Here is a 288358-nt window from a genome sequence, read left to right on the forward strand (position 1 = left end):
CTGTTCTCATCTCCTTCTCCCCTCTCCTCATTTTCCCTCTTCCTTCCTCTTCCTTTTTTGCCTCTATCACCCTTTTTCTCTACTCCTGATCCCCATCTTTCTTATACCTCTCCCATCCCCTATCTTCTCCATCCTCACTCTCCTTTTTCTCTTTTTCTTCTTTCCCTCTCCTTCTCCCTATCCCTTTTTTCCCACCATCCCTCTCATTCCCTTATCCCTCTCCCATCTATTCTAGTCCTCTCCCTATATCTCTCTCCTCAAGTCTTTGGTCCAGCTTCTTCCCAAAACATTTTCAAAGAAGGAAATGTTTTTTTTTTCTCAAAGATACTTTGAAGGCTCAAGAATTTTGATTTAAATTGTCCTGGTCTTGGTTTTATTTTCAACTGACATTGGGAATTTAGAAATCAATTTAGGAAAATAGTACTTTGTTAAAATATAGATAGTGATTATTTTGATAATATAAATACAGTGAAAATTCATTATTAACAATATTTGCACAAGAGAGGAATTCAGTATAAGACAGATCTTTTTGTATCCACCATAAGGGCATTTATTCTGGGAATTTTAAAAAGTTTTGATAAAATAACCAATTAATGACAATAGCTCTTATTTATGTAGGATTTTAAAGTTTTCCAAACTTTTTTTGCACCACAACTATGTCAGGGAGATAATGCAAAGGACTTTTATCCTCCTTTTATAGACAGAGATACTGTAACTCAAAATTTAAGTAACTTCACTGTGGTCAGACAGCTAAAAAATGTCAGAGTTGGAATTCAAATACGGGTTTCCTGACTCAACACTCAATAATAGTTATTCACGTTTTATATAGTATTTGAAAAATCTACAAAAATATTCCTGAACCATGACTGTGGTGTAGGTACCACAAGTATTATTTATTCCCAGGGAGGTATAGGGGAGGATGGTTTTGTATCTATGATTTCACTGATAGAGGAAAGGGAAAGATTAGAGGAGAAAAGAGACAAAGACAGAAAGACAGAGAGAGATAGAGTCATAGAGAGTCAAAATGATGGAGAGTTGAAGTGTTGTCATACCCAATGTAGGAAGGGTCATTGGTCTCTGGCTAATCAATTCCCTTTCCTTCCCCCCCACCCCTCCCACCCCAATTTATAGTTATAGAAAGTAAGCAACAAAATGAAATGTTAAACTAATTGCAATCATACAATGACTTTCTCTTTGACTGAATTGGAGAGATCAGGAAATAGCTGTCCGTGACCCTTAAATTACTAAAGCTCATCAGTTCTGAGCAGTCTAGGCCAGGAGTTGCTTTGTGGATAAAACCCTCATACTCATACCTGAGGGTAGTAAGTGAGCAGGATGGAATTTTGTTTCTTACCTCCCTTATTTCCTCCTCCCCCACGCCCCCATCCGCGTCCCCTGCACAGATAATGTGGTTAGCCACAGAGGTGTTAATCAATCAGTAGGAAATATCCTATCAAATATCAGGAGTTAAGTTAGTTTTGAGAGAGTTCAAAGAATAGTTGAGGGATTGAAGTCACACATAGACAGCCAGACAGTGACTTGAGGGAAGTGTTGCTCCCAGAAGCCAAGAAGACAACCACTTAAGGCATAATTAGCCCCGGCAGAAGCTATAGTCAAGAGATGAGGTGAGGAGAGGACTCCATAAGGAGTGAAAAAACATTGAGACTCTCGTGATAGAGGAATGGGTTGCCTCAGCCACCTCTGTTCCCTACATCTGTGTCTCACCATGTTATTGAGACACAAACTTATAGTCCAACTTTATGGATATTCTTTCCACTGATTCTCCATGTATTTGTGAGACAGTTAGTCCCAAGTTTTCCAGGGAATTTTTGTAGCTGCTGCATTTATTATGCCATTTGCTTTGGTTTTGAGGTAATTATGTCTACCAGTTGATAGTTAAGGAGTTAATTCGTGGGGTTCTTTACTATTGTTTTAGGAGTTTAGACCCACAAGGAATTTAGAACCTCGGAAACAACCCAGAAGGAGTGTTACACCAGGTTTACAAGTGATGAAAATAAACCACAAAATTATTTTTCTTCTTAGATTATGAAACTGCTGGTATGGAAACTTACTCCACCAATGAATATCAGTGTCTTCTTTACTACATTTAGTCATAGAGAGTTACCTGGTGCACTGAGAAGTTCAGTAACCTGCCCATGGTTACACAGTAGCAGGTATCAGAGATAGAGCTTCAGCCTTGACCTTCCTGACTCCAAAGCTGGCCCTTTAAGCATTAAGACAGAATACCTCTCAACCCCATTTTATATGAGGAAACTGAGTACCAGAAAAGTTAGGGCACTTGCTTAGGATCCGGCAAAATTAACATGTACTCATACCCTGGTCTCTTGACTCTAAGAACAGTTCTCTAGCCATTAAACTATGGTACCCTTCATCTATGATAGAATAGGATATGGTATGGACCCTAATACAGTACTCTCATTATAGAATGTTCTGCTACTGGTCTTAATTTGTCTAAATTTTAGGGAATTAATGCCCAATATTTTAGAATAGATGTATAGAGGTGTGACTGTAAAATTATGAGATTAGTTTTCATGTTGATTTATAGAATGAACAGGCCTCATTACTTTAGAGTCATACATCAAATATGTTTTAAGAAAATGACAATACATCCCCTTCTGGTGGTTTGGTCATTATTGTGGCATACCAGAAACCAAAGGGTAAGCTAAAAAGTTAGCCCCATTAGCCCCAATACAAACTGAAAAAAGATAAAATTCCCCATTAGTGCTTCTCCATCTCTCCTTTTACAGTCTCGCCCTTTAGATTCTCACCCTGACCTGCCATACTAGGCATTTAGCTGTCTCAGAACTTTTCACATCTTCTCCCTGTCACTATTTCCCAAACTCTTCACTCCCACCAAAAAAAAAAGTTTATCTGTCCTTCCTCTCATTTCTTGAAACACTGTATGTTCCTAAAAGTTTACCACCTATAGCTGATATTATAAACCAATCCATACTTAATGTCCTAATGGGCAGGAGTAAGACCATGTTATTTTCCCAAACGTGATTCTCCTTCCCTTCCTCCTCTCCCTTTATTTACAGATAACATATACATTTTAACAATGGCCTTCTGAAGCAAAGATCCAAGATTTCTTTGTCCAGTTAAATGAAGCACAAAGTGAGAATGTTAGGCCAATTAGAAGGCAGTATCACCATGGTACACTGGTGGGAGAGAGATTTTGAGGCATGATTGGTCTTGCAATTTCTGAAGTCATGCTTCCTATTCATTTCAGTCTAGTGTAGAAAGAGTATTAAGAATTGGAATCAGGAGACCTAAATTCAAACCCCAGCTCCGCCAACAAACATTTATTAAGCACATATGGTGTGCCAAGCACTATGCTAAGTAAGCGCTGGGAATATAAAGAAACGCAAAAACAGTCCCTGTTCTCAAGGAGCTCATAGACTAATATGAGAGATCTCATGTAAACAAGTAGGTATGAACAAGATATAAACACAGATACTTACTACTTATGTGACCCTAGACAGGTCACTTAACTTCTGATTGAATGAGTCTCTTCATCTGTAAAACAAGGAGAATAATAGCACCTAGCTCTCAGAGTTGTTGTGAGGGTCAGATGAGCCAATAAGTATAAAACACACAGCACAATGCCTGGCACATAGTAAGCACTGTGTAAATATTAGCTATTTTTGCTTTTATTTATTATTATTAGGGTTACTTGGAAATAATCTCAGAGGGAAAGCACCAGAATTATGAGAAACACTAGAGCCTTACTAGTTGTGTGACTACTGGGAAATCACATAACCTCTCTGATCCTCAGTGTCTTCATCCGTAAAACGGTAATATTAACAATATATTGCTGCCTCCCTCACAAGGCTGTTGTAAGGAAAGTGTTCTGTAAACCCTTTAGCACTACATAAATTATTGTTGTTATTATTATTGGGGCATAAAAGGTTCTAAAGATCAGCAATGTCTTAATTTTTGTATCTTGAGTTTTCTCAATATCTGTCTCCCAATTTAAATTTTTTCACTTAAAATTAACAACAAACACTGAACTGAATTTGAGGAACATTGTAAACACAACAGATTGCTTTGAAGAATAATGGTATTCCATTATATACATATATATATATGTATGCATATATATATCTCCATATATAAGGAGAGCTGAAACTGGATAAGATCTCAATGCAATTGGCTCCTTAAAAAAAAAAAATCTGGTACTGTATTTGGTGGCTGTTTGCCTTGGCTAGTGTGTAGAGAAAGGAAAAAGGAACTTTTCTTTAGCCACTAACATCATGATCATAATCACTGGATGAAATATTAATTTAACACTCTTTTAAAAATTGTTGTTAAATCCCTTAGGTTACATTTCCACGAGATCAGATGTACTTCTGATCTGGAAAAAGATCTATCACTTAGATTTTCACAAATATATAAATACTTGACCCAAAATATCTAGACGATTGACTGAATTTTCAGTTAGCATGACCACTGACTCATTTACCCACTCACTCATTCTGGCTCTGTGCTTTATCTGGCTACTCATGCTGCTAGCCCCTGAGCTAGGAGCCAGAGTTGGAGAAATTCTGTCTTTGAACTAGCTCTGCTAGCTGTGGAGTATGACAAAACTAATCACAAAACAAAATTGACCATAGAGGCAAAGTGAGGCACAGCTGAGATCATTTTAACAGGAGCTAGCCGAGTTCCTGGCAATGTAGCAGACTCAATATAAGTTTATTGAAATGAATTTCTAGAGGACGATCCTTTTATTTAGGAAAAGAAGATTCTTTGGTAATAATAATAGCTTACGTTTACATAGAGCCTGAACATTACAAAGCATTTTATAAATATTATCTCTTTCCTCACAACAACACTGGGAGATAGGTGCTATTATTACCCCGTTTTACAGATGAGGAAACTGAAGTAGAGAGAAATTAAACATCCTGCACAGGATCATGATTAGTAAATATCTTGAGTTCAGATTTGAACTTGTATCTTTCTGATTTTAGGTGCAACACTCTATCCACTGAGCCACCCAACTGCCTCTCCAATTTGATTGTACTGCTTTATAAATCAAAGATTGTATGCAATTCTTTGGTCCACACTGTATGTTGCTTTGTCGTTTTCAGTTGTGTCTGGTTTGCCATTTCCTTTTCCAGCTCATTTTACAGATAAGGAAACTGAGACAAAGACCTTCCCCAGGGCCACGCAGCTAGTAAATGTCTGAGGCTAGATTCAAACTCAGGTCTTCCTGACTCCACTACCCTTAGACTGAATGATAATCCTAGGATTCGGGCCGAGAAAGAGAGCTCTGAGATCAATTAGCCCAACCCCCTTATTTTACAAATGAGGAAACTGAGTCCTGCAGAGGACTCAATCATTTTCTTGGGGACATATAAGTAGCAGCAACAGAAAAACAATGACTTGAACTCTGGTCTTCTGCCTCCACATCCAGGGTTCTTTCCTGACAGCACGCTGACCTTATCAAATTGTTTGAATTTTCAGTGTAATTGCTCTTCTATTCATTTTACTTTGTTAATAATGCTTTACTTTGATCTAGTGCTTTTAATTTTGAAAGTGCTTTCACCTACTTATAAATCACTTTACCTTCAGAATACACCTGTGAGATGAGAGTGTGTGTGCAAAGACATGCACACATTCATGTGCACAAGCATATATGCTACAGGAATGGCAGAGATGGAAAAGTATAATTATCCATTTCACAGATGAGGAAACTGAGGCTTAAAGGAGTTAGATAATCTACCCAAAGTCACACAGAGAATTCACAGCAGGGAAGTGAGGCTTTGTATGGACTACTTAACTAACTTCTCTAGACCTCAGTTTCTATATTTGTGAATGTAATTGATTTCAAAGGTTCTTTCCAACTCTAAATCCTATTATAATCCAGGTGTGCTGGACCCTAGAGCTCTGCTCTCTACAACACCCTGCTCTTCCATTGAGTATGACAGAAGAAGCAGCCGGGCTGGAGAACAGAATGCAATGAGCAGGTGCTTTAGTCGGTCGGTTGCATCGTTGCAGATTCAACTACAATGCTTCTAGATAATATGAATACGCCAGCCACAGCAGACCACATTTACTGGTTCTGTTATGCCATGGTCTAGTTGTTTAGGCTGTGAGGCTGTCACTAAAACCATGGAAATAGTGGGGATGCCTGAGAATTCAATTTAAAACAATTTTCAATCCATCTATTGAAACAGAGACCTAGGATGATTGTCCTTAGTTATTTGTTCTCATTTTTTTCATTTGTAAAATGAGGGGATTGGATTAGATGGCCTTAAAATTCCTTTCCAATTCTAATGTTTCTACCACCACTGTGGTTTTGGGAGAACAGCAGTTTATAAGCTTGAAAGCTCTACATATATATGTATATATATGAGTTATGATCATGAAAAAATGGCATTTGGAGCATTGTTTCAACTGCACTGACATCAAGCATTTTGTCATTGTTGAATAATTTCAGTTGTGTCTGACTCCTGGTGACCCCATTTGGGGTTTTCTTGGCAAAGATACTAAAGTAACTTGCCATTCCCTTCTCTAACTCATTTTACAGATGAGGAACTGAGGCAAACAGAGTTAAGTGACTTATCCAGGCACACACAGTCAGTAAGTGTCTGAGGCCAGATTTGAACGCAAGTCCTCCTGACTCTAGGTCTGGCACTTTATCTACTATGCCACCTAGCTATCCCCAAAAACATTTATTAAGCATATATTATGTGCCAGGTATTATGCTAAACACTGGTGGTGCAAAGATTAAAATAGTACAGCCCCTGCCCTCAAGAAGCATGCCTTCTATCAGTATAGGCAATGCTAATAACTACATGGAAATAATCTCAGCTGACAGTAAAACATTTCCAAGTCTTTGCACCACTGCAGGCTCAAACAGACAAGCCACAAATGAATAAGAGTGATTGAATCTTTTGGTCATTCAAACTTGTTGTGGTCATTGGCATACCTTCTCCTATCGCAAAGGAAGCTAAATTCTTCCATCACTTTTGCAAGTGGGCCAAGTGGGGCCAAGGCTCCCATGACTTTTGCTTCCAATTGCTTAATCTGTTTAGAGAACAGATCTGGGATTTATTATGCACTTTGTATGTGTTCTTTAAAAAAAAAAAACAACTTTTTTTCCTTCCTAAGGGACCTTATAGTAAGCTTTAAAAAAAATCTCTTAATAAATTAGTTCTACCAGCCTGGAGTGGAGAGTATACCATCATGTGTGCATTTTCTTTGCTATCTCCTATCCCTCAAGCATCCTACCTAATTTAAATTCAGCTGAACCTTTCTGAATGAACCATCCATAGAGACCCTGTGTTGTTTATTTCCCTGCAGGGTCCAGTTTCTAAGCCAGTCTGACTAGATGGGAAGCTTAGGTTTGTTTCATTTCTTTTTAAAAAAAAATAGACCACTACCAATTGGCCACTTTTTCTGAGTAAACAGCATAGTTGGCCAGGTCGCTGTCAGTTTCTTCCCTTGGATTTCACCACTCAGATACATATAATTCCCAACAAGACTCTGCTCCTTACACTATAGTTATGACTGGTCTTTTATGAGTAACTTTATCAGAAGCTCTTTGAGAAGTACAGTAAATTATGTCTACCAGGTCAACTTTGTAATTTTATTAGTCTGAACATTATAATTCTCAATATTTCTTTAAAATGTTTCAGATACTAGAGAGAAGCCACAAGTGTAATAATTAAAATACAATTTTTAAAAACTATCCCCAGACTTGTAAATATAGACGAACAATGGAGCCATAGGAAACAAAGTTCTAGAAAAAAATATTCTGTAGCTTAATTCACACCACTTTTTATTACTTCCCATCATTATATGGTAGCCAAAGTACCTTTTGACCTCACAAACTTCCTTCTCTCTGACTCAAAAAATAAAATAAAAACTATAAGATAGAAAATTTGTTAAACTGATTTTTTTACTAACTTAATAAAAAAGTAGGTTCTCCATATGATCTATTCATCTGATAGTTCAAAAATCAATATTTGTGTTTATATGATACTAAACATTTGGATAAAAGTGGAAAACCTGATATTTTGTCTCTATCACAATAAATGTCTGGATACTTAGAACAACCAGATATTTACTAAAGGGTTTTTGTTGTTGTTGGGTCACTTTTTCAGTCATGTCTGACTCTTTATGGTCTTATTTGGGGTTTTCCTGGCAGAGGTACTGAAGTAGTTTGCCACTTCCATCTTGGGTTCATTTGACAAATGAAGAAACTGAGGCAAACAAGGTTAAGTGACTTGCCAAGGGACACGCAGCTAGTGTAGAAATAGTCATTAAAAATGATAAAAACTTCATGGATTGAGTCACTTTGGTGACACAGATTGGAGCAATATTGGATATGTTCAAAGAGAAAATAAGTTGGTCATCCCCAAGCTGATCATTTCCAAATTTGTCTGGAGATCTAAATATTTCAAAGAAAACAAAAAACTAAGGTATATAAGAAGAAGAATTATCTACATGATTATCTGGTTTTTCCTGGGCAGATAATTATAATAAAAAGAACACTAAGAGAAAAAACAATTATTAAATGACAGAAGTGAAACTTCCTCTGAAATTAAGTTCTAAAACATAACCATAGAATCTGCTAATTCCGAAGCTGATAATTACTACATTAAATTGTGACTCCTTCCCCATTTTATTCTTCTTTGCATTTCTGACGCTATGATTTTGGTAGCTATATGCAGACAGTATGCATATTTTATGAATATGGAGTGAAATATGCCATAGCTATTCTTTGGTGGTCTTATTAATATAATGTGGAGGGGGAAATTTTAGATGTTTTGGGCTCCTTCCTGTTTAAGAAAGGAAAACTTTTTGAAAACTCCCCCATCATTAATAGCTTTAGAAAAGATGGCAATTTCCCAATTTTTGGTATCAGACTCCTTAAGATATCCTATAAAATTTAAGTATTTCCAAATACTAATGACCATAGGATATAGAGAGAATATATTCCACTAATCCACTCGGGGGAATCAACATGTTTTTGCTGTTAAATTTTTCATGGAATTTCTGCTAATAACAAGACAGGTGTTTGACAGCAGTACTAGAAGATAAAATATAGCAAGTTCTTCGATTAGTGATTGGAAGGAATAAGGCAAGATGGTATTTAGGGTTTCTGCAAATTCTTCTTGCTGAACAAATGCTGGGTAAAATGAAACCAGTAATTTTCACCATGTAAATAGTAAAGAAATCTGGGTTGTAAGAGGAGAATATACAGAACAGATCAAATATTTTAAAAGATGAACTCCCCTCACCCCCAATTAGGTGGGAACAACTGATTTAATAACAAAGAATGGCAGAACCAGCATATACGTATCTGTCTGGAGGTAGAAGATGTATATGTGTGTGTGTGCATGTACATGTATGCAAGTATGTGTGTAGGGGAGTCCTACTTCCATGGCCCTCTGCTGTGAGCTAGGCAAATGACTTTTGAAGGCAAAGTGTTTTTTTTTCCCTCCACCTACACATGAGTTCGGATAAGGAAAAAGATCTTGAAAAGGGGGGCTCCTTTCTTTTCTCTGCTTGGGCAACAATGTCCCTGAAAAAAATTACAGGGGAAAGAGGGGGAGAATCACACCCAAGAGTAGAAAATACAGATCCCTCTATAGAATTAACATATATGGTGGTGTCACACTCTCCTTACGGCTGGATCAGATTAAATGCACTGATTCCAAGTCATCTTGCAGCATATGAAAATATTGGCATGGAAAGGATTTTTCAGTAATGAATATAATGCAGAATAATGAACAGTAGCCAAAAAGAGAGAAGATATAAAGCCAATCAAAGGAAGGGCAGATGTTTAAAAAGTCTTTTGCTATTCAGAATTGTGATCCAACAAAAGCAATTATGTTTCTGCTTTCTCAATTTCAAAACAGTAGAAAAGAGCTTTGAGGTTTTCCAATGCTTACGTCCTATCTACACTCTGTTAGCTGAACAGAAGGTATCATAACCACACATAGCCAAAGGCAACTGATTCCAAGAGAAGCTCATAATTTGGGACAGCCAGTGAGTTAAAGGAGCTCTGAATCAAGCAGGTGAAATGCATATATTCAAAGATTGCCCCCCAAATACATATAGAAAACATCTAATTAAGCCCTGTTTTCCATCAGATAAAAGAATCACAAAAACAAAACTATAGACCCACATAGAGGTGAAAATGATATTAGGTAGCTTGTCTATGAACTCGGAAAGAGAGGCCATCTAGGCCTTTGTCAGGAGATGAGGGGAATCATGAGAAGGGATTTGCTTTCCAGGCAAGGTGACCAATGTTTTTGTCATAGCTGACTTTGCTTGCTCCCCGTCCTTCCACCAGCGAATAGCAGGATAAAATTAAAATGCTGTGACTTTAGGTCTGTCTCAGGATAGGGCCATAAAATATGTATACTGCATATGGTTAGAGGCCCACATTAGTAAGTGACAACAGCACATCAAATAGAATTGTCCTTATTCTCTGTGCAACTTGATAGAAAAATATGGAGCAGTTAAAGAAGAAAGAAGAACATTTCACAGGAGACCCATTTCACTTTATTCCATATATGTACAAACATGAATAATTTGACATTCTGTTTAGACAGTTTTTTCTTAACTTAAGTCTTTTAATTAAAATGAGAGAAAGGAGCTACACTTTAAATATGAATGCAGAAAGGTATAAGTTGACAGCACCCAACCTTCTCGTGCCTCTTTTTCTGTTGTTTGAGAGTACAATAAAATCTCATCTTCCCTTGCCATCTTTTCATAATGTTTATGGTTGTTTGAGGTAACACACAAACCACGGGGGATGTGATATCCTTCATATTGCATGCCGATGGCATATTAACTGATATCAAAATTTCTCATGCAAGGAATTTTCCTGTAGTGGTTGTTAGCCAATCTTTATGCTTTCCTATAGATGATATTTTGGCTATAAATACAACCAGGTAAAGGTAAATGCTAACTTTTCAATTCTTGGCAAGCGGCAATGCCCTCAGCTCACCACTGAGTGAATGAGAAGTGTATTCTCGGCATAAGAATTGACTTGAATGTTGGGTGTAATAAATTATGTGATTATTAAAATGCTGCTCTGTTCCAGCCCATATTATTTTATTTTACCTTGGCTGGCTCCCCCGTTACCTACTCCACTTTACCCTGTTATCTATGTGCTTAACTTGTAAAATGCTAAACAAGTTTTGATATTTACCTGTTTATGATTAAATTGCAAAATGATCTGCTTTAGTTCTGTTCTAAATTAAGGTCTGCATTAAATGTCATAGCATTTATCTTTCATAAAATGAGACAGCAAGGACACTAATTTCCTAGGTATTCAATCACTGCCCTGTGCCACTTGAGAGGCAGCCTGGGAATGAGCCTGCCCACAGTTCACAGCTCACTGACAGCACTGAGATGGAATCATAAAAGTCAATTAATCATTAAAAGCTGTTACAAGCACATATCGAACCAGTCTGGCACAAAATGTTAATCAGTCCAATATCAATATAATAAATTCCTGCAAATTGGAACGATCAATACCTTTAAGGCCTAATGAATCAATCGGAGGGCACTAGGCCTCTCCTTGGGGTCTTGGTGACATGGCAGCCGTACAAGAGCTACATCTCTAGGCACACTGCCAACAGAGGTCACCTATCCCAACAGGCTGTTCACTTTAGCAGCAGTTACCACGGTGACAGCATGTCACCGTTGCCCTAGTGTCCTTCTAGGTAAGGTGGAAACCAATGCATCACTGCCTTTGATGGATTTGTCAATAATACTTAGCAGGGGAGGGGAACCGCTCACATAACACTCGCAGGTCTGCAGTCCCGGAGCAGTTTGGTGTGATTTAATTGTCTGAAGAGATGTGTGCTTCTGCATATATGCAGGGACTAAACAGTGGTCAGAGGAGAGGGAGTTGGCAGGGAGACTGCCTGTATTCTAAAACCTTGGGAAAACAGGGGCAGAGCATAACAAGCGGCCACAGTGGCGGCTACTTCAGTGTTACATTAACCAAGTAGCTGTTTGAGTAAGAAATAACCTGGAGCTTTGCAGATTAAGAATTTATTATCTACAAAATTTTAATACATTACTCATGAGTGGATATGGAGTTGCGTTTTAATCCCCCCAAGGCTGAGTCCAAGCAGCATTTCTAGGCACCTGCTTACAGACTATAGATGTTCACCAAGAAAAGACTGTCAGTATAAATTTGGACCAGCAGGGCTGTTTCAGTGGTATTTTCTCTCCCTTTTTCTCAATGTGTCTCTGTCTTACATGCATACACACCCATATATGAGTGTATACACATACACACACACACACACACACACACCTTAGCACAACAGGGAGATGAGATTTTTAAACCAGCTTCATCATCATCTGTTTTGAACCAGTGAAGAGTTTTCCTGTTCTAAACCATTTTATATTCTGTTACGCCTATTAAAACTGACCAGAGATGGAAACTCATAGCAGCTTTAGGATTGTAAAGTGTAATAAAACCTCTTTAGAAATGAAAGAAATTCCTGCAATTAGGACTCTGGGGATACATTGTGTTCCAGAGCCTTCACTGTCATTTAACATAAAACATAAAGGTTAACACTGAATAAAATAATACCCTTGTTGATTATTTTAATATTCTCCAAGTATAACTTCCCCACCCCCTTCCCCAGGATTGCTGTTATATAATGCAAGGACTGCAAGGCTCCCAAGTTATTTTGTACTTCAGTGCAGTAGAGACAGGGTGGTTCCACAGTTTAACATTAAGAAGCTATTGCATGGATCTCCTTGCAATCCTTTATTTTATGGGGGAGGCAGGTGGGGAAAGGAAACTACACCTACCTGAAGACATGCTAATTCCTGCTAGCTTATACGCATAAAAAGCTTTTTTTCTTCTTACCTTAAAAAATGCAAGAAAGCAAAAAAAAAAATCTTTTTTATTATGGTGGTCTAAATTATAGGAAACATCAAAATAAATTACAAATCCTACAGGAAAGAAATGCCCTATTCAACACATTGAGACAGGCTGATGTTATGAGTGCTCAGACAAAGGTAATACAGTGCCTCTGCTTAATTGCCCTGACACCTTGCTCAGTTCCTCCAGCTATACTCTGAGAGCTAAAAAATCTCTCATTGTTATTAATTGTATTCCTTTTAAAATGTAATGTCATATCGCTGCAGGCTGAGCTAATGAAACATACCCATATTACCAAAATAGGCATATTTCTCTTTGTACAACGCGTTCTATCAAAACTGTCTGCTAAAGACATTGTGTTAAAGACCCTTTCATAGAGTCATATAAAGAATATCTCAACTACTCCAACATTTCTATTACATGATTATTAAAATGCCCAGGAGGACTAAACAATATAGTGTGAATTCAGTTATCCTATAAGACTTTAGAAATAGTGTTAATTCCTGTCTCTGATTTATGTTAATATTAATGCTAGATTACAGGCTATGGACACTGAGCAGCTACTGCATACCAATTCATACAAAGACAGAGGCTTTCTGATGTACTGGGACTAGATTCCTCTATTATAATGAGAATCTGAATTATTTAACTCTGTTTATCCTATAGTAGTTCACTTGACAACTTTCATTTTTTCTTTTTTATCCAACACATCAATGCATGTAAACATGACTTTGTAACTACCGCAAACTTTACATGTGCGGCTCTTTTTCAGTTGCCTGGAACAGGAAACAGACAGTTGACAAAAATGTGAGCCATGGACACAATTCATTTAGCAACATTTATTTGAAGTAAACTCTGCTAATTAAGTCAGCTTTAACACAGACACGCAAATTGCAATGTGCACATGTGTCTGGCGCCTACAAACCATCCGGCAGACCTAGAGGAAGTCAGGCCTAGGAGATAGTTAATAAATTTGGCCTCTCCTTCCTGTGACCTTCTTGTTAGAAAGATGTGTGTCTGTAGAGGAGCACTAAGTGTTTTTGCTTCAGGCAGATCTTTGTGTTCACTTGGGTCATGGGTTATACAATTACTGCTGAATCCAACAGAATCAAAAAATTCAGTTTTCTGATTCATTAAGACGACCCTGTCGTAACCAAGAGCAGGACTTCCCAGTCCCCACTACCTACTGGGCCATATCAACAGACTGTGGCAAATTCAGATTATTAAGTTTTATACCACAGACCTCTCCTTGAGTGACATGGGTATGTGGATAGTAGATAGATCTTAGCTTCCTGGCATGGGGAAATAATCAAAGGGAGTGACAGATGAAAGGGAGCATAGATAGGGCATAGTGATTAAAGACAATTGATAATAATAACTCATATTCACATAGTATTCTGTTTACAAAGTGCTTTCTTCACATTGTACCTGAGAAAGAGGCAGTTTTTTCATAGCGGAAAGACCGTGGGAGTGAGAGTTTGGGAATTTTAATCCCAACTCTGCTACTGAATGTGGGACCTTGAAAAAGTCATTTAATTTCTTTCAACTTCAGGTTCTTCAACTGTAAAATGAGAGGATTGGATTAAGCCCTTTTTAGCATTAAATTTGTAATCATTAATTAATTAAGAGATGAGGAGTTAGGTTGTCCCTAATCAGAGTCTATGACAATTTTAGGTAATGGAGACAGAAGTAACCTTGATATGGTAAATAGGCCTCTTCCATAGCATGAGTCAGCCCCCTGTTCTTCTTCCTCTCCCTCTCCATTCCAGTGATGTTACATAAACAGAGTAGAATTATGCCATTCATGCAAGGGTGTTGAAGGTTTTCTCCCAATGCAAGATGTTCCCACCCACATACTATACCCATCCAATTTTCAACCTGTGAACTCACACAACTTAACTTAATCAAGTTTACCAATGATCTATGATATATTAAATATATTAAGACTCAGAATGCACGGAGGCAAGGACCCAAAGAAAAGTATCATTCCTGAAGTTATAATGAGAAAAAAGAAAATTATAATTTCCTCATACAAACTGAAGAGTATATGGATAATTAAGATGGTTTTTAAACCTATTAATGAAAAAGTAGTTAATTAATAAGTCAGGAGATGCTTGATCTTTGAACTATATAAAACCAGACAAACACATTTGGTCAGTCAAGACTTGATTACTAAATTATTAAATTACTAAAGTTATTATTTTACTAAATGCACATAAGGAAATACTAGAAATACACACTATGTTAAAATCAGTAGGGCTGAATAGTTTTGTAATAAGGCCTCTTAAGTTTGTAAAGATATGGACTAGTATATGGTCAAAACCATTTGTGCACTTTGAAAATTTTTGGAGTACTAGAGTTTTTGTTGTTGTGTCATTTTAATCACATCAGATTCTTTGTGAGCCCATTTGGGGTTTTCTTGGCAAAGATACTGAAGGGGTTTACCATTTTCTTCCCTAGCTTATTTTACAGATGAGGAACTAAGGCAGAGTCAAGTGATTTGCCCAGGGTCACACAGCTAGTGTCTGAGGCCAGATTTGAACTCATCAAGATGAGCCTTTCTGACTCCAAGCCCAATGCTCTATCCACTGCACCACCTAGCTTCCCCAAGCTTTTCATAGAGGGTCTCAAAACACTAAGCTGCAAATATGACAGAAAACTTTAGGGGGAAACAACACAGGAAATTATTTAGTTCTTTAGGTATTAGTCATTCATTTTAAAAAACATATCAATGACATTTCTAGGGTATGTTTAAGTATCTAAGGTTGTGTCTATACAATACCAACACAACTAATAAATTTAGGATAAATTTCTATAACTGAGATTGCCAGACCGTTTAAAGATATGGGTATACCAGTGGAGCTTCTAGGAAGGCTAGAAAATGTAGCCCCCTCATTTGCCCCAGAAATCAAAACTTCCTGAGGCTATGAACATGATTTCCTAATTCCTCAGGTACTAATCTGGCATAAAAGAGTAAGTCCCATTTTGCAACCAAAATGTTCTAAATAGTGACCCATGCTTGCCTGATACCCTGAATACAAAAGCTCTCAGCTTAATCTCAAAACAACTTTGTTCCTGGGGAGCTATCCAGGGTTCTGGATTGACTCTTCCTGAAATTCTTTCTAACCCCAATACATTAGTCTTCCATCAATTCAAAAATAAACATTTAAGAACTGAAATATAAGGCACTGTCTTATGTACTAGGCTAAGAAGACAGCAACAGAACAGTCCCTGTGCTGAAGAAACTTACATTCTACTTGGGGTGGGCGAGGCAGACAACATATGCATAGAAAAGTATAAGATTATGTGAAGGACACAGTACTAACTCCTGGAAAGGATCAAGGAAGTCATCATAGAAAAGGTAGAATCTAAGTTTAGCTTCAAAAGGAGGTAAGGATTCTGAGAAGTAAAGATAAGGAAATGCAGTTCAGGTGTGATGAATATTCCTTTAATATCATTCTCTTGCTCTCCACTTTTCCCCCTTTCTCTGATAATAAAGTGGTCCTTCCTTTTGTCGAGGCCAACCCCACTTCATGTGCCATTGATCCCCATGCTTTCTTGTCCTCCCCAGAAGATTACCCCTTAATAACCTCATTTCTCGCTAATTATTCTCCTTGCCTCAAGTCACTCCCCACTTTAGTTCATCATCCACACCCCAGACAGTTATTTTTCCTTAAATGCAGACCCAACTTCATCACTCTAATGACTTCCAAATGTAGTTCTTCACAACCTGACTCCAATCTACCTTCCAGTCCTTCATTTGTATTACCCCTCCTAGTCTATGATCCAGCCACACTGGCTTTCTTTCTATTTCTCGCACAAAATATTTCATCTATTGACTCTGTGTTTTTGTACTAGCTATCCTCCATCTTTCAAATGCACTCCTTCCTCACTTCCATCTCTTCCTTCAAAATGTACCTAGTGTTGCTTAATCTATGAAGTCTTTGCAGATCACTACAACTGCTAGTGCTCTCTCTCCCAAACTATGTTGTATTGATTTGTACTTATTCTCATTATATTTATATGTGTACTTGTCTCCCCCATTAGAATGTGTGTGGAGTGTTGAGGGAGGACTAGCACCTCTGCTATGAAGGTTTGCTGAGTCCTTTTCAGGGCTGTTCAATCCACCCTTGGTGACCACCTTCACCCAATTCTTGTATGTGGCTCCAAGAAGGTACAGCATGTGTGGTGGCCACACTCCAGTAAACCATCTCAGCAGACAAGCTAAATCAGATTGAAGGTAGCCAACAGGCCTCAATCATCAGTGAGTTAGGGAAATGTCTATCCCCAAGCAGGTGAAAACTTCCCCCAGTGGGATGGATAGATGAGAAAAATTTGTTCCAATAGAAATGAAGCAGGCACTCATACCAAGGTTCCCAAGATACTGCCTCCTGGGGGGAGCACTGGAATGATTGGAGAGGGGGACAGTAGTAGCTTCAGGTGCAATTGGGGGAATGTTGAATTTAAATAAAGGGGTGGTGGAAGCATAAGGAAAGAGAAAAGAGAAGAAAATTTTTTAAGAAAACATTCATGCATTTCATTTGTCGTATAAAAGAGTTAAAGTCATAGTAATTACATTATTTTCCAAATAAACATATAAAATGCAAATTATAACCAATTGGTGGTCAACTCCACTAACAGGTCTTTGCAAGCAAGTCCTGGCAGGTGAGCATGTAGGTTATTACTGGGAAGTCCAGCATGCATTGGCAGAAATAGTGCATGTAATAACTTGTTTACAATATGACACTCTACAGTTATGTGACATGATATTGCATCATCAAAATTTCAATGCAGAAAAAACTTACAAAATTTTAATAAATTATTAAGTTTAAGATGTGTCATTTAAAAAAATTATTTTTTTGACATGACACAAATTTTTTTTAAAAACTGTTAAAGGGTTAAAAATTTCCAGGGGGTACTAAGTAATTTTTTAAAAGGGAGAAGTAGACCAAATAAGTTTGGGGATCTCTGACTTAGAACTTAGTCAGACATCAAAGATGCCAAAGTTATCTACTGCAACCTGGTCCATCCACAACCAGTCTTCTTGACTAATCATTCTGACTTCTGTCTTGAGACTAGACTTCAGTGACTCTGGAAGAGAATGAGGCTGATGACTTTGTGCAACTCTGCTTCACTTAAATCCGACTCACACACAAGTCAAGATGTCATCCCATGGTCCTTTTCAAAAAGATGAACAACAAAATGTAAGCTTCTTGAGAGTAGGAATTGTTTCATTATTTGTATTTAAATCCTCAGCACCTGGCATATAGTATGCTGTTTAAAAAATTTCTGTCAATTGATTGACTATTTGATTGATTTGTGGTTTATATGAATAAGAGTTGGCTGTTGCCTCTGCCTGATTGATCTTTGACCTCTTGACTCCAACACATCTCTTTTCCAGCTGTCTGTACTAACCCATACTCATCCTGTTTTAAACCCTACTGGCTGCGCTGCCCCTCCATGCTCCAGACCAGCAATCCAGTCCTCTGGCCAGAGTCTTGACAATTACAGTAAACTCCTGTTTTAACATAATACCATTTAAATGGAAATGCCAGTTTTGCAAAGTGAAAGTGACTGGTAATGAGGATTTGAATGATGCTTATGAGCCTTCTATGTAATTTTAAATCAATTGTGTGTTCTAATTCATTAACAAAGGAACAAATAATATGGGCATGTTTAATCTCTTATCAAATAGAATGGGTTTTTCCAATAAAATTCTTAAGGAAATTGTCAATTTCCCATTTTCTCCAGAAAATCCATTTTTCTAGATGACCTTGGTCCTATCTCATTTTGTAAAAATTAGATCTTACTGTTGTAGTCATTTCTGGGTCTTTTCCCTCTCTACCCCTCTCAAAATGAATGATAGTTCTTGAGAGAATTCATCACAGAGGACTCAATTCCCCTACTTGCCCCCAAATCATTTGAATAATTTTACCCAGGGGATTATCCCAAATTTTTCCACACTTAAAAGAGATGATTAGAGAGAAAATATGGTTCTTTATCAGAGCCCAAACAAATGGGTAGTAATCCCTTGGGTGGGGAGAGGCCTTCCGGATGTCAGAGGAAGGAAAAATATCTTTACGATAGTTGAAGCTGGAATCAAGAAGACCTGAGTTCAAATCCTACCTTGGATATTTACAAGTTCTGGGCAAATCATTTTAAACTTTCTCAACCATTGTTTTCTCATCTGTAAAAATGTGGAAAGCAATAGTATTTACTTCACAGGATTGTTGAAAGGATCAAATGAAATGCATAGGCACAAAATATACCTTGAAGTTCTATATAACTGTTAGTATTTTATAATAATTAGTATCATTATATCTATAGTCGCAATATCTGAACCTGGAATTGATGACCAGAACTCTCTTCAAGTTGTAGAGGAACAGAGTCTAGTACCTTGCATAACTTGTGTGGGTTCAAAGGTTATAGAAGTGATGGCAAAGAGGAAAAACCAGTGAAAGAAGTAGAGCCTGACTCTGGAGCCCTAGAGTGATAACAGAGGGAATCCGTACCTCCTGACCCAAAGGGGAAATTCAGGAGGCCTTTCTTTTACAATGATGAAGATTACAAATATCTGCCTCCTCAAAGAGTTTTGACTTTGCTTCAGAGCAACAACACCTTGTGCTGCCCTCTGGGAGGCACTCGGAACTGAAGGAAAAGCCACTCACATATATACTTGTTGAAAGAAGTAGGAAAACTGCTTATGTAGAAGAAAAGAACCTATTAAAGAATGTAAGTAGCTGAGAATATGTATGTCTCTCTTTGTGTATGTCTATATGTCTTTGAGCATTTATCCATTTGAGAGTTTATTTTCTAAGGGTTCTGTGTTTGGGATGTTATTTTGTTTGGTGTTTTTTTTTTTAGTCTTTCAAAAAACTATAATTTTGTTAACTACGTACTTACAAATGTGACTTAGAGTTAGTAATACTAGAGATTTTCCTGGATATTTTGTTTGGAGATCCTGAGCCAAAAGAACAAGAGATATTTGGAGATGGACTTGAGTCTTGGATTATAAGAACAGTTATTTTTGTGTTATGTATTTAGCTTCATGTAGGGCAACAACAAATAAAATTATCTGAATTTTTCAATCAATTATGTTTTTGTTGTATAGATATAATCTAAGAATAAGATTATTTTTGGTCTGGAGCCATAATTTCATCGCTGTGGGTAGATTCTTTTGATGAGTATTTTGCCCTCTGAATCTAGGGACTTCTGGGCAATTTTTCTTGATGATTTCTTGGATGATATTGTCCAGGCTCTTTTGTTCATCATGACTTTCTGGAAGACCAATAATGCTTAGATTTTCTCTCCTGGATCTATTTTCCAGGTCAGTTGTTTTTCCAATTATTATACATTTTCTTCTGTCTTTTTATTCTTTAGATTTTGTTTGACTGATTCTTGATGCCTTATACAGTCATTAGCTTCTACCTGCCTGATTCTAATTTTTTATCAAATTGTTTTCTTCAGTTAACTTTTGCATCTCCTTTTCCATCTGTCCAATTGTCCTTTTAAATTCTTCTGTGATTTCTTTTTTTCATATTTTTAAAGTTATTGGTCGGTTTTTCTTCTGTTTCTCTAATTTGGCTTTTAAAATCCTTCCTGAGCTCTTCCAAGAAGGTTCTTTATGCTTCAGACTAGTTCCTATTCCCTTCTGAAGTTTCAGATGGAAGTACAGTCTCAGTGTTGACCTTCTTGGTATTTGTGTTTTGGTCCTTGTCCTTTGCTTCTTACTCATGATAATTACCCATTTCCTGGCTTTTAAAGTAGTTCTCTGCATCTGGGGCACAGGGGGCTCTGTTCCACAGTTCTTGTGCCTAAAACTTGAGGCTTTTTGTGCTGTGGCCTCTGGTTCTTTCAGCTAGAAGCTAAAATGCTGCAGCTTACCTGGTGCTGAGCTGGCTAGTGTTGGAAAACAGTGGCCAAGCAAGGTCTTTTTGGGTTTCCCAAAAGTTACCCTGGAGCTAGCTCGTTAAGTGTTGGGGAGTGGTGGTCTGGCCACAGGAAGTCTCCTCTGCTGAGCTAGAGCATAGGCAAGCTCAATGGTTGGTGATCCTGGCTGAGCTAGTATCTTCTCAATTCCTCTGGGATGCTGAGGCATGCCTGGGATTCTGGTGTTGGAAGTTGCAGCTTCAGCCCCCTGGGGCTCAAGATCTTCTCCCAGTTTGCTGAGGTAGGACTTTCTGGGACAGCTCTGGTCCTGCACTGATCCCCTTCAGCCACAGCAAAAGGGACCCTCCTTAGCAATTTTCCTAGCCTCACAGGTTAAGAGATTGTTTACCCCTTCTGCTGCCCCTACTGTTCCAGGGTTTTTCCTGGGGAGATATTCTCTGGGCTCATCAAGGTCAACAAGGGGAGGGAGATAGCAATTATCAATCACTCCACCATTTTGTTCCTGGAACCAGAAATCCAATTTCATTGCTATAGGAAACCCCAAGTGAGGCAACTTTCTCTACCATGGCATATTGCTAACTATTCCACAACGTATCATTGAAAAGAGTTATCTGGGGTACTGTGAGGTCAACTGTATTGCCAAGAGCTGCACAATTAGTATATATCAGAGGCAGAAAGTAAATTCAGGTTTTCCTGATTCTAAGAGCAGTTGTCCATCCATTGTACTAGCTGAACTCTCAAGAAGAAAGTGATAGCAAGCAGCTGGTAGCAAGGCATTATTATTAACATGGGTGTATCCCAGATGAGCACAATGGGGTTTCTGTTAAAATCTAGGAGCAATGAACTTGGTCTTACTGAAGTAGAGGGAATTATAGGCTCTTCATTTAGATTGAAGTCATTTTCCCCTATATTCCTCTACATGGGAGCATCATTAAACAAAGCATGAGAAAGGTAAGATTGTGGTGATCCTGCTCTCATTCATTCCAATTCTTTTCTGATCTTCTAGAAACCCAATTTTTCTTTTCTTTTCCCATTCACGCTTTGATTCCATTTTCATTCAATCAAACCCCCGAAAATGCATGTTCCACCATCAGATGGTTTTAGTTAGAATGAGACATGATTGTCAATATGTGCTGGTTCAATTCCCCAAAGATCATGTGTTCTGGCCCTGTGTAGTTGCATGTTAGTATATGGCATTACTTTTGTGACCAGTTAAGTGGTTCTAGTCTAATTGTTCATCTCTCTTGTTTTATGTTCCCATTCTCTTTTTATACTCCTCTCTCTCTCTCTCTCTCTCTCTCTCTCTCTCTCTCTCTCTCTCTCTCTCTCTCTCTTTCTCCCCCTCTCATTTTCTCATTCTCTGGACTTTCTGGCCTTTTAATTGGAGAGAACCAATTTCAACACATGAAAACAACCAAGTAAAATATATCTTCTCTTCTCTACTAGGTATAGCAAGGACAAGAACTAACTCAGGGGTGGGGAAGCTGCAGCCTCAAGGCCATATGTGGCCTTCTAGGCCCTTGAGTGTGGCCTTTTGACTGAGTCCAAGTTTTACAGAATAAATTCTTCTGTTAAGGAGATTTGTTCTGTGAAGTTTGGATTCAGTCAAAGAGCCACAGTTGAGGACTTTAGAGGGCTACATGTGACCTCAAGGCTACAGGTTCCTCACCCCTGAACTAAGTAATCCCTCACAGAAGGAGCAGCACTTGGATTGTTTTCTCTGCCTGCACTGGAAGAGTATGTAGTTTGTAACCTTCCATATACAGAAAGAATAAAAATCAATGAATACAAGAAATTCATTGTCTGTGATTTATTAAGGCTATTGAAGAATATTGAGTGTTATGGTATGTTTGCAAAATAGGATCAAGTTATTTTTGGATAGCACAATTGTAGAGATTTTAAAACTGCCAGATGCTTACAGATAGAAGTCTTGATAAATTGCAATGCTATGTATAAATGGGAGTTACCCTATGAGATACCATAGAAAGCAGTTAGGTCCTGTCCTATGTAACATTTTAATTAAGGTCATGAAAAAGGGAGCATAGAACATTAATAAGACTTGCAGATTGGCACTAAATGTTATATCCAAGTTGGAGTGTAGAAACAACTGTGTCCACAGAGCCTGTATAAGAAGCAAGTATTGAGAAACCCAGTGGATAGTACCTTTGACTATATTGACCTCTGTGGCATCAATGATGAATAATAGAACATGAAATCCTCCAGAAGAGGAAAGATAAAAAGAAACAGGGAAAAAATCAGAAAAACAAGGAAAGAAAGAGAAAAACAGAAGTCAAAGGAAACAGTCAATATAAAGCAAGAGAATATCTTGTAAAAGCATAATGCCACCATCCCCTTCTTACCAGAAATCCAAACAACTGGAAATATAACAAATAAATAGAACTTTTTAAATGTCATGTACTTTATTTTTATGAGAAAAATACAAACATCAATAAACAAATATCAGCTTAAGTAAGGTGTGAAAGTACTTTGCATAAAACTCAATACATGACAGGATCATAGATTTAAAGCTAGAAGGTGCTTCAGAAATTATGCAATTCAACTGTCTCTCAATTTGAAATGAAAAAACTGAATCCTAGAGTGGTTAAGTTGCCAAGGATCACACAGATGATAAAAGGAAAAGCCATTATTTGAACCTTCTGATGTCAAATACAGAATTCTTCCACTTCCCAGCCCGACTGGTAAAATATTATGATCAAGATACTATTGTTAATATTATTATTATCATTTTGGCATCAAGGATTTATTTTAAAAGTTGACTTTCATTGTATGTCATAGGGTCGATACAAATTCAGTTCAACCCAGACTTTCTCTGTCTATAGTGCTATATAATCACAACTCGTGTTCACAATGATGCTGTTATGCTCCTATAAAATCCTGAAACACTTTTTCCAGTCACTCAATAGAGTTTAAATAACTTTCATTGTCATATTTGTGTAAAATACAAATTATTATATTTTAATTCATTGAAAAGGACAATCTGTGTATTGTATACATAGAGAAGCTATTGAGCAAAATAGAAACTCAAAACACCCATTCCCAGAACATTCAAGATATAAGGGAACATAACTGTGTAGTCATATATTGTCATAATGAGAGATTAGATTAGATATAAAAAAGAATTTCCTTGTAGAAAAAACTGCCAACATTAGTTGTGGGATCTTCTCTGAAGTTATTTCAAAATTGAATCAGAAGGTTTTATCTGGAATGGGTTACATGTGATCTTGCCTGATGGTAAAGGAATGAACTAAGCGTTCTCTCAATGTTATTTCCTGTTCTAAGTTTTTATGAGTTGGGACAAGACTCTCAGGCTATCTCTAACCTAAGATAGTTACCCCCAACCCTCAGTTAAAGACATTAGATAGAAATAGAAATGAAGCATTTGTTTAAAGTAAAATGTCAAATTCAAAACAAAAGGAACCTTGACAGAAAAAAATTGGGAAACACAGAAACACAGGAACAAGAATACTATATTCTTAGATTGCATAGTGGGGAAAGCTTTGAAAGTGCCTGGCCAGAGGAGAAATAACTCTCACTAGAAGTCCACAGTAGATTCATTTCTGGCAGAGGAGATGTGCTAACTATTTCAAATTGGTCATAATAATATCCCAGAAGCCTTACTTAATAATTGCTACTGCATGCACAGAGGTAGTATAATGCTAGTAACAGATTGAGAGATGACCTGGGTTCAGATTCTACCCCTGAATGATACTGGTTGTGTAACTGTGGGAAGCCACTTAACCCCTTAGGTCTTTAATCAATTCTCATACCTTTTGCAGAGCATATTCCAATCTTCATAGTTAAAGGGAGTCTCCTCAGTAGGAGTTCATGATACTGATGATATCATAAGTCCTTTCTCTGCCAAAAAAATGTTCACAGAAGAATGGTTTGCTTTCCATGGACATTAGAAATATCCCTATCATATTTCAGCTATTCCACTTTTCTGCCAGATAAAACTATCTTAAACTGTAGGTAGAGTCTACAGTGTAAAGGAGAGAGACTAATTGTCCCCTACAGTTTTATAAACCTTAATAATTTTTGTAATACCTTGGCTAACTGCCTGAAAGAAATTTCTTCTAATACTTTCAGGTCACATGTGTTAGCACTGACAAAAAAATTAAAAAAAAAAACCCTTGATTCAGTTGATTTGGGAAAATAATCTGTCAAACTCATCAGTTCAGTTGAAATGATTAACCCTCTGTCAATTTCCAAGTCTTCAGAACTGGGATTAAGTCTTATAATAAAAAGACCCTAATTTTGGCATTTAAAGAAGATGAACTATTCTAACCACCTATGCCACACTCCTTCACATCAGCCCAAGTCACTTGTTTAATTTTTTTTCCTATTTCAATTAAGTTCAACAAACATTTATTAAGGGCCTATGACATACAGTGCTGCTGGTCTCTAGAGAGACAAAGACAGTAACAAAAACAAAAAATTACTCTTGCCATCAAGGCATTTACTGCCCTAATATTCCCTGTGATGTTCTAAAATGTATTTATTAATGTACTTGTAGAGAATTTGTGAATGAGAATCAAACAATACTCTTTTACATTTGATAAGAGAAACTTGATCTCTGACTCTACAACTACTTGACAATTTACTTTTCTGAAAAAGCAAAAAAAAAAGTGAATTTTCAACAACAACAAAAATAATATTTCAAACATCATAAAAATCAGAACTTGGAAAGCCATCCAGGTAAAATATCACATGCCACCACATGTGAAGCATGATTAATGACAGCTTTTGGCACCATACATGATAATTAGAATAAAATGAGACTGGGTGTTGAAAGGAAAGATACTTTATAGTAAAGGGACCTTCTTGACCATTCACTGTCTACTTTACCTGTAGGGAATGCTTACCATGGTCCCCATACCACTCTTCCCCACTCCAGTGTTTTTTAGCACAGTTTTTTAAATCATGTGGAAAAGTACTCAAGGCATCAGCACAAATCACTAACGGGAGGAGAAAATCCCCTGCTTAGACCAGTCATGTGCCTAGTGAAGATGAGCTTTCTCTCCTTCACCAGATGAAAGAGTCTCTTTTACCAACCCTACTCCCACTCTTCAGAACTGGAAAGAGTGAGTCAGTATGTGCATTGCTCTCATGTAAAAGTACTCCCAAAAAGAATATCAAAGTACAGACCCAGGTCAGGTTTACACAATATGATAACTCAATCCAGCAAACATTTATAAAGTACCTACCATGTAAGTTCACTCTGTCAGACACTGGGGATGGAAAGACAAAAATAAAGTCCTTCACCCCCAAAGCTCATCATCTTAGGGGAATATGGTATACAAAATAAATCAACACAAAGATGTTTCAGTAAGATACAGGAAACTAACAACTAAGGATCAGGAAAGGCCTTGCACAGGAGGCAGTGCCTTAGCTGAACACTGAAATAGGGATTCCAAGAGGTGGGGAGGAGGAAGGAGAGCCCTGGTGACAACCAGGACAAAGGTATGGAAGTGAAAGATAGAGTATAGTCTATATAGTAAGTAAGTCGTTTTGGCTGGAATGTAGAAGGTATAATGGGGAGTGATATGACATCAGTGTGGAAAGATAAGTTGGAGTGAAATTATAAAGGGATTTTTAAGGGACAGAAGAATTTGTATTGCTTCCCAGTTGAAATAGGAAACCATAGAACCTTTAGAGAAATCAATTTGGCATTTATGCGGTAGATGGGGATGGGGGGAGAGGCTTGATTCAGGAAGACCAATTAAAGGGCTATTACTATAGTCCAGATGAGAAGTGACGAAGGTCTAAAATGGAGGAAAGGGAGATGGTTTGAATGGAGAGAAGGGTACAGATATAAGAGATATTGTGGAGGTAGAATAGACAAGATGTGGCCACTTACTAGATAAGGGGGAGGAGAAAGAATGAAATCAAGGGTAACTACAAGGTTGCAAACCTAGGTGAATGACTGATGAATTGAACACACTAAAAAAGACTTAGTCTTGTTTAATATGGCTCATTTTAACAATCCATAGTGTCTAAGTACTATAAGGAAGAATTGTTCCCATCCTATTCTATGAGGATGATACAATGATCATCGTTTTTGTTTTTTAATCTCAGAGGCATTCATCACTTTGGATACCATTATCACTTTGTAAAATCACTATTCTAGACAGTGATTTCTGGAATATTTTCAAGAATTACTCAATCTGGGTATCTCCAGAGCTTAACTTTTATTTTCCAATTCTTTTCCTCCAGATTTGTTTGTTTTCTATGCAAAAGGAGGGGTGGAGGCAGCTGCGAAGATTAGTGGGTTAGAGTACTAATGGCTTCAGGGGGAAAAATATTCTATTTAAATCCAATGTATCATCTGATCTTATCCTCTAACTTGAATGGCAGAGGTCAAGTTTTGTAAAACTGTGGAGGAAAATCATTTCTGAATTTACTCACAAAGGGGCTCCTTTTCCTATCCCCTTTCAGAATTCTCTGAAAATCCTAGCAAACACCACTACCAGCCCTAATGTCACATTTCTACATGCTCTTAGAAGTATGTAGGCAAGTATAATGGGAACATACTAGCTGCCAGCAATGAGTAGAGTGCTTCAGTTGTGGCATTAATCATAAGTTTAGCTTCAAAGCCATATTCCAGAAGAACCTTCTCAATATACGGGAAGAGTAAGCTTATCACTGAGTTTAAAGAGGAATTGGGATCTTGGTGGTTCTGATTTTATTTGAATAAAATATGAGAATTTTCCTGAGGGCTTCTGAACTATTGTGATAATAATTTTTGTCTCATATAAACCCCATAAAAGAGTCTGTTGGACCAGAGGGCTGCTACATTGCCCCAGGCTAAGAGTATACTAGCTGTTGTAAAGGGGTTAATTAAACCTCCAACTTCTGTTCTTAGAAAGGAAAAAGGTGAAAGGTGGAAACAGAGAAAGCCTAGTTGAAATAAGTGAAGCCTAGATGAGCTCCCACTTCACCTCTTTCGGAAGGGAGGAGTGAGCAGAAAGGGTAGAGTCAAGTCAAGGAACACTTATTAAGTGTCTACTGTGTGCCAGGGACTCTGTTAAGTGCTGAGAATAAAAATACAAGGGAAAAGAAAGGCAGTCCAAGAGCTTACTTCTAAAAGAGGAAGAAACATATAAATGGGAGTTTAAAAAAAAAACAGAGGGAGAAGGAAATGGAAGATATCTGAATGGAGAGTCAGGCATTGATTCAAGAGAGGAGTAGAAGGGAAGAATCATAGCTGGCCCAGGCACTTCCTCAGAATGGTGCTTTCAGGAAGAATTTACAGATTGGAGCAGGGTGCCACAGGGGGAAAGGCATCTTCCAGGGGGAGAAGGCTTCTGGGAAATAGAGGCTAAGTTTGGAGGGATTGGAGTAGGGCTGAGAAGAGTCACACGCCTCCCGCTGGTGTTACAAGTAAATACTGGCCTCATCAAGACCTGAGTCATAATCCTGCATGAGGCATACTAGCTGTGTTCTCCTGAGAAATCACTTAACCTCTCTCCATCCATCTCAGTTTTCTCATTTGATAATGGGAATAACTTGTAAAGATCAAAAGATGCAACATATATAAAGTGCTTTGCAAACTTTAAAACATCATAAAATACTGCTGTTATTGATATTGCTTTGGGTGAAATGAACTAAATTAGTTATACTACTAGGAATGAAAAAATGTACTGATTGCATGACACACATCCAGAAGCATTAGTTTCTGAACTGAGGGCAGCTTGATTAAGATGTTGAGTCCTGTAAGACAGTAAACTAGTATCAGAAAAGCTTTTCTCTAATGTCCCTTAAGCCACACATTCATTTCAACTCCTCTTTCAGAACCACATAGTTATTTATCCTCTCTGCATATGTTCTTGGGATATTTCTGTTAAGTGGGACATCAATATCAGAAATCCCATGGTTTTATTAAGTTTGTCATACAGCAGAGTATCTGATCTGTTGGCCAGAATGTGTTAGTCTGTTACCACAGCTCTGTCCCAACACATCTTGTAGAGGCTTTTTTCCAACACTGTTCTTGGGCTCATACTTTATAAGATGGTGTTGATTGACTTATTAACTCAACTGAGAGATGATTGTTGATATACAATCTTAGTGACATTTTTGGGGTCCCTGTTTCCAAGCTCTTAAATGGCCAAGGTTGCGCATCTTCCAATTTTGTTTTCTCTTCTGTCTGATTTTATCTCTCTGGCTCTGTAAGGAATAATAATATTCCTTGTGGAGAGAAAAATCTCTTTCTACCCCTGTAGCTCAGACTCTATACTTGAGCTAAGGATTATGAAGTAGGTCAGCAGAGAATTTTTAAACAAATGTCTATAGGCTATATGTGAGCAAAAAGGGGGTATTGGAGCAAGCTGGAGACTCTATTACCTGTTGTAGGAGAATGTTTAGGGGATAGATGATCTATACCAACCCACAGAAAGAAGAAGTAGGTTGAGTTCAATTCAGAACCATTTGACATTCATGGAAATGTTTTGTATTCACTTCCATGCTGAGTAAACCCACATGGGCTTGCCTCAGTCAAAGTGAGAACTTGGAAAGACCTTAGTTTACAAAAGTCAAGGTCTCCCATTGCATCCTGGGCCATCTCCCATTGTCCTGATCTATATCTGACTTTGGATCCAGATGGCTTTGGAGGAGAAAGTAAGGCTGGTGACTTTGCCAGCCCTCCCTCACAGTAATCCAATTCACTTGCAAGTCATGTCATCAACTTCCTGATGTCATGGTCCTCTTGGAGAATGAAGTACAAACCCACATAGGGTCTGTCACCTCATCCAAGGACCAAAGAACTAGGTTCAGTATCTCCTTAGCCTATATACTGTCTCTACAGATAACCAAGCACATCTCCCTTCATTGTTCACTTGTGATCATATTCACTAAAAAACCAAAACTAAAAATCCCTATAAATCGAATTAAGAAGGTTCCATAGTATAATTGTTATAATTCAATTTTAATTTAAGTCTTACCAAACTATGCCTTGCTTTCACCAGAAGTTAGACATCAGGGAATATCAAGGTAATACCTGACATTTCAGTTAGTCTGTACTTGTAATGTAAATACTTATGTAGCACTATGTAAACTATAATGCAGTGTAAAACATTCACATAGTGGAGCTGGTCTCAAATTCAAGAAGACTTTCTTCCTGAGTTCAAATACAGTTTCAAACACATATTAATTCTGTGACCCTGGGCAAGTCCACTAACCTCTCAGTGCCCAGGCAACTCTCTGATATCATAAATCACAGAGAAGGTTCTGACCTGCTTTGATATTTCCTCATCCAAGAATTCCCTACATCAACAGTTTTATTCCCTAACCTTGTAGGATCACATAACATTCTACTTCCCAAGTGGTCTCCCTGCTTTCAACCTCTCATCTAATCAATCATTCATTCAATAAGCATTTATTAAGTGCCTACTATTTGTCAGGTGCTATGCTAAGCACTGGGGATGTTTTTTAAAAAGGCAAAAGACAGTCCCTACCCATAAAGAGCTTACAATCTAATCAATTTTCCACATGATCACCAAGATGACTTTCTACACAAAACAGTTGAAAATTTTCTCCCTTGCCCAAGAACCTTCAGAAGGTCTCTATTTCCTCTGGAATAATAAAAACGTGTCAGTATGCCATGTACAGTGCTCCATAGTCTCCCTCCAATCTATCCTTCCAGACTTATCCAATTCACCTTCATGAATCCTATGCTGCAGCCAAACTGGCCTACTCCTTGTTATTCAACAAACTTAGAATTCCATTTCCTGGCACCAGATTTTGCATAGGTAATCCTCCATGCCTGGAATAAATTTTGCCATCACTTTTGCCTTTTAGAATCCTTAGCTTTCTTCAAGACTTATCTCAAGTGCCACTCTCTATGGCAAGGCTTTCCTAACCTCCCTAGTTGTTAGTATTCTCTCCCTCCACAATTAGGTATAAACACACATACATATATGTATATATATATACACAACATATGCACTTGCATGTGCACAAAAATATAGACATAAAACCATATGTAGATATATGTGTATACATGAACATATATGTATACACACATATGTATATATACACACACATGTTGTGCTTAACAAATGTTTATTGATTAGTACATGATTTGCTTATATATTTATATCCTAAGTAGAATATAAGCTCTTTGAGGTCAGTAACTGTTTTCCTTTTGACCAGTTTCCTCTGCACAATTCCTATTAGTAGGCCCCTAAGAAATACTTGTTGAATTCAATTAGCATACATTGTCTAATTTATCTTCACAACATTCTTATAAGGTAGGTGTTATCATCTCTGTCTTCTACATAATTATAATAACTCATTCATATATCATCTTAACATTTATAAGCTCCTTGCTTACAAGTTCAGGACAAATGAAATCTAGGCAGTAAAAGTATTTTATTATCCCTATTTTGCAGATGAATAAACTTGAGTCAAGAGAGGAAAATTAACATTGTCATTTAATGAATCAGAGATTCAAACCCAGGTCTTCTGACTCCACATCCAGTACTCTTTACATTCCACCATGAGGCCTTCTCGGTGTATCATAACCAACATTGTCTGTGATTTGGGTTTGATCAAAATATAATCTGCCTCCCAAATAGCTAGAGCATCCATCAGCTGTGGTACATGAACCTTCTCACTGCCTTGGATTAAGGTACTTGTCTCCAAAAAGGTCTCTGTTAAAATGCAGATGTGTTACATGGGAGGGGAAATATATAAAACCATTATTACTATAGCTGGGACTATTTTTATCAGTTCCTTAACAGAAGACAAGACTTAAAGAATGGGACACAAGAAAAGTAAATTTTAATGGAGACTGATGAAAAATAGAAGTAGAAAGAGGCATGGGCATGGAATATTACCCAAGAAGGGCAGGTCTAAGGACTCCTTCTTAGGACCTCAGTGGAGAACTTGAAGAAGGAGAGGGAGAAAAGAAGTATTAAAAGGAAAGATGGAGGAGCTACTCAAAATAAATATATTTTGTAATTAGTCCAAATTTTGGGATGACAGGAGGCAGCTAGGTGGCTCAGTGAACAGAGCATTGGGCCTCGAGTCAGGAAGACCTGAGTTCAAATCTGTTCCCTCTGTGACTCAAGTTACATAATCTCTATTTTATCTTAACCTACTGGGGAAAGAAATGGCAAACCACTCCAGTATCTTTGCCAAGAAAACTTCATATGTGGTCATAGAGAGTTGGACACGAGTAAGCAACAAAAATTTGGGGGTACTTAAAGAGTAAGGGCTCTGCAGAAGTTTTTATCATTCATAGGAACATAGATTTAGAGTTTAAAGGAAACTTAAAGATCACTAAGTCTAACCTGATTTTACAAATGAAGAAGGCAAATGATACAAAGATCAGGTAACTTGCCCAGGATCACACAGCTAGTACCTGTTAGGATCTAAGCTTTGGTCTTCCTGACTCCATAACTTCTGCTGAGGCAGAGGCTATGTGAGAATTTCTGTGAGTAGCTAAAGCAAGATGAAACCAAGAGACTAGGCAGAATAAGCAAGGAGCTTTGGATGTAGACAAAATGTCAAATCCAAGGGAAGAAGCAGGAGCTGAAACAAAATGTGAACTGAGTTAATTGGAATGGGACAATGAAAGGAGCAGACCAAGCCAAAAGGGACAGATGAATGGAGAATTGGAACTGAGAAATCAGGGTCAAAAACAGAGAAACTGGATAAAAGAGGGCAAAGCTAGGTCTCTGTGGAAACAGGTTGTTGAGTGACAAGGAATGTCTTTCCTTGGCTGAGATCCTGGCAGATATTATGTGTTTATATGAGGAAGGCACCTCTGAGTACTATCATAGTAGCATTAAAATGATTTTCTATACACTTAACTAATTGCCGATAGTTTCATTTTTCCTTGTCAGTCTGTTCACTCATCCTTCATTTACCTTGCTTCATCATTGTGTGGTCTCTCTAAACCTTCTGATCCGTTCTTCTATTTTTAAACAGTATCACAACTCTTCTGGAACACTAGTCTACTGCATAGCAGTGGTGTCAACCTCAAATAGAAACAGAGGTCACTAAACTGTACATAAGGATCAATTCGGGCTTCATGTTGACTTAGAAAACCACATATTAACATTATCTCTGTTCTGCTGAATTTTTATTTATTTTGTTAAACATTTCCCAATTACATTTTAATCTGGTTTAGCTACACTTGGGAGTGTTGCTAGCTCAATACCAGTCTGGCTACAGGTTTGACATTTCCGCTATATGTTACACTAGTATAACATAGTAGTATACAATAGTATTACTCCTTTATACGATAGTATTATTTCCGTTTCAGTAAGGAGGTTTTCCTTTACAATGATACACTTCTAATTTTGCTACATTGAAACTCAGATTTGACATTTTGTTGTTGAAGCTTGTACAGAAGTTTTGCTGAAAATAATGGATTCCATCAATGCAAAACATTTGAGAATCAACAAAGGAAATAGTGGCCAGTAGTTTGCTAACTTTCCTGAGGGGAGAACAACAAAAAAAACTGACTCTCACAGTAACCTGAAAGATTAAGACTATGAGGAACAATTCAGTTGGAAGAATGATGGATTCTGGAGCCTTAGTTCAAATCCTGTTTCTGCCACTTGTTTTCTGTGTGACTTTGGGCAAGTCACCTAACCTCTTTGATCTTCAGTTTTCTCAACTGTAAAATAAGGCTATTGAACCAGATGACCTATAAGGTCCCTTCCATCTCCTAAATCTATGATTCCGTGATTTCTAAACAGTTTAAATTGCTTAAAACTCTGTGAAATTCTGTTTGCTCCTTTAAACATAAACATTTCAGTATAAAAAGAAAACACTATTTGTGTTTGAAACTGTGAACTTCTGTTATGTACTGTTTTTTAAAGAGTATATTAAATTTAACAAGATAGTAACAAAACTCCCTTGCTTTTCTGTGCCCCCTTTGCTACTTCCTTCTGCTTCCTTCTGTGTATTTTTACAGCTTAATTGATGCTCTTATTTTTCTTCCTTTTTTTAATATCACCATCACTACCTACCAATAATCCTCTCCCCCTTCCAACATGGTGGAAGCCCTCCTTTATAATAATTAAGTATAGTCAAGTAAAACAATTCTGTTTATTGGCTATGTCTGGAAATGTCTATTTCATTCTTCACCTCTTCATGTCTCTGTCAAGTGGGAGGAAGCATGTTTCCTCATCAGTTCTATGAAGTCATGATTGACCAGTCAATCTAATCAATCATTGAATGGGCATTTCTTAAGCATTTACTATGTAATAGGCACTGTGCTAGGTTATACAAAGACAAAAATGAAACAGTCCCTACCTTCAAGGAGTTTATGGTTTAATGGGGGGGAGGGGGAGAATGTTGTCATAAGAGAATTTCTGCCTTAACTTTACTACAGTCATTTGGTTAAGATGTGGACACTGTCATTAGCTAGCGTCTGCAAAATCAAGCTGAAACATCAACTATAGCCTGGTGTTGACTGATTAGTTCCTATTCTACCTGTCTGCAAATTCAAGCTTAAGATACCAGCTATAGGTCTGGTGTTAAGTGGCTAGTTTTCTCTTTTACTCAATATAGATCTTTTTTCTGCTCACTGTTCTTTAGTCTGTAAATCATTATTTTCCTTTCCTTGTACCCATTCTGCTTATGCAACCAAAGCTCTATGACACGGCTTAGAAGTGATGTTCAGGGCTGACTGATTTTTTCATTTACTGATGCCTATGCTCGGACTCTAATGAATTGGTTTTCCCCTATCTCTGCATCATTGATTTTATGATTGTCAACAGTACCTATCAGTGAAAACCTTGGACAATTTCTGTCATAATGTTCGTATGAAAGTACATGCAGAATACATACAAAATGAATATAAGGTAGTTTTAGAGGGAGGGCAATAGCAACTGATAGGGGAGAGGGAGGGATAAAGAATGATCTGGAAAAGGGAGTGCTTGAGTTGAGTTTTGAAGAAAACTATGGAGTGGCTCAGTTCTGAAATTCTGGGGGTTTTTTAAGTTGTTTTGCATAATACCACTATGGTCATTGTGTAAACTGTTCTCCCAAGACTATAAAAATGAGAGTTAGAGTCTCATTCACCTATAATGGCGCAAGGTCATGTGTTGGAAAGTGTTTCTGACAGTGTTTTCTCAAGTTTTAGTTTGGGATAGAGACTCAGGGATGTGCTGGAGTCCATTTTAATTGCCTCAAAAAGATTAATTGTTAAATTTTCAGTGTGAGCATTTATACCTCAGAAATCAGCAAACACTAAAAATCAGAGCTTGGTTTTGTTGAGTTCTAGACTTAAAGTGATGGAGAACATTTTAATACTGTAAGTTAAGCTTAAAAGTGGGTATATTTTGTTTCTTTTTTCAGAGAAACAGTTGTTATACATTTACCAGCACCCTGATGAAGTGAAGAGTTGTAGATGAGAGGTTGGCAGGGACAAAAGATTATGAGCATTTGTGGAGACAGTGGTGGATACTTGTTGATGAAGTCATCTTTCATAGAGACCAATCATATTATTTTCTTACATTACTCCATTGCTTAAGAAGCCAAACTGTCCATCTTCTATCCAAAGTACCCCATTCTGTGTTAGTAATCAAGAAGTAAGTTAATAAAAGGTATTATTACCCCTCCCCAAGGATATTTGCATTTCAGTCATTCTAATACACCAACCCCTGCATAACTGTTGGTGACTGGGTTAATTTCATTCTTATACCAGGTCATGTGTCTATTTTAAATAGCTGCTCTTAGTAGCTATTTATTCTTAACTAAAAGGAGAAATTTTAGTGATGAAGTCCTAGGAAATTCTGTTAGGGAGATATGAGCTATAGGGGTACTTTTCAAAATGGGCAAATCATACACAAAAACCTATTATGTTAGGGTCAGAGGTTGAAAATTGGAAGGAAGTTTGGAGGTCTTCTAGTCTAACCCTTCCTTTTACAGATGAAGAACCTAAAGCCTGGGGATGATAAATTACTTATCCGAGGTCACATAGGTAGTAAACATTAGAGATGGAGTTTGAAACCAGTCCTTTGAGTTCAGTCTACATTTTTTTTTCTACAGTACCATAATACCTGTAAGAACTAAAGCTTTGAGAAGAGACTGAAGAATTAATGTCTGCAGATGGAGAGGAAGAGAGCTCCATCAGCTTGTTGGCCTCAGAGGGCAGCGAAAGGGCCTCTCCTACTATCCTGTAGTAAGCTGTTGATCCATGGATTAGATGAGAATATCACCAAGAGAAGTCAGGAAATGTTGATTGGATAGCCCCAAGCTTTAATCCTTTAAATCTACTTCAAATTCCATTTTTTCATAGTTAAACTTTCCTTTCTATAACATATGCTCTGATATGGTATCATAGAGACACTGTGAGATATTTATTTTGGGTCTTTTCACTTCACTCTATTGCTAATTTCAGTATTTGTAAAAAAGCAATAGGAAAAAGCTAGTTGGATTCATTTACAGGTCATTTTAGTTTGTTGTTTGGTATTTAAATTTCCCTTCAATTACCAACATAGCAGTAATCATAAATATCTTCTTGTCCCAAAAGATGTTATTTTTTAAAAATTTTCTCAAAAGAGAGTGTTACATTATGCAATACTAAAGAAATGCTGCTAAGCAATACATATTTCGTATCACTCCTGAATGTGGTCAGATATAAATAGCAGCACAGACGTTTAAGAGCTATTCTCACTGAAAAAAAAAAAAGTAATTAATTGGTGTTATACACAAAGGACTCTCTTGCTCACTTTTATTTTATTTTTTTTTTGTAAGTGCTACAGCTTTAATTACAAGTAATTGTTCTCTGAATCAGGCTGCTCATATGTTCTATGTTCTATGTTCTAGAGAGTGATTCTGCATCAATACACTAATCTATCACTTTCATTATTTTAGTCATCTGGATGTGTAAATCAAAGTTTTGTTTTTTAATTCAGCAGAGAAAATGGAGAAGTCTCACTGTCACTTTTCTTCAAAGTGTGCCTTTTTGAGGCACAATTTGAGTGATGTAAATTTCCATTAATTTGTTTTTTGTAGTAGAAGAAGACATTAGCACCTTGTTTTTTTCTTTTGCTGACTAGTAGATAAATACAAATAGCATTATTGTTCCATGGAGCTGAGTGTGTTATTTGTTAATAAGGAATTCAACTAGGAGTCCCCAGTAGGACAGCCTTTCCTGACTCATCATAAATAGATGAAACTTGCATAAATTCTCCAATTGATATCTATTAGAGGATTATTAGACACCTATCTCTTGCCTTATTGAAAAATAGTAGATTTCTTTCTTTCCAAAGTTAAACATACGAGCTGTCACCTGGATCACTAAACAGCAATTTGCTATTTACTTTCAACAGGGCCTTCACATAGCTGACTGCATTTCAAAAACCAAACTCAAAAGTCTTCCCAGGATATCTGATGGGAATACATTAAATACACCTGTCCTTGTGGGTGACACCACTATTTTGTTGTTTGATTTTTTATGCATGTATGAAGAAATTCTTTGTTTCTGGAATAAAGCAAAGTTTCCTTGAATACAAGACAAATGATAATACCTTTTTTTTCCTTTCTGACTTTCTTGGTGTTATATACTTACTCCTGGGCCAGGCAGTTTGAAATAGAAATAGAATTCAGCAGCCTATCTGTATTTAGTTTAGAAAAAAAGAAAAGAAAAGAAAAGAAATAAAGTGATACCTTTGGTAAACATTGGTTAAATAATCCTCTTGGAATAAAAACTCTTCAATTAAGCTCAGGACTACATTATCTGGTGACAAGCTATGCTGTTATCCATTTCAAAACCTATTTAAAAGAAGATAGAAACGTTGAACAAAATTTACATTTAAAACTACCCATTTTTCTTTGTTAATTCTTTTTTTTATTAGGCTTTCTTATTAAATGTACACACTATAGAGATGAACAATCCCAGCATACAAACTGCTTTAAGGACTCTATCTTGTCATTCTTTCACAGGTGAAATTCTCATTAAAGTCAGTGAGAGTTTTGCCTAGGCAAGACTTCTCAGTCAGAAGCATTTATTGAGTGTCTGCTGTGTGCTAAGGAATACAAAAAGATCATGATATAGTCCCCATCCCAAGGAACCTATGATCTGGAGAGGAAGAGAGAGAGAAAAGAAACCAGAGGGAATAACAAACAAGGGAAAAATACTTTCAAAGCAATGTATCAGTACTAGGAATTATTCTTTGGATGTGATTGGTACAGAAAACTCTCAAGTGAGGAAACTCCCTCTATCAGAGTACAGAATTTTTTTTTGATGCAATCAAGGCTAAGTGACTTGTGCAAGGTCATACAGCTACTAAGTGTCTGAGGACTGATTTGAACTCAGATTCTTATGACTTCAGAGCCTGTGGAGGGTACCTATCCACTGTGCCACCTGTCCCAGTTTAGAATTCTTTATACTCTACTAGGATGTATTCCTAGATTCAGTCAGAATACCTGGGTACAAATTCTACTTCTGCCTCTTAAACCTGCGTAACATGGGGCACGTCACTTAACTTCTCTGGCCTTCAAGTATAAAATGGACTAACATCCTTTAAGGAACCTTTCAGCTCCAAATCTAAGATCTCATTATTAAAGATTGTCCAACATAACTCTTGGTGGGGAAAGTGTCTTATGCAAAGTACTAGAGATAGGAATGTGCAAGTAATGTGCAAATGGAAACACCTAGGGTAGGTAAGGCATACCACTCAGTCTATTAAGTAATGAAAAGTACTGAGAAATGAGGTTGGTGAGATTCAGGGGCTATGGAATTGGAGAAGAGCAAATAGTTGAGGGCTTTTAAGGCCAAGTGAAATTCCTTAGTTAAGACAATATGGTATCACTAAGGGTATTTATTATTATGTATAATAATTAATCATTATGTTATTATATATAAATATTATTTATATAATATATTTATATGAGATATAAACATAATATGTAATTATTATATAATAATAAATAATAATTAATTATTATTACTATTTCACATTGTCATTATTCTTACTTCTGATCTTGAGTTAATATACCATGGAGTCACAAGTACTTATTACAAGATCTGATATTGAAATGTATACTCAATCCAGAAGACAAACTTCTATGGAATAGTAAAGCAAGTCCACCTAATGAGGAAAAAGAAGCATTAAGCTGATTGTGTCTAATTGTATCAGAGATAAAAGCAATTGCTTAAATTTCTTCTCATAATCAAAAAATTGGAATTGATTTTAGAAGCTATGGAGTTCAGCCAATCCTTGACCAATAAGACTCTCTACAACAGCCATGGCAAAGTAGATGGCCATTTGTCAATCATGTACTTTGCTTGTAGACTTCTAGTCAGTGAGAACCCAAGCTTTAAAGATTGACCATTTCACACTTGGGTAGCTCTAATTGTTAGGAGGTTTTCCTTTATATGAAGCCTCCATTTACCTCTCTAACTTCACTTTTCAGCCACTTTGTTAGTGCTGTGTAGACAAACCCTAGAAATCCCTGGTTGGTCCTGCCATAAGATATGTATGTGATAGAATGTAAAGCAGACATTTGAGCTCTCTGCTTCTGTCAGCCTTAGTGCTATTTTCCTTTAGTGACATAGAAAATATACAATGAATCACACCAGAAAGGAGTCACAGTTAAATGCCCAGCTGGTAATCTCTCCCCCATCTCCTGACAATTATCAAGTCTGTACTTCACATGTATTTTGTTTCTACTTATATGAGTACATGTTGGCCTCTGCCCTACCCCCCTACCTCAGTAGAATATAAGGTCTTTGAAGGCAGAATTATGTCTCGTTTTTGTATCCCCAAGACTTAGCATATACCTGGAATATTTATTTTATTTGTTTATTCATTGATTCTTTCTAATCTCTCTCTCTCTCTCTCTCTCTCTCTCTCTCTCTCTCTCTCTCTCTCTCTCTCTCTCTCTCTCTCTCTCTCTCGTAATCCTCATTTTCCTTTCAGATAGTGCAAATTTTCATCATCATGGTAACAGCTGACATTTATGTAATGTTATAAGGTTTGCAAGACTCTTTTATGGACCTTATTTCATTTGATCCTCACAACATACCAGTGAAGTAGATACTATCTCAAGCTCTAGTATTTTGAATCACAAATATGCAACTTTACTGTAATTGATATATATGTACAATGGCCTACTACTTGGTCTATCCAATGATCAACAATCAATATGCATTTCTTAAGTACCTATTATGGCTGAGTCTTCCTATCTTGTCCATGCTAGAAGCACAACTAGAAAATCATGAATCAAAACCCAAAACTAATCAGCATGGAAGCTTTAACTTCCTCTATTTTTCTGACTTGGGACAGTTTGCTTTTCCTCAGGTAGCAAAGTAGCTTCTGCTCTTGGAGGTTAACCATATTGTACCAGACTTCATGGAGACACCTGATTTGCTTTAGCCCTACTACAGCTCAGATCACTCATGCTCAAACAAACCACTAGCATGAGCCTCCCCTCCCCACTACCTCCCACCCTATTTCCCCACCCCTCCACCCCACACACACATACAACGGCAGGGATTATAGACATGAGCTACCATGCCTGCAAACATTTATTTTTTTTATTCAAACTATGTAGGAGACTCCCAGTGACAGAACTTCATTCACCAATTCATCTGGGGACCTTCTTTGTCCCTTATTGCCTTAGAGAATAGCCTAGGGGCCCTGAGAACTTAAGTATCTTACCCAAGGTTACATATTGAACCCTGTTCTTCTTGAATCCATAGCCAGCTCTTAAGTCACTATGCCAGGTTGTCTCTCACATGGTCTATATTGGACACTTAAGAAATACTTATTGATTAACCCTGGGAACTATATGAACACAATTACAAAGTGCTTTTCACACAAATAAAGTCAGATCTAAATGATTGGAAAAATATCAATTGCTCATGGATAGACTGAGCTAATATAATAGAATGACAATTCTACATAAATTAAATTACTTATTCGGTGCATACCAATAAAAATACCAAAAAATTATTTTATAGGGCTAGAAAAAAGAATAACAAAATTCATCTGAAGAACAAAAGGTCCAGAATATCAAGGGAATTAGTGAAAAGAAATGCAAGGGATGGTGACCTAGCTGTACCAGATCTTAAATTGTATTATAAAGCAGCAATCATCAAAACTACTTGGTACTGGTTAAGAAACAGAGTAGTGGATTAGTGGAATAGGTTAGGTACATGTATTGCCAAGGCAATATTCACAGCACCGAGGGCAACTATGAATATGCTGATGTAGTTCTGAGTCACAAATTATAATAGACACTCCATATAGAAGGGAGAATAAAAGCATTTATTTAGACACTGGAAAGCCAAAGCCCAATACCAGAAAACCAAATCCATCATAGTAACTAAGAAGTTAATGCACATTATCACTTCAGGGACAAAGTCATTCCCAAGCCTTCCCCATCGCCAGCAGGGCCTTCCCACAAAAATACACTCACAAGACTAGCTGTGTCTGCCTGTGTCCTCTCTCTGTCCCAGATCTGACTAGTCTGACTGATTTCCTCCCAGCTCTGCTCCAACTCTGCCTCTTCCTGCTCCACCCTTTCCTGTTCTCAATAAACTCCTCCCACCACAGGTTCCATGTGACTCAAACTTCCATGTGATCCAGGCAAGTCACATGAGCCTATTAACGGATGGGAAAGATCTTCCCATTTAAATTACTATTACAATACACAAGACACAATAGTCAATGACTGTAGTAATCTACTATTTGATAAATCCAAAGACTTCAGCTTCTGGGATAAGAACTCACTATTTAACAAAAACTGTTGGGAAAACTGGAAAACAGTATGGCGGAACATAAGCATAGACCAACATCTTATACTCTGTGCCAAGATAAAGCCAAAATTGGTATATGAGGTAGATATAAAGACTGATACTATAAGCAAACTAGGAGAGCAAGGAACAGTTGCTCTGGAGAATAGTTGCTCTGCATGAAATGCAAAATGGATGATTTTTATTACATTAAATTGAAAAGTTTTGTGCAAACAAAGTCGATGCAACCAAGATTAGAAGGGAAGCAAAAAGCTGGGGAACAATTTTGACAGTCAGTATCTCTGATAAAGGCTTCATTTCTAAAATATATAGAGAACTAAGCTGAATTTATGAGAATACAAGTATTCCCCAACTGATAAATGGTCAAAGGATTTGAACAGGAAGTTTTCAGAGAAAGAAATTAAAGCTATCTATTGTAATATGAAAAAATGCTCTAAATCACTATTGAATAGAGAAATGCAAATCAAAACAGCTCTGAGGTACAACATCATACCTACTAGATTGGCTAACATACAAAATAGGGAAATGATAAATGTTGGAGAAGATGAGGGAGAGTTGGAACACTAATGCATTGCTGGTGGAGTTGTGAATTCCAACCATTCTGGAGAGCAAGTTGGAACTATGCTCCAAGGGCTGTAAAATTGTGCATACCTCTTACCCAGCAATACCACTTCTAGGGTTGTATCACAAAGAGATCATATGAATGGGAAAAGGACCCACATGTACAAAAATATTTATAGCAGCTCTTTGTGGTGGCAAAGAATTGGAAATTGAGGAGAATGTCCATCAATTGAGGAATGGCTGAACAAGTTGTGGTAAATGAATGTAATGGAATATTATTGTGCTATAAGAAATGCTGAGTAAGCGAACTTCAGAAAAACCTGGAAAGATTTATGTGAACTGAAGCTGAGTGAAGTGAGAAGAACCAGGAAAACATTGTATACAGTAATAACAACACTGTGTGATGACCAACTTTGATAGACTCTTCTTAGCAACACAATGAATTAAGACAATTCCAAAAGACTCATGATGGAAAATACTATCCACATCCAAAGAAAGAACTATGGAGTCTGAATGCTTATCAGAACATATTATTTTCTCTCTTTTTTTTCTCACGGTTTTTCCTGCAGTTCTAATTCTTCTTCACAACATGACTCTCGGGAAAATATTTTTAATATGATTGTACATATAGCCTATATCAGATTGCATGCCATCTTAGGGAAGGGTGAAGGGCAAGAGCGGGAGAAAATTTACAAAATCTTATAAAAATGAATGTTGGAAATGAAAAATAAATAAATAGGAAACACTTTATAATTATTGCCTGATTAAATAGACCAAATTGTAGGCCATTGTATATGTATATCAATTGCACTAGATTTAAATTGCATATGCATGATTTAAAGTACTAGGGCTGAGGCAGTAGCTACTTCACAGGGTTCTTGTAAGGTAAACCAAATAGATTAAATGACCGCTGCTGGGTCACACAGCTAGTTAATGCTGGAGCTGGATTTGAACTAAGTTTTTTCTACCTTTTCCATTGCATTCTCATTGTTCAGTGCAATACATTTTTTAAAAAACCTTTAAAAAAGACCAAGTCCCAAGTTTTCTCTGATGATGACTTTAACTGAAAGGATTACCTAATGGAAGAAATAAAACATCTTCCTGTAGCTTTAGGCAGAGAGAATACTGAAGCTTTTTTTTTTAATTAAGTTTTTTTTTAAAAATTTTAAATTAAGTTAATTAGAAATTAATTTTTTATTAAACTTTAATTTTTTAATTAAGCTTTTTAAAACTAAGTTCATTAGAAATGTAATGCTAACATGACAGATTTTAAATAATGCAGAAATTTTAGAAGGTGAAGACCATCCAACCATAGTTCTCCAGAAGCCAATGATCAGATTTTATAGATGTTTTAAAAAGCCTATACAGAAAACACTCTACTTGTCATCACTGAACATTTGAATCTAGAAAACTATGGAGATATTGACACATATTGTAGTAAAAAAAAAAATGGTATTACTAAAACAGAAAGACCAATGTTCACACTATAGTACAAGCAAAGGGGTAGCTAGGTGACTCCATGAATAGAACACTTGGCCAGGAGTCATGAAGATTTGAGTTCAAATCCACTCTCAGACATTTACTACTAAATAACCTGGACAAATCATCTAACCTGTACCTCAGTTTCACCAACTGTAAAATCGAGATGATAATAGTAGCATGTATCTCTTGGGGTTGTTGTGAGGATCAAATGAGACATGACTTGCAAAGTGCTTAGCACAGTCTCTGGCATATTGTAAATGCTTAATAAAGGCTTATTTCTGTCCTTCTTAAACTGCTCATAGACCAATATAGTTTGCCCTTCATTTTGAAAAGAATCAATGACATCATGAGATGATGTCTGGACTCACTAGGTGAGGCAGAATTGCCCAAAACCATCAGCCTCAATCTCTCTTCCAGAGTCATGGAAGTCCAGTTCCAAGACAAAAGTCTGGGCAACTGGAGATATCCCAGAATTCAGTGGATGACCTTCACATCTTCCATGTTGACCAAGCTCTAAGCTCTCCATAGCACATGCTTTGGTCACCTTCATGGCTGTTGGAACAAATTATTCTTATCACCAATTCCTCTGGGAGGTAGTCTTCATGTGTTTGAGGCAGACATTCCCCTAACTCATTGACAAATTTGAGGACTATTGTTTATCCCCAATATGGTTTAACCTGTCCACCAAGGTTTTGGTTTTACCCAAGTGTGGCTGCTACATTTGTTACAGCTTCTTGGAGTCATGGGTGAGAGGTGGGTGAGGGCAGACACCAAAAGTGGATGATTAGCTGTGAAAAAAGCAAGCCCTCACATAAAATGAGCTAATTCTCCCTGAACACCCCATACATTCCCATAGACCAATAGTGTACTGATAAATGTTCGATAATCAGCTCTCTGAAAAAAAACACACAAAACACACTTTTATGTTTAATCTGCATTATTAACATTTTTCCATTACTTTCTTAAGTCTAGACAATCAACAAAACAACCAATCCTTGATTTGTAGCATGTGCTTATATTCCCAAAATATAAATGCTCTCCCTGAAAATTTTACAGTCAGACTCCAGCATACCTCTGTCACGGATATAAACAATCAAATATTACTAGACAAAATTTGAAAGAGTGAAGTCTTCTTTTTCTTTTCCACCCTTAAAGAACAATTAGGGAATGTATGACCCAATTAGATAATAGAAACAATTCCAATACAGTGAAAATGGAAGAATTTTTAAGAGCTGAGATTGATTTATATTATTAATATTCCATTAAATACCAAATTTGTAAGTAAACTAAGAAAAAACTATATATTACAAAAAGTTATATGGAAATGAATTATGTTTTCACAGTAAAAAAATGCTATTGGTGAAGAATAGTTATAGTTAACATTAATATATTGTTTTAAGGTTTACAGAATGCTTTACATATGTTGTCTGATTTGATCCATAAAAATAACCATATTATTACTCCCAATTCACTAAAGGGAAAATTGAGACTGAGAGAGGTTTCCATAGCTAGTAAGTACCTGAGGCAGGATTCTAATTCAGGTCTACCTGACTCCTTGCCTAACTGTCTAAGTTAAGTTTCTTGAGTACAGGAAGGCAGATCAGATAATTCTTTTGTAATAAAAATATTTTAACTCTAGTTTAGAGTAAAATAAAGCACCAGATTTTCAATCGAGCTGATGGCTGTATATGCTAAATGAGTATATCCAAAGTTATCACATATATTTGTGTATATATGGCTGGAATACACACATATATGTATGTAGAAGTCTGTGTATGTGTGTGTACCTTAGAAATAATCTCATTTCAAACCTTTCATTTTACAAATGAAGAAATTATGTCTCAAAGATAGCAAGTACCAGAGCCAAGATTCTGACCTAAAATCTCTGACTCCAAATCTAGCATTCTTTCCCCTGTACCACATCCTTACTATCCATTGTGAGGCTCAAATGCTTTCAGTCTGGTACTCCTCATACTGAGTACTCTTCTGAAACAAACACCTCCGAGAATTGCTTAAAAGTGTGCTCATGGAACGAAGCAAAGCAGGAGAGGCAACCAAGGCCATGTGATCCAATATCAAGCTTAGGCTGCCATGTGCCAACAACCTGTTGAAGTAGGGGGGAGAAGGGAAGAGTGAGATAAACATTCCCTCCTTCATGGGAAGTCATGACTTCAGAATTTCAGCAAAAAGGAAGAGACAACCAAAGGGTGGAGTCATTCTTTTATGATTTACTCTGGGCTACTCTTTCTGGCTCAGTAGTCCATCTTCTTTTATGCATTTCCCCAATTCTGGGATGGGGGGGGGGTGGTACACATGGGGACCAACCACAAGCCTCTGCTTGTTCAAGCTTCTTTATCAAGAGGCCAAAATATGTCTCACTGGAAGTATCCATGGCACAAGTTCAGCATTACATATGCTCCATAGGATAAGCTCAAATTCAACCCATTCCCACAACAAAAAATAATGAAGGTGGGGGATGGTGATGGCTGGTTTGAGGGAAAAGATAATGAATTCAGTTGAATTTGAAAGAGTGGTTTTACATCCAAGTGGGACTGTCCAACTGGCAGTTGGAAATGAAGAACTCTGGAGAGAGGTTATTGCCAGGGATATAGATTTGGGAGTTATTAGACAGAGGTAGTATTGAGTGAGATTTATTTCTGAAAGGAAATACAGAGAGAGAAAAAACCAGAGAGACACAGAGAGAAAGTGAACTGCAAGGGATTTCAGGACTGAGTCCTGGGAAATGTTCAGTTATGGGAGGAGAGGAAAGAAACACTGTTGAAAATATAGGTGAGCATTTAGAATAGTGTAGCGTCATGGAAGGCAAGAGAAGAGAAAATATTGAAAACAGAGTAGCCCAAAGTATCAAATACTATCATGAGACTATGAATAATGTCAACTGGAAAAAGGGCATTCAATTTGATGATTAGAGGTTCACAGTACTCAAGAGTGTGATTACAGTGGAGTTGTGCGAGCAAAAACTAGATGATAGTGGGTTAGGCAAAGAATGAGTGAGTAGTGAGCAAGTGGAGGAAACCAGTATAGATGCTAATCTTTTGAGAAGTTTGGCAGTGAAAAAAAGAAAGAGAAAGTAAAATGGTAGCTAGAGGGAGGAAATAAATCAAGTGTAGATTTTGTGCTTTGTTTTGTTTTCAAGATAGAGGAGACATGTACACATTTAGAAAAGAAGCCAGAGGAGAGGGAAAAATTTAAAAATGCTATATGTAGATCAAGTATTAAGAAATCAAGGAGGTAGAAAAGAATGGGATTAAGAACACATGTGGAAACATTAGCCTAAATAGTTGAAAATGAGGGAAGATGAAGGAACTCACAAATTGTCTCTCCTCCCCAGTGAAGTAGGAAACAAGGATATGTCCAAAGCCATCTGTGGGGTGTAATGGAGGGGACCACAAAGGAGGATATCAATTATATAAGGAGAATAAAAATGTTTAGAGAAATAGGAAGCTTTTGCTGAACACTCACAAGATGCACACCAGTACCACAAAGGAAATAATGCAGTGACATCTCGTCAAAGTTTGATCCTTTTATCATTGGAGAAAACCCCCTCTACAAAACTTGTGTGAGTAATCCCCTTTCTGGCTGGAACTAGACTAATTGAGATGTAATTATAATGTATACATGCTAATGTGTACATTAATGTTTACTCTGAGAGGACAATAAAATCAGAAAATTGCAGACTGAACTTCCTGGCTTATTTGATGACAGGATAGGAACTAGGAAGTTCCCAGAGAAGGGGTTATGAATTTAGCAGCTGTTATAATACCAATGAGCCACAAGAAAGAATGGGAAAAAAGTAGAGATTGAAAAGTGAAGTGAAAGCTTAAAAAAAATGTATCTTGGAAAATACGAGAAAGCTAGAGGCCCGCTGACGGTAGGGCACAACAAGAGAAAGAAAAAGACTTGAATGGGCTGAGAAGTTCCCAGCTTCTCAAACAAACTTGTCATCTGGTAGCTTCCTATTTTAACTAATTATTTTTATTATCTAGGCTTTAAGTTAAATTGTTTTCCCTGTTGGAACACAAATACTTGAAGGGCCCTGCCATATTTCAGTGTTGTGGAGAAAGTCCCAGTCATCTCGTCAAGCCAATAAGCATCCACTAACCACTTATATTCCAGGCATTGCACTAAGCACTGGAGATACAAATATAAGTAAAAAGAAAAATATCCCCTTCCCTCAAACAACTTGTTTTAACGAGGAAAGCAACGCAAGAAAAATAACTGAAAATAACTGCATAGAGGGGCATGATAGAGAAAGAAGTCCAGACAGTCAGGTGCAGAGATGAATGAAGAGTGAAAGAGGGCTAGTCTGAGCCTAACTTCAAAATGGAGATGTCAGGAGGATCACACCAATGTGAAAAGAAGTGATAAGGACAGAGGGAGTCTTGGAGGTAAGAAGGCAGCTGAGGCATGGTGGCCAAGTTCTGAGAGTCAGAAATAGAGACCAAAGAAGAATGAAGGATAGTTGCCCTGGGCATTCCCTCAAAGTGGAGGTTCTGGAAGTGTCTCACCAATAGGAGAAGATGGTCTGAGAGATCTTTCAGGGTAAGAAAGCCATAGGGGCAGAGGGAACTTCAGCCAGGATTGAGAAAAGCTCTAGAGTGAAGATAAGCCTGGGATTATTTCTGTGACTGGAGCAAAATCCAGGGAAATTGAATTATGGCTAGGCTCTATAGGAAAATGAATCAAGGACCAGGCCTACAGACAGGAAGACTTATCTTCCTGAGTTTATACGTGGCCTCAGACATTTACTAGCTATGTGACCCTTGGCAAATCACTTAACGCTGTTTGCCTCAATTTCCTCATCTGTAAAATGAGAAGGAAATGGCAAACCACTCCAGTATCTTTGCCAAGAAAACCCCAACATGGGGTCATGAAGAGTTGGATAGCACTGAAAAACAAGTTATGGCTCAGGGTGGCTATAGACAAAGCACTTTTGAAGCACAATACCTGGAGTTTGCTTCTTTGGAAACCAAAAAAACTAAGTATTAGATCAGGTTAAGGGACTGAGGTGGGAGGATCAAATAAGATGTGGAATTGGAGATGGTGGCTGGTGTTATGTTAAATTAAGTTGGGTTATAATGAATAATGATATATAATTATTTGTTTTAATATAGCCTGTGGTCAGTATCAAAACCCTATTTTTGAAATGGCTGCATTTTGCAATTAATGAGGATTGGAGGGATGGGGAAGGGCGTAAGGCATGAACCAGAGAGGACACTGCAGGAGAAGACAAGGGTGCCAGTCTTTGAAAGAGAAACATTTCTTATTGCCTTGGAGGATAAGTGCCTGAGAAGCCCTATGTTGGACTTGGTTCACGTGAGGCAGCCTGGTGCTGCTGGGGATTCACCTGGTCATTAAGTTCTTGCTTCGATCATATGAAGTATATGTGTAAAGATCCTTTCTTTACTTCCTCTCTGTTCATTGTATCTGTTAAAATTACTATGAACTCTAATCTCTCAGAAATGATCAAGGGGGAAGAAAAAATCAGGCAAGATAACTTTCCTGGATGTTCGTGGTTTCCTCCGTCACTTTGACCTTTCTTAGTATAAGCTGATTCTCAGGATATGCTTAGATTTTATTATCTCCTTGGGACTATCATGCATGTTTACAGAGACACTGAGCCCTTTGTGGCATTTTTTTTTTTTTGCCATACTTTAACATTTTATCAATAGCATCTGGATAATCTTTGAGTTGTTGTCTGATGATAATTAAATCATTTTAAATTGTACCAGAACCCTCTTTTCCTATCTGCACCATTTGGAACATATGCGAATGAATTGAACACTACTTGGTTATCAGAGCCCCCTCACACTGTCTCTACACACACACACACACACACACACACACACACACACACACACACACCGTTTGAATCAGGGACTAAAACAGCTCAGAGGCTGGGTAAAGAACAATATTGGGAGTTATTGTGCAAGATCTTCCAGCTTTGGTACTCTCGTACCAGAGCCAAAATCTACCCAATCCAGCAACTGCCATCCTGTTCTCCGATCTTTGTCATGCAAATGCACTAGACAAGGAGGCCTTTAAGGACTTTTTTCACTCATGATTTTTATTCATTTCAACTTGGGTCTTCAGCAATATTCAGCTGAGAGTTTGAGCAAATCACTAATAAACCAAGGATGATCCGTGTTTGCTATGCCTTGCACACAGTAGGTTTTTAATGCATGCTTCGTAAACTGAATTAACAGAGCTGAATTTATTGGCATCCGTGGTTAAAGTTTCTAAGCACATTTAACACAGCTAAGAGCACAGTTTACACAGAAGCAAGTCCATTTCCTAGCAATGGGCCTTTTTTTCATGCTCTCATTGTGTAATAGGTACTCAAAAAAAAAGAAAAGTCTTACAGCATCTCTAAGAGAAACCCCACCAAGAAGGATGGAGTGAGATGCTTGAGTGCCAGAGAAAGTTAGTCCCCTAGTGAAGAAGGCCCAGTCTCCAGTCAATCTAAAAAACAAAAAGGCTTAAAAGCTTTTTTAAGGACACAACTTAAACCCAGTTATACTTATCAATCAGTTATTTGATTTTTCTTTGTTATGAGGAATTTGTAATCAACTTTAAATCTTGTTCATTTGTTCCCAGTTTTCATTGATAGTAAATTGTGCCTTAGGCTACCGATTTAAATTTCCAAAGTTATGTGAACAGTTGCAATAATTCCAATCTCATTTTTTCCTCCTCCTGCCCCTCCCTTGTAGGCAGATGGAAACATTAGAGTTTCACAGAAATTTTTATAAAACTTTGGTAAATCTATATTCTACTAAAAACAGAAACAAAAAAGAAAATAATCATATATCTTAAGAAAAGAGAAGAGAGAAAAGTAAAGGAGATAATCTCTTTTGTAAAATAAAATAGAATTGGGGTTTTGTTTTTTCCAGTATGTATAGTTAAACACAACCAATTTCTAAAATGCTCAGAACACAGAATCTGCCCAATAGCAACAAGGCATAAATATGTTGGTTGTGTGCTCCTGTAAGTACCCATCTTATTGTATGTTAATCCTTATTTTGATAGAACACACATTAAACATCTTAGAATGGGAATAACCTTATACCAAAAAGTCTTTATTTCATAGCTTTCAGATATTATATATACCTCTTTCGTGATATTAGCAGATATGATTTCATTTTTAGAAACAAATCTCCACAAAAACTGTGACTATTGTTAATATGCTGTGGAATATCATGATTTTTCCTTTAAAAAGTATAGTTAATTTTAATCATCATCTTTGGGCACTACTTGAGCCATAGAACCAAAAATGTGTGTAAGAAAGATGGCCAGGCTTTGTTTTCTTAAATGGAATGTACATACACATGTTAATTTTATAATATATGCATATACCTACACATGTATGATATTCATAAGTTTATTCAGCAAGAAACCAAATATGAAAGGGAAACAGATTTTTCAAATAGAGCTTTAATTGTCTTTCATGCATGTTCTACAGATCATTACTGACTGTTTACAGATCCTGCATGGAATGACTTTACACCAAAGGAGAGGGTAACATATCTTCATTGTTTATAAAAATGACAGCTCCTAATGGACCATATTAGCTTTAACACAAACTATTAAATCCTCTTCATTAAATTATTCTGTGTTCTATTTTGGAATCTCGTTAGCTCTGGGAAGTAGGTGCAAACTCCTGAGGAAACATGAGCACACATTGAGACTATTATAGATAATGTTTATTAAATAAGCCTCTGAGGATGTTTTTCTTGGGCTGCTCTCAAGCATTTTGAAAGAGTCATGTTCCATGTTTGAGGTCCCATGTTTCTTCCTCTTAAACTATGAGCAGCTGTAGCACATGACCTACTTCTGTAGAACCCTGTAATGATTTCCTTCCTTCAGTGGCTTCAGGAGTCCTTCTTCTGCCCTGTGAAAAAAGGGACAAATATTTTAATCCAAGCAAAATGCTAAAGCAGGGTTTGTTGGTTTCAGGGAAGAAACCCAATACAGCTACATCACTGAGTGTAGGCCTCAAATTGGAACCATCTGGGCTGCAGAAGCTCTCTGAGATCTTTGGGGAAAGCATGGATAGTCTTGCCTAGGGCTGCAACTCATACACCTGCAGAAATGGCAGACATGTGAGCAGACTCACCCAGGAATGCAAGCTTTTTCACAGAGTAAAGAAGCAATGCCTTAGACTAGCAGAGATTGGTGTGAATTTTAGGTAACTACACATCACAGCCTTTCTGAAGGTGATGTGTAAATACTCATAATAATATTCTTAATAACCCAAGTGATCTTTTGGGAACATATTGGCAACATATTCAAGTTAAGCAGAAATTTAACAGATCATTCTCCAATATCACATTTTGGTAAACATAAAGGAGGGTAGGACAGTCTAGTGTGACGTGGAGAAAGAGCTGATTTTTTGTTGTTGCCATAGAAGATAAGATTGCATGAGTGGTGTAAGGTTGAATGTGTGTGTGCACTCTGGTATTCTTTTTATAAATGTCACTTTTTTTCCTCCCTCTCTCTCTAGGGCACATAAAAATTGCTGGTTAGTCTTATTTTTAATTAAATGGAGATATTTTTTTAAATGGTCCCCACTAAGTAAACCAAAGAGGAACTACCCACTGCGGAAAGGTTGTTAAAGACAAAGCAATCATTTAAATATCTACTATTACTGTTGCAAATTGGGTCTACTTCTACGTGTGTGGGAGTTTGAATCAACTCTTTTCCAAATAATAATTACTTGAAACTTTTGCTTAATTATCAGGTCAAAGACAAAAAATCTTATCACTTAAATATTCTAATTAAAATCCACTCCAGAAAATAACATTATCTGGAAAGAAAATAGAAAATAAGGAGTAAATTAAAATGGTGTACATGTTGCTGGTGTTTAATAAAGTTGGCACATAAGAAATATGTCATTTTTTAGTCTATCTTGAATTTTTTGCTTCTATTTCAGAGTAAAAATTCTTAACCTGGGGTCTGTGAATTTTTTTTTAATATTTTGACAGCTGTATTTCAACATAATTGGTTTCCTTTACTATCCCATGTATTTTATTTCCTATATTTACAAACATTATTCTGAGAAGGTGTCCATAGGCATCACCAGACTGCCAGAGGGATTCATGACATGCAAAAAAGGTTAAGAACCTCTGCTTTAAAGTAAAAAAGGTAATGATTCCAATATTGTTTTTGTAGAAATCCTAAATAATCTGACCACTACAGAAATCCTGAGAGTGGGAATCTCAAGCAGATATTCATACACAAGTTAAAGATAAATGTGTTGAGCAAAAAGTCAATGGGGGGGATGGTATTGAGGGAAAATGTTGAGGTGTTGTTGAAATATGAAGTTCAATGTGTTAAAGGGTAAATTGACCCATTTAGTTTCTGGTTGGTCATTAATGGTAACTAATCACAGGAGGAAGAGATCACATTCAATAGCTTGAGATGATCTAAGTAGCATAAAATATACTTCATCTTCTGAAAGAATATGTATTTCTTTTCCCCAGAAAAAAAGACATTTAAAATTAACATCTAAATTCCTTCAATTCCCCCTCCCAACTTTACATTTTTACTTTAAAATATTTTTATACTACTAATGTGTCAACAGAACAAATTTATTAAATATTTTTCAGAGTATAAGAATATATGTAAGTATATAATTATATCATATATATGTGTGTATGTGTGTATGTATATATATACATATATATGTATATATGTATATGTATATGTATGTAATGTAGGCTTCCAAACATATTTTAAAGACAGTTCTCTATGTTACATCTCAGTGTTGGAAAGTTTCTCACATGCAGACTTTGTCACAACCCAACTGTGAAGAGTGAGGTAAAATTGTTTCAGTTGGACTCACTTCTTTTCAGATCCAAATTTATATGTGTGAATCCAAATTTTTAACCAAATCTTTGTTCTCTTTCTCTCAAGAAATTTTCACGCTCCTGCCCACGTAACCAGCTGCACGTAGCTAGCTCTTCCCATCCCACAAGCCTGACAGCCTCCACCACTGTTTCGGCAACAGGATGAGACTTAATGAAGCTCAGCACACTTCCTACTAAGCTTCCTGTGGAAAACCAGTCATATGAGACTGGGAAATGCATTGCTACAATATGGTCTGGCTTCCTTAGCCAGGAGTCAACTAAAATTCAAGTTGATAACGCAGCATGGGGGCAGGGTAGCAGTTTCTCAGTTTAGTTGAGAAACAATATATTGTTACCTAGAAACTAAAGCTGAATCTTTTCCCTTCAAAAAGACAGGGTTTGTTGTCTCCATGTGTCACTGAGAGAATCCCCATGAATAATGTCAATGGAACTCATGGAAAGAGAGGCTAACCTATAAATCTGAATGAGCTAATAGAATTCTGAAAAACACTTATGATCTATCTTATGAAACAGAGAAATTTCTTTAGTCCTTCTTCATTGGCCTGCCCCAGTGCTAATACCAATACTTACTTGGTCATCTTTGTCCTAAAACTGAAATAATATAGATTTTAAAAAATAAAATAAAATAAATTGTTGCATGCTTCTGAAATGCCAGTTTGTGGATCAGTATTAACAGTAGACAGGACCTGATTAACTAATTGTTTAAAAAGTATTTGAGAGAAAGGAGACCCTGATGGATCCAGTTATCAATTTGCTGCTCTCTATTGCTCAAAGACAACTTCAGTTGTTCTGAAGGATGTTGGGGAGTGGGCAATTTCAGACTGATTCATGATTTGAGAAAGCACCTCTCTTGATTGAGATGGGGGAAAAAAGATCCTGCCAAAATGGTCAGGAGGTGATGAAGACTGACTTCCCAGTCCTTTGCTGCCAAATCTTAACTGCCTGAAAACTTACAGAAATGCTTGATTAAAACTAGAATAAAAATCTCCAGTTGCCTTCAGCAAACCACAGCACAAGGGTGGGAAAAACAGTGCCAGGTTGCAGTTTAAGTATAGTTTCTTGGCACCTGCTGAAAGCACAGCTCCCTTCCTGTTTAATAATTAATTCAACTTTAAAGCCCCCAAGGATCTGGACTCAGCACCAGTTTCAGAAAGCATTACAGAAACAAAATGCTTCCAGAACTGGAAAGAGGAGAGAGAGAAAGTGAGAGAAAGGGGATAGGGGTGGGAGAAGAGAGAGAGAGAGAGAGAGAGAGAGAGAGAGAGAGAGAGAGAGAGAGAGAGAGAGAGAGAGAGAGAGAGAGAGAGAGAATGAATAACATTTCGAGAAGCATCACACGGGGCAGAGAAGTGGGGGGAATGGAAATGGGAAGTGGAAAGAACCGGGAGATGGAGACATTTCCAATAATAAATACACAAAAAAGCAAGGTTATTCACGGCCACTGGCACCAAGACTGCGGGCTGCACTGTGAGCCAGAAGTCATATGTTTGGGGAAAAGGCTTGTTACCCTTAGGCTAGTGGAGACCAAGAGGGTAATGTGCTCAGTCTCTGGAAAAGGAGAAATCCAGCCTTGCTGTTCATTAGTATCCCCTGCTCATTAGTCAAAGAATCACACTGGAAATGGCATCAAAGGTAGCCATCCCTTCCCACTAACGCTTTCCTCCCTCTACCCCTCCACTCCTCCCCCCTCCAATCCCCATTCTTCTCTTGTTGGGGAAAGTGTCAGAAAGATTCCCTGGTAGTAAGGGCCAAAAATAAGAAGAAATGTGGGAAACAACACAAAGAGGAGAGAAAAAGGAAAAGCTTCCAAAGAGCACTGGATTTTGGGATTAAAAATGGTATAGAAACCAAGCAGGTTGTTTAGGTCTGAGTATACTACACAACTGAAGTCAGGCACCTGCAAAGAGGACTTAAGAATCCAGGGAAGTCATTGCATTGTGCTTTTTTGATTTATAAGATAAATTGAGTGTTTTCTGCTAGTAAGGAACTACAAGCAAATCAAGAACAAGAAGTAGTACATTAGGGAGGCTCAAAACAGGTAGAAACCATTAACAGGAAAATCAAACTCACTTTCCCTGCATGAAGAATTAAGAGTATCACCAGAATAAGATGTGTACATAACCACCTTCAGCCACTTAATCTTATACCTAAATTACAGGGGCTGTTCTTGGATACTAGCAAGCCTATGAACAGAAATGCATTTTTAAGATACGGCATATAACATAAATTGATGGATTAATTAAATGAAGGAAAGAACGAGGTAATCCAATAAAAGATGAAAACTATTTATACACTGAACTGTGTTTACTTTCTTCTTATTAGGATAAAGGAGAAGAAGCATAAATTTTATACACACACACAACATTCCCTCTGGGATATAATAAGGTATTTTGAATACCACCACTCATGATATTAAAATGTTGAACTGAATGACTAATCATCCTAAGAATTTTTCCTAAGCCATTAAAAATGTTTTTTCAGAACATAAAATATTTAAAAAGTAAAATGCTTTTCAAAATTAGAATAAATTATTAATACTTTACTTGTATATCAAAACTTCTTTAAAGGAAACTTGATAGAATTATATGGGTCTCTTTCCATACTTATTTTAATTGAATATGCTAAAATATTTTATCGCCCCATTAAGATGATGGTGTTCTGTTCCCATCTTTTTTCATTCACAATGTACAAATTACCTTGAAATTATTAAAGCTATTCATCTCTAATAATACTCCTAAGCACCCCCTGCACCACTACTTTAAAACTGCCCAATTAAAGTTTTGAAACTTATGGCCAGTTTGGACAAATCTAGTTGCATATCAGCATACAATTTTCAAAGTTGAAAGAGTGATTTTCTTTGGCTTTATGTGAAAATGGGACAGTTAAGGTAGTGCACTGGGCTCAGATTCAGGAAGATTCATTGAGTTCAAATTCAGCCTCAAACACTTACTAACTGTGAGATCCTGGATAAGTCATTTAACCCTGTTTGCCTCAGTATCCTCATCTGTAAAAAAATGAGTTAGAGAAAGAAATGGCAAACCACTCTAATATCTTTGCCAAAAAAAAACCCAAAGTAGGGACACAAAGAGTCTGACATGACTGAAATGGCTGAATAAGAACATATGTGAAAATGTTGGCAATTGGTGTCTTGTTTTTTTCGTTAAACTTCAGTATCAAATTTATATAACTGGCTTCTTAGTATAAGTCTCGTGACAAGTTTCCCTGATCCTTGATATAACATAGCTTTGACTATTCTGGACTTCCTATGCTAGTGTTAAAAGGAGAACTATAGTTTGGTCCTAAATTTGCCATCACTCTGAAGCCTTCCCTCATTTCCCTTGGCTTGGGTTGACTTTATTCTTTCTCTCTCTCTGAAGACACATGTACTGGTTGATACCAAGTGTATCTCACTTTTGCCCTAAATAATGTATGTGTACTTTGGAGTTGATTGGAAGTTGATACTTAAAGGAGTCCTTACTATTTAAAGAACCCCTATGGAAAATTCTTTTGTAAAACCATAAATCCTTTGTTAATGAAAATAATCACCTACCAGTTTATGTATTTATACCTATCTCCCAGACTTGTTATGAGTTTCAGACAAAATAACGTTTATAAAGCGCTTTGCAAACTTTAAAAATCTATGTCTAGGATCATAGAATAGAAGGGCTTTGGAGTCCAGCAAGTCCGGTTCTCTCATTTTATTGATGTAGAAACTGATTCCCAGAGAGAGGTTAAATGGTTTGTCCAAGGTTACACAAGGACATAGCATGGGAGTAGCAGAAAGCATTGGTCTAAGAGTTAGGAAACATGAGTTCTAGTCCTTACTCTACCACTAACTCGCTGTGTGACCTTGGGCAAGTCATTTACACTCTCAGGCATAAAGTGAGGAGGAAGGGTGGTATGATTCAACCCCAGCATTCTATGAGAATGGCATAGTGACTGCTCTGTACATATCCCTCATCCACTAAATATTGATTAAATATCTCTTCTCCAATCTCATGATTAGAAGTAACTGGTCAGATTGGTATGTCCACCACCAAGCCTAAGAGAACTGGGGGACCCATAATGTCAGTGTTAAGAACCCCATATGCAGCCATACACCCAAAATAAAAGGGAAAAGCCATTACATGGCAATTAAAAGCATATCACATCAGTGATGATTCTCGAAAACATTAAAAAACATTCCTCCTGATTGTGTGTGCATAGGAGATAATGAAATAACTGACAAAGGACAACAGATGAGGTCAGAGAGAAGTGAGAAAATAAAATTCAGACTTAGAAAGATTGGCCACGCATACATATCCTTGTCCTGAACTAAAAGGCAGCTGGATCCCATAGCTGTGTAGAAATAAAGAGAAGGCCCTAGAGACCTCGGTTGAAAATCAAACAAAACTGTGGAATGTCACAATCAAAAATGAACAGTAACACTATGAACTCAATGAATATGATTTGGCTGGATCATTTAAGTTCTAAAATAAAAACGAAACATCATAGATGCAAAACCTTGATAACCTAAGCCAACTCAAGCATTCATGGGTTCAATTTGATCTTGGCTCAGAAGGAAGTTGGCAAGTCTCACCCAGGCACCAGGAGTACTTCACATCAAGGCATATGTCTTAACACTTAAAGTTGGATCTAGAAAATCCCTAATTGCCTGACAGTTTTTTAAAAATATCATTTCATAGAAAAATAGGTAAAAACCTCTATAACCCCTTAAGGTACTAATTTTTTTCTTACTTTTAAACAAAATGTAGATAACCTCTGGGCCACTGCCACGATCTTCCAGTGATTTACCAAAGTGACTAGGGCAAATTGAAATAAGAGAGGAATTCACCGGGTGTTTTCTAGGTTCTTTTGCAAATATGGACTTGTTTTCTTGACTGTGTCTATGTGAATCTATAAGAAGAGTGATATTGTAAATGAGTACAGGTACAATACAGAAAGGAAGGCCCCAGAATTGTTCCCATGGCAAGACTGAAAGGGTCTAAATATTATTCAACATGCTCTGGGCATTGCTATCAACAGAAAGCACAAAAACAATGTAAGAGCAGAGATAACCTCCTAAAGTCTGCAAAGGAAGAAGGTGAGAAGAAAGCTAAAAAGTTTCTGGGTTCACAGGAAGCATCAGCCTACTCCACCCAGAAAAGCACACTTTGGGAGAATCAATGGAAAGGAGTCTGAGTTGTTAGAACCTTTCTCTATGAATTTATGGCATAACTAATTATAAAAGAATAAAGACTTTTCTTATGATGGGAAAAGAAAAATGTAAATGAAATTATAGTAGTATTTTGAATGACTTTCCTATCTATGAAATCAGAGGTTGGACTAAATGACCTCTAAGACCCTATCTAGCTTTAAATGTATGATTGTAGAAAATTTATGCTTCACTTCCATCATCTCAAGATACTAATGTTCCTCCGCTCCTCTGCCAAAATGTTTTTTGGTGAGTCGTCATTCTAACCTATTCTTAATTGGCAGTGCCTTCAGATAAAGGGCAGATTTTTACAATGAGTCTATAATGTAATCGGGCTAATTATTTACACCATTCCATTAAAAACATCTTCTCTTGAAATAAAGTTAAATCTTTCCTTTTTCTAAGTTTCATCTTCTTTAATTTTACTCTTAATAATGTTTTCTGGATCAGCAGAGAACATGAGCACAGGAATGGGGCTTGAGCTTGGAACAATTTTATTAAACATTGGTTACCACATTATTTGCACACAAAGCTTTGACTGAAAATTAAAAAAAAAAAAAAGATTGGGTATTGGTTGCTAATTCTACTTCAGGGTGACTTCTCTTCAAGGGCAATTAAATAGCAGCCCCGGGCTGTTAAGTTTAGTGGTAGCTTCTCTTGTAGGCGGCAACTCATTCTCAAGGACAAGTTCAGTGTAAGGGATGCTGTCTTTTACATTATGGAACTAAGGGCGCCTTCTACTCCAGACTAGCTTTTACTTGAATTGATCCGGGTGAGTGTATGTATGTTCTCTGACCTTTCTTCTTTAAGAATTAAGTTTTGCATTACCAGGTAAATGCCCCTTGAGCAGGATTTTCATGGAGTGCTAGTGACATCCTGTGGCCAGTCTGGATTAAGGCAGCCTCATTTTTCTCAGGTTCATTTTCAGGGAACAGAGGAGCAAAAAAATGTATCATCTTCAATTGCTGTTTGTTTTGCAGGTCAAAAAAAAAAAAGAATTAAATAAATTATTTTGTTCATAATTATTTTAATGGTATGAAAAATTTCTTCTCTTTATTTATTTCCACAGTGACTATGGGAGAAAGCAAAAAAAAAAAAAATTCCCCCAAGGAGAGACATTTCTTTGAAACAAGATTCAGTCAAGGCAAAATATGGAAAGAATGCCATGATATTCAGATGATACTGCATGATAGTACCTGATTCTTGCCATCTGCTCTTTTAAGTTTCTTTGTAGTTTGGCTCAACTTGCGGCACTTGCCGGGGAAGAAGGAGGCTTATATTCTGGAAGAAAAAAAAAAGCACAGCATGCTTTAAAAAGAAAAACAGTGGGTATTTTGGCATTTTTACACAGCAGATAATGCACCCGTGACACTCAGTTGAAGTCATTTATCTGTAAATGTGATATTACAGTTGACAGTTTCCACTGGTAAAACGCTGAGAAGTCCACATTGAATAGACAAAAAGAAACAAAACTTGGGGAGCAAAGCCAGTCACCAGAGCAGCCTACTAAGGGGTCTCATAAAAACATTTGTCAGGAGTGCAGAATCATAACTCAGCTCAACACACAGTACCATGAGCAACCTGCTCCGTTTTAAACAGTAGAGAGCAGGCATTGGAGTTTATGTTGTGCTTCTGTTTATTAAAAACGGATGGGAGCACTTGACAGAAAAATCAAACTTCTGGTCATGGCTCATTAATCTCTGTTGTATCTGTCAAATATATGTGTCTAGAGTTTCAACAAGGCTCTAGAAGTGAGATTACTGCTGTGCTTTGGTATTTTCTCTAATTTTGAATGGGAAAGGATGCTGCCAATCACCTAACAGGAGAGAAGGATATGGGATATTTGTGCCAGGTTACTGTAATGGTCAGTTGTAAATGAATCTATTTAAAAGCAAAATTAATGATGTTTTAGTTAATATTTAGGCTATATCCTTCTTCATGAAAGGCAGCAATCCTAAAGTGAATGCAGTAAAAAATTTAAGATTACAGGCATTGTCAAAAAAAAAAACCCAATAACAGCTGCAGAAACAGATCCACAAATATTTTGCTTTTTTCCCCTATTATTCACATTTCTGGAGTGCTTGGTAATGGAGGATCATGCCAGGGCACATGATAAGGAAATTTGGGGGTCCTAGTGGGATCACAGAAACATAGATTTGGACCTTGAAAGAATTTTATAAAGCCTTCCAGCCCAGCCCCTTCATTTTAGAAATGAGGAAGCTAGGGCCCAGAGGATAACTTGTTCAAGGTCACACTGGGTGGCAGAATCAGGTTTTTAATCCAGCTCCTCTGACTCCAAACCCAGTGCTTTCCATGCACCAAGATTCCTTTTGCAAAATCTGAATTGGAACCTTGACATTTCAACTTATGCTGTTGATTGGAATCATATTTTCATGTCAATTCAATTCAACAGGAATTTAAGTATTTCTCATACAGAGCACTATGCTGGGCAATAGAAAAGATTAAATAAGATGATAACAATAGCTAGCATTTATATGGCAATTTAAGCTTTGCAAATGACTTTCCAAAAATATTATCTCATTTGATTGTCACAACTCATTGGGACATAAGTGCTTTCATTATCCCCATCACAAAAAGGAGGCAATTGAGGCACTTAGAGGTTAAGTGACCCACCCAGTGTATTTGATATAGAAGTTGAATGTAAATAAGAGGATCTAAGTGAGGTCTGAGAGGCAGCTAGGTGACTCTGGATATAGTCACTGGACCTGAGTTCACAGAAGCCCCAGACACTCACTATCTATGTGACCCTGGGCAAGTCATTTAACCTCTGTTTGCCTTAATCCACTGGAGAAGGAATTGGCAAACCACTCCAGTATCTTTGCCAAGAAAACTCCATGGACAGTATTGGTGTCGATGGGGTCATGAAGAAGCAGACTGAACAATGATTATGATAAACGTGGAAGCCTCCATGGAGCAAGTGATTCCTAAACTGGGCCTTGGAGAAGGATTTTGATAGCCAAAAATATGGGAAAGAGCAAAAAGCGTATGAATAAAGGCACATGAAATTGGAAAGTGCAGGATACGGGTGCAGGCGGGAAGGGTTAGTGATAAAAGTAATCCAGCTTACATGGAGCATAGAAGATTTGGTGGGAAATAGGAGGTAAGTTTGGAAAGACAGAGTAGTGTCAAATTGTAGAGATCCCTTAATAAAGAGATAAGGATTTTAGACATTGTTTAGTAGGAAGGAGGACAGAAACAAACATTTATTAAGCAACTATTATGAGCCAAGTACTGTGCTAATAGTAAGCACATGGCAAATATCTCATTTGAGCGTCTCAACAGCCCTGGGATGTAGGTACTATCGTTTCCCTTTTTCTAAGGATGAGGAAACTAAGACTTCCCCAGGGTCACACAGTAAGTTTCAGGACAGATTTGAATTCAAGTCTCCTAAATTCCGGGCCCAAAAGCCACCTAGCTACCCAAATAGGTAGGCTTTAAGCAGTGGAATGACAATCTGATTTGTGAATATGATCCAATAATTCCCTTGCATTTAACCAGATAACTCTTAAGATTCCTCTGAGCTCTAACATTCTATGAAGTCATCCTTAAAACCAAACAGAAGTATTGTCCTGGAGAGGGGGAAATAGTGGATGTTGTATGGATTCAGCTTGGTACAGAAATACAGATGAAGTCACTCATTTACATAGGGGCTCAATTTAAAAGAGAGGACTATGGATAATGCTTGTCCTGAGATCTTTTTCGAAATCAGTTACTGTTAAGATAAATAGACAGACTTACAGATAGATAGATAATGCGTATATATGTATGTCTGTGTATATTATATATGAGTGTACGTATATGTGTACATATATATAGGTGTATATATGTATATATGTACATATTTTCCTTTGCCTAAATTTCTTGGGCAAAGGAGATTTGAAACTAAACTATTATAACTGACCAGATCCAGTTGCCCTCAAAGAAGTCTGGGTTGCAAGTCAGGTAAGAAATTATAGTAATTTTTCCCTTATAGGTCCTTTATTTGCCCACACAGACTCTATCAAACTTATCGTTTAGAAATTTCCTCTTGCTAAGGACAAACAAAGGGTTTAAGCTGTTTTGAAATGTCTTTCTACTACAGTCTCACTGGGCTCTTTTTTTTTCAAAAACCTAGCATATTCTTGTCATCTCCTAAATAGGTTAAGTCAAATTCAGGACCCTACTAAATCCTTCCTGTAAAATGTAGGGGGGAACCCTCTTAGATCTCAAACATTTTTTTAACAAGGCCACAATATTTTCACTAGCACTAACTGTATCTACTCATGGAAATGATGCACTGAGAGTCATGAGCAGTGGTATTCTTAAGAAGGGTCACTACTGTGAGCCATATTTTCAATTAAAAAAAAAAATGTTTCTTATTTGCCCACAGCCTGATTTCTTTTAGGCTTGACTTAATTTGCATGATTGAGTTAATCCATGTGTGAAATGCAGTAGGGGGAGACTTGATTGAATGGGTGGCCAGAAAAGCAGTGTTATTAGAACATAAAGAGATTAAGATATGCATTGCTTCCATTTTCAGTAGCCACCTACAGTAGCAAACAGATAAAAGAATCAAATTGATCACTGCAGTAGGAAAAGAATACACAAGCTAAGCAAGCTGTGTACTTTTCTTCAGAGAAAATGCTTTTTTAAAGGCACTCATTTCTTGCTAAAATATTTCCTAGTTTTTAGTCTGGATTTGTATAGGGGCAAGAAGACTTTCTTTATATAATATCCAATAACTCCTGCTTTGGCCTCCTTGTTAGTGGAATAAGTCCAAAACTATATTTAGACATACCACCCATGCTCATTCTGATAATCGTCTTTACCAAAAGAGAAAGTAATTTTTACACTACTTCCTTATGGCCTGGTTCTTCTCCTTCAGCATTGCAGGGCTCAACACCCTCCCTGAAAGTAAAAAACCATATTTGATTATGTGTCTACATCCCTCCTAAAATTTCCATGGGATTTGAGAGTTGGAATGGATCTTGTAGGCCAATTTTGCACATAAGGAAACCTAATTTTTGCACATAAAAAAACTGTTCTAGAAACATTAAGTGACTTGCATAAGGTCAAGCTCTGAACCCATGTCTTCTGACTCCAGATTCAGTGTTCTTTCCATTTCACTATACTGTTTCCCATTTGATGATGGCTAGATTCCTGTAAAGACTATAAAGGTTACAAGATGGCATGTAAAAGCTTTACTGTATTGACATCTATGAGTTGCATGTGAGAGATAAGTGTAAACTCATACTGAATTGAGAGCTGAGAAGCACTCATTGACCCAAGGACAGAGAGAGCAGGGACCTGGAGAGACCTGAATAGGAAAGGATCCAAGATGGGAGAAAAGAAGTAAAATGATGGAGCAGACAAAGACTGTAAATTTAGAAATCAAATAAGAAAGTTATAGAGGTGATAAAAACAAGGGCCAGAGTCCTACAGAGTAGATCAGACACACACACATACACACACACACACACACACACACACACACACACACACACACACACACACACACACACACACACACAAAACCCATACAGCAGAACAGAATATCCAATATACATTGAGGAAGACAGAAGGGACCATAAGTAGAATAGTAGTTCTTTGAGACCATAGATAGAACAGGATTTCCTAAATAAAAGGGTCAAGAAAACTGGACTCAAATTGATGCTCTTTACGCTTAAATTTCTACACGGTAAATATCTCACTAATTGTAGTTCAGCTGGTTTTTTTGTGTCTATATTAATAGATTTTTTAAGAAGGGGGTTGTAAAAATCCCATATCAAAAAAGTCCAGGGATAGAAGAGGCAAGAGCACCCCCTTGTGGACTTCCACTTGATATCAGCAATTGAAACAAGGCACCCAAGAATTCTGACAAGGGGGAAATCACCGAGGGCAGTAAGCAGTGACCATGAACTTCCCTTTCAAAGGACAAAAAAACTTCTTAGTAGCACTGAAGGAAATTGCCATAACCCTACATCAAAGCACCTTAGTCAAGGCTCCCATTATTTCTGGTTGATCCATTTCAGATTCTGTTAGGACATCTAAACACTTGTGGAGTCCTAGAATCAGAAGGGCATTTAGAAGTCATGTAGTTCAATATTTGGAAATACTTGACTTTACTAATAATCTCTCCAGGACAAAAGAAACCTCATTTATGCCAATGAGTGAGCCTTCATTCAGTTGGGTAGTGGTTATAATAATAATATTTTTTTTAAAAAAAGCTTCTAAAGCCAGTCAGTCAGTAGTGGCATAGGTGAGATTAGGAACTAGGGTACCCTGAGAGCAGAGGAAGATCTTTCCTGCCCTTCCTTCCAACTCCCCAGCGCTAATGGGTAGCTTTCCAAAGCTGTTAATTGGCATAGTTCTTCATCTTGTCTTCAGACTGGGAGATCTCTACAGCCAATGGTACTATCAAGTTCATTCATGAAGTCAGTCTTGTTTATGCACTGGGAAGAAGAAGCTCCCAGGTGGAGGAGAGCTGAGAAGTAGTAAGAAGTACAGCAGACATAACTTCCTTGATTTCAATATTATTCATTTTTTAGTGTTTGCTGGGGATTGCCAATCACTAAGCCTCTGACATTTGGCATCAGAATCTGTAAAGTAACTGCTACAGATACCATCGTATCCCCTTGCAAGCTGCCTCATTACCATGGTATGAGAAGAAAAAAATATCTATTCAGTAATAAAAATCGATCAACAAATATTTACCTAGTGTCATTCCACTAGGTACTATGACTTTATTCTCAAAGGCGAAGTTCACATATTCTAATCTGTGTTTTTGGATTTTAATTATCTGATTCTTCTATGTAACCTAAATTCACCAGATAATTGCAAATTCAGTTTCGATTTGTACCCTATTCATTAGGAATCAGAAATCTCGTGGTCAGTGAGCCAGACCTGCTCCTCAGTTTAATTTCATTCAGCTTCAGGCAAATTTTCTAAAATTATCCTGTCTTTAAGATTGACAAAAACAATTATGTATATACCTGAAGGAGTTTCAGTAATAATATATAGGTCCTAACATTCTTCCAGAAATACCCTTGACTCAAGACTTCTCTCTGAGATATCACTTTTAAACAGCAGAGAAACATGTTATGAGATTTTCAGAGATAAATTCTTGGTGGGTACTTCTTGACCATATAGGGAAAATCTGGAAGGCAGGGGAAGGAGTGATGGGACATGAGCTATTTGAGATCTAGAAAAAGGAAGCAGATGCTGAAGGGAATACTAGGTTCACTTTGCTGGCAAATTTGACATTTTCTTTCCTTTCCAGTTTCAGGTGTGGGAGTTAAAGCATTTTTAATTTAAAAAGAATATGCTTTAAATGGACAGTATCATTCACTCTTAGTGTCTCCCTAAAGGGCAGAAAGTTGCATGGAGGTAGAGAGAAGAGAAAGAGGAGGAAGGCTAACAGCCCTGTATAGACGAGGGGACAGAAAAAAGACAGAATAAAGAATAAGGGTTGTAAGAAGCAGGTGAGAGGCTATAGAGATTGTTGTTAAATTCAACCTGAATTTCTAAAAACATTGTAAGTACAGTTATCCCTTCTACAACATGACTTTACCCATGGCAGCTTTGATATATCACAGGTCAACATAAGAATTTAAATGGGAAGTTTTGCAGAAACTGTAGACAATATCTGAGGGCCAGCAGATAACACAAAAAAAGTTTAGAAACTCAGAAATGCAAAAAATATAAGTATAGTACTGTATAATATCAACCCAAATTTTACTATAAGATACTGTAAACACCCTGTAAAATAAAGAAAAAAATCAGACTTCTCTGACATGGAGAGCTAAAAAATTGTACATAGATTTTCTAGATCACAGGGGTGCTGCACCCCAAACCTCTGCAATGTGGAAAGGATAACCATAGAATGGTAATTTACACACTAACCACTGGGATGGTCATTGGAAGAGAAGCTACTTGTTTAATAAGGGTGGCCTATTAAGATGAAAGAGTTGACATTAGTTATATTGAGACTGAGCCCCTAAGTTTCTTTCTGGTAATGCTCATAGTATATAAGTGAGAGCTAAAGTCCACAGTAAGGTGTGAAAGAGGCACTGGGCCAGGAAATGCATGGTCTTACCAGCATGGAACTATTGGCCACTTGAGTGTGACCTCCATAACTTAGCAGCCTAGTACAGTACCTAGCACACAGTAGGCGCTTACTAATAAATGTTATTATTGACCATAACTGGAGGGCAATATTCCCAAGACAATCATTGGAGGGCAATATGACCACAGGTAAGCCATCTCAGAGGATCTCAAACTGAAAGTGCAAATAATTTTGAGGGCATTCAAAAAGAAAATTATTGCCATCACTGACACTGTTGTTTTTGTCATTTTGTTATTTTTCAAATTGTTGGTATTTTGTGATCACGGTGTTTGCAGTTAGAGAATTCTATCCAACAGGGGCTGTTTCTCAGATTTACAGGTGGGAGTTTGTGCCAAGAAAGAAAGACACGGGATATCTTTCCCTGAAAGGTAACTGGGATGCTTGATGCCACAGGCAGGAGGATCATAATTATTATGTTTTATTAACTGTCTTTAAAGAAACAAATCCCTGGAGTTACTATTTAAGTATTCTCAGTAAAGAGTTCAGCTGGAAATTTTGGCAACGGTTACATTTTTTTGGCTTCTCTTTCTATATTTTCCTCAAAGCTTCTATTGCATGGTCTTTTTCAACCTGTTAAACATAAAGCTGAGTTTGGCAGTGGCTGAGATTTTAAGCTGACATCAATTGCAATGAGCTACAATGCTTCTTTATCATTATAAAACTATTGATTTTACAGCTCAATGATACAAAGTCCTGTTGTGTGCAGTCCAGAATATGGAATTGAATGTGAAAGACAGATTGAGTGAGTGAAGCCAAAGTCTCAATAAGTCCCACAGTTGCTAGCTACTCTTAGCAGCTCCCCTGTACCTCGCTGAGATTTTGGAAATAAAATTGGCATGAGATGCCAGAAAATTCAGCATCCTTAAACCACATTCATTTTTGAAAATGCTTTGAGTTTAATTAGCTGGTATTGTTGTATTGCCATCTCAATACAGACATAAATTTTTACATTAATGTTAGAAATTTTCTGTATTCAAGCAGTATAAATCTGTGTTCAAGTTCAATGAACAAAGTGAAATTTAAGTTACTAAGAAGAACTGTAAAAATTCAGTTATTTGCAATATCAAAATACATTGGGATGCAGTTGTCCTGAGATCTTTATCTGACAAATCGGATTTACACACACACACACACACACACACACACACACACACACACACACAAAAGCTCTCAATATCATTACCATGTAGTTTCTCTGACATATCCAAATATACATTGTAAGGAGTACACAGAATCACACTGTAAAATGATGAAGCCTAGCTACAGAGAGCTGGGAAATTATATCACAAAACAAATTAGGCTGGCAAGTACCCATCAGAGTTAGGCTGACTCTTAATTAAAGAACAAGTATTGATTAAGCACCTACTATGTGCCAGGTACCATGTGAGGAGACAAAAAAGAAATAGGGCAGGTATCAGGAAAACTAAAGGGAAGAAGCAGAAAGATGCCAGGTAGTGCCAAGCTCTGTAGAGGCAGCAATCACAAACTAAAGGATAAAGGCTGTATGCACACAACAACATTATATATAAACACACCTTGAGTTCACAAAAGTGGTCCTCTCTCTTCAGACGTGAAGAAAACCATATTTTTACACATATACATGTACATCCCACAGATGGCTCTGGTTGGCATTTGGGCTACTAACAATTGGCCTCATATTCCGGGGAGTAAGTCAGAGAAGGTTTATTGAAAATCTTAAAGTTTGATAGTTGGAAAATATAATTCTCTGATTTCTTCACTTAGCCCTATCTCCTCAGCTAATATTTTACTAAAAAATAGGGCCATTTCCTAAGCACATTCCCTTCTCCCCTCCTCATCTTACATTTCCCCCCTCCATCTACTGACCTTGCGCAGCCCTCTCCCTCACTCAAAACAAAGTGCAAGTCATGTCATCATTTCTCAGGGCATGGTCTTCTTCAGCAATGAAGAACAAAATAACAACAACACTTCAGAAGAGGAAGTCCTTTTCATTGCCAATGCCATCTCCTCTATATGTACCCTTGATTCCATATCCCCCTGTCCCAGCAGATTGCCCCAACAATCTCTTCCTTATCCCCATCTACTGGTTATTCCACTGTCTCCTATACCCACACACACTCACTTCCATGTCTCTTCATCTCTAAAAAAAACCTCCACTTGATTGCATGATGGTAAAATCATCATTAGCTACCACCCTATATCTCTCTTCCCTTGGTAGCTAAATTCCTTCTTTTATTAAGTAAATTAATTTATTTATTTTTAGTTTCCAACATTCACTTCCATAAGTTTTAAACTTTCTCCCCTTCTCTCCCTTCACCTCTCCCCAAGACAGCAAGCAATCCGATGTAGGCTCTACATATACAATCTTATTAAACATATTTTCACATTAATCATGTTGTACAGAAGAATTAGACCAAATGGGAGGAACCATGAGAAAGAAAAAATAAAACAAAAAGAGTAAGTGGTATGCTTTGATTTGCAATCAAACTCCATATTTCTTTCTCCGGATTTGGACAGCATTTTCCATCATGAGTCTTTTGGAGTTGTTTTAGATCCCTGTATTGTTGAGAAGAGCTAAGTTTATCAAAGTCAATCATCACACACTGTGGTTGTTATCATGTAAAAGTTCTCCTGGTTCTGCTCACTTCACTCAGCATCAGTTCATATAAGTCTTTCTGGATTTTTCTGAAGTCCACCTGTTCATCATTTCTTATAGCACAATAATATTCCATTACATTCACCTACCACAACTTGTTTAGTCATTCCCCAGTTGATGAGCATCCCCTTGATTTCCAGTTCTTGGCCACCACGAAAAGAAATGCTATAAATATTTTTGTACATGTGGGTCCTTTTCACCTTTTTATGATCTCTTTGGGATACAGCCCGAGAAGCAGTATTGCTGGGTAGATGCTAAATTCCTTGAGAAAACCTATGCTTGATGCCTCCATTTCCTTTCACTCTCCTAAATTCTCCATAATCAGGCTTCAGACCTCATTATTTGATGCAAACTGCTTTCTCCCACCAGTGATGTCTTAACTGCTAAATCTAATGATCTTCATCCTTCCTGATCTCCCTGCAATATTTGACACTACTGATCACTTCCTTCTTTCTGGGGTATGTGTGTGTGTGTGTGTGTGTGTGTGTGTGTGTGTGTGTGTGTGGCATTGATCTCTCCCAGTTCTGACTATTCCTTCTCATTCTCCTTTCTTGGTTCTTCATTCATGTGAGGATGCCCATTAACTTTAGGTATCTCTAGCCTGGACCCTCTTCTCTTTTCCCCCTATACTATTTCATTTGGAGATCTTATCAGCTCCCATGGGCTTAACTACAATATCTATGCAGATGATCCTTAGATATTTATTATATTCAACCCTAGTCTCTCTCCTGAGTTCAGACATATTGAACTTTCAGACATACTGAACAGGATATCCTATAGATATTTCAAACTTGATATGTCCAAAACAGAACTCATCTTTCCCACCAAATTCTTCCCCCTTCCGAACTTTGCTATTACTGCACAGGACATCAACAACTGTCCAGTCATCACAAAGACCCCCAACCACATAGGTTCTCAATCTCAGTGTAATCCCCAATTCCTCCCTCTCACTCATTTCATGTATTCCTTCAATTGTAGAATCTTGTTGTTTTTACCTCTAAAACTACACATTTTATTTTTACTCCTATGCATCTCATTCCCTAGCCACCACTCTAGTTCTGTTCCTATCTCCATCTCTTACTTGGACTATTAGAAGAGTTTTCCAATTGGTATCTCTGTCTCATCTTTCCCCATTCCAATCTATCCTCCAATCAGCTATTAAAATGATTTTTCTAAACTATAGGTCTGACGATTTTTCAGTTCTCTGCTGAACAAATTCCAGTTGCTACCTATTACCTCCAGGATCAAGTATCAAGTTCTCTACTTGACATTTAAAGCTCATTATAACCTGCTCCCATCCTAAGATTCCCGGTTGTTATTTTGGTTGTGGATTTTTTTTTAATACTTTATTCCCTTCCACACACTGTTTTCTAGCTACACAGGCCCACCTGCTGTTCCTTATACAGGATTCCCTATCTCCTGTCTCCTTGCCTTTTTTGTACTGGTTGTTCTCAAGATTATTTTTCCTCTTCACCTTTTAATTCCCTGGCTTTCTTCAAGACTCAGATCAAATCCTACCTTCTGCAGGAAATCTTTCCTGGGTCTCCTAGCTGATGGTATCTTCTCCTATGAGATTATCTTTCATCTACTAAGTGTATGTCTTATATATACCTAGCTATCTACATGTTGTTTTTCTCATTAGAATTGTGAATTCCTTAAGGGAAGGGATTGTGTTTTGCCTTTGTGTCCTCAGAATTTAACAAATCACTCAGAACACAATAAATGTTTGTTAACTGAATCAAATGAAGGCTCAGAAATAGAACAGAATCTAGAGATGCCATGTAGAGAATCCTTGTTTTGGTTCAGGCCTCCTCATCACTTCTCAACTGAAGTAGTGAAAGTGTTTTCTAATTGTTCTCCCTGACACCAGTCTGTCCCTTTTCCAATTCATCCTTCAGATAGCTGCCAACTTAATATTCCTAAAAAAACACTCCTGACCCTGTCACATCATGAATATTTTACCTCATTTTTTATTTTTATTTTTTATTTTAACATGTGAAATATAGTATATTTCAAAGTTTTTGACTAAAAATATAATGCTGAATTTGGAATTATGCTTCAAAACTGACTAAAATGACAACCAAACAGTTACATGAATATAACAGAACATTAAAGATCTGTATGATTACTGGAAGATTTCAGAGAAGCATATGGGAAAACATTAACTGATGCAGAATTAAGTAATCAAAATCAGAAAAACAATATTCATCATTATTACAACAATGTAAATGGAAAGAATAAAATTAAATTAAAAGCTATATAATTACAATATTAGACAAGGCTTAGCCCAAAAGAATTGAGAAAAAGTACCTCCCTCCTTTCACTACAGAAGTAGGAGAATATGGATATAGAATATTGCATATACTGTCTGACATGGTTGATATGTTGGTTGGTTTTATCAAACTTCTTTTTTTCCCTTTTAAAAATCTTTATGCTTCTTTTCTTTCACCCTGACCCCTCCCCCAAGACTCAGGGCATTCCAGAACCCATCAGGTTATTGACTATTCATTTAGCTTGGATGAGAGAGTAGTCACCAACTCTATCACTTCTGTCAAGATGGAGGACCATCAGGTCTTACCATGTGCCCTGCCACAACCTCCTAAGGTCCTTCAGGTCTTACCATCTTCTCTGCTGACCCCAGTACTAATGGCATAATCTAATTATTAGGTCTGTGTCCTTAGGATTTCTGAGCATCTCCATCTGCTGTGTACTGAACCTTCTCTTATGTGCTTCTTTCTTCAATTGGAATGTGGGCTCAAGAGCAGGGACTACTTAGCCTTTTCTAACCCCAGCACTTTAGCATAATGCTTGGCACATAGCAAGTATTTAATAAATATTTATTCATTTATGGGACTCGCTTGGACTAAGAGAATACAGTGTGGGAAGTGAATGATATAAAAACAAAAGTAAAAAAACCATAATGCTAGCAGAGGTTGAAAATGCTAACGGAAATTACTGTGTTAGCAATGCTTAATTTTTTTTATCCAGTGCAAGGGAGTGTTTGGCTGAAGAAAGAAGAGAAAGTTATCAAGAACAGCAATGTAAAAACAAAAAGCATTGATACTTTTTTTTAAAAAATATCAAATAGTTAAGTTCAAAGAAGAAAAAAAGTCTAGAATTTATTTGCAAATTATATATCTCATTACATGTTAGAAAGGTTCACATTGCATTCATCTGCAGAAAAATTTTCCTCAACTATATCATAAGGTTTCTTTATTCCATGGACTCCTGTAATAGTAATTTAAATGAGAAGATCTTTCCCATTCATTAATAGGCCCATGTGACCTGCTTAAGTCACATGGAAGCCTGAGTCACATAAGTCTAAGTCACATGGAAAAGGAAGGTGTGGAGCAGTAAGGGTGGAATAGGAAGAGGCAGCACTGGAGCAGAGCAGAGAGGAAATTGGTCAGAGCACTCAGAACTGAGGGACAGAGTGGAGGCAGATAGCTAGGTTCATGTTTGCTTGTTTGTGGGAAGCCTAACAGAGGGAAGGCTTGGGGATGGTAGTGCCTTCTGCATTGTTATTGTATATAGATTTCTTAGTTACTATGATGGATTTGGCTTTCTGGAGTCTGAATAAATGTTTTTGGTTCTGTCTACCATGTGGAAAGTCTGTTGTATTTCTCAATTCTGGATTGGCATATTCACAGTCACTGTAGGCACTGTGAATATCGTGTTGGCACTACAACTTCAAGTTGACAAAATATTCTTTTAAGTAAATAGGTGGCAAGAATGATAATATTCATTTAAAGCTGATTTTCCTAGTGACTAGGGTAAGATTAATCCAGGTCTTACAATTTCAAATCTGTGATTCTCATGCATTCATCTTTAATCAGTTTCAAATGATCTCTTTGATATTGATAAAAAGTGGATCCTAATAAGTCACATGAACTAAGTAAGTCAGAGACCTATTTTCTGTAGTTGAGGACAGAATCCAATTTTTCAGCAGAAATATGAGAAAAACTCCTGATATCTTCCATGGAAGATCTGCCAACATAATTACTGAAAGTTTGGGCTCTAAATGCTGTGGTTCATTTGGAAGAATTTCTCAGCCTCTTTAAAAACAACAACAATAACCAGAGTGAACAATTATTAGTCCATTATAGAAAACTAAAGACTTCATTCAGTGGAAACATCAAAGCAATCCTGGAGTTTTCACCTTGACTTTCGATAATTTCAAATGTCATCAATTTAACTTTCTTTTTTAATGATAAAAGCCTGAAATAAGGAATCATAATTCAAATGTTATGATCATACTTTGTATTTTTATAAGTAATTTTGATTCAAAGCTTTCAGCTGACTTTATAAGTATATTCTGATAGCATTTTCATTATCCCCAGTTCTAGAAACAGAAACTGATAGATGGACAGATTGTTAGTGTCAGAACTAAAGACAGAATTAGTAGCTTCTCATTCTCAATCATGCCAGTCATTGACCAGAGGATCATATAACTACTTCATTTGTTCATTTCATATGCAATCTCCACTTTCTGAGCTGTACTGGGAAGAGAAAAGGGGCATTCTAGCCTTTGGTCTAGTAACAGAAGAAGCCATTTATTGAGGCTGATTAACTGTAGTATGCTCTAGGATTAAAAGGAATTTTAAAAGACATTTTATTGGGAGTATTCTTGATTTAAAGAGGTACTTCAGAAAGTAATCAACTGTTTTACTGTCACGTTGAGATAATAGTCATTTCCCAGCCTGTATAAACTCAGATAATATCCATATCAAGTATAAGCACTGTAAGAATGTAGCGTTTTAGAACAAACTGAATGGAAAGGGAGTTTTAAAATTGCATAATCTATACAACTAAAAACCCATGAGACTGATAGATCAAGAGGCAAGATAAATACCAGAGAGAGAGGACCCAATGAGACAAATTTTGCCAGGAATAAACTAATTTGGCTAATTCAGGGGGCAAGAGAAGAAGAAAAAAAGAGAATGGGAAGAGGAAAATATGGAAAAAATAAATAATTTTAAAGAAATATCTACTGATTTTAAACATAAGATATGCCTATATAATTTCAAAACTCTGGTTAATTTGGCAAATTTACCCAACTGATAAATCATATCATTCATTAGGTGTTTCACTGATAAAACCACTGCTGTTTGCCCAAATCACTCTCCCACACATAGTTTTAAAACAGTTGCTTCAGAGGAAAAGAGTTGTAATTTTCAGTTTCCATAGTCTTCCGGTCAATCTTTTAAGTCCTTTAAACCAACTTTTTTGGTTTGACTAAAATTCCACTCAAATTTCTTTCTTCTGAGGATATAAATGAAGCATTTCATAGTATTTTAGAATTTAAAAAGGAACTTGGAGAATATCTTCTTGTCAATTAATCTTTAATGCTGTGAGGCACTTGGGAGGAGAGTACATTAGTCAATGAAGGCTCAAACCTGGAATCATGCACACATTTGGTGGGCATGCTTCTGGAAGTGCTGGATATAATGGAGGGGCTCTATTCTCCACTTAGAGAATGCACAATTATTCAATAAGTGATATCTGTCTGCTTACAATATAGTAAGGATAAAAAGGACTTCTGACTAACTGCTGAGTCAGAACTGGGTGTACATTCAAAAGACCAATCAGCAAAAGCATTCTTTTTCTTTCTTGCTAGAGTAAGTAAGCTGATGTAAGCCTCAAAGTAGAGAGATGGAGAGCTTGTACTTGCAGTTGACTCTCCCCACCTAGTCTGATGTGAAACCATTATTAAACTGTTAGATCCTTGGGAGCAAAGGTTGTTTTTACCTTTTCTGCTTCCTAAGTATTTAGTAGTGTCTGGGACAAATGCTCAATAAATGCTTGTCGAGTTGACATGGTCCTGACATTGCTTTTGTCTCTTTGTTAACTTCAAAAGGCTTGAAGAATGCCCGAGACACAGGGATGGAAGTCCTTGCCAGAGCTTGTAGACAGAGCAGAGTCGGATCTGCTAGCATGGCCCAGAAAAGCAACTTAGACCTAGCCTAACACTGGATTCATCCCATAGCCAAGCTTCTAGGTCCTTCTAGCAAGGGAATGACTATGTGCACTCGCAAAGCAGCATCCAAAAGTGAATGTAGTAGAGCAAATGTTATGTAATGACTGCTTTTAATTTGAGCCCACTCTACCCAGGAATGGTTTGCACTTCTCGTCTTGTACTTCTCAATAAATACCTCTTTGTAAAAGCTAATTGAAGTTATTTGTGTAAATGAAACTGGGGAGCTAATCACTTGTGACTGATAATGGGGAGAACACACCAGAATGGATTCTTGAATTCATAGCATTAGAAAATCACAGCCCCAACCTTTCAGGACTAACCTTAGAACACCAAACAGGTGATGTGTCAGCTGTGCTCTGGGGTCTCAATTTATCAGTGCAAGTAGGGGATAAGGACCACCTCTACCAGTATTTAAAGCTCCAAATCAGCAAATCAATTAACAAATGTGATAAACACTTTCTATGTACCAGGCACTGTGCTAAATTCCAGAAGAATTCTCTGCTTTTAGAGATGATAAACTGAAGGTCCAAAAGACTGTAATTTGCTCAGTATTCAAATCCAAATTCTCTGACGTCACATCCATTGTACTCTTTCCATTACATGCTACTCCCTCACAATTAAGATCAGTAAACAGCAATGCCAATCAATCAAACACTCAACAAACATTTAGTAACTGTTTGCTATCTGTCAGGACCTGTGATAGGCATAGAAGATTCAAAGACAGGAAAAAAGAAATAGTCTTTGATTTAAAGAAGTCTGAGCCACTCTATTTACTTATCAAATTTCCAAAGAGTTTATTAAGCACTCATATTAGCATGGTGATATGCTGTCATTGTACAATTAGTTATCTGGATTGATCCTTGCCTCTTTTGAATTTGCACTAAAAAAAAAATCAGTAGTTATTGAGTCTATCCTGTTTGCTCAAAGCACCATGAGGGACTAATGAATACCGAACATGCTCGGGGTTCCCATGAGGATCTTCTTAGGAAGATAAAATGTATGCATAAAAAGATTACACATTATAAGCAGTCTATGATAACACAAAAATAACACTTGAACATACATGAAACGTTTCTTTTTTTCTTTTCTATGGTGGATATTATATATCCATATAAGTAGAGTCGAGTGAGATCTATTTCATTGTCATTAAAACTAGACTTTTAAGTAACACCTATAAGTAAATGTTAAATTATCCTTTTCTAGGGTCCCTTTTCTTTGAAGATTTAGTTTTTGATAGAAAATTATAAGGCATAAAATGCCAACATTATGAATAGTATTGTGAATTTGTAACTTTCCCAAACCACCTTAACTAACATGCACTGTTTCATTTTTTTTAAAAATCCATTTAAAAATTTTTTAAAGCATTGGAATATGCTTAACCTTGGTACTTTCCAAGGAAGACAGAAACAGGATATTTTCAAAAATTCTTCATGGTTACTATATTTATCAAACCACCAAAGTGATAAGCAAATAAAAGTTCTTTTGCTTTTCATAATTTCATGTCCTTTAAGTCTACCACTGGGTTTCTGTTTTTGTTCCGCAATGAGATGTTATATCTATTTACATTTCCATGTTTTCTTCCTGGCTTTCAACATATTTAACTATCATAAGCTTACAATTCATGACACTGTTCCTAGAAGGTAGGAGTAATTCTTATTTTTCATGTTCTGTAGATAGAAACACAGAAATTAGTGTGAACTCCCTGAGATTTTATAGCAAATTAGTGCCAAAAAAGGAAGAAAAGTTCAAACCTAGTCATTAGATAAGGAATTAGAGAATTAGAGAAAATGTACATTCATATCTACATGCAAACAGTTTTGGTTTTTTAATGAAGTTTTCTGTAGGTCAATAATGACTAATGATTTTTAAAGGTTTCCCACCCCTGACCTAGACTATACTTCCTCCCTCCTGGAAAAATCATTCTAAATGCTCTGATTCAAAAAGAAACTTAAGTTATACAAAGTTGAGAATACCTATACAAAACTTCAAAAAATAAAAGGTACCTCTCTTAATAAATAAAAAATGCCCAGCTGCAAGAACTTGTTAAAAAATGTTTAACCTCATTTTTCATTTAGTGAGTAATAAAAGTGGAAGGATGAGAAAAAGATATAATCAAGCAATAGACTAAAAAGTAAGACTTATCTTGGTTTTCAGGTTCTGCAGACATATTGCACATGCCCCTTTAATTACCCTTCCGACACCTGGGTGTACAGAGGCTTAATGCAAATAACTGGCTTTCTTTTTGATGAAAATAATGTTTACTTTAAGTCTAGGGCTACAGCAATAGTATGTCAGTTATTTTTGCACCAATAGTCCTTCTAGAAATTCAGATTTTTAAAAAAAAACCTCTAGCACAGACAGTTTTTTGAAGAACACAGCAAAGGTAACTGTGACTATTTTGCACAAAAAAGGAACATAAGTGCAATTTTAGAAGTCTGGAATCAAAGGAGACACTTTGTAAACCTTAAAGCCCTATACAAATATTAGCTATTATCGTTATTAATCATAAGTTTCTATATATTCTTAATATACCTCTATGAGAAATTTATTTATACTATAACATGGTAATATTTTACAGGAATGTAATTATGGCCAAGCAACTGGTGTAGTAATAATACATTACCTTTCTTTAGTATTTCTGCAGAAATTATCATTTGATCAATTAATCAGTCAACTAACAAGTATTTATAAAATATGAGCTGTGCAACAAAAAAAAGCAAATAATTCCTACCCTCAAGGAGTTTATATGAATCAATTAAAATCATTTATTGTTTACTATGTGCCCAACTTAGCAGCAAGGTGGCACAATGGATAGATGCCAGGCCTGGAGTCAGGAAAACTCATATTTCTGAGTTCATGTCTGGTCTCAGACACTCACTAGCTATGTGACCTTGGGCAAATCACTTAATTCTCTTTGCCTCAGTTTTCTCATCTATAAAATGAACTGGAGAAGGAAATGGCAAACCATTCTAGTATCTTAGCCAAGAAAACCCCAAATGTGGCCACAAAGAGCCAAACATAACTGAAATGACTAAAGAACAACAACAAACATGTCCAACATTGGTCTGGAAAATGAGATACAAATAAGGAAGTAAATTTTAAAAATATATAAAGCAAAAAAACAAATAGGAATGGGAGAGAAAGACACAAGGTGTTGTGGATCAGGAAAGTTCTCATGAAGGATATGACACATAAGCTAAATTTTGAAGGAAGCTTGGAATTTGAAGGGGTCAACTCAGTTGACAAGAGTGTTCCAAGTTATTATCCACATTTTGTAAATGATGAAGTAGAAGCTTAGAGAAGATCTGCCCAAGATCACATAGCTAATTAGTAACAGAGTCTAGACTAGAACCCAAGTCTTCCAAGGCCAGTGAGCTTTCTATGACATCACACTGTCTGTATATTCTTCATAATATACACCAGTATATTAAGCTGTATATGAGTATATCTCCCCAGAGCCAATAACCACACTATCAACTATGTGTTCCAAAATATATCCATTATCTATTAAATGAAAGTACTACTGACCAAATATTATCCAGCATAAAAAATATGCATAATGGAATGTGGGAGCTAATCAAGTTGATAAGCCTTATTTTCCAACAGTTAAAGGATATTTTGAAATAAATTTCAAATGTTATTGTTTTTATACAATGAATATAAAAACAATTTTATAGAACAAAAAGAAACAAATTTCTTATGTCATAAAGTGAAGTTATAGAGTAAGAATGGAATTCTACTTGAAATAAAAATGGATGATCACATGATATAAGAATCTGTAGTACTAAAGGCATTCCACCCAAATTTTGGATCTATTAAGAAAGTTCCTTTGGTGGTTAGAAATGCTGGTAGCAAAGAGAATTAACTACCAAACTTAGACTAATCTTCAATCTATTCTGAAGGCTCTCTTCTGAAATCAATATGGGGTATTGCTTTGTTGTAGTAGAAGTAGAAAAGGATGGTTCTATATTCTGTTTAAACAATTTGCACAATTCTTCTGTTTCTCAGGAGATGAAAATAGTGGATGTTCTAAAAGGTAACAAGATTTAAATTGAAAAGGCTAAGTTTTAATCACAACATCAAATTATATGACTATTTTTTAAAATGATGTTAGTAATTACATATTAGCTACCTGTCTAAATACTTGTTTACAACTACAACTTAAATATATGCATATTAAGTGATACAGTTATGTACAATCCCAGAGATTCTTAGCCATTTTTTTTCTTCCTTTAAAGATACAAATGAGCTCGATTCTGCTCCTCAGTTTTCAGGCATAAAAGAGTTGTGGTATACCTCAAAAATATACACACACACATACACTCCATGTGTCTGCATGGGCATCACCCAATTCTAAGAAATACAAAACACATGCATGTTTTTCCATCTGGGCAGGAACAAATATGAGAGGAAATGTATTCTTTCCAGGTGATGTATTTGTTGAAATTCTGAAAATATTTCAAAATAAACATCTGAATAAATACACTAATTTGAAGTTTGCCTCACAGTTCAGGAATGTGCGTTTGTCATACTAATTTTTCTGCACTGTTTGGCACTACATCTCCATTTGTATAAACACAAAATTAAATCAAGCACAATTCAGTACACATGGGACTCTTTTTTTAGAAAAGTTCATTCACTGTATTTTGAGGTCCAAGAACAACTTACTATCTTTAAATACTTAGTTGTGCCAGTAATCAGTTTGGAGAGAACATGAGTGGGAGTAACTGATTACAATATGTGGGTCATTTTTGGTTAATATTTACTGTGTGTTCACAATTACTGAAGCATCGTGTAGAGCTTGCTTGCACATAGTCCCTATGGGCAATTCCTGGAAGCAAAATTGCCATTACATCTGCACAAGAAACCACTTACCTCTGAAGTAGACAGATTGAAGAACCTTTTCTTCAGAGGAGAATAATATACTGAGAAGTCCTTGTGTCAAAGTTATAAGAATCCTACAAGGTGGGGGGAGGGTATTGGGAGGCTGAAGAGACCAACCCTGTATATAAAATATAGACACTACAGAATTAATCCCAGTGTACTGAATCCATGTTCTGCTAACTCAAATTAGGCTTTTGATAATGTGGCTGGTAACTCAGCTGTTTAAAGTTCTATATAATGAAGCCAAAGTTCTGGACCTAACTCTTTTTGGACAGAGGTCCTTTTTGTTCTACCACAACTCTGATCAAAGCAGTAATAATAGTTTTGAAATATGCCTCCCACCTTTTGGCAGGGAGGTAATGGACTCAAGATTAAATCTGAGATATGTATTCTTAGACTTGGCCAACGTTTTAGTTTGCTTTGCTACCATACATATTTGTTATAATGGAGGTCTTAGTGGGGAGGGGGAGTGGGTAGTGATAGATACCTTTAAAAAAAACCACCAATAAATCTTTTTTTTAAAAAATTCACAAAACAAAAAAGGACAGGAGACACAAGTAAAGCACATATATAGTATGCATATACACGCACGTATATGTAGATATATACACTTAAAAAAATAAATTTTAATAGTTTACAATTTTTTATACAAGTCTCTTTCTTGTTTTTTAGTCCCACATCACTAATTAGTTCGTGAATATTTCAGCTTGGATGTCCCAAAGACATCTTGAAACTCAATATATCTCAAAACTGAACTTATTCTCTTTATCTCTAAACCCTCCCCTCTTTCATCTTTCTGTATATCTGGACAAGGCACTGCCATCCTTCTAGACTCCCAAGTTCAGAACCTTGGCATTAATCTTGATTCTTCAGAGTTAATAAGTCTTGCCATTTCTCTCATCACATCCCCTCTCCATCCTACCACCCCCTTACTTCGGACCCTTATCATCTCTCACTTAGATTTTCACAACAGCCTTGTTTGGTCTCCTTGCCTCATATCTCACCCCTCCAGTCTATGCTACACACTGATGCCAAATAATTTTTCTTAAGAGTAGATCTGGCCATGTGACTACCCAACTTAACTAACTGAAGTGGCTTCCGATTGCTTCCTGTATAAGCTATAAAATCCTCTATTTTGCTTTTTAAACTCTATATAATCTACTATCTTTCTAGTCTCAAAGGACATTCTCTCCTTTCTACACTCTTGATTCAGACTGGCCTTCAATCTTTTCCTCACTCACAACATTCCATCTTATATCTGTCCCTTTGTACCAGTCATCTCCTTACCTATGCATCATAGAGTTCCTCTCTTCTTATAAGACAAAATTCAAGCATTATCTTCTGCATGAAGCCTATTTTAATTCCCAAAAATTCTAGTAACCCACATTACTTCATATTTAACTGCTTTGTGTGTGTACTATGTGTGCATACCTATATCTATACATATGGATGCATATATATATACTTGTATGTATTTATTAAATTTATAATTTGTTATATGTATTTTACATGTATTTCTCTCACTCATGAGAATGTAAACTCATTGCAACTGAGGATTGTTTCACCCCTTGTACTTATACCCCCAGTGCCTATCATAGTGCCTGATACATAACAAGTGTTTAATAAATTCTTGTTGATTGATAGCTCATCAATCAGTATATATACTTTGGACAGGCACTGCAAATGAACAGAATTAAATAGGAGGAAGAGAGTAGCTTGGATTGCCTTTGGGAAATTGCAAAGTTTCTTTAATCATCTCAAAGTTCCCTCAGAAATAAAGGTTTATTTTTTTAATACCAGTAACTCTACTGGTGTCATGTGACTGTAAATCAGGAAATACTATAGTCTCTGAAGTTTAAAATTAATATTAATTTTATGTCTCAGAGGACAATGGAAAGCTAAATGGGGGAGAGAAGGTGGTAGGAAGGAAAGATGTGTAGTCTATAAAACATAGCAAACAAGAGATCATGAAAAATATCAGAAGTAAAGAATGTCATCAAAAAATACTAGAGAAGAATATGGGCTTGTCACATGATAAGAATGAGGGATAACCAATGAATAGATGGTGTGTTCCACTGATATCTTCATGATGTCAGAAGAAAGTGAGGAAGGCCCTTCACCATGCTGGGTGTATTACAGCAAAACTTATGAGAAGGCATGGATGAGAACAGCATGGACTCGAGAGTAATGGATGGGTTATGATCTGCACTGTTAAAAGGATCTCATGACATAGATGAGATTATGGATCTATTCGAATATTTTTGAGTATATAGATTTTGGAGTCATACACATAGAGATAACAATTGAACCTAAAGGATTTAAGAAGAAGAGTTTTCTATAGAGGGTATACCCCCACTTAGTCGGAAGGTGAAAGATAATTAACTAGGCTGGCTAAGTTGTGACTACCACAATGCGTTTCAAGTTTGTGGGTGCTGTAGCATCTCTTTGTGAATTAACTGACACTGCCTATTAGAAAATATAAAAAAGGAAAGCTACAAACTCCTTAAGCAAAAGTCTTATTATTTTTTCACCAAAGAACAAGATTCAAGTCCATTTTTCTTGGCAGTGATCAAATTATTTAGGGATTAAAAAGAATTCTGTTAAGATTCCCAAATTCATGCTAAAATGATTTCCTCCTTCTTACCTATGCAATTTATTGCTTTCCTCTATTTTGCTTTATGTTGCCAAAGTACTAAGGACTTTCTCCATTTCCAAAAATGATAATTTCATAGGTAATGTTTATCTTGGTCCATAATAACACTAGAAACCAGAAAAATGAATCATCACTGACATAGGAGAGAAGGAAGCTTTTCTGTATAAAAGGGAAAGCAGGTGCACCATGTTTAGTACTATGACTCCATCTGCTATGCTTGCAGCTCCATAGTCATCTAGGTGGTGTTACAACACACTAACCATCTGAAGAGTTGTATTTATGTAAACTGGTCTGACTAGATAGCTAATGGAAACCTAATTCAAGATATAGATCCAAGGAACTTCAGAAAGCCTGTGTCCAGCCTTCCTGAGAGCTCTGCTGCCAATAAGCAATGTCCTTTAATAAGCTTAACTGATATCCATAAGCTCTGTACATGACCACTTTCCCTCTTAGATACAATAGCAAACTTACTATATTATCACTTTTTTAAAAAATTGTTGCTAAATAATAGCTAAGAAAGGACAAGATAATTTAATAAATTTCCCCATTTAATTTACCCCCTACAGATGCCAAAATAACATTAATTCAATTGTTACTAGGAGTGGGCCTGGTGAAGTAATGAACACAAGTAAAGGGGTTGACCTTGACAAGAGGAGCAACCTCCTTCTCAGAGACTATGGTAAAGGCAGAAAGGTTATAATGATATAAGAACTTTGGGGTATGGAAAAGGATAAAGCTTATGGCAGCTCACATTTATTTTCCTATTAATATCTGAGATATGGAGGTAGTTCTGGGGCAGCTAGGTGGTGCAGTGGATGGAGTTTTGGGCTTGGAGTCTGAAGACTCCTCTCCCTGAGTTCAAATCTGACCCCAGATACTTACTAGCTGTGTGACCTTGGGTATTTGCCTCTGTTTCTCATCTGTAAAATGGCAAACCACTCCAGCCAAACCCCAAATGGGATCATGGAGAGTAGGACATGAATGAAAAATGACCAATAGAGTAGGCAGGGTAACTTGAAGAAAGAGGAACAGCCACTGTAAGAAGTGATAGAGAGTTAATCAGACAAGAATAAAAAGATTGTCATGTAGCAGTTAATATATATCACTCAATCCATTAATCAACATGCATATTTAACAAGAAAGTTATATGACTTTATCCAGCCTGCTCAAAAGATATAAAATTAAGCTATCCTGAAGATCTTCATTAGCATATCCTGGGTTTTTTCCCCTTTATTTTGAATCTACCATTTCACTAAACAGTTCCCCAAGCTCCCCAATACTCCATTCCCTGACTCTAATAATCTAACCAACTCAGTGGTTACTGTTTATGTTAGCCAAGCATGTAATTCTAATATAAAACAAACATTAACTTAATATATCTGCTTTTTAATTAGAGGTCAATTCCTCTAGTTTCAGTCAGGCTAAACATCTCAGAATTAATTATGACTTCTCAAAGAGAGTACTTTTTGACATAATATTCACAATTTGAATTCTCTAAGCTTGTAGGAGATATCCACATACTAAAAATCTTTACTTAATTTGTGGAGGATTGTTTATTCATGTGGCTCTGGGGTTATTAAAATGTTTCTTTTTCTATTCTGATAGGTGAAATCTTGCCCAATTCTCCTTATGACTTTATTTTGCAATTTTAAAAGAGTCATATTCTAAAAATATTTTGATATCTACAGTTTCTATGAATGCCAGTGTAGTGATTTTAGTAGCCATCTGACTGAAATAAAGTTATAAGCAAAAATAGAACAGACCTATGACACAGTAATACATACAAACATGTATATATGCACATACATATATTGTCTGTCTATCTATCTATCTATCTGGTTGCCTTGACATATGGACAGTATATCTAAGACAAATTGCTAGTATTTCATTAGTGCCTATTTTAGAGCCAACATTCTCTCTTTTAAGCATCATGAAGTATTCTGATTCATGGGTATTTTAGAGCTCCTAGTTTCATTCTTTTATTTTTATTTGATAGCTAAAACAGTCCTCAAAGGATTCTGGGCAACCTTCTAATTTTTATTCATTTTTAAAAATATAAACTACAAGATTTTTGATACCATGGTATAATATCTTGTATGGCATCTTATATGGCATATTGTAATATTTGGTATACTGCCATCTTGTATTATTCATATTCATATTTTGTAGAAGCCCAATATTCTAGAACTCAGAAGGTGAGTTGGTGTGAATTATAGACATCTTTCTTAAAGCCCTAAAAATATAGTATTACAGTCTTTTTAAATGTTCAAAGCATTTTATGATACCCTTACAATTCAAAAATGTTCATGCAATTGGATGACTAGGATTATTCTCTTTATAGGGCACTAAACATATGTTGAGGTATTAAGTTGTCTCAGTATATCCACAGAATGCCTATAGCTTACTTACTCTCAGAACCATTATATATTACATATTATATATATTATAATATATTAACATATAAAAGAAAAAAGTAAAATATCAATGTTAAGTAAATTAGCTATCAGATCATAGAATCATAAAAGAGGCATAAAAGAGACAGAACCTTAGGGCTGAAAGAGACACCAGAGGGTCATTTAGTCAAACCCATATCCAGGTCATGAATTCTATTCACTTGTGATTATTCACCTCCCATGTGAAGACTTCCAAGAAATCCTTTACCCTTTCTGGGTAGCTCTTAATTATTAACTTTTTCATCATGTTGAGTTAAAATCTATCTCTCTACTTTCGCGTATTGTTCCTCATTCGGCCCACTAGAATCAAGTAGAACAAGACGACTAATCTCTTTTAAGTCTAACCTTTTTTTAATTATCAGTATATTTCAGCACTTTTCAAACCTCAAAGAGTAAAGATATGAATATTAGCTATTTCAATCATTCTTCTACATGACAAAGACTCAAGTATTTCTTTTCTTCTCTTTTCAAAGCCAAATATCACTGGTTTTCTACATTAATCTGCATATCTTATTGGTTCTCAGTTTCCTAATCTGCAAAATAAGGACTTGGGCCAAATGGCCTCTGAAGTCCTTTCCATCGCTAAACCTATGTTCTAAATGATACTAAAATCTAAACACTTTGCAATACTGTCCCTCAAAATGCAATCTGATTGCAAATTGGGACCTTTTCTAGCACTCCAGGGAGCTGAGAAAGATATGGCAGGTGCTCTCAGTTAAGGATCTACAGTGGTGATATATCCATTCAGCTGGGGACAAAAGAGCAAATATCATTCTTGCTACTACTAGCTTAGTTAGTTCATGGCTATTTACTTGCCCTATTGCTAGAATTATAGTAAAAAGTGTATCTTCTGTATTCCAAGATTGATTTTAGATTTGAAGCCCCCTAGAGGGTAGGGTTTCTTTTCTTGGGACGGTTCAGTTTTGAATTAAGAAAACTGCAATGAAAAAGAACATCTTCAATTGAGTCACATGGTCCAGTGCTGCCCCTTTTTCCAAGACTGAGTGCTCTGACTGGGTCTGATGGGGAGAAAGATGTATGCCATTAAGCCTCTCTTCCATATATGATAAAGGTAAGGAACTGTCAGAAGATAAATAAGATATTAGGAACACCTTAGCATCTTCTAATATGGGTAGCAAGAAATAGTCATAATATTCCAGATGATTAGTTGTCACCTGTCCAGTATATAATGCAATGTGATTATTACCCCCTTACTCTGAACTAACATATTCCAAAATCATATTTTACCTCCTGCAAACACTCTGATCATGCAGTTCTCTAGTAACCCTAGGTCCTTTCTCCTTAAATTGCTAACTATTTCTTGCTACCATGCTCTTATCTCATGCTTGTTGTCTGTCGTTCAGTCATTTTTCAGTTATGTCCAACCTTTAATGACCTCAGTTGGGGTTTTGTTGGCAAGGTACTAAAGTGGTTTGCCATTTCCTGCCCCAGCTCATTCTACAAATGAAGAACTAAGGAAAACAGGGTTAAGTGTTAAGACCAGGGTAACACAGCCAGGCAGTATCTGAGGCCAAATTTGAACTCAAGTCTTCCCAACCCTAGGCCTGTTGCTCTAACCATTGTACAACCTAGCTGCCATCTCCTGCTTGTATGAGTTGTGTGATTTCCTGAACTTTAGTGCAAAACTTTACATTTATCCCTACTAGATTCCACCTAGCTAACTTCAGCCCAGCATTCTAGTCCGTCAAGATCTTGTTTTTAATGTTGATTCTGCCATCCAGTATATTATCCTATCCCTCCCAAATTTTTGTAATTTGCAAATTTGATAAGCCATCTCTATGCCCTGCATCTACGTTATTGATAGAAATGCTGAATAGAACAGAGCCAAGGAAAACTCCTTGGGGAATTCCTATAAAGAACATTCTTCCAGGCTGATAGAGGTCCATACATACTCTTTGAGTCTGAATCAATATGCTCTGAATCTACTAGACTATACTATCTGCCAATCAAATTTCTCTACCTTATCCACTAGTATATCATGAGGAGCTTTCTTAAATGCCCAGGTAAAACTCACAGATACTATTTCTAGAATTCACTGACTAGACTGTACCTCGGAGGCTATGTAATCTAACTCACTTGTTTTACAGGTGAAGAAACTGAGACCTACGGAGTGAAATGACTTGCCAAGGTCACAGAAGTAGTAAATATCAGACACAGGATTTGAACTCAGCTTACCTGACTCCAGAACCAGTGCTCTTTTCACTCTACCATGCTGCATTAGTTGATTAGCCTTATCAAAAATAGAAATTAGATTTGTCTGAACCAACTTGTTCTTAATATACCTATAGTAGTCCTCAATGACCACCTCCTCCTTTTCTGTCTACTCTAAACACTCTTTTAATAATATTTTAGAATTTTACCAGAAATCAATGTCAAGTTAACCAAACTATGGTTTGAAGTATTCACCTAAAGATAAATTCAATAAAGATATTGATTTTTTTAAAAAGCTCCCTTGAGGATCAAAATGACAATGAAGCACCAGTTGGTCCTGCCATGAAGCTTAACAGGAACCATGAAACCAAGATGCAAGCAACTGCTACATCAAAGAGCCCTTTCAGTTGTAATATGTACATTCTGTGAGAGATAATTATGAGGGCCCGAATTTTCTTTAACCAGTAAGTCTAGTTCTCATACAAGCAATTTTGTAATCATTTGAAGCAATTGTTACCACTCCGAGCAGGGTGATCTTCAATCAGTGAATTGACAGAAATGCAATAGTTGGATTTTCTAAGCAGAAGGGGAAACAACACAATATACATTTATTTGGAGATATAGCCATCAATGAAAGGGAACAATGGATACTGTAATTGTCTCTTAAAGGGTTGAGAAAGCTTTTTATGCTTATGGGGACGGAAAGACATATTATAGTACAAAACTCTGGTCTAAGAGCTACAAAGTCAAACTGAGTGGTTTGAGTGTCCTAAGGATACAAGCAAAGGCAATCTTATTTCATGTTGATAAGAATGCTCCTAGAAGTGCATAGCAACATTGTAAATCATATTTTAATTAAAATTTTAGTACTTGTTGATGCTATTTGTTTATTGTCTCTATAAAGCATTTTTAACAGATGACATCTGGATATTTTGTTTAATTTCTCTTTTTTTCTATAAAATTGTTTAGTGAATTCAATTCTTGAAAAAGGCGTCCAACTGACAGCTCTGGAAAATGAAGCTTTTTATTCAGTTTCAGAACAGAGTGTTCAACAAAGAGCCTTCAGACTACTGTTGTTCTGTCCTAGAGGGCTCATTTTTGAAGCAGTGGGCTTAGGATCACTCTGCCAACCTTTGTTCCTTTGCCAACACTGACATCTTAAATGTACCGCTGAGAAGTTAAAGCATCACTTTTTGTAATATAGTGGACATGATTATATCAGGAAGTACATCTAGACCATCGTGTTATTCTTCCAGCAAGTGGCCACCAAACGGTCACCAAATAGTTCTTGAGCCATACTAAGCAATTAAGAATGACTCAACATTTCACTGCAAGAACAAAGGCAGACAGTATGTTCCTCCTATGACACTACTGGATAATTCTGAAAGAAACATTTTTTTAAATTACGAAAAGATTAAAATCTTCTTCCTTGACTGTTATAATTTCTTTAAAAATTATAATTAATTTAAAAATATTTGAAGATGGTTTGCTTTATCCTCTTCCCTTCACTCTGCTCCCCATTCTCTCCTCTACACATAAATTTCCACTAATTCTATTTCCTTTATGGAAAATAGCTGTTAAACTCAGATTTGGAAACTGAAGCAAAGTAATTGAAAAATCAGGTAGAAAGCTAATTAAAAAGTCAGCCCAATATAAATTCATATTCAACAAGTATTTTCTGAGTACCTACTATGTAAAAGATACATTAATTATGATCTGATAAGTTATATTTGGAGCAAGATGCAGATTATATTGCATAAAGTCCAAATAGAAGAAGGATCCCCTATTGACAGAAAGTTTCTCCAAATGTTCTGCCTTGCAAATAATGTTGTATCAATTGTAAGTAGCTTGGCCTAGTGGATAGAGTTGGCCTCACAGACAGAAAAACCTGAGTTCAAGTCCTAACTCTGACACATGCTGCCTATGTGACACTTGGCAAGCTACCTGATCTCTCAGTGCCCTAGGAATCCAACAAAGGGGTTCTTAACCTTTTATGTGTCACAATCTTTTACGGTAGTCTAGTGAAGCCAAGGGATGCTTTCTCAGGAAAAAACATGTTTTTAATACATAAAATACAATAGATCACAAATTGAATTATATTATTATAATAAAGATGTACTTTTTTTCCTATTTAAATTAATGGAATCCAGGACCTTCTAGGTGTCTGTGGACCCAAAGTCAAGAACCTCTGCTCTAAATCAAAGAGATGATGAAAACCTGCCTTGGTAGAGGAGTTCCTTCATTCATTCAGATAAAATAATTTGCGCTAGAAAAACCAAGTAAATGAAAAGCACATACTCCCCAAATTATAACCTGGACTTGAAGTATTAAGGCATATATATGATATGCAGTTGGACACAAAACCCCCCAAAACATACATCTTGGACAAGTTTACTGCTAATGGACACTGATTTGGGTCCAGAACTTAACAGGAAATAGAGATCAGTCTGAATCACATCTGGGAAAATGTGAAATGACTGTAATTATCCTATACTGTTCATTTCTATCAAAGCCTACTTTTTAACACAATGTGCATGTATGCACAACATCATGTAACATATCAGAAGAATTATCAATGCTTCCTATTTGGTGCAAATGATTATTTTAGTTCTGATCTGACTTTAAAAGATGCTAAAACCTTTTCTCATATTAGTTTCTTTGTTCACCCCATAATAATCTGGAAGGCATTTTGTTCTTCACAGTTCATTTGTCTAACATTTTCTCCTTTGAAATGTGTTTTTGCTGTGGTCTGTAAGTCACTCTTTTTTTCTACTGACATTATGAGTCATTATCAACATCTGCTTTTTAACACTTAATAAAAACTAAAAAATCCAAAATAGTATATACAGAATGGCAAACTTGACACAGTTTCTAATAAATGGGCTCACAATCTAACTGGATTTTTGTGAGAATCAACTCAGGTAAAAGATATAAAGGTGCTTTGAAGAATATAAGTTGATATATGAATTAAGGTACTATTGTTTCTGTTTTGGTTATGAATTTACTTTTCTTTTTGAGGCAAGTGGGATTAAGTGACTTGTCCAGAGTCACAAAGCTGGTAAGTATCTGAGGTCACATTTGAACTTAGGTCCCTCTGACTCCATGGCCAGAGACCTATCCATTGTGCCACCTACCTGTCCATGTATTTACTTTTAAGGAAAGGTCTTTAAGAAGTGGAAGTATGCAGTAGACTAATTTTAGATATTACATGAATTGTGGTCTTTATTTAACCATTGACAGTTATAAGCTATTGAATCCAGGCACATATTCACACAATTTACCTGCTTGAGAGAGCCCCAGTAGCTCATCAGAATATCACTGATGGAACTCTACACAAGGACCTCCTGTCCACAGCTATAAAGCAGGTAATTAGTTCCTTCCACCTTAGAAAAGATTATCAAAGTCATACAGAGAAACTCTTCCCTGTTAGTTGCCCAAAAAATTATTCTTCCCTATATGGTAGAGAACATTGCAAAGCTATATCTGAGAAAGAAAAATGTCTTTTGGAGTTCCTATGGCCTATCGATATCTACAATATGGCATCAAATGGCTGACCCTTCTTCCTTATATTGTATTTTCCCTAGATCAGGGCCTTAGTTCTGGTTCAAAGGAATAGATCTGGTCCCTAGGAAAAGTAGAGACCCTCTTGCTTGCCTGTCTGTCTTTAGGCAGGGATAGAGGTGGATCCTGACCTGATCAGAGCTAGTGGCCATTGATGACAGTTAATTTTAATTCAGTTTGCAGACTCATGCCAGAGTGTCTTGGATGACTTCTGTGCCCAGCACCAGATAATGCTAACTGGGGAAGATACAGTACCATTTCAATGATACCACTTGGACTAAGTAATAGAGCTTTAAATGCAATTTTAATAAAGACTGAGATGTGCTCAATTTGCAGACTACTAATTTAAAGTTTGTGGGAACCCTAAAGGTTATTCAGCCCAACTCCCTTAATTTTAAAGATTAGAAAATTATGGCCCAGGGAGATTGTTACTTGCCCAATTTCACAGAAGTCACCAATATTTTGAGATTTGAACTCAGATCTTTGGACTAAAGTTATTACTCTTCATTGCAATACTTCGCCCTGTATAAGTATTTTATAAATCTTTACAAATAAATGCTTTTATATAAAAAACACAAACCCCAAATCTACACATCCAAAGCACAAAGAGTTTACCAACTCTGTGGTTAATCACTAGCCTTTTGCTTTAATTTGACTATGAAGATACAGCCAAGAATGCCCTGAATAAATTATAAATGTTGAGAAAAATCTGTTTCTCTTGCCCAGAAACAAAAACACTTTGGAAGACTCGGGCCATGAAGATAACGACAATGTTTGCAGATGAACTCACAGTTTTCATTGCTATCTTTCACCCAAAATCATACTGATGTAATCACACCAATGACAGGATGTTTGGAAAACTGTTATGATTATCTGATTAATCATGTCCCATTAGCTAAGTCTATAAAACTAACATGACATTTTTAAAATTAAATTTTATTTATTTTCAAGAAGATGTGCCTTCTCTCCCTTCCACTTACCCCTCCCAGCACTGCCCCCAACCCCAAATGAGAAAGCAATAAAAACAAAAAAAAACGCTGTTACAAAACATAGTTACAAACACAAATTCCCATATTGGCCATGTCCAAAAAAAAGTCTCAATTTGCACTCTGAGTTCATCACCTCTCTATCAAGAGGTACATAACATAGTGAACATTTTAAAGTTTAAATGAGAGGTAACTTCAGTGGAAATAAAAGATAGCATTTTTTTGTCTTTTCAATTTAACAAACATTTATTTTTCTTATAAGGCACAAAGTGGCCAATGGGTAGGATAGACATAACATGTTATAGGAGTCCAGAGAAGGGTAAACAAATTTGATGGTGATCTGGGGAAAGCACTGGATCTGGATTTCAAATCCTACTTCTGCCGCTAATTAATTTTTTTAACTTTAGGCAAGCAGCTCTCTTTATCTCTCTGGACCTCAGTTTTGTTCTCTGTAAAAATGAGGGTAAGAGTACAGAGAATTTCTAAGATCTTTTCAAGTTCTACATCCCATGATACCAATGACTAATTCCCTCAAAATTCTAGAATTCAGAGAATAAATAACAGCAACATAGTATACTAGTGTGAAATCTGTGGGGGGAAATGTACTTTGGCCAGTTTACACACTTATACCTTTCTCACCCCCTCTGTCTTTTCACAGACACTGAGCCCTGTCTCCACCCTGAGGACAGCTTCCCTGGTTACCCTTTTTAGAACCGGTTACACTTTTATTCATATCCTGATTCACTGGTCAAAGCAGAGGAGTTGGATTACCGTATTTTATCTCATAATAGTCAAACTTTTTTTTTTCAGTCCAAAAATTGCTTTGTAACCTTTCACTGCATAATCATCACATGGTGCAATTCTGTTTGTCACGCTGTTTAACAGGTAAACTGAGTAGCAATGTATTCACCAATGGCATATGGATACACATTTATCTCTCCCACATTGTGAGCCTAGAATTCTCAGTGTGCACACATTGTCAGTATTCAATTTTACGTATATTCACAAGTATTCCATGCATCTTAATCTTGCACCAAAGACAGTTTAGTAATAAAAGATTTTTAAGTAAAATCAGCACAATTTTAAAACTTTACATAATGGTTGCACCCTACTTTTTGCAAAAAAAAAAAAAACAATTGGCATGAAATCTGTGACAATTATGCAGTGAAATACAGTACTCCTTTCTTTCCATTGCCACTTTCAAGTTCTTCTTCTACCATAATCAATCCGTAACTTTTCCTCCTTTGAGGGTCATTCAATTCATATTTATATCATTCAATCAAGAACAGATAGCTGCTGTTGACAGACCTCCAGGACAGACTCACCATTCCTTAGTGAATTCCTCTTTCCCAGCTCTTACCCTAATATTAGTGGGCTTCAATACATATTCAAAGAGGAGTAATGACATCATGGAGTGATGTCTTGACTTGCTTATAAACTAGATTTAAGTAAGGCAGAGTTGCACAAAATCATTAGCCTCACTCTCTCTTCCAGTCATGGAAGTCCAATAGCAAGACAAAAGTCAAGATGATTGGCAACAGCCTGGGATGCAATGGATGATCTTCAATGTCTGACCAAGTTCTAAATGCTCAACACCACCTGCTTCAGCTACCTCCATGGTTTTTGGACCAACTTGTTCACATCTATCTGTTGAGATTGAGGGGTGCTGGGACCCCAAAATAGCGACACACTGGGTCCTGCCCAAATGAATTCAACCCAAGCCTTCTTTCAACCAAAGGAAAACCAAGTTTATTAAGTATCTGCCAATATTGGGTAAACTCTTAAGGAATCTAAGCATTTGTAAGGCTAATGCCAGCAGACCAGACTGAATCTGAGTTAGATTGAATCTAACTTCATGGAGGCAAAATGAACCTCATATATAGAAAGACTGTGAGAGGGGTGGTCAAGTAGTCTGGGGTGACTGGAGGAGGGGTCCAGGGAGAGTGTTGATGGTAGTAGCCAGTAGGCTGGGGTCTGACTAGAGGTCAGACACCAGGAACCAAGAGAATGGGATTAAGGGTGGGAAGTAGCCGAAGGCTATCTGGAGATAACATGATGGAGGGCTAGGCTATGTTTGTCCTTCCTTGCCAAAGAAGACCATGCCATCAGAGAAATGATGACATGACTTGTACTTGACTTTGTTTTGGTTAAGGGTAAAGGAGATTTGGACATATGGATAATGGAAGGCTCATGGCCTCAGGCAAACCCCAGATCAAGTGGGAAGATTCAAGGAGAGTTCAAGGGGGTTCCCAGAGTCTATACCCTATCACATTCATTCTGCCAGGGGAAGTCTTCACATGCTTGGGAAAGACATCTACTAAATGACCAACAGGTTTGAGGTCTATTGGTTATCCTCAAATCCTCAACCTACACCTATTCCCTAACCTACCAAAATTACACACAGAGATGATCATACTCTTATTTTGCCATCACCCACAAGTGAACAACATCTCCATGTTCATGAATGCTGGAATTGTTTTATTTGATTACAATCTATTGCTCTTCTACCTCTTCCTCTGTTGTGCAACTCCAAATCCTATTCTTCATCCTCATCACAATCTTCAATTGTTCAGTTCTTTTCCAGGCTATCACTGCTGTACAGTCTCCTCTTCTCCAGCTTGACCCCTTAGCAAATCAGTTCAACTTTGCATGGTCTTCTCCTTTTGGGTCCCTTGCACATCTGTCTTATCAAAGATCTTGTCCTTCTAAATCCTAGCCTTGGATTATAAGCATCCCACAACTTACTGCCTTCACTCTTATTCATGTTATGAAATTGCTGTATTTATTAATTATTATTGAAAACTGAAGCTAATCAATGGAACTAGTACTTAAGGAATTAGTAATCTTAGCAGCATGGTCTATAACTGGACTATACAACATTTCACACAACAAGGATTTCGGGTGGTTGGCATAAAAATGTAGAGGAAATGAAAAAAAGTAAAGATGTAATAGTGCTCGTCCACGCCCCACTTAACTCACCTTCCACTAATCACTATTGTGCCCATGATGTAACTTGGCAGATGGGTTGCCACTGCGCACTTGCTCCTGTTTGTCACATGACCCTAGCAACCAAACATCATCAGTCTGTCTCTAATCTGAAAAAGTGAGTTGTATCTTTTTGCTGTGTTTTCGGTCATTACTAGCACTGAACAGGAACAAAGTAAGCATAACCACCAACACAGCTGATGCCCACTATGCAATGAGTGCATTCTTCCCCTTCCTTGCTGCACAGCCATCCTCCAAGTTACATGAGTGTCTGGCATTCTCTCCAAGGTCAAACACTCAGTTCACTATTTTCTTTGCATGTGAGCAGTTGCTATGGAGATTTTTTGGTTCTAACATTAAAGTTTTTGGGGTGACTGTGAAATAGGAGATAAAAAGATACAGAAGATTTTATCAGAACATAGAGTATTTAATCAGGAGTGGACAAATAGATACTTGTTTACTTACACGAGAGACAAAATATTTGCCTTTTTTGCCAATAAATAATAGTCATTTTTGAAGGAATATAATATTTGTCACCATTTCTAATCAAAACATCCTGATTTATGCAAACTATACACCAATGAAAACCAAATTAAAGCATCCAAATTGTTGGAAAATCTCAGTGAGGAACAATGGCTTTCCAAGAAAGCCTCAGAAAATGAGGCAGCTACTAAGATTAGTCTTCAGATTTCTAAAGAAATTGCTGCTCCTGGCAAGTCTTTTACTAAAGGTGACTTCATAAAGAAGTGTTTGCTGATTGCAGTTTCTGGATTATATCTTGATTTTTAAAAAAGTGTTTTTGAGAACTAGTTTAATCATTAATTATACCTTTACTTGGAAAATGAGCAGCTAAGAACCTATCTGCAGCCCAAAGAAGTTTGGCCTATTTTAATTTTAGCCCCTACCAACTTGTGCAGGTCTGGTCTATAAGATGGTCTGACTTCTTAATAAGAATAACTTCCCCATTTCTCAGGACTACAGCCTAGACTCATTGAGTCACCATGGTCATGAGATGCTCTACCTAGTCATAAGGCTAGCACCAGACCACTCTGGTGTAGGGGGTTGCCTAATATAAGATTTGCCAAAGGATTTTGATTAACTCTATGTTTTCCTCATTGCTCTGGACTTTGGAAACTCCCTTTCACAAGTCAGATGATTATGCCAAATATAAGCCAATCTATACATTTACTCCATCTCTTCTATAGACAATCTTGGTTTAGCATCACTGAACCTTATATAAACAACTGTATAAAATGTTGCTCTGTCTGCTCTAAGGAATCCCTGGTCATTGAGTGATCATTGACCTCTATTACTGGCAACTATTAGCCTTGCCAATAAAAAGATAATACTCAAAACTTTTGTGCCTCAGATTCTCTTCATCAAAGATCTTTATAACAATGATGTGCTACTGAATTAAGCTGCAGAAAACCATGAAACTGCACTGACTTAGGCTCACTACAAATTTGTTACATAATCTCAACTGGGTCCTCACTGCATCAAGACAATCCTTTTATATCTCACCTAACTTAATTTACTATTGTATTTGCCAGAGTGACTTTTCCAAACCTTTTTATTCCTCCTCAAACCTCCCATAATTCACCCTTTCCCCATCCTCTAAGCTGAGACTCTTGCTTCATATTTCCCTGAAAAAAATAAGACCATTTACAGAGGGCTATCTCTTCTCCCATCCTCCTCATCTTACATCATTCAGAAGCTTTTTGCCACCATCTCTTTCACACTTTTCACATAAAGAGGTAAATCCCTCTATGTGGACATTTGAGTGTATTCCATCCCATCTTTTATATCAGAATGCCCTCAATATTATCCCTACTCTTTCACTTATCTCCAGCTGTTCCCTGTCTACTGCTGCTTCCCTACTTCTCATTCAAAAAACCCTCACTTGATCCACCCATCTTTCTATCACCCCACATCTCTTCTTTCTGCAGCTAAACTCCTTGAGAAGGTCATTTATAATAGGTCCTTCCACTTCTGTTCCTCTCACTCTCCTCTACTGTCTTTGCAGTCTAATTTTCAATTCTGTCATTCAACTGACATTGCTCTCTCCAAAGTTACTAATAACCTCTTAATTGCCAAGTCTTATTCTTCTCCTTCTTGACTTCTCTGCTGCCTCAGGCTTTATGGATTACCCTTTTCTCTTTAGGTTTTTGTGATATTACTTTCTCCTGGTCCTACTTCTCTGATCGCTATTCCATCTCCTTTACTGAATCTTCATGTAGGTCTTGCCTTTTATACTTCCCTAATCCATTTCATCTAGGTCATACCCACTAATTAGAGATGTCCCCCAAGATTCTGTCCTGGGCCTTCTTCGTTTCTATCTCCATACCATTGCATTTGGAGATCTTAGCACCTCCCCTGGTCTTAATAGTCATCTCTTTGCAGATGATTCTCACATCTACTTTTCTTTCCAGTGCTGACTTCTCTAACTTCCAGTCTTTAATTTTAATCAGTCAATACACATTTATTAAACATCTACTATATCCAGATACTATATACTAAGTACGGGGGTACTAAGTACTAAGAGTCAAAAGACAGCCCCTTTCCTCAAGGGGCTTAAATCTAATGGGGGAGATAACATACAAATATATAGAAAATGAGCTATATGCAGAATAGATAAATAAGAAAAAGAGGGAAGAAACCAGAATTAAGAAGAGTTGAGGAAGCCTTCCCGAGAAGGTGGGATTTTAGTTGGGATTTAAAGGAAGCCAAAGACCTCAGTAGTTGGAGTTAAGAAGAAAGATCATTCCAGGCATGGGGGACAGTCAGATATGTGGTTGAGAGATAGTAAGAAATCCAGGATGACTCTGAGGTCTAGAGGATTGGAAGGATAGTGTTGCACTCCATAATAATAGGAAAATTAGGGGGGTAGGGAAGGGTTTAGGTGAAAAGATAATGACTTGTTTTGGACATACTGAGTTTAAAAGGTCTATTAGATATCAAGCTCAAGATGTCTGAAGGACAACTGAAGATATAAGATGGAAGGTCAGCAGAGAGATTGAGACAATGAAGGCACATTTAAGAATCATCAGCTTAGAGAAGTTAATTAAACTGATGGGAGATGACATCTTAAATTCAACATGATCAAAACTGAACTCATTTTTTCCCTCAAACTCTCCTCTTATTACTTATTCCTTATTACTGTAGAGAGTATTACTATCTCCCTACAGTCATTCAGATTCACAACATAAGTGTCATCCTCCACCCTTCATTCACTCTCATGTCACATATGAAATCAGTTGTCAAGTCCCATTGTTTCCACCTTCATAACATCTCTTGTATATACCTGCTTCTCTCCTCTTACACTGCCACCACCAACACCCTGGTGTATGCCCCATCACCTCATGCCTGGGCTATTACAGTAGTCTTCTGGTTAATCTCTTTGCCTCAAATCACTCACCACCTGGTCAATCCTCCACTTACCTGTCCCTCCTTAAAATGAATATCTAAATATATCACCTCCCTACTTAATAAATTCCAGTGGCTCTCCACTACCTTCAGGATCAACACTGATCCTTGGCTTTTAAAGTCCTTCACAACTTGGCTTTTTTCTACTTTTCCAGTCTTCTCACACCTTACACCCCTTTACATACTCTTCAACCTTGCTGCTGTTCCTTGCACAAGATATCTCTGTCTCCTAATATTTTCACTGGTTGTCCCCCATGTCTGGAGTACTCTTCCTCCTAATCTCTGTTTCCTGGATTACCCTTGTTTTCTTTAAGTGTCAGCTAAAGTGCTACCTTCTGCAGGAAGGAGTTCCCAGTTAATGCACAAAGTCAAAATAAGGGGCTTTAGCAGAATCTATTATGCTTCAGCTAAAGTTAAAAAGGCAGGGGTGGTAATCATGATCTCAGACAAAGCAAAAATAGATTTAAATAAAAGAGATAAGCAGGGAAACTACATCTTGCTAAAAGGCACCACAGAAAATGAACTAACATTAATATTAAACATATATACACCAAGTGGTACAGCATCCAAATTCTTATTTTAAAAGTTAAATGAGTGACAGGAAGAAATAGTAAAAACTATACCAGTGGGCAACCACAACTTTCTCCTCTCAAGATTAGATAAATCTAACCATAAAATAAATAAGAATGAAGTTAAGGGGATAAATAGAATTTTTAAAAGTTAGATATGATAGGCTTATGAAGAAAACTGAATGGGAATAGGAAGGAGTATACAGTAACTTTTTCTCAGCTATACATAGCATCTTCACAAAAACTGCCATATATTAGAACATAAAAACCTCACAAACAAATGCAGAAAAGCAGAGGCATTAAATGTACCCTTTTCAGACCACAATACAATTAAAATTTCATTCAATAAAAGGCTGTGGAAACTAAATAACCTAATCCTAAAGAATGAGGGAATCAAATAATAAATCATAGAAACAATATAATTTTATTAAAGAGAATGACAAAAATGAGATACCATATCAAAATTTATGGAATTCAGTGAAAGCAGTACTTAGGGGAAATTTTATATCTCTAAATGCATACATTAATAAAAGAAAAAAGAGCAGATCAATGAATTGGATGTGCAACTGAAAGAAAAAGAACAAGAACAAAAACAAATTAAAAGTCCCCAATCAAACACCAAAATGGAAATCCTGAAAAAAATCAAAGGAAAGATGAATAAAACTGAAAGTAAAGAAACCACCGGACTAATAAATAAAACTAGGAATTGGTTTTATGAAAAAAATAAATAAAATAGATAAACCTTTGGTCAATTTGATTTTTAAAAAAACAATTTATCAATATCAAAAATAAAAAGAGTAAATATACCACCAATGAAGACGAAACTAAGGTAAGTATTAATTCTTTTGCCCAATTATATGTCAGTAAAGCTGACAATCTAAAGTGATAAATATTCACAAGAATATAAATTTCCCAGACAAAGAGAAGAGGAAATAAAATATTTAAATAACCCTATCTTAGAAAAAGAAACTGAACAAAATATTAAGAACTTCCTAAGAAAAAATCTTCAGGATCAGATGGATTTACAAATGAATTTTTAAAATAGGTAAGGAAGGAGTGCTATCAAATTCCTTTTATAACAGAAATATGATTTTAATGCTTAAACCAGAAAGAGTAAAAGAAGAAAAATAAAAACTATATGACAATTTCCATAACAAATATTGATGCAAAAAATTAAATAAAATAGTAGAAAGGAGATTACAGCAATATGTCACAAAGATCATAGCCTATGACCAGGTAGGATTTATACCAGAGATGCAGGACATGTTCAATATTAGGAAAACTATAAGCACAATTGACAATATCAATAATAAAGTCAACAAAAATCATAGATCTCAAATGATGCAGAAAAGAGCTTTGAACAAAATACAATACCCATTCCAATTAAAAAACACTAGAAAGCACAGGAATAAATGGAACCTTTCTTAAAGTGATAAGTAGTATCCATCTAAAACCAAGAGCAAGCATTTTCTGTAACGGAGATAGGCTAAAAGTCATCCTAATAAGATCTGGGGTGAAGCAAGATTGTCCCTTATTACCACTATTATTCAATATTGTTCTAGAAATGCTAGACAAGAAAAAATATTGAAAGGATACAAATGGACAATGAGGAAAACTGTCACTCTCTGCATATGATATGGTGGTATCCTCAGAGTCTATAAAATCAACAACAACAAAAAACTGGTGGAAAAAATGTTTAAGCTTCAGGATGGAATATAAACCCACAAAAATCATCAGCATCTTGATATATTACCAATGAAACCCAGCAGATAGAGATAGAAATAGAAATTCCATCTAAAATAACTGCAGACATTATGAAATACTTGAGAATATACCTGTCAAGACAAATCCAAAGACTATATGAACACAATTACAAAACAACTTTCACATGAATACACATCTTAAACAACTTAATTGTTTAAGAGTAGGCCAAACCAACATAATAAAAATGACAATTCTACCTAAATTAATTTACTTATTCAGCACCATGGCAAACTACCAAATAATTATTTCATAGAGCTAGAAAAAATAATAACAAACTCATCTGGAAGAATAAAAGGTCATGAATGTCAAGGGAATCACTGAAAAAAAATGTGAAGGAAGGCTGCCTAGCAGTGACAGACTTCAAACTATATTACAAAGTGGTAATCAACAAAATAATCTGGTACTGGCTTAGGTATAGAGTGATGGCTCAGTAGAACAGATTAGGTACACAATACACAGTAGTAAGTGAACACAATTATTGTGTTTGATAAAGTCAAAGATTCAAAATTCAGGGGCAAGAATTCACCATTTGACAAAAATCACTGGGAAAACTGGAAAACAGTTTGGCAGAAACTTGGTACAGACAAACATTTCATACTGTATGCCAAAATTAGGTCAAAACATAAAGAGAAACATCATAAGTAAATTAGGAAGCATGGAAAAACTTACCTGTCAGATCTACGGATAAAGAGGGAAATTATTATCAAGCAAGCGATAGAGAGGATTATAGGAAGTAAAATGAATAATTTTGATTACATGAAATTAAAAAGGTTTTGTACAAACAAAACCAATGCAACCAAGACTTTTAGAAAAAAGCAGGAAACTAGGAGGAAAAAAATTTATAGTGCTTCTCTGATAATGGTCTCATTTCTGAAATTTATAGAAAACAAGCCAAATTTATAAGAATATATGTCATTCCCATATTGATAAGTGGTCAAAAATATGAGCAAGTCAGAAGAAATAAAAACTATCAATAGTCACATGAAAAAAATCCCCCAAGTAACTATTGATTAGAGAAATATATATTGAAACAACTCTGAGGTACCACCTCATATTTATTAATTTGGCTAACACAATAGAAAAGGAAAATGACAAATGTTGGACAGATGTGGAAAAATAGGGAACTACTAACAAACTGTTTATTAGAGTTGTAAACTGGCCCAACCAAGCTGGAGAACAATTTGAAACTATGCCCAAAAGGCTATAAATCTGTGCACATCTTTGACCCAATAATATCACTACTAGGTCTGTATCCCAAAGAGATCAAAGAAAAGGGGAAGGGGCCTATATATACAAAAATATTTGTAGCAACTCTATTTGTGATGACAAAGAATTAGAAATTGAAGGGAAGCCATCAATTGGGAAATGACTGAAAAAATTGTGCCATATGATTGTGATAGAATACTATTGTACTATAAAAAATGATGAGCAAGATGGTGTCAGAAAAACCAGAGGAAACATATGATCTGATGCAAAGTGAAAACAGAACCAGGAGAACATTATATATAGTAATAGCAATGTTGTAACAATATCAACTGTGAAAGACTTGGCTACTCTGATCAAGATAATGAACCAAGACAATTCCAAAGGACTGAGGATGAAAAAATGTTATCCACCTCCTGGGAGAGAACTGATAAACTCAGAATGCATACTGAAGTATACTTTTCCTCCTTTGTTTCTTGCTTTTTATTTATGTGTGTGTGTGACATGGCTAATATAAAAATATGTTTTGCATGACTTTGCAGGTATAATCAGTATTATACTGTTTGTCTTTTCAATGGGTGAGGTAGTTGCCACAGGGAGGGAGAGAATTTGGAACTCAATTTTTAAATAATGAATGTTAAGTATTTTAAAAATTTTTATAAGGAAGTAATACTTTAGCTTTAAAGGTTAATTACTTTATGGGGATGCTCCCCAGCTTCTCCTCAAGTCTAGAAGGCGAAATTATACTCTTGCAATCCAAGCTTTATTTCAAGTCAATTCATCACATACTTGGGAGTATTACTTACATGAAGACAAAGTGATGAGAAAAGAACTCACCCACTCCACTTGTGAATGGAAAACTGCCATTCAATCTGATCAGCCTGACAAGAAATGCTTATTCTTCCAAATAAGAAGAATGCAACATGTCATAGACTAATTGCAATATTGACACATTTGATGTATATAACTAGGGAGGCATCTGAAAATTGTTAGAAATAATTCCTATTACATTTAAGTAATGGAACAACAAACAACATCAGCAGAAATGAATGATATAATATTGTTTTGGACTATTATCCCTATCCCTTGAGTGTTATTTATGAAGAGGAATGTCAGGTGGTATACTAGTAGATGTGAATGTGTAATACTACTTATTTTAAAAAATATATTAAACATATACATCTATATATACATATATGTACACATAAAAAGAAACACTATGCATATTTAATTGTTAAAAGAACAGTAATAATGATAATAAAGCTACATTTTACTTGCTAAAAATAAAAGACTATCCCTACCAGGCTAAGGACAAAAATGTTTTATTTTAGAAAAAGATAATAATGCTATGGAAGAAAGTGATAAAAGATAGTATCAGTATTCCATTAACTCTCATAGCAACTTATACTGGTCAGGCATTTTTGCATTCTACTTTGTACTCCATTTTGGTGTATACACATAAAACAGGATCCAAGAGTCACAGAACTACATTTTCCAGAAGCCCGGATATGATTCAATAAATGTCACCTCAGCTTGAACTCTGGATAAGCATGCTTTCAGTGTGTCTAGTTCAAGAAGCTGTGACAGAGGTCCAGGATTGAGTGTGGGAAGGAGAAAAGAAAAAAAGGAAAAGAGAAGGGGAAGAAATGGCAAGCCAGGATCTAGCCGTGATGTCCTGTTTATGAGATTGCTTTACTGAAGGGCAGCACTTTCAGAACTGCCCAAGGTTTCAATGTTTGCCCAGTTTGCATGCCAAGTTGAAACAACACTTTCTACAATGCCCTTCAGTTCTCATGCTGACACCCTTCTGTGAGTGCCCTTTAACTGTAGACGCTAAATGTGAAAGCACCAGAATGGCTCCAGGATAGCTGAATAGGAAGATTGGGCAGGAAGGGGGAGGAGAGGCTGTAGCTTTGGGAAATAGTGGTTAGACTGCCTACTTTCTGGTTTAATTCCTTATTACATACTTTGCATTCTGCTTTAAGTAAATGTCTTTTGCCTTACTACGATGTTGCGTGATTCATTTTAGCCTGACTAGAGGAGATACAGTAGAAATGAGGATTTTTGAGTTATGGATCAATATAAATACTCCTTGAGTACAGTGTATCTATGAGAATAACTAAAGAGCATCACATTGGGGTCTTTGTTGCTACATACACACACATACAGTGGATTCTAAACTTCTTTAGGGTAAAAACTACCTCAAGAATCTTTATATGTCCACTCAACATCTAGTAAAGTAGGGAGTTTCTCTGTCTCTCAAGGAGCTCACATTATAATGGGAGAGGATGAAATGGAGGTAATGATCATTGCTTTTCTCAAGTTCCTTGTTTCTAAAAACAGAATTATAGAATCAGAGACTCTTAGACTTAGAAGAAACCTTAGAAGCCACCTAGTCTAATCTCTTTTTTTAACATATATTTTGTTTTCCTCCAATTATACATTAAAACATTTTAAACATTTTTTTAAGTTTTGAATTCCAAATTCTATCCCTTTGATTCTCCCTCCCTGAGACAGTAAGCAATCAGATATAGGTTATACACATTTAATCATGTAAAACATTTCCCTATTAGTCACTGTGTACAAGAAGACTTGAATAAAGAAAAAGAATGAAACAAAGAAAAGTGAAAAACAGTATGCTTTAGTCTGTATTCAAACAATACCAGCCCTTTCTATGGAGGTAGATAGTATGGTTCTTAATCCTTTGGGATTTTTTAGATCATTGCATTGCTGAGAATAGCTAAGTCATTCGCAGTTCTTCAATGTACAATATTGTTGTTACTGTGTACAATGTTCTCCAGGTTCTGCTCACTTCACTTTGCACCAGTTTATGTAAGTTTTTACAGGCTTTTCTAAAACCACTCTGCTTGTCATTTCTTGTAGCACAATAATATTCCATCATAAAGATGTACCACAGCTTGTTTAACCATTCTCCAATTGATAGGCATCCTCTCAACTTCCAATTCTTAGCCACCGTGAAAAGAGCAGCTATAAATATTTTTGTACAAATGGGTCCTTTCCCTCCCTTTTTGTTGGTATCTTTGGGATATCAACCTAGTAGTAGCATTGAAGGATGAAAGGGTAAGGAGTTTTATAGCCCTATGGGCATAGCTCTGAATGGCTCTTCCCAATGGTTAGATTCATTCCCAATTGCATGTGGATAATCACAGCAAGTGTCATGTACTGAGGAATTACAAAAAGCACTACCTACTGAAGTACTGACTTACATGACCAAAAGTCATAGATTTCTGAGGGGAAAGAAGAAGAAGCTCATTGGTATGCTGATACTTTTCATGAATTTTGAAAAGAGTAATTATATGTTTTCTTTGACCTGAAAATGAACTTTTTCTTATTTGAGTTTTGTGAATGGTGTACATGCAAGGGGCATTTATGACATTAACATGAAATGTATCTTATAATGAAGTTTCTAGATTATTTTGGCATGGACAATGAGAAGTCAGAAATCCTGCTAAATGTACACAGATCCTTCATGCCTCTGACATAAAGATTTCAAAACCTAACTAAAATAATACCAAAAAAGGAGCACTGGGTAGAATAACATCTCTTTAGGATGGTTTAGAAGTAGTTTTTCATGAAAACTGAGAAACAAGTTAGGTAGCAGCTTCCAGACTCTGAGATCTGTCATTATCATTATTGTTTTAATTATCAATGATTTGTATAACACATTCAGATTTCATTAAGTTTCCAACAATGGTATAACAAAGACCTGAGTCTGAATTCCACTTATGATACCAACTAGCTATATGACCATGTCAGGATCCAAGACCATTCCTCTTTTTATACTCCTCTCTTTTTACTATTAGGAGACACTCTGTTTTCCAGAGCTAAGGCCTAGCTAGCAAGCCATATCCTGAGCATGGCATAACCCTCTGGATCAACTCTGTTGCAACTAAATCGTTGGTCCCTGAGCTTGGCAAGCACCAAAAGACCCAGACATGAAGACCCGCTATGAATGGACTTTTTGTCACTAGACAATCTTGCCTCACTGTTGCTAATGTATCTCACCACTGTAACAACACTGTTTGATTCTTTATCTAGCCACAAATATATAAATCCTGGTTTAGCCCCACTGGTTCCAGTCTCCTACCAGAGGAGTCCCTGACGTGTCTAATTTCTCTCCCTCAATGAAATAAAGACAGCTTTTTGCTTTTAATCTGCATGAGCTCTTTGGTATTCTTGGAGTTAACATTAGTTGCAAAACCTCTGTGACTCTTTGGTTATTTGTTACCAGAGCTGACAACCACAATAATATAAGGCATAATATGATAAAGGAGAGAGAAAATGTTATGAAAATTCAGAGGAAAATGCCTGGCACCACGTAGATCTTAATAAATGCTTGTTCCATTCCTTTCCGTTCCCTATGAGCAAGTCATTTTCATTCTTTAAGGAGTGTCTTCTATTTCTGTATTCCAGCATTTAATTACTTAGGTACTATTTACCCTACCCATACCATTCAGGATTTTATACACTTCAATCATATGCCCTTTTAGTCTTCAATTAACACTCTAAAGAGACCTAAAGAGTTCTGATAGTCCCAAGAGTTCATTGTCTTTAATCACTTAAATTGCCTTTCTATGGACTTTATCAGTTGTATTATAAAGAAAAGTTCTTTAAGTCGACAGCATAAGTATGTTCATAGGTTCTACATTTAGCCAAACAACACCTACTTATAATCCAATAAAACATTTTCTATAAAATACTTTAAAATACCTTAAGGGAAACATTCTGACATTACTTCCTCTATACTTATACACATTTTTGAAGTCACTTTCACCACAAAACAAATGATGGATCTGCATTCATGTCTGCATGTAAATTTGTTTTATTTCTTATAACTATGACTGGAGTAATGATTCTTGAAATGTCTCTCACAACAAACTTGATTGACAGCTCTCTAAGTGCTGTGTCTTTTGTAGAGAACAAAATTGACAGCCCTTAGGTAAAAAGCACGTGTAGCCTGAGTGACATTATTTTGTCCATGTAGAAAAAAGTGAACTACAAAGGAAAATTTGTTCTAATTATTGCTTTTTAAAATTCAACTAATACACTGGGTAAATGTATGAATATTGTAAGACAGATTTACTTGCGGGGAAATAATTAATTCAGGGTATACTCAAAAATGTTGGGGTGCCACCTGAAATGATGAGGAGTAGACACCTGGATTCTATTATCCTGAAAGAATTCACTCAGATAGTCTTCAACTTAAAGAAAGTCATTTATTGGGGTAATGCACCCAAGCGGGTTTGTTCCCACGTGTGAGAAAGAGAATAGGCAGCCAGCCCTACTTCCTTAAGGAAGCAGAGTGGTCCCGGAGGCAAAGACAGTTATTGGGATTAGGTATCTGGTTTAAATACAATTTTATGGAATGGAGGAAAAGGGACCAGAAAATGGGAGGAGGGGATATTAGGTCAAGGAAAATAGGAAAGGACGATGGAGAGGACTACTCCAGGATGTCAAGTAGTCCATATAGAGAAGAGTCTTCAGGTTAATTGGTGGTGCTTTGTGAAAGCAAAAAGGTAAGTCCATGATGGGGCTTCAATGCACAGTTTTCTTTGATCACTTTTCTGGCCAGCCACATTCTGCATCATCTTCATGTCACATCTCACATCTTGCATCCTGCTTGCTCTGTCTGCCTCACCTCGTCAATATGATAGGCAAATTTTTTACTAATGCAGAAGATTAGGACTGAATGACTATGCCAGTAATATAGCTCTACTACAAAATATCTGAAATACCTCAATGAAGCATAATATACCTATTACTCCAATATTACATGAATATTGTTCATTTAGCAAGGTTTAGTCTACACAACAGAGAATTGACTTTACCAAATTTTAAGGTTATTCCAATTCAATTTAACTTTGTTGTTTTCCTTGTGTGGGTTAGACTATGAAAGGAAAAAAAAGTTCCTGAATAAAATACAGACAAAGGAAGACCTCTTTTTCAGAAACTATTTGGCTTTATTTTGCATATAAGTTCATAGTCTATGTGAATATTTGATCTGCATATGGATCTTTCATTGTTGATTTTATAATGAAAATGTAATAAAACTCCTACAAAGTCACATCTCCTTATCAAAATGCCTTCTATTACAGTTTTCCAATCTCAGATAAACTGCTAACTCTAATCCTTCTTAAGGAATCCAGGGTCTAAATGATACTGATTACAATGTTTTTCACATGAGATACTCAACAAATGTATCACCAACTATTGTTGCTGGAGAAGTTCACACTACAGACCATGTGAGAGAGATATTGGCTGGGTCTTTAAGTATTGCTGCTAAGAAGTATGATAGAAAAGTACAAAAGTATAGAGCTGTTCAAAGTTCATGGATAGGTAGCCCATTTACCCAGGAGAACAATTATGTTCTGACTTGAATTTATGTCTTTGGGGGTAGATGAAAGTAGGGAAGTAGGAAGGGAAAGAAGAAAGGTCATTCTAGACCAAAATTACAGGATTCAGCTCGGGCTGTAAAAGTTGGGAGATGGGTGTAGACTTCTAAACCCTTTTAAAATATTTATTACACTTATTGATTCTATGATCTTATCTTCTTCGCCAACCTGCTCCTTCTCCACTGTTTTGGTTGAATAGCCTCACCATTTACCAAATTTTCTCAGAGGTTATGATTTGTCAAATGTCACTCATTAGCAAATGGCAGAGTTGGGACTACAATTCAGATCTTTTTGATACTTAAGCTAATGCTCTATTACAATTCATCTGGGTATTCTTGACTGAAAGACCTCTAAGATTCTGGACATCTTATTAAACTGATCAAGGACTTGAGCTAAAATCTTTTGAATTCAAATCTAGTGATCTTTCAATTACATAGTAATTTTCCCCTTTCCTGAAGAAAGTTATCTAATTCTTAATGCTATTTTAACTAGAAAAGCTCTAGGACTTCAGAAAATGTAGAACAATGGAAAGAGTACTGGGTCAAATCCCAATTCTACAACTTACTATCTATGTGACCTTGGCCAAATCATTTATCTCTTTTGGATTTCAAATTCCTCAGAGGGACCTTCCTTTAGCAGGACCTCTAAGGTTCCTTCTAGCTTTAAATCTATAACCCAATGATTCTTTTCTAGGGTATCTACTTCAGCCTTATACAAGACTTCATTAGACGAGTATTTATTTTATGTGCATAATATGTTGCTCACAAGAATACAAAAATTATAAGATCCTCTATCTTTAGAATCTTACAATTCTCAGGAGGCAAGACATATGTATAATTACGCATGAATTAAATAACAATCCTGAAATGAAAGCTGTAAACATTTAAGTGTTATGAGTCTTTCAAGAAAGAAAAGATCAATGAAGCTGCAGTGACCACCCTGGGAAGTGGAACTTATAATAGTTCTGACGGAGGAGTAGAGTTTGAATGAGCAGAAACGGGGAAGGGTATTCCAGGTAGAAGAATAAGTACAAGCAGAGATTCATACAATTGCAAAAACTTCCAGGGACCTTAAAGATCAGTTAGCTTGAATCTGAGAGTAAGTGTGGCCATTTGTGGTAGGGAATAAAAGCTGGAAAGGTGGAGAGGTGGAGGGGTAGGAGAAGAATACTAAATAAAATTCCATATCCCTGTTCTCTCTATTCCTCTTCCTTCTCCCTGCCCCTTTCCCCCAAGTTTTCATGACTACTTTCAGGCTTTCTGATATAATGGAAAGGAATTTAGTCAGAAAATCTGAGTTCCAATTATGACTCTGCTATTTAAAACCTTGTGACCTGAGCCACGTTAATTGGCCTTTGTGAGCTTGGGTTTTGAATCTGTTAAATGAGGGCACTGGCCTAAATCATCCCTAAGGTCCCTTCCAATGCTAAATCCTATAATTTCCTCCCTGAAAAAATCAAGGTACCGGTAATAATCAAGTCACAGGAGAATTAATGATGCTCATGATTTACCATCAAGGGAGCTTTGGTGGTGATTTGGGACCTTCAGTAGCTTCTCTAGCCTTTCTGCCCCCACTCACCTCAACAACGTTACTACAGCTCTCCACTGATATTCAGTTGAATAGGGCAAAACTGCCAAACTGGAACCTCAGGCTCCAGGACTACAATCTCAGACAACAGATGCCTTATCACCAGGATCCAACTTGGACTATATATTCAGATACCAGTCTCTCAAGACCTCATCTATACATTAAACATAGAAAAAACAACACTGTAACCATAATCAATTGTGAAAGACTTCTCTATATAATCAAGACAATGCTCTGGGGGTCAAGTAAAGGAAAGAACTTAAATAAGTTCTCCCAAATTCCCCTCCAAATAACTGCTAAAAACCCCTCAAGCTGTATTCTGGATGGCAGAACCAACAAAAGATTGAGGTGAAACAATTTTCCAGCCTAGGGCAATTTAGGAGGTTGGCAGGAAAGGTCTGTCTCATAGGGGTGGTAATCAGACCTGGAGCCCAGCAGGCCTTGGAGGAAGTAGTGGTGGTAGCTTCTGGAACTGGCAACCCACAGAAGGGGGTCAGACAACTGGTCAGAAGGAGATTATAAGGGACCCTTTGCTGGCACTGACTGCAGAACTCTATCACATTGCCCATACACAGTTCTGGGTCGCGATCTCAGAGAGCACTAGCTCACTAGCACTTGCAGTCAGTCACAGGGATGTAGGGGCCCTTCACAGTTCCAAGTCAGAGAAGAGTACTGTGGTCATCCACAAACCAGGGCACAGGCCAGGAAAGCATTGATCACTCATCTCCTTAGATCACATCATCTTGAAAGAAACAAACCTACAGACCCCCGAAGCTATCTCTGAAAACATCAGAAAGAAAGGTCTGAAGTTTGAGACAGTGCTCCCTCAACCCCAGGAGCAAAGACCCCCTTTAACATAAAGTTATATGTCAAGAAATAGGCTGGAAAAGTGAGCAAAAATTAAAAAAAAAAAAAAACAATACTTGACTATAGAAAGTTACTATGACAGGGAAGATCAAAGACACAAACTGAAGAGGAAGATAACAAAGTCAAAACAGCTACATGCAAAGCATCAAAGAATATATATATATTGGTCACAACTTCCCCCTTCCAATTCCCCCCAAAAACTTCTTGGAAGAGTTCAAAAAGGATTTTAAAAATCAAATACTTTTGTTTTGCCTTTTCTTTCTCATGGTTTCTCCTATTCATTCTAATTCTTCATTACAACACGACTAACATGAAAATGTTAATAAGAATGTATATGTAGAGCCTTTATTAGATTGCATACCCTCTAGGATGGGGGGAAGGGAGAGAGGCGGAGAAAGTTTTAAACTCAAAAGCTTATGAAAGTGAATGTTGAAAACTAAAATTAAATAAATGAATTTTTAAAAACTCAAATAAGAGAGGTAGAGTAAAGATTGTGAAAAGAAATGGAAATGATACAAAAAATCATGAAAGAGGAATTAGCACCTTGGTAAAGGAGGCACAGGGAAACATTGAAAAAAACAGCACCTTAAAATCCAAAATGAACCAAGTGGTGGAAGGAGCACAAAGATTCACTGAAGAGAAGAAATCCTTGAAAAGCAGAATTGGTTGAATGGAAAAAAAGAGGTACAAAAGAGGTACAGGAATTCACTGAAGAGAAACACTCCCTAAAAAACAGAGTTGTTCCAGAAGAAAAAAGATGTACAAAAAAAGATCTCCTTAAAAAGCAGAGTTGTTCAAAGGGAAGGGGACTTAACAAAAGCTCAGGTTAGAAAATAATTGCCTAAAAATTAGAATTGGACAAGTGGAAGCTAATGACTCTGTGAGGCACCAAGAAACAACAGAACAAAAATCAACAGGATGACAAAATTGCAGAAAATGCGGACTATCTCATTGGGAAAAACAATGGACCTAGGAAAGAGATTCAGGAGAGAGAATTTGAGAATTATTGGGTTACCTTAAAGCCATGATCAACAAAAAGGAACCTCAACATCCTATTTCAAGGAAGGGTAAGGAAAACTGCCCTGATATCCTACAAGCAGTGGACTGAATGAGCGACCAGCGGTGATGGTGGACAATGTGCTGTGTGTGTTCTCCTTCGTTGCCAAAGAAGACCAGGCCATCAGAGACATGATGATGTGACTTGCACTTGACTTTGTTTTAACTGAGGGAGGGCTGTGCAGGTCACCAGCCTCACCTCTCCTCCAGAGCCATCTGGATCCAGTGACCAGATGTTCATCAGGATGACTGGAGATGACCCAGGATGAGGCAATTGGGGTTAAGTGACTTGCCCAAGGTCACACAGCTAGTGGGCAAGATCAGAACTCAGGTCCTCCAGACTCCTGCACCACCTACATCCTGGCATAGCTGAAGTCAAGAGCGTGGGCCTTGGTGGCAGAGAGGGCGGGATGATCAATAACCATTGCCTTTCTCGGCAATGCCAGGTGCGCAGGCGCTTAGTCACTGCATTCTGGTCCCACCATAGCCCAGAAAACGGACTTCGGTGGCAGCTAAGGGTCCTTAAGCCTTCCGCTCGGTAAAGACAGGGATGACCACCTGCGCTCCCCGCCTCGGTGGGCTCTGTGCAAGCAAGGTCCGCTAGACCCTAAACATGGGAGATGCTACAGAACGGGCTTCTGGACCGACCATAAAGAGGAAACCGTCCAAGACAGGAGGGCCTTCGAGGGCCAAGCACCAGCAGCGCCGTAGGAAGTACCAGGCTGGCCCGCACAGCCGCTGGGGTTCGGCTGCATTCCAAAGGGGAACATTCAACCCAATTCCAAAGCAACCCTAGGAACCCGGTACAGATCACGCGCCCCGCCCTTCCTCGCTACCCAACCAATCACCGACGGGCAGGAAAAAAAAGCTCCGCGGAGGGTTTACCAAGGAGCATGCGTGATTGCTAGACTTCTTTAGCGACGTTTGGGAACGCAAAAAAAAAAAAAAAAAAAAAAAACCAAAACCCCAGCGCTCATATTTAGCACCTGCGCAGTACTCCGGCCCCGCCCCTTTCTCCTCCCCTTCCCGCTGTAGACATGGCGGCTCACTGGGCGCCTTTCGCCGCAACGGTCGCTAGCTGTCTCTTTATCCGCGCTAGGAGTGGACTGGCCAGGAGCCGGATCGCCTGGAAAGCAGCAGCAACTGAGCAGCGAAGGGTAGCTGGGACCCAGGTAACGACCAGGAGGGACGGGGGGAAAGGAAGGGCAAGTCACGGGGACGTAGAGACAGGATACGGGCGTGAGGAAACCCGGACTCGACCCCCGGCTACTCCTCCTTCCTGCGCGCCGCGGCGCGTGAGGCGAGGCCCCGCCCCTTCCCGGGTAACCCCGCCCCCACCCCGCCTCGTGCTCTGGTAGCCGGAGGGAGGCGGGGTCAGTGCGCGTCTGTGTCTAGCGCGGTCTGGGTTTTCCACGTAGCTGGCCTCGTGTGTGGGCCCGCTGCGGTTCGAAGTCCTTCGGACCGAGGACTTACCGCGCTTCTTGTGGTTCTTTTTTCATCATCAGATTTCCCGTTTCCATTTTACAAGCATTTATTTTCTTTCCCTTTGAAATGTCCCCCTCGGGGGTGGGGGGAACTCTCTAATATCCTGCAGGTATACCCCCAAAAATAGAGAAATTGCTATTCTGTTAGTAGAACTGCGAAGTGGACCAGACGTTGTGCTTCGTACACGTGTCTTCCACTCACTCTGCCGTCTGGGGCATCTGATCAGTCTGTGATGTGCTCTGTCCGTCGTCCTTGGGAAGGATGTTGGGGGTGGGGAGAGGAGCTGGCACTGCTGGGCTTCCGGGCCGTGCCAGCTTCTCCCATGCCCCACCCTGGGGGGTCCCTCCATCGCGGGGTCTCCCTGCCTCAAGTCCATCCTCTCCTCTGCTGTCCCCAGCAGGAAGGTCCAGGGTAAAGCCCCACCTTTCAGGTCTGTACCTCTGCGTGTCCTCTGGGGGGCAGTGACACAGGCCTTGTGGTCTCTCTGCTTTCTGATTTCCCCAAGTCCCCGTTAAAGTCCCATTCCCAGCCCTCCCAGAGGCCATCCTCAGTTCATCACAGTTACGGGTATGTTGTCTCCCAGTTTGGGTTTTTGCTTCTCCTGTCTTTGTATTCTGTGTTTAGTACAGAGGCTGGCAATGATAGATGCTTGCCGAGGGATTGAGGAGGGTGAAAGGAGCTGAGATGGAGAGGACGGAGAAAAGGAAGGGGGCAGGTTGCACCCAGGCCTCCAGGAGCTGGAAATGGAGCTCTGGTTTCTCTTGGAAATGTAAACTCCTTCTTGAGGGTATGGACTGTTTTCTCTTGGAGGATCTGTGTCCGCAGGGCCTAGCACAGTGCCTGCCCACTGTTGGCACCTAGTAAATGCCTGTTTATTGGTTGGTGGTCTCCAGCTTCTTTTTGGACATTTGAAACTGCATGTTCAACAGTTCATCTTCTCCCCACACCCACACACCCCCATCTTGAACCTCTCCATTTCTGTCAAGGGCTCCACCATTCTTCCAGTCACCCAGGCTGGCAACCTTGGTGTTATCTTGGGTTTCTCGTTTTCCTTACCCTTGCATATCCAGTCCTTTGTCAAACCATACTCTCTTACCTCCACAACCTCTCACCTATCTGTTCCCTTTACTAGTCACATTGTCACTACTCTAGACAGTAACTTCCCAATTGGTCTCCTTATTTCAGTTCTCTCCCTGCTTCAATTAGTCTGTCATCCGTACATCTGCCAGAGTGAATTTCCTGATGTGCAGGTTTAAACATATTATTCTTCTAAGCAGTAAACTCCAGTGATTGACTTCAAGATCAGATGTGAATTCTTCCATTTTCCTTTTAAAGCGTTTCACAGCCCAACATCAGCCTCCCTTTGTAACAGTTATACATTACTCCTCTTTCTCATCCAGCCAGGCTGGCCTTCTTGCTGTTCCCCCAAAGGATTGCCTCATCTTCCATCTCTGTGCCTTTCACTGGCTATGTCCCATGCCTCAAATGCACACTAATCTTACTCCTGCTCCCTAGAATCTCCTTTTCTTTTAAAAATACAACTTAAATACCACCTTTACAGGCCTTTCCCAGAAAATTCTCTTCTATTTTGTGTGTATGCATGATGTTTGACACCATTAGAATAAGCTTATTGAGGGCAGGCACTTGCATTTTTGTCTTTGTATACCTAACACCGGGCGCAGTTTTTGATTTATAAGTTAATGCTTGTTAGTTGGTTCAGTGAATGAACAGGTTATGACATAAGAATGTAATGGACTGTTATTGCATGTGAAAAATTCAGGGAAACGTGTGAAGACTTGTATAAATAACAACAATAGCTTTCAGGTTTGCAAGGCCATTTACAAACATTGTCTCATTTTATCTCCACAATGACCGTACCGGATCAGAAAACTGAAGCAGGCAGAGGTTAAATGACTTACTTGTAATAACACAGTAAGTGTTTTAGACTGAAATTGAAGCTCCATTCTCCCCAACTCCAAATAAATATGTAAGCAGAACAATATGCGGAAGGATCACAGTAATGGAAAGAAAAATAGTAAAAGTTTTCAGAGCTTGAATTTCTTGACTCCATGAAGCATCCCTCCCTTCTCCCTCTGAAGAGGTGGTAGACTGTAGTTGTGTGTCATTTTGGTTACCTATGGGGAAAGTAGGTACTGGAAAATGCTTGTAATTTTTTTTAAAGCATCAATAAAAATTTTTTTATAAATGAACAGATCTCATAACAGGTGAGTGAAGCCTATTGCTTTTACAGTGAAAATAAGGACTATCTTCACCTTGGAGGAAGTAGATATAGCCTACTTGCTAACACTATTGGGCAAGCTGGAATTGGAATTCAATTTCTTCTACATTGGCTTCTCATGAAAGTTCTTAATCCACTATCAATAACGGCAGATGTCCTGTGGAGAGTCATTTAGTATATTAAAAAGCTGATTCTTTAAGGCATATAACTACCATGTTGCCACTCGTTTTTTTTTTTCCTTTTTCTTTTTGGAAGAGCTGTTTGACAGCTGGGTACATAATTGAAACCGTGATCCAAATACATCTCATCTCTCTGAAAGACTGACTGCTTTTAGAAGCGACTTGGCAGCTTCTGAACTTTTAGAAGAGAAACCGCATGTTTTTGTTGTGATAACATAATTTGTATTTGAAGAGACACTGGGCAATTTAGTGCCAGCCTTTCGTATATATAGGCTGTAAATTCCAAATGTGATTTGACCATATCACTTTTCTGTTCCTCTGTCTTCACACGTAGGAAGAGTGTCAGTACTAGTCTTCCTCACATCAGTCAACAAGCTTATTAAGTGCCAGGTACTTACTTGTAAATGCAGTTCTTTAGTCTAGAACATATGCTCTGTGTGGTTATCTTTTCTGTATATGTCTTGTCTTTTCAATTAGATTTTAAGTTCCTCAATGGCACGGGCTATGTCTCAGACCTCTGTCTGTTTTCAGTGTTTGGCAGAGTACTCTACACACAGGACCATAAATGTAGAGCCGGAAGTGACCCTAAGGGTTTTCTAGGTCATTGATGTCAAACAGAAACAGGGCCACTAAACTCCATATCCTTGTGGACTGCGTATTGACTTAGAAAATCACATATTAACATTATCTGTTCCCTTATATTTTTATTTTTTATCTTAAATATTTCCTAATCGCACTTTTAATCTGGTTTTGGCTGCACTGGGAAATCCAGGTCTTCTGATCCAGATCCAGTATTTTTTCCCCTGTGTCGTGTTGTTCAGTCATTCGCAGTTGTGTCCAACACTCCAGGACCCCATTTGGGATTTTCTTGGCAAAGGTACTGGAGTGGTTTGCTGTTTCCTCCTCCAGCTTATTTTACAAATGAGGACACTGAGGCAAACAGGGTTAAGTGACTTTCCCAGGGTTACACAACTAGTAACTGTCTAAAACTGGATTTGAACTCAGGAAGATGAGTCTTCCTACCTCCAGGCCTGGCACTCTATCTACTTCACTATCTAGCTATCTCTGCTTCCTATGCCATACTGCCACATAATAGATGTTCACATTTGTTTACATGATGAAGAGAAGCTAAACAATGTGCCTTTGAAGCAATATTTTTGAATTTATAGTTAGAATTTGGTTTGTGTATGTCAGTTTCTCCCCTTTTTTATTGGTATTTGGGGTTTTTAAGTATGCTATCTAACTGAAATGATTAACTCAATGTTTTGGTTGTTTTAGATTTTCTAAACATATGTTTATGTCATCTGTAAATGGAGATAAAAATTTTAACTTCTTCATTACCAGTGGTTATTCCTTTAATTTCCTTTTCATGACTTTCTACTTTCCTCTCACCTTCCTGTTTTACCCTTACCTGGGTACGCATTAGCTTGTCTTACATTTTCCTTAAAATACCGTCTGCAGAACTAAATACATTAAACTAGCTATCAGTGTTCTGTAAACTTTTTTGATCACACGCCCATATCAGTTTTAAAAAAATTGATCCCTAACATGTATATTTATTTATAAATTGCCGAGGGTCACATAGTATGTTTCAGAAGCTGGATTTGACCTCAGATTTTCCTGGCTTTGCAGTTAACTTACTATTTACTCTGCCCAATCACCTCTCAGCTGTACTAATGATGTATTATGTACGTTATAAAATATTCACAAAATAGAAATAACAAGTATGAGATAAAGTTGAAATAAATAGTATTTGAAAAATAATTTTATTAATGGTTTGAAAAACCTTTTTGTTCATTAAAATATAAATACTCATCAATATTAATTATATTTTAGTGAGAGCAACTTGATAGGGTGTCTCATGAATTTTGAAAATCTTGGGCTTAACGCTTGGTAATATAGTAATGCATTGCAGTGTGCTAAAAACCAAAGAATGAATGACAGTGCCACTACTAACCCCTCTGGGTTATGGAACTTCCATTCTTTCCTCACATACCATATTGACTGTCTGACCTTTGAACCAAGTGATGGGCTCAACTGTATATTAAATATTACTCAAGCTTAATTTTTTCAAAAAAATTACATTAGCATTGAACATTTATAACATTATTTGTAATGTATTTTTCCTAAATTCATCAGGTTCCCATCACAGTTTACTCATGGCCTATTAATCAGCAGTACTTGATTTCTTTTTTTTTTTTGAAATACAGTTATCAAAATATTTTTCTTTAAAAAACATTTAATTTATTTTCAGTTTTCAGCATTAACTTCCATAAGTTTTTAATTTTCTCCCTTCTTTCACTCCTCCCTCCCTAAGATGTCATGCAATCCAGTGTGGACTCTACACATACATTCCTATTAAACACATTTTCACATTAGTCATGTCGCATAGAAGAATTATAATGAATGGGAGAAACCATGAGAAAGAAAACAAAGGAGAAAAGAGTCTGCTTCATTCTGCAATTCAGCTCCATAGTTTTCTCCGGATGTGAATGGCATTTGCCATCATGAGTCCTTTGGAAAAGTTTTAGGTCCTTGCATTGCTGAGAAGGGTTAAGTCTATCAAAATCAATCCTCGAAGACTGTGACAATGTTATCCTGGTCAGTTCATGCCCAATTGATGGGCATCCCTTCAATTTCCAGTTCTTGGCCACCACAAAAAAGAGCTGCTAATATAAATATTTTTGCACTTGTGGATCCTTTTCCAATTTTTATGATCTCTTTGGGATACAGCACTAGAAGCGATATTGCAAGGTCAAAGGGTATATACATTTTTATAGCTGTTTGGGCATAATGTCAAATCAGCACCTGATTTCTTAAGCAAGTGCTGAGGGCTTGGACATAACTATTGGCAGGAAGGGAGCACATAGTATGGGACAGCATTCTACTTCCTTAAGAAAGTCAAGATAATAGATAATAGACATTAGTCAAGATATTGTTACTAGGACAGACTAAAGAATCAAAATGATAAGGTACTTTCATACCTTTGCAGAGGTGGGACTATGTGTATATAACACTGCTTATGTTGTCAGACATTTTTTGATATATTGTATTTTTTTTGGTGAGCTTAGATTCAAAGAAAGGAAAAAAATAACAAAAGGAAAACAAAGAAAATAAATAGCCTCACATTCTAATGGAGACAGTATGCACAAATAGGATGTATATACACACACATGTACACAAATATGTACATGTGTGTATGTGTGTATTTATCATATGTAGTCAATTGAAGATAGTCTCAGAGGAAAGGCATTAATGTTGAGGCACTTTGTAGGAGGTGGGACTTTAGCTGTGAGTTAAAGGAATTCAGAGAAAATGAGAGGCAGAGATGAGTTGGGAGATGGAGTGTTTTGTCCAGGGAAAGGCAAGGAGGCCTTTGTAACTGAATCTCAAGTATGTGGGGGAGTATGAGGGAGTGTAAGCAGACTGGAAAGAGAGGAAGATCATTGTGTTGTTGAGAAGGGCAAAGTCTATCAAAGTTTGTCATCCCAGTGTTGCTGCCGTTGTGTACAGTGGTCTAGTTCTGCTTACTTCACACAGCTTCAGTTCATGTAAGCCTTTCCAGGTTTTTCTAAAATCCGCCTGCTCATTATTTCTTATAGCACAATAGTATTCCATTACATTCATATCCCACAACTTGTTCAGCCATTCCCAATTGGGGATCCTCTCAATTTCCAATTAATTCTTTGCCACCACAAAAAGAGTTGCTATAAATATTCTTGTACATATCGGTCCTTTTCCCTTTTTTATTATCTCTTTAGGATACAGATCTAGTTGTGGTATTGCTGGATCTCAAAGTGTATGCACAGTTTTATAACCCTTTGGACATAATTCCAAATTGCTCTCCAGAATGGTTGTATCTGTTCACAACTCCACCAACAATACATTAGTGTTCCAAGTTTCCCACATCTTCTCCAGTTGTTTTGCTTTACAGCATTATAATCACTGTATATATTGTCATTCCATTTATATTTTATTTTTCATCAGTTCATACAAAATCTTCCCAAGTTTCTTTGAATTTTTCATTTTCATAGTTAAGAGTACAGTAATATTTCATTGCATTCTCTTACCACTATTTGTTCAGACATTCCCATCATTGTTTGACCATAAGACATGCTTCTATAAATATTTTGACATATAGGAAACTTTGTCTTTGCCTTCCCTGGAGTAAATGCCCAGTAATACTATTTCTGGGTCAAAGGGTATGAATACATTTTTTGCTTTACTAGTATAGTTCCAATTTTTTTTTTCCAAACTGGTTAGATAAAGTCACAACTCCACCATTAGTGTGTTGGTGTCCCTGTCTTTTCACACACTCCTCCAACATTGACTGTTTTCTCTTTTAAAAAAATAGTCTTTGCCAGTTGGAAAGGAGTGAGGAAAAAGTTCAGTTTTAATGTGCGTTCTCTGATGTGAAATTTGGAATGTTTTTTAATTATCTTATTTGTATTTCTTCTAAAAACTTTTTGTTATCATTTGTTATTATTCCTTTCCCTCTCTGATTAGCTTCTAAATCTATTCGGTGTCTGTTTTGTTTGTAGCTGGTTATTTATGTATTGTCTCCTCTATTGGAATGTAAGCTCCTTGAGGGCAGGTATTTTTTTTTTTTGTCATTGTTTGTATCCTGCCCCTTATCTAATGGGGAGTCTTTTCAAATGGAAGGCTACATACAAGCCAAGACCCAAGGGGAGGAGTATTGGTGCATGATTTTCTGTTTGCAGATGATTGTGCACTCAATGCAGCCTCTGAAGCTGAGATAAAACAAAGTATGGATCTATTCTCTGCTGCCTGCGCTAATTTTGTCCTAATAATCAACACCAGGAAAACACAGGGGCTCCATCAGCCACCATCACACCATCCATACGTGGAATCATCAGTTACAACAAATGGAGAAGTTTTGAATGCTGTGGATAAGTTCACTTACTTTGGTGTAATTTCCAGGAACGTACACATTGACAGTGAGGTTGACACACGCATTGCCAGAGCCATCTCAGTGTTTGGGAGGCTATGAAGAAAAGTTTGAGAGGGAAGAGGTATTAGACTGACTGCCAAAATGAAGGTCTACAGATCCATTGTGCTGACTTCATTGGTATATGTCTGGGAAACCGGGACAGTATACCATTGTCATGCTAGGAAATGGAATCCTACCCATTTAAATTTTAGTAGGAAGATTCTGAAGATCACCTTGCAGGATAAGGTAGCAGACACTGAGGTCTTTGCTCAAACTAAACTGCCAAGCATTCAAACTATGCTTCAGAGAGCTCTGATGGGCTGGCCATGTTGTTTGAATGCAAAATGCATGTTAGCCAAAAAGACTATTTTATGGAGAACTTGCATGGGGCAGGTGAGCACATGGTGGTCAGAAGAAGTGACACAAGGACACTCTCAAAGTCTCTCTCAAGAACTTTGGATTTGATTGTAGGACATGGGAAACACTTGCACAGAACTGCTGAGCATGGCGTGCCCACATCAGAAAAGGTGGTGTGTTCTGTAAGCAAAGCAGAAGTGAGACAGCACAAAGGAAACGTAGGATACACAAACTTGGAGTTACTACCCTAAATGTTCACATGGATTGTATGCCCAGTCTGTGGTAGAGCATTCCAAGGTCATATTGGTCAGCCATAGTCATACACATTGAAACTTCATTTTATCATGGTGATGTCATTTTGGTCCTCTTTGAGAGCGAAGGACAGCAGCCACTACTACCTGTTGGGGAGTGTTTCCTTGTATGTCTTGGGTTTGAGGCTTTTATCAGTTTGATACAAGGGTGGTTTCCCCACCCACCCAATTAATAATTTCTCTTCTTGTCCTTGGTACATTGATTTTATTCAAATGCTTAATTTTATCATTGAGATCTTGACTCTGAAATCAGAACGTAAGTTCAAATTCTTCTGATGATGGTTACTACCTGTGTGACTTTAGTTTTAAGTAAATTACTGAATCTCCGACGAGGGGGTTGGGTTTGAATGGCAAAAGATTTTCTCTTTAATCCTGAAGGTGATAGGAAGCCTCTCTAGTTTATTGAATGTATGTGGAAGGGAATTGCCATGATGAAATCTGCACTTTGGTGGCTGATGGAGGCTGGACTGGTATGGGGAAGAGATTTTTACTGTTGAAGTAGTCCATACCTGAATAAAGAGAGCTTGCACCTGGGTAGCAGAAGTATGAGAGGAAAGGAGGGTTTGTGTATTCAAGAGATACTTCAACTGGCCTTGTCCACTGCTTGGAAGGGGTTGGGGGTGGGGAGGCTGGAGGCGAAGGAGATAAAGTGAGGAGTCAAGAATGATACCTAGGCTGTAAGCTTGTGGGACTGGGGAAGTGGTGTAAATATGGTAATAGGAAAGTTTGAAAGAGGAGAGAGTTTGGGGAGAAAGATAAGGAATTAAGTTTTGAATGTGTTGAGTTTAAGATGTCCACCAGACATCCAGTTTAACATGTCTATTAGGCAGTTCCAGATAAGAGAGTGGAGTTCAGCAGAAAAGTTAGGGCTGGATAGGTAGATGTGAGAACCACAGATGGTAATTGAATCCATGGGAGCTGATGAGATCACTGAAGAGAATCTAAGCCCCTCTACCATCTACTGTTCCTGTCTTCCCTGGGGCCCCTCCCCTACTTTCCCCAAGTTTCTTATGTAGAATGAAACCTCAGAGTTGTTTGATGTCCATTTCTCTGACTTGGAGCAATTTTTCATACAGTTGTTAATAGTTTGTCATTCTTTACAGAACTATTTGTGACCACTTTATCCATTGGGTAATGACTCTTGGTCTACTTTCCTAGGACTTTTTGTTGAATAGGGAGGTTTCCCTAGTGAATTGTGATCTTGGGTTTATTAGACACAGGCTATTTATTAAATTTCTTCTAAATCTGGCTTCTCTTGACTGTTCCTATGATCTACTTATAACCAGTACCAAATAGTTTGAACGATTTACTGCTTTGTAATTTAGTTTGAGATTTGATTCTCTAGGCCTCCCTTCATTCTCATGTCTTTCGTTATTTCCTGTGAGATTTTAGACCTTTTGGTCTTTCAAATAAATATTTCTACATTTTTTTTTAAATTCTATAAAGTAATCACTTGGTACTTCAGTTTAGAACAGATTAATTCTACATATTGTTGGTCATCTTCTGTAAGCTAACTCCAAATCCAGGACTTTTTCCACTATACCATGCTTCATTTAATTAACCTCCATACAGCTGTGAAAAATGAGGCCCAAAGAGATTAAATCACTTGCGGAGTGTCACAGCTTATCTGTGACAGAACCATAACTAAAATCCAGGTATCTTGATTCCTAGTTCAGTGTTCTTTCTTCTACCTTCCTCCTTCTCCTTCAGTGATGTGGTTCACTTGCTTCTTTGGGGAAAGATCTGCTTTGTACCCTACCAGCACTAACAGCATCCTACAGTGGAAAAATTGACAGTTGTCCATTCTTAAGATGCCTGCCTCCAGCCAACCCAAGTCCATGTATCTGGGCACAGATAGATTCCTTTCATCAGAGCTGAGGGAATTAAAACAGCAAGTAGTAGTGGTGGAAATTGAGTTGGGACTCAGTTCTGGAGCTAGCTCAGTTTCCTTTCCATTCAATTATGGGTCTAGTTCAGTTTCTTTCTTGTGAGAAAACTTTAGTCCATAATGGGAATTTTGAGAAAGCTTTATTACATTGTTTGAACCTAGCCTTGCATGGCTGGGTAAGCTGGACCACCTCTACCTGCTGCTTAGAGCCCTTTTATTAAGGACCTAGAAACATACTCAGAGCTAAAGATTGATGCAAGGTATTTTCTCACAATTATACATCTCAGGCAACCCATATATCTTATTTGAAAACTGACCCTGTACTAGCCAATCAGTTGTTTCCATGTTCCTTTGATTAAATAAAGACACTTGGGGGCAGTGGGACACCTCTTTTTCTGATTTCAGGGAATTGCACTTGTTTGCTCTCCCCCTCCCAACTTCTAAAGTCCCTATTCTTCCAATTAGAAATCAGATTACCTAATCCTGTCCTGGTTAATTGTATTGTTTTAATTAATTGGTCTTATCTTATTAATTGTTTTTAATGCATAAAATCTGTCTCTCCCTGTATTTGTAGTGCAGTGCCAAAGCTGGAGAAGCCTGGGGCTGATTTATTATGCAGTTGGCATGTGTTGCTTAATAAATCGATATGCTCAAAAGCTCAAACCATTGTTTTCTCAGTCATTTCATGTTTCACCCGGTACAGAGCTGACTTGACCTCTGTGGCTAGTATATTGCCGTACCAGAATAACCCATTGCAATATCTAATTCCCGGTTTCTTACCTCAGCTAGAGAGTGTTGGGGCAACTTTCCCTTCACTCCCACCCCCATGCATCTTGGCTCTTCCCTTTTGTAGTTTATTTAGCAAGTTTCCCTATAGCCTACATATTACAGCTTATAATGCAGGCTATTGATGACTTTGGAAGCTGTTCAGGGAGTTTCTCAGCAAAAGAATAATTGAGTTACTGCCTTAGCACTTTAAAACAATTTTTTAAAATTTCCACTCTTCTGTTGAATATTCCATTTCTTATTTAAAGGGAACCTACCACAGATAACATTATCTTCCTTGCAATGTGCTTCATAATCATAGCAGATAAAAATTAAATACTCTTGGGTACATGAACTAAAAAGGGCCATTTGATGGGAAGCTGGGAGAACTTTTAAAGATTTTGCAATCCAGAACTCTGACCTTACAAATGAGGAAACTTTGGCTTTGAGAAGTGAGGAAACTTACTGAAAATCACGCAGGGGAGCCCAGGGTAGAGCCAGGGTGCAGTCAAAATATCAACATGCGTTAAGTTTGCAAAACATTTTAATACGTTCTCTCCTTTGAACCTGTAAGATCACCTATATAAAACGCTTAAAGAAGCTTAACGCCGCCTGTTGTTATTGTTTCATTTTGCGGATGAGAAAATGAAACAGCAGTCATTTACTTTGTGAGGGTAAAAGACAGAATTTGAATCCAGTTTCCCTTGTTGAAATCTAGCTTTCTTAGCTGTACGCTCCTTGCCACATCTCCAATTCCAGTAATGCCTGTGGTGCTGAAAGTTTTTACCATATTATGTTGTTTTCTGTTGCTTTACTGTGGTGTCTGGTTTTTCCAATAAATCTATACACACATAAGAGCAAGGCCATATCTTTTATATCTCCAGTAGTGTAACTGTTCAGTGCGTATCTGTGAAATGAGTGACTGGACAGTTACTTTTTCATAGCACTTAATACAACTCTTGCTTGCCATTAGTTTTGTAAGCAGTACCTAAACATCATGTCTTTTAATCTGCTATTTTTTTATATTCAGTTTTTCCTCTTATTTGTCTTAAAATTACAAATAAGTGAATTTTGCTAAATAGAAATTAAAATGGAGCTGTTTAATCTTCAGTAGGCTACACAAATCACTCCAGGATGATTGAGTTAAATTTACATTTTTTTCTCTCTCTGTATTCTCTACCCCTGATCTTTGCCCTTTCCCTTAGTCTTAGACTTTTAAAACAAATTTTGTTAACAACCATTTTAATTATCAGTGCGTTGCTTCATCTGAGTTCAGTCAGTAGTGTAATTAAACTGAAAAGAGGCTTACTTAATAGTGCCTCAGGACAAGTAAAGTAGTGTATAAAATTGGCATTTGGCCAAAATTGGGACATTACTGCTCTGTCACTAAAGCTTCTGTTTCTCTGGCAGACTGCTTGATTGAAATTATAGCTGTCTAACCCACTGATTATCTTTGCAAAAAAAAACATCTAGTCGTATCCATACCATATTCCATAAGAATGAAAAGCTTGAAGACTTGTTTCTCAAATCCTGTATTTTCAGTTGTTACTAGAAACAGCAGCATGGCAGGGGGGGCGCGCAATATTTTTTGGTTAAAAAAAGACAAATTCTTTTCAATACTAACTAAAAATCCAGTTTTTTCAAAATTCAGTCCAAATACTTAGCTTAAATTGAGTTAAAGCAACCATCTTTTGAGCTGAAATATCTTTGTCTGAATCTTTTTTCTCTGCTACTATTCTTCGCATTATACAAATATATTTAATGACTTTTTGACTTAGTGTGATTTTTTAATAACTATTATGAATGTTCATCATGTCATCTTGTTAAACAGTTATGTGCAGCTATCTTTATTAAAAGAAATCCAAAGTATATTTTCCCAAAAATAGGTGATTTCATATAGCACATGTGTAAAATTGAATATTAAGTGTCAAAACTTTTCAGTAATTTTCTTTTGTGAGACTTTGACAATTACCTTGTTGTACTTGGATGCAGTTTTAAGATGAAAATAACTCATGATTTAAAGCAGTTATTTTTTCTTCAGTAACTATAGTATATTTTTTCAACTTAGGACAGTACTTTCAACGGAATTTCCTTTAGTACTACTTATGACCGTGAACATCTTTAGGAAACTTAAGGATAATGAGATAGTCATAGGTTAAACCACCTTAATTTTATTTTTTGTAAATGACAGAATAAAGTAACAAAATGAGGATATTCCCCTTAAATTCAGGGAATTTTCTTCTCTGAATATTTATAAATAAAATCAGATATCTATTTAACAATGTAATAATAAGAAACATAGCCATTGTGAAATATAAGATATAGATTTTTTTTTTTTCCCATCAGCTAAGATACTGGGACACTAGTTCCCTCTTTGATGTTTTTCAGAACGATTTTGCTTACCCTATTTCTTACAATAACAGTCAATATTTCAAAACCTCTTTATGTTAATGTTAACCCTACCTAACATGCAAAATTATCATTAGGAAAGTGCTTGCTGAACCTTAAAGGGCCACGTAAATATGAGCTACTATAAAAATGTTTCTTTTATAGGAATTTGTTTTAGAAAGTGATATAAATAATATCAGTCACAGTATATACTATCAAATAAGAATAATTATTGAATTAAAATCATTAAATATAAAGTGGAGGACTATTATGTGTGCTCAGAAACATAAAGTAGACATTTCAGTGTCTTGGAAGAAAGGAAGGCAACAACCATTTATGAAATGGGAATGTAAATAGTAGGAAAATGAAAGCCAGTCCATGCCTTCAACATAGAGCTTACATTCTAATAAAGGAAGACCACATATAACAGGGAGCTGATGGAAGTAGCAGGGAGAGGCACTGTTAGAAACAGTGGATATAAGGAATTAAAAACATGGAAAGACTTGTACAGATCGATATACATGGAAGAAAACAGAATCAGGAGACCCATAAACCATCTGAGAGTTAGCAGAAAGAACTTACTTAGACATCATTCTAAGTGTTGTTGGAAAAGCATGACTCAGAGTTCCCTTGGTAGTTTAATTTCTGTATTGGACTAAAAGGAAACACTTACAATATTTGAGATAGTTAAAAAAAGGATACTTAGTCATAGCAAGGAAAAGATATCCAGAAAGGACACCTAGTTCATTCCACAGCTTTCCTGCTTCTGTGATGCTCCATAGGTCTGTGATGGCAATCAAATTAGGAGCTTTTGCTGTTTTTGTTTTACTAAAAGTGCCTCTGATTGAATAATGTTATTAAAGAAGATCTTCCTCAACCATTGCTGGGCCTGCCCATTGAGGGAAGCTTGATTAGGGGAGTTGTTTTGTAGTGCCTTTTGTTTTTTCTCTTGAAGCATTGGGTGAGAGGGTTATGCCATCTGACTCTGAAAAGTGTATAAAATACTCTGATGGTGAGGTTTTACTTAGGGGCTTACTGACTGAAAGTGTTTTCTTTGGCCAAAGGAGACTCTGGGAAGCCACTGCTAAGGAGCCCCTTGGCTTTGAAAACCCAGATGTTGCTGCTTTCCTGTTTCTATGTATGTATGTTAATAGACATATGGAAGCATGTCTGTTGATTTTTGATTTCTCTGAAATTTTGACTTTGATTTTCTTTGATACCTGTACTCGATTAAAGTCATTGTTAACCCCTCAAAAGTTGCCTTTCCTTTTAGAGAAACAGATTAAAGAACCTATGATAGCAGGCCCTTCTGTGTAAGTTGGGGTGCTTACTGATACAAGGTCAATTATCAGGGAAGAACTAGAGTTTTTGTTAATTTTTGTGCTGAGACATCCTGGAAGTGACTTGAAGGGCCTAAACCCTTAGTCTTCTGAGTCAGTTAAGTCTTTAGAAAGGTTTCAGTACTTGTTAAGTAAAAGAACTGGCCCAATCCACATGATGGAGGACTGTGGTAGATTATCTTCCTTCTGCATAGTGCTGGTTGTTCAGGTAGACATAAATCCCTTTCTTCCCTTACCCAAATGCATCTCATCCTTTGTCAGTGGCATATCCATTTCACGAATATTTGTGGAATATGGAAACTCAAAAGATCTCAAATGGCTTGGCTCTGCTTTCTCTCATGATCAAATGCGTAGAAAAAGTATCTGCACTTACTGCCTCTACTTCCTCACCTACTTTTTGATTCCTGGGACAGTCAGGTATTGGCAATATCTTTTGTATATTTAAGGAAAAATTAGCTCAGCCTTTATAGGGCAAAGCCTTAATAAATTATTTCTCTTACCATAGCAGCTGAATTCAGATTAAATTCAACGTGTAGTGGTCAATCTTGGACCCACAGAACAAATGATAAAGCAGTTTCCCACCTATTGGTAGGAAGCTATGACTGGATGCAGAATGTTGTAAATTGTGTCACTGGGTTGTTTCATCATTTAGTTTTGCTTAAGGGTTAATTCTTTGATGAGGGGAGGGTGGAGACGGGATAGGAAAGAGCTGTAACTGATAAAACAAAAAAGGCATCAAAAAAATTTTTAGGGGGGCAGAGCCAAGATGGCGGAGTAGAAAGACGCACATACACATAGCTCCGAACCCGCAACCCATAGAACATCTGTAAATAGCAACTCACTGCGAATTCTGCAGCACCAGAGGCCACAGAATATTGGAGTGAAGGAGATTTCTGTTCCAGAGGGACCTGCAAACCTCTCGCAAAAGGTCCTTTGCACCGCGGACTGGGCGCCGCGGACTGGGAGCCAAGCACAGCCCTGCCGCGGCCTTGGCACCGAGAGGAGAAGATCCCAGCGGGCTTCAGGGATGGGATCTCCAGTGGCCGCGCGGGTCCCTCCACCCACAGGTGACAGGGGTCGGTGAGAGGGTCTCTTTGGCGGGTCAAGAGGGGAGTGGGGTGCCCCCATAACTCAGGCCCCCTCAGGAGGCAGCAGCGGAGGTGGGAGCAGACAGGGGCTCCCCAAGCAGGCAGGAGCCTGGATCCATTGTTGAAGGTCTCCACATAAACCCCCTGAGGGAACTGAGCCCATGAGGCGGCCCTGCCCCCACCTGAGCACCTGAACTTAATCTCACACTGAATAGCAGCCCTGCCCCCGCCAAAAGCCCTGAGGCTGGGAAGCAGCATTTGAATCTCAGACCCCAAGCGCTGGCTGGGAGAATCCGGAGGCGAAGTGGGTGTGAAGAGAATATTCAGAGGTCAAGTCACTGGCTGGGAAAATGCCCAGAAAAGGGAAAAGAAATAAGACTATAGAAGGTTACTTTCTTGGTGAACAGGCATTTCCTCCCTTCCTTTCTGATGAGGAAGAACAATGCTTACCATCAGGCAAAGACACAGAAGTCAAGGCTTCTGTATCCCAGCCCACTGAATGGGCTCAGGCCATGGAAGAGCTCAAAAAGGATTTTGAAAATCAAGTTAGAGAGGTGGAAGAAAAGCTGGGAAGAGAAATGAGAGACATGCAGTCAAAGCATGAACAGCAGATCAGCACCCTGCTAAAGGAGACCCAAAAAAATGCTGAAGAAAATAACACTTTGAAAAATAGGCTGACTCAATTGGCAAAAGAGGTTCAAAAAGCCAATGAGGAGAAGAATGCTTTCAAAAGCAGAATTAGCCAAATGGAAAAGGAGATTCAAAAGCTCACTGAAGAAAATAGTTCTTTCAAAATTAGAATGGACCAGATGGAGGCTAATGACTTTATGAGAAACCAAGAAATCACAAAACAAAATCAAAAGAATGAAAAAATGGAAGATAATGTGAAATATCTCATTGGAAAAACAACTGACCTGGAAAATAGATCCAGGAGAGACAATTTAAAAATTATGGGCCTACCTGAAAACCATGATCAAAAAAAGAGCCTAGACATCATCTTTCATGAAATTATCAAGGAAAACTGCCCTGAGATTCTAGAACCAGAGGGCAAAATAAATATTCAAGGAATCCACAGAACACCGCCTGAAAGAGATCCAAAAAGAGAAACTCCTAGGAGCACTGTAGCCAAATTCCAGAGTTCCCAGGTCAAGGAGAAAATATTGCAAGCAGCTAGAAAGAAACAATTCAAGTATTGTGGAAGTACAATCAGGATAACACAAGATCTAGCAACTTCTACATTAAGAGATCGAAGGGCATGGAATAGGATATTCCAGGAGTCAAAGGAATTAGGACTAAAACCAAGAATCACCTACCCAGCAAAACTGAGTAAAACACTTCAGGGAAAAAATTGGTCTTTCAATGAAATAGAGGACTTTCAAGCATTCTTGATGAAAAGACCAGAGCTGAAAAGAAAATTTGACTTTCAAACACAAGAATGAAGAGAAGCATGAAAAGGTGAACAGAAAAGAGAAGTCATAAGGGACTTACTAAAGTTGAACTGTTTACATTCCTACATGGAAAGACAATATTTGTAACTCTTGAAACATTTCAGTATCTGGGTGCTGGGTGGGATTACACACACACGCATGCACACACGCACACAACATAGAGACAGAGTGCACAGAGTGAATTGAAGAGGATGGGATCATATCTTAAAAAAATGAAATCAAGCAGTGAGAGAGAAATATATTGGGAGGAGAAAGGGAGAAATGGAATGGGGCAAATTATCTCTCATAAAAGAGGCAAGTAAAAGACTTTTTAGTGGAGGGAAAAAGAGGGGAGGTGAGAGAAAAACATGAAGCTTACTCTCATCACATGCCACTAAAGGAAGGAATAAAATGCACACTCATTTTGGTATGAAAACCTATCTTACAATACAGGAAAGTGGGGGATAAGGGGATAAGCAGGGTGGGGGGGGTGATGGAAGGGAGGACATCGGGAGGAGGGAGCAATTTGAGGTCAACACTCATGGGGAGGGACAGGATCAAAAGAGAGAATAGAAGTAATGGGGGACAGGATAGGATGGAGGGAAATATAGTTAGTCTTATACAACACAACTATTATGGAAGTCATTTATAAAACTACACAGATTTGGCCTATATTGAATTGCTTGCCTTCCAAAGGGAAGGGGTGGGGAGGGAGGGAGGAAAAGAAGTTGGAACTCAAAGTTTTAGGAACAACTGTCGAGTACTGTTCTTGCCACTAGGAAATAAGAAATACAGGTAAAGGGGTATAGAAAGTTATTTGGCCCTACAGGACAAAAGAGAAGATGGAGACAAGGGCAGAGAGGGATGATAGAAGAGAGAGCAGATTGGTCATAGGGGCAATTAGAATGCTTGGTGTTTGGGGGGGAGGGGACAAAAGGGGAGAAAATGTGGAACCCAAAATTTTGTTAAAATGAATGTTAAAAGTTAAATAAATAAATTAATAATTAAAAAAAATATTTAGTATAGTTAAAAAAAATTTTTTTTAATTAAATGTTTAACTTTTTTTTTTCAAATAAAAGCTGTGCATGATCATATGCTAGTTTTGTTTTATGGATTTAAAATAGAAATTTTTAATAGGTTATTCTCCCCAGTGTCACACCTCATCTTCTTAGCTTCATTTTCCATTTGCTCCTTCTTTACCACAATCTATGCAGTCAGTATTTTGAAAACTTTCCTGAGCTTACAAAAAAAAAAATTATAAAAGATTAGCCCAGCACATGTTTATTATCAAGAGTTAACAGCAAGTATTTATTAATTGCCTACTAAGTGCCAGATGGTGGGGATACAAATAGCAAATAATGAAGCACTCCCTACTCAGAGTGAGTTTATGTAATGATACCAACCACCACTTAACATTTCATAGTATTTTTACTTCCAGTTGGTTAGCATAGCAGGAACATCTTTGAAACCATTATGTAAAGTATAAAAATTAAGTATTTTTATGAAAATCAAAATGTTACAAAATATTTTAAAGAGAAGATGGCAGAGTAGAAGGACAGACCTACTGTAGCTCTCCCCCCAAAGCCCATAAAATACCTATAAAAAAATAACTAAATAAATTCTAGAGCAGTAGAAGTCACAAAACGATAGAGTAAAAGAGATAGAGTAAAAAAAAAAGGCAGCCTGGAAGGCCAACAGGAAGGGGCTGTCACACCGACCTGGAGCAGAGCATAGCCCAAGGAGCGCAGCCCAGCCTTGGTCGCACAGTGTGACCGGAACAGGACTAGAGCAGGCTGCAGGGCATGGAATCACGGGCAGCAGCTGAAGTTCCCAGATTCCTCAACACACAAGTGACAAAGACAGCTTCAAAGGTCAGTGAGAAAATGTTTTCACCTGGGTCAGGAGGGAACATGGTCTGGCTCCAGCCACAGGGCAGCGGCTGACCCTGTGGTAGCAACATCCATTTTAGGAGCCTTCAACCTAAAGACCCTAGCTGCTGATCTGAGTCTCAAACCTGAGTAGCTGTCCTGGGGTGAGGAGGAGCACTGGTGTGGTAGAGCTGGAGGTGGTTGTGGAGAGGGAACTCTACTTGCAGATCCTGGGCAGAAAAGCTTGTGGTTGCTTCCAGACCAGAGCACAGGCCAGGAGAGGAGTAAACTCCTCTCCATTGATTGTGTTACCTTGGAGGAACTGAGAACTTACAGGTCCACAGACTGTACCCTCCACTTGACAAAGGACTCAACAGTCAAGTAACTGACTGAGAAAATGCCCAAAAAAGGGAAAAAAAATAAGACTATAGAAGGTTACTTTCTTGGGGAACAGGTGTTTTCCTCCATCCTTTCAGATGAAGAAGAACAAAGCATACCATCAGAAGAAGCCATAAAAGGCAAGGCTTCTACATCCAAAACCTCCAAAATAAATATGCAGTGGTCTCAGGCCATGGAAGAGCTCAAAAAAGATTTTGAAAATCAAGCCAGAGAGGTGGAGGAAAAATTGGGAAGGAAATGAGAGATACAAGAAAATCATGAAAAGCAAGTCAACAGCTTGCTAAAGGAGATCCAAAAGAATGCTGAAGAAAATGACACCTTTAAAAATAGACCAACCCAAATGGCAAAAGAGGTCCAAAAAGCTAATGAGAAGAAGAATGCTTTACAAAGCAGAATTAGCTAAATGGAAAAGGAGATTCAAAAACTCACTAAAGAAAATAGTTCTTTAAAAATTAGAATGGAGCAGATAGAAGCCAATAATGACTTTATGAGAAACCAAGAAATCATAAAACAAAACCAAAAGAATGAAAAAATAGAAGATAATGCGAAATATCTCCTTGGAAAAACAACTGACCTGGAAATTAGATCCAGAAGAAACAATTTAAAAATTATGGGGCTACATGAAAGCCATGATCAAAAAAAGAGCCTAGACATCATCTTTCTTGAAATTATCAAGGAAAATTGCCCTGATATTCTAGAACCAGAAGGTAAAATAAATATTGAAAAAATCCACTGATCACCTCCTGAAAGAGATTCAAAAGGAAATACTCCTAGGAATATTGTAGCCAAATTCTAGAGTTCTCAGGTCAAGGAGAAAATATTGCAAGCAGCCAGAAAGAAACAATTCAAGTATTGTGGAAGTACAATCAGGATAATACAAGATCTAGCAGCTTCTACATTAAGGGATCGAAGGGCTTGGAAAATGATATTCCAGAAGTCAAAAAAACTAGGATTATAACCAAGAATCACCTACCCAGCAAAACTGAGTGTCATATTCCAGGGGAAAAAATAGAATTTCAATGAGATAGAGTACTTTCAAGCATTTTTGATGAAAAGACCAGAGCTGAATAGAAAATTCGAGTTTCAAACACAAGAATCAAGAGAAGCATGAAAAGGTAAACAGGAAAGAAAAATCATAAGGGACTTACTAAAGTTGAACTGTTTACATTCCTATATGGAAAGATAATATTTGTAGCTCTTGAGACTTTTCTCAGTATTTGGGTAGTTTATGTACATATAGGTAGAGGTAGATTATATACATATATATATATATATAGATAGAGGGCACAGGGTGAGTTGGAAGGGATGATATCTAAAAAAATAAAATTGAGGGGTGAGAGGGGAATATATTGGGAGAAGAAAGGGAGAAATGGAATGGGGCAAATTATCTCTCATAAAAGAAGCAAGAAAAAGCTTTTTCAATGGAGGGGGGAAGGTGAGAGGGAAAAAGTGAAGCTTCCTCTCATCACATTTGGCTTAAGGAGGGAATAACATGCTCACTGTATTTAGTATGAAAATCTGTCTTACACTACAGGAAAGCAGAGGACAAGTGGGATGGGGGGGGATGATGGAAGGGAGGGCAAATGGGAGGAGGGAGTAATTAGAAGTAAACACTTTTGGGGAGGGACAAGGTCAAACAAGATAATAGAATAAATGGGGGGGCAGGATACGATGGAGGGAAATATAGTTAGTCTTTCCCAACATGACTATTGTGGAAATCTTTTGCATAATTATACATGTATAGCCTATATTGAATTGCTTGCCTCCTCAGTGGGGATGGGTGGAGAGGGAGGAAGGAAGAGAAGTTGGAACTCAAAGTTTTAGGAATGAATGTTGAGAATTGTTTTTGCATGCAACTGGGAAATAAGAAATACAGGTAATGGGATGTAGAAATCTATCTTGCTCTACAAGAAAAGAGAAAAGATAGGGATAAGGGAAAGGAGGAGTGTGATAGAAGGGAGGGCAGATTGGGGTAAGGGGTAATCAGAATGCATGGTGTCTTGGTCGGGGAAGGGGAATTTGGAACTCAAAATCTTGTGGAAGTAAAGGTTGAAAACTAAAAATAAGTTAATTAATTTTAAAAATGTTTAAAGAGCTGTATTTTGGGGCTTCCTGAGTAGAAGAAATTTATATTCCAAGAGACGCAGTACTTAGACATTAATCTTTGTATTATAGAAGTCCATGGAATTACAATTGCCTTTTGATACTGATTGATTACACTTTTTGATGTAAGTAAACTGAGTCACTCTTGTGTTTAATGATCCACTTTGTTAGAAACAATGTTATATTCAAAGACAGAATTAGAAAATAGTGTCCAAATAGCTTCTTGAAATTGCTAGTCTTCTAGCCTTTTCCTTTCTGCTTAGCTATTATAATGACAGATGAGTTTAAATCAATTTTGAAAATCAAGAAAAGGCAAAGATTAAGAAAAGGATGTGTTCACAGACTACTGAATGACAACTGAATGTCATAGGAATGTATTTTTCTGGTTCTGTAACCACTTTGTCAGAGGTGAAATATTAGTGCCTTGGGGAGAAATTTTCAATGTCGTAGCACAAAGGAATCAGCAACAGCCATTTAATATAATTACTGATATTTTAAAATGATGTGAAAGCTCTTATTGTGAAAACTAGCATGTTGAACCTAATTGCTAATAATAAGAAATCATCTTTATATTTAGTTGAACAACTCATTTATCCCATCAAATAAATATAAAGCCTGTGTAATTCATTCTCAAGCTAAACTGAATGTATTTATTATTATTATTATTAATTGTAATATATTGCCTTTGTTTCTAGTAAATGGTGGAGCTAGGACTAGAACTCAGTTCTTTTATGTTTGTAAACAATTGGCAAATATGAGAGTGTTTTTTTAAATTTCTAATTAAAAAGAACTCCATCAACAGATACATTTGCCCATCTATAGAAGAACCAAAGATAATATTTAAAAGTATTAGCAAGAAAAATGAATTTCCAAACAAAAACTGTCATAGGACAAACAGAACTGAAAAAGGACAAACCATAAGCAGTTAGGGAAAATACATTGTGAACAATAGCATATCACTGCATCCTTCCATTATTTGTTTGTTACACTTTTTTTTTTCCATCAGATTTATGATTTATTTAAAGAACATCTAGTGTGAAACTTTCTCTGCCAAAGCAGGTTAACAGCTCTGCAACTAACAGTCTTAGTTCACCAAGAGTATTGAAAATTAGCTGACTTGTCCAGTGTCACACAGCAAGTGTGTCAGAAACAAGACTTCTGGAATTTGGGTTTTCTTGACTCAGAAATAATCTCCATTATTCCATATTGAACCTTTCTGTTATTTATTGATGATTGAAAAGAAAGACTACATGCATTGACCTTTTAAAGGCAATACCAATTATAGTTGCTGTGAGCTGATGTTCTTCCTTATTATGTTGTTTTACATAGTTAAATTTTCACACTCTCACCTTTACTTTATTTGCTTTCGAGGTTTTCTCCTTTTTTAATCTATTGTCAGTTTATCCAACCTAACATAGAGATTGCAGCCTTAGCACAAAGGAAATGCTTCAAAATGTGTATATTTGCATGTGTGTTTGTGTGTCTTGTACACTTATCCAGATATCCATTTCTGAATAAGAGTTAAGTATCCTTCTTCTTCAGCCTCAGACAGCAACTTCCCAAGTTGGCCACAGCTCGTGCAAAGATTAGCAGAGCATTCCCTAAACTTTGTGGGCAAGGAGAACTCATTCCTGCCTCAGCTTTCCCAACAATGTCTGCTGTGGGGGGAGGGTATGTATGCTCAGGGACATTCAATAAGTAAGTTAAATTCTGTCTCTCTTCCCCTCTCCACCCCTCCCTCCCCCAATCTAGCTTAAGTCTTGATCTCAAGAGGGAAAAGACTCAGGACCCAAGTCTGAGATCAGACTTTCTTTCTCCTCATCTCATCTTAGTCCCCCTCAGAGTCTCCTCCTTGAGTAGCTAGAAATGCCCCCAGGAAGTTAACAAATTAAACCCTCACCTATGGCTATGGCTTGAGGTACTTCATAGGACCAGGGCCATGGGTGGGGGGAATGTTTCTCTCCTCTCCCAGGTAAGTTAAGAAACAATCTTGTGTTACTAAAGTAGAATCAGTTCCCAAATCTTGGCCAGAGGCTTACAAAAGTAAAAGTGCTTTCAGCATCCCAGTTACCTGCCTGTCAAAAAGGTCACCTCACAACTCAGGGCCCACCCTCCTCCTTCACTGGTGGCTCCAAGACAGTAGACAGCCTTTTTACTGAGGATGGGAAAGCTGGGACTCCTACTTCCAGCAAATGATTTGTCTTCCAGAAAAGTTTCCACAGCTTCAGGTGGTTACTGAGACATCGAGATGCTATATGTTTACGTACTTGACAAGCTGGGTCCAGATGGCAAACTTGTCCTGCTCCATGTAGATATAGGTCACAGATGTGTAGCCCTCTATATCATGTATGTATGAAGCCTTATATATATAGGTGCTTACTGTGGTTCAGGACCTTGACCTCACCAAGTAGCCACAGAACCTCTGCCTTTTAAATGTGCTTCCTCAGGCTTTCTAAGTATTTGAGTTAGACACTGGGGATAATGGGTTTGGGTTTGTTTTAAATTTGTTTTTAAATTTCTGTATTTTATTTTTATTATATTTATTTATATGTTATATGTTATATTTATTACTATATTTCTATTTTTTCCAATTACATGTAAAAACAATTTTTAAGAATCTTTTTTATAAATTGACTTCTAAAGTCTTTCCTTCCCTCCCCTACCCACTCCTTGAGATGGCAAGCAATTTGATATAGATTATACATGTGTAGTCATGCAAAATAGTTCCATATTAACCATGTTGTAAAAGAAAACAGCCCCTCCCCCCTCGAAAAAAGAGAAAAAGTTTATAAGATGTATGTACTTCGATCTGTATTCAGACTCCATTGGTTCTTTCTCTGGAGGTGGGTAGCATTTTTCATCATAAGTCCTTTAGAGTCATTCACGGTCATTTGCAGTTGATGTTACTGTGTGCAGTATTCTCTTGGTTCTCATTTCATTTTGCAACAGTTCATATAAGTCTTCAGGTTCTTCTGAAACCATCCTTTTCATCATTCCTTATAGCACAATAGTTTACCATCACAATCATGTAACACCATTCACTGGGAATGTTGCTGAAAGGCCTCATAACAATTTGGAACTATGCCCAAAGGGTTATAAAAATGTGCATACCCTCTGACCCAGCAATATCACTTCTAGAGCTAGGGCTGTATCCCAAAGAGATCATAAAAATGGGAAAAGGACCCACATGTACAAGAATATTTATAGCAGCACTTTTTGTGGTGGCCAAGAATTGGGAATTGAGGGGATGCCCATCAGTTGGGAAATGGCTGAACAAGTTATAGTATGTGAATATAATGGAATGTGATTATACCATAAGAAAGGATGAGCAGACAGACATAAGAAAAACCTGACAAGACTTATATGAACTGATGCTGAATAAAGTGCCAGAACCAGAAGAACATTGTTCTTCTGTAACAGCCACGTTGTGTGATGACTGACTTTGGTAGGTTTAGCTTTTCTCAGCAATGCAAAGATCTAAGACAACTCCAAAAGACTCATGATGGAAAATGCTGTCCACATCCAGAGAAGGAACTGTGGAGTCTGAATGTAAATGGAATTAGACTTTCTCTTTTTTTGTTTGTTTCTTCTTTCTCATGGTTTCTCCTATTGGTTCTAATTCTTCTTTACATATTACGTGCTGTCTTGGGATGAGGGAGGGGAGAGATCCTGAGGAAATTTGGAACTCATAATCTTACAGAAGTGAACATTGAAAACTAAAACCAAATAAATAAAATCCCTCCTACAGGAAAAAAAATAACCAATTTTTTAAAAAAGGAATGACTATATAGCATCAATGTGCAGATGTCCTAGTCTCAAAGCTTCTCCAGCATGAACTAGGATGGCTCCACCTCATCCTTAATAAGGATTTCCTGAGTGGTCATTCCAGGCTGAGTATGATGTTTACTCAGTACAGCAGTGATGGGCCCCCTACTGTCTGCTCATAGCCTTGATCACTATAGGTAAAGATAGAGTAAACAATTATCCTGCTCAAGCAGGTGGGATGAACTGGCTAAGGAAGCTGAAGAAATCAGTAGCAATGTCTATGTCTTCTAGGACCTCACCAGACTTTGTCTTTAATGCTTAGGGTAAAGAGAACCTTGCCTTGTAGTAGTATTAAAACACCCAGGTGTCCTTTTTGTTATGGATATGTGGATATGGATATAACCATGTCTATTCCTCATAGTAACTATCAATGAAAACTTTTGTCATCTAGAGCTTTACACTGTAAGTGGAGAACATAGCATCCTATATGGGTAGTTGGATCATATCCTACAATGACTACCATAGAAACAATGGCAGTCTTGCTGTTTGTGGATAGAATGTGGTTGAACTCAGTAGGTCTGGCTTTCCAGTAGCTGCATCTATCCCCATAACCTCTCAGCTTTGCCACAGAAGCTTTCAATTCTATTTTAGCTCCATGTCTGCCTAGTGAAACTCTTGATTTTCCAGCAAAGCTAAATGGGATACCCATCTTTAGCAGGATGAGTTCCTCATCATGAGGTCAAGGTACATGATTTGTAGTGTTTCTCAGACAAAGACAGCCCTTCCTTTTCAGCCTACAAAAGCCTATGTATCTCAGGCTTAGGATTAATCAATCAAACAACACCAACTATTATTGTTCCCTAATTTAACATAATACTTTAATGAGTCCTGGCTATAGGGGAACTAGAACTAAAAGTCAATCCAATTCTCAAATCAACAGAACCTTTTATAACAATGTAAGTATATAGTATAAACATTTAACATACCAAATTCAGGTTTATTTACAGGATTTCCCACAAATCTATCTTAGGATTAATCCTGCTTGACTCTCTAGCCTTTAGAGAGGGACCTTGACCATAACCTTGAGGTAAAAGGAACTTTTGACCTTGATGATACAGATGAGCATGTGACCTGGGGCCACCATGTTGAGGAAAAGAACCATGCTTGTGGGGAGAATGTGTGTGTATACACACATTAAATTTTTATATATGTAAACATGACATGTAACCTGATTAAGAGCAATTACATGGATGCTTCATCACTCATCTCAAGCCTCATCTTCCAAGAATGTGGGGCCATCCACAGCCACATACTTTTTCCTCTGGCTGGAATAGACCTTGATATCTAATGCCCTACTGGAGTCAGCAGCATCTTTCCTTGTGGTGCTTTGTGGTCTTATCATTGTCCTGCTTAGTTGAATGTTGAGGACAGTTACTAGAAGGAGTGGCATTGAAGCCCATCTGGCAGAGCCATGACAGAACCACTGGTTTATCACCCGTTAACTTTTACACCAGGCACCAGCTTAGTTTCTTCTGGCCTCAGAGCTGTTTCTCCAAGGTGCTTAACTTCTCAATGTCCATGCCAGGGGCTAGTGATGAATAAAAGAACTCTTTAATAGTGACTCTTGTGGGGTTGTCAGGTGGCACAGCAGCCTCTACCCAGACAGCCTTCTCCACACTATCTTCCTGTCTTCACTTTCTTACGCTTTACTCCCCTCCACACTCATTACCATCTAGTTGTGCTGTCTTCCTTGCTCTTAAGTAGTAGTTACTTAATAAATACTTGTTTACAACCCGGCTTTGCTTTGTAACTTCTACTTAACATTTTACATACCAATTATTTCTTTAGTAAGTAGTTTTGTATTTTGTTGTGTTCACATTTGATGAAGGTCACAATTAAAGACATCTCTATTTTGTGTTTTAAATGCAGATTCATACATTTGGTAATTGGTTCCATGTCTTGGTTATATAATATTGTTCAAGATAGGGTATGTAAGAGTATGTCTTTAAGATTGCTAAGGAACCTCGGCAAGTTTGTTAATAAGTTCTTTACCCCAGACCCATTATAAACAAACCTTCCTTCCCCTTTGATAGCTATTTTATTTAGAGATGATATATGCTTTTGTTTAGAGATGACTATTGCAAGAATAAAATAAAATTTTCTTTTTTTGGTCAGATATTAAGATTAATACATACCACCAGCACAACACAGAAGAAAAATGTTGCAACCTCAGGACGTGAAGAATTTACAGTGGCTTTTATTAAAAAACAGATTGAAGAATTCAACATAGGAAAGAGACATTTAGCCAACATGATGGGAGAGGATCCAGAAACTTTTACCCAAGAGGATATTGATGTAAGTACAGTTGCTCTGTTTGAGAAATAATTTACTGTAGAGTTGGATATTGAACACAAGTTACTTTAACATGGGCCCCTCAGATCTCTCTAAATTTTAATTGAATTGTTGGATGAATGAAAAATACCTTTTATACTTCTTCACTAGGAAATATGTGTTTGATAGAGATACTACTGCTACTGCTTTGTAGGTTCAGACAACACAGTAAAAGATTGCATACTTGTGTTTTTTAATGTATGTAGCTTTTAATTTTAACTAGTAGTAGATAATCTCCTTGTTTCAAGGTCATGAGAGCCTCTACAAGTATTTAAAATGATTAAGTTATAGGTAAACATTTCTTTGTTATATGTAGCTAGGTTATGTTTTCTTGTGAGATGATAGATCAGATTACAATGAAAATGTCAGATTTGTGGGAAATCCTGTAAATAAATCTGAATTTGGTATGTTAAATGTTTTTAGTATATACTTACATTGTTATAAAAGGTTCTATTGATTTGAGAATTGGACTGACTTTTAGTTCTAGTTCCCCTATAGCCAGGACTCATTAAAATATTATGTTAAATTAGGGAACAGTAATAGTTGGTGATATTTAATTGCCAAGTAACCTGAAATGATGGGAGAGGTTGTTCAATGTAACTAAAAACTATTTAGCTTGCTCTGATAAAATGCCACTTCTGACATCCCTATAATCTCATTCTTAAACGTTATGAATAATTTATAACCAGGTATAAGAATCTTATTACAAAGTCTGATCTTCATCAGAGTGTTAAAGTATTTGGTAGGACATGATTCTTTTTTTATACATCTTAATTATTTTCATGTTGTCCAGAAGTCTCAACCAAAGGAAAACCTCAATACTGGTTTTCCCATCACCCATTAAGACCCATCTGAGTTGGGACTGTGAGCACTGCTTTCTTTTTTGTTTTGTTCTGTTTGGGTGGCAGGGGAAGTTATGATGGTGGTAGTAGTAATCCCATACTAATTCTGTGTTTTAGGTGATCTGTCCATTTCAGGAACAAGATGATAATAACATCATAACTGGTTACATCTCATAATTTCATAGCTTAAGTTTTTCCTTACATGGTAATGATGACAAGTAACAAGCTTCAGCCAGAATCTATAATCAGAAGTAATATTGAGCCTTACAGTTTTTAAAAGAGAAGCAGTTCACATTAAGATATAATTTGGAAAAGGGTTTTAGAAGACATCCAAATGGCTTTCTAAAAAATTCTTAGTTTAACTGTGTCTTTTTTTTCAACTTTTGATAAACTACTGTCTCAAAATATTGAGAGAGATAAGGAGTCTGTGGGTGTATCATTTCTTCAGCTTTTCATTTTCCAAATAGAATATGGAGCATACACAGGGAGAATTCAGGTGAACTTAAGGTAGAGAACATTATTACAGCAGAGTATTATTTATCTAGTTTTTTAAGTAGATCAAAATTTTCTAAGGCATAAAGCTGTCTTTGTGGTACCATTCAACACAAAGATTAAAACAGGAATTTGGCATTTTGAGAAAGGTACTTAATGGTTTTTCTACATTATAGTTAACCCAACAAGTAGTTGGTTCAGACTAAACTCCTGATTATTTTGTGAATTTTTTTTAGAAGCCAGTTTTGTCACACAACTTAATTCCTCTGATAATAATGATTTATTTGTCAATTTAAGGTTTTCAGAGGGCTTTACATGTTAACTTATTTTATCCTGATAGTAGTTCATGAGATAGGTGCTATTATTATCCCCATTTTACAGATAAGAAACTGAGGCTTGAGAGAGCAAGTGACTTGCTCAGATCCACTCATCTAGGCAGGATTTGAAATTAGGTTTTTCTGAATCCAAGTCCAACACTCTCTCCAACTAGCTACCTAGCTAGTTAGTTGTCTAATAACTAGAAGCATCAATAAAAATCATGTTTGTAAATATTTGTACTAAAATACCTTTTGAAAACAAACTCTGAAATAGGCTTAAACAAAACTAGACTAAGGAATTAGTCTAGCAGGGTTTCAAGAAATTCTATACTCCTTACTTTGAAAGATAATAATCATTGTATATTATAGGGTCACTAAACAATGGAAGTTAGTGTTTATTCAGTCAAGAAGATTAAACTTCAAAGATAGTTTCAGTGCTCAGATTGTCAGTTTGTTTCCTAGATATAAAGTGTTTGTTGGTGCCAGTGTACTGAGATAATAATAACTGGCATTGATAAAGCACTTTAAGGTTTGCAGAATGCTTTACGTAGATGATTTCATTTGATCCTTATACAGCCTGGGAAGTAAGTCCTATTATTTTCATTTTGCAGTTTTAAAAACTGAAGTAACGCAAGATGTTGGGTAGCTTGCCCAAGGTCATACAGCTAATGAGACAGTATTTTTATAGGCACAATTCAAACTCAGATCTTTCTGACTGTGCTGTGTCCACTAGGCCACCAAACTGCCTGGGAAAGGAAAGAACAAATGTTCTGTATTTTTACAAATCTTTATATATGTGTGTATGTCTAATGGTGACTCTAGAATCGAATGAATGACATGATATGCTCACAAAAAGAAAGCACTGGAAAATTTAAATGCTAACTTGTGGTTATAATTATTGACCTATTTAACTTGATGTGTTCCATTTTACTTTATAGTATATATTGTATGTGTTCTTGTTATTATGACTATTAGTAATAAATAAAATGCTAACCAAAACCATTCAGTTGTTATTTTGCTTTTGTCCTTGAATTCTCTGTAATGTTACTTGTAGAAATTCTAGGCAAATTATGTAAACAAGGGAAGAAGAACAGTATGGTGCAAAACCCTCTATGAGATACCTTGCCTATACCATGAAATAATTGAATTGTATTTCAGGGATCCATAATGCCAGTGATGGAATTTGTGGCCTATACACATCTTCTCTTCCTATATGATTCTTCTTAATGTCTGCCCATAAATCTAATATGAAATCTATCTCCCCATCCCCCCAGGTATTGGATGTCCATCTGCTATCCCTTGGTCTTACTTTATGACCAATCAGCATCCTTTTCAAACATCTCTGAGATGCTGTCTTTTACACAACTTCTTTCACACAAACAATAGTTGGTAAGAGTCCAATGTTTAAATTGATTCCCAGTTACTACCTATGTAACCTGTGTAAATTATATCTTTCTAGGCCTCATCACTATGGTAAAGAAATTGAATTTAATGGCCTCTTTTTTTCAGTTCCATCTATAATGCTGAGACTATGATTTTTCCTTTGCTAATGCTACTTTTACTCTCTACCACATTTATTGCCCTTTAGATCACATAAAATTTTAATTTTTATATATATTATATGTATTCTGTCCATAGCCATATACCAACACCAAAAGAATTTAGATGTTAAAAAAAGGTGTTTTTGTTTCAGGAATCAGATCGGGATAGTTGAAAACACATCATAATTTCCCAAGTGAAATTCCATCTACTCTTTTCTGTTCTATTCTGGATCCAGTTTACTATCCGCATGCAGTATCTGTTTACATGCTCAAGATGTATTGATCTGGTCTGCTGAAGAATATCATTTGTGAAAGCCCACTTATTCTCTTAGCATATCTTCATTTCTCTTCAGTATGTATGTAGATGATTCCCCATGATTTTAAAGAGATGAGAAATTAGGCATATGGGCCACTAGTTATTGATGTCCTTTTCATTGCCTTGTTGATGTCATCTGTGATTTTTTTCCCTTCCATTAGGGTTTTTCCCTCTTTCAGACATCTAGAGGATCAGTCTCTTAGTGCCTTCACAATTCTTTCACTTATAGCCCAGATTTTCTCTCTGCAGTCTGTTCCAGCTACTCTTGCTGTCATCCTCAGCTTTAGTGTCATTTCTGCCTCTTCACATGGCACATCAGGACCTAAAAATGTAAAAAAAATCTACAGGTGGTGGTTCTGCTGGTATCAGGTGGGGAAAAATCCATTTAGCACACTTAGTTTTTTGTTTGCATGTTATCCTTTTGCAGTTTCATCTTTAAATTGTCTTAGCATGATCAGGTCTAATTGGGCCTCACACTTAATGTAAACTTGTTTTTCCCCTCACTTCTCATTGCTTTATCAGGTGATGCTATGTATAATTTCTCATGTCTACTGTTTTGCAGATAAGTTTATATTCTGATCCTCTGTTGCATTGGTTCTCTTTGGCCTCCACTTTTTAGGGAGATCAAGTAACTTGTCAATTTAGTCTGATTCTGGGCCCTCCCTTTTGGCCTCCTGATTTTGGCAGTTGCTTTACATCTGTTAACTTCTTTCCGTAGGCCCTAGCCATGACTTCTCCTTTATTCTCTTCCCATTTCTCAGCATTAGTAGTTTGTTTGCATAGGTGAGGTGAGCATGGTTGGGATTTCAGACCATTTTATTCTTTTTATCTTTCTTATTTGTTGCTGAATCCTGTGATCTAAATGCAGGGCAGTTCACATAGCCTTGATGTGTGTGGAACTAGCACAAATCCTGAAAGTCCTGAACACAGCATAATGAACATCATTTGACTTTTTCAAGACCATTGTCATTATGAATATTTAATTATTAAGCTGTGTCATTACAGTGATACCCTTAAAGAGATTGTTGATGTATAGAATCTTGTTTACCCTTTCAAAAAATGATTCAGGTCTCTGCACTTTTATAAATGTTTGCTTTACAATCCAGCCATACAGGTCTGCTTTCTATTCACCATCTCCTGTCTCCAGACCTTTATGCTGGCTGTTCCCTAAGCCTGTCAAATTCTCCTTCCCAACTTCTGACTCTTGGAGTCCTTGGCTTTAAGACAAAACTTAAGAACCATTTCCAGAAGGACTTCTCTGTCCTCAAGACCCTTCTTCCCACACATAGACCAGTTGCAAAGTTTCTAAGGTTACATTCATCCAGTCTGTATTTGTCCCATGTGTTCTGATTAATACATGCTGCTTTCCCCATTAGAATATAAACTGAGGTTAGTTATTTTTCACTTTTCTTTGTATCTCTTGCACTTAGCACATTGCCTGACATATAATGAGCACTTAAAGTATGTGGGTTGATTAATTGAATTCCCTTTTCTAGGACTCTGTCAGATTGTGTGCTGTCAGTCTTTTATGCCTCTTTTTCTACCCTCACCACTCCCTATGAAATGTATTGTCTAATCTAGTGCCATGACAGACTTGTTAGAATTGTATGTATTATTTACAGTTGGGAGACTCTAAGAGCAAAAAGGCTTCTACTGTGAAGTTAAGTGTACAGTCTTTTTGGTATTTATTTCTGCTTTGTAGATTATGTTTCACCCTCCCACTCTGTTACTTTGAGTTCCCTTCCAGCTCCTTTCCCAATTTCCTCTTGGCTTCAGAACTGCTGACCTATCCTAGAATGTCCTGTAAGACCCAGGGCCTCCTTCCCTAGCACAGCCTTCCACTTCTATGGCCTACTAATCATGTAATATCCCTCTGCAAAGTCTGCCCTCCATCTGTCATTCTTTAGCTCCTCCTGGCATTTAAGAGAGGGACCCAGGAATAAGAACTCACTGTTTGAGAAAAACTGCTGGCAAAACTGGGAAATAGTATGGCAGAAATTAGGCATGGGCCGACATCTTACACCATATACCAAAATAAAGTCAAAATGTATACATGATTAAGATAGAAAGGCTGATACTATAAGCAAATTAGGAGAGCATGGAAAGCTTGCCTGTCATATTTATGGAGAACAGAATTTGTGACCAAACAAAAGATAGAAAACATTATGAAATGCAAAATGGATAATTCTGATTACATTAAATTGACAAGTTTTTGCTCAAAAAAAGCCAATGCAATCAAGATTAGTAGGGAAGCAGAAAATTGGGAAAGAATTTTTACAACCAGTGTCTCTGATAAAGGTCTTATTTCTAAAATATAGAGAGAACTGAGTCACATTTATAAGAATACAAGTCATTCCCCAATTGATAAATAGTCAAAGGCAAACAGGAAGTTTTCAGAGGAAAAAATTAAAGCTATCTATAATCATATGAAAATTGTTCTAAGTCTCTGTTGATTAAAGAAATGCAAATCAAAACAACTTAGGTACCACATCACACCTATCAGATTAGCTTACATGGCAAAACAGGAAAATGATAAATGTTGGAGAAGATATGGGAAAATTGGAACACTAATGCATTGTTGGTGGAGTTGTGAATTGATCCACCCATTCTGGAGATCACTTTGGAACTATGCCCAAAGGTCTATAAAACTGTGCATACCTTTGACTCAGCAATACCATATCTACGGTTGTATCCCAAAGAGATCGTAAAAATGAGAAAAAGGACCCATGTGTACAAAAATATTTATGGCAGCTTTTTTTTGTGGTGGCCAAAAATTGGAAACTGATGGGATGCCCATCAGTTGGGGAATGACTGAACAAGTTGGGAGTATATGAATGTAATGGAATACTGTTGTGCTATGAGAAATGATGAGCAGACTTCAGAAAACTCTGGAAAGACTGAACTGATGCTGAGTGAAGTGAGCGAAGCCAGGAGAACATTGTACACATTAATAGCCACATTGTGTGACGACTAACTTTGAAAGACTTAGCTCTTCTCAGCAATACAAGGATCTAAGACAACTCCAAAAGAGTCATGATGGAAAATGCTATTCACATCCAGAGAAAGAACTGTGGAGTCTGAATGCAGATCAAAACATACTATTCACCCTCTCTTGTTTTGTTTTTTTCTTTTCTCATGGTTTTCTCTCATTCATTCCCGTTCTTCTTTACAACATGACTAATGTGAAAATATGTTTAATAAGAATGTATATGTAGAGCCTTTATCAGATTGCATGCTGCCTTGAAGAGGGTGGAAGGGAGGGAAGCAGAGAAAATTTAAAACTCAGAAGTTTATGGAAGTGAATGTTGAAAACTAAAATGAATTACTTTAAGATAGGAAAAAAAAAAAAAGAGGGGGACCCAGGTTAGCCTGTCTTCATTCCCCTTCCTGTGCCTCACTTCTGGACTTAAAACCTTCATCCTCAAACCATCCTCTCTTCCTGCCCCACCACCCCCTGCCATTTCCCAGCCATTTTTCAACTCCCTTTTCTACATTTCTTCCCATGTTAGAATGAAAGTTCCTTGAGGGCAAGGGTTGTCTTTCTTTTGGCTGGCATTTGTATTCCCAGCCCTTAGCTTTGGCACATAATAAGCCCTTTATTACATTTTTTTCGTTCTTGTACCTCATGACTGTCTTCCAGATAATTGAACTTGCTAAAGTTAACCATCCCCACAAATAGTATTATTATAAGTTGTTACGAGTAAACTTGTATGGCAACAGGCATGATCCAAGGTTGCTTAACTAAATAATGTGACATCTAGTAGAAAGCATGACTAATAAAAATATGAAAATGATAATGAAAAATTTTGAAAGCCAATCACTTTAAAAAAAACTGTTAGGCAGGATTACTTATGATTAACTATCCCTTTCCAAAACATGTTTAGAGATTTGATCCACAGAATTCTCACTTTGCTTTTGATTTAGTATGAACAGAAGGATGCTCATTAGTTTCTATATGTAGTTATTGAATAAACAGTTTATAAAGATGCAAATCTCCTTATACCAGTGATTTGTTTTTAAACTAAGCTAGTGTGGTGCCACGAGTAGTACTCAGTATGAACTTAAAAATATGTTAGAATCGTATTTCCCAGGAGCATAGATGTATAATTGGAAGGGAACTCAGAGAGCATCTAATGTAGTTCATTTTACAGATAAGGAAACTGAGACTGAAAGGAGGTGAAGGGACTTGGGGACTTTCCTTACTTACCTTGGTCACATAGTAGTAAGAGTCAATTTATCACCAAGTATTTGTTACATTTCTATTGTGTGCCAGTTACAAAGACAAAAATGAAATTCTCTGTCCTCAAGGAGCTTAGTGTGTGTGAGTGTGTATGTGTGTGTGTGAAGAGAACAGCAGCCTGTACTTATGGATAAAAAATAAATACAGGGTAATGGGGGCAGGGGGCATCTTCATGTAGCAGGTGACTTTTGAACTGAGTTTTGAAAGAAATCAGGAATTCTAAGCGGCAAGTAAAAGAGGGAATTCGTTCTAGGCATGGAGTACATACAACCAGGGCAGAAGGGTATAAACTGGAGGTAGAGTTCTGTATGTGAGGAATAGCAAGGGGGACAGTCTGGTTGGACATCAGAATGCTGGTAGGATTTGAACCCGCATCTTCTCAGAAGAGAACAAATAAATAGAATAGTACAGGCTCTAAAGTCAACTAGTTATTTGTATTAATTTTCCCACTACAGTCAGCTGCTGAAAATGTTTTAAGGACTTACTAATATTTGCTATACATAATTAAATTACTGTTGTAAAAAAATATTTTGAAAGCAATTTAGCACAACTGGTAGCAGAATTATCAGGCTTTACAATTCAAACAATAATAACCCCTTCAGTATGCCTGTGCACCTTCATGTCATTGTAGGTAATCAGTTTATTGAAAGCATTTTAGAAATAGACTTTAATGTGTCATTCATTACCCGTCTTTGTATATTAATCACATAGATTTTGAATTTTTAAACTACTACTATTTGAGATGATAGTTAGACATTTCAGTCATGTTGATTGTTTTGAATATAGAATTTACTAATGCTTATGTTTGGGAATTAAAGTTAAGCCGTACATTACTTTTGAATTTCAGGGGAAAAGCCAGCAAATTGATATATAACTGCAGAAGTCTACCAATTACTTTTTAATTGGTATTATAGACCTTGCTCCGAAACCAGAATGTTTTATTCTCCTAAGTGTGAATATGCTGTATGAAGTTTCTCTAATTGATTTGCTGTGCCCATTCCATTTGATGTATCATTTTTCACAATATTTCATAATTTGTGCTCATTTCTAATGAACAGAGTCGTTAGGACAGGCATGTCTAAGTACAACTGACAGCTAACATTAGGTGCCAGATGCAGTTTATAAAGCTATGTAGAACTGCAGAGAACAGTTTAAATAAATTAGCACCTGTACATTAGTCTCACTTGCTGGTAATTTATAAGCGAATCAGTAGAGATGACATTTAGGTAAGTCATTGATCAAGTTAACAGCTGCATACCCACTGCCCAGCTGGGATACCTAATTAATAGAGATTGCAGTCCTGACCCAGTGCTTCTCCCCATTTGAGTCTAATCTTTTTTTAGTTCTCAATTTAAGCTTAAGGATATTAATAAATACTTTGCCTTCCTTTCAGCAATCAAAATCATTGATATTCTAGTTTAAATCTGAAAATGTAACTAACACTTTTTATTAATCAAAGATTGCCTTACGCATCATGATCTACTTAGATTAACTTTTATTATTGTTCACTTTATGTGTCTGTAGCCATTTGTTGAATTTAAAGAATCTTTATTGCACAGTATTTTCAAAAAAAACTAAAGGAATCATTTTCTGGCCTTGTATTTAATATAAATATTACACATTTAGTTTTGGAAAAGGCATTTTTAAAATGATTAGTTAACTATTGAAGCCAAATTAATATGAAGAATATTTTTCAGAAAGTGGCTTCACTGAGAAACACGATAATTTTGCCAAATGACTCTATAGATATTATGGTCATTGGATATTCATTCCATTGTATATGTCTATGGTGTCAGAATATCCAAGAGAAATTAATTTCTTAGTTTCATAGTTGTATGTATTCTTAGATGTATTTTTAAATAAGGAATTGATACTAATTAATATTTAACATGGAAAATGTTTCTCCTCCCCGAGAATATTAAAAAAAATAGGGTGAACATATAGTTTCCATCTATTCCTTTATGTTCTGGATTTCATCCCATTAGAAATATATCTTATGCATGTTTAATTAGCACTTAACCTAAAATGTACTTTTATTTTGCTTGAGGCAAAGGAGAGTTCTTTTTCAGTGTTTTAAAAGCATAAGAGGAAGTAATTTTTTAATTTAAAGGTTATTTCATCAGAATTTTTCTATTTGGTAAACAGAAATTTTTGTAATATCTACCGTCCAAAAGTATATAGACCAAGCACTTTATTTTACTTGATTTTTCATTTCAGATTGTGTTCTTGGTCCAGTTTTTGGCTTTCAGAATTTCTCCTGGTTTCATTTTACTTGTTTAAGTACTTAAGGTTTAACTCAAGAAGTACTTTCCATGGGTTATGTGCTTCTGAAAAGGTTCTCCCAATACAGTGGTCTCTGTTTTGTGAATCGTTGTTCTGTTCTGTCTGTTCTGTTCCTTCTTCTTTGCATCTTTCTGCTCTGTAGCTGACAGTGCAGTTTGAAATTCATTTTCTTCCCAGTTAATCATAGCGTTTAGTGGAGGGTTAGGGTTTGCTAGTAGTTTGGAGGATGAATGCTAAAGAGAAGATGCTCAGTAAGGGTCATAAGGCCCTAGATAAAGAGCTGGAAGAAACCTGAGACACCATCTAATTCAACACTTTGGTTTTAGGGATAAGGAAACTAGAGACCAGAAAGGTTAGCAACTCGTTCAAGGTTATACATTAAATGGCAAAGACTTGAACCGATCTTTTCTGACTCCATATCCAAAGCACTAGGATTTGGAGACTTGTGCCAAGAACAGCATACTTTAGGGGAAGAATTCTTAACTTTTCTTGTGTCATATACCTTTTGGTAGTCTGGATCCCTTCTCATAGATGTTCGGTGCATAAGAGAATTACAAAGGAAACCAGTTACTGAAAGAGTTAAAATTTTTTTAAGTTCACATAACTGAGGTTAAGAACTGCTCTGTGGAAGTTAGTTGAGACTTAGGAAAAGGGGTTCCTGGGAGTTAGAGAGGTTACTTTAGGAAGAGGGGTACCCATCATCACTGTTTAGCATGTTACTTATATAAGACCCGTATCTTGATTCCATTGAAATTTGTCTGAAATGATCACTTGTCGCCAGGAGTTTACATTTAGTTTGATAAGAACAACACAGATTAAGAAATTGGTAAAATGTGAGTTCCTTGAGATTAGGGCCTGTTTCATTTTTATCTTTATGTTTATTCTGCCTGTCACAGTACCTGGCACATAGTAGGTACTTGTTGAATTGCTTGCGAAATGAGAAAGTAACAATGGAAAATGTGTTCTGGTCAAAGCTATCCTTAAAAGACCCATGTTTTCTTTGTCAGTATTAGGCAATACTTTATTAACAAAACAATATTAACATTTGTACTTAGAGCGGATTGAAATAACATAAAATAATATAAGAAGAAGAAGACTACTTCTGTTTTGGTTGCTTTAATTTTTTTTTTAATTTGCAGTGCTATTTTTTCTTTTTTTCATCACTTTGATTTCCACATATATTCCCACTTCCTTACCCAAACTGCTGTCTTGTAACAAAGAATAAAAAAGGAGAAAAGAATTTTTTAGAAAAACTAACCAGCACATCAACCGATTCTGCTGCCATATTTAGTGTGCCACACTAGTATTCTCCCACTTCTATAAAAAAAGCAAAATACCACTTTCTCCATGAAACTATCCCTCTTCCCTCTAACCAGGAGTTATCTCTCTCCTCTACTTATATATTTTGTCTGAACTTCTCTCACAATGATTAGGATGTACTGTAACCATATCTCTGACTTAGTAGATAAATCCTAGGGAGTAGATTGAAGCACTTAAAAATTCGGTGACTTGCATCGAGGCACACAGAGTAAGAATGTGAACCTACCTTTTCTTGAATTCAAATCTAACACTTTACTATACTAGCTTCCTCTTACTTATGCTATTTGTAGCATTCCATAATAGATTGTAAGCTTCCTGAAGTGAATTTTTTTTTGCAAATAACTTTTCTTTTTTGTTATTCTGAACTTGGAAAGATCAGCAGGAATCCCATATACATTCTCTGTGCTTTGTGCGCCCTTCTGGCCATCACACCTTACTGTTTGCTCCAAGTTGCTTCCTCCTATGTATTTTATCTCCTCCATCGTATATATAAATTCCTTGAAGACAGGAGGCTCATTTTGGTATCCTCCATGCTTAGGACTGTTCTTGCCACATCATAAACAGTTAGTAGATCCCGTTTTGTTCACCCTAGTTTGTGCACTCATCGGTTCTTGCATGGACTCTCGGAATTGCCTCCTAATTTTTCTCCCTAATTTCAGTGTTTCCTCTCTCCAGTCCATCCTCCACGCTGCTGCCAAATTAATTTTCTTAAGTGAAGTGCAGACCGTATAACTTCCCCATTTAAAAATCTTCATTGATTCTGTCTTATCTCTACGATAAAATAGAAACTCCTCTATTTGCCTTTTAAATCTCATCACAGTCTAGCTCTGGTCTGCCTTTCCAGGGTTCTTGAACAGTACTCTTTTCCACAAACTGTGTTCCTACCCAAAATGGCCTGCTTGCTCTTCCCTGAGCCTGATACTCTATTTTGTGCCTCCGTGCCCTTGCACAAGCTGTCTCCAGTGCCTGGAATGTTCTTTGCCACCACTTTTTAGATTCCTAAATTCCTTCACAGCCTAGTTCACATGCCACCCCATGTAGGAAGCCTATTCTTATCCCTTTATTCACTGGTACCTCCCCCTGGAGATTACTTGTATGCACATATTTATATGTGTGTGTGTATAATGTGTATATTTTACCTATATATACATAAATATGTGTATATACATCCATACACACATGTAAATATGGTTTTTTCCTCAATAGATTGTAAGCTCCTTTAGGTCAGGGTCTGTCTGGGTTTGTTTGGGTTTTTTTTTGTGAGGTTTTTGAGGGGTTTTTTTTTAAATCCCTGGCACCTAGCATAATGTTTTCTGAATGAATGAATGGGCTTGCTCAAGGCCATGTGGGCAGAGCTGAAATCTAACCAGATATTCCTATTTTGCATTGCAGATCATTTCTATTGTACCATTTCGCCTCTTCTAAGTTGTGATTCTGAATCATTTCTAAAAGCTATTTTTACTAATAGAAGAATTTGTAGAAAATATTTCTCCTAGGCTTTGAGAGTATGCTCTGTCCTGAAACTACTCTCTTATTAATTTCTTTTTATTACAAATATTCTACTAAATAGCTTGCTCAATACAAGTAGCATGACACAACTTTGAGGAAAAGCTTAATCTCTTAAGCATTTCAGTTTAATTCACTTTGTTCAATTAGGTGTATGTATACACTTATATACATTCACTCATATATGCATACATATGTATAAATTTGACTTTCTTGGGGGCACATCCAGTGTACACAGATAAAAAGCAATGAAGGCTACTGAAGAAAGATCCAGACAGAATGCTTCAGGGTTATTTGGGCAGGGATGGGGAGTGGAAGTTGGGGAGGCTAGAATCCGGAAAGGCTACCAAGAATATTTGACCAAATACAGGCAGGCCCTTCCACACGTAGAGGTTCATATCAAAGTCACAGATTTTATTGATATATTGTTTTTATATCACCTTCATTTTCAAACATAATCCTCCCCCAAGATAAAATATAAATTCCAATGGCTCCTATTACAGAATATAAACTAGATGATAGCATTCCAAAGTAGGCTTCTCTCCAAATTCTGTAGACAACCTATTGATGAGTCCATACTTAATGACTTTCTAGCTTGTTAAGACCAACCAGGGCTTTTTGACTTTCACTGACATAGACTCTAAGATCTCAAGGTTCTGCCTCTATAATGAGGCATAAGGGTGGTATTTTAGTGGAAAGTTGTTATTATTTTCTTCTTCACCATCATTATCATTATTATACTAATGCAAAACAAAACTCTATACTTTTAATTTACTTAATCTATGCTTTCATATTTTTCTACTATCTTCCACCTTTATTCATCTGGTGCCAGAAAAAGAGTGGAGTTTACGATAGTGCAGCATATATACTTTATACTGTGCTCCAAAACAGACTTGTTTAATGTTTTACAGGATGCTCCACTTATGACTTTGTGAATTTTTATTATAATTATTCCTAACTTCCCAAATGAAGTGTCCACCTATTTGAGTTCCAATGGTTCCTGTTCTATAGATAGAGAGAGAAACCAAATTACCATTTCATAAAATCAAGGTAATCTTTTGTTTGCTTGAGAATTCTTAAAAATTCTGTTCAGAATGCCAGTGGGAGATTAATGAAAGTAATAGGCTAAGATCTTGTTGGTCACACTCTATGCATATTAAGTAGTTTATATCACTGTCAAGAATACTTATTCTTTGTAAACATTTCAGTTGGCAAGTATTTTTAAAAATTGTTTTAGCTGTTGTTACTTTATTTACTATTTCCTTTGTTGTCCCTATTCCCATCCTTTATACATCCCTTCCTCATGTGTTATCATTCTTGCTGAATTTGTGATTACTATCATTAATGAAGCTTTACATTAGATATGTTTTACATTCCAGTGCTTTACACTCTTTTTGTTGTTGTTTATTTGAATTTCACAGAATCACAGAAACGTTGGTTATTTAAAGGGACCTCAAAGGCCAACTTGGCCAACATTTTTTAACAAGAATCTCCTCTGTAATATCCCCAACAGGTGATCATCCAGTTTTTGTAAATTATACTACATCCTTGGCAATGGGAGTCAGGAGGAGAAAAACACAGGCACACTGATAATAACATTTCAGACCATGTGTATGACAGTGAAAACATTTGGACAAGTAGACTGATAGTCACATCTCTGCCCATGCCCCCAGTACTGCTAACCTAAGAGGAGAATAAATAATCCCATTTCCCTCCTCCATAATCTCAACAATGAGAGAGAGGCAGTGTCTTATGTAAGTAGAGGGAGTCCCTCTTCAGTGTGTAACGCAAGATCTGACTGTTCAGAAGTGCTCTCCAGAACATCTTCCTTATAGGTGGGATAGAGTAACTCTTTTAGGCAAGTTGATGTGTAACAGCAATGAGAAAATGAATTCAAATTCTACATCCTCTGTGACCATGCACTAGCTACTCAATCTCTCTAGATTCCCATTTTCTCATCTGCAAATTGAGGAGTGTTAGACTAGAGAATCTCTATGGACCTTTCTAGTTGTATCTCATTTAAGAGGAATACACGGACTTCTTTTTCCATTCATTGGAGTTTCAGAAAGCATAGACAACTTTATTTCTATTTTACTTGTCCCATACTTCAAGCAGAAGTTAGTTAGAAGAGCTTGAGCACATTCCTTTGAACTTTTACGATAGATACAGTTTGAACTCTAGTACTTAATTTCCTAATGGCACATATATCTTAACCAGATAGAATTTTATTATTCAGCCTAAAAAATGCCAGCTTCTAAAACAGATTTTCCTCCACTGGTTAGCTAACTCAAACATAATTTGAAAATAATTTTTTAATTTGTTCAATGATCAGCTTAATCAGATTGATAGAGAGGTATTGTACATCTCTATATGAACATGATCCTACAGTCCATTTGTTAATTGAACATTTTACAGTAATTTTTTTTAATTTCCTGCAGTGGTAATGAGTTTCTGTGGACTTTGGAGGGGTTGGGGAAAGCTTTCTGTAGAAGGTGGAGTTTTTAGTTGGGACTAAAAATTTAGTTTAGTATTCCAGGTATGGGGACATCCAGAGAAAATGCCTAGATTCAGAAGATAAAAGTGTTTTGTTTGTGGAACAGCAAAGAGGCCAGTGTCAACTGTATTAAGAATATGTGTCAGGGAGTAAAGTATAAGACCAGGAAGGTAGAAAGGGGCTCAGTTATGAAGGGCTTCCAATGCCAGACAGAGGATTTAGTATTTGCTCCTGGAGGCAATGAAGCCACTGGAGCTTACTGAGTAGAAGAATGACATGATCAGACCTGCATTTTAGGGGGAAAAAAATCACTTTAGAAGCTAAATGAAGGATGGATTGGAGTAGAGGGGAGAAGTGGAGGGAGAGGTAGGCAGACCGTGCAGCCAGCTATTGCAATAATGCTCTGGTGAGGTGATAAGGGCAGGCACTAGTGGTACAGCAGTGTCAGAGGAGAGAAGGGGACACATTCAAGCGATGTTACAAAGGTGAAATTGATAGGTTTTGGCAACATCATGGATATGGGGGAGTGAGAAATAATCAGGAATTCAGAATGGCTCCTAGATTGTGAACCTGAAGAACTGGGAGGATGGTGTTACCCTCTACTATAATATGGAAGGTAGGGGTTGGGGAGGATTTTGAGCAAAGCTAAGTTCCATTTTGCACATAATGAGTTTAAAGTATCTACTGAACATCAAATTTGAAATGTCTGAAAGGTAGTTGAAGATGTGAGATTGGATGTCAGCAGAGAGTTTGGGGCAGGACCGGTAGATTTGAAAACCATTAGCATAGTAATTAAATCCGTGGGAGCTGATGAGATACCAAGTGAAGGAGTATAGAGGGAGAAGAGAAGAAGGCCCAGAAGGAAACCCTGAGGGATATCTACAGTTAAAAGGTATGATCTGGAAAAGGATCCAGCAAAAGGAGACAGAAGGAGTGATCAGATAGGCAAGAGGAGAACCAGGAGAGAGTGGTATTCCAAAAACCTGGAAGGAAGAAAGTGTCAGAGACTACAGAGAGAGCAAGTAGAATGAGGATTGAGAAAAAGCCGCTGGATTTGGCAACTAAGAGATTGGTAGTAACTGTGAAAAAAACAGTGTCAGTAGAATAAGTTCAGAAGAAGGATTGTAAGTAGTTAAGGAGAAAGTGAGAGGAGAGAGAGTGGAGATACCACTGTAGATAGACTTATCAAGAATTTTAGTCATAAAGGTCAGAAGAGATAATATGATAGTGGAGATAGAAGAATCAACTGAGAGTTTTTCAGATAAGGGAGACATGGGAAAGTCTGTAAGTAGTAGCAAATGAACCAGTAGAGACGGAAAGATTGAAAATAAGTGGACAAGTCGGGATGACCTAGGGGGCAATCTGTTGAAAGAGACAGGATGGAATGGTATCACCTGAACAAATAGAGGGGTTAGCCTTGGTAAGGGAGAAGGTCAAATTCATCATGTGAGACAGGATTGTGAAAGTGCGGGGAGTATCAGAAAACATCTGAGTGATAGGAAATGAGGTAAAGGCGAGTTCACAGTGAATGGGCTCATTTTTTTTCTGTAAAACATGAGACAAAACTCTCAGGTGAGAATGGGGAGAAAGATGCTTTGGAAGGTTTGATGAGCGATGAAGAAGTTTGGAAGAAGCCAAAGCTGTCAATAGTCACATGAAAAAATGCTCTAAATCACTTTTGATTAGAGAAATGCAAATTAAAAACAAATTTCAGATTACCACCTCACACCTCTCATATTGGCTAACATGACAAGAAAAGAAAATGACATGATGGAGGGGATGTGGAAAAACAGATACACTAATACACTGTTGGTGGAGTTCTGGTCAGGGAAGCTAAGGCCCTTGGTTCCTTGCCCAAGACTTTGTAATCTTTCATAATATTTTCTAGATTCCTTATGGCTTCTGTAAATCACTATCAGTAGGTAATAGTTAACACATTAACAAGTCTTGGTATCTTCTCTTTCATATCCTAGATACTTTTTAATATCATCTGCATTAAGAGTTACATCCCTTCTACCAGAATGAGTCAGAGTATATCAGCTACTACTGCCCGCCCTCTTTTCATCCAGTAAGGGTCAGATTTCTCACAGGAATAACATTAATTCAGCAAATATTAATTGCAAAGCACTGACCTAAGTTCTGTAAGGCATTATATTAGGCAGTAAATAATAATTCCACACATAGGTATTGCTTCAACACAATAGCTTTCTCAGTACCTCTTATGATATATAGATAATGTTAATATGATTTTTCCCATTCGATAAACAAGAAAGTTAAAGCTCAGAGATGCTAAGAGACTTGTCTATGGTCACACAAGTAATGATAAAAGTAGAGCTGGAATTTAGGCTGGAATTTTAATTCATATTCTTTCTATTATGCCATGCTTCATCTACAGAAGGCAAGAAAACAAATATAGAAAAAAAAAAACTCTTTGGTTAGTGGTACCAGAATATATTTTATGGTGCCAGGTTTCGTTTGGTTTTTTTCTGTGACATGATGTTGCTTGAAAAATTATATCCCCAGTCTTTCTGGTTTCCTGTGTTCACATTAAAATCACAGGTTCAGGGTGTCCAGTTCTGTCTAGAATAAGTGTTTTTTCCTTCTACCACTGTCCTTAAAATGAAGGCCATTAAAATTTTAGTGATTTCATTATACCATGGAAATGACCCTGGGCTCTTGATTGTAAGTGTCATTTGAGTTTGGGCCTAGTGAAACACTTTGTCCGTTCTCTGAAGCCTCATCTAGCTAAGTTCAGAGTAGCTTATTATCAAAAGGTTGTAAATTTTTTTTCTACTTCAGGAACTTACTGAAATCCATGGGGGCCTATCTGGAGCACTTTTAATCACAGAGGCCTTGTATTATGTGTTGGTGGAGAGAATACCCAATCACAAACTTAACAATGTATTACTCTAGATGGAAATTATCTCTCCTTCTTGTATTATTTTAATAACACATTGGAACTATCCTAGTACCCATCATGTTCTAAATTATGCTATATATTGTTTGCATATCTATTTAAAATATCTTTCTAGATTTTAAGTATATGAGCTGGGGTCTTTTGTGTATGTTATATATAATAGGCATTTAAATGCTTTTTAAAAATAGAATCAAATTGACAATTTAAATGTTTTGTTTATTTTTAGAGAGCTATTGCCTATCTCTTCCCAAGTGGCTTATTTGAAAAAAGGGCCAGACCAATTATGAAGGTATATTAATTTTATTTGCTATTTAAAAATTTTTTCATTATGCTTTTTCTTACTATATCTAGAGATTAATGTACCTTTTACTTGTTTTACAGCATCCTGATGACATTTTTCCAAAGCGTAGAGGTAAGTATGCTCAGGACCCATTTCCTTTTTATATCATTTCTTTGAGGCAAGGTGTTATGTTGTAAATTGGGTAAAATTTCCAAAATAATTTTAAAGGTGTAAAAACAGTCCCTTTGTTTAAAACAGAAACAGTATAACTAAAACTAAAAAAACAAGGATTTTAAAGAACTATAATTGTCAGAGGAAGTCTTCAAAAACAACTTCAACAATTACAAATTGTCTTAATTTTTTTCTGTAGGAAATAGGGCTAGGGACTGAACCTATTGGGAACTCTCAAATAAGGAACTTTTCTACCAAACCAAGTCCATGCCTTTTCTGCAAGTAGAACTCTATGCCTTAGAGAGTTGCCTTGGGCACTGTGAAGGGTAAATGACTTGCCCTAGGTCACATAACCATTATGTATGAGATATGATATGAGAACCCAGGTCTTTCTGGCTTCAGTGCCAACTCTTCACTCAGCCATACTTCCTCTCCAATTTCCTCCTATATTTATTTTTTGTTAATCTTGCTAAAATTAAGTGAAAATATAAAAGTTCACTTTTAAAAAATTAATATTTCACAAAAGAAAATTATTAAAACAAAACTAAAAGTCTAGACATGTAGTTTAACAACAAACATTGCATAGTAGTACTGGATTGTATTTGGTGAGTTTTGTGTTGTGTTATGAGTTTGGGGTTTTTGGTTTTTGTGGTGCTGGGATTTCATGGGTGCATTGAATTCTACCTATATGGACAGGTAACTGCTCTGAGCTAATTATCTTAGAGAGTTATATAGATAGGGTAACATAGGTTTACCAGATTACAGAGAATTCTGCAACAGAGGCCACACTTTAACCCAAGTTGTTTTGACTCTGGCTTTCTCTTTGTCCACTATACCACACTGCCACTCATCAAATTTAATAAAATGTTTAATTGTGTTAAAGGTTCATGTTTTTAGTAATTTATTATCAACTTGTTCAGAAACACTTTCTTTTATTAAGCAATTTGGTCTAAATTGAGACTGACTAAATAGATAGCCATATGAGACTGACTCTGTGAGTGTGTGTGTCCGTGTACATGTAAAATATGTCAGATATGCTCATATTTTATGTTTCATTATATACCTACTTAATTCTTTTTTCCCCTATACTTGGAAATCAGAAAATCTAGCAGTGTCATAATTCAGAATGGTTCCTTTACCTCTACTCTGACCTCATAGCATTTATAAAGCCCTTTCTGTCTCCTCTTGTCTTCTTCTCTTAAAAGCCAGAATTACTATCTTTGATTTGTTCACTTTTCCTAAAAATTCAATATAATATCTGCCTCTTTTTAAAATTAAAATAAGATTTTTTTTTTTGCATGTGGAATTCTCCTATACCCATGAATAGCTCTGAAATTAAATTAATCAAGTAAACTAGCATCGGAAAACATTATTGTAAGAAAGCTGTATGACCCCAAAGCACATTAGAAACATACAGACATCTTAGAGTAGATGAAGAGGTAAAATGTTGGCTCATTGTAGGGTAGCCATACATGAAAACTATCCATCTCTCAACACCAGTGCATCATTATCTTGGCAAGTACAGGGAGAAAGTGAATGGAGAAAAGTAAAATGCCAAGCCTCGAGGTCAATGCTTCACAGAATCAGATAATTTGGGAGTAGTAGGGACCTCAACAGTCATCTAGTTCAACCCCCAAGTGAAAAGAATCCTTACTTTAACATCTCCCTCGAGTATTTACATCCAAGATCTGTCTGAAGACTTTCCAAGGAGAGTTAACCTACCACACCTTGAAGCAGTCTGTTCCTCTTATGGACATGTCACACTGAAACTTAACATGTCCAAAATAACTCATTTTTAACCAAAGCTAACCCCTCTTTCAAACTTCTGTATTTGTATTGAAGGTACCACTTATTCTAGTCTCCCATCTCTCACCTCTTATGTAATCTGTTCTAATGGCCTTCTAATTGGCCTCCCTGCCCCCAGCATTTCCTTACTTCAGTAGATCCTTATTTTCCAAATAGATCTACCAATAGATCCTTAGCCACAAAAATGATTTTTCCTTGAGCACAGCTTTGACCATGTTAGTCCACTACTCAAAAACTCCTTTGGCTTCCCTAATAAAACTTATAGCTCTCTTATTTGTTTTTAAAGTCTTTCACAACCCGATCCCAGCCTATCTGTCTAGCCTCATTATTATTTAAGGTCTAACTTTCACTGTTTTTATATGCAGCACTCTATCTTCTATTTATTTTCCTTTGCCCATGCTGGGAATCTTCTCTTCTAACCTGTGTATCAGAGAAACCCAGTTTTCCTTCAGAATTCAGCTCCGGAGCTTTCCAGATGAAGCCTTTCTCAATCCTGTGAATTGCTAGCACCTTTCCACCCTCACTACCCCATCGTTATTCTCTATGAAACTATAGACATATTGACTCTGTGCCCAGTCAGAATGCTAGGTACTCTGAGGCAGGGACTATCGTTGCCTTGCTTTGTATCTCCAGTGCCTTTAATAAGGCGCCTAGGACACATGGTAAACACAATAAATGCTTTTTTAATCACGTCATAAACTGCATACTAATTTGAGCTAAATTCTGAACGGACAAATGAGTCCCAGGAATCAAGTAATTTATGAGCTAATAGATCCAATATGATGCAAGTATGGCAAAAGGTTAAATTTTAGAGGGGAAAAAGAAAGGTCAGGACATGTTGAAGGAAGAATTGAGGAAAGTAGAGATCTTAAAAACAACTTTATAAAAATCTAGTAATCCTGGTTGTACTTCAAATAGCAGTTCAGGGGTTAAATCCAAAGCCTTTTTCAACACTCATTTACTAACTATGGAATATAATTAACCCCCATTAGCAAAAGAGAGAACTTTAATTAAGTGCTTACTATATGCCAGACACTGCTAAGTGTGCTGGGGATACAAATTCAAGCAAGCAAAACAGACCCTGCCCTCAAAGACCTCACATTCTAATGGAGACGGGCCACACACAAAGAGGAACTGGAAATAGAATGGGGGAGATGACAAGTGACATGGAGGCCTGGTGCCGAGCAAGATCTGAGATCCTGGTGACTTATGGGCCAAGTTCAGGTTTCCAGTGGGAGCGATGAAGGTGATAGCTAGAATGTACATAGGCTAGTTTGGAGGTGGCCAGGAAATCTCCTTCCTTTTAGTGGAGAGAACAATGATTATCTTTTCTCAGGGAACTGGAGTTTCAGAAGGTTCTCGTTTTGTACAGGATGAAGAGACAACTCTTAGAAAGTTTGGAATTGATGTCAATTTATTTTCAAAAGTGTATCTTAATAAACTTAGTAGATAATAGCTATTTATGCCAGAAATTTATTTATGCTAATAATATCAATTTTCTCTAACTTGATTCCAAGTAATAATTGCATTGGAAAAATAATTCTGTATCTGGTTAATCTAAAATAAAAAAGCATGCCTTGCAACTTGTCAAGTCTCTATCAAAAGATGCTACATAATTAGTAATTTGTAGTTAAAGAAAACACTGACTGCTCTTAAGGTATAGATAATTAACAAAGTTTTAAAAGTTTTGCTAATGTGATCTATAGCATTACATGGAAGTATATTTGAAATTAAGATGAATTGGTAATTCACTTTTCCAGCTTAGTAAAATCTTACACTCTTTTCAAAAGATTTTATTAGTGCCTTGAATTTAGTGGTTAGTATATTTAATAAAGATGTCCTTTGCTTATACTCTTGTATCATATTTTACATACATTTATATAATTTTATTAATTTCATTTTAAATAACATTTTAAAATTTTGTAGGATTTTTTTGTTTATTTTGTTTTCAAGTTGGTTAATTTGATTATTAAGTATATACTGATTTTGTTGCTGAATCTGGTTTAGTTGCTGAGATAGATTGGTTGCTCCCTTAGGCTGACTGTATTTAGGTCCCACTAATTGAAAGTAAATTTGGATGACCAGAGGATGCCCAGTTAACTTGGGGTTTAATGGCTAGATATTCCCTTCCCTTCCCTTTCTTTTTTTTTCCCAAAATCTTAAACCTACTGCACTCTGAAGCCCATAGACTGTACAACACTAGACCCTTGCCCAACCTTCACTTAAGGGCTGTTTTCTGGACTCTCCTAGCTTAAGAGTGATTATCATTAGTAACTGTTGCTGTTTCCCTCCCAGCCTTATTTAGTTATTCTTCTTTACCTCATTAAGGGTATTATCTCGCCCTAAGGGAGTACCTGAATAGGCCTTGGCCTAAAGGGGCCAAGGCCTCCCATTGCATCCTGAGTCATCTCCAGTCATCCTGATGAATGTCTGGTCACTGAAGTGAGGCTGGTGACCTGCACAACCCCCTCTCCCTCACAACAAAGTCAAGTGCAGGTCACGTCATCATTTCTCTGATGGCATGGTCTTCTTCGGCCACGAAGGACGAACACAACAACAACAACCAACCATTGGTTGATTATTGCTTGGGAATGACCAAAACTAAACTTTTGCTTAATAAAATGTGTTAGAATGAAAAAGGTGTAGAGGTGCAGTGGATAGAGCACCAGGGCTTGGAGTTAGGAAGACTCATCTTCCTGAGTTCAAATCGAGCCTTAGACACACTAGCTAGGTGATCCTGGGCAAGTCACTAAACCTGGTTTACTCAGTTTTCTCCTCTGTGTGTGTTTTCATCATTCATATTACCATATTTTGTTCAGTCAGTCCCCAAACAATAGGCACCTAATTTGTTTTCTTTTTTCTTTTTTTTCCTGCCAGAAGCAGTATTCCTATTAATATTTTGATATACATAGAATCTTTCTGTCTTTGACTTCATTTTATACCCAATAATAGGGTTACTAAATGAAGAGGTAAAACTAGTTTAGTGAATTTTCTTGTGTAATTCTGAATTTTTTAGAGAACCTTTAAACTGTGTCACAATTCTGCCAGCAGTATAGTGTTCCTGTTTTCTCACAGTCCTTCTGGCATTAATAGGGATTTTTTTAATCTTCTGACAGCTTGATGAGTGTGCAGTTATCTTTTGCATTTAATTCACATATTTAAATTTTAATTTCTCTTTTTAATGTTTTTAGACATTTTTAATGTGGTAATTAATGGTTTACATTCTTTTGAAAACTTTATTCATATCCTTTGACCACTTGTATTAGAAAATGTTTCTTGGTTTCATATTTTGATGTTAGTTCCTGTAGAGTTTAGATATAAGAATTTTAGTGGAAGCATTTGATGTCAAGTTGTGGGGTTTTTTTCTCCCACTTGGCAGTGCCTCTTCTAGCTGTATTCTGCAAGTCCAAGAGCTTTCTATTTTTATAGAATTGTCTTTCGTATTTTGTGATCTTTCTCCTATGTTAGTTAAAAATTGTCTCCTCACCCTAAAATTTTTATTTATGATATGAGTTTTAATATGTTGGCTACTTATACATTTGGAGCTTAATGGTAGTATGTTGGGTAAGATCCTAATCTAAACTTAATTTTTGCTGAGCTGCTTTCCACATTAGATTTTAAAGCCCAACATTTTGTTAAGTCTTAAAAGTTTCACAACTCCTATCTAGATTTTCTTTACCTCTCCATGCAAAGGGGAAAACACTGATTTTTGTAGACTCATTATACTTTTTTGTTATAATAACTTGCACTGGTTATTTAATATTCTGCTGGAATCATGATTTTATCAATGCAGATACTTCACCAGTGTAAACCACAGTCTAGCTATACCTTTTAAATCTGTGTGATTCTTTTCCATTTTTTTCCACAAACCCTACAAAGAAGTTTTGAAGTCTTCTGGGGTTTTTTTGTTTTTTTTTTTTAGAGAGTTAGTATGGTATAGTGGGAAGAGCACTGGACGTTTAAGTCAAGAGACATGAATTCAAGTCCTACTTCTGACACTTAGTGTGAAAACTGCGCAAATCACTTTACCTCTCTAAACCTGTTTCTTGAGCTATAAAAAAAGGGCATAATATTTTATATTTATAATATTTATATTGCAAGATTGTTGAGAGTGAAATGAGAATATATTTTAAATGCTCTGTAAAACTTAAAATGCTATATAAATTTTGTCTGTTGATAACAACAATAAGCTTTTAAAAATATGGAATCATAGCAGAGGAAATCAGAACCATGTGGGAACAGAGAGATTGTACATGCTCTCCCATTAACTTGTTTGCTGCAGTACAATGCTTTTATTTTGTTTAGAAATAAAATGGACATTTCCATATACATTGTATTTCAGAAGAATAGTATTATGAAAGTCTTAATTTTTTAACTATAGTTTATAATAAATTGCTGGGCAAGTTATTTAACCTCTATTTGCACCTATATCCCAGGTTTGTTGTGAGAATCAAATGAGATAATATTTTTAAAGCACTTAACACAGTGCCTGGCACATAATAGGCCCTTAATGAATGTGTGTTTCCCTTCTTTCCTTCCTTCTTTCTCTGTGATACCTTCTTTTCTCATCTGTGCATTTTTTTTTTAGAAAATTAGATATTTCAGTGACCCCTTTTCTTTTCTTCCTTCTATTTTTTGCTGTCCTCCCCTATCTCTCCTGCTTCCCGCACACTACCCTATCCCCTTTCTCCTTTCCACCCTTATCACTCCTTTGGAAAAGAAAAAAGGATCATCAAAACCTTTGTAAAAATATACACAAACAACAAATTCCCATATTGGCCACATTCCAAAATGTTTATCTTATTCTATCACCTCTCTCTCTCTCGTCATCATTTCTCTGTAATCGTGGTTAATTATTGCATTGGTCAGAGTTCTTAAGTCTTGCAGTTATGTTTATTGAGCCTACAAAGGGTTAACTTACATCCTAATACTTTTACTTACCTGCCTTTCTTTATTGCACTGTGCACTCATCTACAGAACATTGATTATTAAAAAATGAGAGCAGGATAGCCAGTGAAGTTTTTGGGCTTCATGTTCAGCTCACCTCCTTTCTCGTCATAAGCTTCAGTAACTATGACCATATTTGCCATCTGAAGTTTTTATAACACAGCAGGAAGTGATGGAGTGTGACTTAACTATCCTCACAAGAAAAATGAAGTCAATAAAGAATGTCTATTGTTGAGACTATAATAGGAAATTGAATGGACAGCATAAAAGTTTGTCAGTATCCTTGATGAAGTTTGATGTCGCTTCCCATGCTAGTCATTATTGGTAACAAACTTTAGCTTTCTGTATCTCTCAAGTTTGTATCCATTGCACTACAGTTATCACCTGCAGCTGTGATTCTTCTTCTGAAACATATTCACATATTCCATACTTGTATGAATCTGTGATATCAATGCAGATATTCCCACTGATGATAGAGATTACAACTCACTCATGCCTGCCCATCCTATATGATTCTTGTATTCTCTACGCTTTGAAAAAAATCTGTAGAAACCCCTGTGCCATTCACACCAGCAGCTTCTATTCACCCAGTCTCTAGGATGGGGTGATTTTTTTTTCACCCTGAGTTGCTATCAAACCAAAGTATGGTTGTGATGTCATAACTACTTATTTTCCACTTCTAGATTCTTCTGACTGCTCTGCCTACTTGGAAGATTTTGAGACCTTAATCTCAGTGCTTGACTAGAAAATACTACTTTGAATTACTAATCTTTCCTCTTACCTTTTTTATTGCTGATTCTTGAGGGCCTTAGGATGAGGGAGGACAAAATTATTAGCGGTCTTCCTTGCTTTTTTTTGACACCAAAAGGATACCACTGAACATTCAAGTTCTCCATCATTTATCCCTCAAAATGTGACCAGCCCATCATTTTTGCTTGTGTATTTATTTGTTAACATCTTTTACACCCATTCTCCTTTGTAATTCCTTGTTTACAACATGCCTGTTCATGCCTTCCATGTGTTTCTCTCCATATTGGTAATCTTTAATATCAGTTCTTTAGACATGTAATCAATATCTCAAAACTATATAACAACTGAAAGAGTTTTGGTATTTAAAAGGTAGCCCTTAATTTCAGGAAAAAACTTAAGGTCATTTTAGGAACTTTGCGTTTTCTTAAGAGTATTGTAAGCTGCTCTATTCCTCCTGTATCATTCTGCACTGAACTCATTGTCCACTTCCAGTGTCTTTCTGAGATATAATTATATATCAAGCAGACAGAGAAAGAGAGGGAGAGACAGACAGAGATGGATGAGAAACATTCTATGTTATCCATTCAACATCATGCCATAGTCTCAATAAGCATTCTTTATTTACTTCATTCTTTCTGTGTGAATAGTTAAACCAGATTCTTTCTCCCCTTTGTTTTCTCTTGCTATTTCATGAGAACTTCAGATAGCATAGGTGTTAGTAATTGTTCTTAGTTGCCTTTTTGAGGTAAGAATAAAGCCTGAGATGATACCTCTGCCTTTGATATCCTTCCCCTCCTTTGGCTACCTTGAACATTCCCTCATCTTCAAAATTGTGTGGTCTTCAGCAGAGGCCTCCTCTCTGTATACGTGTAGTAGTCCAGTAACTTTTCCCATCTTTCTTTTCTTCATTACCATTTCTACTTTCTCTAGAGTCCAAATGGGATGGCTCTTCTCCTTGTTAGAGAAAAGAATTTGTACCAAAATATTTGCAGATCTTTTCCATTTTTTGTTTATCTGTTGACCTTTCAGTTTCATTCTTAAATGCCACCTGGACAGCTTTAGTTGGGTCTCACCCACCTTTATTTTAAAGTTTTCCCAGTCTTTCTCTAAAATGTTTCTCCCTTTCTCATGAGATAATACAGCTCATAAAATAATGTTCCACCACCCTTCCCCATATTTTACAAAAGAGTTTATATTCTAAACCACTGTTACTCTTCACTGCCATATCTCCTTGCTTGGAAAGTAATTCAGATTTCTGCTAAGTTGGATTTTTAGGGTCTTTCGGTTTCCTCATTTTAGCTGTTGATTTATATCTCCTAAACTTCTGTATGAAATTGTTATAATTAAATATTTCACTCTTTTTCTTCTGTCCATTTTCTTTTTCAGTGTCAGTAGCTCATTTAAGTAGGCCAGCTTGGAGCTATTTTAATTGCATATCATATCTTCTACTAATTTTTATTTGTACTAATTGTGAAATCTGTTCTAACAGATTAGTGCTCTGATCCTTTACGGATTGATGGTTTAGAAATGACTCATATCAGTAGCAGGTATCTTCCTGTCATTTCAAATATGATAAGTTCCTTTTTTATATGATATTATATTTTGCTCAAAATAATCTAGTTCTTTGGAATTCTTTTCTTGAAGAAAATATTCATGATGTATTCATGTGAGGCTTCTGTCTATTCTACAACTTGTTTGGTGTTTTTTTTTAACTTCTCATTCCAAATTCCTATCAACATCCTTTTTCCTGAACTAACATATTCCCATCTCTGCCTTTAAGTTACTGAGAATACATTTTAGTGTATTTACATGTAGCCTCCTCAGTTCTTAAAGAATTTACCTCCCTCTTCTTAGTCTATAACTGATGTTAGTGCATAGGTTATAGTTATTCTTCTAGTGGTCTCTGAAGATCAAATATTCCATGCAATTGTTTCTTTTTGCCTTTGGTTGCATGATAAAACCACCTCACTAACTTTATTTACTTGTTAATAGAGTACCTGTGAGCCATCCTTCTATTGAGCTACAACTTCCTTCTGTCTCCTTCTTTTGTTTGAGCCAAGACCCTCCAGAATGATACAATTAAATTCTTATGGCCATGTAACATATTCTTGCAATGGTCGTTGAATAAGGATTTCACATAGAAGACCAGCAGCTGTTAGTGCTTAAGGATGGTCTAAATAACTGTGATTTTTGGTACCCTCTGTTCCTTTGTCACACGCTACAGAATTGCAATGGGTCTTCAAAGGAGGAAAGGCCATTTTGTGGAATTTTTTTGCTTTTTGTTTGATGAGTTGACATTATCAAATAAATAAATTACCAAGCGACCAGCCATCCTGTTCTTAATAAACCTGGAGGAAATTTGTATTTCAAAGGTGGACTTTTACTGTAACAAGCATTTTAATATGATTTAAATTTCTGTACAGCTTATAGAAGTCTGATATGTACCTGATAAACTTTACTATACAATTCTCAATCTAGCTTATTGTCTTTGTGTGGCAGCTATGTGTGCTGTACATATGTGTGTGTAAGTAGTGATGAACAAAATTCAGTGGTCTAACTGCATTTCAGCATCTTCTAAGCAATATGCATTACTAATCCATTTTGTTTTACCTGCATGAATGACTAGACCTTTCTTTTATTCAGATTTTTTTGAACACCTGTTATATGCAAAGACTGGACTTAAAGGTTCTGTGTTTTCATCTTTGAATGTCTCCTAGACTCAAGCACTTTTTTTTCTCCAAATTACATTGGGACTAGATTTTAGGACAGACCCCATTGCCACCACTGGCTAAAGCATCCACTTGGCTGGATTATTTCTCAAAGGACCAGGGCTTGAATCCTGGCTCTGCTTCTTCCTCTCTATGTGACCTTTCTAGTCATTTGACTTCTCTTGGCTTCACTTTCTTCATCTATAGTTGTACTTAGTGGCCTCTGAGTTCCCTTCCAGCTCTAAATCTATGATCTTCTAATCCTTTTTCCTTCAGTCAGTCCATCAACAAGTGTTTATTAAATGTCTACTAAGTGCCAGTCACTTGAAGGCAGCTTGGTGGCTCAGTGGGTAGGGCACTGAGTGTGATTTCAAGAAGACCTGATTTCAAATTTGACTTCATACACTCACTCACAGTGTGACCCTTGGCAAGTCACTTATCACCTGGAGAAGAAAATGGCAAGCCACTCCAATATCTTTGCCAAGAAAAACCCCATACAGGTCATAAAGGAGCAACAAGTGCCAGGCCCTGGGGATACAAGTACAAAGAATGAAATAATCCCTACTCTTAAGGAGCTTGGATTCTAACAGGGGAGACAGACATGTATAGAAGTGTATGATCACCAGTACAATGCAAACTTCTTTCAACTTAAGCCTCCTCCTTTCTTCATTCCTTTTTTCTGGTCCTAACACACACACGCTCACCTCCTGAGGTCACTTCTTCCAGTCCCCAAGTCACTGGTCATAGAGGTCCTTGTGCTCCATTACCACTTTCCTACCTTCCTCTGCCATGGTTCCACTATTGACATCTAGCATCCAATCTAGATCCTAGACGTTGTCCTTTCTCCTTTCTTCCCTCCCCAATTCCTGCCTTCAGTGCTAGAGAATTTCAGCATGCATATTGATGTCCCCCTAGTTTGTCCGTCTGCTTCATTCCCATGACCTGTTTGCTTCTTTTCTCCACCTCAGCTACACACAAGGGGTGTTACCCCCTTGATCTTGTCTTCACTAGTGTTCGTACTACTCTGATAATCTTCTATCATTCTGTCTTTTCCTTTCCTTTATTTTCCCTAACATTTTTCCTTCTTCTTCACCCTCATCTCTCCCTCCACCCCTCAGTTCTTTCAGGCCATTATCCTTGCACCTGCTGTACTCTCATACTCCCTTACTTCCTTGGCCACTCCCTTCCCCCCCACAGTGGCTTTTCCTTATGCTTGGAGTTCCCTCACCCCTTAGCTTTGCCTGTTGCTTTCTTTGACTTCCTTCAAGGCTCTGCTAGAATCTCACTTTCTGCAGAATGCCATCTGCCAGATGCTAGTGTCTTTCCCTCAGATTGCCTTCCATCTGCACTTCCTATATCTGCATCTACCTAGTTGTTTACATGTTATTTCTTCCTTTAGAATGTATGTCCCTTGAAGAGAGGCACTGTTTTGTCTTTGATATCCCCAGCACTTAGCAATGTCTTTCACATAATTAGCACTTAATAAATGTTTGTTGAGTGACAGTGCTTTTAAAAACTTGTTAAATGGCATCAGGAATATTGCATTGCTTTGGAATTGACAAAACATCCCCTTTGGTATAACATTCTGCTCACTTGTTCTCCCAATTATTTTTTACGAATATTTGGTCTATGTAAAAAAATATTAAAATTGAAACCAAATACTTAAAAATAAACACTGCAGTTTATTCTCTGCATATGGTAGCAATAAATAGCCTTTCATATTAGTAGGAAGGAGTGTAGAAAAATAACAGCATGATGATGCTGGCTATGTGACCCTGAGCAAGTCATTTATTCTTATGGTGCTTGAGGCATTTGTGAGGGAACGCCTCCTCCTCTGAGAATGCACTGTTCAGTGAAATCACAGGTCCAGTCTCTATCCCTAGCCTTGGTAGCCCATTTTAACAAACATACTCAAAAGACGTGCTCTCTCATAATCTTAGAGGAGTTGGGGTTAGAAATTATGTTGTTGACTACCTCCCTCATTTAACAAATGACAAAACACAGAGGCCCAGAGGAAGAAGTGATTCTATCCTCAATCACCCAGTGATTTAATGGTGGAGCTGGAATTAGAATCTGCATCTCCTTAGTAGCAGCACAATGTTCTTAGCAGTAGGATTCTACCTACATTTTAGTAATGGAAGTATTAGAATTAAAATATTTTATCAAAGTGCAAAATTTCTGCCACTGACTATGGTTGAACGTACAAGGTAGAGGCTCAGTAGAAACTTGTGCTTAAGTTCTGGGCCAGCAATTCAGGTAGATGCCACAAGATGGGCCAGGCCCAAATAGTTACTTACACTATTATCAGGTGTCGTTAAATGGGATAGCTGAATAAGAAGTGAAAGGTAACAGTTCAGAATTCTGTACTTTTTTTTCTGTTAAGTATATCTCTTGAAATAACTGACTGAATTAGTTAACCATTCCTTGTAGATTGATTGATACAGATAGAGAATAATATCTGAATATTTTCAACCTAAATTTTGCTTATCAGTCATGATTGCATCTATTCAAACTCAGAAGAGTATGTGTATGTCTGTAGAGGTTTGCTTTTTAGTAGGATATAAACATGGTCTCCCAGGCAGGTAATTTATTTCCCATTTTGGGCACAAACACAAAGCTTATATGGTGGCAGTCTTGTTTTTCTACTTTACTTACGATTAATGAAAAAAAGCATTGAAGACCACACAGCTGTTACTGCAGGCACATCCACACTCAGGATTCTTGGGGTCTGTGTTACTGACCTAGTCATGCCAAGTGAGTTAGTCTTATTTACTTTTATACAAGATAAGTCTTTCTTCTTCCTGGAACTGATCTGTTCACTTCCCTGCTATGACCCACTTCCATTCTGCATCTTTTAGAAACATTTTAAACAAGATTGTTTGTAAATATGGGCTCACTCATACGGGGGAGCTTCATAACAAACTTATTTATTTAACAATATAATTTCACCTGTAAACTGATGACCTCTAAAGTTCTGAGTTTTAGTTCACAGTAGATTCTTGGTATAATTAAAATCTCGCCTTCCACAGGAAGCCTTCCCCAGTCCTTCTCTTGTGGCTTGTTTTACATACACATTTGTTTGCATGTTGTCTCCTCTGATTGTACGGTCCTCAAAGTCAGGGACTGTCTTTTGCCTCTTTTTGTATCCTTATCACTTCGCACAGTGCCTAGCATATAGTAGGTACTTAATAAGTGTTTATTGATTGATTATACATTTAATATATGTTTATTGATCGATTCTTTTAAGTAACTTTATTGTCCCATTCTTCTACAGTTTTATTTCTTTAGCTATATTTTGCAACATGGGAGCATATTACAGTTTAGTCCATAGTTCAAGTTTGGTTTTTATGTAATAGAATTTTTAAGATTTCTTGGAACTAGTATATCAATGCCTAAATTAGAACTTAAAGGAGTTCATTTTGTTAATGTAATAAATGTTGCAAATGAATAGTATTATATGAATTTCACCTGTTATCAGCAATATTCTAGATTCTTTAAATTGGGAACTATTCTTAAGTTAGACATAAGTGTCTTTTTTAAAGTATTATTTTTAAATTAAAGGGTTTTTTAAAATTTTCAATTGTGTTAATTTCCCCAAAATAGAAGTCAGTATATCAAATTGTTTGTCCATGAAATAATTTATTACAGACCTAATTCCTAATTAACACTTTTAGAACTTGTATTTGAAAAGTGAATAAACTGAGAAGTTTGTAGATTGAAACAACTGCACCGAGGCAAATAGTACAGTACAGAAAAGCATGTGCAAGAATAAGATCTTCAGTTCAGAAAATTTTACAAATTCTATTCTCAAAGCTCTTTCACATAAATCTTTACATTTGATCATGATGATTTCTATTGCTGAGAATGTATTATGTAGCACTTAGTGTCTTAATAATGCATTTAGGCTAATAAATTGACATTTAATATTTGTTTGTAATAATGTGATAGTGCCCATTTCACGTAAACTTTTATTTAAGACATAACAAGAATCTATCATATGGTGAGATATATAGGATGATTATATTAGAATATTACAATTTCTCATTCTAACAATTTAAGATATGTTCTAAATTACTAAATATCTAACTGAATATCCATGATATTTCTTTTTAACTTTGTGTTTTAAATATTAATCAGCATTATAAAAGAGGTTTAGAACTGCAATTTGGTATAGCTGATAAACATTTTTTTTTTTTGTCTCATCTGGCTTTTTCATTTAGCAATCCAATGGGGAGAAGATGGCCGTCCATTTCACTTTCTATTTTATACTGGCAAGCCATCATTTTACTCATTAATGCACGTAAGTACATCATATTCTATGATAAATAGTATTAGCTGCAATATAAGTTAACTAATTACAATTAGAGTTTTCAGAAGCTTCAAAATTTACCTACTCATTTTCATAATGGACAATGATAAGACCTCTAAGAGGTTTGATTTTAGACTTGTTAGAGATAAAGTTTCACATTCCTGCCATTAATTTAAATAAATGCTATTTATTGAATTTCTAATTAAATGACTTGTTTTCTTTTCAAATATTTTCTTCTGATAGGTACTTTGAAATTTTTTTTATCAGTTCTTTTATACTATGACTTACTTATTAGAGAGTTAGTTTTGTTTTTTTTTAAATGCATTATTTAAGATGTCTAGTAAAGTAACAAGGCAGAAAAGGGATATAGTATAACATAAAGTTGTTAGATTCAGTAAGGCATTTGACATGAGGGAAACTTAGATGAATAATTTGAAAATGTAATTAGATGTAATTGTCTAAGATTTTCATACTCATATAAAAATGAGTATGAGTCTGGAGTTTTATCCCATTTACCTTTACAATAATGCTATTTCAGATGTTAGCTTATTACACTCCGACTTCCACCTTCATTTTGCAGCATTATGAACTGTCCTTTCACAGCTGTGGACATTGATAGTGTGCAAATTCTTTGACTTCCCAGATTTATCCCATAGAAAGATGACCACTTGTAAATGGAAGAAACCATTGAACATTTAAAAATAAATTGATCCTGTCAAGTTTTATTTCACCCATTTCATGCTTCTACAAAAGTTACTCAAGTATTTATCAGACATACTCCATCCTCTCCTCCCCAGTCTCATATCAGATTTCAAGCATTCCCATTCTATACAAAGCTTTCCTGTCCTTAGATTATCTGATGTTTATTTGTGCTCCACAAACCCAAAGGACAAAATCCCCACTTGTCAGGTACATTCATTTCTTGGGAAGGGGGGAGTAGGGAAACAACCCTTTTTTCATTTTTTGTTGACCTTGGGCAAATGAGCTTCTTGCCCTGGCAGAAATGAAATGAATGATAAATGTAGAGTGTGTCTTTGCTGAGTAATGGAGCTGCAGCCGAGGCTTTCCACAGAGGTTTTCTCCTGCACAGCCTGAGGCAGCCCAAGGACCCCTGCTGTTCATTTAAATAGGTATGTCAAATCTGCCTCGAAACGCCGCTGGTTTGATCTGTGGTAATATTTGTGAAGGTTCCATATGGACTTAAGCCCCCTGCAGTGCTAAGAAATAATGTACAACGCTTCATGGTGCAGACGCAAATTTTCTCTGAAAAGGGATGCAATGCTGCGTTTTAGCTGTCGGAGAGGATGATGGAGCTGACGCGCTAGGCCTGTCAACTTGTTACACGGATGGGTTGCACGCAGCGAAGCTGTGGAAAATCTGTGCCTTTTAACTTTTCTACTTAATCACGGTTGTAGCATTGCCTTTAGACTGTATGCTACATTAATTCTCTTCCTGCCTTCTGCCTTTCATCCCAAGTTTCACGGAAAAAAGTAAAGCATGCAGGTCTTGTAGAGGAGCCTTATCAAACAGCTGTCATCCGACAAGCCATTTGCATTTGTTTTGGCTGAAACAGAGCAACCCAAGGGCAAGATGTTTTGTTGCATTCCATCGTAATGAAGAAATTACACATTTTACAAGGAATATAACTTTACTTTTAATTCTTTGTATCATTTCAAGACACATAAGATTGTCCAACACACATACCAGCTTCACAAGGGATCACATGTTTCCCTATCACTTGACTCATACTTCACACTTTATCTGATTGGCATTCGCTTTGTATGTTCAGTGGAAAGAGTACCAAACCTCAAGTCAAAGGACCTTGGTTTGAAACCCAGCTGTCCCATTTAATTAGTTGTGTGACCTTGGGAAAGCTATAACCTTTTGGTTTATGTAATCTGTAAAACGGGGGTAATATAATTTGTACCTACCTATGGAAGCTCAGGGCTGTTGTGAGCATTAGATGAGATATGCAAAATCACTTAAAAACTTTAGGTGATATAATGGAAGTTAGAATTACTATGTAACAACATATTGTAGTGGAAACACCTGACCTTCGAGTTTGAAATAGTAAACCTGTCATTTACTAGATTCTTATGACCATCTAATTCACTTAACCCCAGGAGTTTCAATTACATTGCTTGTAAAATGGTATTTAAATTTGTATTACCTCCTTTTGGGGCAGTTTGGGAGGGAAACACCACAAAACATTCTACAATATGAAGCTGAAGTAGTAATAGTAGTAATGGTAGCAGTAGCAACAGTAGTGGAAGAAGATGAATGTTAACTGTTAAGAGAGTTCTTTATGGGTTGCATTTTCATTAAGCAGATATTTAGGTCTTTTTGTTTTGCAAGGTGTTATTAGGTTCAATTAAACAGTTATAGAAAACTTGATGGTTAACATTTGATCTCTAATAAAGCTGATTCACATTTTCTAGCGTTACGAATGTACTTGTTAAACCAGAAAAACCATAATTTAGAATTAATAAAATGTTAATATTTCAGAGAATTCTTTATGAAATTTTAAAAGTAATTATTGTGCTTCAGAAATTTTACTAAATTTCACACATTTTACTAAATTTGTAATTATCATTGCACCAGCATCATTTCTTTTGCTCATCTAACTTTACTAAATAAACACATGAACTCTACAGCTTACAAAATTTGTTTTATATTTAATTCAGCCTTTTATGTACAAATTAAGACTTGCTGTCTTTTGTATTTTATCCTTTTTGCGCCCATTATTAGCTCTGGCTTGGGGAAAGTGTATGTAAGAATTATTAGTGTACAGTTAAGAGACTTAGTCCCTTTCAGATTGTGACTTACTAAACACATTTGAAACTAGTAAAAATTTTTGTGGTGTGTTGTTATAGCTCCTTTTCTGGTCTCAAAATTAAATATACAAAAATAAGTGGTTTTCTCCCATTGTAAACTGGGACCATCTAATGTGTGTGATGTACATATAGCTGACCAACAAGAAGTATTTATTTACACCACACATAGTGATGCCCGTGTTCTGCTAGGAGGTTTTTCTGAAACAAGGACGCAGTTTGCTTATTGTTTGATTTAGTTATGCAATAATAAATACATACCAAAACCAGTACTTTCATCTCTAAACTGAAAAAGTATTTTATAAATTTAAGCTTTATTTTCATCTTGTGTTGGTACTTGGGCACAGTAGCTAATGTTTCACTATGCAGCCCTGAAATCAAGAGCAATCCTTAAAGAAGTTTATATTTTGTTACTCACAATGTCTAACCTTTACTAACTGCAGAGTGAACATGACAGCGAGCCTTATTTTGATGGAAATGGAGGGACAGTGAAAAGAGAGCACGTAGAGTATTGATTTATGCAGTTGTATTGGATTATTAAAAAAATCCTATCACTTCTTTTTTTTTTTTTGAGACTGACAAAGGGGGAATAGGAAATAAAAGTTCAGAAATATGTCAGTTAGGATGCTGTTTACATGAGAAGTCTCTAATTTTTAAATGGCCTTGTTTTTCTAATTTTGTTTTTAGTTTTCATAGGGGACTGCTGTTATAAGTGATGGCTAAGTTCTCAGACTGTTTAGCTTACCATATATAATAAATACAATGCATTTATGATGGGAAAATAATAGAAAACTTATTTTAGTATTAGTAATTAGCATTTTTTAAATGGAGTTGAAATCTTGAAGACTTGTTGGTGACTAAGGAAAACATTGATGGATAAAAGAAGATGAGACGTCAGGAGGAGATTTATAGGAATTCTAAAGATACTTCTGTGAACTTTGAAGTCCTTCTGAGGTTGATGATACCAGAGGTTTTCCTATTATTTCAAAATTTATGACTTTCCATTTTCTCGAAACAGATATATACCTTGCATTGCTTTATGCTTTTCAGGCATGATTAGAGTCAGTTGGAAGTTCACAAATGAATTCAGGTTAGTGAGAGAGAATTAGAAATTTTTCTGAGACTAATAAAGAGGGGTTTAGAGAATAAAGAGGACTCAAGAGGATATGCATGCATACCACAGCCCTAAAAAAGAGGATGGTAGGCAAGAGATACTGAAACCAATAGAATCATTGATTCACAGAAACTCTTAGTTGGGATAGGCTCACAAGATCATCTAATACAACCTGTACCCAAATGAATTCCAAAATATATAACTTTAAGGAAGATATGAATTTCTGCTATTTTTAAAAAAAGTTTAAAAGGTCCTGGACAAACATCCGTAGAATAGGTCCATCCTTTACAACGTCTCTGATAAATGGTTGATCATCCACCTTCTGCTAGAAGATGTCCAGTAAAGGAAAGCTGGCTTCTTTCTGGAGGATGCCCTTCCATTTTAGGACAGCTCTAATTATAAGGAAACTTCTCCACACTGACCTTTTGGGCCAATGCAGTTCAGTTGTTCAGAGTGAGCCATGTTTTGTATAGAAGCAGAGGAATGTTGGAATTGGGAGAGGAAGACTATCTTATAGTACAAGACTTTGGTAAATCATTTATTTATAACTTTAGAAAGTGCTGGTATTTCAATTTTAGCAAAAATATAAGTATACAAAGTGTTTTTTCTAAAAAATTTGCTAATCTGAGAGGAAAAGGGAACTAGAAGACATTTTAATTTTTTTAATTACTTTAGGAGCTGATGAACTTGAGAAAATATTTTATGGCTCATACTTATTAACTCTAAAAACAGAACCTCATGCAGAATGTACAACATCATACACATGTTGCAAAACTGCTTATACCTGCTCACTTTTTGCTAGGAAAAAATGGTAATCAGGGAGATTTTATAACAAGGTCAAGGAAAGAAGGTGAATGCTTATCTGAAATTGTTGAGAGGTTCCTTCTACCTTCAGCCTGGGTTTTTAGCTTCAAGGTTACAATAAACAGTGTATTAACGGAGGATACATAGCCTCAAGATTAAAATAAACATTACATCAGCATACTTTGACAAGTTCACCAGTATGCATCAGTTGGTGCCAATATGCATGCTCCCACTTTGTAACTGAAAAAAAGTACATATATATTTTTGTCAGGTAAATTCTTAAAAGTTGTATTCATTGAATTTTTGCAAGTTGTAAATTTACTTAAGAGAGTTTGTTGTTTGAAGATTGACTTACTCTAAGGGCTGTTATTTTTGCTTTAAACAAATTATTTGTGTTATACTTGGGTAACTGTTAGTATAGTAAATAATTAGCCTTAAATTTGAGAAATAAAAATATGCGGGGCCTGAGTTGAAAGCATATTATTCCTAGTGGGCATATATTTCCCCAGAGCATTTTTATTTTTGCAGTATGACCTACAAAACAGGCTATGTTTGTGATATCTCAACAAGTGCTGAGTAGGTTAGCAAATGATAGTTCATAAAATGGTACTAATAGCCATCAGTAGAACGCTGTCATTTAGAGCTGTTAGTGTTTATCTAAACCCTTACTGAATTGGTGATAAATGGATTTTATTTGTTCTTACATTTTTTTCATTTGGTTATGTGAGCACCACTGACCAAAACCTAAAGGAATTCAATGTAGGGTTTTGAAACCGTATACCATTTCTAGAATCTTTTCTATAATCTTTAAATTTTAGATCTTATTTTTCTGTTTATTTTTGGAAGATATTATCTCCAAAATGTTAATATTAAAATACTGTTTAAGTGTAAAAAATACGGCTAGCTTTTCTCCTCCCATCTAATGTTGCTTGTTTATTCTTTATAAAATCATAATTTCCACATGATTAATGTTAAAAAAAATTAAACTGTGAAGTTAAATAATGCTCTGTTCTTGGGTGTAGTTTTTGAGTATTCCTTTTTTGCAACCTGAGCATCTGGTATTTTCAAATCAGACACCTTCTAAATTTGATTCATACATTATGGAAATCTGATGACACGAGGGGTGGATAGGCTTGCTTTGATTTTATGAAATATTAATCATGACTGTGATTAATGATTCAGCATTTCACATCTGGGTTATTTCTGTCATATTTGAAAATTATACTACTAAATACAGTATATAAACTTATTGTAAGAGTATTCATCCTAATTCTCTAGTGTCCCTGTAAAACTAAGTGGAAACCAAATGATGTAAGGAGAAATTACCAGTGACATTTTTTGATTTTTATACTTTCTGACATATCTTATCATCTCAAGGTTGTTTTGATGTAGGTTAGGACATCTCTTTGGGGACTTGAGGCTCTGTCATCTACTCTTTAGTGTACTGTGTCCTCTAACCAAGTAAAATTTGAGAAAAACTTTAGTATGTAAAAAGAAAAAATAGCTATAATATGTTGTTTCACTTGTTTATTCATCATTACCCTGAATCCAGAATCATACTGGTACTTAATAAATTTTAAATTAATTTTGGTGAAATAATCATCTGAATGTATCTTAAATGCATAATATTTTAGAATGCAGAAAAATTAAGAACATTATTGTTCTACCATCCTTATTCTTGTCAGATTGACAAATGTCAGATTCACTCACACATACACTCTCTGCTTGTTCCAAAATACAGCAGTAGGAGGAAAAATTTAAGAACATAGATAGAAATTACGTAGGTAAAATATATATTTCAGATAATTCTGTCAACAGCATTCCTGTTATGAACTTTCATATTCTAGTAAAACGAATGAAATTCTTGCTTTTGCTACTCTTACTGCCTCATGTCTGAAGAAAAATATGTTCTAAAATAATGGAGAGTATCATACTTCTTCTCTAGTTGGTTTTAGGTAACACCAGTATGTTATCTACTATGCACTAATAATTCAATTAGCACAGGATCTGATACATAGTAGGTTCTTAATAAGTTTTATTGATTGATTAATGTATATCTTTTTGATTACTAAATTGTTTCCAGTTTCCTAAATTGATATTTAGAAGGCCTTTTGATGGCTTTAATTTCTGTAACCCCTTAAAGTCTAAAGACTGAGGATTTTTTAAGATAAAATGAAAATCCCTCTACCTCCTACCATAAAAGCTGTAGAGAATTAGTTGGGGTCTTCCAGCTGACAGGATGTCCTTAGGCAGACAATCTCTAGCTATAAAATACTTTTGCATATTGCCAGCCTCAAAGATTTGGGATTATATAATTATACATTTTATCTTTACCTGGTTCTTTACTTTATCAGAACATTTGAGAATTAATCCCTTTATATTTTTCAGAGGTACATAGAATTTTTTTTGGCATACTGTACCAGTTCGATTTGTAAGGTTGAAAGCTTCTTTATATCCTTTGAAAATTAAAAGCATATTAACCATAGAAATAAACTCGGTAAAACCTCAGCTATCTAGCACCTTTAGGGAATTAATGATTCTGGAAAAATTAAGTGTCACCGATTGGCTTGTTCTTTATTTTACGAAAATCTTTTTTATGGAAATCATTTTAAATATTCATTCTCTACCTTCAGTTATTATACTGTGTTTTTGTACAGCTGTAGATGCAGATGTGAAGTAGTAATGGTGTGTAATAGTGATAAAGGAGAATGAGAGACTAGTGGACTGAGGTTCAGTCAGAAGATATGACTGAAAAACCATGCATTATTTACTTCGAATCTCTTAAGACTCAGTTTCTTCAAATGCAGAATGGGAATGGTGATGCTTCTGTGCTCCTGCACCCTAGAGCTGTGAGGGTCACGTGGAGTTCTGAGTAATGATTATTTATGTTTATATGATGCTTGAAGCTTTGCAAAATACTTTTCTCAGTAGGATGCTATCAGTATTCCCGTTTTATATGATGGTGACATTTATATGATAAGGACACTGAGAAACTAAATGACATACCTACCCATTGTACAGAACAATTATCTTTCTGATATTGTTGTCAATATCTGATTATTGTTATTGTTGTCAATACCTTCTGATTATGCGCTGTTTTCACTGGACTGTGCTTTTTAATTGTATTATTGCCATTATCTCTTGTGTGCTCAATGTTCCTCCAAGCTGATCCCATTGTTTTCCTGCTTAAAAGTCTGTAGTGGTTTGCCCATTCCCCACTGAATATGATACACACTCCTGAGTCTGATGTTCAAGACCCACCACAATCTGACCCTAGACTACCTTTCTTTCCTTATGTCATACTGTTCTGCTTTCTAAAATATATATTTCAGCCAAGTGGAGTTAACTCCCCCAGGTGATACTGGAACAGATTTTCCTCATTCATCTCTCTGCCATCTAAAATACTTTTCGTTCTTCAAAATCTACTGCAGATGCAACTTCAGAAGTTGCTTTCCCTTTAAATAATCTCATTCCCAGCTAGAAGAAATCCCTTTCCCTTGGATATCTTATATCACTATGTTTGACCTTAATCATAGGCCTATGCAAATCATCATATTTTTAACACATACAAATAATGATGGTTCATGCCTTATCCCTCTAGATTCAATGTTCCTGATGGGTAGAAACTGATTTTTTTTACTCATTTTATCCCTGGTAACTAGCAACCTGCACTGCATTACATGTAGTAGGTCATTAGTGAATGTTTATTGAATTTGTTCCTCAGAATAAAGAGAGATTATTCTGAATTATAGGTTTTTGTCTCCCCGCTGTCATTATCTATGCTTTATCGTTGCCATCATTTCTGCCATCACTTCCAATGTTTTTTTCTTCCTTTTTTGCTGTTGTTTCCCTGTCTTTTCTGTCTCCTTTGACTTCTTGTACTTAAACATTTTATGAACATCTTTTCCTTCTTTACCAGAAGTAAGTATATTCTATTCTTAATTCCTTGAGAGATGCAGTGTAGTATAATTGAAAGAGTCCTGGATTTAGTCAGAAGATCTGGGTTCAAATCTCAGTTGTTACCATTATCATGATTATACACATTTGTGGTTGATGATTGTTCAAAGATTAAAGATGTGGGGAGTGGAGCTATTTTAGGGTTTAGAATTGTTCCAAAAGACAGAATGTTTTACTCTATTGTGGAAGTGGATAAAGTCCTAATTAAGATTTAATAAATGAACATTTAAGTCTTGATATGTGTTTCGAGGTAAGGACAGATTTTCTGGATTGAGTACTGGAAAGGGTAACATTTAAGAGTCTCTACAGAAAATTTTCCTAAAGGAATTAAGAACCAACTAATGTAACTCTTAAAATTTACCAACGTTTTTTTCAATGTTTTCCTGTACCTGACTACCCCAACTAAACACAGGAGATAGCCCAAGAAAGGCTTTTCTTAATTTTATCCTTCATGTTGGCAAACACTACCCTACTTGCATCATAAGTATTTTATAAAAGATGCCCAAAAGTCTTTGTGCAGTTTTAAGCTATTAAGGCTTAATTAAACTATTGAGGCCTAAAATTGCACAAAGACTTTTGAAACACTGTATATGTTGTTTTAGGTATCTTGCATACAAAGACTTGGTTCCAAAATGTAGCAGTAAAATATAGAGCAAAATGGAATACAAATTTAACAAAATATACCTTTTTTAAATAAAAATTGTGCAAGTCAAAATATACACTCGTAATCTACAGAACTATATTTTGATAAATGCTCCATTTAAAATTAATTTAGTTTTCTATTTTTTATTTACAGTTGTAATGATTTAGGCTAGCACTTGTTCATAAGGATCAGTGGAAAACAAGTAGATTTGTTCTGTTACAAAAACTTATTGAGATGAAAGTAAATATTTTTGCATAACTTTAGAAACAAGTCAAGGTAAGTTCTGTGTATATTAACTAAATCCTCTTTAATGGTAAAGGCCAGCCTTCTCATTTAAGGCAAGCATATTGTATTGATACTTTTAAAAAACCTTTCACTTTACCTTCTGTATCTAGGTAGTGGCTAAAGTATACCCCTCTTTGAAAGTTTAAGTATAGCATATATTGGGAAATATGGAATATAATGTATGACAAGACAGTTAAAATAGTTCACATTTTAACCTGGCCCTTTCTCATGCTCTAGGAAGTTTATGGAATGATATTAGACCTAGACAAATACTCAGATCACCTGAGAGCCAAAAGTCTGTTTCCTCAAAAAAATAAACAGTAAGTTTCCCTCTTGAGTTACAATATATGCTTTGTATTAAAACTTGTAGTTTTTCTAAAGCTTAAAAAGTATGTATTACTTAAAGATTTATCATCGTTTGGGTCCAAAATGTTAGGTGATTTTTACCTGGAAAGATATTGCACTTATGATTTGATTCTGACTTTAAGTACTTAGATCCTCAATTTGTTTGTATTTTATAGTTAAGACTGGGGCTTCATAGCACTTTGTTTGAATCTGTTCTTTCTTGTATGAACATAATGTATATTTTTAAATCCTGTGTTTTTTCCTTTCTTTGAGTGTATCATTTCTTGTAGAGACTGAGAAGCCATGTTAGACCAACTCTGTAAACTTTAATAGAGTTTTAAATCTGCCTCCCTTTTTTGTATTTTTGTGCACAGTCTTTGAACATACCTTCATTTGATTTTGAATGCCAGTGTCTTTATTGCCCTTGGCACTGCACTTATTTTTTTTTTTTTTTAGCATTTTCTAAATAACCTAAATTTTCCGAATTTTTTCAATTTTCTTTAATTTTCTTAATTAAATTTAATTTTCTGAATTTTTAAAAAAATTTTTGTCCATTTGTGTTTGATCCTAAAGTAATTTTTAATTATAAAAAAAAACAAAAATGAATTTTGTAGGAATTTAGGATAGCTTTTAATTGCACATGTTACTTAATGCCTTATTTCATTCTTGATATGGTAAGATAACTAAAGGTATAAAGATCTCATTCTTAAGGTACATTTAATGCCTTAAACTAGTATAAGTTGCCTGATATTTGAATGAAGTCATGCTCTTTTATGGTATAAAAATGTTTTTCTGAATCATGCATGACTGTATGTGTGGTCCTTTGTGATATAATTCTAATTGCATGGTTAATTAAAATGAGAATATATGTGATATTTTAACAGAGACCTGATTGGCAGCAGATGGCTGATTAAGGAGGAACTAGAAGAAATGTTAGTGGAAAAACTGTCAGATCAAGATGTGAGTAATTAATCTTTTTAATTTAAGGGGGACCTGTGTCATAAGAAAGCAGACACATGCGGCATTTAGGAATCCAGTAGATATATTCCTCAGAGGCAGATGATGCTAAGAAAATTTTCCTCTTTTTTAAACATTTACACTTAGTTTCTGCCTTGGTAAGACCTTATCTGTGGTGAGAAAAAATGGCGTGCCTGTTCTCCAGATACTCCCTTCATCAATACCCCCAACATCATCTAATACTTTGGTAAATGCAGCAGATGTAATTATTCACATATAAGCCTGTTACTTTAGCTAGTTTATGTTGGCTAAAAGTAAGTAATAAGGTACTATTATATACAATAGATAGGTTCAAATGATATGGGGTGAAAACTTTGTGCTGTCTGTGGTGTATACGACTGCGGTTTTTATTATTTTTATCTTTATTACATGCTGTTCAGTCTTTCCATGGCTATATATAGCTGTAGGAAACCAACCTTATACTATAAATACTCTACCGTTAAGAGTTCATGTTTCTTCCACACTCAGATCTGTCAGAAGAAATTCTGTAATTCATAAACTCAGAGAGGGCTGGACATCAAATTGAGCTGTCTAGCTCTATGGCTCTGTACTAAATAAATGATATGAAAAAATACTACTAACACTTAGCCTTCCCAACACATAATATGTGTGTTACTGTATTTTCGCTGCAGATTAAATTATTGTTATCCTTATTTGATAAATTGAATAGAGCGGTTATGCCTTGCTTAATGTCAGGAGTTTGGTTAGCATTCAAGCTAGACCCTGTTTTCGTTAGCCAAAATTACAATTCAGTTCTGGTACTCTTGGAGCTTACTTTTTAAAAAAAATCCACATTGCCTTTCAGAAGATCATTTCATTGTTAGCTTCATTTTTTTTCTACCTTACATTTTATGAGTATATATTTTCAATTTTTAAGCATTGTAAGGTATACCTTAAAAAATATACCAATGTGGCTTCTGCACCATATAGTGTGTGTGAGATGGGATAAAATAAAATGTGGGAGACCTAGCAATCCCTTAGTCTCACTAGCAGGACTAAGTAATGTCTGCAGATACCAGGTACAGAGAAAACAGAAGGAAAAGGGAAGGAAATAAATTGTAGGAATTGAGAGCATAAAAGAGGAAATAGAGCTAAATCCAACTGAAAGGGATGACATGTTCATTATGATAACACCCTTGGTTGTCTACCTTTGACATTATCAGCATTATTTCATACATCGTTAGGAATTGTTCAGAGTTGTGACACAACAGAATATTGGCTTTTGAGGAAATGCAATAATGAAATTTCTAAGTTTGAAAAATTTTTGTAAGAATTTTTAGAGTAACACTGGGCAGAGTTACCCATATTTTAGGGAGTTCATGTAGCATTTGTTTGATTTTACATTAACATTTTAGAAGTAAGTTATTTTGGCTTCCATTTATAAAGGGTTAATATCAAGTTGTTTACTTTCTAATCACATGTTCAAGAACTATTAAAAAAAACTCACAGAGTAGCAGGGATAATTTATTTCAAGAGGTTGCCCTTTAAGTCAAGTATCTCTTGAATTTTTAAATAGCTTGATTGTTCAGTTTTAAAGGAAATCATAAACATTAAAGGAACACAGCTTGAACAGGCAAAGATATATTTACCAAGTGTATTATAAAATATAATTTAAGAGGTACATTTTCATGAAATCAGACTGTTTCCATTTCAATGTACATAACTTATTGGAAAAGACTTGCAAAGCTTTTCTTGATGCAATTCTAATAAAAGAATTAGAATCACATTTAAGATAACACATATATTTTCTTTGACAAATAATAGAAACATCATTCTAACATTATAATGCTGTATTGCAGAGAGGTTTTTTCTTTGAGTGGAATGATTCATTCTTTGTTAGGGAAAGGGTTCGATATTTTCAGGCCCCTAGAATAAGATGCATCTGCGTGCAGCTTTAAACCAGCATGCGGATGCAAAAGTGTCATCCTGTCACAATTCATCAAGAAAAGCAACATAGGAAAGATCAGGGATATAAAAATAGAAAATTTTAGCAAATGCAATTACACTTGCATCTTCTAATGAATTTTTATTGTCTACAGCATATGCGGTTCATTCAACTGCTGGAAAGGTTATTGACATTGCCATGTGGTAGCACTGAAGAAGAATATGTACACAAGTTTCGCAGAGCCATACCTGTTCAGTCCAAAAAAAAGCTGATTGAGCCTCTGCAGTGTGATGAGCAAGGAATGGCCTACAGCAGTGGGGAAGGTAGTGACTCTTTGAGTTACAGGAAGATAACCTCAGATAGAAAAGTAACTTTTTCATTTATCTTCTATCCCTGATGTGCATTTCCCTTATTACTAAGATTATGCTGAAGATAGTATCTCCAAAAAAGCTGTACATGATAACATCTCAAGGGAAATATGGACATGTATGAATCTGTTAATATTATGCATGTTTCTTTTTCAGCTGACAGAGCAAATAAAATATTTAAAATAAATCTATCTTCTCTGAAATGACTATGCATAATGAATCCACATGCCTACTGTGGTGAAACTTATTTACTAATCATTTACAGTAAGCTTATTAACTTCAATATTATTCTAGATGTTTTTCTTTTTATGTTTGCACAGACGTTTGACACAAAGTAACTTACCAGAGTTCATTAAGCACTAGATAGCAGAAACCACAGCACTTCTTTTGAGTCTTCTTTTAAACTTTGTTTTCAGTATTTGTCTTGATGACTCTTTCCACTTTTACAGATAGTTCTCTGAAAGACTTTTTTTTTTACTAAATACAGTTATACTTTAATAATTTTAATTTTGTAAATGCAAATTTTTTTGTTCACTGTGAAATACATCTGAAAAGAAAAAGATGTACAGAGAACAGAAGACTACCCTGGCTTGAGGGTGGCATGTTAAACGTTGTTTTTCTCAAGGATTATTCAACATTCTACATTACTTTTAAAAAACACTTCTTTGTACTTTTAAAAAGTCCAAAGTGAACTTAAGACTCCACTAATAAGAGCTTCCTGTCTTTAAGGCAAAAGAAAAACTGCAAAAGCAAAAGTAATAGTTTATGAACATGGAAGTGGAAGAATAAAAGTGAATGGAATGGATTACTTGCTTTATTTTCCGGTAACACAGGACAGGTAAGTACTAGTTTTTAATATTTGATCCTTTGATCACTTTCATAGTAAGTTCCCATCTTGTGCTCCTGAGCCATTGGGGATTTTGTTTGTTTGTTTGTTTGTTTTAAAGAAAGATAAGTTCATTAAGCTGGAGAGGGTGATTTTTTTTCCTAGGTGTCATTAAAAATTTTATACATTTAGCTATTAAAATTCTTCATAAGATATTATTAGAATTTATTTATTAGAAGCTGTCAATTTCATCTTCTTATGCTGAATCAATGTCCACAAAAAATATATTTCTGCCTCTCAGTTCAGAGAAACTTTGGCTATTTTAACTTGACAGCAGTGAATGTGTTACCATTTACTTCATAGGATGTTTTTCTTTGATTCTCCCAAATGTTAGAAAATAACTTTCTTATTCAGTGTTGAAAATAGATTATGTGTTGAGCTGGCAAAGAAATTGTCCTTTAGTGGCCTGGGATAATAGCAAAATCCTATGCAGTAATTAGTGTCATTTTTTCTGTGACAATTACATTTTTTTCAGTTGTATATAATTTGTAAGGAAATCAGTACAAACGGATAAAAGGATGTAGCTTTGCTTGAGACACATGATAGTTGAGAAGCAGGAGCACTAGATTTGGAGTCAGGAAAACTGGAGCTTGGTTTCCTCCTCCAATTCCCACTAGTTTTATGATGGATATTGAGATGTTGCTTAACCCCTTGAACATGCTTAATCCTCATCAGTAAAATAGAGGTAATAATACCTGTGTACCTGCCTCACAGTGTGGGTGTGTAAAGATTAAATGTTCATGATGCAAGCACTAGAGCACTATATAAATTCAATTCAAGAAGCATTTTATTAAAGTTGTTATTACTCCTCTTGGACAAATTATTTTTAAGCAGATTACTGTGCATAAGGGCTTTTTATTCAACCACTTAATATTTTTTCCTTAGCTATCTTTCTAAACTCCTACTTTCATAAGACATCCAAGAGAAAGTGAGGTTATTCATAAGAATAGAAGTTCTGATTGATTGATCCCACATGTCCTAACGCTTTGTCTCCTCTGTTTTTTAAAGCATTTTGGGCTGTACGATCAAATGAGAATGCCAGGCATCTGTTCCCAATGCTTACATGAGGGTATTATCCTTTTAATCCTCTAGAAATTTCTCAGCAGGGCTTAAGTTCAATAAAGATTTCATTATTTTGCTTTTCATATCAAAAAACATGACATAGCCTAAATTCCATTGAAAATAGATATAGAGGTGGAATTGTGTTTTTAGGCATAGTTCTCTTTCTTAGAATTTTTTTATTCTGTTGCTTTCCTATCAGCCACTTTTATAAATTATAAATCAAAGCTTTTATAAATTATTGCAAACAATTTTATAAATCAGGGCTTTTATAAATTATTGCCAAAGGCCATCCAAGGCTATTTTTTGATGTGTTCAGCAGTGACAGCCAAATTTCCATGGAATGTCCAGGCATCATACTGTATATGTCTCCTGACCACCATCAGCTGACTAACTTGTACAAACCAAATGTTCTTCAATCAGTCCTTTTGATTCAGTTAGTCAAATAAGCAGGAACTTACTTGAGCACTTACCATGTAGAGAAGATTGTGCCAGTGTACCAGGTTTGGAATTTTTAGAAAGGCAACTGAGAACATAGTTGTCAGGGGAAAAATATGAAGCCTTGGAATTTCCACGTGACTGTGCTGCTTAATGGTTTCAGGATGTAGGACTGCCTTCATTTTGCTAATCTTCAGTTTTCTTGTTTATAATAAGAGGATAATAATGTAACACCTATCTCACAAGGTCTTTGTGATGAACGTACCTTGTAAAATATGATATAAATATGAATTATTGCTTATTATATGACACCTTATCCAAAAAAAGGCAGATTCCACATTTGCACATAACCTAGTAGCCCCCAAAGTCTTCATATCTTACAGTCAACTCATATCATATCCTTGGAGCCCTTGGTGCTCCAGGTGTGTTTTTTGTGGTGGTGGTAGTTTTTTAATGTTCAATTTTTTTAAATTCTGAACTTAAATGCACACAAAATATATTCATTTCCATATACACAACAGAGCACAAAAGGGATTGAAAAGTAAATCATTAATCTTCATTTTATAATATTTTTCAAAAAAAGTAATAAAATTGAACTAATTACTTAAAAAACTATTCTTTTCTGTGCCTCCTTCTGAACTTCCCCTTCTCTTCTATAATTTTTTTTTAATAGTACATGAAGGTACTTTATTTTTTTTCGAATTTATTTATTTGTTTTCAGTTTTTAACAATCACTTCCATGTGTTTTAAATTTTCTCCTCCTCCCTCCCCAAGACGGCATGCGATCTTACATGGGCTCTACACATACATTCTTGTTAAACATATTTTTCACATTAGTCATGTTGAATAGAAGAAGAATTAAAGCAAATAGGAGAAGCATGAGTAAAACTAAACAAAACCAAACATAACAAAAGAGAAAATAATTTGCTTCATTCTCCCTCCCAACTCCATAGTTCCTTCTCTGGTTGTGGATGGTATTTTGCATCATGAGTCCTTTGGGAATTTTTTTGGTCCTTGAATTGCTGTGAAGGATTAAGTCTATCAAAAACTGTCTTTGCACACTGTGGCTATTACTGTGCATAATGTTTTTCTGGTTGTGCTCACTTCACTTAGCATCAGTTCATATAAGTCTATCAAGGTATTTCTGAAGTTCACCTGTTCATCATTTCTTATAGTACAATAATATTCCATTATATTCATATACCACACCTTGCTAAGCCATTCCCCAAGTGATGAGCATTTCCTCGATTTCTAGTTCTTGGCCACCACAAGAAAAGCTGCTATAAATATTTTTGTACATGTGGGTCCTTTTCCCACTTTTATTATCTCTTTGGGATACAACCCTGGGTCAAAGGGTATGCACATTTTTATAGCCCTTTGGGCATAGTTCCAATTTGTTCTCCAGAATGTCTGGATCACCTCACAGCTCCACCAACAATGAATTAGTGTTTCACCTCTCCCGCATCTCCAACATTTATCATTTTCCTGTTTTGTCACATTAGCCAATCTGACAAGTGTGATGTTGTACCTCAGAGTAGTTTTGATTTGCATCTCTCTAACCAATAGTGATTTAGAGCATTTTTTCATATGATTATAGATATCTTTAATTTCTTCCTCTGAAAACTGCCTGTTCATATCCTTTGACCATTTATCAATTGGGAAATGACTCAGTACATTTGACTCAGTTCTGTATGTATTTTAGAAATGAGGCCTTTAGCACAGACACTAGTTGCAAAAATTCTTTCCCAGTTTTCTGCTTCCCTCCTAATCTTGGTTGCATTGGATTTGGTTATGGCTAGGCTACCTTCTATAGCATTTCTTTTCATTAATTCCCTTGATATTCTGGACCTTTTTTTCTTCCAGATGAATTTTGATATTATTTTTTCTAGATCTATAAAGTAGCTTTTTGGTAGTTTGATTGGTATGGCACTGAATAAGTAAATTAATTTAGGTAGAATTGTCATTTTTAGTATATTAGCTCAGTCTACTCATGAGCAACTGATGTTTTTCCAGTTATGTTAGATCTGACTTTATTTGTATGAAAAGTGTTTTGTAATTGTGTTCATATAGTCCCTGGGTTTGTTTTGCCAGGTAGATTCCCAAATATTTTATGGTGTGTACAGTAACATTAAATGGGATTTCTCTATCTCTTACTTTTGTTAGTAATATAGAGAAATGCAGATGATTTGTGTGGGTTTATTTTGTATCTTGCTACTTTGCCAAAGTTGTTTATTATTTCAAGTAGTTCTTTACTTGATTTTCTAGGATTCTCCAAGTATATCATCATATCATCTGCAAAGAGTGAGAACCTAGTTTCTTCTTTGCCCATTCTCATTCCTTCAATTTTTTTTCTTCTTATTGCTAAAGCTAACATTTCTAGTACTGTATTGAATAACAGTGATGAAAATGGACATCATTTTTTTATCCCCAATCTTATTGGAAATGCATCTAGCTTATCCCCGTTACATATAATGCTTGCTGATGGTTTTAGGTAGATACTGCTTATTATTTTAAGGAAGGCTCCATTTATTCCTATGTTCTTCAGTGTTTTCAATAGGAGTGGGTGTTGTATTTTGTCAGAAGGTTTTTCTGCATCTATTGAGATAATCATATGATTTCTGTTAGTTTTGTTGTTGATATGATTGATTATGCTGATAGTTTTCCTAATATTTAACCAGCACTGCATTCCTAGTATAAATCCTACCTGATCAAAATGTATTATTCTCGTGATAAGTTGCTATAATCTTTTTGCTAATATCTTAATTCAAATTTTTGCTCCTACATTCATTAGGGAAATTGGTACATAATTTTCTTTCTCTGTTTCGGTTCTTCCCACAGTTTAGATATCAGCACCATATTTGTATCATAAAAAGAATTTGGTAAGATTCTTTCTTCACCAATTTTCCCAAATAGTCTATATAATATTGGAATTAACTGTTCTTTGAATGTCCGATAGAATTTGCTTGTAAATCTTTCTGGCCCTGGAGATTTTTTTCTAGGGAGTTCATTGATGGTTTGTTCAATTTCTTTTTCTGAAATGGAGTTATATAATTATTTTACTTCCTCTTCTGTTAATCTGGGCAGTTTATATTTTTGTAAATATTCATCCATTTCACTAAAATTGTCAAACTTATGGGCACACAGTTGGGCAAAATAATTTCTAATTATTGTTTTAATTTCCTCTTCATTGGAGGTGAATTCACCCTTTTAATTCTTCTTAAATTAAATTATTTTATTTGTTTTCAGTGTTCTACAATTATTTCCATATATCTTAGATTTTTTTCCCCTCCCTTCCCACTCCCTCCCTGAGATGGCATACAATTTTATATAGGTTCTTCACATACATTCCTATTAAATACATTTTCACCTTAGTCATGTTGTATAGAAGAATTAAAATGAATGGGAGAAATCATAAAACAAAACATAATACCTAAACATAAAAAATGTTCTGCTTCATTCTGCGATCAAATTCCATAGTTCTTTTTCTGGATGTAGAAGGCATTTTGCCTTAAGCGTCCATTGGGAATTTTTTAAGTCCTTATGTTGCAATGAAGTACTAAATCTACCAGAAAAATTCCTTGCACATAGTGGTTTTTGCTGTGTACAAAGTTCTCCTGGTTCTGCTCCTTTCACTCCAAAAAACCAATAAAATTGATAAACCTTTGGTCAGTTTGATTAAAAAAGAAGAAAGGAGAAAACCAAATTATCAATATCAAAAATGAAAAGGGTGAACTCACCTCCAGTGAGGAGGATATTAAAACAGTAATTAGAAATTACTTTGCCCAACTGTATGCCCACCCTTTTCATTTTTGATACTGGTAATTTTCTTTTTTTTCTTTTTTCTTTTTTATCAGATTGACCAAAGGTTTATCGATTTTATTGGTTTTTTCATAAAACCAGCTCTTAGTTTTATTTATTAGTTCAATAATTTTCTTAATTTGAATTTTTTAATCTCACCTTTGGTTTTCAGTATTTCTAATTTGATATTTATTTGGGGATTTTCAATTTGTTCTTTTTCTAGTTTTTTCAGTTGCATGCCCAGTTCATTGATCTCCTCTTTCTCTATTTTATTCATGTAAGCATTTAGAGAGATAAAACTTCCCCTAAGAACTGCCTTTTGCTGCATCCCATAAGTTTTGGTAGGTTGTCTCATTATTGTCATTCTCTTAAATGAAGTTCCTGATTGTTTAAATGAAATCCTGATTTGCTGTTCGACCCACTCATTCTTTAGGATTAGGTTATTTAATTTCCAGTTAATTTTTGTTCTATCTTTCCATGACCCTTTATTACATATAATTTTTATTGCATCATGATCTGAAAAAGATGCATTGACTATTTCTACCTTTCTGCACTGGATTGTGAGGTTTTTATGCCCTAGTGTAGTACATGGTCAATTTTTGTACATGTGCCATGTGCCACTGAGAAAAAGGTGTATTCCTTTCTATCCCCATTCAGTTTTGTCCAGAGGTCTACCACATCTACCTTTTCCAAAATTCTGTTCACCTCCTTAATTTCTTTCTTGTTTATTCTGTGATTAGATTTATCAAGTTCAGAGAGGGAGAGGTTGAAGTATCCCACTAGTGTATAGTCTTGCTGTCTGTTTCTTTCTATTATTCCCTTAACTTCTCCTCTAAGAATTTGGATGCTATACCACTTGGTGCATATATTTTTAGTAATGATATTACTTCATTGTCTGTAGTGCCTTTTAGCAGGATGTAGTTTCCTTCCTTAGATTTTTTTGATTAGATCTATTTTTGCTTTTGCTCTGTCTAAGATTAGGATTGCTACGCCTGCTTTTTTTTACTTCAGCTGAAGCATAATATATTCTGCTCCGGCCTTTTACTTTTACCCTGTGTGTTTCTCTGTCTGCCCCCCTCCCCCCCTTTCAGATGTGTTTCTTGTAAACAACATATTGTAGGATTATGGTTTTTAATACATTCTACTATCCCCCTTTATTTTGTGAGAGAGTTCCTCCCATTCACATTCACAGTTAGGATTACTATCTGTGTCTATGTCTCCATCCTGTTTCCCCCCATTTATGGTTTTATTTCTCCCTTTCCCTCCTCAAAAGAGTTTTACTTTTGACCATTTCCTCCCTCAGTCTTCCCTGCCTTCTATCAGCCCCCCTCCCCTTTCTTTCCCTTTTCCCTTCCTACTTCCTGTAGTGCAAGTTAGATTTCTCTACTTAACTGAGAATGTTATTCCCTCCTTGAACCAAATCTGAGAAGAGTAAAGCTCAAATAATGATTATCTCCCTCTCTCCATTCTTTCCCTCTACTGTAATATGTTTTTGTGCTTCATGTGATATAATTTACCATTTTCTGCCTTCTCTTCTCTCATTACAATTCCTCTGCACCCTTTAATTAGTTTTTTATCATCACATCAGTTAATTTATACCCACACCCTCTATCTATGTATATACTTTTCAGATGTTGTAATAAATATACAGTTCTTAAAATTAACAAATATCATCCTCCCATATAGGGATATAAAGTTTGCCCATATTGAATAACAAGTTGTTTTTTTTTCCCCCCGTTTACCTTTTTATGCCTCTCTTGAGTCTTATATTTGAAGATCAAATTTTCTACTAAGCTCTGGCCTTTTCATCTGGAAGGTCTGCAAATCATTTATTTCATTGAATGGCCATCTCCTTGCCTGAAAGATTATGCTCAGTTTTTCTGGGTAGTTGATCCTTGGTTGTAGTCCAGGCTCCTTTGCCTTATGAAATATATTCCAATCCCTCCAGTCTTTTAATGTAGAAGCTTCAAGGTCTTGTGTGATCCTGGCTGTAGTTCCTAGATATTTACATTGTTTTTTTCTAGCTGCTTGCAGTATTTGACCTGATAATTCTGGAATTTGGCAATAACATTTCTTGGTGTTTACAATTTAGGATCTCTTTCAAGAGGTGATCAGTGGATTCTTTCGATGACTATTTTACCCTCTGGATCTACAACCTCATAGCAATTTTCCTGAATGATTTTTGGAAGATGCTGTCTAGGCTCTTTTTTCATTATGGCTTTCCGGGAAACCAATGATTCTTAGATTTTCTCTCCTGGATTTATTTTCCAGGTCAGTTGTTTTTCCAGTATGATATTTTATATTTTCTTCTATTTTTTCATTCTTTAGATTTTGTTTGATTCTTGATGCTTCATAGAATCATTAGCTTCTACTTGTCCAATTCTAATTTTTAACGAATTGTTTTCTTGAGTTAGCTTTTGAACTTCCTTTTTTAAAGAGTTATTTTCTCCAGTTAGGTTTTGTATCTCCTTATGCATCTGGCCAATTTTACTTTTTAAGGAGCTGAATGTATTTTTTAAATCATTGATCAGTTTTTCTTCTACCTCTTTAATTTGGCTTTTAAAATCCTTGAGCTCTTCCAAGAGCTTGAGACCAGTTCATATTCCCTTTTGAGGTTTCATATGTGAGTATAGTGTCAATGCTGTCCTCTTCTGAATTCATATTTTGTTCTTGCCTCTCCCCAAAATAAGACTCTATGGTCTTTGGTTTTCTAATTTGCTTTTTGCTCATGGTGATTGCCTTCTTCCTGGCTTTTAAAGTCGATCTCTGCTTCTGGGGCATAGGAGCTCTGTTGCTTATGCTGAGAGCTAGGGTCCTGTTTACTGGCCTTGTGTTGTGTGGCCTCTGGTTCTTTCAACTGGAATCTATATAATACTGCAGCTTCTCTGGTGCTAAGCTGGCTGGTGTGTGCCAAGGCCAAAGCCAGGTGAAGTCTGAGTTTCCCTAGGGTTACATTTAAGCTCATGACATGAGGTGTGCATGGAGGGGTGGTGTGGCCACAGAGGGGTCTCCTCCTCCCCTTGGACTGCACGAACCCCATCTGCACTGGTGTCTGCCCAATTCCCCTGGCTGTGCTAAGGCACACTTTGGTCCCTGGTGTTGGCACTTACTGGCTCCACCCCCCTTGGGCTCAGGATTTCCTGATGGTTTGCTCAGGTGGGGCTTACTGGGACACTTCAAGTCCTGCACTTCTCCCCTTCTGCTGGTTCCACTATTCTAAGATTTTTCCTGGTGCAGTAGTCTCTGAGTTTTTCAAGGTTCATCAGGAAGGATGAGAGCACTTACAGTTTATTCTGCCATTTTGGCTCCCAGAAATTCAAGTAGCTGACTTTCAAATGTTTAGTCTGTGGGCTAATAGCTCCAGGAGTGGTTGCAGCTGCTGCTGCAAGCCCTGCACTTGTCTCTCACTTGGCACTGCTGGAATCTGAGCTGCTGCTGGAGATTCAGCACACCCAAGCCATTCCCTCTCCACTGTAACCACATCTGTTTTGGCAGCTCCACGTGCTCTGTGTTCCCCCAGCCTGGTGTAACAGATCCTTCCTGTCGATCTTTTGGGTTGTCCTGGTCAGGATATCTGCCACACTCTGTCTCGCAGTGGATCTTGCCACTCTAAAATTCGTTCAGATTCACATCTAAGAGGTAGGGAATTTGTGGATGAGCGCAAGTGGGTCTCTGCTTTCACTCTGCCATCTTGGCTCCACCTCCATCTTCTGTGCATTTTAAAAAAAATATTCCAGTGGCTTGCTTTTTGTCAGTTTAGGTGCCAGTATTCTTTCCCTCTCCCTCTCTTTCCCTCCTTCTCTTTCATTCCCTTTCTCCCTGGAATAAGGAGAATTGACCATCTTTATTTGCCAGTAAATTTGCAACTCATGGTTTATAACCATGTTTTCATTTTTTATCAGTTTTAATTGAAGTGAGATATTGTTAATTTTATTACAATCATTTGATATTTCACAAGTATGTATAAATTGCATAGGTAATTCCTGAGTTCCTAAAACTCAGCCTTCTTTCAAATAAATTTTCACTGAAGTACAGTTAAGAACAAGACAGAAGGTATTACTTAGGTTAGTACATTTTTCGAAATGAAAATGTAAGTAACACCTAAATTTATTTCCTGGAAGAGGCAGCAGAGAGTCACATATCTAGAGTTTAAAGAGATCTTAAAGGGCCTAATGTTTGATCCATTCATTTTATGGATTTGGAAACAAAGAACCCAAGAGGTCCCAAAGCTGTCATCAGCAAAGCTTCTATTTGGTCGCAGGCTTCTAGTCCTAAAACCAGCATTTAAAAGTGTTCTGGAAATCTCCCTGAACCTGGATTCAGTCAAGAACTGGATTCATATACTGCCCCTTTGAACCTTCTGTATTTATAAAATGGGAATAATACTTGTGGTACCTATCTCCGTTGTAAGAATCAGCTGAGGTCATGTATATAAAGTTCTTTTAGAGCCAGTGTGGCCTTGTAGAAGTGAGCCAGCCACAAAATCATAGAACCTGGGTTCAAGTCCTTTTTCTCTTACATCTTGGGTACGTGACCCCCTCAAATCTCTAGACAACTCTGAAAGATGGGCTTTCCTAACCTGAAGATGTCCTCTTCCTATGTAAAGTGCTATATAAATGTGAACTATAATAACAAAATGATAATACTAGTTTAGCTCTGTTTAAGTGCATCAAACTAAATTTCTTTAGCTAAAAATTGCAAGTCAAAGTGACAGAAGAAAGGCTCCTGAATATCTAAAACAGTACTGCGGTCTGGGGACCCCCGGGGATTCCTTAAATCTTTATAGGGGGTCTGTGCAATAAAAGCTATTAATAATAATAATATTAAGACATTTTAATTTGTAATATGGTGAATAACAATAAATATAACTTACATAAACAAAAGCTCTTGGGGGGAGGCCTCAATTTTTAAGAATGTAAAGGGGCCATATGACCAAAAAATCTGAGAATTGCTGATCTAAACCATCTAGAATGGTCTTTTATTTTCCTGAACAAATCCAAGAACGGAAATTCTACAAATTTCCTTGTATTTCAGTGTTTTAATGTTAGTAAGAAATTTCCTTATGCCTATTTACATGTTCCTGAAGGCTAGTAGTAAAAGATTAAGTGTCATTCACTGTCTGCACTGTTTTTATAGCCTGCCACAGTGTTTGGCTCTTCCATTTTGCCTAAAAATTTATCCTAAAACTTTTGTTGGAGAGAAAAAGAGCAACTTTGTGTCTTATCAAGGTATATTTACTTTGATCTTTTTGCCATAGTTACCTCCCAGAATTCTGCCACAATGGCCCAGGGCCTGATGTTTCTGGAAATTGTTCTTCAGTGTGTCTTTTAAAGTTTTTCTTCTCTCTGCCATCTTTGTGATTATTCCACCAATATTCTGCACATAGCACCTGCTTTTGGCGTTCTTCTATTATCCATCTTATAACTATAGTTGTCCAGTAACAAGCATTGCGTCAGTTCTGGAAAGCAAGACTGACAGAGAGAGAAACCTAGCTATGATGCAGCAGTTGGAAATAATATTGTTCCTTGTAAATAAAAATGTTGAGTAGATTTTGAAGCAAAGTGAAAAAAAAAGTTGAAAGTGTCATGTTTGTAAGTTTTACGAGCGCAGGGCCATGTCTGAGTCTGTGCCTCTTCTGGACTCAGGCACAGCTTTAAGCATAGGAGGTGGTTCATGAGTGTTTATTACATTGAATTGAGCTGTTTTCTTTATTTTGAAATCTCATTTAGGTAAATATTAATTGAAGTGGCTTACCCTAAGGTTGTACATTGAGTCACTCAGTACAAAAGGTAATGCTACTAAAATGGCTACTACAATTGCTTCATTTTACAAAGCTGATTAAGATTGTTAGTGTAGGTAAATATATTGAGATCTAATATGTAAAAAGGTTAAGTGTCATCATTAGTAATTGTGTAAACTAATTATATCAAAGTCATGACTGTAGAAAACAAAGATGATGGTTTTACGCAGTTAACTCAAAGCATTTTATGGTCAAAGCACAAATATAAAGTAATTTTATTAAAGTAATTAATTGTTTCAAAAAAATAAGTCTGTAGATTCCCTTCATTCTTCAAAAATCCTTGTGGGATAAGAAAGAAACACGTTTTAGTGACTTTCTACTGTTTACATTTATAAACACAGAAAAGTCAAGTGATTTGCCAGTACTTAGATGAAGCAGGACTAAAGCCTCGGTGACATGCTGTTATTCTGTATGCTGTACCATACTTCTTCCTGTCATGTTAGCCGTTTTATATCTCACCTTAATGTGTTAAATAACAGGCATAAAAAAAGATTAAGTATTGATGCATATATATTTTGTGCATATAGAACTAACTTGTATTTATTTTAAAATATATTTATATCTGTATATATATTGACAGAGAACAACTGATGTTCCCATTCCATTTCCTTGACCGCCTTGGCAAGCATGACATGGACTGCACAGTCTCAGGTGGAGGGAGATCTGCACAAGCAGGAGCAGTTCGCCTAGCTACTGCAAATGCGCTATGTAGTTTTGTCTCTGAAAATGAAGTAGAATGGATGAGACAAGGTATGAACTTAAGAAGGCATTTTTTCACAGTAATATCAGTTTACCTAACTTTTAATATTTGCATGAAATTAATATTAAAATAACATTGTTAAACATTTAATTTTACTGACATCAACTATCACACTTTGAACTTACAACAATAATTTTTAGTCTTAATTTCTGCCAAAGTAGTTAATTTGAATTAGGAGGAAACTGTCTGTTTAACATTGGTAACATGTTCCTTTGCCTGAAGGTTTGGGAAATATATTTTGCCCTTGAGGTATGCCCATTTGCCCTGTGTATGAAGCAGGTATCTCAGCTGTATTTGTGAGACTATATATTTGGCTGTTTCCCATATTATTATGATAAAAGTTTCTATTGGCTAGTTATAATGTCATCATTATTGTTTTAAAAGTTAGCAAACGGGGCGGAGCCAAGATGGCGGAGTAGAAAGACGCACATACACATAGCTCCGAACCCACAACCCATAGAACATCTACAAAAAAGTAACTCACGGCGAATTCTGCACCCAGAGGCCACAGAACATTGGAGCGAGGGAGATTTCTGTTCCAGAGAGACCTGCAAACCTCTCGCAAAAAGTCCTTCCCGCCGTGGACTGGGCGCCGGGACTGGGAGCTGAGTACAGCCCTGCCGCAGCCGCGGCACCGAGACAAAAAGATCCGAGCGGGCTTCAGGGACGGCATCTCCAGCGGCCACGCGGGTCCCTCCACCCACAGGTGACAGGGGTCGGTGAGAGGGTCTCTTTGGCTGGTCGAGAGGGGAGTGGGGTGCCCCCATAACTCAGGCCCCCTCGGGAGGCAACAGTGGAGGCAGGAGCAGACCGGGGCTCCCCAAGCAGGCAGGAGCCTGGATCCATTGTTGAAGGTCTCTGCATAAACCCCCTGAGGGAAGTGAACCCGTGAGGCGGCCCTGCCCCGACCTGAGCACCTGAACTTAATCTCACACTGAATAGCAGCCCTGCCGCCACCCAAAGCCCTGAGGCTGGCAAGCAGCATTTGAATCTCAAACCCCAAGTGCTGACTGGGAGGATCCGAAGGAAAAGTGGGTGTGAAGAGAATATTCAGAAGTCAAATCACTGGCTGGGAAAATGCCCAGAAAAGGGAAAAGAAATAAGACTATAGAAGGTTACTTTCTTGGGGAACAGGCATTTCCTCCCTTCCTTTCTGATGAGGAAGAGCAATGCTTACCATCAGGCAAAGACACAGAAGTCAAGGCCTCTATATCCCAGCCCACTCAATAGGCTCAGGCCATAGAAGAGCTCATAGAAAATCAAGTTACAGAGGTGGAAGAAAAGCTGGGAAGAGAAATGAGAGACATGCCGTCAAAGCATGAACAGCAGGTCAGCTCCCTGCTAAAGGAGACCCAAAAAAATGCTGAAGAAAATAACACCTTGAAAAGTAGGCTAACTCAGTTGGCAAAGGAGGTTCAAGAAGCCAATGAGGAGAAGAATGCTTTCAAAAGCAGAATTAGCCAGATGGAAAAGGAGATTCAAAAGCTCACGGAAGAAAATAATTCTTTCAAAATTAGAATGGAACAGATGGAGGCTAACGACTTTACGAGAAACCAAGAAATCATAAAACAAAACCAAAAGAATGAAAAAATGGAAGATAATGTGAAATATCTCATTGGAAAAACAACTGACCTGGAAAATAGAGCCAGGAGAGACAATTTAAAAATTATGGGCCTACCTGAAAGCCAGGATCAAAAAAAAGAGCCTAGACATCATCTTTCATGAAATTATCAAGGAAAACTGCCCTGAGATTCTAGAACCAGAGGGCAAAATAAGTATTCAAGGAATCCACAGATCACCTCTTGAAAGAGATCCAAAAAGAGAAACTCCTAGGAACATTGTGGCCAAATTCCAGAGTTCCCAGATCAAGGAGAAAATATTGCAAGCAGCTAGAAAGAAACAATTCAAGTATTGTGGAAATACAGTCAGGATAACACAAGATCTAGCAGCTTCTACATTAAGGGATCGAAGGGTATGGAATAGGATATTCCAGAAGTCAAAGGAACTAGGACTAAAACCAAGAATCACCTACCCAGCAAAACTGAGTAGAATACTTCAGGGGAAAAATTGGTCTTTCAATGAAATAGAGGACTTTCAAGCATTCTTGATGAAAAGACCAGAGCTGAGAAGAAAATTTGACTTTCAAACACAAGAATGAAGAGAAGCATGAAAAAGTAAATAGCAAAGAGAAGTCATAAGGGACTTTACAAAAGTTGAACTATTTACATTCCTACATGGAAAGACAATATTTGTAACTCTTGAAACTATTCAGCATCTGGGTACAGGGTGGGATAACACACACACACATGCACACGCATACGCACACACACATAGAGACAGAGTGCACAGAGTGAACTGAAGAGGAGGGGATCATATCTTTAAAAAAAAAATGAAATCAAGCAGTGAGAGAGAAATATATTGGGAGGAGAAAGGGAGAAATGGAATGGGGCAAATTATCTCTCATAAAAGAGGCAAGCAAAAGACTTTTTAGTGGAGGGAAAAAGAGGGGAGGTGAGAGAAAAACATGAAGTTTACTCTCATCACATTCCACTAAAGGAAGGAATAAAATGCACACTCATTTTGGTATGAAAACCTATCTTACAGTACAGGAAAGTGGGGGATAAGGGGATAAGCAGGGTGGGGGGGATGATGGAAGGGAGGGCATGGGGAGGAGGGAGCAATTTGAGGTCAACACTCATGGGGAGGGTCAGGATCAAAAGAGAGAACAGAAGTAATGGGGGACAGGATAGGATGGAGGGAAATATAGTTAGTCTTACACAACATGACTATTATGGAAGTCATTTGCAAAACTACACAGATCTGGCCTATAATGAATTGCTTGCCTTCCAAAGGGGAAGGGGTGGGGAGGGAGGGAGGGCAGATTGGCAGACGGGCAATTAGAACGCTCGGTGTTTTGGGGTGGGGGGAGGGGACAAAAGGGGAGAAAATGTGGAACCCAAAATTTTGTGAAAATGAATGTTAAAAGTTAAATAAATTAATTTAAAAAAATAAAATAAAATAAAATAAAAAAATAAAAAAAAGTTAGCAAACATTTTCATTTTACCATTATGATGATAATTAAAATTTAATTTTCTTCCCCTGCTTTTGCGTCTTTCTTGAACTATAGGACTATAAATAGAAATAGATAGAAATCCTTGTAAATTTTGGACAAAGTACACAGTATTGGACAACCTCATTTATTGGGATCTTTGGAGTTTATGGTAAATTTATTTGTGCCTAAGGCAAAGGTAATCTTTATGCTATCTTTGAAAATGATTTATCAGACAAGTAATATTGTATTTCAAGCAAACTACTCTGTTTTACCTATTTAATTTTAAATACCTTAGAATATCCATTTAAATATAAACTGTTAATGTATCAACCATATACAGTCATTAAAGCAATAGAGTATCAGTTCTTGAACACTTTTTGTTAGTCAGTTGACTTTGTTTCTTATTAATATATGTAAGAGCACTTAGCACAGGACTTGGCACATAGTAGACACTACATAAATGCTTATTCCTCTCTTCTTACCAAATATTCTTTTTTTGGATCAGATCTATGATTTCATTTGGAAACTCACTGAGGAAATTCCCTTTGTCAATTGTATTGTTTTAGACTCAAGTTATTAATGAGAGAGTGTGGATGGTGGGGAGGTGTTCTGTTAGAAAAGAGGAGATGAAGGGATTGAGTGCAAGGATTTGCCTTTTCAAGGAAAAGGGCCACCTCTTCATATGAAATAGGAATGAAGGAAGAGATAATGGTGGAAAGAATATGATTGAAGTGAGATAAAAGGGAGCTTTTGGTGAATGGCCTCAATTTTTCAGTGATCCAAAGTTCTCAGCTGAGAGGGTTGCATGGTCAAGGGGGCCTTGAGAGATTTGAGGAGGGATGAAAAGGTTTGGAGAACCCTCTAGAGTGAATGATAGAATAAATCAGTTAGGGGCGTATGAAAGAATTGCCTGGCCATCTTGGCTATTCCACCAGCAGTTAGGGGCCTGTTGAGATTATGTATCATTAATTTGTAATAGATCAGTCATCTGGGTTTCATGATTTTCTAAAGCTTTGTTCAGCAGCACATGAGTAAAAGCAGTCCAAAACTGAGGCTTGACAAGGCAAGGTCAGTGATAGGATAAGAGAGCAGATGATTAAAAAGCAGACAGTATAGAATGAAACAGATTCACCAAGAGGTCAAGATGGGAAAGGAAAAGTAAAGAGCAGAAGGCTTAGGGGTTGCAAAGTGGGGGAGAACTGAAATGACAACAGATTATAATCACATAAAAGAATTTCAGAGTTCATGAACATAAATGTAGAATACTTGTGGATGCTAGCAAGGCCAAGGGTATGACTCTGTACTTCTTTGTGTAGCTGAGATGGGTGGACAAGTAGTTATAGAAAATAAACTGAAGAACTTGGAGGTTAAGGTTGGGAGATTGTTACTATGTATGTTACTAGTCCCCTAGTATGAGAACAGTAGTTGGAGAGGAGAGGAGAGAACTCACTGAGGAAAGGAGAAGTCATAGAGGTCAGGAGATACTAAGAGTCTTGATTGGGTGATATAGAAGGTTTGAATGAACCTCTGAGGTTGAGTTTTCCAAGTTATGGGGGTAGAAAAAGAGCTTGAAAATGACAAAGGAGAGCTGTGAGTATTCCAATGCCTCCATGAGATCCAATGAGTTATGGAGAATGAGTGAAAGTGCAACCAGTATGGAAAGAGTAGCCAGAGAAGAGATGCCATAGTGGCAGGTAGGGAGAGGTTGTGGGGAAAGAACCAGGTCTCAGTGAATAGAAGATGGAAAGATCAAGAAACAAACAGGTTTAAGATAAAACCAACTTTGTTACCTGTGGAGGAGGCATTCTAGAGAGCACAGTGGAAGAGATGGGTCACATCAGGGTAGAATATAGGGGCAAGGGGGAGGATGGCAATAAGGGAGTGGTCCATGGAACAAGAAAATAGGGATTGAACAAAATCAGTAAGATGGGTGGAGTGTGATTGGGGGAGATTGAGGATTCAGTTCAGTTACCTCTAAGGCTTTAGTCTCAGGATAAAGCCTTCCCAGGATGAGGGCAGCAATGAGTTTCTGGAATAGGGGAAAGTGGGAAAGGTAATCATTGCATGGTTGTAGGCTTAACTTTTATCCTAGACCACAGCTATGCCAGAGGCAAGACTTGAACCAGGCCTTCCTGACTCTAAAGTCAACTCTCTATTTAGTTTAACATGCTACCTCTCACCAAAAAAATCTAATTCAGACTCTCCTTAATATGGCAAAGTGGTAGGAATAGAACAGCCCAACTCTCTCACAGTTAATCCAGCAAGGAAGAAAGAAGAACCTCACACTGAGTAATGAGCAAGAAATCCAAGGGGTAACCATAGTGAATACACTCTTCCAGCCCAAGTCTGCAGTTTGGCCCTTCAAGTTGCTATACGTAAAAGAATTGGACATTGAGGGGATGCCCAGCAGTTGGGGAATGGCTGAACAAGTAGTGGTATATACTTGTAATAGAATATTGTTGTGCTATAAGAAATGACGGGCAGGCTGATTTGAGAAAAACCCAAACCGATGCAAAGTGAAGTGAACAGAACCAGGAAAACACAGTATGTAGTAACAGCGATGTTGTATAATGATCTACTCTGAATGACTTAGCTGTTGTCAGCAATGCAGTGATCCAAGATAGTTCCAAGGAACTCATGATGAAAAATGCTATACACGTCCAGAGAAAGAAACGATGGGGTCTGATGCAGATCAAAGATACTGTTTTTCACTTTCTGCGTGTTTTTCATGATTTTTTTCTTTTGGTCTTTTTTTCACAACATGACTAATATGGAAATATGCTTTGCCTAGTTGCCCATGTATAGCTAATATCAAATTGCTTACTGTCTCGGAGAGGGGAGGTGAAAGGCAGGGAGGGAGAAAATTTGAAACTCAAAATATTTTTTAAATGAATGTTAAAAATTGTCTTTACATTGAATTAGGGGAAAAAATTTTTTATTTGCTGTATATATTCCATACCTGTTATCTTAAATCAATCACACTGACATTTATATATCTTTATTAATCTTTAGTTACAGTTTTCAAATGGCAACTCACAAATGCAGTTTTATTATATATTTGGGAGGGGGTTATTGATTGGGTGCCCTAAGTGTGACTCTCAAAAACCAGGAATTTCAAAACAGTTGCACATCTGTATTTGTGGAAGGAGTTTCCTCAATGGAAGTTTCCTGTACCATCTGAAATCCCAGGTGCATCCAGTTCCTCATCCCCCACACAAAGAATTGATCTGAATTTGTCTTTCTTCATTCTTTCTCCCCATTACTTACAAATTACATTTCATCCACCTTCTTCCCTATTTAGGCAACATGTAAATCCCATGACTCATTATTTTTCATCTTGTATTTCAGCTGGTCTGCTGACCCCTGATCCTCGTGTCAAAGAACGGAAAAAACCAGGCCAAGAGGGAGCCCGCAGGAAATTCACCTGGAAGAAACGCTAAGTCTTATTCAAAGAAAAGGATTGACTCTGCTGGGCAGTACTTTTAGAAATTTTTTTTATCTATGTAGTTTATTTCCAAACTTAATGATGTCAATAAAGTTGAAAATTAACAACTTACACATACACACAGAGATATTTCTGTCCAGCTTGTTTTCCTTTATTTTTAAAATCCTCTCAGAAAATTATTTTAGAAACATGTTTTATAGAATATTAGAACTGAAGAGAATTTTAGCAAATATCTAATCCAACGCCCTCATTTTGCAAATGAGGAAATTGAAGCCAAAAGAGATTTTTTTCTCATTACTTGATCCTGTCACCTCCCTCAAAAAAAAATTCACACCTGCTGGAATACTTGAGTAGTGAGCATATCTCCTTTACAGGGTTGTTCTTCAAGTGCAGTCTATCTTCAGGGCCATATTTGAATCTTTTTCAGCTTTATAAAATCTTCCAACAGTACTTACATCTTGGTGGCATAGGCTTTGATAATTCCACTTGAGTAGGACTTTTGGAGATGCCTCTAACTATATTGTTTGGAAAACTTTTTTATTTTAGTAGAATGAATGAGTGAAAGCATTTATTAAGCACTTACTATGTGCCAAACACTGTTCTTTAAGCACTGAAGATACAAATATAAAAGTAAAATCATCCCAGTACTCAATTAGCTTATATTCTAATTGAGGAAATCACACATAGATAAGAGTAGTGACCAGGGAAGGGACTTGTGGTCTGGGAAATCAGTCTTGGAAAGATGGTGAGTGGAACACTAAAGCTATCCGGTAACTCACCTTTCAGAGGCTGTGATAGTGGGTATTTGATTACAGTTCTTAGGGAAAGGCAGAAGGGAGGGAATAGAAAGGTGTAGGAAATGGCTAAAGATGAGGATTTGTGATCCCAGATAGTACAGAGAGGCTGCATGGCCCCTGCTGTGAAATAGGAATGACAGGGCAGGAAAGACCAGGGTGGTCCCAGGAAGGACAGAATCCAGGTAGCTTAGGAAGAGCACTAGAGTCAGAATCTGCATTCACATCCTGGGTTTTCTACTTAATACTTGTATAACCTTGAGTAAGTCCCTTAATTTCTCTGAATCTTGCTTTCCTCATTTGTAAAACAAAGGTATTGAAGTAGGCGACGTTTGAGATTCCTTCTAGCTCTTAGTCTATGATTTTAAAAAGAAAATTCCATTACACTGAAAAGATAGTCATAATAAAAAAAAAAGCTTTCCTGTAAGTTATCCAAAATCATAATTTTGTCCATGTCATGTCCTTACAACACATTCCAGGGGCTCCCTTTTGTCACTGGAATCAAATACCAACTCCTGTTAGTCATTTAAATCCCATCAACACCTGTCCTAAATATAACTTTCCAGTCTTATTACACATTACTATCCTTAATTCACACACTGTGGTCCAACCAAACTGGCCACCTTTCTCATACCTAGCCCTCCATATCCCATCACTCTGCCTTTGTCTTGCTGACCCCCTCCCTGCCGCTTGCCTAGGATTAACTCCATCTCTGCTTAGACCCCTGAGTTTAACTTCAAGGTTCATGTTGCTAAGTCTCCTTTAATGCTACTTCATTTCCTCTCACCCCAACTTTGTCTTCCTCCCCATTGTAAGTACATGATATGTACATGTCATCTCCTCTGGCCAAATTAGAAGCTTCATAAAAAAAGAGACTTTATCATTTTTATCTTTGTTATTTCTAACACCTCTCTCATAGTAGGTGCTTAATAAATGATGTTGATTGAGTGAGTTAAAACACTTATGGACAGGGAGCTGTGCTGCTTACTGTGAGGACTACACAGGTAACTAAAATACATGGTTCCTTTACTAAAGGACTTTATAGTCTATTGGATATCAGAAAAATATGAAATCACTCTTAAAATATGCACATAAGCAGTCTTCTCTCTCTCCAGAAACTTCCACCAGTGTTTTATGTAGACTACATTTGACAGAGCCATTAGATGGCACTCTCTGAATAGTTTACACATATTTACCAAGTTTCAGTATGCTTACTGCATTACCAACATTGAGTATATGTGACCACAATAAGGAGAAACTATGACCAAGCTCCCTTTTCAGCTGACATGAAATATATCCCAGAGAAACTGTGGGCTTCTATGTGAAGAAATCAAAAAAAGCCTGAAGATTATGAAGCAAAGGCAGCTGAGGCTCTGAAAAACCAAGTGGGTTATGTGCAAGTCTACAAATGAAGTAAAATCTTTTTGTGAAAACATTGCTTCTTTTGTTTTCCTTGAATTCTGTTATATTCTGGAAAAGATTTAATCTTTTCCAGAGAAGGTATCACAGTGTGGACTACATCAGCTCATGGCAAATAGGAAAAGCGTATAGAGATCTTCCCATAGTTTCATCTAATTTTCATTGAAACATTTCCGAGTGTGCTATTATTACTTCATGAGGCTAACTGTTCTTTAAAACTTTCCTCCAATAACAACCTGGATTTCTTTTTTTGTAACTGTAAGATATCCTTTAGGGTGAGAAAGTATGTTTTTCCATAGGTGGTGTAAGGGGATTTCCTGTGTGAAGGTAATATAAAATTCCTAATAATATTTCAAATAAAATTAAATTATTAATCATTAGAGACTCGTGCAAGTATAAATTTTAATATTCTTTCTGCCTCCTAGTCATTGGGTGACCTCCTATTTCATTTCCTTATCTAAGAAATACTGATAAATTCTCATTGCCTACTTCTTAGAGATGTACAGTAGAATGGACTATCAAGGCTTAATGAATAACTATTGTATACCCATAGCTGTCCTAGGTACTTTGAGGGCCAGCTTTCATGGAACCTTATAATTTCGTTGGGGAGACAAGATTAAGACAGTATATATACATGCTTCTGTAATGATTTCCTGAACTGAAATACTTGATGAAAGAATTATTATTCCTTATCACATAATTAGAGAATAAGTCCTAAATCATATGGTATAGAAAAAGTCATAGGAATTTAGAGAAAGGAGAGGTTAGTTTGGGCTGAAGTAGTCAAACCTTCATGGAGGAAGAACTACTTTGGATAGGCCAGTTTGTCTTCTAAACTTCTCTCCTCCCCACCAGTTGTTAGACTTTTATTTACACAAAGTTAGTAGTAACTTTGCAAATGCTAAGTTGAAACATACGAGTTTAAGTCTTGATTATTTATCTGTCAACTGGATTATGTTTAGTACTCTCCTTTCTATCCTCTACTTTAGAAATTTGTTAGCAAATCTTGTATTTCCTTCACATGTTTTTATACACACAAGGAAACTCTGAATATGATGTAGCTCATTCTCTTTAAAATTTTTATAGAGATGAGAAAGTAGGCATGTGGCTCAGGCCATGGAAGAGCTCAAAAAGGATTTTGAAAATCAAGTTAGAGAGATGGAGGAAAAACTGGGAAGAGAAATGAGAGAGATGAAAGAAAAGCATGAAAAGCAGGTCCACACCCTGCTAAAGGAGACCCAAAAAAATGCTGAAGAAAAAAACACCTTGAAAAATAGGCTAACTCAACTGGCAAAAGAGGTTCAAAAAGCCAATAAGGAGAAGAATGCTTTCAAAAGCAGAATTAGCCAAATGGAAAAGGAGATTCAAAAGCTCACGGAAGAAAATAGTTCTTTCAAAATTAGAATGGAACAGATGGAGGCCAATGACTTTATGAGAAACCAAGAAATCACAAAACAAAACCAAAAGAATGAAAAAATGGAAGATAATGTGAAATATCTCATTGGAAAAACAACTGACCTGGAGAATAGATCCAGGAGAGACAATTTAAAAATTATGGGCCTACCTGAAAGCCATGATCAAAAAAAGAGCCTAGACATCATCTTTCATGAAATTATCAAGGAAAACTGCCCTGAGATTCTAGAACCAGAGGGCAAAATAAGTATTCAAGGAATTCACAGATCACCTCCTGAAAAAGATCCAAAAAGAGAAACTCCAAGGAACACTGTAGCCAAATTCCAGAGTTCCCAGGTCAAGGAGAAAATATTGCAAGCAGCTAGAAAGAAACAATTCAAGTATTGTGGAAATACAATCAGGATAACACAAGATCTAGCAGATTCTACATTAAGGGATCGAAGGGCATGGAATAGGATATTCCAGAAGTCAAAGGAACTAGAACTAAAACCAAGAATCACCTACCCAGCAAAACTGAGTAAAATACTTCAGGGGAAAAATTGGTCTTTCAATGAAATAGAGGACTTTCAAGCATTCTTGATGAAAAGACCAGAGCTGAAAAGAAAATTTGACTTTCAAACACAAGAATGAAGAGAAGCATGAAAAGGTAAATAGCAAAGAGAAGTCATAAGGGACTTACTAAAGTTGAACTGTTTACATTCCTACATGGAAAGACAATATTTGTAACTCTTGAAACTTTTCAGTATCTGGGTAGTGGGTGGGATTACACACACACACACATGCACACACACACACACACACATAGAGACAGTGAATTGAAGAGGATGGGATCATATCTTAAAAAAAAAAATGAAATCAAGCAGTGAGAGAGAAATATATTGGGAGGAGAAAGGGAGAAATGGAGTGGGGCAAATTATCTCTCATAAAAGAGGCAAGCAAAAGACTTTTTAGTGGAGGGAAAAAGAGGGGAGGTGAGAGAAAAACATGAAGTTTACTCTCATCACATTCCACTAAAGGAAGGAATAAAATGCACACTCATTTTGGTATGAAAACCTATCTTACAATACAGGAAAGTGGGGGATAAGGGGATAAGCAGGGTGGGGGGGATGATGGGAGGGCATGGGGAGGAGGGAGCAATTTGAGGTCAACACTCATGGGGAGGGACAGGATCAAAAGAGAGAATAGAAGTAATGGGGGACAGGATAGGATGGAGGGAAATATAGTTAGTCTTATACGACACGACTATTATGGAAGTCATTTGCAAAACTACACAGATTTGGCTTATATTGAATTGCTTGCCTTCCAAAGGGAAGGGGTGGGGAGGGAGGGAGGAAGAGAAGTTGGAACTCAAAGTTTTAGGAACAACTGTTGAGTACTGTTCTTTCCACTAGGAAACAAGAGATACAGGTAAAGAGGTATGGAAAGTTATTTGGCCCTACAGGACAAAAGAGAAGATGGAGACAAGGGCAGAGAGGGATGATAGAAGAGAGGGCAGATTGGTGATAGGGGCAATTAGAATGCTCGGTGTTTTGGGGTGGGGGGAGGGGACAAAAGGGGAGAAAATTTGGAACCCAAAATTTTGTGAAAATGAATGTTAAAAGTTAAATAAAAAATAAATAAAAATGAATTAAAAAAATGAAAAGCTAAAAAAAATGGAGGGGAAAAGGGGGGAGGTGAGAAGGAAAAAATTGAAGCTTACTCATCATATTTGGCTCAAGGAAGGAATAACATGCACATTCAATTTGGTATGAAAACCTATCTTATGCTGCAGGAAAGTATGGGAGAAAGGGGTAAGGGGGGGGTGGGAGGGTTGTTGGAAGGGAGGGCAAATGGGAGGAGGGACCAATTAGAAGTAAACACTCTTGGGGAGGGACAAAGTCAAAAGAGAGAATAGAAGAAATGAGGGCAGGATAGGATGGAGGGAAATATAGTTAGTCTTACACAACATGACTATTATGGAAGTCATTTGCAAAAGTACACATATATAGCCTATATCGAATTGCTTGCCTTCTTGGTGGGGATGGAGGAAGGAAGAGAAGTTGGAACTCAAAGTTTTAGGAGCAAATGTTGAGAATTGTTTTTACATGCAACTGGGAATAAAGAAATGCAGGTAATGAGGTATAGAAATCTATCTTGCTCTACAAGAAAAGAGAAGACAGGGATAAGGGAAGGGAGGGGTGTTAGAAGGGAGGGCAGATTGGGGGAAGGGGTAATCAGAATGCTTGGTGTTTTCGGGTGTGGGGAGGGGAGAGATGGGGAGAAAATTTGGAACTCAAAATTTTGTGGAAATAAATGTTGAAAACTAAAAATAAATAAATGTTTAAAATAAGTAAATAAATGTTTATTGACTGACTGATTGATAACGGCAAATACCTTTATAGATAACAAACCATTAAACAGCACTGTGTTCTATGTCTCAAAGGATCTTATGTGAACTTAACATAAAAATGAGACCTGATTGGAAAACAATTGTTATTCTACTGAATCAAATGCTTTTTCATCATCAAAAATAAATAAATACAATACAACCTTGGATTCTCTATGCCTCTTGAAGTTGTATTCTGTGGAAACTCATCTACAAAAGCTTGCTTGTTCTTTTGTCATGTTTTTGTGAAGATATCCTCTCAGTGAGTATGTGCCATCTCTATATTTTGGGCCCTGCAGGCTCAGAGTGAATGTCAGTGGCTACTGTTTCTCTTTTAACTCCAAACCCTGAGGGTCTACCCCTCCCAGTTTGATTTTTTTTCTTTTTCTAATTAAAGGGGCCGTCCTTTGACTCACTTCTTAAAGAGGCCAATTCACTGAACAGGTGTTACCTCAATCAAAATGAGAACCTGAAAAGGCCTTCGCCAGGGTGTCCCACTGCATCCTGGGCCATCTCCAGCAGTCCTGATCAATGTCTGGCCACTAGACCCAATTCTGGAGGAGAAAGTGAGGCTAGTTTCCTTGCACAGCCCTCCCTCACTCAAATCAATCAACCGCAAGTCATGTCATTGTTTTCCTAATGTTGTGGTCCTCTTCAAAAATGAAGGACAAACATAACAATGTGCCATCTCTACTATAAGAGATGAGAAAATACATGTATTGATTGGTAATTGATGATCGATTGATAATTTTGGCAGTACTATTGCCTTTCAAAATGTTTTCTATTGTTTTAAAATATTCCTTTCTTTGAGAAACCTTGAAAGTCATTACCAGAGTATCTATGAAATTATATTACTTACAGTATAGTTTGCTTCTGTATATATATGGTCAGATTCAGCTTTTCCAAATATACTGTAAGTGCCATTTCCACCATCAGGTGCTAAGTTGTTAAGAGTTAAATGTAAGATTTTCATGAATGCTGACAATGGAATACTTTGTTGTAGAAACAGTAGTAGTCTTTCATTTTATATCTGTTTATTGTCTTCCTTCCAGTTACATTTATAAATATTTTTGGAATGTTCCAATTTAGTTCTCATGCGAGTTTCTATAAGTGTTTCCTAGTATCAACTCAAAAATCTGTCTTTGTAATTTCTACATATTTATTTATAATTCACCTCATTACAATTCAGCAAATCAAGGCTAATTCCTCTTGTACATGACTGCCCTTTAAATAGTTGAAAATAGCTATCATATCTCCACCCCATCTCCTCCAGACTTAACAACCCCAGTTTCTTCTTTGAATCCGAAGGTCAAGTCCTATTCTGATACTGGGAGGGAACTTTTTTGAATGTCAAACACTTTTCAATTGCAATTGAAATCAGGAGCAGTGAAGGAGCTAGATCTTTTTGGCCTCCCTAGGAGGTGGGGTGCCAATTGGGGGAAAGCCATAAAATTTAGTGATGAGTGAAAAGCCATAAAAACTTAAACTCTGTTAAAGGTGAAAGCCCAAACATGGTCACCTGTTAAAAATCATAACTTAGATACTGAATGCCCTGAATCATAACCTAAGATTGACCTATAAAAACCATTACAAGAATATTATGACCAGTACATGATCAATAAACAAACTTATGTTTGAGCATAACATTGACTTAATGCCCAAGTTCATTACCTCTGGGAAAAACATCAATATCCATCAGTCAGTAGCGATGCACTCTTTAGCTCCTCCCTTTGTTTTCTATAATTACCACAAGGATTTGGGGGGTTCATTAGCAGGGATCCACTAAACTGTTTGGCTGTAGCCTCAAACCAAAGACTACCCCTGTTTTTAAGTATTCATAATGATTGATTAAACTGCTACCTACAATCAGTCTGGAGATACTTGGCCTCTTCCTTTGGTATAAAAAGAACACTCCATGTTTACGGGGGAGGTATAGGGTTCCCCAGCCAGGGGAATTCCTTACCTTACAGAGGCACAGAATTTTCTAGCTCAAAAAGAGATGCCTCCAGGCCTCCACAGGACTTCTCCTCCTTCACCAAATGTTGGTCTACAGAATACCATTTGTGGGGTGTTCAAGGAGAACTGGAACCTCTGGTGCGAGAGCTTGCTGAACCTATTTCAGGGCTGCTCATCCACCTTTGATGTCTACTTGACACTCAACTCTCTCTGTGGCTCCAAGAAGCTTAGCATGTGCGATGGCCACATCAGACAGACTAAACCAAGTGGAAAGTAGCCAACAGGCCTCGAACTCATTGAGTTGGGAGCTGTCTACCCCCAGCATGTGAATACTTCCCTTGTTGGAATGTACAGATGAGAACAATTTGTTCCAATGGCCATAAAAGTGGCTGAAGCAGGTGAGTGAAATACTTAGAGCTTGGTCAGACATCGGAGACATCAAGGTGATCCACTGCATCCCCAACCATCACCAGTCATCTTGACTTTTGTCTTTCAGTTGGACTTTGATGACTCTGGAAGAGAGAGTGAGTCTGATGACTGTGTAATTCTGCCTCACTTAAATCCAATTCTTGCACAAGTCAAGACACCACTCCATAATGTCATTGGCCCCCTTCTAACACAAAGGACAAAACAATAAGTCTCAAGCCTGCTCACGGTCCTGGATGTGTCTTAATTTGTCATTGTCCTTCCTTCAATGAGATGCCTGAAACTAAATAACTTTCCAATATTTCCTTCAAAGTTGAATAACAATATCATGGTCTACCCAGAAGATGGAAAAGGTACAAATATCTCATTTTATCCTCACAAGAACCCTGTGAGGATTTTTTTTACAGTTGAGGAAACTGAAGCAAATGGAACTTAAGTGATTTGCCCAGGGTCACACAGCTATTAGATGTCTGAGATCAGATGTGAACTTGGGCTTCCCTGATGCCAGGCATCACAAGCTCTCTGTAATAGGACGATAATCTCCTTCCAATAGACGGTGAACTCTTTGAGAGCAAGGACTATCTTTTGCTTTCCTAGGTATCTCCAGTGTTTAGCCCAGGCCCTGGCACATAGCAGGCATTTAATAAATGCTTATTGATTGACTGTTCTGAATGCAGTGTTTCTGTTAATGCAACCCAATTATATATGTTTTCTTTACTATAATCTCACACTCATTGAGCTTGTCATCCACCAAACCTTCTTCTATAGGTTTATTTAGCTTTACTTCTCATTCCTGAACTTATAAACATGAATTTTTTAACTTAAGGGTAAGCTTTTACATTTATCCGTATTAAGTTTCATCTTACCAGATTTATCCCATCATTTTCACCTGTTGATCTTTTTAGAGAAACCTACCCCATTTATTTATCAGGTAACAGATACGACTGGCATTGGTCAGTGTTACCCATAGTGAAGGGATCCAAGGAACAGTTAAGTGATTTGCCCAGAAACTTATGGCTAGTTAGTTGTACAGCCAGGACTAAGTCTCCTGTCTCCTAATATAGTATACTTTTTCCAGTACTCCAAAGTAATATAAAGTTAGATAATGCACATATATAAAACATATTCCAAACAGATATAAATGACTTGGATTATCTCTTCTGAATTTTTAAATTTTGACTTTTGGATAGTTCATGTGCTTCTCCAAATCACATTAACTATTCAGCTGTGAATTCAAATGCAATTCTAATCTCTGTTGTGAACATCTGTATTCTGAAGCTTGATAAAACTTAAAGAAAGTTAAGACAGAAAGTTAAGTTAAAGCAGAAAATAGGGAAATTTGAAAATGAAAATATAATTCTTAAAGGAAAAGTATTTTAGCTAAAAGACTCAAATCTTGGGACAACATTAGCTACAGAAATATTCAAAAGGAATGAAATTTTATTTCTATTACACATTTTACAAAAAAAATTATGGCATGTCCTTCTTGAAAGTGGGTGTGTGTTGGTTTGACGGTTCATTTAAAGTCCTAAAGAGATTTGTCTGGTAATTTTATTCTGTTTTAAAGCCCTGGGAAGGTTTCTGCTCTGCATTGTTTAACCACAAGATGGAGTAGTTTACAATCTAATGAAATTAGGAACTGCACTTGAAAGGCAACCTTGAAGAAACAAGGCAGGAAAAGTAGTTTTTTCCTCTCCTGACTTTAATCTAGATTCATATTTTTTGACACCTGTTGAAAACACCATACATACTAATCAAACTTTTTGTAAATTCTCTTCTGCAGTTGAATAATCTCTAAATTCTGCTTTAATGATTTTTCACATGCAATTTTCTGAATTGCGATGATCTTAGTTTCACTGCCTATTAAATTCCTTCTTTTTGTAAGAGATGTAAATTGGTCTGAGAGAGATGATAAGCAAAAGTTGTAATACTGTGTCACCATTTTCAGTGGAGAAGAACTCTTCATCTCCAAAGCCTTAATCATTAAATTAGTGTATTTAGAGTTGTGTTCTAATATCTCAGGAGCCATATCCCCCAACCCACTGCCAGATTCTTTAAAAATAAAATTGTCATTTCAATGTTGATAATCACATTTTTATTCAGAACAATGAACTAGTAGTACTAGTCTTGTGACTGAATTATGAGTGCTAAGACTGGGCTTATTTTAAGCAGTTATGATTAAGTAGTTACACTACTATATTATTAGTATTGTCATTAAGCATTTAGATAATAATATAGAGAGAAGCTTCATTTTCCTCGAGATGGAGTTGTAATAATAACAGCTAGCATTTATGTAATACTTTTCAGTGCTTGAAAAGCACTTCACAGATATCTCATTTGATCCTACAACAACTCTGGGAAGTAGGTGTTATCACTATCCCCTTTCTACAGATGAGAAAGCTGAGGCAGACATAGGTTAAGTGACTTGCCCAACATGACAAATCTAATAAGTATCTGAGGCGGAGTTTGAAGTCAGGTTTTCCTGACTCCAGGGCCAGTGTTCTCTCCATTGTGCCCTCTAGTTTCCTCTAGAGTCTACAAAGGTTTGGCAGCTAGGTGGTGCAGTGGATAGAGCACCAGTGCAGGAGTCAGGAGGACCTGAGTTCAGATCTCACCTCAGACACTTGACACTCAATAGCTGTGTGACCTTGGGCAAGTTACTTAACCCCAATTGCCTCATCCTGGATCATCTCCAGTCATCCTGATGAATATCTGGTCACTGGATTCAGATGGCTCTGGAGGAGAAGTGAGGCTGGTGACCTGCACAGCTCTCCCTCACTCAAAACAAAGTCAAGTGCAAGTCATGTCATCATTTGTCTGATGGCATAGTCTTCTTCAGCAACGAAGGATGAACACACACACAAAGGTTTGTCATTATGACAACTGGCATTTTTAGAAAGATGCACAGGTTATACTAATTTTGCCCACTGGACTGGACAACCAAGTTTAGTTACAGTAGCTTGATTGAGCAGATACTTCATCATATACTGGTGTGTTCTACTTGATCAAATAAATAGAAGAGGCCTGTGCTAAAGGGAATGCAATTTTATGGGATCAATTCTCAAGGTATCCAAAATACGGGAATATTTCAAAAGTATACAGGGGGGAAAATCTTGAACCTTATTATTGCACACAAGTACAGGTGCACGCATACACATGCAACTTAGAACTTATCCACAATAGTCATTGTAACAAAGGACTCAGGGGCAGTTCAACAAGCTGTGTATAAGGTACTATACTAGATGCTAGTGATACAATAATGAAACAAAATGGATCCTGCTGTCAAAGAACTTGTGTTTTACTGGCAAGATGTGGTGTGTACATGAATGAGTAAGTACAGAATAATTTTAAAAGGAAAAGAGTACAAATTATTTGGAAGAAGACAAATTTTCATTCAGAAAGTACCATTTGGGCAGTGCTTTGGAGTAAAGTAGGGATTCTGAAAAGTGGAGGTGAGAAGAGTACATTCCAGACATGGGGCACCACTTGTACAAATGCATGGGGGAAGGCATGTGCCAAATTTTCCTGTAAATAATTACACGTGCATTGAGGACATCCATGGAAAATGTATGATTAAGAAAATGGGCAGTCTTCCACAAATGACATTTCACAGTAGACTACATCCTTACATTCACACAATTGATTAAAATATGTAGATGATATAAGATCTCACTGTGTTTATTTGTTGACTCCAAAAATGCTTAAGATTCAGCAGGCAAAATGTCACCTCAAATCAATTGTCTCCCATGTGTATGTCAAAGCCATACAAGACACCTCAAGAGATCATAGGAACACTAAGTTGAAATTGAAGAGGGATTCCTTCATGACTAGACAGCATTGGTGAAGGAAGAATCCCTTCTGCCCCAATACTGACTAAGTACCTCAGAGGGATATAAAAATGTGCTGATCTGAAATGATTATAATTCACATTCCTATCAAACCTGTGCTTTCAGCTTCGTATTTCTTCCCTTTTAATTTTTGTAGCACTTCAATACTAGCATCTGGTAAGTCAGCAACAGCCAGGAATTCAGGACATAGGAACATACTACCTATGTAAAAGAAATAGAAGGAAAAAAAGAGGAAGAAAATTCTTCCTACGGATTCCTGGACAATGTCTGAATGTAGTTGTAGGACTTATTATAGGTATCTGATTTGATTTCTTATGTGATTCCACTTAACACATAGTTACTGTAACGTCATTGGGATACACATTTGGAACCACTGAAACTACTAAATCCAGTAGTGAAATGTTTACAAAATAAAACGCTGGAAGGGCTAGAGCATTATATATGTCTCCCCAGAAACAATAAGCATAAAGCCAATTGAGCTGACAATAGTAAAAATACTTTTTAAAGTAAATGAAAAATTTATGAGCTACTCTGAACTTCAATTTCATTCAACCTGATTTCAGAGGGTAATGCAGTGTCTAAAGTTCCCTACCCTGATGCCTCAGGGTAGATTATCAAAGCATAAGCTCTATCAGGTTCTTCTAACCAGGAAAGACTTTGACTAGGGCCCCACTGATCTGAGAACAATCACAGATAAATTTGGACAGACTTATCACCAAAAGAGTTGGTCAATATTTGGGCCACGCCAACTCATGCAGAATCCCTTACCAAAGCATGAAGGGGTTGCATTTTGCTTCGGAGGAAGGAGTCCCCATACCAGTGAACTCTTAGAATAGTAAGATACTCTAAGGGCTAGCTTACCCTATTTCCCCCAATTCCACTTCCTCTTTCTATGCTGACAGATGTGAGCAAATATGTACATATATTTTATATTGGGAGAAAAAAAACTGAAGCCACAGTTTCATAAGCTGCAAGGAAAAGACAAATTTGTTGTTTGTAATATCGATCGGAAGTGAAATTTGTGCCAGAATTCCTACAGTCCCAGCCATAGAATCTTAGATCTAGAAGATACTTTTCCAAACATCTTAGATGAAAATAAACAGTGCCACAGTAAGTAAAATACTACCCTAAGATATTCCTGAAATGATAGGATTTATGTATTCATGGGAGATGGGGGTTGGCTGAAAGGCAGATTTCTATAAAATAAATCATACTTACTGTCAGTTTCATTATGATTTTACATACGTTCTTGTCTCCTAAAGTTCCCGCTTTGTACCCTACCTTGTTCTAAGTGAGAAGAAAAAGAGATATATGCATCACCAAATGCATGCTTTTTTTGTCATATACATGCTATATATGTAGCTAAGATATTTTGTTGTAATGCTCAAAGTAACATGGAAATGTCAGGTGTTGTTTTTCACAAAGGATTATCTGCATAGAAAAATGCATAGAATTTATTTGTATTTGTTTCTAGTATACATATTATAAATTCACAGAATTGTGAATCATCTGAAATGTGATGATCATTAGAGATCATCTTTCTTAATCCTCCCATTTCTAAAGATGAAGAAACTGATTTCCAATAAGGTGAATTGATCTGTCCAAACTGAGACAAGCTAGTTAAACACAGACCTAGAAATTATAATCTTCCTGACTTTCCATCTGTGGATCTTAGGTCTTTGAGTGGCAGTCCTTGAAGCCACTCCCCATTCCTAAGGGGGTATGTAGTATGCCACAGACACTTATTAAACTTTTGTGTCGGGGACTGTAATATCTGGGGATACAAAAAAAAAAGGGACAAAAACATAGTCTCTGCCATTAAGCAGCTCACATTCTAATGGAGGAGATAGTATGCAAAGAATTATGTGCATACAAGCTGTATATATACGTATATATACATACACACATATACATACATATATGTATGTGTTTATAATATATATGAGTAGAAGGAAGGTAATCTCACAGAGAAGGTAGTGGGTGTCAGGTGGGGGTCAGGGCAGTGCCAAGAAAGGTCTAAAGACCTTTTACAGAAGGTGGGATTTTAGCTGAGTCTTGAAGGATGCCAGGCAAGCCAGGAGATGGAGGTGAGGAGGAAGAGTGTTCAGATGTGGGAAACAGCCACTGAAAAGCCATGGAACTGGAAGAGGAAATCTTTTGTGCAAGGGACAGCAAGAAGACAGGCATGACTATATGATACTTAAAGTATCTTAAGTACCTGACTTAAAAGTAAGATTGTAAAGATGGCAAGAAGCAAGGTTGTAAAGAGCTTTAAATGTCAAACAGAGCATTTTCTAATTGATGCTGGAGGGATCCTGGAGAGTAAAGGAATGATATGGTCATACCTGTGTTTTAGGAAAATCATTTTGAAATAGCCTTGCTTGGGAGTGTGTGGGATGGCTCAGGTCCCTACATAAATCAATTACTCAGAGGCCTCTCAAAGTGATGACAGAAAAGAGATTTATTCGATTCTCGAGAAGCGGGGCTAACCTGTAGGAATAGGAAAGCTGAAGACAAAGAAAAGGGCAGTGATTTATATAGACCCTAACACATTTTGCAATGAAGACATCGAGGAATTATGTGAGTTTTGTCCAGTCATTGAGACCCTAATACACTACACAGTTTTACATCCTTATATGGAACTATTCTATTCTAAAAATATTGTAATCTTGAGCCTTTAGGCCTTACCTCACCCCTGGGAGAAGAATTACAATCTGAGAAGTCTTCACTAAACCTATCCCACTCAGGAGGAATCAACCTTCTAATCTGAGTGTAAATTGGGAGAATGAGCCCAGTGCCTACTTGTCATATGGGGCTTCATCTGAGATCAATACTGGGTCCTTAGCACTTGCAGGGATCCACTAGAAAACATTGCTATTGTTTGGGTTTGGAATTGTGCTCACTTTTCCTAGTTTCTTTGTGATGATTTTTGCTTGTTTGAATGCCTTTTTTTTAAAACCAATATTATATTCCAGTTAGTGGTAAGTAACCTGCAGGCTTGAGACTGCATGTGGCCCTCTAGGTCCTTAAATGTAGCCCTCTAACTGAATCCAGACTTCACAGAAGAAATCCCCTTAATAAAAGGATTTGTTCTGTAAAACTTGGACTCGGTCAAAAGACCAAATGGAAGAACCTAGCAGGTCACATGTGGCCTCGAGGCTGCAGATTCCCCACCCATGATCTAGTATAAATATAGTTATAATATGAAAAGTATAAATCCTTAAAATACTGGTTCCTTCATTATAATGGAATGATTTTTTTTCTATTTGCTTTTAAACGGACCCAGAATGCTTACCTCATTGTAAGGACCTAAAAAACCCTAGTAATCAACATGAAGCAATTAATTCCATTGGAGACTCCACACACACACATATATTCAGGTCTTACTTGATTCTGTTTTCTTTCCTCTTGTACTGAGTTTGCTTGTCTCATTGTTAAGACAGCTTCCATTCTAATTGTTTTTGTGGTGGCAGGAATTTATTGAGAAAATTTCAGGTGCTCTTTAGTATGGGGACCCAGAAGAAATCTGTTTGGGCCTCCCACAAGATTACCTATGGTACAATGATCCCTAGAAAAATGTTGGGGTCCTCTGGAGATTTTGTCTGAAATGCCAGTCATATTCCCTATATGTTTCAGGGATCCCTAGAGGGAAAATGTGGGTACTTTATGTTTTTGTAAGGACCCAGACAAAGTTTTCATCATTAAACACAGCCTTTGAGTGTCAGCCAGCATGGATGGGACCTTAGGGGAAGAAGTGCCCCAATCAGTTTGTTTAGCACTTGAACTCTGTACACAGGCATCAAGCCAAATAAGTTATGTCTCTCACCTGAGAATAGAGGAAGAGTGATGCTTGCCACTTGACATGCACCCCCACTCCCCCACCACCCCTGCATCCTAAATTTCTTCAGGGAAAATTTATTGTATCCTAAGAATCTCTTGAGGGACTGAGGTAGGAAGCTTGGCCTTTTTTTTTTTTTTTTGCTTTTGCTTTGGAAAAAGACTTTGAAAGCACGAAATCAGACCTTTGTTAAGTACTAAACAAGCAATAATTGTTGATAAACATTATAAAGCATTCTTTGTCAAATATTCTGACCTCTATACTTGAGAACATTATGTTCAAAGTGCACCTTAGATGATTTGCCAAGGACTATAAAATTTTAATTTCAAATTTTTAAGAGGAAAAGTATTTGGGGGGATTGACTAATGAGGGTCCAGTCACTAGATCAGGCACATTATTCTCTACCTGATGTGAATCTGCGTAAAGGTTTGGTGAATCTGCTTTCAGAAATGCACGACGGAAGGAGAAGTTCTCTATCCTGTTAACTTACTGCATGGTGGTGAGAAAAAAAAAAAGTCTTTTAATTGACTGATGGGCCAGAATCAAGAGTATATACAAAAGGCTTGGATAGACAACTCTTTGTCTTCCGTGCTGGCAAGGGACAATCACTGCCACCTGCTGCCAGGTACTTTATCTCTTCACAAAGCCACCAGTGTGCATGAACACATGCCTCTGTTTCTTCTGTTGTGTTTGTTGTTTGGTGATGTGAGCTGAATGAGTATCGGAGATGGAATGGACCAGCTCATAACCTTGTGAGCTTTGAAAGGTCAGAGGAGCCATCAAAAGTCCCCTCAGCAACAAAATCTAGTAGCAGTAATATCTGCATCAAGTGAGGAATCAGACTGAAGAGCAACCTAGTCCATGAGCAAATCAGCATAGAAGCCACAGCACCATGTTCTTCAAATAAGAGACTGACTTAAAAACATCTAGAAGTGAACTAAGTAAACTGGATAGGGAAAATATTTTAGAGCATTCACTTTGGGGCTGAACCTGTTCTGCCCAGGGACTCCTATTTAGAGGGAAGAGGCTGTTCCTGGCTTCTGTCCTGACTATACCCTCTGAATAAATATCCTTTTGTAAAAGATAATTGATGTTTATCAGTTAATTTATATTGGGAAGATGTGATTTTCCCTGCGTGGGGCTTATGACATTACTAGTGACAATATTAGAAACTATCACTCACTCCTCACGGCTAACCCATAGAACTCTGACAAGGGATGTAGTAACCATGTTCTGGTAACTAGATCTGGTAGTCTGAGTATTGGATTGGAAGATGATCTCAGAGCCTCTCGGTTATTTTATTATACTGTGCCATCCCCCTTTAATTCATATCATTCCACAATAACTTAGGTATCCTACTGTCAATTATCCTGTATTCCTATGTCCAGGCAGCAGTAGTAATAAACAGAAAAATTTCCTTTAAATTTTAACTGTAGCTCCAATCCTAGTAGATGACATTCTTTGGCTATTTTAAAGGAATGATGCTATCTAGTGGTTGAATTTGAGATGCATCCAAGTTTCACAGCAATTCATAGAGCAGGTTTTGATCAACAGAGGACTTGGATGCATTTTCAGCAGTTGATGTATGATAAAGATGATGATGATAAAGAACAATAAACATAACAATAATTAAAAGTATATTTTGTATGCATTTAAGTTAATAATGTGTTTTTAATTATCCCATGCATGGTTCTAACTAATGAGAGAAGCACAAAATAAAACCCAGTACTAATTTTTTCCAATTCATCTAAATGATAAGAACATCAGAAGCTTTGTCATTGGTAGGAAGTTGGAAGAGATTCAGCATTTAACTGACAGCTGTTTATGTATTGCCATCTCTCATAGGGTATGTTTTCAGGTATATGTATCTTTTGTTTTGTTTTGGTGAGTAGAGATGAGGCAGATTTCTATTCTCATCACAAAAGACCTTCTCCTGGATGTTTAGTAATTTTGCATGCTCCAGAGGAGAAAAAACTCAACAAACATGATGCATTCTTCAATATAGTGATTTTCTTCACAGGAGGAAGAAAAAGATAACAAGTGTTTATATTTCTAAATTTTTATTTTTTTCTAAATAAGCTGATATTTTTCTTTCAGAGAAAATTGTTCTCTCTGTCTACTGTGGGTAAGAAACCATTTCCTCTGTTTTACTCCCCCTTTCCTCCCATTCCCCAATATAAATATTCTGCTGAGCTTTAAGGATATACTAAATCATACTAGATCCCACTTCAAGGCAACTAAGAGTCATAGAATGTTAAAGTCATCAGGGACCAGAGAAGACCATTCAATCTATTCCCTTTATTATACAGATGAAGTAATTGATCCACTCTCCTACCCCCCAGAAGAGGTCAAGTGAATTGCCCTAGGTGAGAGATTATTATTGACAAAGCCAAAACAAGAACACCAGCCTCCTTCCTTCTATTACTTATGTTTATTCACTGTCTCCCTCTACCCCCCAAAAATCATATTTGAGAGCCTCCTTGAGAGTCTTGTACCTCTAAAAATAATGGGGTTAGCTTTTATCTTTTGGGGAGGGAGGTGGTCCAAATTTGTGATTTCAACAATCATTCAATCAACAAGTATTTATTAACTACTATATGCCAGGCATTGTGCTATGTTCTGGGTATACATGTTTTTAAAAATTAAATGTCAGTATAAATAGTAAATTAATTCTGTAGCCTGCATTTTAGGCCTAGTTCCACCAAGAGATATATTTAAATTAATTTATCATTAACCTAAATTCCAGTATTTCTCTGCTTTTAGGAAAAATTCCATACTGACAGCGTCCCTTCATGCCCTCATGTAAATGACATTTTGGAGTAACATTTAAAACATTTCCTTCTTAGGCAAGAAAAAGATTTTCAAATGGAGGGGAAAAGGGGCAGGTGAGAGGGAAAAAGTGAAGCTTACTCTCATCAAATTTGGCTTAAGGAGGGAATAACATGCACATTCAATTTGGTATGAAAACCTATCTTACACTACAGGAAAGTAGGGGAGAAGGGGAGAAGTCGGGGGGGATGATAGAAGGGAGGGCAAATGGGAAGAGTGGGTAATTAGAAGTAAACGCTTTTGGGGAGGGACAAGGTCAAAAGAGAGAATAGAATAAATGGGGGGCAGGATAGGATGGAGGGAAATATAGTTAGTCTTACACAACATGACTATTATGGAAGTCTTTTGCATGACTACACATATATAGCCTATATCGAATTGCTTGCCTTCTCAGTGGGAATGGGTGGGGAGGGAGGGAGGGAGAGAAATTAGAACTCAAAGTTTTAGGAATGAATGTTGAGAATTGTTTTTGCATGCAACTGGTAAATAAGAAATACAGGTAAAGGGGTATAGAAATCTATCTTGCCCTACAAGAAAAGAGAGAAGATGGAGATATGGGAAGGGAGGGGTATGATAGAAGGGAGGGTAAATTGGGGAAAGGGGTAATCAGAATGCAAGGTGTTATGGGGTGGGGGAGGGAAGAGATGGGAAGAAAAATTGAAACTCAAAATCTTGTGGAAATGTATGTTGAAAACTAAAAATAAGTAAATAAATTGGAAAAAAAATTAAAGAAAAGAAAAGAAAAACAAAAACATTTCCTTCTTCATTGAACAAGGAAAAATACACAGTTTAGGATTAACATTCTACTTCATCTAACTGACCATTAGTCAGTCTTTCTGAACCGCTCCAAAAGAATCAATCTTACAAAACCATTCTATCTCTCAGGTGTCCTCAGTAACTGTGGCATCAATATAGGGATGTCCCTAGAACAGGAGTGGGGTAGTATGGCAAGAAGGGTGGGGTACCAGACTGTCTAAGGAGTAGGAACCTAGCCCAGGCTGGAAAGAGAGCAGATCAAAGTACCCTGCTCTGACCTGCAGTGAGAACTAGCCCAAGAATGGCTGCCTAGATAAACTAGAGAAACCCAGTCTCTAATAATAATAACCTAAAGAAAGACTGTTGTGTGTTTCTTTCAAATTAGTAGAAAGGCTGCAGAGAGTTTTAAAATGCTTTCTTAATATTTCTAAAAGAGGGAATCACAAAGCTTTATATGCTTCCACAGAAACAATTAAAAAAAAAAAAACATGAGAACATGAGAATAGGCAAATCCTGTAAAAAAATCACTTTTTTTTTTTTTTTTGCATTGTCTAAGTTATGACCTTCCCAAAGTCACCCAGCTATGATATGACAAAAGTGGGACTGGAACTCAGGTCTTCTAGACTCCAAGCTTGGCCCTCTATATGCTTTACTTCATTGCCTTTAGAGTAATAATAACATTTATATATCACTTTAAGGCTGGCAGAGAACTCTATGCATATTATTTTGTTTGATATTCACATCTACCCTGAAAGGTAAGTACTGTAGATTTCACTGCCTCCATTTTACAGGTGAGGAAACAAAGTTTGAATATAACAAAACACTGTTGCACTCTGAGAAATGATGAAATACATGGTTTCAAAGAAAACCTAGGAGGAACCATATGAGCTACTGCAGGGTGAAAAGATCGAACCAGAAGAACAATTTATAGTATCACAACATTATAAAGTAAAAGAACTTTGAAAGTCTTGAGAACTCTGATCAATGGAATAACCAATGATTCCATTATCACTGAAGATGAAACAACATACTACCCACTTCTTGACAAAGAGGAGAAGATTTGCCAATATCGGAATATACTTTGCTTGATCACAAATATTTGTTACAAGGTGTATATAAGGTGAATTTTAGTGTAAGTAAGGTGGATTTTAGTGTGTGTAAAGTGAATTTTTGTTATTATTTCTCAGAGTTTAGTTTCCCAGGATCCATAGCCATAACAATCTTCGGTTCCCTGGTACTAGATAAGATTTCTCACAGTTATAGTTCAAAACATCTCCACCATGCTTGTGCATAGTTGTATAATGGTAAATAACATAAACATCCCCTGCAGCTGCGCAGTGAGATACAGGATGGGGTGATGTAAACTTGTGAGGCTATTGCTGGCAACATGCCTTCTTTGTCTATTGGTCTATAAAACAGGTGGTTACTAGATAGTGAATGGGGAACCCTTAGGGCTGAATGCACAAATGCTGTGTGTATCTCAACTGGCCCCCATAGAGGCTTAGGGGGAACCTTAGGGTTGAATGCGCACGCTGGAAAGCTGTGTGTGCCTTGATCAGTTCCCATCATGTCTTGGAGGGAATCTGTTTGGCTCAACTGGCCCTCACTGAGGCTTGGGGATTTAGGGGAAGCACAAGTTGTGCCTGTCTCGATTGACCCCATCAAGACATAGGGGTAGTTGGCCCCACTCCTCACTGGCCCCTGTGAGAAAGATGATTAGGGAATGCTGTACGAGTTTGTACTCCTGTTACCAGCAACCTCTTCTGAGAAACTAGACTAGAGTAAAGTCAGATTATTAACCCCTTTTTAGTGTCTTTCTTGTCTGACCAAATCAGGACCTGTGCTAGCATCCCTCTGGTGTGCTGTGTTTTATCTGTCTTACACAAGGGCTTTGGTTTTCTTTTTCTCTCCCCTGAGTATGTAGGAAGTTGACAGGAGATTTGAATAAGTAAAGATAGGAAGGGGGAGTGGAAGGAGAAAAGAGAAAAAGAGAGAGAGGGAGGAAGAAGGAGGAGGAGGACAAGGAGTCATTGAAGCATCTTTCTTTTTAATGCAGAGAAGAGAGCAGAAAGAAAGCTAAAAAGCATCACAGTCAAGCAGGACAGTTTTGAAAGCTACAGGTTGAGCTCATTATATACTTAAAAAGAAAAGCAAACTATACTTCTAGAGATCTGCAGCTTCAATATATGTATATAATCCTCTCTCTTTTACTCTGCAGATAGGAAATGCTCATTTTATTCAATATTAAGTTCAAAATACAAATTTTGAATTTTAAATAGTTGACATGTGGGTGACTCTATACACCTGTCAGTCATTACTCAAGTTGTTTTTTGGAAACTCTTCTTTTGAAATGACCTTCAAAGGCAGTTTATAACCACATAAAACAATTAGTGTTTTTTCTTTATAGTCACAATCATTTCATTCTGAGTTGAAAGCAGAATTACCCAGTTTGCTCTTCCACCTTGTTCATCACATTTAAATTAAAATTACTTTAGCTATTTCCAAAAATCAAATCCATTCTCTAAAGGATTAATACGTAGCGCAGGTTCCAAATGTTTTGTGCAATGGTAGCAGTTTTAGAATAAATATAACCTACCCATATGAATACTTTGAAGGGATGGACTTATTTAGATGCATAATTTCTATAAGCTTGCTTTTAAAAAAAGTTATTTTCTAGGCTCACTTCACACTTGTGTTCACTAAGTACTTACAAATGTTATATCCAATACTTTAGTGCCTTCTTTTCACAAATCACTGTATTAGTCTTTGGAAAAACAAAGATTAGAAATGACAGCCCCCCACCCTTTAATGAGCATGGAGCCCATGGGAAATATATAAGGTAGAAGGTGATAGGGCAACAGCAGAACTCTATCCAAAGTGTATGAGATTTGAGGAGGGAGAGAGAGAGAGATCACTTTCAGCTGGAAACTTAAGTGGAGGACAAGACTTTATGAAGGACTCACAACTCCAGCCAGGTTTGGGTGAAGAGGAGGACTTCCACAGGTAAGGATGTGGTGAGAATGAGGGATATGTCTAAACTGAGAAACAACTAAGTTGTAGTCCAGTTTAGTTAGAGTGGAGAGTTCATGAAATGGGATGGTGCTTATACTAATGACTACTTTAAAGTAGTTAGAGCCAGGTTGTGAAGGGTTTTAAATGCTAGGCTGAGCAAACTGTGTATTGTCCTAGAGACAAAAGAGAAACACTGAAATTTTTTGAGCAGGGAATTGACATGTGCAGAAGATTCTTTGAAGCTGTGTGAAAGGTGGATTGAAGAGGAAAGAAACTGGAGGCAGGGAGATTAGTTAATAAGTGATTTCACTATGTCAGACAGAAGGCTATCATAACCATCTTGGTGGTAAGAACCTGAACTAGGTAGGGTGTGAGTAGAAAGGAGAATATTACAAAAGAAATCACACAGATATAATGCAAAGGACTTGATGGCAACTGATTACATGATACTGGGGTGGTGGGGAGGAAGAGATAAGAAAGAATTAAGGATGACTCTAATGTTTTGAGATTGGTTAACTGGGAGAAGGGTGGTACCACTAAAGGAAACAATATAGTTGGGAAAAAGGCAAATTTTAAGGGTAAGATAAATTCAGTTTTGGACATTTTGACTTTGAAATGCTGGAGATGCATCCAGCTAAAGATGTGTACAGATCAGGTAGTTGAAAATGTAGAAATAGTTGTCGTCCTTCATTCTCGAAGAAGACCAAAATGACATCACTATGCTAGAGGCAAGTTTCAGTGTGTTCAACTGTGACTGATCAAACCAATATGAGCTCAGAATGATTTACCACAGGTTAGGCACAAATAATCTGTGTGAACATTTGGAGTGGGTACTTTAAATTTGTGCATCCTTGATTTCCTTTGAGGTGTTTCAATTCTGCTTTGCTCATACAGCACAGCACCTTTTCTGATATGGGCATACCATTCTGAGTGGTCCTGTGCCAGTGTCTCCCATGTGATATGATATAAAAATAGACAATAGAAATAGAATAGAAAATGTAGTAATAGAGGGCAAAAGGAAGATTGAGGCTAGGTATATATTTTGGAGAGTCATCTATGTTCAAGCTATGTAGAAGAGAGAGATAAAACACAAACCTAAAATGGAACTTTGGAGGGACATCCACATTTAAGACATAAGAGGGAAAAGATGAACTAAAGTGTGTGTAACCCAAGGCTCAAAGTCCATTTTCATAACACTCTTTATTGTTAGAGATTAAGGTTCCATGCCTACTTGAGGGGAAGAGTTTGCCAGACTTTGGAAGAAGAGAGATCTTGGCCTTCTGGTTTCTAGCTTAGAGAGAAAATGTCAGGATCCGTATTCTCTGCATAGAGAGGGCCCAGAAGGGAGAAAAAGACTTTGGGGAAAAGCTGCCCTCAATAGGAACGCTAACTTTTAGTGACACATAGAACCCTGAGGCAAAATCATATCAAGTGGAGTCAAGGCTGTCAAAAATATGTTCTAGTAGAATAAAAAAAAACCAACACCAAACCTAACATATAAGTGTAGTGCCAATGTGATATTCACAGCACCTACTCCAGCCATGAATATGCTGGTGCAGTTCTGAATTGCAAAATACAACAGACACTCCACGTGGAAGACAGAACCAAAACATTTATTCAGACCCCAGAAAGCCAAATCCATCATAGTAACAAATATCTATAAACAATAACAATGCAGAGGGCAGCACTATCCCCAAACCTTCCCTCAGTTAGGCTTCCCACAAATCAGATCCCTTAGACAAATCACAAACAAGCTCTCTCATTCATGCTACCCAACTGCCTTTCTCAGCTCTTGACTGCTCTCTCTCTCTCAGCTCTGTTCTAGCTCCACCCCTTCCTGCTCCACCTGTTCAGCAAGTTCCTCCCACCACATGGGATCACATGGGCCTATTAATGAATGGAAAAGATCTTGCCATTTAAATTACCATTATAACAAGACTGGCTAGATATATTTTCAGTGTTTAATAATACAATTCATTGAACATTTATCATGTGTCTAATATGTACTAGGCACTGGAGATACAAAAGTCCTTGCCCTCAAGGAGCTTATTCTCTACTAAGGATCATGGCATGTGAATGTCCCTTTATTCATTTACAGGTGAACACAAGATAACTTCAGGAGAGAGAGCATTAACAATTACAGGGAATTAGAAAAGGCAGGAAGTTGGCACTTGTGTTTAGCCTTACAGGAAGTTAAGGATTCTAAGGGGCTGAGAGCATGCCAATGGAAAATTCTAGCACTGAAAGTGATAGCCTATGCAAAGCCATGGAGATAGGAGATGGTATTCCAAGTTCAAGAAATAGATCATGACTTCGTTTGACTAAAATGTAGAGGGTATGGAAGAGATGAATATTGGACCCAGATTGTAATGTCAGTCCAAAGCTGAAGAGAATGCATTTTTAGCTAGAGATGGTGAGACCCTGAAAATTTTGAGGCAAAGGAGCAACGTGGTCAGACCTTTGCCTTAGATTATTTTAAGAGCTATTTGTGGGATGGATGGGAGACATAAGAGTCTAAGATTGGGGATACCGGATAGGAAGCTAATGCAATATTCTGAACAAGTAATGATGAGGGCTTGAATAAGTGTGGGTACAAGAAGCAAGAGATGATGTGGGAGTAGAAGAGACAAAACTTGATACCTGATTGGCCATGTGAGACTGTAAACTTGGTTGCCTGAAAGGATAGTCTTTATCTCAATAGAAATATGGCACTTTAGATGTAGGTCAGGTCTGGGGGGAGATTAATTCCATCTTGGACATTGAGTTTGAGTTGCACTTATTGGCAATGTGACCCTGGACAAATCACTGAATTTTTAGTTGCCTCAAATTTAAAATGAGGGTGATAATAGCACTTGCCCTCAGGGTTATTGTAAGGATCAAATGAAATATATGTAAAGCACTTTGCAAATCTTACTATCTAAGCACTAATTTTTATGAAATCAAAGAAGGAAAGAACAGTAGGGGAAAAATAGTGGGAAAAGGCTTAAAGAAATTTCTTTTTCTAAAACAGGTTTAAAATGTGCTTTCTGCAAAAGCAATATGAGAGCAATATCTAGGTGTCTAAAGATAAATATCCTTAGTGTAAGTTTTCCATATTCTCATTTCAAATTGTTACAACTTATTTTAAACTTTGCGGGAGGCAGAGCCAAGATGGCAGAGTAGAAAGATGCACATATGCTAGCTCTTTCCCCACAGCCCATAAAATACCTATAAAGAAAGACTCTCAACAAATTCTAGGGTAGCAGAAGCCACAGAACAACAGAGTGGAGGAGATTTCCAGCCCAGGGTGACCTGAAAGGCCGACAGGAAACGCCTGTCTCAGAGGATGCAGAGCCCAGCCCAGCCCAGCATTGGCCACACAGCACAGCTCTGGGAGGAGGATGAGAGCAGGCCTTGGGGGCAGAATCCCCAGTCACAGTAGCAGCAGTTCACAGATCCCTCAATCCACAGGTGCCAAAGGTCAATGAGAGGGTTTTTTCAGCTGGCCAAGAAGGGAGAAGGGCCTTCCCATAGCTCAGGCTTCAGGCTGTGGCCCACAGAGGTCCAATCAGGTGGGCTGCAGCAGCTTCCACAGCAGTCCCTACAGCAGCCTGCATCCATTGTTGGATCGTAAAACCCTGGGAGCACTGAGCAGCTGATTCTTACCTCAGCCCTGTATAGCTGCCCTGCCTCCACCTAATACCCCTGAGGGATTTGAGCAGCTGATCTTTATCTCTCACTGAATGGTGGCCCTGCCCCTGCAGCTTATCTTAATCTCAGCCCCCAGTGCTGACTTGGCAGAACTGGAGGTAAGGTGGTTGTGAAGACAAAACTCTATTACTCAGATTCTGGGCACAAAAATTTCTGCTTGCTCCCAGACCAGTGTATATGCTTGATTGTGCCACCTTGGAGAATTGAGATCTTACAGACCCCCAGAGTATGCCCTACTCTTGACAAAGGACCCAAAAGTCAAGTAACTGGTTGGGAAAATGCTCAAAAGAAGGGAAAGAAATAAGACTATAGAAGGTTACTTTCTTGGTGAACAGATATCTTCTCCCATCCTTTCAGCTGAGGAAGAACAATGCTTACCCATCAAGGAAAGACATAAAAGTCAAGGCTTCTGTATGCCAAACATTCAAAATAAATATTCAGTGGCCTCAGGCCATGGAAGAGCTCAAAAAGGATTTTGAAAATCAAGTAAGAGAGGGGGAGGAGAAATTGGGAAGAGAAATGAGAGAGATGAAAGAAAAGCATGAAAAGTGAGTCAACACCTTGCTAAAGGAGACCCAAAAAAAGGCTGAAGAAAATAATACCTTTAAAAATAAACTCAACTGGCAAAAGAGGTTCAAAAAGCCAATGAGGAGAAGAATGCTTTCAAAAGCAGAATTAGCTAAATGGAAAAGGAGGTTCAAAAGCTCACTGAAGAAAATAGTTCTTTCAAAATTAGAATGGAACAGATGGAGGCTAATGACTTTATGAGAAACCAAGAAATCACAAAACAAAACCAAAAGAATGAAAAAATGGAAGATAATGTGAAATATCTCATTGGAAGAACAACTGTCCTGGAAAATAGATCCAGGAGAGACAGTTTAAAAATTATGAGACTACCTGAAAGCCATGATCAAAAAAAGAACCTAGACATCATCTTTCATGAAATTATCAAGGAAAACTGCCTTGATATTCTAGAACCTGGGGGCAAATTAAATATTGAAAGAATCCACCTATCACCTCCTGAAAGAGATCCAAAAAAAGAAACTCCTAGGAACACCGTAGCCAAATTCCAAAGTTCCCAGGTCAAGGAGAAAATATTGCAAGCAGCTAGAAAGAAACAATTTGAGTACTATAGAAATACAGTCAGGATAGCACAAGATCTAGTAGCTTCTACATTAAGGGATCGAAGGGCATGGAATAGGATATTCCAGAAGTCAAAGGAACTAGGACTAAAACCAAGAATCACCTACCCAGCAAAACTGAGTATAATACTTCAGGGGAAAAAATGGTCTTTCAATGAAATAGAGGATTTTCAAGCATTCTGGATAAAAAGACCAGAGTTAAAGAGAAAATTTTACTTTCAAACACAAGAATCAAGAGAAGCATGAAAAGGTAAACAGCAAAGAGAAATCATAAGGGACTTTCTAAAGTTGAACTATTTACATTCCTACTTGGAAAGACAATATTTGTAACTCTTGAAACTTTTTTCAGTATCTGAGTAGTTGATGGGATTACAAACACACACACACACACCACACACGCACAGAGCACAGGGTGAGTTGAATAGGGTGGCATCATATCTTTAGAAAAAATGAAATTAAGAGGTGAGAGAGTAGAAAGGGAGAAATGGAATGGGACAAATTGTATCTCATAAAAGAGGCAAGCAAAAGACTTTTTAGCAGAGGGAAAAAGAGGGGAGATGAGAGAAAAACATGAAGTTTACTCTCATCACATTCCACTAAAGGAAGGAATAAAATGCACACTCATTTTGGTATGAAAACCTATCTTACAATAGAGGAAAGTGTGGGAGAAAGGGATAAGCAGGGTGGGGGGAGGATGATGGAAGGGAGGGCAATCGGAGGAGGGAGAAATTAGAAGTCAACACTCTTGGGGAGGGACAAGGTCAAAAGAGAGAATAGAAGAAATAGGGGGCAGGATAAGATGGAGGGAAATATAGTTAGTCTTACACAAAATGACTATTATGGAAGTCATTTGCAAAATTACACAGATATGGCCTATAATTGCTTGCCTTCTCAATGGGGATGGGTGGGGAGAGGGAGGGAGGGAGGAAGAGAAGTTGGAACTCAAAATTTTAGGAACAACTGTTGAGTATTGTTCTTGCATACAACTAGGAAAATAAGAAATACAGGTAATGGGGTATAGAAATTTATCTTGCCCTACAGGACAAAAGAGAAGATGGGGTTAAGGGAAGGAAGGGATGTTAGAAGGGAGGGCAGATTGGTGATAGGGGTAATTAGAATGGGCAGTGTTTTGGAGTGGGGGGAGGGGAGAAATGGGGAGAAAATTTGGAACTCAAAATTTTGTAGAAATGAATGTTGAAAACAAATAAATTTTAATAAGTAAATAAATACAAAAAAACTTTGCTAGAAAAATGTTTATCTTGTTCTAAAATTGGAAAAAATAAGAATACAGAATATATGGAAAATCATCTTTATTTGAATTAAGACACAACTAACAGTTCTTAAGTGAATTGGTTTCTCAAGATTCGTCTGAAAATATTAATTAAGTTATCAAAAGAAGCCTGATTCTTCTGAAAAGATAATTTGATTAGGAACTCGAGGAGAATTGATTAAAGTCTAATCTAATGCATTTGTAGTTCATATTAAGAACTCCAGCTGAGTTTGTGAGGGTCTAATTGGTCAATATCATCTTTCACTTTTGCTTCTTTCTCCTCTATTAGATGCAGTGCTCCCCTATCATTAGCTAATGTAAACCAGCTGAACAATAAAAATGGAGCAATACCGAAAGACTTGATTTCTCTGAGCTCTTGCACTGAACACTATTCATATTTAAACCTTAACTCTCTCACCCCTGCCCAGAGCAACATAGTGTGAACTTTTTCCCCCTGAAAAATCTTTTCATAATAGCTGGTTCTTGGTGATGGCTTTTCACACTAATAGAGATGGGCAGAAGTCTAGATAATCCAAAGCAGCAAAATCCTAAAACTCTTTCTCTATATTTGGCCTTAGAATGTTTTTGAATTTGTATTTGAATGTAGGTGGATTTGAAATTACTTCAAGCAACAAAATGAAGCCATACAGAGAAATTTTTACTCAAAAGGAACAGTTTTCTCAAATCAACAGGGGAGGAAATGGAAAGTTTGAGGTCTACCTCACCTCTTACTTCCCACTCCTAGAGAGTCAAGCAGTCTTGTCAGTATTTTTAAACAGCTCTCTCAAAGAGTAGCTTGCCCAGGGTTGCACAGCTAATATGTGTCTAAGGTTGAATTTGAACTCAGGTCTTCCTGACTCCAAGTCCAGAGTTCTATCTACTTGACTGCCTAGGTGTCCTTGCCCTTGGCTAGCCTCGGCCCCTCTCCAAAATGGGAATCCTGGGAGAAATTCACTTATTAGAAGACAGTCCTGAGGAAAAAAGAGGTGTCTCAGGGCAAGAAGGACACAATCCCTATGTTATAGTATAGGGGTTCTGGGAACCCTGAAATTCAATGGCCAAAGGCACAGGTCTGCCTTGAAACAATTTGACTCAAGCCTTCTTCCAGACAGAGATGACGTTTATTAAAACACTAATTAGGGTGAGCAAGATTTTAAGAATCTAAGCAATTTAATGGAGAGGGGCAAGATGGACCTTTTATGCAGAAAGATGTGGAAAGGTCTGGATACGATCTTGCAGTGGCCAATAGGCTGGGATGACTCAGAGGAAGGGCCTAGATGGGAGTAAGTGTGGGAAATAGCCTGAGTGGTCTGGAGGCAATAGACAACGAAGAGCTGGGCTGGGTCAAAGAACTGAGGGGTTAGGGAGGGTTGCACAATGAAAGGACAGTTGAAAGGACTACTGGGATGGGCCAGGTGAATGCCAGGGACTGGGCCCTGTGGGAAAATCCAGGGGCTTTTCCTTTTTGGGGTCCGGATCCCATCCCCATCACCTGAGGGGATCTTCCAGTGTGAGAAAGCAGCTGCCCTCAGGGGATGTTTATGTTGCAAAAGACCCTTCTTATTGAAGGTAAGGAAAATTAAGAGATTTTTAGATGTAAGAGGAGCAAATAATTATGCATAATAGGGACAGTTGTTAAATTGGGATGCAAGACTGGCCATAGATAATCCACAATTCAGATACACAAAAGTTGACTATATTCTCTGAATTTTTCTTGCTCTTAATTTCCAGCTTATCCTATTTCAAGGTGTTTTTTTTTTCTTAAGGTATCATAATTAGGCTATGTGAAATAAAACCACAAATAATCAATAATCAAGCATTTATTCATCAATAATTAAGCAAAAAGATTTATTAAGCACTTAATATGTACTAAGCATTGTGCTAAGCTCTGGGGATACAAATATAAGCAAAAAGAAAGACAATCCCTGTCCTTAAGGAGCTTAAATTCTAAGAACTCATAAGAAGGCATTGAAAAGTGGGATGGGGGCAGAGAGTCAGAAGCAGAGGCAGAAGGAAAATTAAAGCAGGAGGGAAACATTTACTAAGTACCTAAGTACCTTTTACAAATATTTGTTGATCTTCCTAACAGCTAGAAGATAGGAGTTAACTATTATCTCATTTTATAGTTGAGGAAACTAAGGCAAACAGAGGTTACATAACTTCCCAGGGGCATCACACAACTAGTATGGTTGAATTTGAACTCAGATTTGCCACACTCCAGGTCCTGAGTTCTATCTACTGTACTGCTTGGGTGGCTTTGCCCTTGGCTGGCCTGGGTCCCTGGGAGGAATTCACCTTTAGGAGAAGAGGGTCCTGGGGGCAAAGAGGTATGTCAGGGTGAGAAGACCACAGGCCCTGAGAGAAGTTCCAGTGTGAGAAGGCAGCTGGCATATGAAGTATGGAAAGTAAGACTTATTAAGACTAATTATTAAACATTTCAAGTGAAAATATTCCTTGCCCTCAAAAAGCTTACATCCTAATAGTCAGCATATGTGAAAATAAGTATATACAAGATATATACAGAATAGATACTAGGTTAACTTTAGAGACACTAGTAGCCTAGGGGACTGGGAAAAGGGCTTAACAAATTTGGAGATGGACAGCTCCCGATCTGTCAACAGCATTCATTGAGCCCCCAAAGTCTGCGGAATATCAACCTCTCTTCTCCTGGGTTCCCCGCATGTGACAAATCTCATCATCACAGAATTCCAAAGGTGGAAAGGCTTTTAGTGGCCACATAGTTCAACCTTTACTGGAACAGCAATTGCAGGGTCTCTGATGAATGGTTGTCTAGCCTTCCCTTTGGAGCGCTATGGTGATGAGGAGTGTACAGATTTCCAAGGCATTTTCTTATATTGCATCTTAACCAAGATCCTGGCAGACTCTCATCATTGTTCCTAGTTGTGTTTTTCTGTGATTAGGTGAAATTAATCAGTTTTTACATGACAACCCTTTGAATATTTGAAAACAAGTAAAATTCTTCCTTCTCCGCTTCTTCACTTCTCCAGGTTAAACATCCCCAGTTTCTTCAATCATTCTTTGTACGACATGATCTCTGGTGGCCTTACCTTCATGACGTTCTTTCTCAGAAACAAATCCAATACTCCAGAGGTGGTCTAGCCATGGCACAGTACAGTGAGCCTACCACCCACTTTGGCCTTCTCTCAAATTAAAAAAAAATTGTATTGATTTTTGTGGCTATACTGCATTCTTTTCCCATTAATCTCCATTCACTGAACCATCACTTGTGACAAATATTAACAAAGAAAGGGGTGGGGAAACAGTCAGTAAAGTAAATCAAAACATTCACCATATCTAACAGTATATGTAATTGTCTACACCAGAGGTTCCCAAACATATTTGACCTACCAGTCCCTTTTCAAAAAAATATCAGCCACCCCCTGGAAATCTACTTTCTTTAATGTTTTAATGGTTCTTTGTTTTTGAAATTTCCATCATTTCAAAAAATATATAAAACATATATTTTTAAATGACATCTTAAATTCAATAATTTGTTGTAAATTTGTGGGGTTTTTCCTGCATTGAAGTTTTGATGATGCAATATTACATCATGTGTAAACCATATAGTAGTATCATATTGTAAAGAAGTCATTACAAGCACATATTACTGCTGATATTTGCTGTACTTCCCTACAATGCATGACACCCTCACCTGCCAACTCTTGCTTGTTAAAATCTATTGGTGGTCACTGACTGGTTGTAACTTGCATTTTGGGTGTTTATTTGGAAAATAATGTAATCGCTACAACTTTCCCTGTTATACAACAGATGAAACATGTATGAACAGTTTTTCAAAATTTTATCTTCTCCCCTTTCCTTATGCTTCCACTGCCCCCTTATTTTTAGTCAATGTCCTCCAGTTGCACCTGAGGCTACTACCACCACCAGAGGGTGGTAGCCCCAACTTTGGGAACCTATGGTCTACACCTGTAGTCTCCCATCTTTGCAAATGAAAGGAGGTAGGCAGGCTTTCTGAATTCTTCTCCTGGGTCAATCTCTATACATTTTTTAGAAGAACTAAAAGCTTTCTCCTCCATAGTCCCTCCCCTTCCCCATCCATCTCCCATTCCCCAGTTCTGTTCTATCAGGCATAAAACAGACTTTTTATATCCTTTGTACAAAAGGAAACCAGCTAGCAAAGAGAACAGGGGTCTGCTTAGAGGTCATGAGATTAGGACTTTAATGCGGTTCTGTGATTACCTGATTCCCCTCTTGTAACAAATATCCTGAAAGTATTTTTTTAAATTATGTATCTTTGTGTCTTATTTTGTTATATCTAGGAAGGTCTCCTTGACACCTGTCAGGCAAACCTTTAGACTGAAGATACTTCAGCTTAAATACCACCACCACCCCGCAAACAATAAGCTAAATACTTAAGGAATATGAATTTGTATTTCAATTAGTTATAGCACTGGATTCATGTGCCTTCATCTTTTTGGCCACACCCAAACACCAGAGGGTGCTGTGTCTCATCAAATCAACACTATTAATGTCCTTACTTTAGGAAAAATAATCAAAATGATAAAATAAAACACATTAGTCTCAACTCACTGCTCATATCTTCGTCCAACCCTCTCTACCCACACACACCCCATTCAGCCTTCTTATATTCTCTGAAATAGTAAGAGAAGGCAAAGCTTAGAAGTTCATTTCTCAGTCCAGGTTAAGGGAGGGAAGAGGTGAAGAGGGGTGAAAAATACATCCCTACTCTTCACTACACAAGAGGCTGCTGAAAATCTTTTCTTTCAGCGCCTAGCTCAGGTGCCACTTGACCACATTCCATAAATTCTGGAATTCTATATTTGTTCTTAGATACAGATATTGCTTCTAGAATTTATTCTTTAACTCAAGCATTAATCATCAAGTCATTTTTCAGTCTCCACTTAAGCTTGCATCTATGGTTAATACATTCTGTGCTCACTATTATTTAATTTCATTATGATCTATAAAAGTAGTACTTAAAATTTCTGCCTTTCTGAATTTATTTGCAATTTCTTTATTCCTGGGAATGTAATCAAATTTGAGGTTTGCTTTTTTTTTTGTATGTTCCATATTTATAGGGGGCAGAGGGAAAGAAGTACTACTTTCTATTCTTCCCATTCAGCTCCTTCAATATTACTATGAAATTCAATTTCTTCAGGAAACTGGGATTCAAATCTTGCCTCTAATATTATGCGATCATGGGCAAGTCACTTAACTCCTCTGAGTCTCAACAGGTTTAACAGTCAAAGAGACAGTTTCCATTCTCACAAAATCAAAGGTATTGGCATGTTAACATAGTTATTTACTAGTGTCATTTTATGGCTTTGTAAATATTTATCCATTTCTTTTATACTTGTTCATGCTTCTGATGAAATGTATTCATTTTCTAATTTCTTTGACTCCAAACTCAACTATTTTTTCCCCTTTTCTCTCTTCAATATAAGCATTTGGTGACATTACTATATCTCTTAGTAAATGGGTTTTTTCAATTAAGTCTAAGAACAAATTAGTGAAGCAATAACTGATTAAATATGACAACATAAATATGGCATATCAAAATTTATGAGATATTGTTAAAGCAGTATTTAGAAATAATTCAGAAAACATTTATTTACAGGTATCTTCCTGACTCAAAGTCCAAAATGTGATCTACTAAGCTATCCTGCTTGTCATGAAAAATTGATGCAAAAATTTTGTATGAAAAATTGGAAAATTGAATATAACAATATGTTTTAAATTACTTGTTATGATCAAATGTGACACATAAAGAATATAAGAATGGTTCCATTTTAGGAAATCATCAATATAATAAATTATGTTCATAAGAAAAACTATGAAAATCATATGATTCTATAAAAGCATTTGACCAAATAAAGTAAAACAAAACAAAACTTATTCATTTAATTAAACACACACACATACACACATACATACACACATACTTACATACATACACTAGAAGGTATAGAAATATAAGGATTTTTCCTTAGCTTGAGGAATTAAGACATGACCTGGTAGCCAGATTTAGGGGAATTTTGCTGTCTTTTACAAACTAACAGGCAGCAAATCTCTGTATATAAATTTGGATCTCAAAATATTCTTCAGAATTCAACAGATAAATTCTAGTGCAGTTGAAGCACAATCACAAGTGAAACTGTTGACTATCATCACTCACATATAACATTTATTCATAAAAATGTAAGAACAACATTTTAATCTTCTATATTTACTATACCAAATACTTATAATCACCAAACTATGTAAAATATAAAGATTTCAAGAGTCTTAGTGGAAGAAGTCAAAGCAGATAAATAAATATTAGACATGAACAAACAAGTTCTCAAATGAAGAAATTGTGCAAATTGCCAAGTGACCCCTTGAAAGTATTCAGATACACTAACAATCAGACAAATGCAGTTTCAAACAACTGAGATATCCATTGAAAAAATAGTTAAAACTATCAAATTCAGGGGTTGGGACCATGAGCGGTGGGAAGGATGGGGAGAGAAGGTCTATCATACCGATGGAGGCACTATGCTTCTTTTTCCTTTTAGAAATCATTGGTATCAGACAATGAAATCTCCACAACAATCTGTGCATTTTGACTCCATGATCTTACTAGTATGGCTTCTCCTTAGGATGTTGAGAGATTTATCTATTTAAAAACACTTGTAATATTAAAAACTGGAAATGATCCAGCTATTTGATAAGTAGATGGACAAATTCTAGTGTATGCGTATAATGGAATATTATTACTTGGTAAGATATGACAAATATGTTGAATACAAAGAAATAGTGGAAAAATAGAGGTGGCACCTATGATTCCACTAGTATAGGGAACTCCAGGATGAAGAAAGTCTTTCTACCAAGGCAAATTTGTACTGAAATATGAGACTTAAATGATACAGAGTGAAGAAAGAAAAGGAAAATAGCATTTTACACCTTGACTACATAATGGCAATAAAATTTAGAAAAGTACATAGGAGGAAAAGAGTTTAGAAGGGAACACACAAGCAGAAAAGGACATTTTGTTACTGTCTTCTTAAAATTAATACCTTTTATGTAGTACTTTAAACTTTCCAAAGCATTTCACAAAGCCTGGAATGGAAATTAGGCTCTGTACGTAAGGAGGATTTTGTTACCTTTTTAGAGTTCAGTTTCTCGGAATCAATGGCCATGGCAATGTGTAGAGCAGAATTGCTCAATATTGGCAATATTGCTAAAGTTAACCTGTGAGTTTAAGTTGGCAAGATGCCTTCTTTGTCTGTTGCCTTATAAAGCAAGTGGGCACTAGTCATTAAGTAGGGAAACCATGGGGAACCCATAGGAGAATCTATGTGTTCCTTGACTGGCCTCCATCAAGGCTTGAGGGGATTTAGGGGAGTGCACAAGCTGTGCCTGTCTCCATTGACCCCATCAGATGTAAGGATAGTTGCCTCCACTTTATGCTGGCCCCTGCTAGAAGGATTCTCAGGGAATGCTGTAGGAGCTGGTTCTCCCTTATCAGCAACGCTTTAAGAAGACTAGACTAGAATAAAGCTGATTATTAACCCCTCCAAAGGTGTCTGATCAGATCCAGAGTGAACCTATTAGAAGCTGAAGTCTGAAAACTCCAGTGTCTCCTGTGTGTTACTTGTGAAACAGGTTCTAATTGAATTAGAATGTGATCCCTCATGATCATACTCAAAGTATGGTCTATAACCGTAACTCTAAGCTCTGCTACCTAGTAATATCTCTTCCAGAAACCTTCTTTGATTATTAATCCTAGTTCTTTCCCTTGGACCCTCCTTTGAAAACACTACTTGTGTTTTCAAAATATATCATTTTCTTATTTTTGTCACTCATTTCTGGAGTGCTGGGTTGCTTTTGTCAGCTACCAAAAATTTCTGAAAGACAAGGGCTGGGTTTTTTCTTGCATGATTTTGTTTCACCTAGTTGTGTCCTAACCCATGATGTCATGGGTATTCTCTCACAAAGTACATTGTTCTGTATAATGCTTTGTAAATGGTGGGAACTCACTAACCTTGTTGATTGACATACTGGACTCATAGAGCTATGCCCAAATCCATTTTTTTTTTTTTTGATTCTCCAGAACAGCACAGCAAAGGATCAAATCCCCAGGTTAGTACCAGAATAGATATTAGGGTCTCTAGAGCCAGTTCAAAGAAAGGGTTCCAAATTTCCTTGGTCCTGTGATAACATTTCATTAAAGGGCATGATCGGTTTCCTGATTCTTTGAAATGAATATTTGCAAAGAACAAAGAGAAACTGATCTTGGGCATACAAAGATGTGGATTTGAGTTTAGGTTTTCACAATTTGGATAAGGCACTTAAACTCTATGGACCTCAGTTTCCTCATCTGTAAGATAGGAATAATAATATTTATACTAAGAATTGTTCTGCTAGATTAAGTCCTGGAACTGAGGAATGGCGAAACAAATTGTTAGATGTGAATGCAATGAAATATCACTTTACTATATGAAAGGATGACTATAAAGAGAGAAGCATGATAAGATTTATATGCACTGATGCAGAGATGCAGCAGAACCAAGAAAACAATATGAATGTAACAATGTAAATGGAAAGAACAAAACACAAAATTGAACACTATAATCAACTATAATAACGAAGTCTCTCCCTACCCCATATAAATACAGTGACCAAACTTGTCCCTGGAGAAGAGGTGAGAAAACACACTTTGCCTCTTCTTTGCAAAGGTGCAGACCTGGAATTATGGAACATGGCATCTACATTTTATTTATGTGTTAGGTAACTTTTTTGAACTGCTCTTCCCCCCATCTTCTTTTCTTATTCCTTATTATCAGAGACGACTTGCCTAACACAGAAGGAGGGAGAGATGTCATGTAAGAATAAAGGATAACAATATTTTTTTAAATGCTTTCCCTAGCCACCTCACAGGTTTATTATAAGACAATCTCTTTTATAAGCTATAAAGCGCTAAATACATGAGATGAGTAATTTCCCTTAGTTATTATTTGGTTGTGTCCAACTCTTTGTGATCCCATTTGGGTTTTCTGGCAAAGATATTAGAGTGATTTGCCATTTCCTTCTGCAGCTCATTTTAAAGATGAAAAACAGTTAAGCAATTTGCCCAGTATCACATAGTTAATAAGTGTTTAAGTCTGGATTTGAACTCAGGTCCTCTTGACTCCAGATTTATGCTCTTTCCACTATGCCATCTCACTGCCCAGTCATAATAGTAGCAAATATTTCTATGAGACTTTAAGATTTGTGAAGTGTTTTACTGATATCACCTCACGATTCTCACAACCCTATAAAATAGGTATTGCTATTTTATAGATGAGGAACTGAGACTGAGAATGTTAAGTGACTTGTCCAAGGTCACACAGCTCATTAGTGTTCAGGAAAAGGATTTGAACTTAAGTCATCCTCCCTCCAAACTCGGTGGTCTGTCCACTGGGTCCCTTCTGAGCGTAAGGGAATGGCAGGTAGGGTGATTTGACGAACATTCAGTGCTATGGAAAGCGTTCTTTCTCCTTCTCTAATCAAAAAAAGTCAGAGAAGTTCTCCTCTTTGACATTCTTAAAATAGGATAAAGATTTACCTTTCTAGGGCAGGTTTAATGAGGAAACTCACAGTATTTGGAGAAGGAATCCTCAGCAACCTGTCAATAAACATTTGTACTGTATGCTGTGCCAAAGAGAAGGTGGCAGCTTTATCATACCTTTTCACCCCCCTCCTGGCTTCTGCTGCTGTGAGGAAAAATGAAAGAACTATGTCTGCTTAAAAAAGGACTTGGGACTCCCAACCTTTACTTGACACACAGACATTAGTCTCATAAATGTTGGCTCTGACACTTAATAGTTATGTGACCGTAAAAAATTCAGTTTGCCTCTCTGCCCCCACCTCAGGGTCTTCATCTGTAAAATAAGGATAACCATGTTTTCCCTGCCTATCTCACAGAATTATTGTGAAGAAAAAACACTTTGTAAACCTTTTAGTACTATGTAAGTATGAACCATTACTCTGTGGAACCTCTACTTTTGAATAGTAATGCATTATGGCAGAAGTTCCAATGTAAGACTTACTCTCCTAACCCCTAGTAATTCCCATATACAATAAATATATCCTGTAAATATGTGCTACTGTTCTTATTGCTATAGCTAAGTAACTTTTCTACCTAAATGTACTTAAAAATGCTTCTGTTTTTTTGTCTGGATCAAGGGAGGATCCAGGGGCTCCTTAAACTATTCTTCTGTTCCTATAAAGATGAAGAGATACTCTCCTGGAATGTGGAGAATAAATTTGTTTCAGACTTTGTAATTTTCTCATTCTAAAGATGCATTGGCCCCTATGACCCTCTGCTTTGGTTGGTGAGTCCCTGGCAAGAATTGCTATTTCCTGAAGTGCTTGGGCCATTATCCAAGTTCACTTTGTTCCTGTCTCTGTAGATGCATGAAAAGTTCATCCCTCTTCCCTTTTCCAGCTCCCTTTTTGATGTTGTCTTACCCTACCAGACTGTAAGCTCTTAAGTGCAGGGACTGGCTTTTTTGGCTTGTTCTTGAATTCCTAGTACTTAGCCCAGTGCCTATCACATAGAAATTGCTTAACAAATGCTTTGTCATCTGTCATCAGTATTTTTTTTGTTTACTTATTTAAGTTTTCAACATTCATTTCCACAAAATTTTGAGTTCCAAATTTTCTCCCCATCTCTCCTCTCCCCCCACCCCAAAACACCAAGCATTCTGATTACCCCTTCCACCAATCTGCCCTCCTTTCTAACACCCCTACCTTCCCTTATCCCCATCTTCTCTCTTGTCCTGTAGGGCAAGATAAATTTCTATACCCCATTACCTGTATTTCTTATTTCCCAGCTGTATGCAAAAACAATTCTCAACATTTGTTCCCAAAACTTTGAGTTCCAACTTCTCTTCCTTCCTCCCTCCTCACCCATCCTCACTGAGAAGGCAAGCAATTCAATATAGGCCATATCTGTGTAGTTTTGCAAATGACTTCCATAGTAGTCATGTTGCATAAGACTAATTATATTTCTCTCCATCCTATCCTGCCCCCATTTCTTCTATTCTCTCTTTTGATCCTGTCCCTCCCCAAGAATGTTTACTTCTAATTGCTCCCTGCTCCCATTTGCCCTCCCTTCCATCATCTCCCCCCAACCCTGCTTAACCTCTTCTCCCCCACTTTTCTGTAGTGTAAGATAGATTTTCATACCAAATTGAGTGTGCATGTTATTCCTTCCTTGAGCCAAATGTGATGAGAGTAAGCTTCACTTTTTCCCTCTCACCTCCCCCCTTTTCCCCTTCATTGAAAAAGCTTTTTCTTGCCTCTTTTATGAAAGATAATTTGTCCCATTCCATTTCTCCCTTTCTCCTCCCAATATATTTCTCTCTCACCCCTTAATTTTATTTTTTTAGATATGATCCCTTCCTATTCAACTCACCCTGTGCTCTGTGTGTGTGTGTGTGTATGTAATCCCTCCAACTAGCCAGATACTGAGAAAAGTTTCAAGAGTTACAAATATTATCTTTCCATGTAGGAATGTAAACAGTTCAACTTTAGTAAGTCTATCATCAGCATATTTTGCAAACCTTAAGACACTATATAAATGCCAGCCCCTATTATTAGTTGTAGCTATTAACATCAATAGTTAATATCATGACTACTGGCATTTCAAGTCTCAGCAGAATATGCCATAAGGAAGGCCTTCCTCTGTAGAGGACTTTGGTTACTTACTCATCTTTTAGCCCTTATAGTCAATCATGCCACCATCTTTTATATTCCTACCTCAAAAATTATGTTAGAAGGGAGACCACATTAATCAGTTCAACTACAAGCTTTTATTTAGTGCCCACTATGTGCCAAGCACCATGCAACCTTCAGGGGAATGCCAGACAAAGATAGGCCCTGTCCCCAAGGAGCTTATGTGCTACTGTAAGTTTAGTTGTCTATAACACTGGCTATGGCAATGAGACGTCCTTGTATAGGGTCCAAAACAGTTATATTATATTATGTTTTATGGTTGTTGTTTTTATAAATTATGAAACCACATTTTATTGTAGCTGACAGTATAACTGCATAATTATGCTGCACAGTCTTTTCAAGGGCTCTATGCTTACCCCAGGCTCTAACCACAAATTCTTTTTTTTTAAATTAATGCAGGGCATCTTCTCTTGTGCTGCTACTTGCCAACAAGGACCTGGTTAAGAGAAGATGCAATCTTGAGATCCAGAAAAGTCACCACTGTCTCAGACTGGGTAATTCAGTATTTAAGATCTTCTACAATGTAGCATTACCCTGCTTCTCAGGGCTCCTTCCCTCTGCATTCACTAAAATCCAGACAAATTGCACTTCCCATGATCTATGCCTGCCTCTCTTCCTTGGCTAACAAGGTTGCCTACACCTGTAATGTCCACCCCCATCCTTCTCCAGCTATTGAAGTCTTTCTTACCCTTTAAAGTTCATCTCAAAATATCACATCCTCCGAGAAGCCTTACCTGATTTCCCTGGTTGGTAATGACCTTCTCTATCACTCAAATCACTTTTTACTTCTGTTAAGAGCTCATCATGTTAGGGACTAGGGACTAATATAATAAGTGCACTTAATTTTTAATTTATTTAAAGAATATTAAATGTCTACTGTGTAGAGAGAGTGCTTGTCACCGGGTGAGATATAAAGACAGGGTTCTGCCTGATCAGAGCTTCAGTTTCCTCATGTATAAAATGGTGATAATAATATAATGCTTTGCCCATCACAAAATTAGTGTGACAAGTAAAATGATGGATTTGAAAATACTTTGAGAGTTGTAAAGTATTATACACATTTTAGTTATTATTACTGCTATCACCACAGGTCTGCAATTTAATTGAATTTGTCCAGGAAAATCAAGCTCCAAGGACAGGCTCCATAATAAAATAGTCAGACTGCTTTACCTTTTTTCATTCTTACTTTTCTTCTGCCCTTTTCCCCAAACTGCCAGGTTGTTGTCTCCCTTTAGATCCACATTGGGGATGTGACTAAGTTTCAAAATAAGGGAGGGGGAACTATCTTAAAGGAAGGTGTTTTGTGGGGAAAGGATGGAGGAAATTGGGGGTGGAGATGGGCAAGGGAGAAGTGGATGTAACTGTGGAATGGAGCTAATATTACAGATGCTGTCACCAACTAAGGTGGTGGGGGTGGCTTTCCTCTCCTCCTCCTCTTCCTTCGTTTCCTTCTCCTCCCCCCTCCCCGCTAAGTCCCAGGCAGCAGCAGCGGCAGCAACCACCACCAAAGAAGCTGCCGGTGGTATAAGCAGCACTCTTTGTCTTCTGATCCTGGACCATCCCCACCCCCCTCCCTCCTGCGGTGATATCCTGCAGATGTAAGTGTCATTTTTCCTGGGCTAGGGTTTGAGGACTGAATGGGAAGTAGGGGCAGGACCCAGGCACTTTAAATTAGACCCCAGCCCCCATCCATCTGCTGTTCCATCCTGTCCCCCAAGCCCTACAAGTGTGTGTGTGTGTGTGTGTGTGTGTGTGTTTGCGTGCGTATGTGTGCGCTTGTGTGTGTGTGCACACATGTGCACTTGTGTGCATGGAGGGGAGTGTACGGGAGAGAGGGAGGTGGTATTCGGCTATCTTCTCCCCTGCCCTGGTGGGTCTTTCTGCACCTGCATCTTCCCTCACCCCCAAGACATTCTTCCTTCCACACTGCCCCCACAAGTACTTCCTTCCCAGGCTCCAATACTCTGCTGTCCTGGCTGCCGGTTGGGGACAGGGGGCTTTCAGTTTATCCCTGCTGAAATTTGTCAAGGCTTGGAAGGGGGGTGCTCTATGGGTAAAGCCCAGAAGAAACAGAGGATCACACTGCAGCATTTTGCTGGTTGACGTATGGCTTGAGTGCAGGTCTGTGTGTTTCTCTAGGCAGAGGCAATAGCATAAAGAAATGGTGTGAACTGAAAACAATCCGAAAATAGGAAATCCTTAATGACAGTTCACGGGAGGGAGAGAGAACCTGTAGAATGAAAAAAAGTAACCGACAATGTTTGCATCCTACTTCTCCCATTTTATTCTCCCTCCCTTCATTTTTTCCCCTATAGATCTCCAACTTTTTTAATGGGTCTGTTATTTGAAGAGTAGTTCGAGAAGCATTTAGCTCTTAAGTGTAACCTCACAGAAGCAGCGGAAAGTTAACCGCACAACGTCGCATTTAGCCTAGCTTGTTGGAGATGCCCAGGAGAATAGACGGCTTGGAGTTTGTTTTCAAATTACAATACCTCAATTTGTCCATCTGTAAAAGAGGACCAATGAAATCTTCTAGCTCTACAGCTTAGAAAGATGGTGAGGTGGTCAAAGATTTGTGGTGGATCTTGCAACGCGGTGAATCGCGGTGTAGTAGCGAGTCTGTTAGTGGCAGGATGACCCGCATTCACGTTTCAAAACTGGAGCTAAAGCCCCCATCTACTACATTCTGGACCTGCATTGGTGATGAAAGATCTTTATATCAAAGAAATAACAGGTCCAATTCCCATTGCTCGCATATATAAAGATCATTATTATCTTGACCTAGCTTCCTTCGAAAGTACTGTTGCAAGGCCACACGCTTCCCCTTTGGTAAACTGAGAAACGTATATCCAATTGAATGTTACAGTTTCGTGTCCCAGAAGAATGTCATTTAGAAAAGAAATGTGACAGTAAGAGAGAGGGACAGCCAGCCTCTCTACAGTGCGATGGACTTCTGCCCTGAGCTGTATGTCGACTATATTAGCCTCCCCCGAGAAAGCGTGACGTTTTCAAAGGGGAGGAGCAAGCGTTTTAAGCACCTATGTGCCAGTGGCTGTGCTCAGTAGCGCGCTTTACAAATCTTAACTCTTGATCTCTACAGTTGCTTTATGTTCCTAAGAAGAAATAACAAATGTGTGGTGAAATATAGGCAGAACGGCACAGCGGAAAAAGTGCTGTATTTGAAATGAGAGGGCTTACCTTCAAACCAAGCTCTTCCACTTGGTACCCATATAATCTTGGGTGAGTCACTTAATCTTTTTCCTCAATTTCTTCATCTGGATTAAGTCATAGGACGACAGATATAAAGCTAGAAAGCTTAAAGGGCCCTGAGTCTCTTATTTTACCGATGAGGAAACTGAGGCCCAGAGAGGTAAAGTAACTCTCAAGGCCATACAGGGTAGGTAGTAAATAGCAAAACAGTTTGAACGCAAGTCCTCCATCTTCAGGGCAAATGTTCTTTCCACCGCACTGTGCTAGTCTCTGAGGTCCTTTCCAGCTAGAAATCTATGATCCTATAAGCAAAACCGGACCAGTTATTACACAGCTAACAAAAATGTAAGTGTGCACTCTGGAACTTCACAAGTAAGAAATTAACATAACACCTAACTCAATGCAGTGTGCTTTCCTCACAGCCTTACTATCAGTGCAAGTGTTATCACCTTCACTTAAAAGATGAGGGAAATGAGGGTCAGGAAGGTTTATCCAGAGTCAAAAGGTTAGTCTTTATTACAGGCAGGATCCAAACCCAGGTCTTTGGAATCTGAATGCCCTTGGGAATTGTGCAATAGGCACTTAACTGCCTTTTAGAATCCATCTGGTAACTCAGAATTTGATTAAAAAAAAAAATCTCCTTCCCAGGTGTGAACTCTAGCTGGGGTAGAAGGACCCATGCGGTTCCTGGACAGAGTCCATCAGTGATGGGTGAGTGTTATGTTTCTGTGAAATAGCAGAACAGCCTTTTTTTTTTTTTTTTGAGGAACTCCTGAAAGAAAAAAAACAGCTGGTTCTCAGCCATCAAAGTAATCCTTACCACAAGTCTGCTTCTTCATGCAATGCACATGAAAAAAATAACTGTAATGAAGTTGTTCTTCATTCCTTTTTGCTCTGAAATCAACCTGTCATTTTGCGGGAAGGTCTTAAGCTAAAACAAGAAAGACAGGAACTAAAATATATGTCTGATACTGTGGGAATCATGACCTGTGTATTCTTCTTAGATGTTCTGCAGCCTTGACTCCATTGCAAGAGGGATAATCAAGACCACTGGGGCTGGAATTAATTGTTTTTTGGTGCAGAAATATAGAAATCCCAACCTCTTTAGAACACACTTTAGTTAGAGTGCTGTCATTTATCACTCTAGTCTCATGATTAAATCTGTCCTCTTAAATGCTTTGTCTTCAATGAAAGGCAAGATCATAGACCTGGAATTGGAAAGGATTTTGGAACCTGTCTAATCCCACCTTCACCTAGCACATGAGGAAATTGAAGACCAGAAAAATTAAATAACTTGCTCCAGGTTGCAGATTAATCATTGGAAGCAGGATTTGAGCCCATGTCCTCTGACTCTAGAATCAATACTCTTTCTTTTGTACCATATTCTATCTTATTTAAGTTTGATCTCTGCTTCTGGTAAATGGATGTGGTATGGGTAGCTAAGGATCAATATGAACTTTTCTAGGTCTTTACACTGATTTTTTCCATCAAAACCATGGCAGATGATAAGACCCCAAAGCTATTACTATTTTTATTAAATCATACTGCCTTAATCTTTGAAGGAGAGAAATTTTGCTCTTAGTCTACCTATCATCTCCAGCATCATCTCACAATTCTATAGACAGTCACAAAATAGAAGAGAGAGGGGGTAAGATTATGTGTGATAATAATTATGTGACTATATAACTTCTCTCCTGTGTGAATGCATATATCTATAAGCCAAAATGTGTATACACAGAAGACTAAAGAGTCAGTCTAGCCTAGGTTTGAGCTTCAAGTCATATTGGGGAGACTTATTTGTTAGTTTAAGACCCAAAGGACTTACAGGTGTAAGTGGCATAAAAATATTAACTGGAACAAAACTGAGAAAATGTAAACAACCCCAGGGGAAAAATTTCATTTACTGGTGGCTATTAAAGGTATTTCTGGAGTCAGAAAGCCTCTTAATTAAAAGCAATAAAGACTGACAATAGAAGATTAAACAAAAACTTAAAATCACAAACCTACTAATTGTTCTTCTTAGCAAAGTTGGCCATTAGTCAAGACAAACTCTAGGAGAAACTAACCAGGAAAAGCCGCGGGGCAACCCAACTAATGAAAAAAAGGTTAAGCACTGGTGATATTAAAATGCCTATAGACTTTGAGACTGTATGCAGTGTAAAGAATACCGAGCTTTTGACATGTTGTAGCACCAACACGATGTTCACAGTACCTACAGCATCCATGAATATGCTGGTGCAATTCTGAATCATGAAATACAACAGACTCTCCACCTGGAAGACAGAATCAAACCATTTATTCAGATACCAGAAAGCCAAATCCATTATAGCAACAAAGAAATCTATACATAATAACAATGCAGAGGGCACTACCATCCCCAAGCCTTCCCTCTGTTAGGCTTCCCACAAACCAATTCCCTTAAACAAATCACAAACAAGCTCTCTCACTCACACTAGCCAGCTGCCTGTTTTCTCTCTCCCTCAATTCTGACTGCTCTGACCAATTTCCTCTCAGCTCTACTCTAGCTCCACCTCTTCCTGTTCCACCCTTCCTGTTCCATCAGTTCAGCAAGCTACTCCCACCACAGGCTTCATGTGACTCAGACTTCCATGTGACCCAGGCAGGTCACATGGACCTATTAATGAATGGGAAAGATCTTCCCTTATAAATTACCATTACATGAGACCCCAAGATCTTTCATATTCATTACATAAGTCAGTGGGACAACTGGTATCAACAGAACTTTAACAGGGATAATAGAAAATAAACATATAAAACAATATCTCAGTGTGGGACTTGAGCACAAGCACCCTATCATTCCCCCCTTGCACAAATGAGGCCCAAAACCTTGGGGTAAGAAGTGAAGGTTTCTTCTTCCATAGCTACTTCCTGCTGAGATTGGACATAGAGCTGTTCCTGCCCCAAGAGGTCCTATTTAAGGGGTCAGTTCTGTAGCTGGCATCTGGAGCTTGGTTGACTCCAGGTCCAGGGGTGACACATCATAGTGGTGGACAGGGAGTGACATCCCACTTAAACAATCAGGCATCTGGAGGTGGAGGGTATTGTACCTGCAGAAAACAAAACTAGGAAACAAGTTTAACAGGCAAAAAGCCAAAAACAAACAAGGAGACAATAACCAGGAGCAAGATAGAAAGGGTCAAGCATGCTTCTGGAGTCCTTGAACCTAACTATCGTAGCCTCATTCACTGTTATTTACTTTTCTAATTTGCGGTTTTGGGGGTCATCATTCTGGCTAGAGGTATACTTTCTTTAATCTGAGCCGGGGCCTGGCCAATTTCTTATTTTCCCTGCAGGTGTGATGAACTTGGATTCAATGTTTCAGGAGGATCTGTAGGGGCAATTCTTATTTCCCTGCTCAATCTCATATCAAGCCCCTTTTCTCAGTATATTTTCTATAGTTCATTAGCTGGAATGCCATCTATTCTTCCAAAATCTACCCCTGCTCTCAATAGAACTGTAAACAATTCTTTTCTCATCAATCTAGTCTGACTTTTAATCTGCTTTACTCTTCTCTCTTGAGGAAATATATCTTTTTCACTGATTCTCACCATCCAAGATAGCAACAATTCTCCGTTCCTTTGGGTGAACCAACTCAAAATATCTGTGACCTCCTGCTAAGTAAAATCCTCAATTACCTCCCCAAGCATTGTGTGACCTACCTGATTCTCTGCTGTCTTAGGCAAACTTCAACGTCTTCTTTTAACTTTGTTTCATTCTCCTCCCATGCATCCTGCTTACAGGTGTTTGGACCTCAATCAAGCCCTGCCTGTGAAAGGGCTGCATTCACCTTTTGCTTCTTTTTGTGAGCTAAACTAACAGCTTTTTCTTCTATCATCTGAGACTTTCTAGCTTGCTCTTCTAAAGAAGAGTTTGATTGCTGCAGGATAAAAAGCTTCTCATGTAAACCATCCAACTGCCTTTCCATCTGAGCTTTCTCTTCCAGCAGCTTGTCTCTGCTTTTATACATAAGGCGATAGTTTGTTAGCAAGGACCAGCCTCTCCTACATACCCCTGCCAGTTCTTTCCTTGGTTCCATTGGCATTCCTTGCAAACATCTTTCTAAACCTCTGTAGTCTCCTTTCTGTAGCCTCAGTTCCCAGTTTTCATAGTGCCCTGTGCTTTTAGCCCATTCTCTTGCTAGGAAGGAATAAGGTAAATCCTCCCATCCTGGGATATACATTTCTTCCTCTAAAGCCTTTCTGCTTCCAAATAGAGGTCTGATATTTCGTGATCCCATCCTTGTCACAATTTGTAGCACCAATGCTATATTCACAGAGCCTACAGTGTCCATGAACATGCTGGAGCAATTCTGAATCGCGAAATACAATAGATTCTTCACCTGGAAGACAGAACCAAAACATTTATTCAAACACCAGAAAGGCAAATCCCAACACCAGAAAGTCAAATTTATCATAGTAACAAAGAAATCTATATACATTGCAGAGGACACTGTCATCCCCAACCTTTCCCTCTGTTAGACTTCCCACAAACCAACTTTCTTAAACAAATCACAGACAGGCTTTCTCACACTAGCCAGATGCCTGTTTTCTCCCTCTTCCCTTAGTTCTGACTGCTCTGATCAGTTTCCTCTTATTTCTGCTCTAGTTTTGCCTCTTCCTTTTCCATCAGTTCAGCAAGCTTCTCTCACCACAGGTTTCATATGATTCAGGCTTCCATGTGACCCAGGCAGGTCACATGGGCATATTAATGAATGGGAAAGATCTTCCCATTTAAATTACCATTCCATATGCATACTTTTCTTATAATCTGTATGGACAGGTTTTGTCTGACAATGATTCTTTGTCATAAAGAAAGATTTTTAAAATCTGCACTTTTCCTGTGGTTTCCTTCCTTCCAGAATTGTATCTCTTCTTTTTTTTTGTCTTCAGGTAATATCTTATCATCTATTTATTAACCATATGATATGGCCATAATTACTCAGGCACTGATCAGCACACTGTACAGAATAAAGTCATCCCTATTTGTATTAAATTGTTTCATCATTTAGGATGGAAGGAGCTAGCTCCCTGAATAAATATGGTTTATTAAATTATGGTTCTCTTTTTGCCCTGTGTTATTGATAAACATGGACAAAAGAATCGAAGCATGAATTTTATTTTCCCTGGGTACATTTCTACATCCTATACATCCTTAGACCAGGCAGCTCTTTCAGGAGAGCTTAGAATTTATACCTAGTTCATGCTCTGGGGAACAGTGATGTACCTGAAAGAAAATTCAGTGTTCATTCAATAAATATTTCTTATATGATATAACATTGTATTAAAGACTAGGAAAGGATCAAAATTTAGATGATACATAATCCCTGCCCTCATGGAACTTACAGTCTAGCAGGGAGCTAAAACACAAACTCAAGTTCCCATAAGGCGTGACATTACATGATGGGTGTGTTAGAGAGGTGGAATGCAAAATGTTATGTGAAGTCCATGGGGAAAATTGCTATTGACAGTGTGGTTGAGGGAAAGCTGAATGAAGAAGGTGACATTAGGGTCAAATACTCAGTGGGCAAAGAGGAGACAGAAGGACATTCTAGATACAGGCAGTGACATGTACAAAAACCTGGAAAATTTGTCAATTCATCAGTTGAAGCACAATAGACAATTCTTAAGTGTAAACAATGTGAGAGACTTTGAGATAGCCTAGAATACAGATGCAAAAGCTGTAGACAGCTGCTGCCCTCAAAGAACTCCCATTCTAGTACCAGGATATAGTGTGCAAATAAATAACAGCCTACAGAGTATAGTATACAAAATAAATACACAATAAAGTGTGTGTGTGTGTGTGTGTGTGTGTGTGTGAGAGAGAGAGAGAGAGAGAGAGAGAGAGAGAGAGAGAGAGAGAGAGAGAGAAAGTGAGTGAGGGGGAATATCATGGGATCATCCTGGAAAGAGGCTAGAGCCAAACTGCAAAGTTAGTCTAGGAGTCAGACTCTTTTAATTGCCAAAGAGAGGAAGGTTGGTTTTTTTTTTTTAACTAGGATGGCAACAGTAGAAGTAGAGTGAAGAGTAAATCAACTCCAATTGGTTATTGTAAAAGTTGAAAAAAGCTGAAGGAGTGATTAAAGTGAGCTGGGAGGATGGAAGTGAGAAGGTGACTTCCTGCACCCAAAAAAGTCAATGACAGGGCCACCTATCAATACACCAGAGACCTCTTGGCTAGATTGGGAGCTAGCCTGACTCGACAATATCTAGTTAAGTAATCAATAATAATAATTATAATAATAGCTGACCTTTATATAGTACTTTAGAGTTTATATGACTTTTTTTAAAGATTTATTTCTTTATAGTTTTCAACATTCACTTTTATAAGATTTTGAATTCTAAAACTTCGCCTTCCCTCACCTTCCCCTTCCCTAAGATGACATGCAATCTGATATAGGTTAACCATGTACAATCATATTAAACATATTTCCATATTAGTCATGTTGTAAAGAAGAATTAGAACCAAAGGGAAAAATCATGAGAAAGAAAAAAAGACAGAGGGAGAGGTTGTAAGAGACCTTGGAAATTTGCTGAAGCCATTAGAAAGGGAGCTGCATTTTTAGATTTGCCTGTGCTTCAAAGGCTAGAACTGGGGAGAATAGTCATCAAATGGAGGAAAATCTTCTGATTGACAGTAAGAAGGAAGTCACTGGGAAACCTGGGATGTAGTCAACAATGATTTTTTCTTCCTGCTAAACATCTTGGAAGGACAAGGTTCTATAGAGAATGATGAGGAAGACCCTTAGAAAAATTATTTCCATAACAAAATGAGGGTAAAACTGGCTTAGAAGACCGTTCCCAAGGTGAGAAAAGCTTCAGGGGGATTTTGACTCCAAGCCAGAAGGGCTAGGAAGAGTTGGGGATGGAGGCAGAGACAAGGGATTGTGTGTAAATAAAGGGCTTTAAAGTACTGCAAGTAAGAGAAAGGACCTATTTCTTTAGTTACTGAAAATAGAAATCATTATTTGGGAAAATATATTTATTGATTGACTGAGACGGGCAAATTTCTATTCTGTACTTTGAGTAGGATAAAAAAGATGAATCAGAAATGTTTGATTCTCCAAAGGAGTTTACGATATATAGTAGTATCTAGGAGACAAGAAGAGAGCCTCAGTTACTAGAACAGAAGTCAGGATGGAATAAGCGTATTGCAGGAGTTCAGAAGAGAAAAATACTATTTGTGACTCAGAGGGATCAGGGAAGAGGCAGCATTGGAATCGGGTCTCCAAGCACGAGTAAGATTTTTATACCTAGAGATAGGAAGGGGACACTTCAGGCAAAAATTGACAGACAAAAGCATGCTCATGGTTTCCATAAAGGGAAATTTATGGAGTTAAAACTCAAAAGTATTTTGATGCAATATTAGAGGTCCTTTAATGCCAAGCTAGGGGGTTTGGATTTCATTTGGTAGGAAAAGGAAAACTATTTGTAGTTTTTGATCAGAGGCATCAGGAAATTTATTTGAGTAATCTTGTGTAAAATAGGCTAAAGGTAAATTAAGACTGAAAGCTAGAAAACCAGTTAGGAGTTTGTTGCAATAGTCCATGTGAGAGATAATAAAGTAAAATCATGAATTAGAATTGGTACTAATGACAATAGAAAGACGAATATGAATGTGTGAGAGATTATAGAGGTAGCATCCTAGTGATATACCATGGTGACAAAGAAGAGGGAAGAACCAAGAATGATAACTGAATTATTTAATGTGGGCTTTATTAACAGATATAGAAGAATTAAGAGGTAATTTGGGGAGTGGGGGGTAAGGACAGTAGAAGACAGGCAGATGATAATTTTAGTTTTAGTCGTTATGCATAGAGTACCAAGAGGGTAGAGAGGTGGAGCTATCCAGGAGGGAACTGGAAATTCATAATTTTAGCTTGGAAAGGAGTTTGGGAATATAGATATAGGACTTGGGTTCATCAGCATAAAGATAGTTGAGCTATGGAAATGTATGACAAAAAAAAAAGAGATGATATCTAATAGTGTCAAAAGGCTCCAGAAAAATAATGGAAGAAGGAGACAGATAAAAGCTCAGAGGATTTAGTAATTACAAGGTAATTGTTGTCCTAGGGAGCAATGTAAGGAAACTATGGGGGGGAGGGGGGAGAGAAAGAGGTGAGAGAGGGAGAGAGAGAGGAAAGAGGGACAGGGGGAGGGGGAGAGAGCGAGAGAGCGAGAGAGAGAGAGAGCGAGAGAGAGGAGAGAGGGACAAAGAAAGAGAGAGAGGGAGTGTGTGTGTGTGTGTGCGTGTGTGTATGTATTTCTTTGACCCTTGCTCTGGTTTATTGCTCTCGCCTTTTAAGTGCTACCTGAATGCTTAAAATAGTATGCACTTGACGCTTGATTCTCAAAGGCCATGCCAGCAGAGTGTAAACTCTATCAGGTCTTGCCAAGCTGTATAAAATTTGAGTATTAGTCAAGAGTACTTTGTATCTGTTGACTGACGACCAGCTTAGCTACATTTAGAGTGGCTCATCCTCAAAAGGTTGACTACCAGGAAATGATTGTTTCAGGCCACAGCAAGGAATGAAACCACGTATTAAAACAAAGGAATTGCAATTTCTGTTTGTAGAAGGCATTCCAACACAGATTAAATCATTGATCCTTGAAGACTGTTAGGCTAATATCAGTAAATCCCTTTCTTTCTTGATTTAATAAAGAGTTCTGTTTTCATAGGGTAAAAAAGCATAGTTGAGTAGAAAAGAACACTATGTCTTGACTCAGTTAATCATAGTTATGAGAAGCCCAGGCTATTCTTACCACAAGATTAATAACTTGATGCATCAGGATGGGTTTCACTGGAAGCTGAGGGACCAGAGTTCTAATCCTACCTCATTTAATATTACTAAATAAATCTCCATTTTCTCATTTGCAAAGCGAGATAATTAGACTATGGTTTCTGTTCCTACCAACTTTATGATTCAGAAAGCTCCAAAGGGCTAAATAAGTGCTTCTAAAATTTTTATTTCATGAACACGTTAACAAAAATTGGAAATTTTTCTCCTAGAAAGCATGAAGCATGAAGAAGTGATGAGGAATGGGATTTGGTTTATATATACACACAGATATAAATATAGCTGTGTGTATATGTATTTAGATAAGGTATATATATGTATATATACATGTCATATATATCTACATATATATGTATATACACATATATCACCAAGAAATACTATTGATCCATAAACATTTGAGAACATTTTAATAACTTTCACATACCACATATTAATCATTCCTGAACTATGTCTAATAGAAAAAAACTCTCAAAATATGATAGACAAAATAGAAGAAATCAAAAGTATGTGGGAATAGGAAGAAGGCAATATTTTCCCTAGCTTCTTGTCTGCAAATGGAACTGTCCCAAGGATGATTCTAGAGTATCTACAGAGGATGAGTTTGCATCCCAGCATTTTCATTCACTTGCAAAAAACTATAATTGTATTCTTCCTGCACAACAGTCCATTGAACATTAAACATGAAAGAAAAAATATAGTAAGATAGCAACTTGTTCTAAGACTATTTCTATCTGAACTCCATTGCATATAAGAAATAAGCAACAATAACAATAAACAACTTATCTAGTTCTTTATAATACATAAAGTGCTGTCATCACAGCTTTGGGAGGTTGGAAGTGCAGATAGTGACTCCAGGTAATTGATCAGGAGGAGAGGTAGGGCGGCGCCTTAGGACAAACATACCTGAGTTTAATGCTGGTAACCACATATCTACTCCATGTATAACCTGGGACTGATCGCTTAACTTCTCCTTAATTCCAAGCACTTCTCTAAGGTGCTGACCTGCATGAGTCAGAAGGAGTTAACTTACCAGGGAATTCTAATGGCAAAGAAATCATAAATCCAGTCATGTCCAGCCTGCATATGAGGAGAATGAGGCTCCCTAAAGCTAGGAATGGCTAATAAATTCAAGTATTCTGATGTTTCTTCAATTGTAAAATGAGGGAATTGAAGTAGATCAGAGTTTCTTAACCTAGGATCTGTGAGCTTAAAAAAATTTAGTAATTGTTTTTTACTATTTAATTGTTTTTTTTTTTTTTTAGATGTTGTTAAATTTATTTTCACACAATTTTGGGTTACAAATTTTCTCCCCTTTTATCCCCTCCCCTCCCCAAACCCGAGCTTTCTAATTGCCCCTGTGACCTATCTGCTCTCTCCTCTATCCTCCCTCCCTGCCCTTGTCTCCGTCTTCTCTTTTGTCCTGTAGGGCCAGATAGCTTTCTTGACCCCTTAACCTGTATTTCTTGTTACCCAGTGGTAAGAACATTACATTTGGTCCTAACACTTTGAGTTCCAACTTCTTTAGCTCCCTCCCTCTCCACCCCTTCCCCTTGGAAGACAGGCAATTCGATATAGGCCATATCTGTTTAGTTTTGCAAATGATTTCCATACTAGTTGTGTTGTATAGGACTAACTATATTTCCCTCCATCCTATCTGTCCCCCTTTACTTCTATTTTCTTATGGTCCTTTCCCTCCCCATGAGTGTCGACCTTGGATTGCATTCTCCTCCCCATGCCCTCCCTTCCATCCTCCCCCCCACCCTGCTTGTGCCCCTGTCTCCCACTCTCCTGTATTATGAGATAGGTTTTCCTATCAAAATGAGTGTGCATTATATTCTTTCCTTTAGTGGAATGTGATGAGAGTAGATCTCATGTTTTTCTCTTGCCTCCCCTCTTTATCCCACCACTAATAAGTCATTTGCTTGCCTCTTTTATGAGAGATAATTTGCCCCATATAACTTCTCCCTTTCTCCCCCCAATATTTCTCTCTCACTGCTTGATTTCATTTTTTTTTTTTTTAGTATATGATCCCATCCTCTTCAATTCACTCTGTGCACTCTGTCTCTATGTATGTGTGCGTGTGTGCATGTGTGTGTGTGTGTGTACTCCCACCCAGTACCCAGATACTGAAATGTTTCAAGAGTTATAAATATTGTCTTTCCATGTAGGAATGTAAACAGTTCAACTTTAGTAAGTCCCTTACGACTTCTCTTTGCTGTTCACCTTTTCATGGTTCTCTTCATTCTTGTGTTAGAAAGTCAAATTTTCTTTCCAGCTCTGGTCTTTTCATCAGGAAAATTTGAAAGTCCTCTATTTCATTGAAAGACCATTTTTTCTCCTGAAGTATTATACTCAGTTTTGCTAGGTAGGTGATTCTTGGCTTCAGTCCTAGTTCCTTTGACTTCTGGAATATCCTATTCCATTCCCTTCTATCCCTCAATGTAGAGGGTGCCAGATCTTGTGCTATCCTGATTGTATTTCCACAATACTTGAATTGTTTCTTTCTAGCTGCTTGCAATATTTTCTCTTTCACCTGGGAATTCTGGAATTTGGCCACAATGCTCCTAGGAGTTTCTCTTTTTGGATCTCTTTCATGCGGTGTTCTGCGGATTCCTTGAATATTTATTTTGCCCTCTGGTTCTACAATCTCAGGGCAGTTTTCCTTGATAATTTCATGGAAGATGATGTCTAGGCTCTTCTTTTGATCATGGTTTTCAGGTAGTCCCAGAATTTTTACATTGTCTCTCCTGATTCTATTCTCCAGGTCAGTTGTTTTTCCAATAAGATATTTCACATTATCTTCCATTTTTTGAATCTGCACGCTATGTTCTGAGATATCTGTCTTTCTCATAAAGTCCTTAGCGTCCATCCGTACCATTCCAGTTTTGAAAGATCTATTTTCTTCAGTGAGCCCTTGAATCTCCTCTTCCACTTGGTCAATTCTGCTTCTGAAAGCATTCTTCTCCTCATTGGCCCCTTGCACCTCCCTTGCCAGCTGAGTTAGGCTAGTTCTCAAGGTGCCAATTTCTTCAAGATTTTTTTGGTTCTCCTTTAGCAGGGAGCTGATCTGCTTTTCATGCTTCTCCCTCATCCCTCTCATTTCCCTTCCCAGTCTTTCCTCCACCTCTCTAACTTGATTTTCAAAATTCCTTTTGAGCTCTTCCATGGCCCGAGCCCATTGGGTGGGCTGGGACACAGAATCCTCGATTTCTGTGTCTTTGCCTGATGGCAAGCATTGTTCCTCCCCATCAGAAAGGAAGGGAGGAAGTGTCTTTTCTCCGATAAAGTACCCTTCAATAGTTTTATTTGTTTTCCCTTTTCTTGGCATTCTCTCCAACCAGTGGCCTGACCTCTGAATGTTCTCCTCACACCCACCTCGCCTCCTGGTCCTCCCAGCCAGCGTTTGGGGACTGAGATTCAAATGCTGCTTCCCGCCTTAGGGTTTTTGGCGGGGGCAGGGCTGCTATTCAGTGTTAAATTAAGTTCAGGTGCTGAGGTCAGGGGCAGGGCCGCCTCTCTGGCTCAGTTCCCTCAGGGGGTTTATGCACAGACCTTCCACAATGGATCCAGGCTCCCGCCCGTTTGGGGAGCCCCTGTCTGCAGCCGCCTCTCAGCTTCTATCTCCTGGGGGGGCCCGAGCCATGGGGGCACCCCACTCCCCTCTCAACCCGCCAAAGAGACTCTCTCACCTACCCCAGTCATTCACCTGTTGGTGGGGGGGGCTTGTGCCGCCGCTGAAGATCCCGTCTCTGGAGCCTTCTCAGATCTGTACCTCTCGGAGCCGCGGCCGCCGCCGCCACAGGTCCGGGCTGGTCTCCGCGTCTGCAGCGCAACGGACCTTTTGCGAGAGGTTTGCAGGTCCCTCTGTGGGTGGGGAGACTCGCGTGGCCGCTGGAGATCCCGTCCCCATAGCCCTCTCGGATCTTTTCCTCTCGGTGTCGTGGCCGCGGCAGGGCTGCACTCTGCTCCCCGACCCGGCGCCCAGTCCACGGCGCGAAGGACCCCCCGTGAGAGGTTTGCAGGTCTCTCCGGAGCAGAAATCTCCCTCGCTCCAATATTCCGTGGTTTCTGGGTGCAGAATTCGCCCTGGCTTGGTCCCCTCTAGCCGTTCTGTGGTTTGTCTATTTAATTGTTTTTTAAATAACAATAATATCTAATATTTATAGAGTGCTTTAAAATTTTCAAAGTACTTTTGTAAATATTATGTCATTTGAGCCATATAACAATCATGGGAAGTAGATGCATTTACTACTCCTATTTTACAGATGAGAAACTGAGACAGAGGTTGTGATTTTCCCAGAGTCACATGGATAGCAAATGTGTAAGGGTGGAATTGAAATCAGGTCCAAAGATATTTCCAGTATCAAGTTTTCTAAGAAAACCCTAAATGGGGTCCTGAAGACTTGGACACAACTGCAAAAGGGCTACACTTCTAAACTCCTGATCCAGTACACTCTCCACTATACCATCTACATAGTTCTTTGGATTTTATTTTATTCTTTAAAAACATTCTAAGAAAGGTTCCATAGCCTTCTCCAGGCTGCAGAGACATCCATTACACCCAACCAAAGGTTGAGTAGTCTCCCAGACTAAATGATTTCCAATGTTCCTTTTCATTCTAAGTCCTAGGATTCCAAGAGTAGTGTTCTTTATGTTATGCTACGTTCACTACCTTTCATCTCTGTCTCCTTCATTCTCACAGTGATTTGGGAAAATGAAATCTGAACTTTCAGAGCAATTTTCCTTGCTGTCCATGAATCTGTTTCATAGACTTTCCGAGAGCTAAGGGGCATGAAGGAATTTCATTTAACACCTGTCAGGACCCAGCAGAGTCAGTCAAAGATGCTGGGACCTGCTGAGCAAAAGCTTCAAGTTAAAACAAATTGGTATCTGATTTGGGTGTGGGATATGGAAAAGGAGGAGGAGAGAGTGGGAATGGGAAGGAGTCAAAGTCACTTTTGTAAGATGTAGGTGTGTGTGTGTGTGTGTGTGTGTGTGTGTGTGTGTGTTATTGTGCATGTGTGTAGATGTGGGTATGAGTATAGGTGTGTGGGTATTGGGTATGCGTAAATACAAAGCATTACTTTTGATAGAGGAGTAAGGTTTATCCTAGGCCAGTATTTGTAACTTAAAGGTGTGTGTGTGTGTGTGTGTGTGTGTGTGTGTGTGTGTGTGTGTGTGCGCGTGTGCACACATATACGTGTATGAGTGTGTTTCTAAATTCTGGGATTGAGATCCAGGCTGTACTTACATTTGTTGAGGTGACATTCTTTCCCTAAGACAGGCTTGGGGCAACCTTGTGGATTGTGAGTAAGAGAACTGATATTGCCAATGAGTTCAGTTCTAGAAGGTAGCTCAATGTTAGTCTAACCTAGGGGAGGGGAGTTTGGTGTTAGAGTCTGGAGTAGCCCTAGCATGTTTCTGGATTAAACTGAGGCTCTCCTTACTTTAGGGAACCCACAAGAAGGTAATTAATTCTGGAAGCAACATGGGGGCTCTGAGTCAGCTTGTGATTTGATCCAGTATACTTAGGAGTGTCCTAGATCAGTGATTACAATCAAATGACAATACCTCAAAGTGTCCATGTATAAAAGAGGAATAACAAAATCTGCTACTTCAATAGCTTAGAAAGGTGGTGAAGCAAAGATAGAGCAGAGAATTGTGCGGGACAGTGCATCACAGTTAACTAAGGGTGATGAAGGTTCAAGTTTTAAGATAGAGGGTAGAGTTGACTTAGAAAAGTTGGACATGACTGAGAAATGACTGCACAAATATATAAATGCTATATACATGGAGGGAAGTGGGATGGGCTGTGACCAGATCTGTGATTGCAAATCTAGGGAACTTTCCATGAGTTCCTCTATTAACTCCCCCTACTAAGGAGGATCAACACCTGTTCTATTAGAGAGCTACCTCAGAGTGGAATTGTTGTACAGTCATGTCAGTTGTGTCCAACTCTTTGTGACCTTTTTTAGAGTTTTCTTGGCAAAGATACTGGAGTGGTTTGCCAATTCCTTCTCCAGTTCATTTTACAGATGAGGAAACTGAGGCAAATAAGGTTAAGTGACTTACTCGGAGTCACAAAGCTAGTAAGTGTTAGAGGCTAGATATGAACTAACAAAGATGAGTCTTCCTGATTTCAAGCCCAGATCTCTATCCCCTGTGCCACCTAGCTGCCCTAACTGTCCACCAAGTGTGAATAAAGAACTGACTTCTGAGTGAGGAAGACATGAGTTCAAGTGCTGCCTCTGCCATACTGGTTGACAAGTCCCTTAATCTCTTATTGTCCTGGGCATTCTGTAAGGCTGAGCTTACATTTACATACTTTAAGTATGTAAAATTGCTGAATGAGTAAATGGGGTATGGGGGCTGGAGTCTTCTTAGCTGTAGCAGGAAGCCTCTAGCCATTTTGTTTCCAGGGCTTCGAAAATGAATCTTGCAAAGCTGAACCAAGCTTTTCCATAATGGTGCTTGGCATTACAAGATAGCCCCATAGTCCTAAAGAAGCTTCCTTAATTCTATCCTTTTATAAAGCGGATATGATTTCTGATTGAAATCAATCATTTCAAGTCTGAGGATTGTTTCCACCCCTAATAGAAGTCAATAAGACAAGTTGCTGCCCGGAGAGGGAAGGAAATATCTAGCTACTTCTGAGTAGGAAATGAATGTGATCACTCATAGTGTATGCTTGCTAATTTGTAGCTATATTCAGGACAGTTGGTTCTGTGTTTTGTTCTCTGCCCTCCTGCTGCACAGTGCCTGTAGATGGTTGGATGGCACCCCTCAGGGCAGCATGTTCAAATCCTTTTTTAATATACTTCATATATTAAACTCCTTTCTGAGGTCAGGAAACTTTGGAATAGCTAACTGAAATAATGTTACAGACAGAAATACCATCAACTTTGTCACACAGAGCTGATAATTCAGTTTGGGGTAGTCCCTTAAAAAAAATCTAGTTGCTTAACTTCTCTCTATCAAATTTCATTCATTTATTTATCAAATATGTATCAAATACTTACTATATACATAATATTGCACTAAGTGTTCAGGGTGGGGACCGAGGAAGTACAGAGCATGGCACTACCTTTAAGATGTGACAGTCTAGTTGAGGAAAGTGTAGAGAGGAAATATAAGGAAACATATAATCAAGGGAATGATAGTCTGGTACAAATTCTGTTCAATTCAGTCAAAATGTACTAAATGCCTCCTAGGTATCTTTAGGGCACTATACTAGGTACTCAGGATGTCAATGTGCAAAACGAATAGTCTCTCCTCTAAAAGAATTTATTACCCAGTAATGGAAAAAAGACATAAATGCAGATAATTATCACAGAACATAATTAAATACATAAGTATACAGTGACCTATTCATAGAAGGAAAGAATCTGTGTCTTCACTCAACTAGATCTATGATCTCATTGATGTCAATGTTCCCTCTGCTTATGCAGATTGCAATCCCTCGTTATCACTTTGTCTTGTGTTTTACTTTCATTCAGATTTTCTCATAAGGTGGGGAGGCCATTCAATGTGCTAGAGGCCTTCCTTGATTTCTCTTGATGTGACAAGGGTATTAGTGAAACAGATTAGCCATCTAATGATTTTTTCTCACTCTAATCACTTGAGCAACCCATAGAAGGATTATATAATAAGCCAGAAGGGACCTCAGATGTTGTGTTGTTTAGTCATTTCAGCTCTGTCTGATTCTTTGTGACCTCATTTGGTCACATTTGGTTTCTTGGAAGTGATTTGCCATTTCCTTCTCAAGCTCCTTTTACAGATGAGAAAACTAAGACAAACAGGGTTAAGTAACTTGCCCAGGGTCACATACCTCGTAAATGACTTGAGGCCAGATTTGAACTCAGGAAGATGAGTATTCCTGACGCCAGGAATTGCATTCTATCCACTGTTCTCACCTACCTGCCTTATAGCTATTATCTAGTTCTAACTCTTCATTTGTTATGTCAAAAAACTAAAGCCCAGAAAAGTGAAATTGTTGAGATTTAGGAGTGCTGGGACCCCAAAATAGTGACACATCAGGTCTTCCTCAAATGAATTCAACCCAGGCCTTCTTTTAGCCAAAGTAAAACAAGGCTTATTAAAGATCTGCCATATTGGGTTGATTCTTAAGAAGCCTCACCATTTGTGAGGTTAGTATTAACAAGCAGGCCAGGTAGAATCTGAGCTAGATTGAATCTGTACACCTTCATGGAAACAGGATGGGTCTTATATAAGAACGATTGTTGGAGGGACCTGGGGGAGGGGGGTCTAGTAGTCTGGGCAGAGGAGTGTAGGGAGGGTCTTGAGGAGGAGTCTGAGGAGGATCTTGATGGGACTGGGGTAACTAGAAGTCAGACTCAAGAGAGTGTGATTTTGATGAGATCAAGGGTGGAAAGCAGCCAGAGGCAATCAAGAGGTAATAGACAATGGAGGGCTAGGCTAGTTTAAAGGGAAACAGATTTGGGCATAGATATTTTGAAAGGATTAAGTGTGGGAAGTAGGCAGCCCCAATCTGGAGCTTATAAGAGACAGACCATGGAGGACTGTTAAGGGTAACAGAAATTGGGGCTTAGTGATAATGAAAAGTTTATGGCCTCAAGTGAACTCCAGATCAAGTAAGCAAGTGGGAGGATTCAAGGAGAAGTGGGGGGGAGGAAGAAAAGAGAGGGGCGCTCCCAGAGCCTGTATTGCATCACTGGGGTGGAAGTTCACTCTCCAGATGGGACTGTTAACACCCTCTAAATCTCTATGCCCTGAGGGAAAATTTCTTTACCGTACCTAGTTGTGATTCTCTGCTTCTGATTTGTCCTGCTCTTTTCATTGGACCATACTACCTCAATTAACATCGTGATACTAGTTTCAGCCAGTGTTATCTATACTGTCTATTTAGTAAATCATATTCAATATCTAATTATATTTCCTATTTTTGGAGTCCATTTCCAAAAATATTTATTAACAGTGAAAACATGAAATTTGATGGAGTGTGACTCATTTATCTCATTTAAGAAGGGGATAAACTTGCTTTTTAAACTTCTATCCTCTCCTTCCCACCAAAAATCAAGGAGCAGGGGAAAATGTGAACTGTTTGCAAAGAACTTTGCAGGGAGGTAAGGTGAGGGTTTGAAGGAGACTGTAAACATACTGACATGTAGAGCCTGTGGGCAAGTAAGGATAATTGGAATCCTGTTCAAAGAAGACATTTGCAGCTTTTTATCACAAGTTCCTACTTTATTTTTCCCCCTACTGACAGATCTATCTCCACAGATATTTATAGTTCATGCTCCCAGAGGGTTGGAGCCTTTCCATGTTTGTTGCTCACAAGTTTTTTCCTCCTGACAGAACAGAGCTGACCCTTTCCAAAGCAGTAATGCTAAGGTTAAACAGGCTAGACAGCTGACAATCTGTCAGCACGGATCCAGCAGAGGTGCTTTTAGACTTTCAGTCAGATGAAGGTAGTTTCTGCTTCTCCTTTTGAAAAAAGAAGCCACAGTAGAGTAATTTTAGCTGTCTCTTCCCATATATAGCATATACTGTTCAAGAGTCATGCTTTCCCTTCTAGAAATACATTTCCCCCAAATGAGGGTGCAAGTCATTCCATACCCAAAGATTATTTTATGACTATTGTAAGGTGTAGGTGGCATAGTGGATAGAGTTGCTGCATCTGGAACCAGGAAGATCAGAGTTTGAATCCTCCTCAGATATAAGGTATATAGGTATTAGGACATTTCTCAGCCTCAGTTTTCTCATCTGTCAAATGGAGATAATCAACAACGCCTGCCTCAGAAGGTTGTTGTGAAGATCAAATGTTATAAGCAAATGCTTTGTAGACTTAAGAATCTATGTGAGTGATAGCTGTTATTATTACATGTACAATGACCATTTTTGTGAGCTTTGACTCACTGAAGAGGAAATATCTGTGCCTTATGATCTTATTTATCCATGTTAGGAGTATAAGATCCGCCATTAAAGGGATACTCTGATGGTATCATGGTATACCATCTTGAGCCTGGATTCTCAAAAGCTAGGTCATTGGAATCTAAGCTCAGATGAGTCTTATCACTACAAAGGGATTTAAGAACTGTCATCTTGGGATCTGTAGTGTAGTGTAAGACATTCAGTCCCAGGCAAGCCTCTCCCTCACAGCCCTGAAAAGTGATTAGGGACCACCTTGATCTTTGAGCCAGAAGGTAGAACTGAATCATGACGGAATTATTAAAGATATACAAACACTTTGTCTGAGAGAGACAGACTGAGAAAATTGTGGCTGAAAAGCAGCAAAAGGAGTCCATTTCCCCAGCTGCAGAATTAATGAGATGAACCAGAATCACTGGCATGAGGGAGATAGGGAAAAGGTGAAAGAAAAAGCAGGTCTGAGCTGTGGCAGATAAGAGAGAGACTGAGGAGGGCTACTGGCCCTCAAAGTCAAAGACTGGCTCAAGCTACTAGAATTACTTTTATCAGGAGATCTGCTCTTTCCTCAACTTCTCTCCCTACTGCCTGCCCGTTAACAAACAGAGTAATACGCTCTCCAAAATTTTCTGGTAACCTGGATTTTGTTTCAACTATAAAGAGATCAAGTTAGAGAGAAACAATGTCAATTGAGGCAGAGAGCAAAATCTCTACCTAAATGTTGGTAATATTCTTAACTGAGGGCTCTAAGCAATTGTGATTTTACTCCTAACTTTTCACATTATATTAATAATCTCCACAAAATGATAGAGGATGGAACCATGTGGAATGGTGAGTCTATTATATTACCCTCAGGGTAAAAAATGAGCAAATTGTTGTAAGGCAGTGTGGCTGATTTAATCTCTGGAAACAAAAAGAATAAGGGAGGGAAGGTGACAACTACTGGCAATCACTTGTACTCTCCAAAACAATAATTCCTGCCTTCTAGGAGCTTATAATCTAATAGGGACAGGATAAAGCTTGTACTCTAATGTTACATCAGAATCACAGGATTTAAGAGTAGAAAGAAACCTCAATGGTGATATAACCAACCTACCCATAAAATAAAACCATGCCAAAACATAGCCAAGAAATGGTCATCTAGCCTCTGCTTAAAGACCTAAATTGAAATGACTTTCAATATAAGCAGAAGGATAAATATATTGTTTATTATCTTAGGACCAATTTAGTTAAGCACAGAGAGATTTGTCACCTGAGGGCTGACTGCTAGGTCATGCATATTTGGCCCTGGCAACTCTTAAGGGCTGTAATCTGTCTCAATGGAGGAGACCACCCTTTAATTCAGGAGAAAATGATCTCCCTCTCCTCATAAGTCTCCTCCTTCTTTGGGAGGACCTAAGTGTGGATGCAAGATTTTTTTTAAGTTCATAGACCCCAAGTTCATAGACCCCTTCTATATTGTAAAGTGTAAAGACTCTAACTTGAATCTCACATCACTGCCTTCTAACTTCTCCAAAAAGACCAAAGTTTATCCCAATCCATGCACAAATCAGGAAAGACTGGCTGTGTTTGGACATAAATGGTTGCTTGTTGACCTTTCCTCTGAAACCCATTAGCTTCTTGAGAAACTCTATAGTCCTGATAAAGGTGGCCCCTTTTTTCCCTTGAAGTCACAAAAATTCAGTGCCTCCTATAGACTGGAGAGCTGATTGAGTTAGACATTTCCCCCCATAAAATGACTGAAAAGGACTATGTAGCACAACACGGCACAAATCCCTATTCCTTCAGTCTTCATTGTGTATTGTTATAGAAATTTCAGTTTGACCAAGTAAGAGATGATAGAAAGGATCCTTTAATTTTGCCTGATCCGGTGTTCTTCTTCTATGTTTGTGTTTCCTCCACAGATATCTGTCCTCTGTGCCACATAAGGAGAGTGTGTGGCAGTAAGAATTATTTCACTCAAGTTAGAATGAAGTTATAAGGCTTTCCCCACAGTAGTCTGACCAGGTATGAGGTAGGGTTACCAGTTCCACTTTTCAATACTAGTGAAATGAAGGAAGTACTAATATCAGAATCTTAGAATTAGAAAGGACAACAAAGGTCATCTTATCCAACTTCTTACCCAACCTAGTGATCCTCTCTATGGTATTCCTGATAGTAATCCTCCAGCCTTTGCTTGAATGCCTGGAATGACAGGCAAATTTGATATATTTTACAAATTGCAAATGCAGCAAGGATGAAAACTGATTTTAGAAAATGCATTCAGTCATATAGGAAACTTTCCTCACAACCACCATGACACAGGGCAAAGAGCAAACCTCCATTTGAATCCTGATACATTTTCAGTGTGACCGTGGACAAGTCACTTAACCTCTCAAAGCCTCACATTTTTGTTTTTGTTTTGTTTTTTGAAATGGGGATATTATTGAACTTGTTCTATCAGCCTCACAAGGTTCTAGTAAAAATTACTTTTTTTTAAATTTTTTTTTTAATTTTTGTGAGGCAATTGGGGTTAAGTGACTTCTCAAGGGTCACACAGCTAGTAAGTGTTAAGTGTCTGAGGCTGGATTTAAACTCAGGTCCTCCTGACTCCAGACCCATGCTCTTTCCACTGCACCACGTAGCTCCCCCTGTGAAGAATACTTTATAAACTTAGAGATGATATATAAATAAAGCTATTATATTCAACATGGCTGTGAAAAAAAATAAACCTGCCATAGAAACCATATCTAGTTTCATGGGTAGTTAAATCAGAATCACCTGGCTTCTAGAGAGATTCTACATCTTCTTCTCTCCCTCCCTCCCCCTTTTTGGGGGGCTTTACCATATCTCTGCTCTGACAGGGATTGTGTGTTATAGTGGGAAGGGCATTAGATTTAGTCAGAGAACTTCACTTGACTCCAACTCTGCTAATTTACTATGGGCAGCTAGGTGACTCAGTGGATAGAATGCTGGATCTGAAGTCAGGAAAACTCATCTTCCTGAGTCCAAACTTGGCCACAGACACTTAGTAGCTAGGTGACCCTGAGCAAGTCACTTAACCTTGTTTGCCCCATATCTTCATCTGTAAAATGTGCTGGAGAAGGAAATGGCAACATACTCCAGTTTCTTTGCCAAGAAAACCCCCAGTGGGGTCACAAAGAATCAGATACAACTGAACAGCATAACTGCTACTTAATAACTGTGTGACTTTCAGCCAGTCACCTATTCTCTCTGAGTTTTCGTTTCTCTAGTTTCAAGATGAAAATATTGGACTAAATTACCTTTAAGGTCTCTTCCAGCATAAATTCTATGATCCTTTTCACAAGGAGAGAATCACTAATCTGTACTTGCATGGCCTCCATAGCTTCCATAAGTAACATAATTTCCTAACTCGTTTCAAGAGCCACCTAGATTGCCATCAGGCAAGTGGAGGCTATAGCTGGGAGTCTAGGTGAATATTTTGGACCCTATGCTTCTGGTATCATGCTGCAAAGTGTGTTCCACCTTCATATAGTGCTGCTGGGTAGATTCAAAACTCTTCAGTGCCTAAAAGAGACATAGATATTCCTTTTCCCACTCTGCCTTTCACCTCCTTTGAACTTCTCCTTCCCACTATACCCCTCCCCCAAACTCTCAACAAGTTTATTGCAATCCATATTCTGCCCTCTGGGGGAGAAGACTCAGATTTATTAAAGAGCAAATTAACATAATTAGCAGTGTAGTCCTGAACTGCAGTCAATCAACCAAATCTGATCACATTTGCAAATGAAATATATACAAGGGATGACTGTTTTAGCTTGATCCCAGGCTAAAAGAAAGAGTGGGTAGCTTTCCTAGATGCATGTCTATCACTGAATCTGCATATTTATGAGGGCATTATTTTACATCACCTAGCTCCACAGGCTTGTCTATTTATGATGGTCTGCCAGGAGGAAGCTGAGTATATTCCATGGCTGGGTTAGCAAGCCAGAAAAGTTCTCTCACCTGACTCCACGGAAGGCTGGAGTAGAGAAGCAGTGTATTTCTTCAAATGATCCATCATCTTAAGAGGCAAATGTGGCAGATCCTTCATCTCAGCTGGAATTTAGTTTCCCTAGGAGCAATTTTGCCAACTTCACAGGTATTGCCATGAGTCATAAAATTATAGGATTTCAGAGTTGGAACTCTCATCTTATAGATAATAGGGCCTGGCCTTATTTAGCCATAAGATGTGTCCCCCTCAAGGTAGATTTTGCTCTTTGATCTATTGTATATACTGAAAGTATAAGAAAATAAGAGTGACTCAGTCCAAGAAAGGTGAATCCCAAAGAGATCAAATGACTTATATAAAGTCCAACAGCAATTAGGGCTCTTTCTTTTTTTTTCCTCCATTTTTTTCTTTTCTTTTTTTTAACTTAATGAACATAAAAAGTCAGGACTTTCATATGAGGAAAGGATTGTGCGTGAAACTGAATCTCTGTTATAGAGATTGCTTTTCATTTTCAGCATTCAGCAAATTCAGCTCACAACCTTCCAAGCTGTCATGCATTTCCGAACCTCCTCTTCTCATTCTTCTCCTGTCCCTATTGTCTCTCTCCATCCCACCTGCTCCCCCAATTTGAAAAAAAAACCCAACATAACATCCTTATAACTAATATGCACAAACAAAACACATTCCCATATCGGCCTTGTACAAATATATATGTTTCATTTTTTAGATTGAGTCTGTTACCTTTCTAATGGTTGATAGCATGCATCTTTGTTGGTCCACTGGTCAGAATGTGACCTTTCCATTATAACTTCATGTCTTCTCTTTCCCGATATCAAACAGACCATGTGGATAGATATTCTCTTTTTTAAAAAAATTAATTTATTTGTTTTCAATTTTCAACCATCACTTCCATAAGTTTTAAATTTTCTCCCTGTCCCTCCCCCTTCCCTCCCGCAGACGGCATGCCATCTTATATGTGTTCTAAAGCACATTTTCACATTAGTCATGTTGCATAGAAGAGAAATCATGAGAAAAATCAAACCAAACCAAACCATAACACAAAACAAGCAGAACAAAACAAGCTTCATTCTGTGTTCTGAGAAGTATACCCTTTAAATGTTTTTCCTATCAACCACACACATTGTTCAGGAGTAACGTATTGGTGCGGCCAGGTAAAGAGAACTACAGCGAGAATCTTGATGGAAAGCCTCCTTGACTTCTTAGGGTCACTACTGTTCATATTCATCATCAAGATTATAGTTATAATGCAGGAAAATTAGAAAGGTGAGAGTCTAGACTGAGCTCATAAAACCACAGAAGCACAGCATATAGAATTGGAAGGATCTTAGTAGCCATTTAGTTCAGCTAATGCCTGAGAAAGAATCTGTATTATGATGCACTGGATAAGTGTTTGAGCAGTGGCCTCATCCATTTGGCTTTTCCTGTGTGACTAGGTATAGGAATGTATGGGAGAATATGTTACCTAAGGTATTGGGAGGTAAATTGTTTGTACATTTGTTATTGCTATAACTTTGAAGTAAATATCCCATTGTAAAAAGTTAGTTAGGTAAAGTGAACCACTTACATTTGTATGGGCCACTAGTCACTATTTACATAGGATGACACTAGGGCCCTAATCTCTAACCTGGCTGTGAGAGTCTAGGCCCTTTTAAAGGCTAATAGCTTTTGATTAGATGTCTATTTGTTATAGAGTTATACCTGGGAGAAATCAGGATAAAGTAGCTTGGGGGAGGACCCTCAGAAAGTTGCCCTGCTGAATGCTTAGGGATAGAACCATATGGTCTCATCTGACAGGTTCTTCTCTTCTGTTCCTAAAACTGAATTTACAAGAATTATACTAACCCATGAAAAAGAAGTTAAATATAGCAGACAGAGAGTTGGTTTCAAAGTCTCGTTTTGAGTGGTCTTTGGGAGAGTAGGCTTGAAACTTATTTCTGCTCCTACATAGCATAAATCCCACTAAAAATCACATCCAAAGGTTAAATATGGATGGTTAAAGACTCAGTCAGTCCTTGTCTCAATTACAGTGAGTCTGGGTCATTCCTTGCTTCTTTGCTCCTTGTATCATTGATGTACTGGCTTTGAAATTATCCCTGGACTCTGACTGCTGGATTTCTGTGGCTCATCCTCCTGACCTTTCAAAATCCTCAAGGTTGATGTGGTCTTTCACCAGATAAAATAAACTCAGGAGTCATTAAATTAAGCCAGATACCCTCTGTGTATGTTTGTCCTTCATTGCCAAAGAAGACCATGCCATCAGAGAAATAATAACATGACTTGCACTTGACTTTGTTTTGAGTGAGGGAAGGCTGTGCGAGGTGATCAGCCTCATTTCTCCTCCTCTTTTAGAGCCATCTAAATCCAATGACCAGATATTCATCAGGATGACTGGAGATGAACCAGGATGAGGCAATTGGGGTTAAGTCACTTGCCCAACGTCACACAGCTGGTGAGTGTCAAGCATCTGAAGTGAGATTTGAACTTAGGTCCTCCTGACTCCTGCACTGATGTTGTATCCACTGCACCACCTAGCTGCCCCAAATGAAGCCAAAAGAAGTTAAGCAAAAGAAGAAAAAGATGAAGCTGACAGGTTTTTTTGAACCTCTGCAGATAATCAAAGATCTTCCTCTTTAAAACATGATTAGCTGACTGGAACCAGATACAAAATGTCTCCACAGTCTTTCCAAGGCTCTTTCCTTACTCATTGTAGTTTTCCCAAATTAGGCATGATCCCAGATTCTCTATGTGGAAAAATGCTGTCTCTGATACAAATTGATTGGTTCTGGCAAACAAAACCACCATTCAGAGAATTAAACCTAAGCTTAATATCAGGGATAAAACCTGAGGTCAGGTGGTCAAGGGGAGAAAAGATGCTGAGAAAGAAAAAGAGGGATGTAGTCTATCAAGAAACTATTAGTAAGGACTAGTAATGCCCTATATCTACAGCAAAACAAGACCAGAAACAAAAAAAATGACTTATGGGGAATGGTTGGTTATTCAGAGGGTGCAATAAGTGGTAGTTCCCCAGACTATGGACTCCACTTTGGAGTCACAAAAGATTTAATATGTGTGAGGATGTGCTCACACAAAAACATAAGTTTTCTTTCCCTGAGGCCAGTTGAGGTAGCATTTGATAGTTCTTTTCCCAAATGTCCATGAAAGGGGGAAGGGACAGGGAAGAAGAGGGTTTGAAATATTATGTGATACTGGGAGATTCTTCCTCACCTACTCTCTGTAGTATTCACCATATTTTAATTATTGAAACTGAATGTGACTGATGGATCCTTAATCTGGTAGTTCTCCATTATCTTGGGAATCCTTTGTGTAAAAACCAGAGCAAGCCAGTGATTATGAATGTAATTTTCTTATTTTCTTAGTGAAAACTGGAAAAAAGCCAAAGTGCCTAGTATCTCTCTCATTCCCAGATGTATTTTCCATTCTAGGAACTCCCTGTCCAGTGAAAACAATTATTCTGTATCATCTTAATGCCTTCCACCCCCTGAAATATCTTTTACCTTGTTTCCTTGTGACTCACTTGCCAACCATCTATAACATACTACAGGGTCTGAACTGTATTTATTAGGAGAAAAAAAAACTACCTCTTTTGATCAGGTCAATAGGGACTGAATTTTTACTGCAAAGGTTTTCTCTTTGAGTGATTTTATGCTTTTCTTTGTTCCTTGAGGTTCTTAACGTGTGTGTGTGTGTGTGTGTGTGTGTGTGTGATGGATTGCTTTTGACAGTCTGGTAAAGCCTGTGGAACCCTTCTCAGAATAATGTTTTTAAATGCATAAAATATAATACATTGGATTATAAAGAAACCAATGATATTGAGATACAATTACAAAAATATTTTTAAGATCAAGTTCCTGAGACTTACATTAAAGACATTTGGTCTAGAACCTGGACTGTTAGTTCTCTCTCTGTCACTAAGTCACTTAGGCAGATCACTACCCTATTCACTTCCATAAATTGAAGGGATAAGACTAAGTAACTTTCAGGGGTCCTTTCTAGCCCCTGTTTATTCATTCTTGTACATTCTATTTTTCATAGCAGAAGAAAATAAAGATAAAGATTGCTGAAGATTGCGCTTTCTTGAAAATCCAAAATAAGGAGGTTTAGTTTTGAATATCATCCCACCATGCCCCACTCCCTATATCCTTCCCCTTGTGGTTTGCCAATTCCTTCTCCAGCTCATTTGACAGATGAGGAAACTGAGGCAAATTGGACAAAGTGACTTGCCCAGGGTCACTCAGCTAGTAAGTATCTGAGGTCAGATTTAAACTCAGGTCTTACTGACTCTAGTTCTCAAGTGCTATGCAATGCTATTGAAGCTTAATCAACTCCACTCTTCTTTCTCCTGGGAATTTTTTTCATAGAAATTATGTGGTATAGTTTCTTTTCAGAGACTGGGTTGGGGGAATGAGACAGATCTAGCTCTGGCTCTTTCACTTCATAGCTGAGTAACCTTGGCCAAATTACTTGACCTCTCTGGGCCTTGGTTTCTTCACCTGTAAAATGAGAGAGTTGGACTAGATGACCTCTAAAATCTCTCCCAACAGCAAAATGCTATGCTAGGGAAAATGCTTTGAGATGGGGAATGGGAGAGTGGGATATGGTTGTGTGTATTTTTACATTTTAATATGAAAATGAAAAAGGACAAGGAGCTTTGTCCTGAATTCTTCAGAATTTCCCAGCTATTGGTTTCTTGAAAATATCATTTTTAGGATCATAGATTTTGAAGTAGAAGGGTCATTAAATTCAGCTCTCCACTTATACATATAGGAAACTGAGATCCGGAGGTTAATGGGACTTGCTCAAACATTTAGTTTTTAAATAGTATATTGAAAATTTGGACCCAGGCCCCATTATTTAAAAAAGATATGCCATGGCACTAGGAACCACTCTAGGCTTCACAGACCACTTGCTTAATAGACAAGTCCCTTCCTAATAAGTCATTTAATATTTACTGATCAATCAAATGCAGTCACATTGCCTCCAATAGCTGATGCTCTTTGTTACTCTGAGTTTTATATAGCCCACTCACTATGAAATCAAAGAAGGAAAGTCTGCATGATAAAAGTCATGTGAGTCTAGCAGAGAACATCAAGAAGAGGGCTGCTTTTCCTCAGGGTAGAGTATTTATAAGAAAAGCAATATGCCAGGGCAATCGTTGCCCAGAGCCCAAACTAGCAGTTCTGGTACCTGCAGCAGACAGTAGGAAGTAAACTCTCAAAGTCAACTTTTTAAGAGAAATTTGGATGAGGTGGATTGAGGAGACAACTTTGAGAATAGATCTTGTACCTCAGGACACAAGACCCCTTGTGGTGAGAGACCCCAGGATAGAAACCATCAGCCACAGTTGGGGAAGTGGAGATGACAGGGCTGAGCGAAGCTGGAAAAGAGCTCACCTCAGGTGTGCTAGGTTTACAAAGTGGCATGATCATTCTGCAGGGGGAGCCCATTATTCCAAGAGACATAACTGTTTACTGGAAATAGCCCTAGAGTTTGAGCCTTGATTCCAACTATTGTGGAACCCTGAGAAAATCATTTAACCTCTCTGGGGCTTAGTTCCCTCCCATACAAAATAAGACCAATAATACTTATGCTAACTACTCACTATGGGGGCAGCTAGGGGTGCAGTAGATAAGAGTGCTGGGCCTGAAGTCAGGAAAGCTCATCTTCCTGAGTTCAAATCTGGCCTCAGACACTAGCTGTGTGACCCTGGGCAAGACATTTAACCCTGTTTGCCTCAGTTTCCTCATCTGTCAAATGAGCTGGAGAAGGAAATGACAAACCACTCTAGCATCTTTGCCAAGAAAACCTCAGATGGGGTCACAGAGAGTTAGACACGATGGAAATGACTCAACAACTACCACCTCACAGGGTCATTGCAAGTTTCAAATGAAATACATATGTAAACAGCTTTGTAACCATAACGTGTTGTATGAATAGCTGGTGTTATTATTCATTGCTTAAAATTTCTGGGTGTCAGGATCAGAGCTATGCATTAGGTCCCCTCATCAAATCCCCCTTCTCCTGCCTCCCCCCAACATTCCAGGGCTTTCTGGTTATGTGGCAGCTGCAGTGCTGGGCCTGCGGTCAGGAGTACCTGAGTTCAAATCCAGCCTCAGATACTTATTAGCTCTCTGGCCCTAAGCAAGTCACTTGGCTTCCACCTGCCTCAATTTCCTCAATTGTGAAATGGTGATAATAATAGCACCCACTTCCCAGGATTAGCAAGTGCTTGGCACAGTGTCTGGCATATAGTATATACATGCTAATTACTATTATCATTAATTATTATCATGAATTATTACTTAGGGCCCCTGAAGTCTGGTGCCCAATCCAGGTCTAACCTTAGGATACTTCCCATGTGTCAGACATTTGCCTCTTAAAATAAAAACTAATTTGATTTTCATACACACACACATACACACACACACACACACACATGAAATGCTCAGTGTTTGGTGAATATTAATAAGTTAGTGTGATCTACCCCTTAGGCAGAATATTTTCATAGACTATGCCTTAACCCAAAGAAATGGTATGAGTAGTGAATATTTCTAACTGGTGAAGAAGATTTTTTTTTCGGAGGGGTAGAATTCTTGGTGCCCCTAAAAATTGTACCACATAGGTAGACTAAGTGCCTACCCCGACTATAGCTTATGGTCCATTTTGTTATAACGATTTCATGGTTAGATGTCGTCCCCCTTTGTAACTTCATACCGTCTGTTTGGAGGGTTTCCAGCAGTAGTCCGAACACAATGCTGGACAGAATAAACACATAATGAATGCTAGTAAATGAAGCAGAAAGGTATAGTGTAATGATCCCTGGATTTGATAACAGAAGACCTGGATTCTAGTCCTTAGCTCAGATTCTAGCTTTTATAAATAATAGGAAAATCATTTAACTACCCTGCAATCCAAATTTCTTAATCTGCAAAATGGGAATGATAATACTTTTTCAACCTTGGTTTCCATGAGGAAAGTACCTCATAAAATGACATATAAATATGATTAATGTTACAATTTACTCTTCTGGGCTCAGGGCGAGCAGGAAAGATGACTCATTTATGAGAAAAGTGCTTTCCTAAATTCTTCAGAAGTACCTAAGTTACATTGTCTTCCCTCTTTGGGAGAAGGTAACCTTACCCACTTTTCCCATTGCTTTTTTCTCTTTGGCCTCCTATCTTCTTCTGATTGTGAAGACCTGAGGTTGCTTTTTATAACTTCCTTGTTTTGGCAGATTTAGCTATTATTAGACCATTTTTATCTCTTTCTAATGTATTCAAGCTTAATTACATGTTTTTCTTCTCCTTCAGTTCAATTGTACTAATTATGTGGTATTAAGTCTGTCTCAAGTGTATTAATAGACATTTCATTGTCCCTCCATTTACTAAATTGCCCAGGATTTGCACTTTTAGAGTGCTTGCCATTCATAGTATCTTCACTTGTGTAAAAAATTTTTAAAATAGTGCAGGCTAAATCCTATATGTTTGACTCTTTATGTAAAATTGTAATTAATGGTTGAAGGACTCGATGCAGTCTAAGAGCCTACCGACTACAGCTACATGTGAGTCTAATTAAAGTTAGGCAGTCCTGTTGTCATCAACTAATAAAAGTTATTTAAAAATAAAGTTTTCTTTGGTTTTCCTAATAAAGTACGGCTAAAAATTTCAGATATTCAAGATGCCAAAATATTGTTTTCAAAATGATATTTTTCAGTCTCACTTAAACATTTATCAGAAAAGAAGAACTCCAGCTATGGAACAGTGGTCCCTCTCTAGATAATAGCAATAAGTCAATTTTCAAATTTGATTTATATTGACAGTGTGCTGTCAGCAGACATTATCCCCTTCTCTATTCTAGCAGGGAATGGGCGTGATTAAGACATGGCCATATATACTCCTTTCCTGGTGTCTCTTTTGTATTTCTTGCAGGAACATGGGAATGGTTGCCCATGTCATCATAAACCCTTCAGCTGTTCAGAAAGCACCACTCACAAACCCCTCCTTAAACCTAATCTTATACTATTAATGCATTTCCCCAATGAGGGAAAATAAAAATGACATTGTCTACTGAAAAGGGTTAATGATTCCTCATCTATATAATTTAATAGATAGTCGTACCTGCAATAATGGTTCTTGTTGAATGAATGCAATTTAGCAGCTCAAATAAAAGGTATGATTCATTTCTCTAGAAAGCAGAATCTTATTTGCGAGCTCTTCTATTCTAGACAGCATGGTGGGGTGGAATAAGCTTTGGATAAATAAATGAATAAAGTATCCTAACTTCATACCCTGGATCTGCCACTAACTTGTTGCTTTTTCACTTTTAAAGCCAATCACTTTTTTCTCTCTTTGCTTTATGTTCTTCTGTGAAATAACACAATTGTACTAGATTATCTCAAATCTATCACCATTGTAGTCTAGAGTTGGAAGGGACTTCAGAGTCTAATCCTAATTCAACCCCTTTATTTTACAAATGAAGAAACCAGGACTCTAAGAGGATAAATGATTTCCCAGGTGATACCAGTAGCCTTCATCAAAGAAAGGACTTGAACCTAGGGCATTGGATGCCAGAGCCAGATTCTAATACCTATTATAATTGTTTGGCTTATCCGGGACCCAGTCTTTTTCTTCCCGTGGACTGCTTTTTGATGGTTGCCTAGCTTGTTAGACCTACCTGAAGTTAGGGTAGGAACTGACAAAGGAATGGAAACCAAGAAATTTCCATTTTGCTCCTGTTGACAGCTCTGACAAAATGTTCGTCAATTTAGAGGAACTTGAAATAAATTATGAAATTTCCAGGTGACATAGGGATTTTAGTTCTCTGCTCTATCCCAATCCCCCATAAACACAAATCATTTTAATATGGTCATAATCTGTGTAACTAGAAGCTAAAAATGCTACTCTATATTTAATATTCTAAGCAAAATACTAATCAAAGTATCTAACTGCTGCAAGAAACTTTAAAAAAATTATCTAGCCTTTCTTCCTCCTTCATTCAAAGATGAGAGAAGTAAGACTCAGAGGTTGAGCAGCTTTTTCAAGGTGACATAGCTACAGGGCCAGGATGAAAATCCAGGTGTGTAATACTATTAAGCCACATTTACTCCAAGTTTTGTTCTTTAACTCTGGTCTTTGCAGAAATTTCACAACATGTAGGTGAGGATGATTTGATATAGACTACAGAACTTGGTAAAATAGTAAAGTTGGAAGGAACTTTAGACATCATCTAATCCAACCCTTATTTTACCGATAAAGAAAATAAGACCCAGAGTTAAGTGATTCACCTAAAATTACAAAGCTCTCCTTTAAGGGATCCAGGATAGAATCAGATCTTATCATTATCAATTTAGGAGTTCAGTCTACTATACCACACTTCAGTTGCTTTTTTCATTGTCATAGCTTATCAGAGTTGAAAGGGATATTAGTTCTCTAAAGACCTGGTCATTCTAAAGACATCAAAATCAATGTGTAAGCTTTGGGGGTGGGGGGATTATATAAATGTGAGTTTCTATTGTTAAAATTTATGATATTATTCTGTATTATTGATCACACTTGAAACTGCAGTTGGAACTAACTTATCTGTATGCTAAAAGTCCATTACATTAGAATACTAATGAGGATTTGGTATTAAATTGAGAAGAAATTATTTTAATAAAGGATATGGGTATGTGAATACTGTTAGTCACTTTACTTGAAAAAATAATTTAAATGCTTCATTAGGTTAAATTAAAATAAGAGTTTAAGTATTTTAGACAATGGTGAATATCTATACTGTATTGTATCTGAATGCAATATCTGAACATTATATCTGAATACTGAATATCTATATTGTATTGTTAATGATCAAAACATTTGAATTATGGACAATGTGGGGTAGATAGAAATTTCTTGATTTCATGGATCATGAAATAGACAAATAAGAGGTTTCAGCCTCTTATTTAGGTGTCAAGTGATTGCCTGTTTCAAGCACCAGTAACATCCATATGCTATATTGGAGTATATGGAGTGTTCAGGGAAAACAAGCACCTTTGATGTGAGGGCTTGCTGAACCCTGAAAAGGGCTGCTCATCCACCTTTGGTGTCCAGCTCCCACCTAACTCTCACTTATGGTTCCAAGAAGTTATAGCATGTGCAGTGGTCATACCCAATAAAACCATCTCAGCAAATGGCTTAAACCAGGTTAAGGCCTCAAGTCCATCAGTAAGCTGGGGAATGTCTACTCCAAGTATGTGAAGACTTCCCCTGGCTGAAATGGGTAGATGAAAACAATTTGTTTCAATGGCCATGAAGGTGACTGAAGCAAGTACTATAGAGCATTTAGAGCATGGTCAGATGTGGAAGATGCCAGGTCCATGACATGACCAGTCATCTTTACTTCTGTCTTGCCACTGCACTTTGATGATTCTCAATGAGTGAGGCTGTCTCACTTGAGTCCAGTTCACAGCACGAGTCAAGACACCACCCCACGAGGTCATTGGTCCCTTTCAGAAAACAAAAAACAACAATTAAATCCATATAGCCCCCAGAAATCATACTACCAGAGCATATGTGTTCCTAAAATTAAGATAACAGACCAAATCCTTGAGAAGGGCTTTCAAAAGAATTGTGGAGGGGACAAATTAATCTTGGCACTATGCTGTAATAGAGATGAGACACTTTCCCCTCAAGGTGAAGTGCTACAACTAAGCAAAACATACTTAAAACTCTCCAGCAGAAAGTGCTTAGAAGTACTTAGAGGAGAGGTTGTTCTTTGGGGATGGAAACAGGCTAATTCGAAGAGAGGGCCAGGGATTCAGTATTGAGGAGGGATCAATATGAAAGTTGTATTTACAGCTCCAAAGAGGTCCTTGGAGGACAATATACTCTAATTCTGTGCCATGAAAAATCTCAGAAATCATCAGAACACCCTGTGGATGGACTAACTCCACATCACATCTATACCCTTTTTTCATACTTTAAATAAGCTTGAGCTGCTAACCTGAAAAGAAAGTGAGCTCCAGGGAACTGGATGGCAAGAATGAGGGACAACTACCATGTATCCTGGTGCCCTCAAGACAGAAAAAGAAAAGAGTAAGTCCTAAGGTTTGCAGAGTAGATCATTAAGTGGGAAATTCTGGGGTAAAAGTAGAGAAGGGTGATACAGGGTAAGAAAGCATGGGAGAGATTTCAGTCTTCATCAGTGGAGGGAAAGACAACACCAAGGAAGGTATCATTCAAAATAAGTTATCATTCAAGGAATCAAAATAAGGCACAACAAGATGGTGTTTTACGAAAGAGAAAGCTAGGTAGCAAAGTGGGTGGAGTGCTGGATTTGGAGTCCAAAGACCAGAGTTTGAATCCTGCCTCAAATACTTAATAGCTGTGTGAGCCTAGACAAGACCCTTACCTTTGAACCTCTGTTTCTTCATCTGTAAAATGGGAATAATAATAGCCACCACATCCTAGGGTTGCTGTGAGGAGCAAGTGAGCAACATAGGTAAAGTACTTCAAAAAACTTAAAGCACCATATGAATACCATTTTATAGTAGTAGCAGCAGCAGCTAGTACTAGCAGTACTAGTAAAGTCTTGCAGGAGAATATTTCTGTTCTATATCGGTTGTATCTGAGTCCTGGAGTCAGAGCATTTCATAACTAGAAAGGAAATAGGGAAAGCCACAGCCTTAGAGATGTCAAGGCTTATGCTTCTGAGCCAAGAAGGATTCAGTGAAGTTGGAGTCATGGGGTGGGTACCATGTTTTCTATTTTGATAGTATTAAAGAAGGTCTCATGAGAAAGGATCCGCTTAGGACAAACAAGAGCAAGAAGAAAAACCTACCCTTTCTTTAGCTAATGCCAACAAAGCTTGTGAAGACTTTTCCCTCCACAGAAGAGTTATCTGTGCCAATGGAATCATAGATCTGGACCAAACAATTTTTGCATAATAGACTTTTTCTGAAAGAGAGCCTTTATGTCTATATTATGTTCAAGAAAGTAAAATATTTTGTGGTTTTTGATATGAAAATCTGTTTCCTTTCTCATATTTTCATCAAGGATATGCTCAATATGTATGTACTATATAGAGTATAGATCATTCTCATAACTATTTTTAGAGCCAAGAAAGAATGAAATGTGAGTCATTAAATGCTAGTGTTTTCTTAGTCTTTTTTTTATAATAAAATCCTTTATTTTTTCCCATTCTTTAAGCATTAACTTGAAAAATCTTTATCACCTCCAGCATCAATGTTTAGTATGTGCACATGGTTTGGTTTAGCGGTTCTTCTTAATTTTATTTCCTTAAGTGCCTTTGAAGGGATTATAGTCCAGTCACGGTCACTCCACTGACACTGACGATGAAGATACATTGCCATAGAAATGTTGGTAAATGTGATCCATCTTTCCCTATTTCCTGTCCTTATTCCAATTTCGACTACAAATTATTTTGGAATGATTATGTTTGGTTGGGTCTTGCACAAAATTTGCCTCAAATTTGCTTATTCCTTCCATTTTATTTTTACTGTTTTGTGAGGTGACACCACTTATAATCTTCTACTATTCTGTTTCCTAATGATTTTTAAGTGATCTGTGCTCCATGTTTCTTTGCCTAGTGAGGAGCTCAAGCTTTTACTCACTGGCTGCAGCAGCTTCTGAGCTCTTCTGATCTCCTTGTTGTTAGAGAGTCAGTGACTTTACCTTCATTCATTTTTTTTTTCCAGATGCAATAGCATTTAAATAGATCCAGCTGGAGATCTATTTATTTACATCTTTTTGTAACTGCAGGCTGTATCTCCTACTCATCTTTATCCTTTTTGCTTATTTCATGTTGAATGACCTTTATTCTAACAATTTGATAATATGACTGCACACAAGCAGCTAAGTGGGAAACAACTCCCGCATCAGTAATAAATAATTTCTGTGCCTCAGTCCTCTATTTCAATCCATATCTCAAACATAGGACACCATTTAGTTGCTGAAGGAAGAAAACATGTCAGTGACTCTGGGAACTAGGGGATGTTAAAACAAAAGGAAATGTTATTTATTCAGCTTTCTGGAGATTGAGAAACCCATAAAAAATAAAAGCCCATATAAAATCTGCAGTATGGCCTCAACACTTAACTGTTTAGTGTGGTGCCATGGTAAGAGCATTGGTTCTAGATCTAAATCCTGTTTCTAATACTGACTGCCAGTGTGACCTTGGGCAAGTCATCTAACCATCCTGGGGCTCACTTTCCTTATTTGTAAAATGAGGGATTCAGACCAGATAGAGCTTGAGGTCTCTCCCAACTCCAGTTTCATGATGCTAGGATTTTGTGAGCCTATAATCTAATTGCTATACACTCAGAGAAAGATCTCCAGAGTTAAGAGAACAAAGGCTGCTTTTTAGGGATAGTACTTGGTCTAATGGAAGTGCTATTGCTTTGCTGCATTCATTGATACATTTGAAAGAAATAAAAATCCAACAGATGAAACCACAGAGAGCATGAAAAGGCAAAATCTGGAGCATTACTTATATGGAGGGGTAGTTATTTGGAGGGAGGTGCAGAGGATAAATAAATTCAGAAATTACTAAGAAATTCAAGCCTTTGGAAGAGACATCAGTGATGAAGATTTAAAGAAAGCCTGCCAAAAGAAATTTCAGCCAGTTAGGAAATAAGCACCTGGAGTCTCAGAAGCTTTTAAAGCCAGAGGGAATGCCCTTGCTATTCTCACTAATCCTGGCAAAAGGCTATGCTGTGATAAATATGGAATGAATGATTTTTGCTGGCTCAGACTCTGTAATTATTATGGGGATTTTGAAGCTGACATTATCTCAGAAGAGGTACTCAGCATCTTTGTTAGAGGCATTTTCCTATAGAAGAAACTAATAGCCTCTCAAATGTGTTGAATGACACTCACTTTTACAAAATGAGAGAGGGAAACCTAGAAAGAAGAAAAACCTTAGAATACACATCCTGCATTTCTTTATTTGCTTCCCTCTCTTGTAATTGAGGCTCCCAATGAGTTTCCCAATGCTTAGCATATTCTAATAATTTAATAAATACTTTTTTATTTTCTTTTTTTATTATTTTATTTGTTTTCAGTGTTCTACAATCACTTCCATATAACTTAGATTTTTTAATAAATAGTTTTTTCATTCAGCATTCAGCTGACCACCAGTAATCTCCCATGTAATTTCTCCCAATAAATTGTCCATGGGTCACTCCAGGTCCACAAAAACACAAAATCTGCAGGTGCCTTATTTTATCAATAAGCATATTGGGGAAAAAAAATCTCTAAAGGGCCATCTCTGCATGACCCAGAAAAGACTATAGAGGAGAATTACATAGGCTCTATCTTACTGAGTTGCTGGAAAGAAATATAGGAGAAGTTAAGCTCAACAAATTGGTCCAAATTACTCCAGGATGATAACTTGGAACCAAGAGCCACAACATCAAAATGAGAATGCTGCATACAACAAACAAAAGCCCTGGTCACTCTTATATACTTAGATAGAGGCAGGTGATTTAATTGGAGGCAGGTCCACTGTGAGGGAAGGAGGAGTCATCTTGTTAGTTATCCATATATATGTTCTTAATTCCATTCCATAACAGAAAATAAGCAAGAGGGAAGGGATGAGAAGGGAACTAGAATTTAAGGACCTACTATGTGCCAAGGACAATGCTAAGCACTTTACAAATATTATCACATTTAATCCTCACAACAATCCTAGAAAATATGTGTTAATGTTATCCCTATTTTATATTAAACCAAGGCAGAGATTAAGTGACTCACCCAGGGTCATCTGAGTCTGCACTTGAACTCAGGTCTCCTGACTTCAGGTCCAATTTTCTATTCATTGCACCATGCCTCTAGGAAATCTGGGATTTGGTCATTGGATCATAGATATGGACCTAGAAGGAACCTCAGTGGTCATCTCTTTTATTTCCTTCATTTTATAGACTGCCCAAGATCACACAAGCAGTAAGCATGAAAGATAGGACTTGAACTCACTTCCTCTGGCTCTACAGACAATTTTCTTTCTACAGCATCCCATTTCCGGTTCTGCTATCCGTTATTTATGTGACTTTGGCCAATAGCCTTTTAGCTTTTTAGGTCTCCTTTTGCTCATCTGTAATTTGAAGTGGTTAGAGTAGTGAAATATGACTTAGGTAGTAACACTAGATGTTCCAACATCAGTATGTGATGCCATAAAAGGGGATCAGCCAGGGCTAGCTCGATGGTACAGTGGATAAAGTGCCAGGCTGAACCAGGAAGACTCATCTTCCTGAGTTCAAATCTGGCTTCAGGTACTTTCTAGCTGTGTGACCCTG

The 288358-nt window shown here is 37.3% G+C and overlaps 1 protein-coding gene and 1 long non-coding RNA gene across 3 annotated transcripts; one reads left to right on the forward strand and one right to left on the reverse strand.

The window, feature by feature from the left end:
* Positions 1 to 50998: 50998 nt before the first annotated feature.
* LOC140512584 (uncharacterized) lies at positions 50999 to 113229 on the reverse strand. 2 transcript variants are annotated; one of them, XR_011969846.1, is made up of 4 exons: positions 112943 to 113031; positions 59840 to 59924; positions 59472 to 59608; positions 50999 to 51471 (listed from the first exon to the last, which is right to left on the reverse strand). It is a non-coding gene; the product is annotated as an uncharacterized lncRNA (long non-coding RNA). The 2 variants fall into 2 exon arrangements; XR_011969845.1 differs by lacking the exon at positions 59472 to 59608 and having other exon boundaries at positions 112943 to 113229.
* Positions 112994 to 206737, forward strand: MRPS9 (mitochondrial ribosomal protein S9). Its single transcript, XM_072621745.1, has 11 exons — positions 112994 to 113128; positions 140685 to 140864; positions 159395 to 159457; positions 159550 to 159580; positions 174051 to 174130; positions 184011 to 184093; positions 185003 to 185078; positions 187175 to 187343; positions 188118 to 188226; positions 199950 to 200119; positions 206530 to 206737. Exons 1-11 carry the CDS (start codon positions 112994 to 112996, stop codon positions 206619 to 206621), a joined length of 1188 nt encoding a protein of 395 aa, XP_072477846.1. The 3' UTR covers positions 206622 to 206737.
* Positions 206738 to 288358: the final 81621 nt, after the last annotated feature.

The sequence above is a fragment of the Notamacropus eugenii genome, chromosome 6 (assembly GCF_028372415.1).
Source record: "Notamacropus eugenii isolate mMacEug1 chromosome 6, mMacEug1.pri_v2, whole genome shotgun sequence".
NCBI classification, from domain to species: domain Eukaryota; kingdom Metazoa; phylum Chordata; class Mammalia; order Diprotodontia; family Macropodidae; genus Notamacropus; species Notamacropus eugenii.

What these genes read in the sequence shown, in the direction of transcription:
- MRPS9 (XM_072621745.1), top strand. Translation starts at nt 112,994, where the DNA reads ATGGCGGCTCACTGGGCGCCTTTCGCCGCAACGGTCGCTAGCTGTCTC. An exon ending in GAAGGGTAGCTGGGACCCAG is followed by an intron (nt 113,129 to 140,684) that starts GTAACGACCAGG and finishes TTTTTTGGTCAG; the next exon opens with ATATTAAGATTAATACATAC. An exon ending in TTTCCTCAAAAAAATAAACA is followed by an intron (nt 184,094 to 185,002) that starts GTAAGTTTCCCT and finishes ATATTTTAACAG; the next exon opens with AGACCTGATTGGCAGCAGAT.